The sequence below is a fragment of the Mesoplodon densirostris genome, chromosome 4, assembly GCF_025265405.1.
Source record: "Mesoplodon densirostris isolate mMesDen1 chromosome 4, mMesDen1 primary haplotype, whole genome shotgun sequence".
NCBI lineage: Eukaryota > Metazoa > Chordata > Mammalia > Artiodactyla > Ziphiidae > Mesoplodon > Mesoplodon densirostris.
In genome coordinates, this window is record NC_082664.1 from 26,671,244 (window position 1) to 26,916,508 (window position 245,265).

Consider the following 245,265-nt stretch of genomic DNA (forward strand, 5'->3'; position numbering starts at 1 on the left):
ACACGTGTGTAAAGATGGGGGAAAAGATACATCCAGACATAACAGTGGGAAGGAGAGGGGTTGGGAGGTGGTAGAAGGGACTTTTTACTCTATATGCTTTTGCGTGGTCTGATTTCTTTATAAGAACATGTTTATGTATTACTCATAATTTTTTAAAATTATGCATAGCAAACCCTATAAAGAATTATATGCAGTAATGAAAAATGGAGGAAATAAATCTCCAAACTCTCTGGAAGTTTCCTATTATAAATAAGATCGGGTACTGTGTTAAGTGATGCAGAAAGCAACCAGTTTCAGCTGCTCCCACAAAGGCTTTAGTTCTGGTTTCTGGGTTGGGATTCTCCATGGGCTGACGAGGGAATGTATGATCCTATCCATCCAGGCAAGAGAATCAACCTCCATCACGTCTGTGTCTGTCCTAAGCTCAGGTAGCTTGCCGCGCCTGGAAACCTTGTTCTACTTCCGCCATGGAAACACCAGCGTGGGCTTTGGTTGCTAGGGCAGTAAACAGCCTTAAGGTTGAACCAGTTGGCGAGGGCCACAGTCCTCCCCTGAAAAAGATTACTGTATTCTAGGGACATGGCTGGCTAGATAGCATTGAAGTCCACAGGGCCCTAAGATTTATTATTTATTATTTATTAGGTGAGGGAAAGAGGGAGGAGAGGTAAAATCTGCTGTTCGGGGCACACTGGTGGGTGTTCGTGCACGTGTACCTTTCCTGGGTTCAGTGTGTGTTCCCTTTTGTTAGATGTTAACTGTCCTGTCTCTAAAGTGAGATTAGGCCTGAAAATGTGCCCAACTGATGGCCGGCTGCTCCCATTTGCCCCCATCAACAGGAATCAAGCGCTTCCTGAGAGCCACCATATAGAGGCCCTAAGCGTTTTGCCTTCGTTTTTAAGAGGTGCTCAACACAAAGGCTCCGATCTCAACAGCTGTAAAAGAGTCAACAAACCACCTTGCCTGGGTTCTGGCCATGGAAGAGCCTTCTCCTATCTCTGAAGACAACCATGCCATGTCTGTGTCATTATCCAACTACTCCTGCCTTTGGAGGGGTCACATGGTAGAAGAATTGCCTACAGGAGTTGAAGAAACATCAGTGTTGCTGCTGTCTGTCAGGAAGCAGCCCTTGTTATTTATTAATCCAGCAACTTTATTAAGCATCTATGCAGTGTGAGTCACTGTGTTATGTGAATGTGATGGGCATTGTTCCTGCCCTCAGGTCCTACAGTAAGTGGGAAAAATACCTCTGTAAACAGGCAATAAAATATGCTGTGATGGGCTTCCCTGGTGGCGCAGTGGTTGAGAGTCCGCCTGCCGACTCGGGACACGGGTTCATGCCCCGGTCCAGGAAGATCCCACGTGCCGCGGAGCGGCTGGGCCCGTGAGCCATGGCCGCTGAGCCTGCACATCCGGAGCCTGTGCTCCGCAAGGGGAGAGGCCACAGCGGTGAGAGGCCCGCGCCAAAAAAAAAAAAAAAAAATGCTGTGATGAGCCAAGTGCAAGGTGCAACGGGTGGGGGGGGGGGGGCATATAACAGAGAGCTGGAAGGGAAGGGCTTCCTACAGGAAGGAAGATAAAAGCTGGCAAAGAATGAGCTGGACGTAGCTTCACTACCCTCCTGTGTGGCTAAAGGCCATTTATTATCTCTATTGTTTCTTTGGTCTTGTGGGAAAAAAAGCATCTGGAAACTTTTGAGGACTTTTTCAAACCTTAATAGTTTATGATTCTGTATGATTCATTTGTTTTGTTCATAGCCCTTAGCAATGTCTGCTGTCATGTCCTTTGTTCACTCTATTATCTGTGTCCTCCAAAGAGCAAGCTCCCTAAGGGCAGGCTCTCTTCTGTTTCGTTCACTGATATTTCCCTAACATCTAGAATACTGCTTGGTACATAGCTGCTCAGTAAAATACTGTTGGACAATTGAAAATTTTCCAGGCAACCTTTTTTGAGGAGTTTACTGCTTATCCTGAGTGGGAATGTGGCTAGAAAGGCACTTCCAGCATCATCAACCAAACCCTATCCAAGTGCTCCTCATGCCTTAATCAGGGACCATTCCACTGCAAGACACAAACTTACCAAATTACAAAAAGCATCTGAGGGCAGGAAATGCACAGAGCCTCCCTGAGAACCAGAAGCAGGAAAGACCCCTGGACCAGAGTAACTGCCACATTTCCCTCCCTCCACCACCCTCTCTGGTCTTTGCTTCCCTCTACCTGTGTCTGCTTCCTGGGACTGCAGACCCTCTTTGCTGACTTTACTTACACAAAGCTGCCCCCAAGTTGCACCTTAAACCTTCCAGACTGTTTGCAAGTAGATAATTAACCCCCATCCAGACTGCTGGAGGTGAATCTGCTTGGTATTCTTCATGTTCCCCCTGTCCCGTCAGCTGTGGCCAGGGACACAGGGATACTTTGCTCATCAAAATCAAAGGAAGGATAATGGGTGGAAGGAAAGGAAATGATTAGCGGAAGAAATGATTGGCATCTCTACTGACATTCATTGTACACATTTTCTTCTAGAATGAGGTGCTGGAGAATGTTAACCCCAGATCACGGGACCCAGAGATAATAGAAGGGGGGCCTATCCGTGGCTGTCCCCAAGCCCCTTCACCAGAGGCTACTCCTAGGGCCTTCCCCAGACAAGATTCATCAGTGCCCCCATGACACCTCCCCTGCTTATCACCTCTTGGGCTTTGTGAAAAGGTTGGAGATGAGGGTGAGGCATCTGCTGCCCCCACACCCCCATTGCTTGGGAGACCAGAGGTGATTGAGGCGCTTTCAGCCAGAAAAATATAATTTAAGGGCTTGGCATCTGGCTGGGAACAGAGAGCTGTGTTGCCATGGCAATGCCTCGCTTCATTTAACAGCAGCATATCCCTGAGTTTGGTCACATCCACACTCAGGCACATGTAGCTCCCTGGCAGCAGCCCCCGCGATGCACACACACACACACCCCTCTGGCAGAAATGCCTCTGCAGAAGCAAAGCCCATCCCTGCACCTGCCTCCCCATCATAGACACCCAAGCTCATACCCTTTCCTGCAACACCTCGGCCAATCATGTGGACTCCAAAAGCAGCCCCAGACAGCACAGAGCCCTCCGGGGAATTTAAAGGGCTACATGAGTGCAGAGCCCCGGTTCAGGTCCACATGGAAGCCTGCCAGGGTCCATATGCTTTCCTGCATTCCTAACACAGAGCCGTATCTCCATCTTCCTTTATAAATCTTTGTGCGTCATCTCCAACCCTTTCATGATGCCCAAGAAGATAAGAAAGAGAGAGAGGAACAGAGGTGGCCCGGCGCACAAATGCTTCTTTGTTTTCTAGAGAGGAAAGGGGTTAGGCCAAAACCTTGCAGGTATTTACCCAGAGGCCCCTAAGCACCTACTGAGGTTCTGTTCCTGCGCCTCCCTTAACTCAGGCAGCAGTGGACAGGATGGATCAGGGCAGGGAGACCTGAAAGCACAAGGATGTTCGTAGCAATGATATTTGTGGCGGTGAACAATCAGAAATAACCTAAATGTCCATTAGTAAGGAACAGGTAAATAAACTTAGAGAAAGAGCAAAGAAAATCTAGCTATTTCACTAGATTCCCAATGATAAGAAATAAATGTAATCAGACTTTGAAATAGCTGTATATGTGAAATAGATGTGCATATTATTACTGAGCTATCAACATGGATGACAGGATTTTCTCTTCTCTTCTGGATCTCTGCCACCGCTTGCTGATCATTAAGTAATTTTCAGAACCACATTTTCACCCATAAAATGTAATGATTCTCCTCGATGAGGTCTTTGTAAAAAAAAAAAAAAAAAAAAAAAAGAAGATTGATGATTTCACACTTATACAATATTCCTGCAAAGATGGTTTGGTCCATCGGCACTGATGATTTAATAAAACAGTGCCCCCAAGGCTAGGAACAAGAAGGCAAGCTAAAGAGAAAATAGAAAACCTCAGTCTCAAAATGGCAAGTTTGAAGCATCGTGATTCCCTGTATGTCCTGAGTGAGGGCCTGTTATATGCAGAGCACTGTGCAAAGCATCAAGTTCCCAGGACACAACAGGCATAAGAGTAACACTACTAGGGGCTTCCCTGGTAGCGCAGTGGTTGAGAGTCCGCCTGCCGATGCAGGGGACACGGGTTCGTGCCCCGGTCCGGGAGGATCCCACATGCCGCGGAGCAGCTGGGCCTGTGAGCCATGGCTGCTGAGCCTGCGCGTCCGGAGCCCGTGCTCCGCAACGGGAGGGAGAGGCCACAACAGTGAGAGGCCTGCATACCACAAAAAGAAAAAAAAAAAGAATAACACTATTAGAAAGATGCCAGGGGTGCGAACCCTAGCGGGAAGAAAGATGTCACAGGTCACGTGCATGGGATAGGGCCACAGACAGATAGAAAGGAAGGATATGAGGGAGGGAACTTCTTCCTCACTCCTGACATTTCCTCCCGGTGAAGGAAGCTTAATTAGTGGAACTTCTGGAACTCTCTCTGCCCCACTGCTCCTCCTGCCCTGGTGAGTGAGTGGTGAAGAGTGAGTAGTGACTGCCTGTTAATTTTGGAAAGAATACTTGGGCATCCTTGACTCAGCCCACATCTTGTCTCTCTTGGGTGTGAGCCCACCTGTTGAGTAAACATTCTTCCCACCTTCTTGCTTTTACAGGGCAGGACCCCTCTGCGAGGGGAAGGACTGTCTCCACTCAGTGTGGGGATTGGGTGGGTACGTCTGCTTAAATTCTGGGTCTCAGTATTAGCAGACTCGGTTGGCTAAAGACTGGTCTCTTACTACCAATAAAGGTGATATTTCATCTTGCACGTTTCATTTGTTTTATGTCTTAACTTATGCAAAACCCAGGCAGGAAATAAGAATGCTAACTTTTGGGAACCCCTTGAAGCCTGCAGTAGTTATCCGTTGCTGCATAATGAACTACCACCAGACTTAGCGACTTAAAATGGCAAATGTGTATTAGCTCACACCGTGTCCCAGGGGCACCTTAGCTGAATGGCCACGAGGCTGCAGGTCCGGGCTGCCTTCGTCTGAAGCTTGTTCAGAGCTAGAGCATCAGCTTCCAGCATGGCTGTTGGCAGGAGGCCTCAGCTCCACCCTACGCAGCCTCTCCACGGGACTGCCTGAGGGCCCCCTTGACACAGCTGAGGGCTTCACCAGAGCAGTGATCGAACTGACACAGAGGAGGAGGTCACAGTGCCTTTATAACCTAGTTTCCAAAGTCGAACACCATCACTTTCTCTGTATTCTTCAGAAAAGAGTCCAGCCCAGAAGGGGAATGGAGCTCCATTTCTCCAGAAGGGTGTCAAAGAACTCGAGATCTTTCTTAAAACCACAGAGTCCTCAACAAAGGAAAAGTGACTCTGCTCTCTCACACAAGAGGCCAGTCAAGAGCTGGAGAAGGAGAAGTAATTCGTTCAAACAGCTTTGACTGCCCACCAGCTTCTGGGCTTCAAGCTGGATATCACGTGGAAAGACAGAAATAACACAAAATCCTTTACTCAGGATCTGGGTGAAACAGGACACATCCTTTGCTCCCTGCTTTGGCCACAATCCTCTCCTCAAGGCCCAACAGAGGTGCCTACCCAGAGCTCTTAACCTCTTTCTAGACTGTGCTCTGAGCACCCAGAATCCCAAAATTCTCTTCCCAAATGACCCAAGCCTGCTCCCTGGGCCTTTGCAGGCCTCATCCTCAGGTTCATTTTCCCACCAGTGTATGCACCCCTGGGCCCTCAGGTTACTTGCTGGAGTGTGGACAAAGCTTGGCCATGCAGGCCGGGGTGTCCTCACACATGGTGTGGAGGCGAGGCAGGGACAGGAAGAGAAGGAAGATGGGCTGGGAGGGGGATGAGAGGCCGGTTGTATAGATGCATGGAGGTCAAGGTGCCCACAGCATACCAGGGGCGTTCCTTTTCTTCCTAACTTGCCAGTGCGCTTGTCCATAATCTAGCAAGCCTGCCTCAGTCGAAGGGCTGATGTGAGTCAGGATTTGACTGCCTCCGTAGCATCCCTTTTAGCCCAGGGACCAGCAGACTGTCAACAACAGGCAGTGAGGCGCCACTTCTGAGCCCAGGCCTCCCTCTAGTGACCAGTCCGGGGACAACAGCTGGAGGCTCTTGGCCACTCTCCTGAATGGACACCTCTTCCAGAACCTACTTTCCAAAACCCATGTCTGATCCTATTGTTCTTTGCTTAGAAACCTCAAATACAAGCAAACGTTCTCAAGCTCCCCACACACCCCTCCGTGGGCTTCAAGTGAAAAATAAAGCCCAAGCCTCGGGCTTCCCTGGTGGCACAGCGGTTAAGAATCCGCCTGCCAATGCAGGGGACACGGGTTCGAGCCCTGGTCCAGGAAGATCCCACATGCCGCGGAGCAACTAATCCCGCGAGCCACAACTATTGAGCCCACGTGCCACAACTAATGAAGCCCACGCGCCTAAAGCCCGTGCTCCGCAACAAGAGAAGCCACGACAATGAGAGGCCCACGCACCACAACGAAGAGTAGCCCCCGCTCTCCGCAACTAGAGAAAAACCCGCGCGCAGCAACGAAGACCCAATGCAGCCAAAAATAAATAAATAAATTTATTTAAAAAAAAAAAAAAAAAAGCCCAAGTCTCTTAGCCTGGTTGACAAGGTCCTTCTCAATGTTAAGCGAGCATGCATTTCCAGGACCCGCCTCTGCCCCCCCCCCACCACACACACACGCACGTACACGCACGCGCATGCACGCGCGCACACACCTCCACCCCCGCAACCTCTGCCTCCCACATGGCACACACACCTGTGCTTAAGTCAGGCCAGAGGGCTTGCTCTTTGCGCACCTCTGTTCTTTTTCTGGCAATAAACTGCCCATCAAACAAACTCTTACTCCTCCATAGAGACCCACTTCACTCTTCTTTGTGGCTCCCTGGGGGAGAATTCACGACCCCTCAGGGGGTCCCTCTGAGCACTTTTCTATAGAACAATAGCTAATGCTGACTGAGCAGTAATGCCAGTCCCAGGGCTGAGGGCTCTAGAGGCATTATGTCCTTTAATCCTCACTATAACCCCAAAGCCAGGCGCTATGATCATCCCCATTTTACAGACCAGGAAACTGACAGGAGAGGGGTTAAGTCACATTCCCAAGGACACATGGACAGCAAGTGAGAGCAGCGCAGCCACAACACTTTCGTGCACTCCAAGCCACGTCCTCGACCACAGCTCTTGGACACATGTCCTTGTTTCCTGCCTAAGAGCCTGAGAGAAGCCTGTTCTTCTGTCTCTGGATCTTAAGCATGGGACACGGCCACCCCTGTGACTGGTGCCTGGAAAGCCCTCAGTCTAGTTCCTGAACTAATGGCAGACAGGAAGGGTTGGCTTTGCCTGCCACACTTCTCAGGTCCTTTGGTTCTGAATCTTTTTTAAATTTATTTATTTATTTTATTTATTTATTTTTGGCTGCCTTGGGTCTTTGTTGCTGTGCTCAGGCTTTCTCTAGTTGCGGCGAGCAGGGGCTACTCTTTGTTGCAGTGCTCGGGTGTCTCATTGCAGTGGCTTCTCTTGTTGCGGAGCACGGTCTCTAGGCGTGCGGGCTTCAGTAGTTGTGGCACGTGGGCTCAGTAGTTGTGGCTCATGGGCTCTAGAGTGCAGGCTCAGTAGTTGTGGCGCATGGGCTTAGTTGCTCCGCGGCATGTGGGATCTTCCCGGACCAGGGCTTGAACCCGTGTCCCCTGCACTAGCAGGCAGATTCTTAACCACTGTGCCACCAGGGGAGTTCCTGGTTCTGAATCTTGATTCTAAATCTCCCATCTTGTTCCAGACTCAGAGCCGGTCACACATTCTTAATAAGGAAGGGCAGACCCGTGGGCATCGTTTTCAGTGTAAAGATTAAGAATAAGAAGCAGGGTGTAACTTTGAGCTGTTTGCCAAAACAACTGATCCCTGATTCCCCATCTCTAAACTAGTAACCCAAATTGGCGAAATGTCAGGGTTTGTGCTGACACAGCCAGCTGCTCCCACAGGACTCTCTGTGCCCCGGAGGGCTGCCCACAGTCCCTGCTGTCCCCCTTCCCCTAGCGGGACCAGCGTGTGTCATCCCTGCTCCCTCCTTCCTTTCTCCCCACTGCCTGCCTTCTCTGCTCTCTGTCCTCTAATTTAGGCAACAAGCATTAAATGAACACTTTTTTGTCCACCCGAAATACTCAAGTGACTAGGCTGCTCTCATTTCTTCCTTTTTTTCTTCAAAATGGAAATACAGGATCATTTTTTTCCTTCCTGATTATGAAAGTAGTACAGTCTTGTGAAAAATGCAAGCATACAGATGTTTAAAGCAGAAAGTGAAAGTTGCCAGCCATCCCACCTGAACAAGATAATCACTGTTTTGTTTTGTTTATAGCACTCCAAATGTGTGTGTGTGTGTGATTCCATATTAGTCTGAATTGTAAATGAAGACCTACCTCATGGTAATTTTATTCCAGCAGTCTTGGGTTGAAACAATCATGCTGCTACAAGATCCAGGTCAAAAACCAACCAGATTCACCTGAACAGAATTCTCAAACTTCCATGGGGGAGGACTAAGAACAGGGATAGGGAATATTGGAACCTTTGGTTCCAGAAGATTCCTGAGGTCCTTCTACCAATTGGTCATACAAGGTCTATGTATAAAGTGGCCTTTACTAAAGCCGTAGGAACGTCATCTTATACTATTTGCTCAGAGCAAAGTTCCTACCTACTCATATCACCAAAACTAAGGGAGCCAAGTGACATGGTATTTCCCTCCATAGTAATGAAACACTGCTCTCTTGGGTAATTTGCTCTCTTCCCTTTACAACTGAGCAGACCATGGCACAGTGCTGAGGGAGAGAGGGAGACGAAGCCACTTCAGCAGACAGCAGGCTTTCATCCCTTCCACAAGCGTGGACTGTGAAGCTAATACCTGGTTCCCGCCCAGAGAAGCCCACAGACTGTGGGAATAATCCCTCCAGAGTGGGAGGCACTAAGGGTAAATTTCTCAGCAAAAGGAAAAATGCCAGACTGTGTAAAGCAGGACTCATGCCCCAATGGCTGATTCACACCACCAAACCCCGACAGACCGATGTATAAAACCAGGAGAGCAGTTTAATCATTTTTTAATAAGAAGTAAAACTTGTAAACGGATTGATAGGCTACTTGTGTTTACTGACCAGCAAGTTCTCACCCTATGGGCTTATGACTACAAAGGAAAATAATAATATATAAATAGTAACGATAACAATTACAGTTACTCTGTTGAGTGCATACTGTGTGCTAGGTATTGTGCCGAGCATTTTATCTTCATAAATAAGTCTCTCTACAACACTATACAGTGGGTACTATTTTTATCCTCACTTTGCATTGGGGTTCAGAAATGTTTAGAGCAAATAAGTGGTGATCCCACAATTCAAACCCAGTTCTTCCTGCCTCTGAGACCCAAGCTCTGAATTTCCCACCTCCCCAGCCTCTCCTCCCATCTGGGAAACTGGATTGCGATCTGGACTCAGAACAAGGGGCATTATGTGGAGACTCAAACACAACTCAAATGTAACTGGGCCTCTTTGCAGCCAGTCTCAACACAGCGATGTTCAGGGTCTGCATCCCACATACGAAGCGCCCACTGTACTAGCCATCTTACATAGAGGACTTGAGCATCCTCGGATTTAGGTGTCCTGGAACCGAGGGACCCCTGTACAAAGAAAGGACAGATCTGACTCCCAAAGCGCCAGTGCTGAAAGTCTTATTTTCCTGAAGGTTTTATGAAAAGAAGAGTGAAGAGTTTACACATCATGAAGCTTTCTAAATATTCTGTGTCAACATCTCTGTCTTTTTTTCCGGGTCCCTCTCCCTCTAGGGACTGTCCCATCCCTTTCCTCCTTCTGGTCTGCTCCGTTCCACCTTCCCTCCTTCGGGAGTCCTCCTCTATTTCTCTCCAGATTTCTCCTCCCTCCTCCAAATCTCTATCCTGGTTTACCTACTTCAGAGATGGCAGGTTGATAGCTCGAAGCTTAGCCTACAACAGTGTTTAGATTGGCTCACACAGTTATTCAACAATTTGAATTAGTGACAAAATTTTAAATCAGCAGGTTTCACACATAAATTTCATTTGCAACTTAAGGAAAAAAAGGTGTGTTTCTTTTTTTTCTACATAGCAACAACTGGTTGGAGCTGAGTAGCACCTGCTTTCTCTAGAAGCTCAGAGTCTTCCCTTTGTCAGTCTCCTCCCTTCCCCCTAGCCTGCTGACAATGAGTTTGAAGGTCAAGGGCTCTTTGTCATCCTTTTTATCACTAAAGTTATCGCCTGACCTTTTCAGGTATTTGAATTTCCAAGCCCTATTTCTTTATTTGGATACCACAGCATGGTAACTAGTGCAGCTAGACCTTGGAGCAGTCCTTGGGATGGGTTTTCCTGGCACGTCTATGAATATACTTGAACACCTTGTAAATGGGACACTGACGGAGAAGACTGTAGTTCTGTACTGGTTTTTATTGAAAATACTAGGTCTGGGCATGTATGCTCATGGGAAATTATCCAGGTGGGTGCACCACAGGAGCACATGCCCTGTGCACTCAATTGAATACTGAGCAAAGGTCGGGTTTATCTCCTAGAGACTTGCTCTTATCACAGGGTAGGAATCAGTCGGGCAATAAAACATGAATACTTAACACATCACATGGTGATAGTAACATAATATAGAGAGTTTAATGTTTGTTCTAAGATGGGTGCTTCTTATCTGACTTCTATATTTATGATAAGAATAAGCTTAGTGTCTAGTGATTCATCTTTGAAATAAACTTTCTCATTTTTACTTCAAGCTTGGGGATTCATTTAATTAGAATCCTTGAGATTGTCAGGTGAGCTTTTATCATTTCTAATGAATCCAGTTTCTGTAGTATCTTGCTGTGGTAGACTGTACTGTTGCTTAAGAGTATTCACTGCTTCTCCCTTGGATGAGATTACATGTCCTTGCCTTGTTGACATCAGGCTTGACCGTGTGATTTGTTTGGGACAATAAAATGTAAGTGGAAGTGATATGTGTCACTTCAGAGACAGAGCTCTAAGAGCTAACAGATGTTCATCGTTGTTCTCTCTGCTCTGGACCACAATGAGGAGAACCAGGATCTGGGGTGAAGGCAACATGGAGCAGAGTCTGCTCCCTGCTGGATATAGAGCCTGAATGAGAAATAAACCTGTTACATGCCACTGAGATGTTGGGATCGTTTGTTACGGCAGCATAATCTAACTTATCCTGACCAAGACATGGGCAAACAAAGCAAAAATACTAACTCTGATGCCTCTGAGAACACAACAGATTGCAAATATTTTTCTGTGTATCAGAATGATTTATATTTTCTCATTCATTGAGAAGTAAATGCCATAAGTTTCTTTCTTTATTTATTTACTTATTTTTGGCTGTGTTGGGTCTTCATTGCTGCACACGGGCTTTCTCTAGTTGCAGCGACCAGGGGCTACTCTTTGTTGCGGTGCACAGGCTTCTCATTGCAGTGGCTTCTCTTGTTGCGGAGCACGGGCTCTAGGTGCACGGGCTTCAGTGGTTGTGGCACATGGGCTCTAGGTGCATGGGCTTCAGTAGTTGTCTCATCGCGGGCTTCAGTAGTTGTGGCATGCGGGCTCTAGAGCGCAGGCTCAGTAGTTGTGGTGCACAGGCTTAGTTGCTCCATGGCATGTGGGATCTTCCCGGACCAGGGCTCAAACCCGTGTCCCCTGCATTGGCAGGTGGATTCTTTTTTTTTTTTTGCGGTACGCGGGCCTCTCACTGCTGTGGCCTCTCCCATTGCGGAGCACAGGCCCCGGACGCGCAGACCCAGCGGCCATGACTCACGGGCCCAGACACTCCGCGGCACGTGGGATCCTCCCGGACGGGGTCACGAACCCGCGTCCCCCGCATCGGCAGGCGGACTCTCAACCACTGCGCCACCAGGGAAACCCACTGGCAGGCAGATTCTTAACCACTCTGCTACCAGGGAAGTGCCGTAAATGCCGTAAATTTAAACTCATAAAATAATTATATACTCATAAAATGCTCCCTTTATATGATACATAAAATTACAGATATATAGATACACATATCAGATACACATGTATCACCCTCCCAGGACAAAGCTTAGATGGGGCACTGTCAATGTTTGCTTTTTTGCATATCCTTTTTTAAGCACCCATTGCTGAACAAACCCCTTTCCAACAGACATATTCTTTCTTGAGATAAGCCAATGGCTTCAATCAAGCTACTGTGTCAAGTTCTGCTAACCTGGAAGGCATTTTGCCTTTTTAAGGTGGCTGTGTATGTCTCAGCTCAAATCCATTATGAGTGAAATATTTTAAAATTATTGCTGTAGGGCTTCCCTAGTGGCGCAGTGGTTGAGAGTCCGCCTGCCAATGCAGGGAACACGGGTTCGTGCCCCGGTCCGGGAGGATCCCACATGCCGCGGAGCGGCTGGGCCCGTGAGCCATGGCCGCTGGGCCTGCGTGTCCGGAGCCTGTGCTCCGCAACGGGAGAGGCCACAACAGTGAGAGGCCCGCGTAACGCCAAAAAAAAATAAATAAATAAAATAAAATAAAATTATTGCTGTAATACATGTACCTGGAAAAAAATGCCAGAGTATAAAATGATAAGCAAATTCTCCCTCCCTGCCCCAATTCCCAGTACCACTCTACAGAAGTAATCCCATTAGGAGTTTCTTATCAGGGCCAGCTTCATGGGTGTACTACCTCTGCAGTCACCCAGACCCCCATGCTCAGCACTCTGCACTTGGTTTAATGTTCTGTCATTACCATCTGAAATTCTTAATCACTTTTGAACAAGGACCTAGCATTTTCATTTTGCACTGGGCCCCCAAATTATGTAGCTGGTCCTGCTTATGTATATCCTTCCAGAAACATTTTTATGCACACACAAGCATATGTTTGCTTATTTTTTAAAAAACACAGTGGCTCGGGGGCTTCTCTGGTGGCGCAGTGGTTGAGAGTCCGCCTGCCTATGCAGGGAACACGGGTTCGTGCCCCGGTCCAGGAGGATCCCACGTGCCGCGGAGCGGCTGGGCCCGTGAGCCATGGCCGCTGGGCCCACGCGTCCGGGGCCTGTGCTCCGCAACGGGAGAGGCCGCAGCAGTGAGAGGCCCGCGTACTGCAAAAAAAAAAAAACAACAACAACACAGTGGCTGATCAAGCCCTTTTCTTCTTCCTGGGCCTGCAGAAAGACTACATTTCTCAGCCTCTTTTGCAATTAAGTTGGAACTCTGTGACAGCTCGGGCCAGTGGAAGGCAGGCAGAAGTGATATATACTACTTCCAGAAGGATCCCCTAAAGGGACCTGCCCACTTTTCTGCACAGCCCTTCTGCTGTATGTATGGCTCTCTATGTTTGCATGGAAATGAAGGACTCTAAAGGGGGCACAGTTACATGATAGGAGGATCCCATCATAAGTCATCGCTGGAAGGGGAGCCACTTGGAAGTACCTCTAACCCACGTTAGACTGCTATTCTGTAAAGCTATGGAGACTTTGGGGTTGTTTACTACAACAGCTATAGTGTTAATTACTGTAAGACATACACAGACAGGATCACGGTATATATTTATACATAAATATATGTGTGTGTGTATGTCTTTTGGCACCTTTAAAAAAAACCCACATATTTTAGGAGTGTTTTCATCACACGTATGTTGAATTTATGCTTAAATTCATCATGAGTTCTTGGTAGGCAACTCACCACGGCTCTTGAGTAATGACAACCTAAGCTATGTTTGTCAAGCACAGAGCAGGAGAATCTCTATGAAGCTCTTTGGGCCAGTCCAAGCCCCAGATCTATTTACCCCCTACTCTGTGTCAAAGCAGGACTGGCTCCTGTAGACTGCATTTCCCACGACTTCATGAGTCAGCTGGCTTCCTGCTGGGCCTAGCCAATAGAAGACAGGAAATTAGGAGGTGGGAGAAAGGGAAAGGCCAGAGTATTTCCCCCTTTTCTCATTGCCTTGAACAGCATCTTTAGCAGCTGCTGAATCTTTTTTTTTTTAAAGATTTATTTATTATTAATTTATTTATTTAATTTATTTTTGGCTGCATTGGGTCTTAGTTGCGGCGCACGGGACCTTCGTTGAGGCACACAGGATCTTTCGTTGTGGCACGCGGGCTTCTCTCTAGTTGTGGCGTGTGGGTTTTCTCTTCTCTAGTTGTGGCACGCAGGCTCCAGGGCGCATGGGCTCTGTAGTTGTGGCACGCAGGCTCCAGGGCACATGGGCTCTGTAGTTGTGGCACGCAGGTTCCAGAGCACGTGGGCTCTGTGGCTTGTGGCACGCAGGCTCTAGTTGAGGCGCGTGAGCTCAGTAGTTGCAGCACGTGGGATCTTAGTTGCCTGACCAGGGATCGAATGTGCATCCCCTGCACTGCAAGACAGACTCTTTACCACTGGACCACCAGGGAAGCCCCAGCAGCTGCTGGATCTTTTTGGTGCCTCTACCTCCTGCTGGGCAGGCCCTCCACAGTTATGACTTAAACCAATTGACCCTATCCCTGGTCTCCATAACACCACCTTCCTTTTTTACCCTTCCTTACAGACTGAACGGTTATGTCGCCCCAGATTCAAATATGTTGAAGCCCTAACCCTCAACATGACTGTACTGGAGATAGGTCTTTTATGGAGGTGATTACCATTAAATGAGGTCATCAGGATGGAATACTGATCCTTTTAAGAAAGACACCAGAGAGCTCTCTCTCTCTCTGCCTCCCTCCCACCCCTTCTCTCCCCCATCACACACAACACAGTGAGTTGGTAGCCGCCTAGAAAAGAGGCCTCAGAATGAATTCTACCTTGCTGGCACCTTGATCTTGGACTTCCCAGCCTCTAGAATTGTTAGAAATAAAGTTCTGTTGTGTAAGCCACTCAGTCTGTGGTATTTTGTTATAGCAGCTTGAACAGACGAAGACACCCTTGCAGCTGAGGAGCTCTGGTAGCTGCCTGGCATTGCTAATTTCTGGGTTGTCTCACTGTCTCCTTCGGGCTTCTCAGCTTTTCTATCACCAATTCTCTGCATTAAACTCCCTCTCTTTCAAGTGCCCCAGTGGTTTCCCGTTTCCTGATCAGACCCTGAATGATTCATTCTATCATTCTCAAAGACATTGCATGGACTAAGATATATCCAGCTTCCTTCACTGACAACACAGTGTGCTGCTTAAGAAAGACACTAGCAAATTAGGCTGACCTGAGTTTGAATCCTGACCCCACCCACTTCCTTGTTCAGTCGCCAAAGTGTAACATTAGTCTCACTAAGCTTCAGTTTCTTCATCTGCAAAATGGGGATAAAAATATTAAAGTCTAGCCCACAGAGGAAATAATGCTTGAAAGGTACTTAGCACAGCACCTGACACAGAGAAAGTGTTCAGTAAGTGTTAGCTAATATAATAGGAGGAGAGACAGGGCCTGGTGAGAAGCTGACATCATCGACCATCATTACCAGAGCGTTCTTATGATTCGCGACGTGTAGTCAGTCTCCTAACAGTGCTGGGAGCCTCTTGTGCAGCATCCTAGAAACTTGTTTATAATCCCCTTGTTTATAATCAGTGTCCAGAACACATTATGGGAGAGTCTCAGAAAGTCAGGTTGGCCCTGATTTCCTAATGACCACAGAACACCTTACATTAGGCCTGCCTTTTTTCTGTACTACCTACACCTGGCCCTGAACTCACCCTTGGTTCCCAGGCCTTTAACCAAAGGACCCCAATATCGGACTTACCTGGTGGTGCAGTGGCCTGCCAATGCAGGGGACATGGGTTCGAGCCCTGCCCGGGAAGATCCCACATGCCGCTGAGCAGCTAAGCCTGTGCGCCACAGCTACTGAGCCTGCGCTCTAGAGCCCGTGAGCCACAATGACTGAAGCCCACGCACCTAGAGCCCGTGCCCTGCAACAAGAGAAGTCACCTCAGTGAGAAGCCTGAGCACCGCAACAAAGAGCAGCCCCTGATCTCCGCAAGTAGAGAAAGCCTGCACACAGCAACCAAGACCCAACGCAGCCAAAAAAAAGCACCCCAATATCTGCAGTCCTCTCTCCCCTCACCCCTCACCCTTCACATACCCCAGCCAGTCCCCAGCATCTGAGGCCTTCCAAAGCCATCGAAAACCTAAGGAACTGCTGAGAATTCCCGACCTGGAGTCAGCAAATGTTTTCTGTAAAGGGCCAGATAGTAAACATTTCAAGGTTTGTTTGCAGGCCACTTACAGTTTGCATGCTAACTACTCAGTTCCACCTTTTTAGTGTGAAAGGAGCAGTAAGTGAATGGGCATGGCTGTGTACTAATCAAACTGTATTTATAGACACTGATATTTGACTTTCATATAATCTTTACCTGTCACAAAATATTATTCTTCTTTTGATTTTTAGCTACCTAAAATATAAAAAATATTTTTAGCTCTCAGGCTGTACAAAAACAGGTAGCAGGCAGAATATGGCCTGCAGGCCATAGTTTTCTGATGGCTTTTACTCCAGTTCCTGTGCTTTTTTAGTTGTTGCCCTCTTTCTTTCCTTCTTTGCTGTGTGACACTGGGTAAGTCACTTAGCCTCTCTGGGCTTCAGGGTTCTTTTTAAAATTAAATTATTCTTCAGTTTTATTGAGATATAATTGACATACAATACTGTATAAGTTTAAGGTGTACAGCATAATGATTTGACATAACATATATTGTTAAATGATTACCACAATAATTTTTTTTTTCTTTTTGGCCCTGCTGCCCAGCATGCAGGATCTTAGCTCCCCGATCAGGGATCGAACCTGCATTCCCCTGCAGTGGAAGCCCGGAGTCTTAACCACTGGACCGCCTGGGAAGTCCCATACCACAATAATTTTAGTTCACATCCATCTGGGCTTCAGTTCTTTCCCAGTAACCCCGGAGTAGTAGTAAATGAGCGTTTATTAAAACCAGCTCTTCCGTGAGGATGGGGCAGGAGAGCAGCTGCTGGTTTTGCTGTTCCTGTTTTCAATCTTTTTTTAATTGTTTAGGTTTCCAGGTAACAATGTCGTTTCAACAAAAGTTCCCCGCGAACGAATTAATTTGGGAAATTACTAATTGATCCAGGGGTTCCAAATCTTTTCCCTGCCTCCTCATTCTTTACCAGCACAAAACAAATCCAACATTTCAAAGAGACGAAATGGCGTAAAAGTTTACTTTCCTCCCTGAGTATGGTCAGTATGTTTGTTTATGTCTTGTTTATATATTTGTTCTACGCACAAAGTTCCATTCACTCAATAAGAAACATTTGTGGAGCATCTCCTATGTGCAGCGCACACCCTGGAGGTTCTGAAGTGAACAAAACAGACTTGATTTCTCCCGAAGGAGCGGAGTGATGAAAGAAGGGGCGGGGGTGGGGTGGGGGGATGGCTAGTGCTGTGCGGATGGACCACGTACGAATGCAGGGAAAGAAGGAGGGACAGAGAGAGGGAGGGACAGTTGGATGGAAATCGACCCCAGCTTCTGTGTTCCCAGAATTGTCCAACTGTCACTCCGAACCCCTGCTATCGTACCTCCCCGACTTCCTTCCGGTGCTTTCGCTAAACACAGGCTTCAGTTTCCCGGGCTAGCGCCTGCGCCAGCGCATCCTTTCCATCCCTGCCGTTCCCAGCGCACAGGAGGGGAAAGAGCTTGGAAGTCACACCCTCCTGCCCCGCATGCCCCCAGCCCCCCTCCCTCGCGCTTCTCGGAACTGCTCACTGACCCGCTCACAGCCGCCGCTCCATTACTGCACTTATCAGTTCGGGCCACGTGAAAACCTGGCGACCCGCAGGGCGGCGTTCTGGCCTCCACGCACGTGTTCTGATCTCTGTAGGGAAACAGTATTAAGGCTAACCCCAATCTGTTTCAGTGACCTTTTCTAGAGAGAAACGTTGCTGCCAGCTATTGCTAGGGGATGCACACAAATGTGCACGTTCTCTGTGGGACTTCGGCCTGAAATAGCCTCAAGTCCTGGCTTTCACTCTTCTGGGGTGGGCCTGGGCTGAGAGGTTAGAGGGATGCCTAATCCTACCCTCTATTTTCTCAGTGACAACTCTTTTTCTTCTCTAGGGCCAGTCCTTTCTTTCCTTCTTATTTCTTTACTCACCTCTTTTCCTCACTCCTCATTCAAGAAAAGTCCTTACGAGATCGAATTTTGACTTCTTTTCTGAGGAATTTTCAGCAATGCCCAGGGATAGCTTTTACCTCTCAGCATTTCACCTGCTGTTGGAATCTGTTTCTCTCAGGCTGATTGGCCCCTTCTCACCCACTCCCTGAAGTACTTAACATGATTTTTATCTCCCTTCCTTTCTTCCTCACCCAATATGGTGGACACTTAGGGGTATCTTTTAGCCCCTGTCTCTCCCTTCTTTGAGAACTTCACACACACCACACTTCCGGGTGAGCCCTTGGCAGCCATGTTTGAGTTTGAGCACATGACCTTGCCTCCATGGTATTAACTGGGCCAGGGAGGTACGGGACTCACAGCTGGGTCAAGCCTATTCTCTCTTCCAGACTTTGGAATTGAGCTGGAGTCTCCAATGGCAACCTGAGCTGGTCTCTTAGGTGCAGGAAATGCAGACAGGGAAGGCTTTGCCATGTGAATGTTGAATCAGTGATGAAAACTGGTCTGGAGAGAAGAAAGAAGGACACATGCTCAGAAGCAGAGATGAGGCTAGAAGAGTAACTCCCTAAGGATGTGACAGCTTTCTTGTTCCTGCTTCCTGACCTTTGAGAGCAGCTGCCCTTGGGTTCCTTGAGATTCGCAATGAATGTGATATATAAGCCTGTGTGAGATAAGATGTATTTTACTGCAAGTAAGAGATAACCTAAATCAGGGGTCCCCAACCGGGCTGCACAGCAGGAGGTGAGCGGCGGGTGAGCCAGCCAGCGAAGCTTCATCTGCTGCTCCCCAGTCGCTCCCCAATCACTCCCCGTCGCTCACATCACCGCCTGAACCACCACCCCACCTGCTGCTGTCTGTGAAAGAATTGTCTTCCACGAAACCCGTCCCTGGTGCCAAAAAGGTTGGGGACCTCTGACCTAAATGACAGTTGCTTGAACCATTAGGACATTTTTTTTCGTTTAAAAAGTCTGGAGGCAGGCATAGTTGGAGTGTGTTCAGTTCAGCTATGTCATTAAGGACCCAGGTTCTTTCCACCTCTTGGCTATGCTACTCAGCATGATGAATTTCCATTCTTGTGCTTGTTGTTGCCTCATGGTCTCAATGTTGCTGCCATGGCTCTAGACATCATGTTTTCACATCATTGCATCAAGTAAGAAAGAAGAGAGGAGAGAGGAAGGGGCTCAATTTTTGTTAATAAAGAGAAATACCTCTTTCTCAGAGGCTCCGCAGAAGACTTCCTCTTATACTGGCTAGAACAGTGTTGAATATCTACTCTACCTGCAAGGGAGGCTGGAAAAGTGAGTGGCAAAGGGGAATTAGCTTTCCATGATTAGCTTAGACCAATTATGATTCATGGGGTTGGCAGGACATCTGCTGTGAAATCAAGGAATTTCCTTCCTGTACCTGAATAAAATCAGCAAGGAAGAAGGTAAGGGGGGGGGGGTTGGTGTTGCATATAAAACAAACAGTGTCTGCCACACCTTCCTCAAACTTCCTGTTCCATTTAGGCTAATTTAACTCTATCTGTTACTTGTAACTAAAAGAATCTTGACTAAGACTCCTGTAAAAAGAGAAAGCCTCTTTCCCCATTTCTCTGACTTACCTCCTGCCTCTCCTTCCCCAGGGAGGTGGAATGGGGTACCTGGTTGGTGTGGGGTATGTTCTCCCCTGGGTGGGGATGCTCTACTGACGGTCCTGGCTAGGAGGATCTGGTTTCTTTCTTTCTCTCTCCACCAGGACCGTTGGGAGACAGAAACATGCATATGTGTTGCAGACTCAAACTTTCCCTTAGGTGGGCTGCCCAAGGTCTAGATTGGAGGTGAGAAGTTGTCACTCACACACAAGCCACAGATCCCTTATAACAGTAATAAAGGTGACATTTTGTCAGGTGACATTTTTGTAAGCTACATAATTTGGGGGACCCAGTACAAAATGAGTCACTGAAAATTTCAAGATGGTGACGGCAGAACATTAAACCAAGTACAGGGCCCTGTGCAATTCACATAGGCCCCAAGCCCATGAATTTAACCCAACGCTTTAACTCTGCATCTGCTGACCCTTTTGTCTTACTCCTCAGTTGGTTCAGAACTTTGGTGAAGTTAAGGGTATTATTTACTGGGCCCCTTTGAACCCCAATGACACAACATGGATTTTCAGCACTTATCCCTTTCCTTCCCTTCCCAGCGCCCCCAATCAATGCCCTGATGCACATGCATCTACAGTTCTCTTACTCATATCAAGATAGCTGAGATTCACCCCTATATTTTGAAATCTGTTCTTAAGCCTCACCACCAGAATTATAGAAATTAATATACAGGCTATTGGCTTTGGTGTATACAGCCTTGGGTTCTCATTTTCCCTCTGCTGTTCACTGCTAGTATATGTATTTGAGTCTGTTACTGATCCTCTAGGGCAGCGGTCCCCAACCTTTTTGGCACCAGGGACCAGTTTCCTGGAAGACAATTTTTCCATGGATGGGGGTGGGGCAAGGGGAGTGGGGTGGTGGTTCAGGCGGTAATGCGAGCGATGGGGAGCGATGGGGAGGGGCAGATAAAGCTTCGCTCGCTCGCCCTCCGCTAACGTCCTGCTGTGCGGCCGGGTTCCTAACAGGCCGAGGAGCTGCGGACCCCTGTTCTAGGAGACTCAGTTTCCTCATATGCAGGGTGGGGCCAGTGATAATGTTTGTTAGCTCTCAGCACACTATAGAAAGTGAATAGTTTTTGAAGGAATATCACAGTCGTATCCATCCATTCCTTCCTCCCTTCCCCTCCCTCCCCCCTTCTCCCCTCCCTCCCCCCTTCTCCCCTCCCTCCCTCCCTCCCTTCCTTCCTTCCTTCCTTTTATTCAATTATTATCAAGTACTCCATGGGCCAGGTACTGAGGTAGGTGCTGCTGAAATTACAGAGTTTATAAAACACAGACCCTTTCCTATCAATGAAGATGACAGTACCTGGTGAGAGTTGGTTGTTTTTTTGTTTTGTTTTGTTTAGTAAAGTATCTTAGGTTTTGTTTTTCACAGCTTTATCGTGATGTGATTTATATATATTAAACTTCAACACCTATAGTATACAATGCAGTGAGTGGTTTTTAGTCTATTTATAGAGTTGCACCACCATCACCATAATCTAATTCTGACTATTTTCATGGCCCCACCCCCAAAACCTGTGCCCATTAGCAGTCGTTCCCAATCCCTCTGCCCTCTCCTTATTCTACCCCCACATGTACCCCACCGCACCCCAGACCAAGACAATCACTAATTTATTTTCTGTCTCTGGTTTGCCTGTTCTGGACCAATATATAGTTTTTCTGGTCTGGCTTCTTTCACTTAGCATAACATTTTCAAGTTTCATGTATGTTGTAGCATGTATCAGTAGTTCATTCCTTTTTTATTGCTAAATAATATTCCATTGTATGGATATATGACCCTTTGTTTATCTATTCAACAGCTGATGTACACTTGAGTTGTTTCTACATTTCAGATACTGTGAATGATGCTGCTACGAAGATTTGTATACAAGTTTTAGTGTTGACATATGTTTTCATTTTTCCTGTGTAGGTATCTAGGAGTGGAATTGCAAGGTCATATGCTAACCCTATGTTTAACATTTTGAGGACCTGCCAAACTGTTTTACAAAGCTGCTGAACCATTTTACATTCCCACCAGCAATGTATGAGGGTTCCAGTTCCTCCACATCCTCATTAACATTTGCTATTGTCTGGCTTTTAGTTTTAGCTATCCTAGTGGTTATGAAGTTGTGGTTTTGATTTACATTTCCCAAATGACTAATGATGTTGAGCATGTTTTCATTTGCTTATTAGACATTTGCATTCCCTCTTTGGAGAAATGTTTATTCAAATCCTTTGCCCATTTAAAAATCAAGTTATTTGTCTTTTTATTATTAAACTATAAGAATTCTCTGTATGCTCTGGATACAGGTCTCTTATCAGATGAATGATTTGCAAATGTTTTTTCCCATTCTTTTTTTTTAAAATAAATTTATTTATTTATTTATTTATTTTTGGCTGCATTGGGTCTTTGTTGCTGCACGCAGGCTTTCTCTAGTTGTGGTGAGCAGGAGCTACTCTTCCTTGCAGTGCGCAGTATTCTCATTTCAGTGGCTTCTCTTGTTGTGGAGCACAGACTCTAGGCACATGGGTCTCAGTAGTTGTGGCACGTGGGCTCAGTAGTTGTGGCTTGCAGGCCCTAGAGCGCAGGCTCAGTAGTTGTGGTGTACGGGCTCAGTTGCTTCATAACATGTGGGATCTTCCCGGACCAGGGCTCAAACCCGTGTCCCCTGCATTGGCAGGCGGATTCTTAACCACTTGCCACCAGGGAAGTCCCTATTTGTTCCCATTCTGTATGTTGTTTTTTCACTTTCTTAATGGTGTCCTTTGAATACTAAAAATTCTTAATTTTGATGAAATCCCATCTTGCTATTTTTTCTTTGGTTGCTTATGCTTTTGGTATCATATGTAAAACCATTTCTAAATCCATGGTCATGAAGATTTATACCATTATTTTCTTCTAAGGATTTTATAGTTTTTAGCTCTTACCTTTAGTTCTTTGATCCATTTCGACTTTGCTCACTTCCTGCTGTTGCATCACTCTTACTTGGGCTTTCCTTGTGGTAGCCAAATGGCTACAGCAGCTGTAGGCTTCACATTCATACAGCACACCTCCTGGAAGAGCAGGTAGATTTCCTCCCTCCAAGCATTGAACCCAAATCTCCAGTCTTACTGTGACTGAATCAACTAAATTCCTGTGTCTGTCCCTGAACCAATCACTGTGGCAAGGCTCCGGGCAATAGTTAACTCTAAATATATGACTATTGACCAGTGAAGGAAGAATGGAATAGATGATGGAGAAGCAACCAGTTGAAATGTGAGATATAGACTGGCAGATTAGCATGGCATGGTCAGCATGGGGAAAGGCAGGTTTGGATTGAAATAGAAGGTGACTCTATAGTTGTCATTTATGTCTTAAAAGGTGTTATTGATATAAAACAGAAATATACTGTATTTTGAAATGTTAGAGTATCAGTATCTTAAAGTAGGTACAAGAAAGTTCCTTTTCCCTGTCAACTGCTTGAGCACCTCTGTTGCATCCCCAGAACTTGTTCTAATTCCTGTGCTTTTCAGGACATCTACTGAGAGAACTTGTTGTGTGACTTTGGAGATACCCTGAGAGCATAAACAACAGAATGGCCCTCTTCTAGATACAAGTTGAAATGGCTCTCCCAGACAGCAGGTACCAGAATTGGTTTGGGAGGTAGTAAAAGATAGGAAAAAAAGTGCAAAAAGGTTAGGAAATATTGAGGATGGGGGAAGAACCCCAAAAGGCTATTTTAAAGGAAGTTATTTTGTACAAGAATTATGTAACATTGTCAAGTGAATATAAAGAGAATGATGGGGAAGACAGCAAAATCTTTGAAGAGTTCTATAATGAAGTGGAAAAGAAATGGCTGCCTCACCATAAACAAATTCTGCTTAAATATGGAAACTTCATCACTCCATAGAATACATATGCCACCTTGCCTCAGGACGAATGACCCTTCTTATTTATGTCATTTTTCTTTTAACTATTTTTTTATTGAGGTATACTTTACATTTAGTACAATTTAATTTACGTCATTTAAAATTGACAATGCATAACATTCAGAACCGGTATGGTTGTCTCTGAGTCCTTTGTCACAGTTAATGCTCTCTTAAGGAGTAAATTCTGTCTGTAGAGATGATATATCTATTTTTCTTATACAGCTACATACACAGAGGATGTTTATTAATTGCTTTGAGATGATAGTTTGATGAAGATGGTAAGATATTAATCACTTTAATCAGTTTAAACGTAAATTTGGGGTAAATTTCAGAGGTTAGATTTGGGAAGAGGGAGCATCTAGAACCAGTATTTCTTAAAACATCTTCTAAAAGTGTTGAGAATCTCCTAGGCATTCCTTTCCCCTGCTTCTTGTCATCATCATATTCAGCATGAGCAGTATAATGGACATCTGTGGTTTATGCCTGCCCAACACCCCTTTTTCTGGTAACAGCACCCATCTCTTCCATTTGGGAAACCACTGATCTCCCATCCTCAGAGCCTATGGCTCAGAATTGGAGGAGTGGGTGGGCACAAGATTCAGGCCTGGCCAAACAATTCAGCATCCACCTGAGACATGTGACCTGAGCTGGGCCAATGGGAGCTTAGCTAGGACTCTCATTGGGACCCCAGAAAAGAGGCATTCTCTCTCAGCTGAGATTTTAAAGCTGCTGGAAGGCAAGCTTGCCAGCCGTGAACCATCTTTAACATCACTTGGTGAATCTATCTGGGAATGAAGCCAACTCAGAGGGACGCTAAACCAAGGAATCTGTTTCTGATTCCTGATCACCTGGATCCAGTCAGATCCACCTCTAGTCTTTTTGGTTATGTGAGCCGAACCTCCTCTATGCTTAATCCAGTTTGAACTCAATTTCAAAACTTGCAAAGCAGAGTCTTGACTAATACCACCACCATCATAATCGTTATCTGCAACACCACCCCCTTCTCCTCCTTCCTGGAGCTAGACGCAAAAGTCCACTTCCTGAAGCAGAGCCTCAGATGATTACAATCATCAGTGGAGTGAGTGCCCACAGGAAGTCCAGGGTGGCAGTGCGAGTGGTGGTTGAGTAGGGCAAGGGAAACACCAGGCAGAGCTCTACCACTGAGAGACAGGCTCCAGCTGCCTATTCTTGGCGTGTTCATCTGTCTCATCTCTGAGCTCTGATTGCAGATGCCTTGTTAGACACAGATTAAAATCACTCTACTGGATGCTCAGCAAGCACCCCAAACCAATCAGGAAACGTCATTCCTCTTAAAGCTTTGCTTTTGCAATCATTCCTTTAAACAGCTCAGGCCTCACAACAATGCAATTCTAAACTCTTGTCTCAGGGCCTACTAAGTTTTGTGAATGCAAACGCTGTCACTGAAAATGATCCGAAAATGTTATTCAAGATATTCCAGCAAAAATAGGGCCAGAAACTCTAGAAGAGAAGAAGTAACTCTAAATTCATTGTATTAGCTTAAGAGTAATAAAAAGGGAACTAACAGACCCATTTCTTGTAAATCAAGACTGTAAATTTGGGGACTTCCCTGGTGGTCCAGTGGCAAAGAATCCATCTTGCAATTCAGGGGATGTGGGTTCGATCCCTGGTCAGGGAACTAAGATTCCCACAGGCTGCAGGGCAAGTAAGCCTGCGTGACACAACTTCTGAGCTTGCGTGCCTCAACAAGAGAGCCCGTGTGCCACAAACTACAGAGCCCATGTGCCCTGGAACCTGCACACCACAACTAAAGAAGAGAAAACCCACACGCCACAACTAGAAAGTAGCCCGCGCACCACAACGAAGAGCCTGCACGACATAACAAAAGATCTCACGTGCTGCAACTAAGACCCGATGCAGCCAAAAATAAATAAAATAAATCTTAAAAAAAAAAAGATTGCAAGCTCCACAAGAGCAGAGACCATGTTTCTATCTGCTTATCATTGTATTTGCAATACCTAGAATGATGCCCAGAAAAAAGTATTTGTTGAATGATTGGCCAAAGAGATAACTGATTTTTTAAAATTAATTAGTTAATTAATTAATTTTTGGCTGCGTTGGGTCTTCATTGCTGCACGCGGGCTTTCTCTAGTTGTGGTGAGCGGGGGCTACTCTTTGTTGCGGTGCCTGGGCTTCTCATTGCGGTGGCTTCTCTTGTTGTGGAGCACGGGCTCTAGGCACATGGGCCTCAGTAGTTGTGGCTCACGGGCTCTAGAGCACAGGCTCAGTAGTTGTGGTGCATGGGCTTAGTTGCTCCGCAGCATGTGGGATGTTCCTGGACCAGGGCTCAAACCCGTGTCCTCTGCATTGGCAGGCAGATTCTTAACCACTGCTCCACCAGCGAAGTCCAAAAGAAATAACTGATTGAATGAAGCATGAAAGGTTTGGAAAGGGAAGACCAAGTGATGCTCTCAGAGTCAGGATCAGATCGACTCAGCTCTGAGTTGTCCAGCCCTGGGTTTTGTACCAAAGCAGATTTCTTCTGGAGGGCCCTTTCTACCTTATGATTCTATTGTCATTTTAACTACTATTGGACATTGGTCATTTTCGCCTGCCCAGTGTTTGTTCCCTTTTTCTATGAGGTCCTCAGTTTCCTTTTGGGAAAGTCCTCTGCTCATTTTGTGTCCTCTTTTGGAGAGGTGGATCCTGTTAGGCACCTTCCACCATGAAAGATGAAGGTATCACACCCTTTTCTTTGTTTGCCACCCACCCCCATGGACCAATGTGACCTAAAGTCAGCCAATCAGATACTCTCTTCCATGACTGACTCTTGGGCAAGTGACTCAAGGATGGAAGGGCTGGTTAGAGCTCATTTATTTTGCTGGTGGTGCGCTCACCAGTTTCTGCCACAAACCCTTGCTAAGGTCCTTGCTGCCTAGCCCTCTGGATCTCCCCTCACTCCTGAGTTTTTCTAAGCCTGGCCCCCCAGCCTTCAGCCAGGTCTCTGAGCTGCTAATAACCTTCCAATGAATTCCCATTGGTGCAAGTCAGGCAGCATTAACTTGTGCTGCATGCAACCAAGACCCCTATTTGACAGTGCAGGCCAGCTGCTCCTCCAGCTGCATAGTTTCTCTCACTTTATTTCTCTTCCTAGGCTGCAGTCCTGCATGGCCCTTTAAAAAAATACTATACTGGAAGACTCCTCCTTTAATACTGATTCCAAGCAATTGTTATTTGTCCTTTCCATTCCATTCCTTGTAGTGGACAATGATAGGGTTGTTCCTTCCTTCTCCACAGTGAATCCTCCTTCTCTGTAACTGATTCCTCACCTCCAGCAGCTTGACCTTGGGCTTTGACCATCATTGATTGGTCAAGCATTAGATATCTCACCTTAAACTGGGCCAATCAGATTTCTGTTTCCTGGGAGTTTATAAGCGTTACCTAGGGAATGTGAAAGTTGTAGCTGGCTGACAGCTAAGCCTCACAAGTGAGTTGGTTCTAGGGGGAAGGTCTATAATTTTCTCTTGCTGAGGTTTGGGATTCTTTTCTGGGTCCCAACACTTACCTATCTTGAGGAGAGTGCCAATAAATATATATAACTCTCTCTTTTTTTATAACATATTTATTGGAATATAATTGCTTTACAATGGTCTGTTAGTTTCTGCTTTAAAACAAAGTGAATCAGTTATACATGTACATATATCCCCATATCTCCTCCCTCTTGCATCTCCCTCCCACCTTCCCTATCCCACCCCTCTAGTTGGTCACAAAGCACTGAGCTGATCTCCCTGTGCCATGCTGCTGCTTCCCACTAGCTATCTATTTTACATTTGGTAGTGTATAAAATATAACTTCCTTGATTAAGTTTTCCAATATTGGCTTATCTGCAATCAAAACAACGTTCATTCAATTCACAGTCTCCATGTGATAGAAGGCTCCTTGGAGGCAGGGCCGGATTTTCATTCATTCATCCATTTATTCACTGATCAAACATTTATTAGGCACTTACTATGTTTCAGGCACTATGGTAGGTGCTGAGAACACCAAGAGGAATTAGACAATCCCCTGAATTCACGGAGCCTGTTCTCTGTCTAGTTGGGGTATTACTGTCTTCAATCATTCATTCATTTAACAAATAGTTCATTTATTCTAATGAGCTAATCATCACCAGCACTTATTGAATATTATGTGACAGGCCCTGGAACTAAATGCTTTTCTTATTTAATTCTCATAATTCTATGAGATATGTCCCAATTTACAGATGAAGGAACTGAGTCACCGAGAGGTTAGGCAGCTTTGCCAAAGTCACAAAACTTCTAAGTGCTGGAGATGGGGCTCCAATCCTGTCTGACTACAGAGCTCTTGCTTCGAATCATTGTGTAACCTCCCTCTCAAAATAAAAAATCCCAAAGCAATGTGACATATGCCTACACAGGTGTGTATAAAGTTCACAGAGAAGAAAGTGACTGATTTTGCCTAGAGGTTGGAGTTCAAAGAAGGTTTCACAGCTGAAGAGGTTTGAGCAATCTTGGAGGAAGAGAAGAACTGTAAGCCTGGTGCCTTGCACAGAATTTTGCACATGAACTCAGTAAAATGATGATAAGGCAGCTTATGCCTCTGGAAGGGGTTGTTTTCCTGTGTACATGGAGTCTGGGGTGTTTCCTACTGCTTTCTGAGGCATTCCTTTTGTGATTTAGCAATGGTGTGCAAGATCATCAGATCATTTATGTATTATATCATTCATGTTCACAAAAACTTTGTGAGGTAAGTAGTACAGGTATTAACTTCGTAAGATGGGTGAGGAAGCCAAGGTTGATGTTGCATGACATGTACAAGACCACACATGGTGAGTAAGTGGCAGAACAAGAAAAGGCCCTGGTGTCCTACCCTTTGGAGGGAGGGATTGCCTAGCAGGATTCCTTAATCTAGCCAGGCTCCTTAACTCTTACTCTCTAGTAAGGCATTGCTGTTTCCAGCCTCTATACCTAAGCTTCCAAAGGTTCCCTCTCCCAGGATCACCCGCCCCTTCCTTCTCATTTCCAGCTCTCCAAATACTGCTCATCCTTCAAGATCAAGCTCATTCCACATCTTCCTCCTAGGCCTTCTCTAGCTTCATTCAGGCCACTGTCTAAGCCCCAGTTAAATCCGTTACCCCTGCTTCCAACCAGATTCCTGCCCTGAAAACTTCCTGTATAGAAAGTCTAATAAAAACAGAAAGATAGATCAGTGGATCAGGAAAGCCCAGAGATAAACCCACGCACATATGGCCAACTTATCTTTGATAAAGGAGGCAGGAATGTACAGTGGAGAAAGGACAGCCTCTTCAATAAGTGGTGCTGGGAAAACTGGACAGGGACATGTAAAAGTATGAGATTAGATCATTCCCTAACACCATACACAAAAATAAGCTCAAAATGGATTAAAGACTTAAATGTAAGGCCAGAAACTATCAAACTCTTAGAGGAAAACATAGGTAGAACACTCTATGACATAAATCACAGCAAGATCCTTTTGGACCCACCTCCTAGAGAAATGGAAATAAAAACAAAGATAAACACATGGGACCTAATGAAACTTCAAAGCTTTTGCACAGCAAAGGAAACCATAAACAAGACCAAAAGACAACCCTCAGAATGGGAGAAAATATTTGCAAATGAAGCAACTGACAAAGGATTAATCTCCAAAATTTATAAACAGCTCATGCAGCTCAATAGCAAAAAAACAAACAACCCAATCCAAAAATGGGCAGAAGACTTAAATAGGCATTTCTCCAAAGAAGATATACAGACTGCCAACAAACACATGAAAGAATGCTCAACATCATTAATCATTAGAGAAATGCAAATCAAAACTACAATGAGATATCATCTCACACCAGTCAGAATGGCCATCATCAAGAAATCTAGAAACAATAAATGCTGGAGAGGGTGTGGAGAAAAGGGAACACTCTTGCACTGCTGGTGGGAATGTGAATTGGTACAGCCACTATGGAGAACAGTATGGAGGTTCCTTAAAAAACTAAAAATAGAACTACCATATGATCCAGCAATCCCACTACTAGGCATATACCCTGAGAAAACCATAATTCAAAAAGAGACATGTACCAAAATGTTCATTGCAGCTCTATTCACAATAGCCCGGAGCTGGAAACAACCTAAGTGTCCATCATCGGATGAATGGATAAAGAAGATGTGGCACATATATACAGTGGAATATTACTCAGCCATAAAAAGAAACGAAACTGAGCTATTTGTAATGAGGTGGATAGACCTAGAGTCTGTCATACAGAGTGAAGTAAGTCAGAAAGAGAAAGACAAATACCGTATGCTAACACATATATATGGAATATAAGAAAAAAAAATGTCATGAAGAACCTAGGGGTAAAACGGGAATAAAGACACAGACCTACTTGAGAATGGACTTGAGGATATGGGGAGGGGGAAAGGTAAGCTGTGACAAAGCGAAAGAGAGGCATGGACATATATACACTACCAAACGTAGGCTAGATAGATAGTGGGAAGCAGCCGCAGAGCACAGGGAGATCAGCTCGGTGCTTTGTGACTGCCTGGAGGGGAGGGATGGGGAGGGTGGGAGGGAGGGAGATGCATGAGGGAGGGGATGTGGGAACAGATGTATATGTATGACTGATTCACTTTGTTATAAAGCAGAAACTAATAAAAAAAAATGGGAAAAAAAACATAAAACAAAAAAAACAACAACAAAAAAAAGAAAGTCTAGACTTGTCACTGTCAACCAGCCTTCCTCATCAGAACTCTTGTTGCCTAATCACTCCAGCCTTTGATCAGCCTTTTATTGTTGTTTATTTATTTATTTAAACATTTTTATTGGAATATAATTGCTTTACAATGGTGTGTTAGTTTCTGCTTTATAACAAAGCGAATCAGCTATACATATACATACCTCCTCGTATCTCCTCCCTCTTGGGTCTCCCTCCCACCCTCCCTATCCCACCCCTCTAGGTGGTCACAAAGCACCGAGCTGACCTTCCTTATTGTTTACTTTATATATGTACATCTTTTCTCTCATAGGATGTGAGAGGCAAACCATATGCTTCTTTTTTAGCGTCATATATCTATTGCAAAACTGCGCTCTTCGGGATCATAGTGTTTGTTGACTCTAAGAGTATATCTGTGCTGCCTACCTGCTGTTAGATTCAGCTTCTAAATCATGAAAAATGGATATCCTGTCAACCCCCTTTCTAAAGCTCATAGGGGGTGGGGGAAGAATGCAGGGGCATGGACGCATTCAACAATTAATAATAACCAACACTTAGTAATGTATACTAATTGCCAGGTCCTGTACAAAATACATTACATGTAATAACTCATTAAATCCTCAGGACCTTTATTATCACCCCTGAACAGCTAAAGACATATAGAGGTCACTCAGGTAGTAAGTGGCACAACCAGTATTCAAACCCAGACTGACTCCAGAGTCCATACTCTTAAACATGACACTAAATTCTTTATGGGTAACCAAAAGTTTCTTGCTACAATGTAGATCCATTTCCTCTCTTTCTAATAACTATGGGAATATAGAGCTAAAGAGATGAAAAATAATATGTATACATTATGCTTCTAGTATGAGTCAGGTATTGTGATAAGTGCAAAATGGCTTATTAATGTAATTCCTGCAATGAGTCTATGAAGCAGGAAGTATTAACTCCATTTTAAAGAATTTGGCTCCTAAAGTGGTTAAACACTCAAGGTTTAGCTTCTGGTTACTGGCAGAACTGGAACAAGACCAGGTTTCTTGACTTTCAAGGAAGTGTTCTTAAAAGGAAGTTGTACAGAAAACCCTGATAGGGACAGATGTGAAGGGCAAAGAGACACCCGAATCATTACTTAAAATGTGTTAATGTATGATACATATTGAAGAATGGGGAGGGAATGTCGAAAAAGGCGTACTATAAAAACCCACAGAAGAATTAGCTAATTAAATTAAGGGCTGGGATTCAAACCCGAGAACTTCCCGGGAGGCAAGGGCAGAGAGGGTGCCACCTGTCCGGGAGAGGGAACCCGCTCTAGAGACCAGGTCCCAGGTCCAAAGGTCGCTTCAGAAAACCCCCTTGACACCCGCGAGCCGTTTTATTTCATTCCGTGATTGGCCAGGTAAGCGCCTGGGGTCCGCCTCCTCCTCCTCCAGATTGGTCAGCAGTCCTCAGGCTCACGACACTCCTGCACGCCCCGCCTGGTCTCCAGCTCCCGGGCCCAGCCTACGGCGAGCCGCTGCTTCTGGGGGGAGTGGGTCCCGCCCTCATGTGACGGCCCGGCAGGGAATTGGCGGCGGCGTGCAGCCATTTCCGGTTTCGGGGAGGTTGGAGGGGTGCGGAGCGGGACTTGGAGCTGCTGCCGCCTCGGTCGCCGCTTACGGATTCTGCCTTGCGCCTAGTGCTGCCGGGACGATGCGGACGGAGCCCGGAGGGTGCTGCTGCCGTCGCCCGGTGCGGGCGAAAGACTGCGTGGCGAACGGGGAGGTGCGCAACGGGTACGTGAGGAGCAGCGCCGCTACTGCCGCAGCCGCTGCCAGCCAGGTACTGTGGGACCAGGCGGCCGGGCCGGGCTGGGGGCGGTAGGCCGGGACCCCGCGGGCTGGCGCCCTTGCGGAGGGGCGGCGGGGCCGGGCGGGGTCGCGGTGACTGTCTGCGGGGCCGGGCGCGGCTCAGGTGTGCTGGCGGCAGTGTCCGGGCACTGACTGGGCCTGCCCCCGGCCGGAAGGCTCAAGGGCGGCGCTGGGGCTCGCCCGTCTCTCCGCGCCTGAGGTCTTCCTCTCCTCCCGCCGGAGGTTGGGCTCTACTTCCTCTACCCGATCCCGCCAGAAGTAGGGCTGCCCCCCAGGAGAGGCAGGGAGTGCCCCCTCGGACCCCAGGAGGATTCCCCCGAGGCTCCCTCCTATGGCCTTCGGGTGGTTGCTTCCTCCTAGAGCTCTGAAGCCCTCCAGGGAAAACCACATTTAGGATCCTCAGGAGGCAAAGCAAGTTAGGAGGTGGTACCAGGCGGAAACACACCCAGTCTTTTCCTACCCCGTACCTACCCCCGTCTACAAGTAAGGCCTTGGACCACAAGTCTGGCAGTGAACCCGGTCCAGAGCCTAAAAAGCGTTATGGTCTTGGCCCGAGGTGAGACCCCATCTCGGGCTCCAGGTTGAGTTAGGTGGTCCTGCTGACCCCTTGAGCAAGAGTGCTATCTCCCAAGGGGGATGGTTTAGCCTGGTGGTGACTTGTGATGAGTCTGTACTAATTCACCAAGGCTGAATCACCAACTCAGTCCAGGCAGTTCTGAAATATTTTGAAAAGTTCTGAATTCAAGGCAGTAATTATTATCAAGCTTCACGTTCTCTGGACTGACAGCTATTCTGCTGAAATGTATTTTTAACGATGAGTTGGTTTAAAAGATGCAAGGTCAGTGTTGGTGGAAGAGAGTGTTGAGATGTCTGCAGTTGACTTTGGTACTTATAAATCTCTTTAAGAAATTAAGGAAATCATTTTTTTTTTCACAAATAGTCCGTTCCCCACGGCAGGAAATGTGACTGTTGTAATTTGTCATTACCATAAACATCTGGCAGCCTTCTCCCCCAGTCAGTAGATAGGAGAGATAGGCCTGTTACTGTTTGGTGTGAAACAGAAAATAAAGCATTTCTCCTGGTCAGGTTGAGATATTAAGACCACAAGAGTTGGGGGGAAATACATAAAAGAGGCTTGACCTCCCCTGAAGTTGTAAGGTGTAAGGCAACATAATATACAGATTCAAAAAATTTGTTTTCATTTTTGAAGAAATAATTGTGTGAGACAGGAAGTGATAAGAATCAGCTCATTGTAAGCCATGGAAAAAGTTGTTTTCCCAGCAGTGTAAATGGCTAATAAGACAAAATTGTTGTGGTATAAATTGTAAAAGGGAAACCTAATGGTGGGAGTTAGAAAATACATTGCAGGCCAATGAGTGCGTTGTGATTTTTAAGAGGGAGAAGGAAATCAAGAGCAAGGTGTCCACACGATAGAGGTGCTTTGTGTTTAAGTGCTCTTTTCACTTAACACACTTATGTTCTGAGTTAGTAGTAAATCAGATTTCTCCCTCCCATAATCCTGAACAGTTTAGCATTGGTGGGCATGACATTTCTTCAGAGATTGCTGACTGATAAGATGAAGAAATATCAAGTTGCTAACATGAAATTTAAAAATCTGTATAACTGGAAAAGCTGCCTGTCTTTTTCTAATATATTTTAGTGAAAATTTTCACTCAAGGCACAATGGTGGCATTTGGAAGAATGGTCTGGTGGAATGCCCTAAAGAATGTTTAGGACTGCAGTATCCCTTCTAGAAAACAATTTCTCAGGAGTCTTTTTAAAACAAAGACTTTAGGTATGTTGCTTTTACACTAATAGGAGGACTATTGTCTGTGGGGTGTTTTATTTCCCCGTTTCTTTTTCCTTAAGCAAAAGAAACTTCATGAGAGCAAGAGTATCTTTAAAATATTTTTTAAAGTTGTTTTTGTTTCGATTAAAGTGATGTGCTAGTGCTCCAAGCCCTGTGTATTTTTCCCCAGTTTCTGGGGGAAGTGCTGCCAATTATGCCGTAAAAATACACATAAGATGTCAAGTGCACAGGTGTGTGTCTTGCCTTTACTAAAATAGAGTGTAACAGGGTTTTTTAAAAAAATATAAACTTATTTATTTTTGGCTGCGTTGGGCCTTGGTTGCTGCACACAAGATTTCTCTAGTTGCTGCACACAAGATTTCTCTAGCTGGGGCTACTCTTTGTTGCCATGCGCAGGCTTCTCATTGCGGTGGCTTCTCTTGTTGTGGAGCACCAGCTCTAGGTGCGCGGGCTTCAGTAGTTGTGGCACGTGGACTCAGTAGTTGTGGCTTGTGGGCTCTAGAGCACAGTCTCAGTAGTTGTGGCGCATGGGCTTAGTTGCTCCGTGGCATGTGGGATCTTCCCGGACCCATGTCCCCTGAACTGGCAGGCAGATTCTTAACCACTGTGCCACCAGGGAAGCCCTGTAACAGGGTTTTTAAACCCAGGATATAAGTTCATTTCCTCACATATTCCACCATTTGTCTTTTAACGAACAGAAGAGAAGTTAGAAACTTCTAAGATCCCTCTACCCTCTCAGGAGTCTGTATATGCTTGCCTCTTTGTTGGATTTGGGTTTGGAGTTTGAGTAAATAGCTCCTGTGGTAGAAAGGACGTTATGAAACAATCAGACGTTACTGTTTTCTGGGTGGTTTTTTTTCCAAATTTTTTTTGTCTGTGTGGTAAAATACACATAGCATAAAATTTACCATCTTAACCATTTTTAAGTGTACAATTCAGTGGAATTAAATACATTCATAATGTTATGCAGCCATCACCACCATCCATCTCCATAACTCTTTTCATCACGTAAAACTGAAACTCTGTATCTCTGCATTCTCCCCTCCTCCCAGTCCCTGGCAACCACCATTCTGCTTTCTGTCTCTAGGAGTTTGACTACCATAAGTACCTCGTATAAGTAAAAGTACTTGTCTTTTTGTGACTGACTTTATTTCCTTTATCATAACATCCTCATGGTTCATGCATGTTGTAGCATGTATCAGAATTTACTTCCTTTTTAAGGCTGAATAATATTCCATTGTATGTATATACCACATTTTGCTTAGCCATTCATGTGTCAGTGTACACTCAGGTTGCTTCCATGTTTCAGTTGTTGTGAATAATGACACTGTCAACATGCATGTACAAATATCTCTTAGACCATGAATTCTTTTTTTTTTTAATTTTTGCCGTACGTGGGCCTCTCACTGTTGTGGCCTCTCCCGTTGTGGAGCACAGGCTCCAGACGCGCAGGCTCAGCGGCCATGGCTCACGGGCCCAGCCGCTCCGCGGCATGTGGGATCCTCCTAGACCGGGGCACGAACCTGTGTCCCCTGCATCGGCAGGTGGACTCTCAACCACTGCGCCACCAGGGAAGCCCAGACCATGAATTCTTTTGGGTATATACCTAGCAGTGGAACTGCTGGATCATGTGGTAATTGTATTTTTAATCTTTTGAGGTAACACCGTACTGTTTACACAGTGGCTGCACCATTTTACATTTCCATCAGTAGTGCACAAGGGTTCCAATTTCTCCACAGTCTCACCAACAATTGTTCTGTTTTTTTTTTTTTGATAGTAGCTGTGAGATTATAGGGACAAAAAATATATGTATATAACTTCCTCTGCTGCTGGCATAGAGCTCCTAAAACCTGTGTAGTTTCCTAAGTGATAAGAGCACTAGGAGCATCTTTTGTCCTAATGTTTCGTCTTTGACCTCCAGTTTCTGACACAGAGCTCCTACATCCCTTGACATTTCCTAGACAATAGAAACATCTTTCGTTTTAATGAGCTGACTCTTTGTGGGCTCCTGGATGGGGTCACCAGAAAGACCAAGCCATGAATAGAAGCTTGGAATTCTCAGCCCCACCCCACAATTCTCCAGAGAGGGGAGAGAGGCTGGAAATGGAGTTAATGATCAATCATGCCTGCATGATGAAGCCTCCATAAAAGTCCCCGAAGTACTGGGTTTAGAGAGCTTCTGGGCTGCTGACTACATGGGGATGCTGGGAGCGTAGCACAGCTGGAAGCTCTGTGACCCTCCCTCCTCTCCCTGCCCTACATATCTCTTCCATCTGGGTGTTCATCTGGATCCTTTATAATAAACTGGTAAACAGTAAGTAAACAACTTCCCTGAGTTCTGTGAGCTGCTCTACGAAGAGAGAGTCCCAGGAACCTCTGGTTGGTCAGAAGCACAGGTGACAACCTGAAATTGAGATTGGCATCTGAAGTTGAGGTGGAGGCAGTCTTGTGGGACTGAGCCCTTACCTGTGGGATCTGCCGCTATCTCCAGGTAGATAGTGATAGAAGTAAGTTAAATTGTAGGACACCTACACTTGAAACTAACACCATGTTGTAAATTAACTATATACTTCAATTTTTAAAAAAAGGAAAAAACAATGTAGGATACCCAGCTGATGTCACAGTATTGCTTAGTGGTGTGTACCCCCCACCCCCCAAACATCTGGTCAGAAGTGTTAGCGGCAAGGTAGTGTGAGAGTAAAGGAGAGACATCGTAGGAGAATTAGGTTTTTTCTTTACGGTAGCCATCCTTATGGGTGTAGACATTGCTGTTTTTTAATGATGACAGTAGATAGAGTTTTCACAAGGAAGAGAAACCGTAATTTTTCCTCCCTGCCATTCAGAGGAGTGAGAGAAGCGGGTCAGCCTTTTTTGAGGTAACAGGTAGCAATTAGTATTAAGGAAACTTAGAAAGAGAATTGGAAGCTTTGGCAGAATTAGAGCTGGAAGGAACCTTTAGGGGTTTATGTAATTCATTCCCTTTTCTATTTGTAGGACTTTATTAAAACTAATCTGGATAGATGATTCTATCCTATTTTTAAAGACCTCTAGAGGCTTTGCAGGAAATTTTCTCAGCAGCGATTTGGAGTATTCAGTGATCTTAATTACCAAGAGTTTATTACTGTGGATTTAACATTTGATTAAATAAATGCCATATTTTGGTTGCACCTGAAATATAATACAGTTGGTTCCTACTTTTAAAGCCCCTTGTTAACATTACTTTCTTTTGGTCTTCCATTTCTTTAAAGAACTTTTGAGATTTGTTCACACATTTAACCTTCCTTACTTAGCTAACAAATATGGAAGAAAAAAATTATCTGCCTTTGAGAGAGTTTGGACCTAAGATTCTTCCCTTTAGGAATAGTGGGGTTTTTTTTTGCGGTATGCGGGCCTCTCACTGTTGTGGCCTCTCCCGTGGTGGAGCACAGGCTCCGGACGCGCAGGCTCAGCGGCCATGGCTCACGGGCCCAGCCGCTCTGCGGCATGTGGGATCCTCCCGGACCGGGGCACGAACCTGTGTCCCCTGCATCGGCAGGCGGACTCTCAACCACTGCGCCACCAGGGAAGCCCAGGAATAGTTTTAATGAGACATTAGAAGGATGATAGCCTTCTAGCTGCCAGAATAAATAAGATTCTTAAGGAGGAATTAGGGCACAAGTTATGTTCTTATTTAAATGATAAGAAAAGTAGAAAGAACAAAGTGCTGGTTTTGCTTCTTATACTTAGAAGAAGGCAAATGAATAACTAATGAGAGGTGGTTTACTAAGTAGCTACTAGGCTTTTGTTTCCACTGAGAGGAAACATTACCTGGGAAAAGGAGAAGTTAGTTATGCCACAGGAACTGGAGGAGTAGCTAGAATGGCCAGTATACCTGTTCAAGTTTTTCAGGGCCTGATGAGACATCCAAAGACCTCAAAGCTTTGCAAAAATAATGTTGTTAACTGTTTACAGCTTGTGGGACTAGATTTTTGTTTCAAATGCTTTTTGTTCCAAGGGGAAGAACATTTCAAGTCTTACTAGTTGGATGTGAAAGATTCCAGAGTCATTTGAGGTACTCAGGAATTCTCTTTAATAAAAATTCTTGGGAAATGAGACCCGTGTTTAATATATAAATCACTGTATTCTTAATATAGTATTTTAGAACTTGGGTATTCAGGGAATGCAGACTTGCCCACTTTTTAAGGTTGGACTAGGTGCCCCAGAAACTTCAGTGTTCTGAACGAGTAGTTAATTGGTTGAGATTCAATCAGATTCCATTTTTGAAAGAAAGAAGCAGTGTTTATTGGCAGAATAGGCAATTGAGAGGATGGGTAGAGGCTGTGTTTGCATTCTGAGTGGGTGTGCCTTATTTGATTAAATACATGGTTTGTGGCCTCAAAAGCCAGTTGCCTTCTGAATAGCTTCTAAGAAGGCTTCTATAATATAATTTGTAATTTGTGACCCATTAAACCCATTAAGCAAGTAAGCCTTTTGCTCTTGACTAATTTAAGCTCAGAAAATTTATCTTAACATTTGTTGTCTTTAAGACTACCTTCAAAACCCATTGTGAAGGTTAAGGTGGCAATTTTTCCTTTTGTTTTAAAATAATTTTTGCTTCTGATTGTAGAAAAAATACATGTGTACTGTAAGACCCTAAAGGATTGAGATAACCCTTGTGTTGATGGCTCATTTTTATTTATTTTTATTATTATTATTTTTAAAAATATTTATTTATTTATTTGGCTACACCAGGTCTTAGTTGCAGCACGCGGGATCTTTCATTGCCGCGCAAGGGCTCTTCGTTGCGGCGCAGGGGCTTCTCTCTAGTTGTGGTGGGCAGGCTCGGTAGATGCGGTGTGCGGGTTTAGTTGCCCCACTGCGTGTGGGATCTTAGTTCCCCGACCAGGGATCGAACCCGCGTCCCCTGCATTGGAAGGCAGATTCTTAACCAGTGGACCACCAGGGAAGTCCCAGCTTTCTGATGATTTCTAAGTACAGTGAAATATGCAGTTATACTGAGACTATGGGTGTGATCCAGCCTAACTCCATATAATACATATTGAGGTCGGGGAAAATATTCAACAACTTTTGTGACTTGGAAAGCTTTAGAAACTACCGTACAGATAAAGTACTGACCTGTCAAATGTGGTGGTTTTGAATTATTCTAAATAAGCCTCTTGCTGCCTAATAAGTAGGCCCCTTCAGCAAACATCTGAGGTTTGACTCTTTGAATTGTGCCTGGTACGCAATAGGAGCTCAGGAAATCTTAGTTGAAGGAATGAATGGGTGGTAGTTAAAGCCATGGGAATTGGTAAAGTAGGTAGAAGAGGGCATTAAGCAAGAAGAGGAGACACGAAGGATGTAATATTGGGGAATCGATGTTCTTGCGAGAAGGCAAAGCACAGACACACACCACTGCTGCAGAAGGTTGATTGAGAAAGAACAAGTGTTGGCAAGTGGTGTGTGAAAGCCCAAGGAGATGGAGGGTGTTTCTTTTTTTTTTTTAGAGAAATTATGTATTTAATTATTTATTTATTATTTATTTTTGGCTGTGTTGGGTCTTCATTGCTGTGCACAGTAGTTGTGGCACACAGGCTCAGTAGTTGTGACGCACAGGCTTAGCTGCTCCGCGGGATGTGGGGTCTTCCCGGACCAGGGCTCGAACCCGTCCGTATCCCTTGCATTGGCAGGCAGATTCTTAACCGCTACGCCACCAGGGAAGCCCGAGGGTGTTTCTTTAAGCAGTGGTAAGCAACATCTTGGTGGTCAGAAACCAAGAATAATAATAGTAATAGGTATCATTTACTGTGCCCAGGGCCTCTCCCAGCCTTTTAACCTATCTGACCTTCACAGGGCCCTTGGTAGGTGAATATTATCTCCATTTAACAAATAAGGCTGAATTCCAAATCATTTAAATAACTAGCCCAGTTAGGAAGTTAATAGAGCCTGGGTTGTATTCTTTGTCTTACTCTGTCATGTCACTGGATTTGGCAATTCAGAACTTACTGGTAATTTTTGAGGAGTTTAAATTAGATATTAGGGTGACAACAGATTTCATCTCTTGAGAGTTGATTATAGAGGCTGATCTTTTCTTGGAATTTTACTGAAATGTACTAGCCTCTCACTACTGCCTGCTACCCATACTAGAGAAAATAGTTTGGAGCTTTACGCCCATCACACAAGCTGTGCCACACTCTGAACATATATTTCCAGAAGCGTCTTCTTTTTCTTGGCAGGCAAATTTTGAAAAGTAGGGAGTCCACATTTTTTCTTGCAATCAGGATAAGTTCCCGAATTTTTGTGGGTAAGTATCTCATCCATATGAGTGGAGTGGACTAAGGAGTGCTTCCAAAGCCAGCTGTGAAACAAACCTATATTTTGACATTACCATATTCCTACTGAAAACTCAAAAATGCAGACCTCCAAGTATATATGCACTGCAGGATTTCAGTCAGTGTCATCCTGTGCACTCTGGGCAGTGATGTTCTGCACAGGAGTTATTATTTTCACTCGCCACTCACAGGTCTGTAGCACTTTCCCATCTCTAGATAAGCATCAGGGTATGACAGACGGATGTAATAGGAGATTTGCGTACCAGTGCAGCTCTGCCACAAATCCCGCATCTTCTTCTGAGCTCTATTCCACCTCTAACATGTTCTAAGCCTGTTAACACCGTGCCCTGCACTCTGGCTTTGTAGTTGACACGAACTGGAAAGGCAACCCAGTTTGCATCAGTCTCCCTTCTCTGGGAGTACTCCCTTATACCAGGGGTGGGTCCCTGGTGGTCACATCTGTGCAATATGACCGATTTCCTGGGTCATAACTGACTGGCACAGCGGTAGGTACCTATGCCAAAATGAACCCAACAACCCTCTCTCGTGGGGATTTAAAATTTCAGTGGGGAGAGTTTGCCCTTAAGTAGACTAGCACCTGTGTTACACTCTTTACAAGAGTTTATATACTTGAAAGTTCTAAATTTTTTAGTTTTAAAAACAAGTATTTCTTGAAAATTTGCATATTTTCAATAAGATTTAAAATGAACAGATGTAGTGTTTCTCTTGTAAAGTCAACATACTTTACATACTATTTTATATGAAAATATAGGAGTTGGAAAAATACCATACTTGCAGAACATTAAACCAACACATTAAAATATGAAGAAAATAAATTCAGTTGACCCTTGAACAACTCAGGTCTGTACTGCACCAGTTCACTTCTATGCAGATATTATTCAATAGTAAATGCTACAGTACTGCACAGTCTGTGGTTGGTTGAATCTGTGGATGTGGAGGAACCTTGGATACGGAGAGCCAACTATAAATTATACTGGGATTAACTGCAGCATTGTTCAAGGGTCAGCTTTATCTCCTGAAATTCTATAACCTGGAGATAAATACTGTAACATTTTGATATATATCCTGCCATATATTTATATATGTGTGTGTGTGTATATAGACATATAAATGTGTGTATGTGTGTGTTTATATATATATATATATAAATGTGAGAGGGAGTGGGTTACAATTTTACATACAAGAGATCGTACTACATCTATTTTACAGTTTTTTTCTCTTAGTGTCATGAATATAATCTATCATCAGTCAGTAGAGACAAACATCATTTTTTTACAATGTATTTTTAAAAATATTATTTACCTATTTATTTGGCTTTGTTGGGTCTTCGTTGCGGCACGCGGGGTCTTCGTTGCGGCATGAGGGATCCTTCGTTGCAGCGCAGGCTTCTCTCTAGTTGTGGTGCACGGGCTCCAGAGTGTGCGGGCTCTCTAGTTGCAGCACGCAAGCTCAGTAGTTGTGGCATGGGCTTAGTTGCCCTGCGGCATGTGGGATCTTAGTTCCCCGACCAGGGATCGGACCCGCGTCCCTTGCACTTGAAGGTGGATTTTTAACCACTGGGCCACCAGGGAAATCCCTACAATGTATTATTTTTTTTTTTAGTTGAATGAAAGATTCTGTAAATTCTGTAGTGCTTTACAATTTTCAGAAGTTTCACACAGGGGAATTCCCTGGCAGTCCAATGGCTAAGACTCTGTGCTTTCACTGCCGAGGGCGCGGGTTCAATTTTTGGTCCGGGAGCTAAGATCCTGCAAACTGTGTGGCATGGCCAAAAAAAGAAAAAATGTTTCACACACATGATTTCATGTAATCCCATAATAACCCTTCTTCCCCTTACCCCTGTATAGCCCCTCCCCCACAAACATCATTCTTTTAAAGGGTGCATAAATTCCATAGTACAGATACATAGTGTAATTTATTTAACCAATCCTCATGCATAATGTTTAGACTTTTCTCAGTATTTCTGATATATGAGCCCTTTGTGCTTCTCTTAACACTTTTGGGTTTTTTTGTTAGGATAAATGCCTAGAAATGAGATTGCTCACCCAGAAGATGTGTGTGTTTGTGTGTGTGTGTGCGCGCATGTGTATAAAATCAGAATATCATTTTGTAAAATAAAGGAGGTTTAAAGATTACAATTTTTTTTCTGATTTCTAAAATGCAGTGAACCACCACTTAAGTGATCCAAACCGTATCTTTAAATGAATAAAACCACTATCTCAAAATATGTTACAGAGCCAGCTTGGGTTCCTAAAATTCACAGGTGAAAATGTGTTTCAAGTGTCAGTTTCCTCAAATTGATCTTTTAAGACAATGCAGTTCCAGTTAAAATCCTACCCTCCAAGTGTTTTTTTCTTCTCTTTTTCTCCCTCCCTCTCTCTTATTCTTTCTTGACAAATTGATTCTAAAAAGCATGTGCAAAAGCAAAGGGCCAAGAAGAGCCAAGGCAGTTTTGAAGAAAAATTAGGTGGGAGTAGTCATCTTTATTAGATAATAAGACTTGCCATAAAACTACAGTTATTTAGGCAGTAGATTTTGATCAGATGGTATATAAATGGAGCAGAATAGAAAATCCAGAAAGAGTACACTATGAATATGGAATTTGATAGATAAGGGTGGTGGCATTTCAAATCAGTGGGGAATGGATTGCCTTTTTATTAAATGGTGCTGAGACAAGTAGTATGGAAAAAAAATAGATCCCAACTTCACACCACTCTGTAAAATCAATCCTAGGTTGTTAGATATTCACATGTGAACATCAAAAAATATAAAGCTCTAGCATATAAAAGCAAATGTTTATGACCTTAGCATATAGAGTGATTACCCTGATGTCATCAGAGCACAACTTTTGCACACAGTAGCATCAAAAAGAATTAAATGATTAGAAAAAATGCAACAGAAAAAGTGCAAGACTTGTACACTGAAAACTACAAAACATTTTGAAAGAAATCAAAAAAGATTTAAATAAATGCAAAGACATCCGATGTTCAGGGATTGAAAGGCTTAATATTAAGATTGATCTGCAAATTCAGTGCAACCCATTGAAATCCCACCTGGTTTTTTTTGGTGATATTTACAAGCTGATCCTAAAATTCATATGAAAATGTAAGGGACCCAGAATAGACCAAGTCTTGAAAAAGAAGAACAAAGTTGGAGATCAGTGGAATATAATTGAGAGTCCAGAAATAAACCCTTACATTTATGGTCAGTTGATTTTTTTTTACAAGAGTAGATAATTCAAGGTGGGGAAAGAATGACCTTCTTAAAAAATGGTGTGGAGGGAACTGGACGTCCACATGTAAAAGGACTAGCTTGGATCCCTGCCTTATACCATGTACAGAAAAATTACTCGAAATGGATCAAAGACCTAAATATAAGAGTTACAGCTATAAAATTCTTAGGAAAAAACATAGGTATAAACCTTTGTAGACTTTGATCAGGCAGTGGTTTCTTGGGTATGACTCCAAAAGTATAAGCAACCAAAGAAAAAGTAGATAAATTGTACTAGATCAAAATTACAAGCTTGTATTTCAAAGGACACCATGAAGAAAGTGAAATGACAATCCACAGAGTGAGAGAAAATATTTGAAAATCATATAGCAGATAAGAGACTTGTTATCTCGAATGTATAAAGCACTCTTATAACTCAACAATAAAAAGACAACCCAAGGAAGTTCCCTGTTGATCCAGTGGTTAGGACTTGGCGCTTTCACTTCTGTGGCCTCAGTTCATTGCCTGGTCGGGGAACTAAGGTCCCACAAGCCGCCATGCAGCACGGCCAAAACAGAAAAAGACAACCCAGTGTTAAAATGGACAGAAGACTGTGATAGAAGTATCTGTTGGAGACCTGTGCTGTACATGCTAAAGGATAATATCTTTATCGCCTCCTGTACAATTGTGGCTTTGTATGTAGGCAAAGGAAGCAGGTTATTTCCAGGGCAGCTAGGTTAATTAGTGTTAATTCTGGTTTCCTAAAAACAGACATTTTTTTAGCAGGGGAAACGAAACTCATATAACCATTTATCTCAATCCGTGTATAGCTGATAATATGAATAGCAAAAACAGCTAATTATATGAAATAGCAAAAATGAGCACGAAGGTTGAGTTTAAAATTAAATTCTAATTTTAAGCCACTGATAATTTTAAAACAATCAGATTAAGTTGTATTATCTCTGAAATAATTAAAAGAAAATTTGATTCATAGAAAATCTCAGGAATATGACTAAGAAATGGTAACAGATGGAAAATGTAGAGACTTAGATTCTCATCCCGACTTTGAATCTAACTTTCTTGTGACTGGACAAATAGCTTAAATTTTCCTTGGTTTTGTCATCAGTAATGTGAAGAAGAAAAGTGAGACAACTTGAGAATTGCTTGTAATAAAAATGCTTCTCACTTTGTGTGCATTTTTCGTCCTCTGCATTTATATATAAATCCCTTTAGACAGTATCCCTTAAAATGGTTTCTTTATTCTTTTATCTCAACAATCATGTTGATATTTGCATGCTTTTTCTCTTAAAAAATGCATAATTCGGGCTTCCCTGGTAGCGCAGTGGTTGAGAATCTGCCTGCCAATGCAGGGGACACGGGTTCGAGCCCTGGTCTGGGGAGATCTCACATGCCGCGGAGCAACTGGGCCCGTGAGCCACAATTACTGAGCCTACGCATCTGGAGCCTGTGCTCTGCAACAAGAGAGGCCGCGATAGTGAGAGGCCTGTGCACCGCGATGAAGAGTGGCCCCCGCTTGCCACAACTAGAGAAAGCCCTCGCATAGAAACGAAGACTCAACACAACCATAAATAAATAAATACATAAAGCAAACTGTCAACAAGTAAAAATAAATAAACACTATTATATTTAAGGGCAGTCTCTTCCTTAAAAAAAAAAAACAGCATAATTCTTGAAGACTTGAAAAAGGACTATCTTATTTGTATGGTCAAATACCTTGTATGGATCTTGACATGTAGATGGAAATGAAATATTTGTTGAATGAGTGAAAAGAATGTTGATCTTTGTATGCTTTTTCTCTTAAAAATGCAGAATTCTTGAAGACTTGAAAAAGGACTATCTCTTATTTGTATGGTCAAATACCTTGTACAGATCTTGACATATAGATAGAAATGAAATATTTGTTGAAGGAGTGAAAAGAATGAGATGATTATGATGATTTTGAGCTCTCTGGTAGAAAGGGGGCTCTGGGTTCCTAGGGGAGTCTTTGATGTCTGAAAATTATTTTTACAGTTTTAGAAATGTTAAAAAAACTTTAACAGGAATCTATACTTCTGGGGACATGAAATTAAAGGGAGGGATCAAGGGGTGAGAGATTTCCCAAGACTAGCAGTACTGAAATATAAGGTGACTGTAGACTACTGTATACCATGCCTTCTCTTTTTCAGTCATACTCCTGTTTTCTCTCCCAGCCTCCTGGGAAAGCAGGATGTTTTGATTGATTGCTGAACACTGTGAATAAAAAACCTTCAGAGGGCTTCCCTGGTGGCGCAGTGGTTGAGAGTCCGCCTGCCAATGCTGGGGACGCGGGTTCGTGCCCCGGTCCGGGAGGATCCCACGTGCCGCGGAGCGGCTGGGCCCGTGAGCCATGGCCGCTGAGCCTGTGCTTCCGGAGCCTGTGCTCTGCAACAGGAGAGGCCACAGCAGTGAGAGGCCCGTGTACCGCATTAAAAAAAACAAAACACCTGCAGACTAAAGTCAATGTTGTTTTTGCCTTTTGCTGTCTTAGATATGGCAAGGGCCTGAGCACCTCCATCTAACCAGGGTTTGAGCTGGGTGGGCTGGGCTGAGTTTTTTTTTTTTTTTTTTAATAAATTTATTTGTTTATTTTTGGCTGCGTTGTGTCTTCATTGCTGTGAGCGGGCTTTTTCTAGTTGCGGCAAGTGGGGGCTACTCTTCATTGCGGTGCGGGGGCTTCTCATTGCAGTGGCTTCTCTTGTTGCGGAGCACGGGCTCTAGGCGCGCGGGCTTCAGTCGTTGTGGCACATGGGCTCAGTAGTTGTGCCTCGTGGGCTCTAGAGTGCAGGGTCAGTAGTTGTGGCACACGGGCTTAATTGCTCCGTGGTATGTGTGATCTTCCCAGACCAGGAATCGAACCCGTGTCCCCTGCATTGGCAGGCGGATTCCTAACCACTGCATCACCAGGGAAGTCCTGGGCTGAGTTTTTAGGTAGATTCAGTTCACTCTAGTGAGTACAGCGTCTCAAGGATAAGATCCATTGTGTGTTTGTTGTAGGCCCCTCCCTCTGGTATGACTTTACCTCTTAAGCATTGTAAGACTGTGGTTGATTTCAAGTCACCTTTCTAGTCCATCTCCCCAGCTTCTCCAGCACTTAGTAAACGTCCTATGCAGAAAACTGGTCACTTATCTGGGACTCTTCATACTAACCTATATAGCTGTTATAGAGTCTGTTGGCTTTTCTTTCTCTTGGTAGAGTTTCTCTGCCTCTGGCAAGTCCAATTATGATCAGTTCCTGTTCAAACTCTGCAAATACCAGAGGAGAGAAAATGACTAGCAATTTCAGCTCACTAAGGAAAGGCTTTTCCCTCTTTGGAATTTTAGGTCATCTTGTCCTCTTTGCATGGAAAACAGTTCTTCATTGTCTTTAAAACGACTTCTTGTTTGGAGTAATCTGTTTAGTTTTATGTAGTTTTTCTGTGAAAAGTGATGGCTTGCCTCTACATATTACCTCCCAATTGGAAGCAAAAGCCTCAATATTGTTTTCTGATTTTTTTGTTTTTGTTGCTATAAATGTGACATTTAAATAAACAAGATGGAAATGATTTCTCTTTGTGAAGTCTGGAGATAGACAGGTAGTCCTGGGCAGGTAGGTTATGAGGTATCTTCTTTGTTGTCTTGCAGTCTTTGAGGATGTCGTCTTCAGTTAGCATCTTCAACCACATCTATGTTCTGGGCCACAGGCAGAAGGAAAGAGAAGTGAGGGAAAGCAGTTGCTGTTTTAAAGGATGTAATCCAGCCCTGGTACTCATCATTTCTGTTCACTTCCTACTGGCCCAAATTCCTCACACGGTTCCCTTTTGCTGCAAGAGAGATTGGGAATGTGGACTGTAGCTGGGTAGCCTTGTACCCAGCTAAAACTGAGAGAGTCTGTTACTAATGGGAACTTATGGAGAATATATACAAGGGGCGAGTTAGCTGTCTCTTCCACAGTACGATATGAGGAAAAGCTCTAACCTAGGGGCTTGTTTTTTTTTCTTCCGGAACAGTCAATTTTCCTAAAAATTTTTTTACATTTTATTTTATTTTTTTGGCTGCTTTGTATGGCTTCCAGGATCTTAGTTCCCCGACCAGGGATTGAACCCAGGCCCACGGCAGTGAAAGTGTGGAGTCCCAACCACTGGACCGCCAGGGAATTCCCTACATCTTAGTTTATTTCTTTGCAAATTAAAGGTGCATTGAAGGGGGTGGCGCAGTGGCTGAGAGTCCGCCTGCCGATGCAGGGGAAACGGGTTCGTGCCCCGGTCTGGGAAGATCCCACATTGCTGCGGAGCGGCTGGGCCCGTGAGCCATGGCCGCTGGGCCTGTGCGTCCGGAGCCTGTGCTCCGCAACGGGAGAGGCCACAACAGTGAGAGGCCCGTGTACCGCAAAAAAAAAAAAAAGGAAAAAAAAAAAGGTGCATTGAAAAATAAACTAATGAAGAGAAATGAGAGGTCCAGAGCAGGGGTATCCCAGGCTGGGAGCAGGCAAGCCTGGCCACCATTGAGCCTAGCCCTTGTCCTGCCGCAGCCAGGTCAGGTTGGGAGATAACCGTCAGCCACTCTGTCAGTACGAAAGCCTGAGTGGTGTCCTGGCAGGAGAGACTAGCCACCTCTGCCTCTCTCCCCAGCAACCCCCAGCTTGGAGAGCAGTGTTTCCAGCAGGAGCTCAGAGTGGGATGCGGGCTGGCTCTGTGAGGTACTGCAAGTTGATGGCCAGGCTCCCTACAGAACCATCCACTGTTGGGGCCTCTCCAGCTGGAAAGGAGGCTGATACCTCTCCCAGGTGTTAATACACTTTACAACCCTGTTCCCAAGCTCATTCATCTCTGATAATGTTCCTCTGTCCACCAAGCGATCACCAATCATTGCAGGAGAGAGAAAGAAGAGTGGAAGCAGAGCAAGAAAGCTAGTCAACCACCCTTAGTGACTCTTGCGTTGGCTATTGACTTCCAGGCCCTAGAAGACTGACCCCTTTTCTCTCTACTGTGTATGGTCTATACCCGACCCTTGTGCACCTGTATGTATGTTTATCCCTAATTGAGGAAGTTGTTGATTACACTGAGATGAATTAGCAGCCCCTCCCCCTGGGACCCCTACTCCTTCCCGCCTGCCCTTCTCTTCTTAGAGGCTGGTCCAAAGGGACACATAATATTGCGAGGGTCTGGGTGGCTCCAAATCCTCCAACACCAAATCATATACAATGAACTGAGAAACTACATTCATTACAACAGGATTAGTAGGAAAAGGAGGGTAAAGTGAGGGGATAGGGGCACCTTCCAGCAGCAGGACGTGACAGAGTGGTAGGGTACTTGAGCCCAGAAAAAAGTGTCTCCTTATACCTCCCCCTTCCTCCAAAGAGACTGAGGTCAGCTTACATGACTTATAAGATATGGAACTGTCCCAATTTCTCTGCTGTCCTGGGGTACTTTCTGGAAGCTGGCCTGGACCCTATGCTGTTTACCCACTTGCTATAGCTTGGTAGCTGCCAAATCTCCTTGTGCATATGACAGACAGGGTCCACGTCGGATTCTCCTCCCCTCAGGCTCTTGTCTTCCACTGGGAAGTGTTTGAACAGCATCTCCAGCTTGTCCTCTTATTTCACCATGATAAGCTTCAGGTACCGTCATCTCTGTGCTCTCAAACTATCCATGAGGCCTCGCACCTTCTTGGACAGCAGATTATCCAGAACTGGCAGAACGCTCCAGCCACTGGTGATCTGACTGAAGGAGGAGACGCCGAAGAGGCTCTGGACAACACCCTGCTGGACGCTTGTTCACGCAGAGGAAGAGGTTGAGCCCATTCTCCAGCAGATATTGGGTTGGCCAGAAACTTCGTTCAGGTTTTTCCATAAGATGTTATGGAAAACGAACGAACTTTTTGGCCAACCCAATATATATCCCCATTGTTAAGATGCTCTTCAGATGCTCGAACTGCCTGTGGTTCATTAGTATTCTCAATGGGGAGACTTGGTTAATGGTAGGAGCTGAGGATAGAAGAAGACGTTGGTCTCAGCCATGTCCGTGGAGGTAACTAGCTGTTGGATACAGGCACGGTCATCCGTAGTGACTTCAGCTCCAGGCTGCAGGACGTCACTATTCAACAAAGGGTTCAGGTAAACTGGGAGTAGCTTCATGCACTCAAGAAGGATCACCTGTCCCACAGAGCAGGGGCTGGCACAGTTCTTTCTGTAACAGGCCAAGATCTGAGCACACTGAGTGATGGGAGTGTCACAAATAATATTCACAGGGCTGTTCAGGAGGTCCTGGTGTGCAAACTTGGCCATGTAGTTGATGAGCACGTCAGTCTCACAGTTTCAGTACAGATCAGCCAGCTGCATGCAGCAGTTGAGGGCCAGGTTGTGGATGCGGAGCCATCGCTGCCCTGCGCAGCTGGTGTAGAGCAGGGCACACTGCAGGAGGGCTCCACTCTCTTCACTGAGCCGATCGTCATGCTTGAACTCCACAGTCACCGTCTCGTCCCCATCCAGCCCAGCCAGCTCCACATCTTTTGTGTTGCTCATGTAGAAAGCCCCAAAGAAATCTACAGCACGGACACCAGTGCTTGTCGGGACCCTCTTTACAGCATCAAAGCCAGTGACCTTGTGTACATTCTGACCCAGGTCACTAAGGAACCATTCCTGGTCATTCTCCACCTCAAAGCAAGCATATTTATAGACAGAGCCACCACTTAGCTGGGGTATAACAGAGAGCATGGCCACTTCCACATACTGGCTGGGGAAGAGGAAGAGGTCTACACAGCAGCCTTGGGCCACACACTCTTTGGCCAGTGTCTGATGGGCACCTGTCTGAGGCTGTAACAGAGTCTCCTCCTTGTCTGTGTTGATCAACTTCCTGTCGTCTCTGTTCTTCAGTTTCCCTGGCACCTCTGCGACGGGCAGGGAGGTGTGGAACAGAAATAGCTTCCCTGCACACTCAGCAGCCTTCAGAGCCTCCACACCAGCCTGGATAACAGGAGCAAATACTGTCTCCGTCTCCCTTCTGTCTGCAAATGTTTCTGGAATCTGATCCAGTAAGCCGGTGATGACTGCCCGAGACTCATTGATGTTGACCAGGAAGCCATCCAGCAGTGGCACAAACATGTCGCCCACATCAGATACAATCATCACCTGTGGCTGGGCCAGTGAGCTCTTCACATTGTAGAAGCAGAGTACCTTACTATAGGTGACAAAGCCAACGTGGATTGCTGACTTTTCTGCCCTGCCCTCCCGAGGCAGAAAGTCTAACAGTGACTTGAACTCCTCACAGAGGAGCCTAACAAGACCACTCCTGATGCCATTGTAGGAGACATCCATCACGAAGATAAGGCAGGAGGGCTGGGGAACTTACTGTTCTTGCAGTAATCTACAGTGGCCAAGAATTCACAAGAGCCCAGGGATAGCTCAGGACGGTCATAAGCATCCACACATTTGCCAGTATGATCTGGATGTTGAAAATACGGGGCGGGGAGGGAATATCATTGATACAGCTGCAAAAGCAGCACTGGAAACGCCTCCCTCCCTCAATGAACTGCATGAAGGGGCACACATATGCTTTGCAGCGACTGCAGCGCGAAGGGCCAGGTTCCCCGTGGTCAGCGATATATGGTGAAGCCTCCTCTGGGGGCAGGCTTGCCAGCAGCTTGATGACAGCTGCCAGGGGCTCCTGAGCCTGCTAGACACGTCAGATGTGCAAGGGATATTATAGGATGTGCATCAGATATATTGGGGACTTGCATTCCCTTGATCTTTCACCAGGAAGTTGGTGTTGACTAAGGGTGGCACCTGGCCCCATACACCAGTAACCAGTGGCTCTGAACCCTGGTTGTTCCTGTCATCCTCAATAACCTGAATAGGGCTCGGGGTGGCATCAGGGTACAGGCGCTTAGGAGGCAATAGTTGAGGTGTCCCTGGCTGGCTGCCCCAAGTGTCTGCTCCTGGGTAAGGACTTCCATGATTGAGCTGAGGGCCCTGGGCTGGTCCAAAGGAACCATTTTGTTGCAGCTGGTAGCCTGGCTGCTGGGAGGAGTGCATAGGTGTTGGTGGTCCTGTGAGCCCAGTCATTTGGGTGCCAGAGGGCAGAGCTTGAGGAGGTGAGGACACATGGTTGGGCTCACTCCCTGGGGGCCCCCCAAAACTCTGTCCAGGCAGGAGTGGACCAGTCATCGAAGGCATTCAAGGACCCCCTGAAGCTGAGGGTATGAAGCTGGAGGCCTGTGGTGGGACAGATTGCTGGGAAGGCTGGGCCCCAGGATGACCCTGGGCCTGGCTAAGGGGAGGAGCCTGGCCCTGAGGGTAGGAGCCATGCAGACTGGTGTTAGGGAAACTTCCTGAGGCTGAGGCAAGTGATGTTGGTGGACCATAGCCTAGACCCGGAGTGGGAGGTGCTGGGGCCACAGCATCACTGATCTGCATTCTGGCCAGCTGAGCAGTCACCTGTGTACTTGTCAGGGGAGGGCCATAGGGCTGAAGCACAGCTGGCTGGCTGACCACGGGAGCCAGTGGGACTAACCCAAATGGCTGAGACCCAGGGAGCCTCTGCATCTGAACAGTGGAGCTTGGCCCATTCTGTACCTCTCCTTGGCCAAACTGGCCATATGCTGTCTGGCCACAAGGGCCCTGTGCCGTTGAGGCTGGAGGTGGCCCTGGAGAAGGTGGGATTCTTGAAACACCTGGGGGAGGGGTTTGCCCATAGCCTGGCACTGGGCCACTGGAGGCTCCACAGGGGGTGGGGCTGTGGGTCCTGGTTGCCCACCACAGCCAGATTGATGGCACCCTGGGTGGACAGGCTGAGGCTCCCCAAATGGCAGCACAGGTGGGGCTGACTGACTTGGTTTCACCCGGCTCCAGATCCAGGTTCGACTTCATTCCTAATGTCAAGGCTCCCAGGCTCCACTTCCAGTTCCCTTAAAATCTTGTATTAAGGCTTCCCTGGTGGCGCAGTGGTTGAGGGTCCGCCTGCTGATGCAGGGGACACGGGTTCGTGCCCCGGTCTGGGAAGATCCCACATGCCGCGGAGCGGCTGGGCCCGTGAGCCATGGCCGCTGAGCCTGTGCTTCCGGAGCCTGTGCTCTGCAACGGGAGAGGCCACAACGGTGAGAGGCCTGCGTACCGCAAAAAAAAAAAAAAAAATCTTGTATTAAATAGTCTATTACTTGCCCTTTAGTTTGTGATTTTTCTACTGTGAAAAGTTAGTCTTGTTTAACGGTTATGAGCGTGTTCTCTGTAGTTAGATGAACTTAGCAGACAGATACTGTCTGAATTTTGATTTGAGGCCTTTTATTGCCCTTTTAAAAAATATACTAGTTCTGACTTTTTTTCTCTTTTGGCTCTATCTTCATGGGTATTATTGAGAACCTGGGAAGAGGTTAGTTATAGTGGGCAATTAGAATCTGATGTCCCTTAATATAGGGAAGTAAGTACTTAGGATTTTGAACCAGGTATCCCTTATCCTAGATAAGACAGTCAACAATATTCCAAATGCACAAAATTGACAAAGCGGGGAACCATTTTTTAAAATTTGCTAAAGACGTAAAAGTTTGCAGGCTATGCCAACATATAAAAACCTGTTCAGTAAGTGCAGAAAAGAAGTTCTAAGAATTTTAACATAGAGTCTGTATCTGTTAAATTTCTTTCAGTTGATAGCAACTGACTCTAGCTAAACAAAAAGGTGATTTGTTGCAAGGATGATAGGTATACAACAAAAGAAAAGGAAAAAGTAGGGAGGAATTGATGAACAACTCAGAAAAGGTAAAATGGCAGGAAATAACACAGCGCTTGACACCTTGGCAACAGGAGTTTATGGACCGTTTCTCCAGGACGTTGGCAGTCCAGTGTCCTTCCGACTCCTTCCCCACTGAAATTTTAAATCCCCACGAGAGAGGGTTGTTGGGTTCATTTTGGCATAGGCGCCTACTGCTGTGCCAGTCAGTTAGGACCCAGGAAATCGGTCATATTGCACAGATGTGACCACCAGGGACCCACCCCTGATATAAGGGAGTATTCCCAGAGAAGGGAGACTGATGCAAACTGGGTTGCCTTTCCAGTTCGTGTCAACTACGAAGCCAGAGTGGAGGGCACAGTGTTAACAGGCTTAGAACATGTTAGAGGTGGAATAGAGCTCAGAAGAAGATGCGGAATTTGTGGCAGAGCTGCACTGGTACGCAAATCTCCTATTACATCCGTCTGTCATACCTTGATGCTTATCTAGAGATGGGAAGTGCTACAGACCTGTGAGTGGCAAGTGAAAATAATAACTCCTGTGCAGAGCATCACTGCCCAGAGTGCACAGGATGACACTGACTGAAATCCTGCAGTGCATGTATACTTGGAGGTCTGCGTTTTTGAGTTTTCAGTAGGAATATGGTAATGTCAAAATATAGGTTTGTTTCACAGCTGGCTTTGGAAGCACTCCTTAGTCCATTCCATATGAGTTACTTACCAACAGAAATTCGGGAACTTACCCTGATTGCAAGATAAAATGTGGACTCCCTACTTTTCAAAATTTGCCTGCCAAGAAAAAGAAGATGCTTCTCGAAATATATGTTCAGAGTGTGGCAAAGCTTGTGTGATGGGCATAAAACTCCAAACTATTTTCTCTAGTGTGTGTGGTAGGCAGTAATGAGAGGCTAGTATATTTTCAGTAAAATTCCAGTAAAGAAACATTTCAGCAGAACTTATTTTAAGGAACAACACAGTGTATCACTGGAAATGAATAGGGTTCATTTAAAGGAAAAGACATAACAGTCCTTTGATTGCTGATGCATAATGGGTGGTTCATATTGGACATTAATTTTTTAAATAATGTCCCAAGCTATCTACCAGGTGGGCAGGTTCTGTTGTGATAGGCAGGTTCTGTCATCCTGCTGTCACATTAAGCGGGAATGTGTTTATTTGCTTTAAAAAATCATGCTTATGTGATTTTGTATCTATGTCAGAAATGTAAGCTTCTGCTTTCCAATAATTACTTGCCCAAAATTGCATAGTTACTTTGTGTCCTTTCATGGGATTCTTGAAACCTCTGCTCAGGATTATTCATTCTAAGTCGTTTTACAGTGTAATGAAAGCCCCCTTTTTTTTCTTTTCTGAAACTAAAGAGAGAATACAATACATTATCCAGGACTTTCTTTTGCTACAAAGGACACTCTTAGGACGATTAGCGGAATCTAAATAAAGTACGTATCAGTATTCTAGCAATTTCCTGATTTTGAAAATTGTTCTATAGTAATGTAAAAGAATATCTTTGTTTTTAGAAATATGCACTGAGGTATTAAAAGATAAAGGTACAGTATAACTGCAACTGACTCACAAATGGTTCATGAAGAAATTCTCCATCATTCTCTCTCTCTCTACACACACACACACACACACACACACACACACACTTATTTTTTCCTGAACCAATTGAGAGTAGGTTATGTGCATTATGTCTCTTTACCTCTGTCTTAGTTCAGGCTGCTATAACAAAATACCATAGATGGGGTGGCTTAAACAACAGATATTTATTTCTTACAATTCTGGAGGCTGGTAAGTCCAAGATCAGAGGTGCTGGCAGGTTCAGTTCTTTGCGAGGACCCTCTTCCTGGCTTGTAGACAGCCACTTTCTCATAGTATGCTCACATGGCCTTTCCTCAGTGGAGATGTCTGCCATCTCTTCTTATTAGAGCACTAATCACATCGAGAGGGTCCCACCCTCACGCCCTAAACATAATTATCTCCCAAAGGCCCAACCTTCAAATACCTTCACACTGGGGGTTTAGGGCTTTAACATATGAACAGGGGCAGAGACACAAACACTCAGCCTCTAACATTCTGCCCATGGCCCTCCAAAAAGTCATGTTTTATGGTGTGTGCTTAGTCTTGACTTTAAAAAAATTTCTTCCTTTGCCTTTTTTTTTCCCTTCTTCATTTTCTGGAAAAAATATTACTGTTCAAGCAAATGTGTCTTGGTATTCACTGGCGTTCTTAAACTTCCCTTGAATAATAATACAGAGTGTCACACTCTTGTCTGCTTAATGTGAAATTTTTTGACCTGGAGGGAGTGATATGCCAATATGTTTTCTTGATTGCCTTGTCGACAGTGTAATTCTCAAGTTAGAGTGACTGAAAGGCCTCTTAAGAGCCCTCTTGCATGGTGAATCCGGAATATGAAATATTCTGTAAGGGTTTATAGCCTGTGTTTGTTTAGAGTGAACTTGATCTCCAGTCCAGCTGAGACTAGAGGGTGTCAGATATGGGTTCTAGAAATGTTCTAATATTAATTGTGTAATCATCATAAGTTAACCCCTTCTATGACAGAGCAAAGAGCATAATGTGTATTTTCATTTACAAATACATGTTGAGCTCCTATAAGGTGCCACTTTCTGTAATACTAATAGTAATAAAAGGAAACGTTATATTTTTTCTTTGTTTTTTTTTTTTTGGCGACTCCACGCAGCTTGCAGGATCTTAGTTCCCCAACCAGGGATCAAACCCATGCCCTTCGCAGTGAAAGCTCGGTGTCTAACCACTGGACTGCCAGGGAATTCCCAAAAGGAAACATTATTGAGTACTTATTATTTGTTAGCACTTAATAAATACTATCCTGAGTGCTAGTTGTGCAGTGAACAAAATAAGCCTGGTGCTTTCCCTTGTAGCATATTATACGTGTATAAGATGGTAATACCATTATTTTTATTTGAATCATGTCAGAGATAGCATTTAGCATCTGCATTTGAAGATCAAGTAATTTTCTTTTCTCTGAGTTCTAAGACTTTTTCACCTATCAGAAGTGTGCATGTCAGTTGGTCTGTTCATTCTGACTCTGTGAATGATCATAGTGAACTGTGCTTTGAGGCCACATTGTAAAAGTTACTTCATAGTTGAATCTCAGTTCCTTAAAATGCATTTAATTTTATTAAATGAGGCTATGATAGAATCACACAATATTTAAAAGCAAACCAATGATTTAACTTTCTCCTTCCTGGTCAGTCCAACCAACTGTATAAATTTACTTGGTCTTGCTGGTTTGGGTGTGTCTGAAATAAAGGTGGATCTCTTTTTTTTTTTTTTTTTTGCTGTACACGGGCCTCTCACTGCTGTGGCCTCTCCCGTTGCGGAGCACAGGCTCCGGACACACAGGCTCCGTGGCCATGGCTCGCGGGCCCAGCCGCTCCGCGGCATGTGGGACCTTCCGGGATAGGGGCACGAACCCGTGTCCCCTGCATCGGCTGGCGGACTCTCAACCACTGCGCCACCAGGGAAGCCCAAGGTGGATCTCTTTTTAAAGAGATCCACCCACAGCATTCCTGGCATATAAATCTGCCTCACATTTTTTAGAGACTTAGGAGCTCTGAAAATTGCCTTACTTTTTACTAGTATGTTCAGTTGAGAGAAAATAGTGTAAACAATTTCAGAGTTACAGTGAGTTGGGTACTGGTGTGTTCTTATGGCAAAATAGTTTTAGATATAGTTTTTTAAAAAGATAATCAGGGGCTTCCCTGGAGGCGCAGTGGTTAAGAATCCGCCTGCCAGTGCAGGGGACACGGGTTTGAGCCCTGGTCCGGGAAAATCCCACATGCCACAGAGCAGCTAAGCCCACACGGCACAACTACTGAGCCTGCACTCTAGAACCTGTGAGCCACAACTACTGAGCCCACGTGCCACAGCTACTGAAGCCCGCATGCTTAGAGCCCACGCTCGGCAGCAAGAGAAGCCACTGCAATGAGAAGGCCACACACTGCAGGGAAGACCCAATGCAGCCAAAAATAAATAAATAAAATAAATAAATTTATTAAAAAACAAGATAATCAGAATGTTATTTTTCTTGTGTTTTAAGTGCTCTTGATTTTGCTTTTTCCAGCTTAATTGCTTGCTTACATGTTATTACTAATTTTTAAACAATTTTCTATCTTCAGATATTGGTTCATTTTTAGCTATTCTGTTCTAAACACATTACAACTTTGCTCCTGCATGAAAGTTTAAGCAGCAAATGTTAGCACAAAATTCCACCACTGGGGAAGAGATTGATGAAGACCTAAGCCAGTTTTATGAATAGTTTTCAGAGGTTCTTTAGGCCATCAAATTGAATCATTACCAACAGATTTCATGTATCATGCCTATCCAAATGTCTTTCCTTTGTCAAATACAGTAGTTTGTTTCCAAACTGTCCTAACTTGTAGCATTCTAGTAGCTTTCCCAAACTAATATTTAGCTCTTCGATCAGGTTGCCTGAGAGGCCAAGAAAGAATTTTTTATTCCTTTGGAATTCTTCTTAACTCTAGTACAGTGCTCAGTAGAAAATATGTTCCTGGTAAATCGGGATTGACCATCCTCACAGCAATCAGTTGTTTCAGAGTTAAGATTAAAGTTGACACACAAACTACTTTAGTGGAATTTTTCTGTAAAACAACATTGCCATTAAAATTGACCAAAGAGTAAACAGCTTTCAGCTATGAGATCAAAGTACAGTACCTTGGTGTTTGTGTGTTAAAATTTGGATATCCCTGGGCTTCCCTGGTGGTGCAGTGGTTGAGAGTCCGCCTGCTGATGCAGGGGACACAGGTTCGTGCCCCAGTCCGGGAAGATCCCACATGCCGCGGAGCGGCTGGGTCCGTGAGACATGGCTGCTGAGCCTGCGCATCCGGAGCCTGTGCTCCGTAACGGGAGAGGCCACAACAGTGAGAGGCCCACATACCGCAAAAAAAAAAAAAAAGGATATTCCTTAAGAGGAAACTAGGGATAATCTTATGTTTGGAAAAGGTCACTAGGTCAAGATGAAGGTGGACAGAATGATTTCAGGACTGTTTAGTGATCACTCTATAACAGTTTTCCCCCTTGTGTTGGATTCCACTTTCTTCCTGCGTTAAACAATGCTGGATCACTTAATGTAAGCATTTTATTTTTGTGAATAATTTATTTGTGTTACCACTGACAACAAAGGCTAGTATAAACTATGTGTTTCCATAGAGGCCTAGTGCTAATAATTATTTGAAATGCTGTGGCTCGGTGACTTTAAGAATATTTAGCAGTAAAACATTTACAAATATTTTATTTTATTCTAAAACTGAATTTACTTTCGATTATTTGTAAGCTAATATACTATTTTCAGGATAGGCTTTCTCTTTGTTGATTTATATTTTTTATTTTCTTCATTAAGACAAAGAAAATTATGCATTCTCTAACCATAGCATTTTAGGATCTCTTTCATAAAATCAAGTGATAGAAATCAGCGTTAAGCGTTGTTCTTACACAGTCCTTCTCCCCTTGTTTTTCTTTGCTGTTCATCTAAAGTATGTATAACTTAAAACTTATTTCCACAGAAAAAAATTAGGCCCCGCTTAGAACTTAGCAGATGTTTGGTAGTGGTGTGGGGGGGGTGACAATTACTTAGAGAATTCTGAAGGTATGCAAATCTGTAAGGACTCAGATTTTAAGTAGCACTCTTTTTCTTACCATGACTGAAAGAAACATTTTTAACCTCCCTTTTAGATACATCATGTTACACAAAATGGAGGACTATATAAAAAACCATTTAATGAAGGTTTTGAAGAGACGCCAATGCTGGTTGCTGTGCTTACTTATGTGGGGTACGGTGTCCTCACTCTCTTTGGATATCTTCGAGATTTCTTAAGGCATTGGAGAATTGAAAAGTGTCACCATGCAACAGAAAGAGAAGAACAAAAGGTAATTGTTAGTCTTTGATTCTGTAAATGGAAGCCTCATCTTGCTGTTTTCACTCATTTTTTTCTTTAGATATTTGGGTATACATTAAAATAAAAAATATTCTAGATGCAGTTAAATGAAAACATTCCACAAGGGAAGCTAAAAACAAGGGTAAAGGCATGGAGAAATCAAAGCATTTAACATGTTTTAATTTAATGATCACAAGAATCAATTCTCATTTTATGGACAAGAAAGCTAAAGTTCACAGGTTGAGTAACATTTCCCAAGATGCCTAATGTCAGAGCTGGTATGTGGACACAGTTCTGTGAAGAGCCAGAAGCCACGTCCTTTCTGTTCACAATACCATACTGTATCCCAAGTTGTGTCTACAGTCTTCTGGAAAGATTGTGTTCTTTAGAACTCATGTTGTGTTTTCACATAGGCACATTACACATACATGTCTGGTTCACAGATCACCTCTTCTCCACAACAGAACAAGCCCTGAAGCAGAATTTGGCTGAGCTACTCTGTTTCTGTGGAAAACTATCTTGTTTTAGTAATAGTAAACAGATGATACTGATTGTCTCTGGGGAGGAGGATGGCATTCACCTCACTTCACTTTTCTCTGCATACTCCTTTGTGCCTCCAGAGTTTTGTACAGTATACATGTATTATCTACTCTTAAAAAAAATAGTTGTAAGTCAACTGTACTCCAATAAGATTAAAGAAAATAAAACAACCTAATTTGTCTTGGACTAAGGAACACTATGTTCTTTCCCAAACCAAAATATTTCTTTATGGGCATTTTTTTTAATGTTTTAAATTTTATTATTTAAAATGATAAAAGATTTTCTTTATCCCATAATAAAGTTTTTTTTCATTAAAAAATAAATAGAATTAGAGTGAAAAATGCCTGATTTTATGAAAAACAAACTTGTTTGTTCTTGGCATGTGAAGTATGGAGAGAGTTGTCCTCTAGCCCAGGGAATGCACTAGATTAGAGAAGGGATTCAGAAGTTAGAAATTTTTTGTCTATCATACATCTCACTTTCATGGGACATTAGAGGAGAGAGGCAGATGTGGTGGCACTAAGATCAGCACTGAGAGGGGAGCCAGTAAACACTGGGAATGGATGATGGAGACATGGGAAGGGGGAGAAAACACCAAGAAACATGGGAAAGGAAAGGACCTCATCAGCTACTAGGAAGCCAGAACCAATCAGCATAAAGACTGAGGATCCTGAAACTAGGAGAACTGAGGATCCAGGCGTTCTTCTCTCATCTCAGCCATTCTGCACCCTTCCCAGCCCTGGTACCACAAGTTGGCCCTCTTTCTCATTGCCCTGAAATGCCTACAAGTTCATTTCATTAAGAAGGTATTTTTTGGATAACTAATAAGAACCTGCTGTATTAAAAAAAAAAAAAAGGTATATTTTGAATATCTAATGCAAGCAAAGCCCTACATTCAGAACTCGGTCCAGTAGGTGAAACTAATTTTCATCATTGAAAACAAGCTAAATTTCTTTGATTCACTTTTTTCTACCCCTGTACATCCCAAATAGATTTTCTGGTAGGGTGCATCCACAATATGTTGATTTTTTTACATCCCTTAGGTATGGCCAACTTACTATAGGTTATTAGCTTACTGTGTACTTACTGTGTTGTACAGTATTACAATGACTTGTGTACAAACCAATATCTTCCTGCTAGACTGAGGTGCTGGTGGTTGTGACTGATGGGGGCTAAAGTTTTATTCACATATTCAAACTAGAAGTATATACAGGGACCTCTCATAGTGTCTAAACACCGTAGAGACCTAATGATTGACATGTAGGGATGGGGTTGGGGGGAACGCTGACTGTGGCGCAGACAGTGTTCCTGCTGAGGGGATAGAAGTGTACACAAAGGCACGAGGAATGTTTGGGAGAACCTGGAAAGTGAATGTATGAGAAATTGTGTTTTGCATGTTTGGTAGGCAGTGAGGAGTCCTGGGCGTTTTTGAGCAGGGGGGTGACTGGGGAGTTTGCACAGCTGGTGCTCTCTCCAAGGGTGATGAACGAATGAGTGAACCGATGGAGATGCATCTGAATTATTTTGTGAATGATGACATAATCTTTGCAACTTTTTCATGTCTCCAGAGGGTAAATTGACTGTTGAAGTATTGGGGCTGCCTGCGTGTACTTAACTTTATGTAAAAGAATTGGAGGGGTCTTCCCTGGTGGCACAGTGGTTAAGAATCCGCCCACTAAGTGAATGGGTAAAGATGGCACATATATACAATGGAATATTACTCAGCCATAAAAAGAAACGAAATTGAGTTATTTGTAGTGAAGTGGATAGACCAAGAGTCTGTCATACAGAGTGAAGTAAGTCAGAAAGAGAAAAAGAAATACCATATGCTAACACATACATATGGAATATATTTTTTAAAATGTACTGATGAACCTAGTTGCAGGGCAGGAATAAAGACGTAGACATAGAAAATGGACTTGAGGACATGGGGTGGGAGGACGAAGCTGGGGCAAAGTGAGAGTAGCATCGACGTACATACACTGCGGAATGTTAAATAGGTGGCTGGTGGGAAGCAGCAGCATAGCACACGGAGATCGGCTTGGTGCTTTGAGATGACCTAGAGGGGTGGGATAGGGAGGATGGGAGGGAGGCTCAGGAGGGAGGGGATGTGGGGACGTGTGTATGCACGTGGCTGATTCGCTTTGTTGTGCAACAGAGGCTAGCACAGTATTGTGAAACAATTATGCTCCAATAAAGATCTATTTTAAAGAAAAAAAAAAGAAGAAGAAGAATCCGCCTGCCAATGCAGGGAACACGTGTTTGATCCCTGGTCCGGGAAGATCCCACATGCTGTGGAGCAACTAAGCCCGTGCGCCACAACTACTGAGCCTGCGCTCTAGAGCCCGCGGGCCACAACTACTGAGCCTATGTGCCACAACTACTGAAGCCCATGCGCCTGGAGCCCATGCTCTGCAACAAAGAGTAGCCCCGCTCGCCACTACTAGAGAAAAGACAGCATGCAGTAACGAAGACCCAACACAGCCAAAAATAAATTACTTAAATAAAATAAATTAAAAAAAAAAAGAATTGGAACACGTGGATTTTCTTCTTAAGTAGTTTCTAATTTTGTTGAAGGAGCAAAGAAACTTCAAAATTATGGGCCTTTGCAAAGCACTATGCAGGTAAATAGTACTTGAATTGTATGCAGATGTAGAACAAAAAAGTAAACTGAGTAGCATAGAGTTAATCAGGAAATAATTCTTTTTTAAAAAAATTAATTAATTTTAATTTTTGGCTGTGTTGGGTCTTTGTTGCTGTGTGCGGGCTTTCTCTAGTTGCGGCGAGTGGGAGCTACTCTTTGTTGTGGTGCACGGGCTTCTCATTGCAGTGGCTTCTCTTGTTGTGGAGCACGGGCTCCAGGCCCACGGGCTTCAGTAGTCGTGACACACGGGCTCAGTAGTTGTGGCTCTTGGGCTCTAGAGCACAGGCTCAGTAGTTGTGGTGCACGGGCTTAGTTGCTCCGTGGCACGTGGGATCTTCCCGGACTAGGGCTCGAACCTGTGTCCCCTGCATCGGCAGGTGGATTCTTAACCACTGTGCCACCAGGGAAGTCCCCAGGAAATAATTCTTGAAAGAAGTAATAGGAGGAAATATGTAGGAGGGAGGGGGACATTTGCCTGTAGAGTTTGTTTAGGGGAGGACTGTACTAGTTTATTCAAATTCATTTTAGTAGGATTTTCGCAGTAGATAATATTAGCAGCTAAAACAGCTGAATTCTGCCATTTTCTTATAAAAATTCAGCTATTAGAAGGGAAGAAAGGCTCATTTAGCGTTATGGCAGATCGTGTTTGTTTTCTGATGCTGGTTTAGATGTAGTGAGAGGGATAGGCCAGTTTTTAAGTGTTACACTGGGAAGAGGTGAGGGAAAGTGCTTGCTTAGGATCATAAAATGCAAATATAATGTTGCTGCTTTCTCATTTCTCTGCATGAGTAGTGTTCATAACCACATCCTCATTCCATTACAAAAGAGAGCCTGTTTAAACTATTTATGCAAGTTCTTCTTCATATGTTGCTTTGGGTAGAAAGGAACCACATGGTCATGCTAATAAAGATGAGTTAGCATAAATGTGTTCTATTTTATATAAATTGCTAAAATTATTGGAATTCTTTACTGCTTGATCTTCTGTTATTGGTGGTGTTTGGGGTAAAAATGTTTTCTCTCAGTCTGGTTTCTTTTTTGTGTGAGGTGAGGCTAGTAGTTCAGAAACATGTATGTGATAGGTATAGTAAAAGCTTGAATTAATTAAAATGTTCTAGTATCTAGACAGGAAATACCTAGAAATCTAAGGAGTAGATTGTGGTAGGTAGTTACCACACACTTACTAAACTTTAACATTTGCCTCTACAGTTCATGATCATGTATTCAGAAATGGGAGGGATAGGATACTGGGAAGGGACATTATATGTCTATATCCTGATATATTTTAATTTTCAAGATACAAAAGAATTAAAATACATTAATTCGAATTCCTGGAAGGATTTATTCTTGACCTCCTTCAAAAAGTAGCTTACTAAGAATATTCTGATAATTGTCACTTTAGCAGTATCTTTGGAAACAATGAGTATGGTTGCTTGATATATTAAGCTGGGGATTATCAATTGGTTTGTCTTTTTTAGTTCTGTGGGTTTAAAAAGAGCTCTACTTTCCATAGTTTTGTGGTAAGTGTGGAGCCCAGGACAGCAGTCAAGCAGTCACCTTTTTTGTGGGCCGCACCGTGCCACTTGCAGGATCTTAGTTCCCCGACCAGGGGTCTAATCCATGCCCCCTGCAGTGGAAGCACAGAGTCCTAACCCCTGGACTGCCAAGGAATTCCCTACTTAATTTTTTTTTAAATAGCTTTATTGAGATATAATTTATGTACCATAAAGTTCACCTGTTTAAAATGTACAGCTGAATGATTTTTATTACTATTTACAGAAAATGTACAGCCAACACCATAAGCTAATTTTATAACGTTTTCTTTATCTGAAGAAGAAACCCCATACCCATTAACAATCACCCCTTCCTCCTGCACCCCACGCTAGGCAACCACTAATCTACTTTCTGTCTCTAGACATTTCATATAAATGGGATCATACAATGTGTGATCTTTTGTGTCTGGCTTCTGTCACTTGGAATGTTTTTGAGGTTCATCCATGTTGTGGTATATTTCGGTAATTCATTTTTTTAATTGCTGAATCATATTCCATTGTATAGAGCAGTCAGCTATTTCCTCTTGGGATTTCTCACTGAAAAGCTATATCCAAAATAAACCTTTTTAAAGAGTTTTATTGTACATTATTACTGAATGTGTGTGTGTGTGAATGTGTGCTTCTGTGTGTGCTTGCACATACACACATGCTGGCTGTAGGCTGACCATAGGAAAGGGGTGGGAAGGCCAATAGTCCAGTGGTCTTAACGTGCTTTGAATGCCGTAGAAAGTTATTTCAGATTGACTTCGTAGCAGCACAGAATGGGAGGCATTGTGGCTAGGGTTAGGAGCATAGACTCTGGAATTAAAAGACCTGGATCAGTTCCTGGCACTGCTTCTGGCCAGGTTTCTAGGTGGGAAAGCCATTTTGCCTTTCTGAAAATGGGAGTAATAGCTTCTGTAAGAGAGTTCAGGGATACTTAAGAGAAAATATATGTGAAGCACTTGGCAACACATATCATAAGTACTCAGTAATTGGGAACTCCTGTTTCTATTGATGTGATTATTCATCATCTTTATCCTTATCATATAAAAGTATCTGGGCATGCATCTGTGTTGGCCTGAATTGTCTTAACGAACATGGCCAATTTTTATAAAGTCAACTTCTGAAAGTGGTAGCACCCAACCTTTTTCCCCTGTGATTTTTTTTTTGAAATTAGCTTTCAGAACTCACTTATGTGCAGAGGTTAATATGGTGCTTAATATGTAAATACCAGAATAATACTTGTGTTACTGAACCAGGTCTGTTTGCCCAAGATGCCACAAGCCAAACACTGAGACTCGGGTTGGTTTACAGCCAAGAGTTTATTCATAAGGCAGCCAAGCGAGGAGATGGAAGAACAAGTCTCAGGGCCACCTCCCTGAAGGCAAGGAAGTCGGGGTATTTATGGGATAAGCAAGCGTGGTCTTAGGCATAGAGAAAGGTGATTAAAGGCAGGGAAAAGGTGAGGTAATCCTTGTTCTGCACAGGCACATTTGGGTTACATGCGTCTTCATATTCAAACTAGAGTCGCTTAGCTTGATCTGAGGGTGGAGTTTTCTGGCCCTCTGATGTTAAAAGGCCATTTGCTGAACATCTGTGCAGCCCCAGTTTTAGGGTCAGTGGTCCCAAGCAGCCCCCAGCCAGCTTACACTGGGCAGGAGCAGACTCCAAGTTCCTTTAAAACAACTGGGGCTGCGTGAAAGCTGGGAAGCCCTGCAGTTATAAAAGAGGCAAAAAAAGAGAAAGGAAAAAAACTAAGGCGAACTCGATCAATGAAATCAGTTTACGAGCAAAGGGTTTTTAACAAGCTGTTCCCTTATCTGTTGTTCTGTAAGACAAGTTCAAGACTTTTCTTAGTTATCAACTTCTGTTAACTCTTTGGGGCACAATTTCACTTGTCAGGATCATCCTATATTTTTCCAGAAGGTTCACAGTCCCATATCTACGATCAAAACTCTAAAATATCTGAAAACCAAAAGTTTTTTTTAACACATTTGGTGGCAAAACCTGACCTGAACAGATGTGTTGCTCTTTACAGCTCTTTTTTATCCCACTTGGTATGAACAGTCATAGCTTTCCTGCAGATTAATATTAAAGTGTTGGGTTTTGGGGTGCTGCAGATCCCACTGGTTATATATTAATAGATTACCCTGTGATCTTAAGGCCTGTATAGACAGTAGAATAGGTGCCTATTTATTTTAAACAATACATAGGATGTTTTCTACAAGACTTAACCTCAAATAGGCTTAAATAATAAAGGATATTTATTGGGTAATGAAGATGACCCCAGACTACTTTTGGCAAGGTCTTCACTGATCCCTAATTAACAGATCCATGAATTTCAATTTTGCCTTTCAGGCCAGTAGTAGAAGTCACTTAACTTGTGAGTACCTGAAGCCCAACAATCCAAGGTGGTCTCAGCTAGGTTTCATTTCTGCTTATCATGGATATGTGCTGGTGTATGGGGTTTGTAAAGATCTTCAGGAGGTGTCCATGAGGAGGGTATCCGTAAGGCTGTTTGAACTTGACTCTATCAGTGCCACTCACCTACCAGTTAGGCTGTCTCTGGGCCAGCCTCCCTCTACAGTACTTGTTATATTGTGTTGTAACTTTATCTGTGTGCCCCTCCACTACATTAAGAGATCCTTCAGTGTGTAGAGGTTGTGTCTTACTCATTTTTATCCCCAGTGCCTTGCTTAGTGCCTGGAAAGTACTGCTCAGTAAATGTTGGTTCAGTGCCTGAACAAATGAGTATTAGGTTGGCCCTGACTAAAGTCATTTCACAGTGACTAAACTGAGGAGGAAGAGGAGGGGGAGGGGGATGTGGAGCAGGATGCGGTGTGGGGTATCATTGTTTGCAGAGAGAACTGTCCTGTCCTTAATGTATCCCAAGTCTAGTAATGAATCAAACATATATTGAGTGTCCCATAAAAGATTTGAAAGAATGAATGAAAAGATAAGTCCTCTAGTTTACCCCTAGTCCTAAAATATTTAAAGTGTAAAGTGTACATGTTTTTAGAAACAGACGTTCTTACTGCCTAGAACTAGAACCTCAAATCGTGGTCCCCTTCCATCCCCTTTCTTACTTCATCGCAAGGCTGCAGCAAGTTTGGTTAGCATCCCTTCAGATCTCTACCGAACCTTCTAACTGCAGTCAAAGCTGCTACCCTGGCCACAAGTCCCTGTCTTCTACCATCTGTCTCACCTGCTTTGGGTCTCTAACATCCCTCACTGTGACAACTTCCTCACTGTGCAAGCCTGTTCCCTTCTCAGAGACTTAGTCGTTCTCTCCTTGTAAGGAGAGCCAGAGCTCCCTGATCTTGGCGGTCTCTCTGTTCAGATCAGAGCCCGTCCCTGCCCTCCTAACCTCACACAGCTCTGTCACAGGTTACCCAAAGCTCACCTCATTCTGGTCTGCAGCCCTTTTCTCTTTGGGGTTTAGTAACCCTTCTGGTAGATAGGACCAGACGCTTAAGTTTTTTCTGATATTTATATACTAAAAGCAAGAAATACTGCTTTTTGTCGCTAATAAAAATTTGTCCATGATGGAGTATTTCTCTCAAGTATTTGAGTTAATACCTTTAACATTGATGTGCAGTTTTAGGAAGTTGTAAAGAAATGAGATCAAGAAGAGCTAGTACCGTTTACCCATTGAAAAGGACTGGAGACTGGTTTTTTGTTTTTTCCTTTGTGAAATAAATGCATGGTGAATAATAGTTAAAGGAAAGTCCTTAATTAGAATTTGGGTGTCTCTGTTCCAGTTTTAATTGATCCAGTATGTTGAAAGAAAAGACTATCAAACGGGACATAGTATTTAAGTAATAAATTTCCAATTGTGACAAACACATTATTTATGGATATTTTCTTTTAAGGAAATGTAAATGTTAGAACCAATTGCAGGAGAGATGGTATCAGCTGCCACAAATTCCTGAGTTCTTTGTGACTCTGCTTAGCTTTATTTAAGGAGATTTTTATCTACTGTGAGGCTTATTTAGTAGGCACTTTTAGAGTCCAATGTCGTAGAAGGTTGTTAATTTTAAAGTTTTATGTAGACCCTTCTTTAGCAATGAAAATCTTTTACAGACTAAGGCTTAAACTTTTAATGTTTTTGAGTAGCTTATTTAAAAGATGAATTTAGATTGGCACCAAGCCAGATCTGAGGGCTAGAAGCTTAGTGATTTGCTGGCTATCATAAAGCTGTACAGTTTTCTTTTTGTTTGGTTTACTCTTTACCTTCAAGTAGACCTCATGTGGTCTGGTCACTGTGTTCTGAGCAGAACATTATGCATTAATTAAAGCTTCAGTGTGACTTAATTTTTACAGACTTAAATTTTAGCATAACTTAATTTCAGGGAGGAAAGGAGAACTTTAAATCCCTGATCATGAAAATTCATTTTGAGATTTTTTTTTTAAATTATTTTTTGGCTGCACTGGGTCTTCGTTGCTGCGCGCGGACTTTTTCTAGTTCAGGCAACTGGGGGCTACTCTTCTGTGCGGTGCACGGGCTTCTCATTGTGGTGGCTTCTCTTGTTGCGGAGCACAAGCTCTAGGTGTGTGGGCTTCAGTAGTTGTGTTTCATGGGCTCTAGAGCGCAGGCTCAGTAGTTGTGGCGCATGGGCTTAGTTGCTCCACGGTATGTGGGATCTTCCCGGGCCAGGGATCGAACCCGTGTCCCCTGCATTGGCAGGAGGATTCTTAACCACTGCGCCACCAGGGAAGTCCCATTTTGAGATTTTTAAAAAACGCCCATCCAAGGAAAGAAACCTCAAGTAGGTGTCTTTCTGTAACCTACCTTTTAGTGTTTCTTGTTTATAATTTTTCTTTGGATTTGTTTCATTTTGATCCTTGAAAATATGCAGAGAATGAAATCTTAATTTTGGAATTATTTTTCTTGGTTGAAACTGGAATTATAGGGGTTTTTATGGCATTTCCCCTAATATATTACTGGTGGGGGCGGGGCAGAAGAGCCATGTTTTTAAGGTTTTGAGGAAGGAAAACCATTTAAGACAGAATTGTACAAACCAGGTTTTATTTTTATGAGGCCTGCTTTACTAAGTTAAATTCTTTGGCTCTACTTTCGAGCAGTCAGATAGTTACTTGCAACCATTTCTTATAGCTCAATGGTCAAAGCTAAGTGACTTTTACCTGATTGAGTTGTTTTAAAATAACATAAGGAATTGATGCCTTTCCAGTGTTTTCCATATCAGTTAATTCTGTATAATTGACGTCTTAGTCTAAAGTGCTCTTGCATTACGAAAAGGGAGGTTGTAAAACTTTTCAAAGGAACTCAGTTTAATTTATAGTATTTTCACCATTTTTTGGCAGGACTTTGTGTCATTGTATCAGGATTTCGAAAACTTCTATACAAGGAACCTCTACATGAGGATTAGAGACAACTGGAATCGGCCCATCTGCAGTGTGCCTGGGGCCAGGGTGGACATCATGGAGAGACAGTCTCATGATTACAACTGGTCGTTCAAGTGAGTCTCGGTTGGGAAATTGTTTCTTGACAACAAAAAAAGAACTTCTTCACTTCAGAAGATATTGTATTGCAATTTGAATATTCTGTCAAAATAGGAGTGGAAGCTGAGAGTACAATACAGCATGATTAGTTTCCTTTCATATTGTTCATTGTTACTGAGATTTAAAAAAAAATAAATTTATGTACTTATTTAATTTTGGCTGTGTTGGGTCTTCGTTGTTGCACACGGGCTTTCTCTGGTTGCGGTGAGCAGGGGCTACTCTTTGTTGCAGTGTGCAGGCTTCTCACTGTGGTGGCTTCTCTTGTTGCGGAGCATAGGCTCTAGGTGGCTTCAGTAGTTGTGGCGTGAGGGTTCAGTAGTGTGGCTCACAGGCTCTAGAGTGCAGGCTCAGTAGTTGTGGCGCATGGGCTTAGTTGCTCCGCGTCATGTGGGATCTTCCCGGACCAGGCTTGAACCCGTGTCCCCTGAATTGGCAGGCGGATTCTTAACCACTGTGCCACCAGGGGAGTCCTGAGATTTTTTAAATGCATTTTGCTACTACATTCGTCACTGTGTTGGATTATAGTTGAAAACAAAATTTGACTTATTAAAAAAACTCACACAAAGAAAAACCATCCTTTCTGTTATGCCATTTACCAGAATCAGTTATCTGAATTTATTTATGGATATTTTGATTTCTCAAATGATTCAAGGAGTGTTTTTACTTAAATGGATTGAATTGTTTAGAAAACCTTTTATATTCGTAAGGTTTTGTTTTGTTTATATTGTACAGGCATTACATGGTTGTATGGTTATCGTTTTTTTAAAAAGACAAATAATACAAATAAACTGAAGGTCCCCTATGACAGCTAACCACTATCCTTTTGCAAATCCACTTCCCCACAAATCCTCATTTCCCAGAGGTGACCATTGTTATCAGTTTATTGTATATTATTCCTCCATGTGTTTTCTATTGCATGTATATATATATATATATATATATATATATATATATAGTGTATTACTGGGGTTGCACACAGGTCGTTTTTGATTTACAAAAATGGGATCATACTATAGAAATTATTTTATATCTCGCTTTTTTTACTTGCTAACATACTGGTGACAGCATCCTTCTTGTGTACGTTCACAGCAAGCTCACTATTTGTAGTGGCTGCTTAGTGTTCTACAGTATAGATACATATAATGTAGAGTAGATTGGGCTACATCATCCTGTGTTAAAAACCCCCAAAACCTCAGCATTAAGACAGAAGCAGTTTATTTCTTGTCCCTACTTCATGTCCGTCTTAGATCGGTGGAGCCTCTGAACCATGTTGTCCTCACTTGGGGTCCCAGGCTGACTGAGCTTCCACCATGTGGAAAGTCACTGGTCTGTGTGCCTGAGAAAGGGACACCGTAGATAAATTGTGTAGTGACTCTTAAAGGATCCTTAAGCATATATCCTTTTATATGTGTGTAGGAATTGATGAGTCAAAGATATGTATATCTTTTAATAGAGAAGTACTGTCAAACTGCCCTCCAAAGAAAGGTACTGACTGATATTCTTACCTACAGCGTATGAGAGTGTCCTGGCCAACACTGGATGTAGTCAGTTTTTATTTTTATGTATTTATTTTAAAAAATTAAAAAAAATTTTTTTTTTGGCTTTGCCTCATGGCTTGCAGGATCTTAGTTCCCTGACCAGGGATTGAACCAGGGCCACAGAAGTGAAAGCGCCGAGTTCTAACCATTGGACTGCCAGGGAATTCCCATGATATGGTCAGTTTTTAAACGTCCCTATTGATAAGTAAAAACTGGTATTTTGTTTTAACTTCCGTCTTCCTAATTGGTAGTGAGTTTGAGTTGCTTTTCATCTAGACCATATTCTCTCTACTTCCTATAGAGGGTGCTTCCTTTTGTATTATCCGTAAGTTTATTATCACATGTATTTGATTTGCTTTTGAGTTTCATGAAATTTTATGCTATTGAAATACAGGTACACAGGGAATGTAATTAAAGATGTTATAAACATGGGTTCCTACAACTATCTTGGGTTTGCACGGAATACTGGACCATGTCAAGAGGCAGCTGCCAAAGTCCTAGAGGAATATGGAGTTGGAGTGTGCAGCACTCGGCAGGAAATTGGTAAGTGTAGCTCTGTTTGGCCAGCTGATGTTCTTATTCTTAACTTTTTTACTCAGGAGGGAATAATACTGAGATAGAGCTAGAATACTGTATAGAGCATCCAAATACATGCTTTCCCATGCAGTTTAGATCAGCTAAAAAGAAGGCTTTATTTTTCTGAAGTGATGGATGATTTTAATGCTTTCAGTGTGTTTTGAGATATATTTATCTTTTCCATTATGTTATACTTACAGAATATCTCTAGAAAGTTTCCATCAAGTATTTGTTTCATTTATAACTTTAATGTTGACTTTATTGGCTTTTGTCAATGATAGTGGTTGAGAGTACTACTTACTAGTACTGAGCTCATGGACATATGAACGTTACTCTGCTTCCATACTGGTAAATTGGGGCTAATAATAATTCCTACACTATAGGGGTGTTTCAAGAATTAAATAAGCTAATTCGTGTAAAGTGCTTGTAACATGGTAAACCCTCGATAAACATTAGCTCTTTTATTATTATTACAAGTCTATAAAATGTGAAAGTGAACAGATTTCTACAAAGAGATTTAATTTATTTAAGTTCAAAGGAGGATTCCTAATTTTTCCATTTTGTTCAAGAGAACTGATAACCATAAAAGTTATAAGGCAACTTTCTGGATGTTTATTACTGTGAATCACCCCAAAACTTAGTAGATTAAAACAACAATTTATTCTAACTTCACGTGGGTCTATCCCCAGTGATGTGTTAAGGGAGCATTGTGCAGTGATGACATAGAGTAATCGTACCTTACATCTTTTTTTATTTTTATTTTTATTTTTTTTGCGGTACATGGGCCTCTCACCGCTGTGGCCTCTCCCGCTGCGGAGCACAGGCCCCGGACGCACAGGCCCAGCGGCCGTGGCTCACGGGCCCAGCCGCTCCGCGGCATGTGGGATCCTCCCGGACCAGGGCACGAACCCGTGTCCCCCGCATCGGCAGGTGGACTCCCAACCACTGCGCCACCAGGGAAGCCCCTTACATCTTTTTTTAAAGGATACTTTTTAAATTTTATTTATTTATTTTTGGATGCATTGGGTCTTTGTTGCTGTGCGCGAGCTTGCTCTAGTTGTGGTGAGCGGGGGCTACTCTTCGCCGCAGTGCGTGGGCTTCTCACTGCAGTGGCTTCTCGTGGCGGAGCACAGGCTCTAGGTGCGTGGGCTTCAGTAGTTGTGGCGCATGGGCTCAGTAGTTGTGGCTCATGGGCTCTAGAGCGCAGGCTCAGTAGTTGTGGCGCACGGGCTTAGTTTCTCCGTAGCATGTGGGATCTTCCCGGGTCAGGGCTTGAACCCGTGTCCCCTGCATTGGCAGGCAGATTCTTAACCATTGCGCCACCAGGGAAGCCCACCTTATGTCTTTACGGCGCTTTATGTTGTATAAATTTCTTGAACATCTTATCCCTTCTGATCTTTACAACAATGTCGTGGGGTAGATAGAGCAAATATTATTATTGGTATTTAACAGATAAGAAACAGGCCCAGAGAGGATAAATGACTTGCTTAAGCTTTAAGGACACATAGTATCCAAGTTCAGCAGTCTTCTTTCTCTGCTGCTTTTCTCTCTGCATGTAGCCATTATCATTAATCAGTGTTGTTTGGTTCTTAAGGATTTGAGCACTTGATGTAAAATTTGAGTATTTGAAGTAAAATCATAATACAAAGTGAGGGAAGGTGTTTTTTAACTTGGCTTTTGCTACATAACAGATCATTCCAAAACTCAGTGGCTTAAAACAGAAACATGTACTTATTTGCTTGTGATTCTGTAATTTGGAAAGGACTTGACATTTTATCTCGGCTCCATGTGGAGTTGGGTGGAGCATTATGACTGACGATATAGTATCCAAGATAGTGTCACTTACATGTCTGGCACCTCAGCTGAGTGGTGAGCCCTGCCCCTTCCTTCCATAGTCCCTCATCCTCCAGAGCCCCTCCCTGTCCACATGATCTGTCTTTACAACAAGCTAGTTAGACTATTTTACATGGCAGCTGACTTCAAATGTATAAAAGCAGATGCTGCCAGTCCCCTTAAGGCATAGACTTGGAACCAGCATGTGTGAACAGGAATGGGAGAAATTGTTGGCAACCCTTTTTATAGAAATGCCACCACAGGTGCTGCATCTGATTTTATTCAACTATTGTATTCTTTATGAGCCTTTACTCTTCATAATACTGACTCCTTCATAGACCTTAGTCTGAAAAGGTTATAACACATAGACTATGATTTCTTTTTATGAAGTAATGAGTAATTCTTAAATTTGGGGTTTGGTGGTATCGACTTCATTAACTTCTTCGCACAGGAAACCTGGACAAGCATGAAGAACTAGAGAAGCTTGTGGCAAGTTTCTTGGGAGTGGAAGCTGCCATGACATATGGCATGGGATTTGCAACAAACTCAATGAACATTCCTGCTCTTGTTAGCAAAGTAAGATTTAGTCTGTCATTTATGAAAACTGCCTCGTATATATCTTCTTTTGTTTTGTAAGGCATTCAGGCAAGCCAGAAGCTATTGTAAACTTTACACATAGTTTACCCAAAGATATCTCTATCATAAAATTTTATATAATTTGTGTGTACGTGTATCCCATGGAGACTTTTATCAGTTGAAGCTTTTTCTCTGGAACCCATGATCTTTTCTCCTTCCATGAGATGACTCTTGCCTTCTTCGTTTCATACAGTTTTAAAGGGATTCTCATAAATAAATTCTCATAAAAGACTAAAATTATGGAAGAAAGGATGCTTAGTTTGGAAATTATTTATCAGGTGGTTTTTTCTAATAGAAAAATATGAAAATATATAGGTCCCTAATACTTGTTCTTACTGTAATGCATGTTGTTCAGAGATATATGGGCCAGTTATGTGTGTGTATATATATATATATAATATATATATGTATAATATAGGTAATAATATAGGTTAAAAGTAATAATATAGGTAAATAATAAGTTAAAAGTAATATATATGTATGTATTTTATTTTCTGTGGGTAGAGTTTGTGAGGGGACAGTAGAAGAGATAAAAGATAAGAGACCTTGTAAATCACATTTTTACAGATTGGCACTATCAACTTGAAAGGGCCCTCACGGGCTGGCCCTACACATCTCATTTTAACATTGATATCTAGGCATGGTATATTGAAAAATCAGTGTATTAATGAGCAGAAGACCTGAGATATTTTTGGTTAGTTATATGGTCAGATTTAGCTGTGTGACCATGAGCATGTCACAACCTTTCTTAGCCTCAAATTTTCCTTTGTGAAATGAGGTACTTGGACTAGGTTAACATACATATATGGTTCCTCAAGGAATAGATGGGACAAATAGAAAACAAAAAGCAAGAGAAGAGATTTAAACACAACTATATTGATATCATATTAAATATGAATGGTTTATATATTCCAATTAGAAGATAGACATTGTCAGACCAGATAAAATTAAATAGGCTTCCACCAGAGACCTACTTTAAATTTAAAGACACAGGGAATTCCCTGGTCCAGTGATTAGGACTCAGTGCTTTCACTGCTGTGAGCCCAGGTTCAATCCCTATTTGGGTAACTAAGATCCTGCAAGCTACACGGCATGGCCAAAATTAAAAAACAAAACAAAACAAAAAAAATTGAAGACACAGGTTAAAAGTAAAAGGATGGAAAAAGTTATAGCATGTAAACAGTAATAATGATTTATATAATATTTTATTATAATAAACTAATAAATATATATAATATCAATATCATATACAATATTAATATAATAATATAAACAAAGATTTCAGAGCAAATTGATAACTTTGCCATTGTGCAGGCTTTCCTTAATAAGATATAATTATTAATGATTTTAGCATTTTGTAGTTTGTCTAACTAAACCTTTCCCCCTAGCTTCTTACCTTCCTGTGCTTGTGGTTTTGCAGGGTTGCCTGATTCTGAGTGATGAACTGAACCATGCATCACTGGTTCTAGGAGCCAGACTCTCGGGAGCAACCATTCGAGTCTTCAAACACAACAGTGAGTTCGTTATGGAATTTACTGCTGGCTTTAGTGTGTAATATTCTTTGGGTTAGTGGCAGTGGTAACATTAATTACATTAATAGGAAATATAAGTGAAACCGAAGTAGCAACATTTAAAATGTCTTTCTGGTCCAGTCTTTTAAAAGTTGGAATAAAAATAAAGGCTAGGGCTTCCCTTGTGGCGCAGTGGTAGAGAGTCCGCCTGCTGATGCAGGGGACCACGGGTTCGTGCCCTGATCCAGGAAGATCCCACAGGCCGCGAAGTGGCTGGACCCGTGAGCCATGGCTGCTGAGCCTGCGTGTCCGGAGCCTGTGCTCCGCAACGGGAGAGGCCACAACAGAGAGAGGCCCGCGTAACGCAAAAATAAATAAATAAATAAATAAATAAATAAATAAAGGCTAAAGGAAGCCTTTTGGTACAAAGTAAAAACATTGTTCTTTTTTTTTTTTACTTTGAACTTTTTCATCTTCCTTGTTTACAAGTCACTTGTTTAGTATGCATTTGCTAGATGCCTGTGGTATGTCTTACCATAACATTAGGGGTATTAAGGTGAATAAAGCAAGCTCCCTGATCTCAAGGATCTCTGACTGGTTGCTAAAGAGACAATAGAGAAACCAGTAGTTAGAATACAACAGACGAATACTGAAATGCAGATATGAACAGGTGCTGTATAAGCAGGGAGAAGAGTGGCACTAAGCCAGACCTTTCTCCCTAAATGGAAATATCTTTGTGCATTATTAAAATAATCACAATAAAAATGCATAACTTTCCAAGTTAAAACCCTCATGTGGAGAGGAAAGATTACCAAACTGTTCAATATCATCATTTACCAAACTGTGTACATGTATAGGCAAAAGTCTAAAAGAATATACGCTCAGATGTTAGGCCTGTGCCTCTGGATGGAAGGTTTATGGATAGTAATAACTTTCTTCCTTTTGTCTAAAATATCTTACAGTGAGAAAGATATATACAGTATTTTGTTTTATGTAAATGGGATTTATTAAACACTGTTGTGTGACTTGCTGTTTTCTTGCAACACATCGGGAAGTTTGGCAGTACGTGTGACTGTCCTCCTCTGTAATGCCAGGGTGGCAGGCAGTGCCCTCATTCAGTCCATCCCTCAGTTTGAACATCCAGGTTGTTTCTGAATTTTTCTGCTAGAAACAGTACTACTTAACATTCACATTTTTGCTCACTGGTCTGATTAGTACCTTAGGATAAATTCCCAGCAGTCTTTAGAATGCATGGTTAAAATGGTATAAATTTGCTATGCTTTTCCAGATTGCCTCCAAATATGGTACAAATTTTTACACAACAACTCAACTCAAAAACAGTGACTATTTCTACTCACAGGCCAACATAAGCCATTATGCATCATTTAAAATCTTTTCTAATCTAATAAGTCCAATAACATTAATTTTTATTGCTTTGATTATTAAGTGTTGAGCAACTTTTTTTTTTTTATTTTATTTTATTTTTTTTTGCGGTACGCGGGCCTCTCACTGTTGTGGCCTCTCCCGTTGCGGAGCACAGGCTCCGGATGTGCAGGCTCAGTGGCCATGGCTCATGGGCCCAGCCGCTCCGCAGCATGTGGGATCCTCCTGGACCGGGGCACGAACCCGTATCCCCTGCATCGGTAGGTGGACTCTCAACCACTGTGCCACCAGGGAAGCCCCAAACTGTTTCTCTTTTTACTGATTATAAGAGCCCTTTATGTTGCAATATTTTTTATTTTTAACTTTGTTTTTAGTGTCTTGCTGTGCAGACTTATTAAAATGTTTATGTTGTCACATTTATTGTCTTAAGACTTTTGTTTGGATTTTGTTTAATGGCCTTCCCCATTTTTATCTAAATCTTTAACTTACATGGGATTTGGAGAGTATACTATGAAAGAGGTATTGAATTTTTTTTTCCTGAGTAGATAATATGGTCAAGCATTCCATAGATATTTCCTTTCATCTAAAATTTTGAATCAGTGTTTATTTTTCCCTTCCCTTCTGTATATAAACAGAGGAAACTGAAACAATGAGTCCATTTTTACTTGTCTCCTGCTGTTTGCCACACGTCGCCCTCTGCAGAAAGACTAGTGGCTTCAGATGAGACTTTTTATTTTGTGGGAGCATCTCCTATCTCTAGCTTAGATAGCAGATAGATTGTTTTGTTATGAATAACCAAAGGTGTAAACACAGTCACAGCTTTTGGCCATTTTGCGTTTGTAGTGTGTGTTTTTATTATCTTATTTCTCTTTTCTACCCATTTGCTCTCTTCTTGTATGAAGAGAGCAAATTCATGTAAGTTTGTAACCCCTTCCTTCAGTGATGAACAGTAAAGAATATAAAATCAGATTTATGATGGGATGCCTCCCACCCCTGGTAACCACACCCTAGACTTAATGTTGCATAGATTTTGGGCGGGGTGTTCGTAGGGGCATTGTTTCAGGGCAGATTTTTTTTTTTTTTTTTTTTTTGCTGTGTTGGGTCTTCGTTTCTATGCGAGGGCTTTCTCTAGTTGTAGCAAGTGGGGGCCACTCTTCATCGCGGTGCGCGGGCCTCTCACTGTCGCGGCCTCTCTTGTTGCGGAGCACAGGCTCCAGACGCGCAGGCTCAGTAGTTGTGGCTCACGGGCCTAGTTGCTCTGCGGCATGTGGGATCCTCCCAGACCAGGGCTCTGAACCCGTGTCCCCTGCATTGGCAGGCAGATTCTCAACCACTGCGCCACCAGGGAAGCCCCAGGGCAGGTGTTTTAAGTATGCTGTCTGTAGCGGTGGTAGCAGTGGTCTTCAAAGCATTCGTCTTTAACAGGAAAATTAGGCTCCTCATTAATGGTAGTACTAGCCAAGTGTTCCTGGGCCTGTTAACCACCTTAATGACCAACAGAGCCAGAAGAACTTGGTTGTGGACAGGCAACTGGTCAAGTCAGACATGGAACAATCTCAACTGATGGCCAAGCTTGCTAACACATAGATTCATGCTTGCCCAGACTGGTGTGTATTCAACCCACTACCAAGATAAAGCTATTTAGCAGGCTTTTATTGAACATATCCTAGGTGAAAGGAAATGGGCTGTACACTTTGAAGTTTTTCTCCCATATTTTGCTTCTTAGGAGGTGTATGTATTTCTAGTAGTTCATTCACACTTTCTTGCTCAGCCTTTTTTATGCATTTACTTCTGAATGACTCACTAGGATTAAAGATACAGTTGATTCTATAAATACAAAAAAAACTAACTGATGTTATGAAGAACCTAGGGGTAAGACAGGAATAAAGACACAGACCTACTAGAGAATGGACTTGAGGATATGGGGAGGGGGAAGGGTAAGCTGTGACAAAGCGAGAGAGTGGCATGGACATATATACACTACCAAATGTAAAATAGATAGCTAGTGGGAAGCAGCCGCATAGCACAGGGAGATGAGCTCGGTAGTTTGTGACCACCTAGAGGGGTGGGATAGGGAGGGTGGGAGGGAGGGAGATGCAAGAGGGAGGAGATATGGGGATATATGTATATGTATAACTGATTCACTTTGTTATAAAGCAGAAACTAACACACCCTTGTAAAGAAATTATACTCCAATAAAGATTAAAAAAAAAAGCTAACTGAATGGCAAGGTATTTCACATGCAACACTGGTCATTTCATAAGCATGCTAACCAACTGAATCAACTGTGCCACACTCATTTAGTCGAGTTTCTGTGGTTTGGAACACTTGTTACATTCTAGATGAGATTTTAATTCAAACCAGCAGTAGCTTACCCATTTAGCCCTATCTTTTTCTGCCCAGTTCTAATTATGTTAATGTCCTTTGCTATCTGAGACACACTTCCTGAATAAGAAGTGTATATTTGCACTTTAGGAATAAAGTTAGCAATGAGGAAGATACTTTGTGCTGAAATTATTTTTTGTGTGCCATAGATATGCAAAGCCTAGAGAAGTTGTTGAAAGATGCCATTGTTTATGGTCAACCTCGGACACGAAGGCCCTGGAAGAAAATTCTAATCCTTGTGGAGGGAATATATAGGTAATCCTGCTTTATTATTCTTATGTCTGATTTGCCCCATGGAGTCATAGAAGTTTTAAGCTGAAGGGGACACTAATCTAGACCCCGCTGGAAACTAAGGAGACAGGGTTTCTGACTTCTTAAAATACCTGGCTCTTCTTTATTCTTTCTATCATGCTGTATGACCTCCAGATCTCCTTTCTATTTGGCTCCTTTATTTTTCCACTGTTTGTAGAGGGGGTTTATATATATAGGGGCAAGAATTGGAATATGTTTCCTGATATGTCAAAACAAATTACACACTATTTAATTTTAAGAAATATTTTATTTTGCTTACCTATTTGCAGCCCTTGCATTTATTCTCTCATCTCCTAATGGTTTTTATTCTTTTCATGTAATTTTAATTACACATGCAATGTGATGCAAAGTCTAATGTTGCCTATAATTACAAACTTTAGAAGAATCTACTGTGACCTCTATCCCTCTGTGGTGAATTAAGATCACTTGTATTCTGTTGTTTGTTTTAAAAGATCCAGTCTCCTTTCCTTTAGATATCTGCCTAGCCATGGCATTGTCTATCTTTGCCAGTTTAAAACCACAGGCATGCTTCTTTTAAGGCTGGCTAATTTCCTTCACCATGTGCTGCTTTGTAGTTTAGCCTTCGGAGGGTAATCTTATTTTTTCTTGTTCCCAAATGTTGTTGTAACTCTGAATATGGAAAACTAGTGTAATGAACTCGGCACCTTGTTGATGTTCAATAAATATTAATCCTTTCTTTTTCCTTTGGGGGATAAAAAACCATTGCAGTCTATTAATGAACAAAGACTTAATAAGTGCTGGAAGGGAGTAGTGAGTTAATAACAGAACTGCCTTATAAAATATACTGGAAAAGTAAGTTAAGAACTGTTACATGTTTTATGTAGAAGACTAATAATATAGATTGCAACCTGGTTCCAATGGTATTGTTGAGACTGAATGAGAAGATTATGGACCACAAGTGTAATATATATGGGGAAAATTTTTTTATTCTAAAGTTGTCTGGAAGTTCACCTGAGTTAGTATGAACCCAAGGAAATAAAGAATTGTTAAAACTGCTAAAAAAAAAAAAAAAAAAAAACCACAGGCAGAGTTGTCAGACCATTTAAAAAGGCAGTAAACTTAAAAAATTAATAATAATAAAGTGTCCAACTCCTAATTTTTAAGAGTTAAGTCTCAGTGTGTGTATTTTTTACCCTGTTTTGCCAGCATGGAGGGATCTATTGTTCGCCTTCCTGAAGTGATTGCCCTTAAGAAGAAATACAAGGCATACTTGTATCTAGATGAAGCTCACAGCATTGGGGCTCTGGGCCCTACAGGACGAGGTGTGGTGGATTACTTTGGCCTGGATCCTGAGGATGTGGACATTATGATGGGAACATTCACAAAGAGCTTCGGTGCTTCTGGAGGATACATCGGAGGCAAGAAGGTAAATGGGCCCTGAGAATCAAGCAGTTAAGGTTCATAAAGGTACTGGCTACTAGATTTCGATTTGGTTACTCACATTTATCAGATAGAGTCCCAAACTTGGATGTGGAGATCCTAAATTTGTTTGTGATTTAGGCGTATAATGCCAGCACACTTCACACTTCAGCTGCCTGGTGAGTGACTCTGATAAGCTGGTTCTGTTCATTGTTTGTTGTTTTCTTATTCGTTCTAAACTACATCCTGGTCTGAGTACAGAATACCCTCTTGTATGAAAGAACACACAGTGGTGCTGCCTGTTTGCCATGGTCTTCTATTGGGTTTGAGTTGTGCTCACTGTGTCAAACGTAGTGGGGATGTCATGGGAACCGGTGGGGGATAGAAGACCAGTTTCTTCCCCTGCCCTTGGATTCAGATGCATCTTGGGTGAGCAGCAAGACAGGAAGAAAAAAGATGACTTTGCTAGCTCTGGTGTACTAACAAGGCATTGTATTTTCCAATTCAAAAATTACATAATGAACTTTGGGGTATTTGAGAATCTGTAGCATGGTGGAAATGGTTCAACCGTGGAGACAGAGCCCTAGGTTTGAGTATTTCCCAAACTTCATGAGACCTTGGGCAAAGTATTTAACCTTTCGATTTCCTTATCAGGAAAACAGAGATAAATGTGCCTGGCTTATAAGATTGTAGTTAGGGTTTAAAAAATAATATATGTCCATGCTATAACGTAGAAATAACCTTGAAAGCCTTATGTTAAATTAGAGAAGTCAGTCTCAAAAGGCTAAAGTATTTTTTTAATATGTTATATCCAGAATAGGCAAATCATAGAGACAGAAATAGATTAGTGGTTGCCAGGGGCTCAGGAGATGGGGGAAGTGGAAAGTGACTGCTAATGGGTATGAGGTTTCTTTTTGAGGTAATGAAAATGTTCTAAAATTAGATAGTGTGAAAGTTGCACAGCTCTGTGAATATACTGAAAGCCACTGAATTATACAGTTTGAAAAAGTGAATACTATGGTATGTGAATTGTATATCAATAAAACTGTTATTTTAAAAAACTCTCCAGTATTAGGAAAAAAAACAATGTATGTCAAGTATTTGTACATAGTACATGGTAGGTGCTTAAATGTCCTTAAATTCCTCTTTAAAATTCCTCTTTAAAATTTGATGCTGGGAGTCTTAAAGCATGGCCTTTCTCTTAATAATTCATTGTCTTTTAGAGAAACCCCATTATCAGTGGTTTTAGTCAAGTTCAATAGACATTTACTTCAATTTTTAAAAGGACCAGGCTCACTTTTGAGAATTGATTGATTTTTGGTAAGATTTGTTACTAAACAAAAGGATAGAAAAATAATACTCTGGGAGATCATTGAGGTACAGTGTATTTTTTTTTTTTTTTGGTTTTGTACAATTTTTAGTATCTGCACTGTTTTCTGGCTGCATTTTGTGTCTCCTGTTTTGGTTCTGGAACATAAGCTTCTTTGTGTGCACATTTTATATAAAGACTTAGTGAAGTTAAAAGGTATCAGAGAATAGAGATATACAACTGATTGTTTTGAAATTTTTGTGACTGACAGACAAGTTGTTTTTTTTTTATTCAGTGAGATGGCTTTAGTGTCCTCATGAAAGACCCAATGAATTTCTGTTTAACTTTTGCCACATTTATATCATTTTATAAATCTCTGTTTATCTGGAGAGGACATTTAGTGTCTTTAAAATTGATATTAGAGACCTGTCACTTATTTGGGAATGTAAGGATGGGCTTTGCAGGCATGGGGTAAGATGCAAATGGTATTCTCTGTAATACTTAGAAGTAAGTTGTATCTAGACAACAATCCAAATGCTTTCTTGTTTAATTTAGTATTGCAGAGCTGTTTATAACATTCAATGATATGTTCTCTAAGTTTAGAGGTCTTCTTTAAACCTAGTTCTTCTTCCTTTCATGTTGTGGCATGTTTAAAAAATGAAACAGAGAATTCCCTGGTGGTCCCGTGGTCAGGACTCCTCGCTTTCACTGCTGAGGGCGCAGGTTCAATCCCTGGTCTGGGAACTAAGATCCCACCAGCTGCGCAGCCCAGCCAAAAAAACAAAACAAAACAAAGCCTAAGGATGTTGCCATGTGTCTGACCCAGTTGTTGCTGACAGTGTGCTTTGACCGTATTGGTTGATCTCGTGTCTCAGATAGATGTCCCTATTCCAGTGCTATTGAAGGGAGGAGGCTTCTGTCACCTGTGAGGAAGGCAGTGACATTGCCAGTGAATCCACGCACTGCCTCTAATGACTTGCTTCTGTGAACTCCCCAGGAGCTGATCGACTATCTGCGGACACACTCTCATAGTGCAGTGTACGCCACATCACTGTCACCACCTGTCGTGGAGCAGATCATCACTTCCATGAAGTGCATCATGGGGCAGGATGGCACCACCCTTGGTAAGTCTTTCTTTTCTTGGAAAATTTCCTGGGCTCAATAAATACTTAGCAACCAAAAGTACTCTTTTTCTTGAGCTTTTTTCCTAAAAGGAGGAGTCAAGTATACTAATAGGCAGAGCTGGCAGGTATGTGAGGTCTTGGTTTCTAGGGACACTTTTCAGTGTGTTTATACACACCATGAGAACTAGCCTGGCTCGTTTCCTGTTGAATTTTCTTGTCTACAGATGGTGAGGCTTTAGTCTCACTATCCTACATATTCTCATATCTTAGGTTATAAGTCTTCAGGGTCTTTCTTGAATGGCATAATTTTTTTTTTTTTGCGGTATGCGGGCCTCTCACTGTTGTGGCCTCTCCCGTTGCGGAGTACAGGCTCCGGATGCGCAGGCTCAGCGGCCATGGCTCACGGGCCCAGCCGCTCCGCGGCATATGGGATCCTCCCGGACCGGGGCACGAACCCGTATCCCCTGCATCAGCAGGCGGACTCTCAACCACTGCACCACCAGGGAGGCCCTTGAATGGCATAATTTTATATGAAGATGTAATTCACTGTGCAGTGATGTTTTGTTCCCATAGTATTTAAAAGCTGCTGTTTCCATGAATTAGTGTCCTTGATTTAATGCCTTTTAAAAGAGTTTCTCATTTAACATACAGTATATAATAAAGGTCATCCTGAATCTATTTATTCTGTCTTTGGTGGGATTTGTAGTCCAAACTAGATTCTCTGACTGAAACATACTCAACTGAACCAACAGTGATGTTCGCTTTCTGATCTTTGGCTTTTATATCACTAGAGGGCAGTGTTGACTACAGAAAAGTTATAATAAGGGGGGAGCAATTGGGTTTTTTTGTTTTGTTTTTTCACTTTGAGAAGCATCTCCATTGTGAGTATGAGACATACATTTGCTTTTTTAATGCTTCTAAAATCACGTTTGCTCTAGTGAAATATTTCACGTTATCAGCCTTGAGCGCTCTGGTCTTCAGCTGTATAATATTTAGTGGTAAGATTGATCTGGTTTGCATTGAAAAACAAGAAAAAAGTAGTATGTCTCATTTTCATTGATTTAAGCCTGTTTTCTTAAATCAGAATTTTCCCTTAATATTTTTTCTGATCGGTGGTACATGCATCCTTGCTATCTCTTGGAAGTGTTGATCATTTTCAGTTTCATAAATTGATTCCCTGGGGAAGAATATAATTCATTAATGTCGTGAACACCACGTGGAGCCTTGTGAGAAGCTCCCTGCTAACAAAGCTACAATGTTATCTTCTCTCTCTCATATAAGGTATTACTAGAAATAGTATGCTTTGACCTGAGTGTACATATATGCTCATATATGTAAATGTATGTGTATCTATGCTCAGATATGTATATATATGTACATAGCTAGCACTTAGCTAGTTATTTGACATAGGTGCATCAGCCTTGTTGATGCAGCACACAGATTTAGGTGACTGAAAAACGAATGGTAACAGCTCTCAAAGTTACCTTAGGTAATTTCTTTGCCCTGTCCTAGAGCATGGATCTATGTGATGCGTGACCTCTGGATAAATGACTTATCTGTGCTAAATAATGAAATCCAGGCTCTACGGGCAGACAGAAAATGAAATATGGTAATTAGATATAGACTTTGGGTTAGCACTCACTTTCCAGTTTATCTATTGCCTCTCTAACCACCCCCTAAGCTTAGTGGTGTGAAACAACAGCCATCTTATTATGCTCACAGATTCTGCAGGTCAGGAATTCGGTCAGGGCACAGCAGGGATAGCTTGTCTTTGCTCCACAATGTCTGGGGCTTGAACTTGGAAGACCCAGGCAGCTGGGGAAGACTCTGATGGCTGGGGGCTGGGATCATCTTGGAGGCTTCTTCACTTACACATCACCTGGGCTGGAGTGACTTGAAGGCTGGGCTCAGCTGAGGCTGTTGACCAGAGCACCTTCACGTGTCCTTTCCATGTGGCGTGGGCTCCTCACAGCATGGTGACCAGGTATCCAGATAGGACCCTGCAGAGAGCAAGCATTCCCAAAGAACCTGCTGAAACCCCATGACCTTCTGTGATCTGTTGTTAACAAGCAAGTCACCAAGGCCAGCCCAGATTGCAGGGCATAGGGAATCAGACTCCACCGCAAATGGGAGGCAGGTCAAAGAATTTGTGACCATTTTTAAAACTTGCCACTACCAGCCTTTAAATAATATATTTTAAAGTTAGTCCCTAAAACTTTTAATTAGTGTGACAGACTTCTGCTGGTTATGTTGTTTCTCTCCCAGAATAGAGGATAATAAAAATCTAACCATTTCTCATAAAGCCTGCTACCTGATCCTATTTAAATTTGGCCTGATTTCTTTTAGATTTGAGTGGGTTAAAGCAATGCTTATTTTTGTGACATCATTTTTTTTTTCTTTTTTTGTGGTACGTGGGTCTCTCACTGTTGCAGCCTCTCCCGTTGCGGAGCACAGGCTCCGGACGCACAGGCTCAGCAGCCACGGCTCACTGGCCCAGCCACTCTGTGGCATGTGGGATCTTCCTGGACCGGGGCACAAACCTGTGTCCCCTGCATCGGCAGGCGGACTCTTAACCACTGCGCCACCAGAGAAGCCCTGAATTCTCTTAGCTTTTGCTTGTCTGTAAAGCTTTTGATTTCTCTGTTGAATCTGAATGAGATACTTGCTGGGTAAAGTAATCTTGGTTGTAGGTTCTTCCCTTTCATCACTTTAAATATATTATGTCACTCCCTTCTGGCTTGTAGAGTTTCTGCTGAGAAATCAGCTGTTAACCTTATGGGAGCTCCCTTGTATGTTATTTGTCATTTTACCCTTGTTGCTTTCAGTAATTTTTCTTTGTCTTTAATTTTTGTCAAATTGATTACTGTGTGTCTCGGCATGTTTCTCCTTGGGTTTATTCTGCCTGGGACTCTCTGTGCTTCTTGGACTTGGGTGGCTATTTCCTTTCCCATGTTAGGGAAGCTTTTGACTATAATCTCTTCAGATATATTCTCGGGTCCTTTCTCTCTCTTTCTCCTCCTAAAACCCCTATAATGCGAATGTTGTTGCCTTTAATGTTGTCCCAGAGGTCTCTTATGCTGTCTTCATTCTTTTCATTCTTTTTTTTTTTTTTTGCGGTACGCGGGCCTCTCACTGTTGTGGCCTCTCCCATTGCGGAGCAAAGGCTCCGGACGCTCAGGCTCAGTGGCTATGGCTCACGGGCCCAGCCACTCTGTGGCATGTGGGATCTTCCTGGACCGGGGTACGAACCTGTGTCCCCTGCATTGGCAGGCGGACTCTCAACCACTGCACCACCAGGGAAGCCCTCATTCTTTTTTCTTTATTCTGTTCCATGGCAGTGAATTCCACCATTCTGTCTTCCAGGTCACTTATCTGTTCTTCTGCCTCAGTTATTCTGCTATTGATTCCTTCTAGTGTAATTTTCATTTCAGTTATTGTATTGTTCATCTCTGTTTGTTTGTCCTTTAATTCTTCTATGTATTTGTTCTTTAATTCTTCTAGGTCTTTGTTAAACATTTCTTGCATCTTCTCGATCTTTGCCTCCATTCTTTTTCCGAGGTCCTGGATCATCTTCACTATCATTATTCTGAATTCTTTTTCTGGAAGGTTGCCTATCTCCACTTCATTTAGTTGTTTTTCTGGGGTTTTATCTTGTTCCTTCATCTGGTACACAGTCCTCTGCCTTTTCATTTTGTCTGTCTTTCTGTGAATGTGGTTTTGGTTCCATGGGCTGCAGAATTGTAGTTCTACTTGCTTCTACTGTCTGCCCTTTGGTGGATGAGGCTATCTAAGAGGCTTGTGCAAGTTTCCTGATGGGAGGGACTGGTGGTGGGTAGAGCTGGGTGTTGCTCTGGTGGGCAGAGCTCAGTAAAGCTTTAATCCGCTTGTCTGTTGACGGGTGGCTCTGCATTCCCTCCCTGTTGGTTGTTTGGCCTGAGGCGACCCAGCACTGGAACCTACCCAGCTCTTTGGTGGGGCTGATGGCAGACTCTAGGAGGGCTCACGCCAAGGAGTACTTCCCCAAACTTCTGCTGCCAGTGTCCTTGTCCCCGTGGTGAGCCACAGCCACCCCCCGCCTCTGCAGGAGACACTCCAACAGTAGCAGGTAGGTCTGGTCCAGTCTCCTATGGGGTCACTGCTCCTTCCCCTGGGTCCGGATGCACACACTACTTTGTGTGTGCCCTCCAAGAGTGGAGTCTCTGTTTCCCCCAGTCCTGTTGACGTGCTGCAGTCAGATCCCTCTAGCCTTCAGAATCTGATTCTCTAGGAATTCCTCCTTCTGTTGCCGGACCCCAGGTTGGGAAGCCTGATGTGGAGCTCAGAACCTTCACTCCAGTGGGTGGACTTCTGTGGTATAAGTGTTTTCCAGTTTGTGAGTTACCAACCCAGCAGTTATAGGATTTGATTTTATTATGATTATGTCCCTCCTTCTGTCTCATTGTGGCTTCTCCTTTGTCTTTGGATGTGGGGTATCTTTTTTGTTGAGTTCTAGTGTCTTCCTGTCAGCGATTGTTCAGCAGTTAGTTGTGATTCCTGTGCTCTCGCAAGAGGGAGTGAGCACACGTCCTTCTAGTCCGCCATCTTGAACAGCACAGTATTTTTTGGTTTGCTTTTTTCCCTGGGCCAGTTTCACTACCATCTATGGGTTCTAATCTCATTACCACACCCATACCCCTTTGAGATTCAGATTCACTTTTCTGAACATACAGTGTGTGAAAGATGTGTGTGTGTGTGTGTGTGTGTGTGTGTGTTTTAAGATCATGAATTTATATATCTTCTCTAAGCTACTCTGTTATTGGAGCTGTTAGCATTTTATATATGATCATAAATTTGAGGCACAATTTCATTTTTGAGACTGATTTAGGAACTTAAGGAGCTCATATATTATGTCTGCAAAAGTATTTCTTTTCTTCTTTCTTGGCCCAATATGGACCCTTGTGGATATGTAGTGCACATCTCTTGTTGCTGTACAACGATCATCTCTCCTATGTCTTTTATTTTTAAATGTATATATTATTTCATTTTTTGAAACTTCCTGCAACTTCTGGAAACAAATGGACATTGTAGGGAAAAACAGGAGCATTCTAATCTTCCTTGGTGTTCTTGCTTTTCCCTATTGGCTTTAAGGAACTGGGGGCTGGGGAAGAGAACTAAAAATTATGAAAAAAAAGTCACAATAATTTAAAATGTTTGTCCCTAAATTCTGTGAAGTAGACCTGTAGTCATATGGCAGAGTTGATGTTTCTCATCGTAATTTTTTTAATATTTATTTTATTTACTTATTTATTTATATTTTTGGCTGTGTCGGGTCTTAGTTGTGGCATGCAGGATCTTTCACTGCAGCTCGTGGGCTCTTCGTTGCGGCACATGGGCTTCTCTCTAGTTGTGGCACGTGAGCTCCAGAGCACATGGGCTCTGTAGTTTGTGCCGAGCACACTCCCTAGTTGTGGCATGCGGGCATAGTTGACCCGAGGCATGTGGGATCTTAGTTCCCCAACCAGGTATCGAACCCACATCCCCTGCATTGGAAGGTGGATTCTTTACCACTGGACCACCAGGCAAGTCCCCTCATCATAATGGTTTTAAATAATCTTTTTCTTATCTGTAAAACAATCACAAGCTTACATAAAAGTTGGAAGTACAGCCCCCAAAAAACTTTTCTTCTGAACCAGTTGAGAGTTAGTTGCTGATCTGAAGCCCCATCATCCCAAATGCTTTAGTGTGTACTTCCTACAAAGGCATTTTCCTACAGAACCATAGTACAACCAACCACAGCAAGAAATTTACACTAATATGTTACTTAATTAACTAACATGAACATGTTATTAATTATTTCAGTAACTGATAATGATACATTATTACTGTCTCTTCCTCAGACCAGCATCCTGAGGCTGTGGATGTGGTTTAGAGTCACCTTTTGTACTTAGTTGTCACGTCTCTTTACTCTTCTTCAGTCACAGTTCCTCGGTCTTTCTTTGACTTCCATGATGTTGACACTTTTAACAATTACAGGCCAGTTATTATACAGAATATCCCTCAATTTGGGTTCATCTAGTGTTTCCTCGTGATTAAGATTCAGCCTACGTATGTTTAACAGGAACAGCACAGAAGTTATGCTGCTTTTTCTCACTGTATCCTCTCTTCATCTTCTCAACTAAATATATAACTGTCTTCAGGTTATGTAGGCCTGAAATTGTAGCCATGTTTCCCCATGTCTAAGTCAAAATCTGTTGATTCTGCCTGTCACTTCTGCTTATTCCCACTGCCATGTGACTATTTCAGGCCCTGACTCCCTGTTCCTTAAACAGCTGCACCACTCATAACTGCCTTTTCCTTGCTCCAGTCTTTCCTGTACCACTTATTAATCTTCCTAACATACAGCTTCTGTTGTTGTCTGCCTAAAGATGCCGAAATATAGAATAACAGTCTTTAGTAACTCCTAGTTGCCTACAGAATAAAGTTCAATTCTTTACATGATGTTTGAGATCCTCTATAGTTTGATTTTAGCTTAACCATCTTTTCCTGTACCCTCATTTAAACCAATTTGGTGCCTCTGACAGAATGCTCATCCTCCTGTCATCAAAATTCTGTTCATTCTTCACAACAAACTGAAATGCTGTCTTTTATGACACCTTTGTGCTGATTCATTTTTTCCTTCCAAAAGCCATGTTTCACAACTTTATATCTCACATTTATAATTTTGTCTCACAGAGCCAGTGCTTAATGTTTGAACACAATGTTTTCTTCAAAGTGTGTAAGTCAATCAATAGACTTACATAATAGATGTTACAATTGTTGTCCCAGTCCTAAAATACTAAATATATAATGAAATCTCTAAGCCTTTTCATTGCAATTCTCTAAGCCTTTTCATTGCAATTTTTTAAATGTAAATAAGATTCTTTTTAATTTAAAAAATCTTTAATTTTTTAAACAATTTTTAAAGGTTACTTTCCATTTACAGTTATTACTAAATGTTGGCTATATTCCCTGTGTTGTACCCTACATTCTTGAGCCTATCTTACACCCAATAGTTTGTGCCTCCCACCCCTCACCCCTCTATTGCCCCCCCTTTATTGTAATTTTGACTGTATATCTTTAAGTATTTTATGTTACTGAATTTTGATTATTTTCTCTTTAACATGTCGCTAATTGGCTAATAATAGCATAATTCCAATGAGTATATGAAGTTTATTATTGCCACATTCAGCATGTCTAATAATTTTTGGTTTTGTCCTGAATGAATTAAGTTTGAGTCCTGTGTACCTTATTAGTATTCATACTTTATTTTTTCTCTTCAGAGTCAGTAGATACTGTCTTAAGTTTATAAACAACACATTTTGAAATTACAAAATAGTCTTTAGGGCACTCCCTGGCAGTCCAGTGGTTAGGACTCAGCGCTTTCACTTCTGTGACCTGGGTTCAGTCCCTGGTCGGGGAACTAAGATTCTGTAAGCCACACAGCGCAGCCAAAAAAAAGAAAAAAGAAAGAAATAGCCTTTAAATTTATAAAGATAACTAGCCACTAGAAGAATTTTAAAATAGTAATATTACAAAAAGTGGTGGTGATTAGTGGAGGAAACATGGGAAGTAGGAGTACAGATGCCTTATCTAAGCACCATCCAGGGCTGACGGAAGAGGCAGCAGAGGTGTAAGTTTATTATTCAGCATTTTGGCTCTAGCCACGAAGAGAGCCAGAAACAGAGCCTGGAACTTCTTGCTGGGAGTGGGAATGGAGGTGGCTGGGTGGAGGAGGGAAATTTCTTTTTTTTTAAAAAAATAATTTTCTGTACTGTTAGAATTTTATTTTACCAGATTGAATATGTTACTTTTTTTTTTTTTTTTTTTGCGGTACGCGGGCCTCTCACTGTTGTGGCCTCTCCCTTTGCGGAGCACAGGCTCCGGACGTGCAGGCTCAGCGGCCATGGCTCACGGGCCCAGCCACTCTGCGGCATGTGGGATCTTCCCGGACCGGGACACGAACCCGCGTCCCCTGCATCGGCAGGCGGACTCTCAACCACTGCACCACCAGGGAAGCCCGAATATGTTACTTTTATATTTAAAACTTTTTTTGTTTTAGACTCCAGAGTACATTAATAACTTACATGAAAGTAAATCCTGCCTAAGATAAGTTTGAAAGTAAGCCTTAAACATACACACAAATAGTCTGTGGTTGATTATTGATAAATGTTTTCATCTTTTTTGTGGGAAGACTTGTTATTCTTTGGTGATCAGAGTGTAGAGCCTTCAGAAAAGCTGCAGCATGCAGGGACAGTTGAGATCCTTTCCCTACCCTACTTTGTAAGCACTCTTTTTCTTCTTTCTCCCAGTCTTTTCCACATTTCTCCTCCAATTCCTATCCTTTTCTCAAAGAAGAGAGGGCCATGTGACTAGAGTGATGGGTAGATACTGAGAGCCGTCTTGCCTAGGAACCACCTAAGAGCTGTCTTACCTAAGATAACAGTGGTTAGGAATTGTGTTTGTACCTTGAGTAGACATACTGAGTTAGAACAGGCTGGTGAGTAGAAAAAAAAAGGAGACCTAGGAAATTCTGACAAATTACACAAGACATTTGAAATTCTAGATTTTACTGCACACGTCACTAATCCACGTCCAATAATAGAAATTTAGCTGTAAGATCTATTTATGAATCAAGGCAAAATGTCTGACCAAAGGAACTAAAATTGCACTTTTCCATTTTCCAGAGTTGTGTTTTGATGTATTTTATTTCTGTCCAAAGGTGTAGTTAATAACAAGCACAGCACCTAGCTTAGTGTCTGAAATCTAGTAGCCTTTTGATAAATTTGGTGAATGAATGAACACACACATGATCAAGAAATATTAGAAAATGGATGGGTTCTTAAAGTACGTTGCTTGTTTACTTGAATGTTAAGACAGAATGGCCAAATTGTGGAACAAACTAGATATGTATATTTTACTAGATAAATTTTAATATGATGACAGAAATAACTTTCTTTGCAAAAAACTGCACTTTTTGTACTTCTTAGTATTGAAGGGAACTGAGAGCTCATTCTGGTGGCTGTTGGCATAGGAGGAAGAAAAAGAATACCTTGGGCAGATCGAGGTTTAATTAAACTTCGGTTTGGCTCATTTGAATTCATTCCTATAATAGACTTGTTAATGAGGTGTTAAATGATCACCTTGAGAGTCCCAGGAACTGTCAAAAGCTAATTAGAACTGAGAAGCTTTTTAAAAAAATTTCTATTCAGATTCTCTGCCCATCCTTTTTTTTAAAGCTTTTTTTTTTTTTTTAAAGCATTCCAGGATCCCCATGCTGAGGGGGCAGAACTGTTAAAGAAAGCAGTCTTGAGACAGGGTGGCGGTGGGAGTGGTCATAAAGAGAATTTCCAGCTTTGGGGAGGGGGTGCTGACATCCGCTTGTTACCTTTGGCAGGCGGGCTTTTCATTTGGTTGAACCTAGGTACCCTTCTTTTCCAATCCCTATGCTTTGTGAGCCTAGGAATATTTGGGTTCCACTTTTTTCTTTATTATTATGTATCTGCTTTTATGTAATTTGTTTATTTCACTATTAGAGATTCATCTAAGTAAAAATCAAGTTTTCTAGAGAACACAGTTTAATTCTTAGCCTCAGTACAGTTTAGCAGTATATCTAATGCTGGAGAGTAGATTAGATCCCTCCTTTCTTGTAACTTACTGCCTAGAACACTGTTGAGAAATATTTAATTCTTCATTTATCAAACATTTCTCAAGCACTTGCTCTGTATCCTGTGGTGGATATGCTGTTGAGGGGTACCAAGTTGAACAATAATACATGATCCTTGCCTTTTAAAATGCTTTTAGTCTAGTGGTAGGGATAAGATTCCAGAAAGGACTGGTTTCAGAGCCACAAATAAATTCTTCTTTTGTTCAGCTTCCCCTTTTCTTGGTTTCCCTCCTTCCTTCTCCTCCTCCCTCACCCCCAAAAAACCCCCTTAAACTTCCTTAAATCCAGCTAATTATTTGAAGCAAATTCAGATCTTATTGATTTTATGTTTCTTACTAATTTTTCTATCTAAATGGATTTTTCCTATGGAATATATATCACTTTAGTAAATTACCAGCAATCAAAGAAAAAGATTTTCTTTCTGTAAAGTAGCCTCTTTATTATCTAGCAAAAAGGGCTTTTTAACGAATGGCTAAAACCTTCTGAAATCAGCAAGCAGTATAACCACTTTACAGGTAGAGAAAATTGAGCTCACACAAGATAAGTTTTCTCAATATTTTGTCTTCAAGTAGAATGTGGCTTTCCTGAACTCCGTCCACTTCATAATCTATTTTTAATTTTCTGATTTCTTGTCTGCGAATTTTCAAAAAAACAGTTAAATTTAGTTGTGAGTAATCGCCCCTACAAATGAAAGCCTGCCTCTTTCCTCTCCATGGATCAGTAACCCCTTTAACTTCCCTCTCTGCTTCAGAAATCTATCCTGAATACTCAAAAAGAGCTTTTTTTTTTTTTTTTTTTTGCGGTATGCGGGCCTCTCACTGTTGTGGCCTCTCCCGTTGCGGAGCACAGGCTCCGGATGCGCAGGCTCAGCGGCCATGGCTCACGGGCCCAGCCGCTCCGCGGCATATGGGATCCTCCCAGACCGGGGCACGAACCCGTATCCCCTGCATCGGCAGGCGGACTCTCAACCACTGCGCCACCAGGGAGGCCCTCAAGAGCTTTTGTAGCACGGTCTGTCCTATTACTTCTTCCACTCCCATTTCTTTCTTCCAAATCCAAGTGCTAATAAAAATTTCTTGCCACAAGAGTGGTCTCTCCTTTTGCGTCTTGTTTCAGAGTTTTTTTAAGCTGGCTGTTAAGATGCGCACAGGCAGCAGGCTGGAAGCTAACCTTTGAACAAATGTAGACTTGTTCATTTAGTAGAATGTTGTTATTAATGCACAACATAAATAAGGAGTTTGAGGATGTTCCCCTTGGACAGGAAAGGAGCCCCGACGCCGATGTCCCTCATATTGGAGAAGATGTGGTAAGATGATATAAGGAAACTAAACTCTTAATTAAACTACTGTGAATCACATTATTTTTTTTTAAGATTGAAGTGGGTGAACTACCTTAGTTTTATTTCATAATAAAATTAATTTTAAAGATTTTTTTCCATGATTTGATTTGTTCAGTTACTGTTTGGCTAAGATGAATGACCATTTCTTCTCGTCACTTATAATTTGTCAACTTTATAGCCCAGTCTCTGTTTTGTTTGTTGAAGAGGAATAACTTTATCAATCTTTTCTTTTTTAGTATTTATTTTATTTATTTATTTGGTTGTGCCAGGTCTTAGTTGCAGCAGGCGGGCTCCTTAGTTGCAGCATGCGAACTCTTCATTGTGGCCTGCATGTGGGATCTAGTTCCCTGACCAGGGATCGAACCCGGGCTCCAGGCATTGGGAGCACAGAGTCTTAATCATTGTGCCACCAGGGAAGTCCCTTTCTTAATATTAACACAGTTGGAATTGCTTCTTTCCCCCAAAATTATTTTTTTCTTTTTCTTTTCTTTTCTTTAACTTTGGCTGCACTGTGCAGCATGTGGGGTCTTAGTTCCCTGACCAGGGATCAAACCTGTGACCCCTGCGGTGGAAGCACAGAGTCTTAACCTCTGGACCGCCAGGGAAGTCCCTCCCCCAGAATTATTTTTGAGGGCTCTATCTTGATCCTAGATTTTCATCAACTTTATTGCAGTTTATTGCCACAGGAATACTTAATATGTATAAATAAGTGACAAGATAGATGGACTCTTCTCAGTTAAGAACAGATACCCTCCTTAAGGCTTTCCTTAAGATTTGAGAGCTTTTTGAAGAGCAATTGATTTTTTTTTAATTGTCACCTGTGGTTTAGAAAAAATAAATTATCTAAATACTTGTATCTGCCTGCTATCTGCGTTGACAGTGGAATGAGTTTCAGAAGGATCTCATTAAGGTGTACTCTTTTAAGCCCCCGTTCTCAAACTTTGTCCATGGATCACCTGTGTCAAAGTTACTTTTAGTATGGTGGTTCCTAACCTTGGTCACACACAGGAAAGCTTAAAAATTAGTAATAATGCCAGTGTCACGCCCCTTTGCAGACCCGTGACTATGTGGGGGTGAGGCTCCTGCAGGATGTTATTTAAAAGCACCCCAGATGATTCTAATGTGCAGCCAGGGTTGAGCCACCACAGTTACAGAGCTTGTTAAAAATGAGGATTCGAGTGTGTTTCACCAGACCATGAGTCTTGCTGGACAAGGCCTTAGACTATGCATTTTAAAGAAAATCTCAATTAATGCAAACTAACTTTTAAGAGATTGGAGGATTCTCTCTCTTTTTTTTTTCTTGAGCTCGTTTACATCACTGAGAACCAAAAGCAACTCTACTGATTGATGGTAGGTAATTGGGGAAAAGAAAGGAAATTGGAAGACAAGATATTTGATCTGTTTCTTTTAAAAGAAAAATAGGGGCTTCCCTGGTGGCGCAGTGGTTGAGAGTCCGCCTGCCGATGCAGGGGACGCGGGTTCGTGCCCCGGTCCGGGAGGATCCCACATGCCGCGGAGCGGCTGGGCCCGTGAGCCATGGCCGCTGAGCCTGCGCGTCCGGAGCCTGTGCTCCGCAACGGGAGAGGCCACAACAGTGAGAGGCCCGCGTACCGCAAAAAATAAATAAATAAATAAATAAATAAAAGAAAAATAAGGGAAATATTGGCTTGTGGAACAGGAGTTTGGTGGTGATGTTAAGTTGCCAATTTTCATTGTTTTTGGAAATCTAAATGCATTGATGCTTCCTTCTAAAGAGCTGATGATCCTTGCTGAATGAATCAGTGGCATAGGTGAAGTTAGAACAAATTAGGGGAGGGAAAAGAGACAACTAAGGATTCAGAGCCCTATGTTCCGGCCTCTTAAGGATGGTTGGAATTATTTTGTTTTACTTTTTTTTTAATGCTACTTGTATTTTTTATAGCCTATTAATTCAGATTCTCAAATTTTGTACGTAACCTACAAAAGGCCTTGCTCACTATATACTCTTTTTTTTTTAATGTTCAATACTAATCAGTTTTGTGAAATTCTTACTTTCTGCCTTGCCTTCTACCTCTGAAACTAGTTTAATTCCAAGCCTTGCCTTCACCAGTGATTGCTGTATTTGCTAACCCTCTTCATCTGTCCATGGGTGCTTGACCACAGTACACATATTTCCTCATCCCTTCATTTCTGTCTAAAAGTAGCTTGTGATATGTTCCAGTACCAAAGGAGGACAGTAGGACAGTCTTTGGACAAATTAAGCCTTTCTGCCCTAATTGTGAGCTGGCACCCTTTAAAACTCAGTTCCTTAATTTTTCAGAGGCACTTGGCCTCTTTTCTTCCTTTTATTTAGGGCCCTGTTTCTGGCTCTACGTTAGCAACCATTTAAAAAAATTCTTGATTATATTGAATCAACAACTTAAAGCCTTGGCCCCTGCTGCTTGTTGCACATCCTGTGGCAGTCCTCAGGAAATCCTAGTTTTGGGCATTAAAACTAATTAAAGGATTAAACTACTACTAGGGAGAGGGTGATAAACAAGTGCTTGTGACAGGCATTCACTGTGCAGTGCTTGGTGTTAACGAGATGCTGTAGTTGCTGAGGAGAGAAATAGCGGTAGTAATACGGGAGAGTAGATTCAAATACTTGTATGCATTCTTGTAGGGACATAAAGAACCAAAGGGCTGCTTTAGAACAGTATCCCTAGGGTAGGGAAGGGCGGGCTGTCTCCTTTGATGTTCATTAACTTAACAGTTGCCCAAGCTGAGCACTTTGATATTTGTTGACAGTCTAGCAAAACAGGGGCTGCCACTAGAAGATGGTAAACCTAGTTCCCACTCATTTTGCTTCCGTGTTCCAAAGCTACTGAACTCTTGCTTCCTGAAAGTCCCTTATAAATATCCCTTTTACAAGACTGTTCACTGGAGCAGAAAGGTACACTTATTTTCCTGTTCCCTGGAACTCTTAAGAGCCTAACGGGAAGATTTTCTAGTGCCATTTAATTGGGACTTAAGTGTTATTAAAGTCAGTCTGCCCTGCCTTTTAGCTAATATTTCTTTTACTTTTGTTTTAGGTAACATTTTAATTTTTTTATTTATTTAATAAATTTATTTATTTATTTATTTTTGGCTGCATTGGGTCTTCGTTACTGCTCACGGACTTTCTCTAGTTGCAGCTAGCGGAGGCTACTTTGTTGCAGTGGGCGGGCTTCTCATTGTGGTGGCTTCTCTTGTTGCGGAGCATGGGCTCTAGGTGTGCGGGCTTCAGTAGTTGTGGCACGTGGGCTCAGTAGTTGTGGCTTGCAGGCTCTAGAGTGCAGGCTCAGTAGTTGTGACGCACAGGCTTAGTTGCTCTGCGGCATGTGGGATCTTCCCGGACCAGAGCTCAAACCCGTATCCCTTGCATTGGCAGGTGGATTCTTTTTTTTTCTTTTTTTTTTGCGGTATGCGGGCCTCTCACTGTTGTGGCCTCTCCTGTTGCGGAGCACAGGCTCCGGACGCGCAGGCTCAGCGGCCATGGCTCACGGGCCCAGCCGCTCCACGGCATGTGGGATCTTCCCGGACCGGGGCACGAACCCGTGTCCCCTGCATCGGCAGGCGGACTCTCAACCACTGCGCCACTAGGGAAGCCCCGGCAGGTGGATTCTTAACCACTGCGCCACCAGGGAAGTCCCAAGGTAACATTTTTAAATAGGATACTTTATTCTTCTTTGTCTGAGATCATGTGAAAAACATGAATAGACAAATTCAAGTTCCAGCTTAGTGTGGTTTTAAAAATAGCTTCACTGATGTTTTTCTTTACATCCTATGCTCTATTCTCTCTTCCACCACTACTTCCTTCTCCAGTCCCTTTTGGTATTTTAAGATATTTTTAGATATAATGATGTTAATTTTCATCTGTATCTCTGCAGGTGTTCATGTAGAAGTAAAGGAACTAAGGATGACCATAAATGTCCGTTGATTTGTGTGTTTGCTGGCATTCTTTTGTCTCTCTTGCTCCTTTCCAGGAGGCCATGAGTTGCTGCTCTTCATGATGCATCCTGACTGGATACTTGTGACAAGTACATAATTTATTGATCTAGAAAGTGCTGTGATGAGAGTTGAGAGCGTTGTCTGCTGCTTTGCCCCCTCACTTTAGAGCTGTTCAAAGAGAGTGACCATTGATGATTTAGAAAGACGAATGAAGAAGAGACTGATTCTTTAACGAAGAAAACTTTAGGACCTAGTTAAGGATTAATCCCTCTTCTGCCCAGCTCACAAACTACGGTATCATCTAAATGTGAAGAATATATATATCATGAAGTAAAAGTTCCTTCATGGTTTAACCTTGTTAATTATCAATATATTTCTGTTGGCATGAAAATCAACTTCAGTATCTATACATTTGTAAGATTCATAAAATAAGGAAAAATTATCAAAATTTTAACAAGTACCAAATATTTGCTACTACTTGTAGAAAAGGTTTTTCCCCCCATTGTTACCTTTACTTATTCAGTTTTTTAAAAACAAATATTTTGTTTATTTTAATGAAGCTGGTACAGACGGTGTCCATTTAAAACCCATATCCCAGGCCAAAAAGTACCAAAAAGAGCAGTGTTCTGTTGTATACAATTCTGCATGAATAACTTTAACTGCTAATGAAAAGTAGAACTTTTCTGGGATCTTCAAACAAGGTTTTTCTTTCATCTTAAAATGCTTTCTCTGCAGTGAAGCCATCTTTGGAGTTAGTCATCATTCTCACCACCTCTGTCATCTTGATTCCAACCTGATATTCCTGTTCTTTTGGTCCAGACCCTCAGATTTTTAAAGTAGCTTTAAGTTAAGGAAAGGGCATTTTCCCACAGTTCAGTTCTCTGAAAAACTTCCATCTCCCACTGAAAGTCACAGTCCAGGAGTGAAGCAATCACGTGCTAGAACTTCAGGGCCAACTGGAAAGTCATTATGAACACTCGCATTAGTCGCTGTTATTTATCACAAGCGTGCAAATGCACAGTCCTGGAAAAGGCGGCCTCTCTGTGCGCACATGTAATTTTTAAAAAGGAGAGGGCAATATGAAGGGGGCTGAGGTTTGAGCACCAAAAATCAGCAAAGTGAAAACAAACAATAATGAATAATGGGCACTAGAATTCAAATTACCAGATGTTTTAAAGAGACGGGGCGCCAGTTTTCAATTCTGTTTTGAACGCTACATTACAAAAGAACTATTTTTAAAAATAAAAAAGGATTAAGGGAGAAGAATAAAAAATAAAAATATCTAAACCATTGAATGCCCCCATTTGTTTCTGATAAACGTCAATCACATCTTCTTCCTCCATTCCCAGTTCTTTTGGAGTGTGATTATCAGCAATTCTCTGACCTTTAAAGAGAAACCTGAGTGAATTCATGGGAACTCCCTGTCTTTGACAGTATGATTCTTTGAGTTTCTTGTGATGCATCATCATTTTCACCTTGAAGTGAATCTCACTGTTATCCTGTCTGATGACTTTAAGTTTAGTGTTCTCTCCTTCCTTCTTATCCCCCAAGTCCTCAGTTGAAGGTTTTGCCTCCTGGTCAGACATGGTGACAGTGGCTTCCCCCAGGGTCTCCACCCAGCAGTGGCCTCGGGTAGGCAGAACCTTGCTCTAGGATTTACAAATCTGTCTCTTCCCCACAACACAACACTGTGGCTGGAGGGACTTCCACTATGCCTCCTACTTACTTGTTCAGTTTTTAATTATTTATTTTAATTATTTATTTAATTATTTAGGAAGCCTGCCTGCTCTTGTGGGGATGTATAGAGAGCATGGCTACAAGACTTTTTATTCTAAGATATTTGCTGCTCTATGTGATTTTGAGTAATGTCTCCCATTCAGTTTTTCCTGAACAACACCCCGTCAGTGACAGGGTGCTGTGTTCCAGGGTCCTAGAGAGCTGTTTGTTTTTTGCAGTTGATAAAGGATAAAAGAAGTACTTGGTCATTTTTATATTTGATGCGGGGAGTGGTTCTTATCTCTTCTTTATAACCAAAACCATTTAAGTGAAGTACAGTAATTATATGGGTTAGTATTCTTTCCAGTTCTATGCTTATACTTCAAATGATAGTACCGGGGATTGTGGCCATTTGCAGAGAGAAGTAGAAAAGAGAGTAGAAGGTAAGTGGCTCTAACAGCAGTTAGAAATTGTTCTTAACTTCTAAGTAAAAGTATGGCCATTATTCAAGAAAATTTTCTGTTAAGTATCATCTAAGTTCCATTGGACCTGGAATAACTTGGTCAAATGAATAGATTGCTGTCTCTTGGAGAGGGTTCCACGCTTTCTAAGGCATCAGTGCTAAAATCATCATCATAAAGCATTTGCTGGACTTCCCTTGTGGAGTATTTTTACAGGGAGGTAGAGGGAAAGAGGGAGAGAAAGATGTTCTAAGGAATCAGCTCATGCAGTTATAGAGACTGATAAGATTCAAGATCTACAGCAGGCAAACTGGAGACCCAAATGATCTAGTCCAGATACCATCAGTCTCAAGATCCAGGAGGAGCTGACGCTTCAGTTCAAGTATGAAGGCAGGAGGAAAAAAAAATGTCCCACCTTAACAGTCATGCAGGAGGAATTCCTTCTTACCTGGGGGGGGGCCTTTTTGTACTATTTCGGCTTTCAGCTGATTGGATGTGGCTCACCCACATAGGGCAGTCAGCCAATTTAAATGTTACTCTCATTCGAAACACCCCCACAGACACATACAGAGTAATGTTTGACTAAATATCTGGGGCCCATGAAGCCTAGTCAGGGTGTTACATAAAATCAGCCATCACGGGGACTTCCCTGGTGGTGCAGTGGTTAAGACACTGCACTCCCAATGCAGGGGGCCTGCGTTCAATCCCTGGTCAGGGAACTAGATCCCACATGCATGCCGCAGCTAAGAGTTCACATGCCACAACTAAGGAGCTGGCAAGCCGTAACTAAGGAGCCCTTGAGCCGCAACTAAGGAGCCTGCCTGCTGCAACTAAGACCTGGTGCAACCAAATAAATAAATAAATATTTTTTTTAAAAAGCCATCACCGTATCCGCAGTTGATTAGCCCACTTTTTTTTGGATACTGAAATTTGCCTCTAATGTTTTTCAGCTTCAGGAGAAGTAAATGAGTGAATAAACTCTGTCTAAGCCTATCAACTTTTTTCTCTCCATATTGGGCTTGGCAGTGAAGACCCAACTTTGAGTTCTAAACTCTGATTCCCTTGGAATGTTGACAGTTTTACAATATTAAGTTCAGTTAACTTTATATTTTAGTTTCTATTCATTAATTGATTTTTAGTTGGTTCCATACATGATGTTTATACCCTTGGCAATTTGCTAGAAAGTAGATCATCAGTAACAGCCAAGAAGAACAAAAGAATTAATTTGGGAACTTTGTTATATGATTCAAATTAATGAAAGTAAGAGACCAACAAGTAAAACTGATGGATATAGAGTTTATGTTTATCTGTACAAATATGAAGATGTGTTTTTATGTTCTGATTTAAGTTCTGATTTTGGAATTCTTTTTATATATAGTTTTATTTTGTTTGAGTCCTCTTGCTGTATGAATATATGCAGTTCGGGGATCAGCCTGTTAAGGATACAAATACAGAATTTTAATACTCCTTTTTTTTTATTTGGCTGCACCGTGCAGCTTGCAGGATCTTAGTTCCCCAACCAGGGATTGAACCCCGGCCCACGACAGTGAAAGTGCTGAGTCCTAACCCTTTAATACTACATTTAAATGTATTTACCTATTCATTCATTCTTGTTTTGTTTATAGAAGTAATACATGCTCATTTTCAAAAACCCAAATATATGTCACAGAAAATAAACAGGAATAACCAGTGTCAGTTATTTGGCATATAGTCTACAGATTTCTTTTGCATGCACATATATACACATATATACAAATAATATACATATATACAAATAATTTTATTCGTGTTACTTTTAGTAGTGGCACATAAATAACACCACAGGATTAGAAGAGCTTTGACTAGTAGTCATTTATGGGAGGGAAGAAAATGAGGATATTAATTACCTATTTAGCAGTTTTGGAGGACAGTTTCATTCTAGGGTTGTTAGAATTTACTCCATAATTTTGGCAAGAACAAAAAGCAGATGAGTTCTGCTGGGATACTTCCCCTGCCACACAGTGTTTAATGGTGCCTACGAATAACAAAAGATAAGGAAGTCACATTGTGAGAGGTCTGTCAGCTTGTGATCCAACATAAATGGGGACTCTGACAAAGCATAAAAGAACTCACAATATTTAAAACAAAAAGTCATAAAAATTATAATCATCTTCATCAGTTCATTTAGTCCCATGGAATTAATTCGTGGTTTTGATCTTTTGTTAACAGTTTTATGAAGTCATCAATTTCTAAGTTAGAATTCTATAAATTCTTACCATGGCATGGTTAGAGATCTGATTACAGTGCAGTTGACAAGGAAATTAGGTTATTTCTGTGACATACAACATTTTAAGATAACTAGAATTATGACTGATAACATTATTCCAGGACATACCAGATTTCTAGGAATTTCACATAGTTTCTGAAATACTTATAACATATATCTATACAGACATACAATAAAGAAGTTTTAGTATTACTTATTTGGAAATGCTTCCCATGAAATTTAATATATGAAATAAGCCTAGTTAGCTTAACATATCCCTTTTTATAAGGAGAGCACCAATCTTTGAGATATTTCAGGGGCCTTGAAATAATATTTCAAAGTTAGTTCTGAGTCAAAAAAGACTTTATTTAAAATTTTATTTTTGAAATTTGTCAAAAATATCAAAAGTTTTAAAAATACTTCGTCAAATAGGATATAGGTCACTGTGGAACAATGCTTAGTTATCCATTTAATCAAAGTGACAAAGGTTTCACAGGCTATTATTATTATTATTTTTGTGGTATGCGGGCCTCTCACTGTTGTGGCCTCTCCCACTGTGGAGCACAGGCTCCAGACGCACAGGCTTAGCGGCCATGGCTCACGGGCCCAGCCACTCTGCGGCATGTGGGATCTTCCCAGACCGGGGCACAAACCCGTGTCCCCTGCATGGGCAGGCGGACTCTCAACCACTGCGCCACCAGGGAAGCCCTCACAGGCAATTATTGAAGGTTATATGTTTAGTACTGTGCAAAACTTAGCTCTTTTAATATTGAGAGGACTAGGTTTACTTAAATAATCAAAAGATCTGATAAAGACAACATAGAACGTAAGTGATTATTTTGACAAAACATAAGATCTGTCTTTTATAATCTTACTATCAAGAGCAGACGGATGGGGAAAAAAAGCTTGTCCTTTTAACATAAGGAGGAACCAAATTTTAATTTTGCACCAGCTTACTCTTCGTTGCGGTGCGCAGGCTTCTCATTGCAGTGGCTTCTCTTGTTGCGGAGCATGGGCTCTAGGCACACGTGCTCAGTAATTGTGGCTCGTGGGCTGTAGAGTGCAGGCTCAGTAGTTGTGGCACACGGGCTTACTTGCTCCGCAGCATGTGGGATCTTCCCGGACCAGGGCTCGAACCTGTGTCCCCTGCATTGGGAGGCATATTCTTAACCATTTAACCACTGCGCCACCAGGGAAGTCCCTAGTTGTTTTAATAACATATTAATTAGAATTTTTAACCCTTTGAAACCTTAATTTCTAGTAAAAACTAAAAATTAAACAATTATGAACTGCCTTTTACATTAGCATTCTATAGATTGGCAAACTTATAAAATACTTTTTATAATTTCTAGAAACACATGCTGCTTCATAGTACAGACTTGCAGTAAGGCACAAGATACACGTATTTACTAATAGACCCAAACATATTTAGTCTCTGTAATAAGAGGTCAAATGTAGGTAAACTTAAATTTGTTTAGCAATTCATGTTTCAATATTTTATCTTACTTGGAAATGACATAGACATTCAGTGAATTCCCATCATTTAACTTGAAACTTTAAAGTTTCAAGTTACCAAGAAGAGATTTGCGGAAACTACAAGGAGGGAAATATATAATAGTGGACATGTATTATGTTTACTATGTACTGAGCACTATTCTAAGTGCTTTTCATTAAATTCTCAGAAAAAGTATTACACATAATTCTCCTTTTATAAAATGAGGCAACTGAGAGGTAAATTGCTTATCTAAAGTCACAGAGTTACTAGGTAGTGAGGCCAGGATTTGAACAGAGTGTTTACTGCCAGAATGCTTTCTGTGTACTAGACATTTAATTTAATTTTTGTTTGCTTCTTTTTGGCCACGCCACATGGCTTGCAGGATCTTATTTCCCTGACCAGGGATTGAACCCGTGCCCTTGGCAGTGAAAATGCAAAGTCCTAACCACTGGACGGCCAGGGAATTCCCAGATATTTAATTTTCATTTGCCTTAATGTAATTGAATATAGATAATTCTGCTGAGGAATTCAGATTAGTTTGAACACATCTCAGAAAATTCATCCTGAATGTCTGCTGTGTATTCTTGGGGGAAATACTAGGGATAAAAAACATAGTATTTACCCTCAGACTTTGCAGTTTTTTCTGGGGACACAAGACCACACATGAAAGGTGTATGAACAGAAACAGGAACTTGTAAACAAGAGCAAATTAATGAGGTACAAAGTAGAGGCGTGTCTTAAAACGTGCCAGGAATTTTCTCATAATTTAATTTTTAAATTTCTGCTCTTCATCTTTTATAGTACTCTTGGTTCTTTTGGAGTTTTTAAAGATTAGAGATACATAAACACTGGTAGAAAATAACAAAAACAAACTGAAAATGAAAAAACAAGTTGCTTGTATTTACTGATTTGCATGATTTTCATCTGAACTGCAGACAAATTGTCTAGAAGAATTTTCATTAGCAGAGTTGTATATAAGTTGTATTTAAGTATTCCTTAAATATGACATACAGGCTGGAAAGATATAGGTGAAATAGGGAATGACTGACTGCTAATGGGTGCTGGTTTCTTTTGGGGGTGATGAAAATATTCTAAAATTAATTATTGTAATGGTTGCAAACTCTCCAAGTACACTAAAAAACGTTAAATTGTATACTTCAAATGGGTGAATTGTATCGAAAAATGGACTTTAGCGCAGAAGCAAGAAGAAATACAGTCCTGCAGCCTGTGGAACAAAAACCACATTCACAGAAAGACAGACAAAATGAAAAGGCAGAGGACTGTGTACCAGATGAAGGAACAAGATAAAACCCCAGAAAAACAACTAAATGAAGTGGAGATAGGCAACCTTCCAGAAAAAGAATTCAGAATAATGATAGTGAAGATGATCCAGGACCTTGGGAAAAGAATGGAGGCAGAGATCGAGAAGATGCAAGAAATGTTCAACAAAGACCTAGAAGAATTAAAGAACAAACAAAAAAAGATGAACAATAAAATAACTGAAATGAAAACTACACTAGGAGGAATCAATAGCAGAATAACTGAGGCAGAAGAACGGATAAGTGACCTGGAATACAGAATGGTGGAATTCACTGCTGCGGAACAGAATAAAGAAAAAAGAATGAAAATAAATGAAGACAGCCTAAGAGACGTCTGGGACAACATTAAACGCAACAACATTCGCATTATAGGGGTCCCAGAGGAGAAGAGAGAAAGAAAGGACACGAGAAAATCTTTGAAGAGATTATAGTCAAAAACTTCCCTAACATGGGAAAGGAAATAGCCACCCAAGTCCAGGAAGCACAAAGAGTCCCATACAGGATAAACCCAAGGAGAAACACGTGGAGACACATAGTAATCAAATTGGCAAGAATTAAAGTCAAAGAAAAATTATTGAAAGCAGCAAGGGGAAAACGACATATAACATACAAGGGAACTCCCATAATGTTAACAGCTGATTTCTCAGCAGAAACTCTAGAAGCCAGAAAGGAGTGACATGATATAATTAAAGTGATGAAAGGGAAGAACTTAGAACCAAGATTACTCTACCCAGCAAGGATCTCATTCAGATTCGATGGAGAAATCAAAAGCCTTACAGACAAGCAAAAGCTAAGAGAATTCAGCACCACCAAACCAGCTCTACAACAAATGCTAAAGGAACTTCTCTTAATGGGAAACACAAAAGAGAAGAAAAGGACCTACAAAAACAAACCCAAAACAATTAAGAAAATGGTCATAGGAACATACATATTGATAATTACCTTAAACGTGAATGGATTAAATGCTCCAACCAAAAGACACAGGCTTGCTGAATGGATACAAAAACAAGACCCATCTATATGCTGTCTACAAGAGACCCACTTCAGACCTAGAGACACATACAGACTGAAAGTGAGGGGATGGAAAAAGATATTCCATGCAAATGGAAATCAAAAGAAAGCTGGAGTAGCAATACTCATATCAGATAAAATAGACTTGAAAATAAAGAATGTTACAAGAGACAAGGAAGTACACTACGTAATGATCAAGGGATCAATCCAAGAAGATATAACAATTACGAATATATATGCACCCAACATAGGAGCACCTCAATACATAAGGCAACTGCTAACAGCTATAAAAGAGGAAATCGACAGTAACACAATAATAGTGGGGGACTTTAACACCTCACTTACACCAATGGACAGATCATCCGAAATGAAAATTAATAAGGAAACACAAGCTTTAAATGACATAATAGACCAGATAGATTTAATTGATATTTATAGGACATTCCATCCACAAACTGCAGATTACACTTTCTTCTCAAGTGCGCATGGAACATTCTCCAGGATAGATCACATCTTGGGTCACAAATCAAGCCACAGTAAATTTAAGAAGATTGAAATCATATCAAGCATCTTTTCTGACCATAACGCTATGAGATTAGAAATCCATTACAGGGCAAAAGAAACGTAAAAAACACAAACACATGGAGGCTAGACAATATGTTACTAAATAACCAAGAGGTCACTGAAGAAAACAAAGAGGAAATCAGAAAATACCTGGAGACAAATGACAATGAAAACACGACGATCCGGGCTTCCCTGGTGGTGCAGTGGTTGAGAGTCCGCCTGCTGATGCAGGGGACACGGGTTCGTGCCCCGGTCCGGGAAGATCCCACATGCCGCGGAGCGGCTAGGCCCGTGAGCGATGGCCGCTGAGCCTGCGCGTCCGGAGCCTGTGCTCCGCAACAGGAGAGGCCACAACAGTGAGAGGCCCACATATCGCAAAAAAAAAAAAAAAAAAAACACGACGATCCAAAACCTATGGGATGCAGCAAAAGCAGTTCTAAGAGGGACGTTTATAGCTATACAGGCCTACCTCAAGAAACAAGAAAAATCTCAAACAATCTAACCTTACACCTAAAGGAACTAGAGAAAGAAGAACAAACAATACCCAAAGTTAGCAGAAGGAAAGAAATCATAAAGATCAGAGCAGAAATAGAAACAAAGAAAACAATAGCAAAGATCAATAAAACTAAAGCTGGTTCTTTGAGAAGATAACCAAAATTGATAAACCATTAGCCAGACCCATCAAGAAAAAGAGGGAGAGGACTCAAATCAATAAAATTAGAAATGAAAAAGGAGAAGTTACAACGGACACCACAGAAACAGCATCATTAAGAGACTACTACAAGCAACTGTTAGCCAATAAAATGGACAACGTGGAAGAAGTGGACAAATTCTTAGAAATGTATAACCTTCCAAGACTGAACCAGGAAGAAATAGAAAATATGAACAGACCAATCACAAGTAATGAAATTGGAACTGTGATTAAAAATCTTCCAGCAAACAAAAGTCCAGGACCAGATGCCTTCACAGGCGAATTCTATCAAACATTTAGAGAAGAGCTAACACCTATCCTTCTCAAACTCTTCTAAAATATAGCAGAGGGAGGAACACTCCCAAACTAATTCTATGAGGCCACCATCACCCTGATACCAAAACCAGACAAAGATACTATAAAGGAAAAAAATTACAGACCAATATCACTGATGAATATAGATGCAAAAATCCTCAACAAAATACTAGCAAACAGAATCTAACAGCACATTCAAAGGATCATACACCATGATCAAGTGGGATTTATCCCAGGGATGCAAGGATTCTTCAGTATATGTAAATCAATCAATGTGATAAATCATATTAACAAGTTGAAGAATAAAAACCATATGATCATCTCAATAGATGCAGAAAAAGCTTTTGACAAAATTCAGCACCCAGTTATGATAAAAACTCTCCAGAAAGTGGGCATAGAGGCAACCTACCTCAACATAATAAAGGCCATATACGACAAACCCACAGCAAACATCATTCTCAGTGGTGAAAAACTGAAAGCATTTCCTCTAAGATCAGGAACAAGACAAGGATGTCCACTCTCACCAGTATTATTCAACAGTTTTGGAAGTCCTAGCCATGGCAATCAGAGGAGAAAAAGAAATAAAAGAATACAAATTGGAAAAGAAGTAAAACTGTCACTGCTTGCAGATGACATGATAGTATACATAGAGAATCTTAAAAGATGCCACCAGAAAACTACTAGAGCTAATCAATGAATTTGGTAAAGTTGCAGGATACAAAATTAATGCACAGAAATCTCTTGCACTCCTGTACACTAATGATGAAATACTGAAAGAGAAATTAAGGAAACACTCTCATTTACCATTGCAACAAAAAGAATAAAACACCTAGGAATTAACCTACTTAGGGAGACAAAAGACCTGTATGCAGAAAACTATAAGACACTGATGAAAGAAATTAAAAGATGATACCAACAGATGGAGAGATATACCATGTTCTTGGATTGGAGGAATCAATATGTAAAAAAGACTATACTACCCAAAGCAATCTATAGATTCAATGCTATCCCTATCAAATTACCAATGGCATTTTTTACAGAACTAGAACAAAAAATCTTAAAATTTGTATGGAGACACTTAAGATCCCGAATAGCCAAAGCAGTCTTGAGGGAAAAAAACGGAGCTGGAGGAATCAGACTCCCTGACTTCAGACTATACTACAAAGCTACAGTAAGCAAGACAATATGGTATTGGCACAAAAACAGAACCATAGATCAATGGAACAAGATAGAAAGCCCAGAGATAAACCCACGCACCTATGGTCATCTAATCTGTGACAAAGGAGGCAAGGATATACAATGGAGAAAAGACAGTCTCTTCAATAAGTGGTGCTGGGAAAACTGGACAGCTACATATAAAATAATGAAACTAGAACACTTCCTAATACCATACACAAAAATAAACTCAAAATGGATTAGAGACCTAAATGTAAGACCAGACACTATAAAACTCTTAGAGGAAAACATAGAAAGAACACACTTTGACATCAATCACAGCAAAATCTTTTTTGATCCACCTCCTAGAGTAATGGAAATAAAAACAAAAATAAACAAATAGGACCTAATGAAACTTCAAAGCTTTTGCATAGCAAAGGAAACCATAAACAAGACGAAAAGACAACCTTCAGAATGGGAGAAAAGATTTGCAAACGAATCAATGGACAAAGGATTAATCTCCAAAATATATAAACAGCTCATGCAGCTCAATATTTAAAAAACAAACAACCCAATCCAAAAATGGGCAGAAGACCTAAATAGCCATTTCTCCAAAGAAGACATACAGATGGCCAAGAAGTACATGAAAAGCTGCTCAACATCACTAATTATTAGAGAAATGCAAATCAAAACTACAATGAGGTATCACCTCACACCAGTTAGAATGGGCATCATCAGAAAATCTACAAACAACAAATGCTGGAGAGGGTGTGGAGAAAAGGGAACCCTCTTGCACTGTTGGTGGGAATGTAAATTGATACAGCCACTATGGAGAACAGTATCGAGGTTCCTTAAAAAACGAAAAATAGAATTACCATATGATCCAGCAATCCCACTACTGGGAATATACCCAGAGAAAACCATAATTCAAAAAGACATGCACTCCACTGTTGACTGCAGCACTATTTACAATAGCCAGGTCATGGAAGCAACCTAAATGCCCATTGACAGACGAATGGATAAAGAAGATGTGGCACATATATATATAGAATGGAATATTACTCAGCCATAGAAAGGAACGAAATTGGGTCATTTGTAGAGACGTGGATGGATCTAGAGACTGTCATATAGAGTGAAGTAAGTCACAAAGAGAAAAACAAATATCATATAGTAATGCATATATGTGGAACCTAGAAAAATGGTACAGATGAACTGGTTTGCAGGGCAGAAACTGAGACGCAGATGTAGAGAACAAACGTATGGACACCACGGGGGGAAAGTCGGGGGCGGGGTGTGGTGGTGTGATGAATTGGGCGATTGGGATTGACATGTATACACTGATGTGTATAAAATTGATGACTAATAATGACCTGCTGTATAAAAAATATATAAAATTAAACTTAAAAAATTAAAAAAAAAATGGACTTCACCTCTAGTGAGTGATATTGTGGTAAAATATACATGACATTCTAACCAATTTTAGGTATTTATTTTATTTTCGGCTGTGTTGGGCCTTAATTGCGGCACGCAGGATCTTTGTTGTGGCGTGTGGGCTCTTCATTGTGGCGCTCAGGCTTCTCCCTAGTTTGGTACACAGGTTTTTCCCTCTCTAGTTGTGGCACATGGGCTCCAGAGTGCGTGAGCTCTGTAGTTGCAGCATCCAGTCTCCCTAGCTGTGGCTGCGTGCTTAGTAGTTGAGGCGCTCGGGCTTAGTTGCCCCACCGCATGTGGGATCTTAGTTCCCCGACCAGGGCTCGAACCTGCATCCCCTGCATTAGAAAATGGATTCTTAACCACTGGACCACCAGGGAAATCCCTGGAAGCAGTAGTCTTGATGTACTTAATTTTAAACCTTTAGACTCCAAAAATACTTGTTCCCCAAAATTGTTTTGTTTCTCTAAAGTTTTTAGCCTTTTCCGTTTGTTTCCCCTCAAACCTGCTTTTTTGTGTGTGTTCCCTATTTCAGATAATGGCATCTTTATTCATGAAATTGTCCAAAGAAGAAATCGTTATTATATTTTCTCTCCTTCTTTATTCCATATATTTAATCACCAGAGCCTGTGGATTATGCCTCCTTAATGTCTTTGAACCTCTCTACTTCACTGTAATCCCCACTGTTATTTATTTGACTTAGACTCCTGTCTACTTTCACCTGGATTTAATAACCAGTTATAGTAGAGGGATCAGTCAAGCGAAAAATGGTTCAGAAGGATTCAGATAAATAAACAGTGCTGAAAATTAGGAATAGGAGCTATCCATGCAGAGTACCAGTAAAATTTTATGACTGATACCTTTCTTGAGTACTCTAGTTCACATTGGTTTCTCCCACCTTTCAAGATTCATTCTTTCATTAAATGTTTATTTAGCATTTTCTATGTGCTTTAAGCATTGGTAACACTTTAGTCTACCTTCAAAATATATCCTCCCTCCACTTTTTATACCTATTGCTGTCACCCTAGTCCACACCACAGTCATGTCTCCAGTGCTCTCTCTGCTTCTGTCTTTGACTCTCTTCTAAATATATCACTCAGGGTGATCCTGTTGAATCATAGGAGGTCATGCCAGTCTTGTTTAAGAACTCTCTCAGAGGGCTTCTCCTGCTTCTTAAAGTCAGAGTCTTAACATGAAGACCTATGAGGCCCTTCTTATTTGGCCCTCTGGACTTCCCTGGTGGTGCAGTGGTTAAGAATCCGCCTCCCAATGCAGGGGACACGAGTTCGAGCCCTTTTCCAGAAAGATCCCACATGCCGCGGAGCAACGAAGCCTGTGTGCCACAACTACTGAGCCTGTGCCCTGGAGCCCGTGAGCCACAAGTACTGAGCCCACATGCCATAGCTACTGAAGCCCACGTGCCTAGAGCACATGCTCTGCAATAAGGGAAGCCACCACAGTGAGAAGCCAGCGCACCGCAAGGATGAGTAGACCCTGCTCGCCACAACTAGAGGAAGACCATGCAGCTGCAAAGACCCAGTGCAGCCAAAAATAAATAAATAAAATAAATAAATTTATGATTTGGCCCTTTGTTGACCTCCTCTGGTCCCACTCTTCCCCGCTTGGCTCGTTCAGCTCCAACCAGACTGGCTTACTTGGTCCTTGGAAATGCAGGTGTGCTTTGCTTTTGGGTCTTGACTCTTTATGGAGGCAGCGCTTGAGCAGAATGAGTGCTTGAGTGAGGCGTTCATCTTTTTTGTTTTCTGTCCCCCATACTGGAATGTAAGCTCATAGCAGGCAGGGGTTTTTGTGTCTTTTATTCGATACAGTCTACCCAGGACCTAGAGCAGGGTCTGGCACATAAGAGATGGGTGCTAAGGATAGATTTGTCTAATGTGTGCTTACCTAGCATGTAATATATTCTCCCCTTTCTGTATAGTCTTCCTGGTGAGATTTTTGCCTTTGGTGTAATGGCTATCATACCACTTTTGTATCTCCTGTATCTCTAGTAAATGTAAACTGAAATAAATGAAATCTTTATTATTTAATTATTTTTATGTACAAGATTTCTGTTTTTTAAAAAATAGTTTTATATCTTAAAGTTAGGCTGCCCTGAGGCTTAAAAAATGTTAGTAGCCCCTAAATTCAGCTTCTTTAATGTTTAAGTTTCTCTAAGAAATCCTGAAGCATATACATAACTGCTGTACATGCAGGGTTTTTTTTTAACTCTTACTTGATAGACTTACCAATATAAATTGATCATCTTTCTCAAATATGAGCACTTTTGTTTTAATTGACAATATTGAATGTGATGAAAGAGTTCATCATTTATATGGAGTAAGTAATAAGATGCGGAACAAATTTACATGTTCGGTTGAGTTTTATAGATGTGCATATTTATTTTTATAAAAATAGGTAGCTGTTATAATAGGGATTCAAAATTCAGTTGGTTTCCACTGGGCTCCCCAAAATTTCAGAGATTACAGAATAATTCTTATTAGTGTTGGTGTCAAATCTAAGTTCACTTGCCAACCCACTCGCCCTTTCTTGGAAGAAGTAAAAGTTATTTTTGGAACTCTGATTTCCTGACTAATTGGAGTCAGGAATCCTAGCAATTCCCCCTATTAAAGGATATGCAAATGTCCCATAGCTCTCCTAAAGGGCAGTCTTACAGTAGGCAGTCTGAACCAGATGTGTTAGTAATACTTGGTACCACCCTTTTATCAGCCTCTCTCTGTTGACAAAGTATGTATAAGAAAAACTAATACTAAAACATCCTAGGAAAAAATAACTTTATGGGAATGAAAGTAGATGCACAGATGAAAAATAAATATTTTTTGGCCAGTATTGAATGATTTGTGCATTCATTCATATGATTTTTTAAAAAATTTACTTATGTATTTATTTTTGGCTGTATTGAGTCTTCGTTGCTGCACGTGGGCTTTCTCTAGTTGCGGTGAGCGGGGCTACTCTTTGTTGTGGTGCGCAGGCTTCTCACTGTGGTGGCTTCTCTTGTGGAGCAGTGCCTCTAGGCCCCTGGGCTTCAGTAGTTGCAGCACACAGGCTCAGTAATTGTGGCTCACGGGCTCTAGAGTGCAGGCTCAGTAGTTGTGGTGCACAGGCTTAGGTGCTCCACAGCATGTGGGATCTCCCCGGACCAGGGATCGAACCCGTGTCCCCTGCATTGGCAGGCAGATTCTTAACCACTGCGCCACCAGGGAAGTCCCCATATGATTTTTTTTAAAAGGAAAGAAAGGGAGGGCCAATCCCTTTATGCTTTCATTTCCTGCCTCAGGGCAAGGGCTTTAACTCCAAAGTGCTGTTTTCGTAACACTTCCCCTGTCTTACAAATTCCTGGAACACCCAGCACTAAAATGTTTGGGTTTCTTTTAGATTTGTCTGGAACAACAAAGGCTAAGGGGAAAATGCTTGAGCCCACCCCTGTAATGTCTAGATGGTTCTGTTTTGGTTTTGTTTTGGTTTTGTTTTTTAAGTAAAATGGTGATTATTAAATAGTACTTAGATATACTTAAGATTATAAAAAGAGAGATCAGACATTTAACCTCATTCCAGTTTTCTTTCCAGTTTATTTCCCAAGTAATTAAAATTTATTTTTATTTTTTTTGAAGTATTAATATGGATACAGTGAAGTGCAGAAATCTTAGACATACAGTTTAGTGAATAATGCACACTTGTCTAATCACCACCCAGATCATGTTGTAGAACATTTTCAGTATCCCAGGTTATCTTGTACCTCTTCCCAATTCATTCCTCCTTGCCAAAGATAACCATTATTTTGACTTCTGTCACTATATATTAGTTTTTCCTATTCTTGAACTGCATGTAAATGGAATCTTACCTACAATACAGTACATACAATCACTCTTTTGAATTTAGTGTATTTTATTCATCATATGTCTTTGAGATTCATTCATATATTTTGGTGAAACAATAATTCATTTTCATTGCTGTCCAGTATCCCGTTGTTTGCATATATCACAGTTTTTTCATTCTGCTGACGGAAATTGGGTTATTTCCTGATTTGGGCTGTTATTAAGAGTGACATTCTTACCATGCCATTTGATACATAATTCTGTTGGGTATATGTACTTAGGAATGAAATTGCTGGGTCATAGAGTAGGCATATCTTTAGGTTGAGCATATATTGCCATTTTTAACAAAGTACCAGTTTACAGTTTCTCACTGGCAATGTATTGTTCCATATTTTTGCCAACACTTGTAACCTTTCAACTACTTTAAAAACACATTCCATTCCCATTAGGGGAAATTAGAAATGGAAGTAGAAAAAAGAGAAACATTATTTATTCTTACTCCAAGTTAGGAACATATCATTTTATATTTAATGTGTTTATTCATTTCCTCCTTTTGCCCTATCTTCCCAACCCAACTCAGTATTTTGAGAATATTTATGTAATTCCACCCAAGAAAAAAAATATACAAAAATGAACAGGACGAAGACCTAAATAAATGGCAGGATATCTGTGCTCATGGGTTGGAAGACTTACTATGGTTAAGGTAGTGATACTCCTCAAGTATGTAGATTCAACAACATACCTATCAAAGTCCCAGCTGCCTGTTTTTAGAAATAGGCAAGCTAATCCTAAAAATCATATGGAAAAGCAAGAGACCCAGAATAGCCAAATAGTCTTGGAAAAAAAACAAAATTGAAGGACCCACATGTCCCAAAGCTGTAGTGACAAGACAATTGTCATCCTGGCATAAGTATAGATATATAAACCGTGAAATAGAACTGAGAATCCAGAAGTAAACTTTTCTATTTATGCTTAGTTGGTATTCAGGACAATTCATTGGGGAAAGAATAGTCTTTTTAAAAAATGATTCTCGGACAACTGGATATCCACATGCAAAGGAATGATGTTGGACCCGTACCTCACACCATATACAAAAATAACTCAAAATGGATCACAGGCTTAAATGTAAGAGCTAAATTTATAAAACTCATTTTTTTTTTGGCCATGCTGTGTGGCATGCGGGATCTTAGTTCCCCAACCAGGGATCAAACCCGTGTCCCCTGAACTGGAAGCACAGAGTCTTAACCACTGGACTGCCAGGAAGTCCCTAAATTTATAAAACTCTTAGAAGAAAACATAGATGTAAAATTTTCATGACTGTGGATTAGGCAGTGGTTTCTTAGTTATGGCACCCAAGAGAACAAGCAACCAAAGAAAAAAATAGATAAATTGGACTGAATCAAAATTAAAAGGTTTTGTTCTTTAAGGGACACTCCAGCAAGATAGTGAAAAGATAGCCCTCAGAGTGGGAGGAAATTTTGCAAACCATATATCTAATAAGGGTCTAGTGTCCAGAATATATAAAGAACTTTTACAACTCAAATTAAACAACTCAATTTAAAAATGGGCAGGACTTCCCTGGTCGCGCAGTGGTTAAGAATCCGCCTGCCAATGCAGGGAACACGGGTTTGAACCCTGGGCCAGGAAGATCCCACATGCCATGGAGCAGCTAAGCCCGTATGCCACAACCACTGAGCCTGTGCTCTAGAGCCCGTGAGCCACATCTGCTGAAGCCAGCACTCCTAGAGCCCATGCACCGCAACAAGAGAAGCCACTGCAATGAGAAGCCTGCACACCACAGCGAAGAGTAGCCCCCACTCACTGTAACTAGAGAAACTAGAGAAAGCCTGCGTGCAGCAATGAAGACCCAACATGGCCAAAAATAAATAAATAAATTAATTAAAGCAATCATTTAAAAAAATAATAAAATAAAATAAAAATGGGCAAAGAATTCTCATAGACACTTCTCCAAAGAAGATACACAGATGGCCAAAAAGCACAGAAGATGGTCAACCAATTAGTCATTAAGAAAATGCAAATGACAACCACAAAATCCCACTTTACACCCACTAGGATGGCTAAAATAAAAAAGATAATAACATTGTTGGTGAGGATCTAATAAAATGGAATACTCCCATATTACTGACAGGAATGTAAGATAACCCAGCCATTTTGGAAAACAGTTTCCAGTTCCTCAAAAAGTTAAATATATAGTTACCATATGACCCAGAAATTCTGTTGTTAGGTATATACCCAACAGAATTGAACACGTATGTCCACATGCCAACTGGCACGGGAATGTTTATAGCAGCATTATCCATGATAGCCAAAAATCAAAAACAACCCAAATGTTCATCAGCTCATGAATAGATAAACAAAATGTGGTATATTTGTACAAAGAATATTATTCGGCCATAAAAAGGAATGAAGTACTGATACATGCTACAACATGAATGAAACTTGAAAACGTTATGTTAGGTGAAAGAGGCCAGTACAAAAGGTCACATATTATATGATTCCATTTATAAGAAATGTCCAGAATAGATAAAAATTACTGAATTGTACATTTTAGAAGGATGAATTTTAAAGGATGTGAATTATATCTCAATTAATAATAATAATTGAGGTGAAAAACTCCAAAGAGTAGAGGAACGGGGGAGTAAATTTTATTATGTATAAGCTATATATGTAGTTTATAAATACAAGTAATTATATATACCTTATATATAAATATATAAATTATACATGCAATTATATATTATATGTAAGCTATAATAATTTGTAACAGTCCAGTGAATGAAACAGAAGTAAAATTCCAGAAAGGAATCCAAACATATATAAAGAAAGGGCCTACTGAATAGAGGCCCTACTTAACCATAAGTATATGTTACTTTTAATATACTGTTTATCAGTTAGCTTGTATTTTTATATTAGGTTTTCCTATGTGTGGTTTTGTACTCTAAATATATCAAATTGCCCCACGTTTAATCTTCCTCTAGAGTAAATGTGGTAATTGAATCTAAGGGACGTAAAAACATGCCCAAGATCATATAGCTAATGCATCTCCAACTCAGGTTTAAGGATACAAAAGAAAAGAAATCCATGGTTCCTATAAAGAAATAACAGGACCAATAGGAGTTCTCAACCAACCAGCAACAGTGCTGCCTTCCTAAGGCACATTTGGAAAAGTCTTGGGGCATTTTTGATTGTCACTGACTGGGCTATGGAGAGATGCTATTGACATTTATTGCCGAGAGGCCAATGATTCTAAATGTTCTACAGGGCACTGGACAGCCTTAACAATGAAGAATTGTTATGTCCCAAGTGCCAATAGCAGTCTTATTGAGAAACACTGGCAATGGTTGACCAAAATTTTGTAGGATGCCCCTTTTGGAAGATGGGGGATGACAGAAATCTTATAGTGGAAATTGGGAAGAAGAATGCAGGATGAAAGGAAGTCTCTGGGTACCACATCTTTTCCTGAGAGCAGAGCCAGATAATTAATTTTTATTTTATATTGGAGTATAGTTGATTTACAATGTTGTGTTAGTTTCAGGTGTACAGCAAAGTGATTCAGTTATACATAGTGTTTCAAGTGTACAAGCTTTTAAGTTTATTTAGGTCCCATTTGTTTATTTTTGTTTTTATTTTCATTAGTCTAAGTGGTGGATCTAAAAAGATATTGCTGTGATTTATGTCACAGAGAATGTTCTGCCTATGTTTTACTCTAAGAGTTTTATAGTATCTGGTTTTATATTTATTTTAGGTGTTTAATCTATTTTAGTTTATTTTTGTGTATGGTATTAGAGAATGTTCTAATTTCATTCTTTTACATGTAGCTGTCCAGTTTTCCCAGCACCACTTATTGAAGAGCTTGTCTTTTCTCTTTTGTTGTAGATTAATTGACCATAGGTGCATGGGTTTATTTCTGGGCTTTCTATCCTGTTTCATTGTTCTGTAAGTCTGTCTTTGTGCCAGTACCATACTGTTTTGATTACTGTAGCTTTATAGTATAGTCTGAAGTCAGAGAGCCTGATTACTCCAGGTCCATTTTCCTTTCTCAAGATTTCTTTGGCTATTCAGGGTCTTTTGTGTCTCCATACAAATTTTAAGATTTTTTTTGTTCTAGGTCCGCAAATGGTGCCCTTGGTAGTTTGATAGTGATTTCACTGAATCTGTAGATTGCCTTGGGTAGTATAGTCATTTTGACAATATTGATTTTTCCAATCCAAGAACGTGGTGTATCTTTCCATCTGTCTGTGTCATCTTCAGTTTCTTTCATCAGTGTCTTACAGTTTTTGGAGTACAGGTCTTCTGCCTCCTTAGGTAGGTTTATTCCTATGCGTTTTATTCCTAATATTTCCTTTTAGTCAGTTCTACTTAATATAGAAACCAAAGTGGATCAATGAGTAGTGGTTAAGACAACAGTCTGAAACCAGAAGAATCAGAGAGTTCAAATCCTGGTTCTTCCACTTGGAATTACATAACCTCTTCGGGTGTTAGTTTAGTTTCCTCAGCTGCAAAATAATTCTTAGAGTTGCCTCTGTTTCCAAAAGGGAGAGGTGAGAATGTCTACTAAGTCTGTTCTTCTTCTCAGAAGTTACTGATGTGGTGTATGAAAGATGCTGTGGTTTAAGTGTTGAGCAAGAAAGGAATTTGAATTCTTCTTCTTAGCCCAGGTTTACTTGTCTCTTTTGAAATCATTGTGATTGCATCTGAGATTTTCTGCCATGCCAACTATTTTTTTTTTTTTTTTTTTTTTTTTTGCGGTATGCGGGCCTCTCACTGTTGTGGCCTCCCCCGTTGCGGAGCACAGGCTCCGGACGCGCAGGCTCCGGACGCGCAGGCTCAACGGCCATGGCTCACGGGCCCAGCCGCTCCGCGGCATATGGGATCCTCCCAGACCGGGGCACGAACCCGTATCCCCTGCATCGGCAGGCGGACTCTCAACCACTTGCGCCACCAGGGAGGCCCCCATGCCAACTATTGACAGTTCTTGGAGCTGCTATAACGACAGTAATTAAGGCACACCTAACTCCTCCTTTGCATAAGCCCAGAGTACTTCGAGCTGAGAAGGAGATGGAGCTGTTGTCCTAATATTGGATTTAGATATAGCACCACTAGTGCAAGAGAATGCCAAGTTCCTTTAAATTAATATAAATCAACACGTTCATCCAGTCACTTATGGAAGACTATAAAGTAGTATCTTATCAGAAAGTAAGGCTGGTTAGTAGTTGACTTGTTAATATTTAGAGATATAATAACTGAAGTTAAATATAATTTTTCCCTGATTAGAAATTGCTTGACCGGCAAAAGGAAAATGAAGAAACATTTATTGAGCCTGGCACTGTGCTTACTATGTTACATACTTTCTTTGCTTTAAAGGGAGTCAGTACTAGAAGCTTCCATAATTACTTTGGAAATAGCCTTTGAAAACATAGTTTGCATGTGATTTGAGTTACCTGATTCTATAAAGACTTGTATAAGAAGTCTTCAAGATATAAGCCCCAGTTTTAGGTATCAGTGGAGACACATGTTTAACATAAGCAGAGTTGTTAACACTGAGGATGTCTGAATTTATTCTATTTTTTTAAAGAAGATGCTTTTCAAGAGAAAAACCACATGAGTGAAACATGTTCCTTTTCACTCTGCAGTATAGTCCAACCAAAGTAAAATATTAGAAAAAGTAACCTTCCAGATAGTAAAAATAAGACTTTGGACAGATGAGTAAACTGAAAGATTGATAGTTAAGTTCAATTCTTAGACATAAAGTATTGAAGAGAGATTATGTGAAATACCCATAATGTAATGTCTTTGATAGTATAAATTAGAATAGCAGTAACTTTATTTTATTTTTCCCAGGAAGGCAGATTATATCAGCATATCCAGGAAATCTAAGATTAGGAGCTGTGTAATGGAGTATAATGTGAGTTAGGGGATCAACTCTGACTGAACATCATTCATATTTGTGTCCTTTATTTTGAAAGGTTTCGGTTAACACCGGAAATGTTTTTTTTGAAGTTTCAGACTCAAACTCATTTTGCTGATTATAAGTTATATAAAAGCTCATCAGCTAAATTGAAAGTTATATTGCTATGTAAACAGGTGAGTACTTGCTATATTTTTTGAAGCCTGAGTTCTGAGTAGTTAGCACTAATGCCATTTAAGACAAAATATCTGCTGCCTTTTGTATTTCTTGTTTTGTGCATAGATCTTATCTTTTTTTTTTTAACTGGCCCTGAGACTTCAGAAAATTTTTATCTCATAGAACACCATCTGTTCTGATTAATAACTGTCTGGGAGGGCTTACAGAATTTTATTTGAGTAATAACGGAGTAGTTCCTTCAAACCCTAAGATTACAAGCCTGAGAACCCTGAGAAATCTGGATTAAGACTTGGTAAAAATATTTCTTTTGAAAATGTCTGGAATGCAGTTAGTACAACTTCAAATCTGTGTACCAGTGGTTAATAAATATAACTCTCTATGTAATTCTGTATTGTAAAAGTGATTTAAAGTTATCAATATATAATGGTTATCAATACATAGATAATTGTGCTGTCCCTTCTACCTCCATCTTCCACCCTTTTTAGGCTTTCTATTTCCTTAAAAGAAATAATGATGCCATCACAACCTATTGATCCATCATATTCATTACTTCCCTCCTTAGCATAAAATTTATTACAAGAAGTTGAGTACTAAAAAATGACCAGTTAAAGTTATCTGCTACATTTTCTGGGACATTAACTACACATATGTGTTTACTTTTCTCTCTTTCATGCCAGGCTGTAGGTTTTAATTGAAGAGATTCTAAAAATGGCTTCATTCTAACAAATTGTATTAAGGAATTCCAAAAGGACAGCCAACACAGTAAGGTTTATTTGTGAACTTCAAGAGAATCAGTACAGAGGTTTTCTCTAAATTGCTTTTATGCTTTTTATCACCCTTTAAAGATTTATGTTTGAAAAGTAGAGAAGAATGCTGACCTCTTATATTACCATCTGTGTTCTCTCTGAGGCAAGGATAAAGACCGTTTAAGAGTTAGTATCTTTTTTTTTTAATATATATATATATTTTTGGCTGCACTGGGTCTTCGTTGCTGTGGGCGGGCTTTCTCTAGTTGCGGCGAGTGGGGGCTACTCTTCGTTGTGGCGTGCAGACTTCTCATTGTTGTGGCTTCTCTTATTGTGGAGCACGGGCTCTAGGCGCTCAGGCTTCAGTAGTTGTGGCATGTGGGCTCAGTAGTTGTGGCTCGCGGGCTCTAGAGCGCAGTAATTCTGGTGCACGGGCTTAGTTGCTCTGCGGCATGTGGGATCTTCCCGGACTAAGGCTCGAACCTGTGTCCCCTGCATTGGCAGGCAGATTCTTAACCACTGCGCCACCAGGAAAGCCCAGTATCTTTTTTTTTTTTAACAAGGCTAACCTTTCTTTGTTTTTAAATTTGTGTTAGACCAGATACTTGCTGCAGCTCTGCAGTAAGAAAAGTCTTTAGAACTGAGCCAGCAGATTGAACTTAAGTACCATGCTTCTTGTATTAATATTAACTGGTATTTTATATGATATTTAATTCAAAATGGGTAACAGTGTTGCCTTTAAAATTCAGTGTCACCTCGGGAATAAGGGACAACAACTTTCCCAATATGTATAACTGCCAAAGCTTACTGATTTATAAGTAACTTAACTTGGCTGCTTGTCCTATTATTATCTTTGAAATTATTAGGTTGAATCAGAAGAAATCGCCTTTTTAAGGTCAAAAATAGTCAAATATTGGCAGTTTCATGGTTCAGCCTAGTAGTTTTGTTGGATAAACAGACCACTTAATTTCTGGGATTCACTATGACCACTATTTCTAATTTAGTTTGCTTCTTTCTCCAGCACTGGTCTTGATTCTTCCCCTCAGTCTTTATTCCCTCCTCACCAGTGATGATTGCAGTTTGCTATTCCAGATGGGTTTATTGGAAGAACTACTTTCCACTTGCCCTGTGTCTTAGGCTCCTTCACCCATTCATCCCTATCCTATTCATTTGCTAGTAAGTGCCGTTTAAAAAGTAAAACACAGATATTGTTACCCAATAAAGGGTTAAACACTTTAAAGTTTGAAAAGTACGTAATTTCTTGCTGTGGTGTAGAAGAAAAAGGGCTAAATGGGAGTCAGAACCTTGATCTTCTTCCTACTGAATGAAAGGCCTTAGAGAAAGTAGTTTAACATTTATGGGCCTGTTTCTTTGTGTATAGAGTATAAATACAGTTTACCTGTGAACAACAGAGGTTTAAACTGCCCAGGTCCACTTACATGTAGATATTTTTCAACAGTAAATGCTGCAGTACTACGTGGTCCCTGGTTGGTTGAATCTGCAGACCTCAGCTATGGAGGGCCGACTATAAATTATATGTGGATTAAGGGTCAACTGTAGTACATTCTTTTACCATATCCACCTAAAGCAGTTAGAATCAAATGAAACTGAGCTGTTAGTTGCTAATTATAGTAATTCTTCCCTTATTTGGGCATGACTAGGATGCTTAAATAAATATTTAGGAGAGAATTTTTTTTATTGAAGTATAGTTGATTTACAATATTGTGTTAGTTTCAGGAGTATAGCACAATGATTCATTATTTTTGCAGATTATATTCCATTATAGGTTATTATAAGATAATGGGTATAATTCCCTGTGCTATACCGTAAATTCTTTTGCTTATCTATTTTATGTATAGTAGTTTATATCTGTTAATCCCATACTTTTAATTTGTCCCTCCCCCCTTCCCTCTCTCCTTCGGTAACCATAAGTTTGTTTTCTAAGTCTGTAAGTCTATTTCTGTTTTGTAGATAAGTTCATTTGTATCATTTTTTTAGATTCCACATATAAGTGATATCATATGATATTTGTCTTTGTCTGAACTTAGTATGATAATCTCCATCCATGGTGCTGCAAATGGCATTAGTTCTTTTTTTAAATGGCTGAGTAATATTCCACTGTGTGTGTGTGTATACACACACACACGTGCACACACTCATCTTTGTCCATTCATCTGTCGATGGACATTTAGGTTGCTTCCATGTCTTGGCTGTTGTAAATAGTGCTGTGAATACTGGGGTGCATGTATCTTTTAGAATTAGAGTTTTTGTCTTTTCCAGATATATGCCCATATAAGTGGTACCATACAGTATTTGTCTTTGTCCGTCTGACTTATTTAAATAAGCATAATATTCTCTAGGTCCATCCCTGTTGCTGCAAATGGCATTATTTCATTCTTTCTTATGGCTGAGTAATATTCCATTGTATATATATTCCATATCTTCTTAATCCAGTCATCTGTTGATGGACACTTGGGTTGCTTTCATGTCTTGGCTACTGTAAATAGTGCTGCTGTGAACATTGGGATGCATATATCTTTTAGAATGAGTGTTTCCTTTTTTTCCAGATATATACCCAGAGGTGGAATTGCTGGATTATATGGTAGTTCTATTTTTATCAATAGTTTTTTAAGGAACCTCCATACTGTTTTCCATAGTGTCTGCACCAATTTACATTCCCACCAGCAGTGTACAAGGGTCCCTTTTATCCACATCCTCTATTTAGGAGAGAATTCTTTTTTTTTTTTTTTTTTTAATTTTTTGGCTGCACCACGTGGCATGTGGGATCTTAGTTCTCTGACCAGGGATCAAACCTGTGCCCCCTGCATTGACAGCACAGAGTCTTAACCACTGGACTGCCAGGGAAGTCCCTCGGAGAGAATTCTTTTAAATCTGAACTTTATAACTGCCAAAATGAAAGTTGGTAATCTCAACTCTAATGCCCATTAACACATAAATGGGTAAACAAATTGTGGTATATCTTTGGTAAGGAATACTATTCAGCAATAATAAGGATATATAAGTTGGGAATTTTAAATGCCTGTTCTCAGTATCTTCCAGTTTTGCCTAAGAATGTTATTTTAGATGTGTTTTCTTTTGGGACTCTTCTTGTCAAGGAACAGATGACAATGAATGGTGAGACTGAGATTTCCACTTGCTTGTGTTACAGAGAACTTGCTTAGAATGATATAGCCATAGGTGGAAAAGGTAAGGTCTAAATCTCTTAGCATTTCTTCTTTTCCTTGATAATTTTTCTTGATAATCTTGGAATAAGAAAAAAATATTTTAACAAAAGGTAGTTAGTTTGTGATAAGACAGGGCTTCACTGGTGGCGCAGTGGTTGAGAGTTCTCCTGCCGATGCAGGGGACACGGGTTCGCGCCCCGGTCTGGGAAGATCCCACATGCTGCGGAGCAGCTGGGCCCATGAGCCATGGCCACTGAGCCTGCGCGTCCAGAGCCTGTGATCCACAACAGGAGAGGCCACAACAGTGAGAGGCCCGCATACCGCAAAAACAAAGCAAAACAAAAGAAAAAGGTAACAAGTTGTAAAATAATAAGTGGTGCAGGAAAAATTAATGTACACTAAATTAGCAAAAGTGTCACTCAGTTTCTAAAAATCTTTAATATCATTATATACAATAAAATTCACCAATTTTAAGTGTGTAATTCCATGAGTTTTGACAAATGTATACAGTCATGTAACCATACCATAACTGAAGTATAAAATGTTTTTGTCACCCCTGAAAAGTCCCCTTCATTCCGCTCTGCTGTCAGTCCTCTCTCCATTCCCTGGCAACCACTAATCTGTTTTCTATCATTGTAATTATGTCTTTTTAAGAATTTCCTATAAATAAATTCACAACAGTCTTTTGTGTCTGACTTATTTCATTTAACATAATCCTTTTGAGATTCATCATTTTTGCATGTATCAGTTGTTCCCTTTTTATGTATTTTCTTTCTCTCTTCCTCATGTTTCCTCTACTTTTCTGAATGTATGGAGTATATTTATAATAGCATTCTTGTATCCTCGTCTGCTAATATTCTGTCATTTCTGGTCTGTTTCTGTTGATAGACCTTTCTCCTAGTTGGTGGGTCATATTTTCCTGTTTCTTTGAACGCCTAGAATTTTTTATTATACGTCACACATTGTGAATTTTACATTACTAGGGGCTGCATTTTGTATTCATTTAGGTAATAATGTTGGACTTTGTTCTTTGAATCAATTGGATCCTTTTAAGACTTGCTTTTAAGGGGTGTTAGGGTGGGCCAGAGCAACTTTTAGTCTAGGGCTAATTTAGCTCCACTACTAGTGTGATTCTGAGGTTTTTCCATTTTGGTTGGTGAAAATAGAAGCTATTCCCAACTGTATGAGTGCTGGGAATTGTTCAGTCTGCTGCTTTCTGTTGGAGCTTTCTCCAGCCCCTCAATTTCTTGTCATACGTGTTCAGATCAGCACTTTGCCAAATGCTTTTCTGTAGACCCCCAAAGGTCTCTCTGTGCACCTTCCTCCTCCCCTGTTGTGTGTCCAGTAAATTCTAGCCACCTTAGCCTCCCCAACTCCAAAATCTGATGTCTTCGACTGACAAGACTAGGTCCCCACTCCTGGAGCAGCCCGGGACCTGTCTCCAGGTGGTATGGGGACAATCCAGAGACTCACTTCTGCTTTCCCTTCTCTCCAGCAGCACAGTCCTCCACTGCCTGGGGCCCAATGTCTGAAAACCATTTTGTAATATACTCTGTCCAGCTTTCTGTTGTTTACAAACAGGAAAGAAAATCTGGTTCCTACACTTTATCATGGCTGGAAGTGGAAGTCTCTTATTCTAAATGTAGAGTAAGCATGTGTTGGTATTTCTAGGGGAAAATTAGAGTATGTAGCTCATCAGTTGTCAACATACACTTAACATACCTTAATGTCTGCTTTAATATGTGTAAGATGTATGTCATAACTTAAGTGATGTTCTTCAGTGTTCACACTAAACTAATCTAAGCTTGTATGTGCTTCTCTGGTCAACTTGAAATTATTTACATATAGAGTATTTATTTGGGGTTATTTATAGCAAACTTATCTAGAGTAGTTTCCCATCAATGATGGATATGTTAGTGTTTTGATTCTAGGGACATTTGTTAGTCATCTGTATTTGCAATTGATTAACTTACCTTTGAGCTATATGGTTGTATTTTTTAAAATATGAATTTGCTGGCTTTCTAATATATGTGAAAATGACTGCAACCTTTTCTTATTTGTGAGTATTTGTGATTTAGAAAACCATAAAACAGTTCTTAGCCCTTTGCAAGCTGATCTTTTGAATTTATGTCTTGCTGTCTGTAACAGAATGATTGTTTTTGGACATCTGTTCATAGATTGACCTACCATAAAGTCAAAACCAGGCCAAATATTTAGTCAGTCAGCAGTTAGAGAAATGCGTGTCTTAACCCATTTGTGTTTTAGGGAAGATGAACAAAGTAGTATTAAAAATATGATTTTTCCATATTATTATATGTGTATGCTATTGCTGTCTGGTAGACGTTTTAGGGAAATGGTAACATAAACTCTTAAGAGGAAAATACGGGGTTCTGGATGGTTCTGTCTCTGGTCTTATGTGTAAAATTATTTGCAGCACAGTTTTTGGAATGAATATTGAAGTTGAGAGGCCTAGCTTCTAGTCAACTTTGCCACTCATTATTGTGTAACTGTAGGCCAGTCACAACCTTTGTGAGTCTCCTAATATATAAAATGAAAATAATAATTATCCAACCTACTGTAAAGGGGTGGTAGAGTGTTAAATGAGGTGGTATCAATGAAAATGTTTAAAGATGCTAATGTGCCTTGGAAGTACTGGTCATTAAACTTCGTTTTGTACATTACTATAAAATCTGCTATCAACACCTACTATGACAGAATACAAACGCAAGATATATTTGTTTCTACTTATACTCCATACAGTTTACTGTGCAAAAATATTTTATATGGGAAGGGAAGAAACAAAACGTAGAATTGATTGATAGAATAGAGATGGAGGAGATTGCTGTCTTTTTCCACTTCTTCTTTCTTAGTATTATTTTGTTTCCCTCCCCATTATTTTCCAGGCAAAGAGTGTATACAGCAGTTAGCTGAAAACGTCAGATATTTCAGGAGACGTCTGAAAAATATGGGCTTCATCATCTATGGAAATGAAGATTCTCCAGTGGTGCCTCTGATGCTCTACATGCCAGCCAAAATTGGGTACCTTTTTGCAGATTACAGATTGCCCTCTTATTAGACTTAAAGTTTACCATGATGTGAGACCAGGCTTATATATTTTGTTAGGTAAAATTGTCTTGGCCTCATTATGTTAATCTTTGTTTGCTAGATCTGCCGTAGATTAAACAAGTGGATTCCAATTTGTAAAATATGTTAACTTGTTAGTCTTTCCTTAAACAAACATTTGAGTTTAATGCACTCTTCTGGGGGATTGAGATAGATCAGTGAGCAAAACACAGAAAAATCCATGTCCTTGTGGAGTTTATGCTCTACTGGGGCAAGAGTCAGACAAACGTAATAAATAAGGAAATTATGTAATATGTCAGAAGGTGTTAAGGGCTATAGAAAAAAACAGAGCAGGATATGGGGTTTGAGAGTGCACTGTGGGTGGGCAGATTACAGTATTAGATGGGGTGGTCACCCTGGAGAGCCTCACGGGTAAGGGAAGATGACATCTGAGCTTGAACTAGCTGAGCAGGTTAGCCACTTGGAGGAAGAAGCTTCTGTGCAAAGGCCACAATGCAGGAACATACTTAGCTGATGGAAGACTAGCAGGAGGTGAGTGGAGCTGAAGTGCAGTGCCCAAGGGGGAACAGTGAGCCATGAGGTCAGGTGTGGACTTTACACCAGCCTCTCTGGCTTGTGCAAGGCGTGTATAATGGAAATCTTTGCCCTGGAATAGCTTTCAATGTATTTGAGAAGTACAGATGTATACCGAAACCAAAATATATATGAAAAGCAGATATGAAGTGGACAAATCTAATTATTTGCAAAATAATTATGTGCAAAATTGCACCAGAGATATAAAATAAAGGAGTCAGACTTCCCTGGTGGTGCAGTGGTTAAGAATCTGCCTGCCGGGCCTCCCTGGTGGCGCAGTGGTTAAGAATCTGCCTGCCGGGCCTCCCTGGTGGCGCAGTGGTTAAGAGTCCGCCTGCCGATGCAGGGGATACGGGTTCGTGCCCCGGTCTGGGAGGATCCCATATGCCGCGGAGCGGCTGGGCCCGTGAGCCATGGCCGCTGGGCCTGCGCATCCGGAGCCTGTGCTCCGCAACGGGAGAGGCCACAACAGTGAGAGGCCCACATACCACAAAAAGAAAAAAAAAAAAAAAAAAAAAAAAAAAAGAATCTGCCTGCCAATGCAGGACACGGGTTCGAGCCCTGGTCCAGGAATATCCCACATGCAACGGAGCAACTAAGCCCGTGCGCCACAACTACTGAGCCTGTGCTCTAGAGCCCACGAGCCACAACTGCTGAGCCCGTGTGCCACAACTACTGAAGCCCACGTACTGAGCCCGCGCACCGCAACGAAGAGTAGCCTCCGCTTGCCGCAACTAGAGAAAGCCCGTGCGCAGCAACAAAGACCCAACACAGCCATAAAAAATAAATAAATAAATTAATTAATTAATTAATTTTAAAAATAAAATAAAGGAGTCATCTGCTTTTATAGGTTCAGTAAAAAAGGCACATCTTTTCAGATTTGTGAGCTTTGACTGGATTGTAAATATAAAATTGAGTAAGGATCATTTCTCAGGTTTAATGGAACTCATTAAAGGAGCAAATATTTTTATTCATCTTTGAATCCCCAGAGCCCACCACAGCCCCTGGCACTCAATAAATGTTGATTAAAGTGAACATAGGAGGGAAAATTAAATCAGGAACCTGGAAGTATGGTGATTCCAAAGTTAGTGAAGGGAGGATATTGGGAAAGGGTGCTCATTGAGGGAAAAAGAGGAGTTTAGTTTCCAGTAGGAAGTCATATGGGCAGTTGGCATTATTGCCTTCAGAGGAGATGGAGGAAATGAGGGCATCCTACACCAAAGCAGAGATGTAGGATTTCCCTCATTCTTCTTTAAATGGAATTATCATCATAAATAAACTCAAAAAGTTACCTGTTCTGGAGGATTGACTTAGTCTAGAACCCTTTCTTTAGAGAGGACTGTGTCTAATTTATTCTATACAGGTGGAACTGACTACGTACATTATAATTAAGATTTAGAGAGAGTAAGGCAGAATTGGAATAAAGCACTAGACAGTTGGGGAGCATGTGCTAAAGATGCAGGACTTGGCCTGACACAAAGGAAATACATTGAAGAGGATGTACTGTTACTAGGAGTGGGGAAAGCTGGTGCTACTACTAAAGTGAGTGGAATTTTTTATTCTCAAACAAATGCTTTAAACAGCTAAGGGAAAAGTCAAAAAGGAATAAGGTAGGTCAACAAGAGAAAAGGACAAAGAATAACATAATTTAGTAAATAACAAAATTTACATGAAAGTTAGAATTGTGTTAATTAGGCAAGATACAGATGTAGCGTAAGGTCACATGCCACGAGTTTGGCTTGGGATAGGGGGTTAAACAAGAACTGTGTGGTCTGGGTGGTCATCTGAAGGCTGGGGATGAGCTGGCCTCACAAACACCAAAGGAAACCCTGAATTACAGAGGCAGCTCAACACTTAAGTCTATCCAAAAAATGCCTGGTCTGGAAGGCTAGTGCTTGGCCTTTCTGCCAGCAGAAAGATGTCCAGATCCTTTGCATCCTTAATCTTAAGAATTTTTTAAACTGCCAAGCCTAACATTTCAAGGACCAGGTTTTAAACTCAAGTTCATTTTGAAACCTCTGAACCACTGTTACATGTCAGTGACACCTTAAGGCTACAGTTGCAAATTACTTTAGGCAAGCCCTATTAAAAATTGGTCTGTGCCAACAATATTCTTTCACCTTTCTGAAGGAAACCATTTGGGAGAAAACCACGTTAGGACTGAATAAAAGAAGTCTTTGTAAACTGTCAATTTTAACTTTCATAGAAGTTAGAAGAAATTCCTAATAGAACTGTCTAGTGCCTGTATCACCCAAGAGTTTACATCATTCAGGCCTTTGTACTGTGTGCTTTATTATTCTTCCTGGTTTCTTTTCTTGTTTTCCCTCTGCAGCGCCTTTGGACGGGAGATGCTAAAGCGGAACATCGGTGTAGTTGTGGTAGGATTTCCTGCCACCCCAATCATTGAGTCCAGAGCCAGGTTTTGCCTGTCAGCAGCTCATACCAAAGAAATGCTTGATACTGTAAGTAGACATTTTCACTTTGATATAAATATACCTTATACTAAGAAGGCCTGTATATCAGATGAAAATAATCATCTGTTGGTCCTGATGTTCTTTGAGCACCTGAGGTATTTACTGGTGAAGTAGAGGAGGGAGTGCACAATGCTGCTTTAATACATTGCTATTTACAAAAAATTACAAAACTGTTAGCATCACCCACCAGACCCTGCATGATCAGGGCTCTAGGGAGTTTTCTGGCTTCATCTTGTTCCACTCTCTCTCATTATGATCTCTACAGCTCTACATTCTCTTTCTACTCTAGCTGTTTCTCCTCTGAGCTTTCTTGTGTGGTGTTCTGTCTGTGGCACTTTCTCTCTTGACCTTTCTCTCCCCTTTGCCTGGCTGACTTCTACTCATTCTTCACATCTCCACTTAAAAGAAACTTGCTCAAGGGTTTTCCCAAACCCTCTTGGCTAGATATTTCTGGAAATCCTAGGACTCTCCCCTAGGAAATCCTTTACACCTGTAATTATTTAATGGCAATCTTTACCATTAGATAAATCTTTAGGAGGGACTAAGTCTATTTTTCTCATTCTGTATCCCCAGGACCTACCACAGTGCCAGGCACATAGTAGGAGCTCATAATTATTACTGAATGTAATCATTTATGGTCTCTTAATATGTTCTCATCTCTTGATATTCTCTTAATGCGCTCTTATTTCACCCCTGAGACTTCAGACTTTTTTTTAGCATTTTTTATTTTATTTTTCTTTTTTAGAATTTCTAGTGTATTTTTCCCTTTTGAATTTTCTCTTATCCTTCTGTTGGTTTATTTTGCTATTATTTTCTAACTTTTTGATTTGGATATGGATTTTCCAACGAACACCACGTCAGTGGAATCCCACATATTTTAGAAAAACACACCTTCATATCAATATCAATATTTCTAATGTTTTTCTTATTTCTCTCCGAATTAGGATTGGCTTTTTAATTTTTTAAAAATATTTATTTTATTTTTGGCCACGTCGGGTCTTAGTTGCATCACGCGGGATCTTCGTTATGGCATGCGGGATCCTCCGCTGCAGTGCACAGGCTTCTCTCTAGTTGTGGCATCTGAGCTTAGTTGCTCTGCAGCATGTGGGATCTTAGTACCTGGACCAGGGATCGAAGCTGCGTCCATTATACTTTTAAATTCTAGTCCCTCTAATATGTATATTGGATAACATGAGGACTTTAGATTGTACTTCCCTAATCACAAATGTTGTTGAACCTTTTTTTTTAATGTGCTCAGTTGCCATCTGTGTATCTTCTGTGATAAAGTATCTGTACAAGTTTATGTCCAAGTTTCATTGTTTATCTTTTATTTTCATATTATCAAGTTTTTAGAGGTCTTTTAGGCTATTATTCATATTCAGCATCATTTTTTGAAAAAAGGCTATCATTCCTCCATGTGTTTTCCTTAACAACTTTGTCAAAAATCAGTTGAATATATTGTGTAAATTCATTTCTGAAAAGTCTGTTCTCTTTCATTGATTTAGGTATCTACTCACCAGTATCTTGATTTTTTTTTAATTTTTATTTTATATTGGAGTATAGTTGATTTACAATGTTGTGTTAGTTTCAAGTGTACAACAGTGATTCAGTTTATACATATACATATATCTATTCTTTTTCAGATTCTTTTCCCATATAGGTTATTACAGAGGAGTGAGTAGAGTTCCCTGAGCTATACAGTAGGTCCCTGTTATCTATTTTATATATAGTCGTGTGTATATGTTCATCCCAGACTCCTAATTTATCCCGCACCCCCACCTTTCCCCTTTGGTAATCATAAGTTCGTTCTCTAAGTCTGTGAGTCTATTCCTGTTCTGTAAATAAGTTCATTTGTATCATTTCTTTAGCTTCCACATATAAATGTTATCATATGATATTTCTCTTTCTCTGTCTGACTTCACTTAGTATGATAATCACTAGGTCCATCCATGTTGCTGCAAATGGCAGCATTTCATTCTTTTTTATGGCTGAGTGATGTTCCATTGTATATATTATTACCACATCTTCTTTATCCATTCCTCTGTTGATGGACATTTAGGTTGTTTCCATGTCTTGGCTATTGTAAATAGTGCTGCTAGGAACATAGGGGTGCATGCATCTTCTTTAATTTTAGTTTTGTCTGGATATATACCCAGGAGTGGGACTGCTGGATCATATGGTAGTTCTAGTTTTAGTTTTCTGAGGAGCCTCCATACCGTTTTCCACAGTGGCTGCACCAACTTACATTCCCACCAAGAGTGTAGGAGGGTTCTTTTCTCCACACCCTCTCTAGCATTTATTGTTTGTAGACTTTGTAGACTTTTTTTTTTTTTGAAGTGTGTGCAGTGGTGAAGAGTACCATGATGTCTAGTCAAGTCTGGCCCACTGTCTTTTTTTTTTTTTAATTTATTTTTGGCTGCATTGGGTCTTCATTGATGCACCTGGGCTTTCTCTAGTTGCGGTGAGCAGGGGCTACTCTTCGTTGCAGTGCGTGGGCTTCTCGTTGCGGTGGCTTCTCTCATTGTGGAGCACAGGCTCTAGGTGCGTGGGCTTCAGTAGTTGTGGCACGCAGGCTCAGTAGTTGTGGCTCGCAGGCTCTAGAGCACAGGCTCAGTAGTTGTGGCGCATGGGCTTAGTTGCTCTGTGGCATGTGGGATCTTCCCAGACCAGGGCTCGAACCTGTGTCCTTTGCATTGGCAGGTGGATTCTTAACCACTGCGCCACCAAGGAAGCCCCGTTAGTAGACTTTTTGATGATGGCCATTCTGACCGGTGTGAGGTGATACCTCACTGTAGTTTTGATTTGCTTTTCTCTAATAATTAGTGATGTTAAGCATCTTTTCATATGCTTTTTGGCCCTCTCTCTGTCTTCTTTGGGGAATTGTCTGTGTAGATCTTTGCCTATTTTTTGATTGGGTTGTTTGTTTTTGTGATATTGAGCTGCACGAGCCATTCGTATATTTTGGAAATTAATCCCTTGTCAGTCGCATCACTTGCAAATATTTTCTCCCATTCTCTGGGCTCTTTGTTTATTTATTTATTTATTTGGCTGCGTTGGGTCTTCGTTGCTGCACATGGCCTTTCTCTACTTAGCGGCGAGCGGGGTCTACTCTTCATGGCGGTGCATGGGCTTCTCATTGCGGTGGCTTCTCTTGTTGCAGTGCATGGGCTCTAGGCATGCGGGCTTCAGTAGTTGTAGCGCATGGGCTCAGTAGTTGCAGTACGTGGGCTCTAGGTCACATGGGCTTCAGTAGTTGTGGCACATGGGCTTGGTAGTTGTGGCTCACAGGTTCTAGAGCGCAGGCTCAGTAGTTGTGGCGCATGGGCTTAGTTGCTCCGCCACATGTGGGATCTTCCCAGACCAGAGATCGAACCTGTGTCCCCTGCATTCGCAAGTGGATTCTTAACTACTGTGCCACCAGGGAAGTCCTGTCTCTTTGTTTGATCATGGTTTCCTTTGCTGTGCAGAAGCTTTTAAGTTTAATTAGATCCCATTTGTTTATTTTTGTTTTTATTTTCATTACTCTAGGAGGTGGATCCAAAAAAATATTGCTGCAATTTATGTCAAAGAGTGTTCTGCCTATGTTTTCCTCTAAGAATTTTATAGTATCTGGCCTTACATTTAGGTCTTTAATCCATTTTGAGGGGTTTTTTGTATATGGTGTTAGAGAATGTTCTGATTTCATTCTTTTACACGTAACTGTCCAGTTTTCCCAGCACCACTTATTGAAGAGATTGTCTTTTCTCCACTGTATATCCTTGCCTCCTTTGTCACAGATTAATTGACCATAGGTTCGTGGGTTTATTTCTGGGCTTTCTATCCTGTTCCGTTGATCTATAAGTCTGTCTTTGTGCCCATACCATGCTGTTTTGATTACTGTAGCTTTTATTGTGTAGTCTGAAGTCAGTATAGCCTGATTCCTCCAGGTCCATTTTTCTTTCTCAGGATTGCTTTGCCTATTCAGAGTCTTTTATGTCTCCATACAAATTTTAAGATTTTTTGTTCTAGATCTGCAAAAAATGCCCTTGGTGATTTGATAGGGATTGCATTGAATCTGTAGATTGTCTTGGGTAGTATAGTCATTTTGACAATATTGATTCTTCCAATCCAAGAACATGGTTTATCTTTCCATCTGTCTGTGTCATCTTTGATTTCTTTCATCAGCATCACATAGTTTTCAGAGTACAGGTCTTCTGCCTCCGTAGGTAGGTTTATTCCTAGGTATTTTATTCTTTTTGATGTGACGGCAAATGGGATTGTTTCCTTAATTTCTCTTTCTGATCTTTTGGTGTTAGTGTATAGGAATGCAAGAGATTTCTGTGTATTAATTTTGTATCCTGCAACTTACCAAATACATTGATGAGCTCTAGTAGTTTTCTGGTAACATCTTTAGGATTTTCTATGTATAGTATCATGTCATCTGCAAACAGTGACAGTTTTACTTCTTTTCCAATTTGTATTCCTTTTATTTCGTTTCCTTCTCTGGTTTCTGTGCCTAGGACTTCCAAAACTATGTTGAATAAAAGTGGCAAGAGTGGACATCATTGTCTTTTTACTGATCTTAGAGGAAATGCTTTCAACTTTTCACCATTGAGTATGGTGTTAGCTGTGGGTTTGTCATATATGGGCTTTACTATGTTGAGGTAGGTTCCCTCTTCCTTTGGCTGCACTGTGTGGCTCATGGGATCTCAGTTCCCCAACCAGGGATCAAGCCCAGGCCACTGCAGTGACAGCACTGAATCCTAACCACTAGGCCACCAGGCACCTCCCAGAAGTAGGTTCTCTCTATGCTCACTTTCTGGAGAGTTTTTATCATAAATGGGTGTTGAATTTTGTCAAAATTCTGCATCTATTGAGATGATCATATAGTTTTTATTCTTCAATTTGTTAATGTGGTGTATCACACTGATTGATTTGCGGACATTGAAAAATTGTTGTATCCCTGGGAAAAATCTCACTTGGTCATGGTATATGATCCTTTTAATGTATCATTGATTCAGTTTGCTAGTATTTTGTTGAGGATTTTTGCGACCATGTTCATCAGTGTTACTGGCCTGTAATGTTCTTCCATTGTGGTATTGTTGTGTAGTTTTGGTATCAGGGTGATAGTGACCTTATAGAATGGGTTAGGGAGTGTTCCTTACTTTGCAGTTTTGGGGAATAGTTTCAGAAGGATAGGTGTTAACTCTTCTCTAAATGTTTGATAGAATTCACCTGCAAAGCCATCTGGTCTTGAACTTCTGTTTGTTGGGAGTTTTTACACACACACACACACACACACACACACACACACACACACAATTTTTATTTTTTTTAATTTATTTTTTGGCCACGCTGCATGGCATGTGAGATCCTAGTTCCCCGACCAGGGATCGAACCCACACCCGCTGCATTGGAAGTGCGGAGTCTCAACACTGGACCACCAGAGAAGTCCCTGTTGGGAGTTTTTTAACCACAGTTTCAATTTCAGTACTTGTGATTGGTCGGTTCATATTTTCTGTTTCTTCCTAAATCCGTCTCGGGAGATTGTACCTTTCTAGGAATTTGTCCATTTATTTTAGGTTGTCATTTTATTGGCATATAGTTGCTTGTAGTAGTCTCTTATGGTCCTTTGTATTTCTGTGGTGTGAGTTGTAACTTCTCCCTTTTCATTTCTAATTTTATTGATTTGAGCCCCTCTCCCTTTCTTCTTGATGAGTCTGTCTAAAGGTTTATCAATTTTGTTTATCTTTTCAAAGAACCAGCTTTTAGTTTCATTGATCTTTTCTATTTTTTTTGTCTGTATTTCATTTATTTCTGCTCTGATCTTTATGATTTCTTCTACTAACTTAGGGTTTTGTTTGTTCTTTCTCTAGTTGCTTTAGGTGTTAGATTAGGTTGTTTCTTTGGGATTTTTCTTATTTTCTGAGGTAAGCTTGTATTGCTATAAAGTTCCCTCTTAGAACTGCTTTTGCTGTGTCCCATAGGTTTTGGATCATCATGTTTTCATTTGTCTCTAAGTATTTTTTGATTTCCTCTTTGATTTCTTCAGTGATCCATTGCTTGTTTAGTAGCATATAGTTTAACCTCCAATTTTTTTGTGTTTTTTACAGTTTTTTTTCTTGTAATTGGCTTCTAATCTCATAGCATTGTGGTCGGACAAGATACTTTGATTTCAGTTTTCTTAAATTTACTGAGGCTTGCTTTGTGGTCCAGCATGTGATCTATCCTGGAAAAATGTTCCATGTGCACCTGAAAAGAATGTGTATTCTGCTGCTTTCAGGTGGAATGCTCTATAAATATCAATTAAGGCCATCAAATCCAGTGCATTTAAGGCCTGTGTTTCCTTATTGATTTTTTGTCTGGATGATCTGTTCATTGATGTAAGTGGGGTGTTAAAGTTCCCCCACTATTATCTTGTTATTGTTGACTTCCCCTTTTATGGCTGTTAACATTTGCCTTATATACTGGGGTGCACCTATGTTGGGTGCATATATATTTCTAATTGTTATATCTTCTTTGATTGATCCCTTGATTATTATGTAGTGTCCTTCTTTGTCTCTTGTAACAGTCTTTATTTTAAAGTCTATTTTGTCTGATATGAGTATTGCTATTCCAGCTTTCTTTTGAATTCCATTTGTATGGACTACCTTTTTCCATCCCCTCACTTTCACTCTGTATACATCCCTAGATCTGAAGTGGGTCTCTTGTAGACAACATGTATACGAGTATTGTTTTTGTATCCATTCATCCAGTCTGTGTCTTTTGTTTGGAACATTTAATCCATTTACATTTAAGGTAATTATCTATATGTATGTTTTTATTACCATTATGTTGTTTTGGATTTGTTTTCATAGGTCTTTTTTCTTCCCTTCCTCTTCTGTTCTCTTGTTATTTGATGACTATCTTTAGTGTTGTGTTTGGATTCCTTTCTTTTTTGTTTGTGTGTACCTATTGTAGGTTTTTGATTTGCAGTTACCATGAGGTTTTGATATAGCAGTCTGTCTATATGCAAGATTGTTTTAAGTTGCTGGTATCAATTTCAAATGCATTTCCAATATCCTGCATTTGTACTCTCCTCACGATTGTTGGTTTTGATATCGTATTTGTGTGTGGATGATTTCCTACCTTTACTGTATGTTTGCCTTTACCAGTGAGCTTTCCCATTTGTAATTTTCTTGTTTCTAATTGTGGCCTTTTCTTTTCAACCTAGAGAAGTTCCGTACGCAATTGTTGTAAACCTGGTTTGGTGGTGCTGAATTCTGTCAGCTTTTGCTTGTCTGTAAAGCTTTTGATTTCTCCATCAAATCTGAATGAGAGCCTAGCTGTGTAGAGTATTCTTGGTTGTAGGTTTTTCCCTTTCATTACTTTAAATACATTGTGCCACTTCCTTCTACCCTGCAGAGTTTCTGGTGAAAAAATCAGCTTATAACCTTATGGAGATTCCCTTGTATGTTATTTGTTGCTTTTCCCTTGTTGCTTTTAATATTTTCTCTTTGCCTTTAATTTTTGTCAGTTTGATTAATATGTGTCTCAGCATGTTCCTCCTTGGTTTTATGCTGTATGGGACTCTGCACTTCCTGGAGTTGGGTGACTGTTTTTTCCCCGTGTTAGGGAAGTTTTTAGCTATTATCTCTTCACGTATTCTCTTAGGCCCTATCTCTCTCTCTTCTCCGTCTGGGATCCCTGTAATGCGAATGTTGGTGTGTTTAATGTTGTTCCAGAGGTCTCTGAAACTGTCCTTATTTCTTTTCATTCTTTTTTCTTTATTCTGTTCTGCTGCAGTGATTTCCACCATTCTGTCTTCCAGCTCACTTATCCATTCTTCTGCCTCATTTATTCTGTTATAGATTCCTCCTAGTGTATTTTTCATTTCAGTTATTGTTTTGTTCAACTATGTTTGTTTGTTCTTTATATCTTCTAGCTCTTTGTAATACATTTCTTGTACCTTCTCAGTCTGTGCCTCCATTCTTTTTCAGGTAGATTGCCTATCTCCACTTGACTTAGTTGTTCTTCTGGGGTTTTTATCTTGTTCCTTCTGTGGAACATATTCCTCTGCCGTCTCATTTTGTCTGACTTTCTGTGTTTGCAGTCTCCATTCCACAGGCTGCAGGGTTGTAGTTCCTCTTCCTTCTGGTGTCGGCCCCCTGGTGGGTGAGGCTGGTCTAGAGGCTTGTGCAGGCCTCCTGGTGGGAGGGACTGGTGCCTGCCCACTGATGGGTAGAGCTGGGTCTTGTCCCTCTGGTGGACAGGGCCATGTCAAGGGGTGTGTTTAGAGGTCGCTGTGGGCTCAGGAAGACTTTAGGCAGCCTGTCTGCTGATGGTTGGGGCTGTGTTCTGGCTGTATTGGTTGTTTGGTCTGAGGCATGCCAGCACTGGAGCCTACAGGCTGTTGGGTAGGGCCAGGTCTAGGTGTCAAAATGGCAGACTCCCAGAGAGCTCATGCCAATGAGTACTCCCCAGTACTTCCACCACCAGTGTCCTTCTCCCCACAGTGCGCCACATCCGCCCCCCCACCTCCCCAAGTGACTCTCTGAGACCAGCATGTAGGTCTGGCCCTGGCTCCTATGTAGTCACTGCTTTTTCCCCTGGGTCCTGGTTCTCATGAGACCTTGTGTGTGCCTTCCAAGAGTGGAGTTTCTGTTTCCCTCAGTCCTGTGGAGTTCCTGCAATCAAGCCCCACTGGCCTTCAAAGCCAAATGCTCTGGGGGCTCCTCCTTCCGATGCCAGACCCTCAGGCCGGGATGCCTGATGTGGGGCTCAGAACTCTCATTCCTGTGGGAGAACCTCTACCATGTAATTATTTTCCAGTTTGTGGGTCACCCACCCGGTGGGTATGGGATTTGATTATATAGTGAATGTGCCCATCCTACCATCTCACTGTGGCCTTTTCTTTGTCTTTGGATGTAGAATATCTTTTTTAGCAGGTTCCAGTGTTTTTTGTCAATGATTGTTCAGCAGTCACTTGTGATTTTGGTGTTTTCGTGAGAGGGGGTGAACTCAAGTCCTTCTATTCCACCATCTTGTCTCCAACATCTTCAAGATTTCAGACTTTACATTACATAAGTATTACTTTCTGAGAGTTTATAGAGCTCTAGAACATATTTGCATAACATTAGTTGATAGAAATATCAGAATATTAATTCATTGGAGAGCTGCTAATCTTAAAGAATATTATGAATGCATGTTTTTAAAAGTTTAATTGACATTTTAATTTTCTTAACTGCTAAAGATTTTGATTTTTCTTCCCTATTTCTTCATAGCAAAACTTCTACCAGTATGAGTATATTCTTAATCTTCTGACACTGAAATTGAATTCAGTTTATTGATACTGTATCTTTGTTTTCTTCTTTTTTATTTTGATTATACCTTTCGGATTTTTTCCAATAGATTTTCCCTTTACTCAAAAATCTTACTGGTGAATTTCTTCATTGATTATTTTTTAACCCAGCAATATCAACTTTTCTTCCACTCTACTTTATTTGGGTGTTTAGGAGTTTCAGCACACCTTTTAAAAAATATCTGTGTCATTAAATGCAATGGCTATAGTAATTCACTGTGTTTTCTAACAGTTTTTACTCCTGATAACTGTACACATTCAAGAAATCATTTAGGGACTTCCCTGGTGATCCAGCGGTGAAGACTCCACACTCCCAATGCAGGGGGCCCGGGTTCAATCCCTGGTCAGGGAACTAGATCCAGCATGCCACAACTAAGAGCCCACATGCTGCAATGAAGATCCTGCATGCCACAACTAAAGACCTGGCCCAGCCAAATAAATAAATAATTTTTTTAAAAAAGAGAGAAATAATTTAGATGTAACCAGTATATCTTGTTAGATTTTTGTTGCCAACAAACGTGTTTACCAGTTTAGAGTGCTAATATTTTTCTCATAAGATCCACTTGCAGGATTATTTGACTTTGCCTTCCAATTAGGTTTTTTTTAAGCATAAAGTGCATTTTTTGAAACCACAGATTTGTTGAAGTCATTTTTTCTTATGTTTTTTTATGGAAGTAAACATGAACATTATGAGATAAAAATGAACTTTCATTTATTAATGGGCCCCATGACATGATTCTGTATCTAGAAAATGCTATACAATTCACACACAAAAAACTAATCTGCTAGAGCTAATAAATATATTCAGCAAAATTGCAGAGTAAAAGACACAAAAATCAGTGTATTTCTATACACCGGCAATGAACAAATGAAAAGGTAATTAATATTTCATTTACGAGAGCATTCAAAAGAATATACTACCTAGGAATAAATTTAACCAGGGGAAGTGAAAGACTTGCATATTGCTATGAAACATTGCTGAAAGAAATGAAAGAAGATTTAAATAAATGGAAAGATACCCTATGTTCATGGGCTGGAAGATTTAATATTGTTAATATGGAGTACAGCAAGATCTGTAGATGCATTGCAATCCCTATCAAAATTACAATGGCTTTTTTTTTTTTGCAGAAGTAGAAAAGCCGATCATCAAATTCATATGGAATTATAGGGGGCCCCAGATAGCCAAAACAATGTTGAAAAAGAAAATAGAAGTTGGGGGACTCAAATTTCCTGATTTTAAAACTTACTTCAAAGCTACAGTAATTGGGGGGCTTCCCTGGTGGCGCAGCGGTTGAGAGTCCGCCTGCCAATGCAGGGGACACGGGTTCGTGCCCCGGTCTGGGAAGATCCCACATGCCACGGAGCAGCTAGGCCCGTGAGCCATGGCCGCTGAGCCTGCGCATCCAGAGCCTGTGCTCCGCAACGGGAGAGGCCACAACAGTGAGAGGCCCGCGTACCGCAAAAAAAAAAAAAAAAAAAAAAAGCTACAGTAATTGAAACAGCAGAGTACTAGCATAAAGATAGACTTATAGACCAATGGAATAGAATTAAGAGTCAAGAAATAAACCCAAACATCTATGGCTAATTGATTTTCAACAAGGGACTAAGACTAGTTAATGGGGAAAGTATAGTCTCTTCAACCAGTGGTTCTGGACAGCTGGATAACCACATGCAAATGAATGAATTTGTACCCTTACAACATGGATGAGCCTTGAAAACATTATGCTAAGTGAAAGAAGATACAGAAGACCACATTTATATGAAATGTCTGAAATAAACAAATTCATTGGGTCAGAAAATAGATTGCTGGTTGCTGGGAAAGGAGGAATGAGGATATGAGTATGGGGTTTATTTTTTGAGGTGATAATGCTTTAAAATTAGATAGTGATGAAAGTTGTACAGCTCTGTGAATATACTCAGAAGCAGTGAATTGTAAACTTTTAAAAAGGTGAATTTTTTGGCATGTGAATTGTATCTCAATAAAGCTATTATTTTTTTAAAAGAAGAAGAGCAAGCTTATTAGCTCAGGGATGCACAACTATCCTAGAATATTCTCTTATTCAAGGGCCATACTCAACCCTAAATTAACATGTTTTTTCCCTAAGAACCCATCTTACCCTGTGATCTGGAGGTTCAGTGTAAGTGTAGACTATTTGTCAACAGTTGGTACTTGTAATGCTTCATTATTCCTAATCTAACCAGGTAACCCCACATCATGACCAGCAGTTTCTAGTTACAATTTTATCTCTTTTTTTTTCCTTTCTAATATTTATTTGGCTGCACCGAGTCTTTAGTTGCAGCACACAGCATCTTTGTTGCGGCATACGGGATGTTTAGTTGCAGCATGTGGGCTCTTTTAGGCGTGGCATGTGGGATCTAGTTCCCCGTCCAGGGATTGAACTCGGGCACCCTGCATTGGAAGCACAGAGTCTTAACCACTGGACTACCAGGGAAGTCGCATAATTTTACCTTTTATATAAATAAAACCCATTCATCTGAGATATTTGGTATGGTATCAGTCATAATCTTGTTATCTAGATCCCTTTGGGCTACTGTGGCTTTTTTTCTGTCTCTATTCATTTTCTTTTTTAATTGATGAAAAATATCATGTTCTTCTGAATATCCTTTACTTTGTGATCTTATTAAGTCATGTATTGTTTTAAATTAATAAATCCTGTATCAGAGGTCAGGGGAATAAACAGTTAATGGGTTTGCTCAGCTGAAATTCAATCTTAAATTGTTTCCATACGGAACTTTTAATTAAACCTCTTCTCAAAGGTACCACTGTTCTGATAGCATATTGAAGTCCAGCTCTTATTTGCTTTTTATAGTTTTCACATTTGGAGTGAAGAGTATTTTTTTCTTATGCTAGAATAAATAAGGAATACTATTTATTGGTGTTTCTTTTTCCTCTCTACACTGATTTTTTTAAAGTTAAATTTAGGAACAGGTATATGTGTCTATTTACTGATAATCAACTGATTCCCTTTTCTGAACTAGAAGATGTACATTTTCATATGGAATTACAACCATGAGAGTACACAGAAGATTTATATGATGTGATGGAAATTTGGAGAGTCACACTTAGGCAATAGGGCTTTTACTGCCCACATTACCCTTTCTTAGTCTAATGAGATGGTGTCCTAGATAGAGCCATTGTCTCCAGAGCTGAGGCCTATTAGACCCACTAGGCAACATCCACATGTGCTTGGGGAGTGAATAACAGGGCTGGAGAGCTGCCATGATCTGAAAATGCATTCTGTGACCTGAGCCAGGTGCTTTTATTAGAAAGCCTTAGGATCTAGGATTCCAGAATTTTTGCTATCTTCCATGGATTTCTCTGAGAGGTATCTGGGGCTTGGAATTTCCTTGTCCTTCCATTAAATATTTTCTAAGAAATTCTGAAGACATATCCCTTTCTTATATTGTCATTCTCTATTCTGACTCTGTGTGCTGCTTTTTGGAAAGTTAACTGTGTGAACTATGATTTGTGTACTTTGCTATATGTATGTATACTTCAACCAGGAGTTGGGTTTTGTTTGTTTGTTTTTAAGTACATATAAGAAACCATACGCAGGGCTTCCCTGGTGGCGCAGTGGTTGAGAGTCCGCCTGCCGATGCAGGGGGCGAGGGTTCGTGCCCCGGTCCGGGAGGATCCCACGTGCCGCGGAGCAGCTGGGGCCATGAGCCATGGCCCCTGAGCCTGCGCGTCCAGAGCCTGTGCTCCACAGCGGGAGAGGCCGCAGCGGTGAAAGGCCCACGTACCGCAAAAAAAAAAAAAAAACCAAAAAACAAACAAAAAAAAAACAAATAAACCATACACAGGTTACCAGGTAGGGCTAGTATTGCAATCAGGAAGAGACTTTTCATCACTTGCCTTAGTGTTTTAATTTTTATAAGAAACATATTTGAAAAATAAAAGAGCAAGTTTTATAGAAAAGAAAGTTATACTGCGATAGAGTTTTGATGGAAAGACAAGCTAATCTCTCAATGATAGGATCTGGGGGTTTAAAATCAAACCTGAGTTTAAATGCTGGCTCTGTTTCTTTCCTTGCTGGCTTCCACTTTTTCTTACTAAGTCTGCACAGCAGTCCACTTTGGGGACTCTCTTCATCTTGGATCTAGGAAGCATCCCAATGCAGACTTCTCATCACTTTTTTGGTAGTGTGATAACAGAAAGAGCAAGTACTGGAGGGTAAAAGGAGAAATGACAAATTATAGCCAGCCTGGCAAATTCAGGATACATATTCCTTCTTCTTCCAAGCATGTCATATATTTTTAAAAAATATTGAAATGCTCTTTCTCTTTTTTAAAAATATTTATTTATTTATTTATTATTTATTTATGGTTGCGTTGGGTCTTCGTTGCGCGCGGGCTTTCTCTAGTTGCGGCGGGCGGGGGCTACTCTTTGTTGCGGTGCGTGGGCTTCTCATTGTGGTGGCTTCCCTTGTTGTGGAGCACCAGCTCTAGGCATGCGGGCTTCAGTAGTTGTGTCGCACGAGCTCAGTACTTGTGGCTCTTGGGCTCTAGAGCACAGGCTCAGTAGTTGTGGCACACGGGCTTAGTTGCTCTGCGGCATGTGGGATCTTCCCAGACCAGGGCTTAAACCGGTGTCCCCTGCATTGGCAGGCGGATTCTTAACCACTGCGTCACCAGGGAAGTCCAAGCGTGTCCTATTTTGATGAATTATACCCTTTATTCTGCATCCCTGCTCTTCACAACCTGTTCTCCGTGTTCCTCCTGATGTCCTTGCTCAAAAAGCAGCTCTTTCCATTGCTAGACTCTAGTCTGCTCAGAGTAAATGCATTGGACATGGTCCCACCACAGGATAATCTCGCCATGACTGTTTTTAGAAAAATAAAGCACCAAGTGTGTCTTCCTCCTCCTGGCTCTGACTAACCTCTGCTCTGTCTTGTGTATTTTAGGCTTTAAAGGAGATAGATGAAGTCGGGGACCTATTGCACCTGAAGTATTCCCGTCATCGGTCAGTACCTCTATTGGACAGGCCCTTTGACGAGACTACATATGAAGAAACAGAAGACTGAGCCTTTTGGTGCTCCCCTAAAGGAACTCTCCCTCACCCAGGGGAGTGTGTGGCCTTTCCAGTCCAGTTGCAGGAACCACACTTCTTGTGCAAGAGATTTCCTCAACTACTGACAGTGGCCACCTCCACTCTAAATGATATTTTGTAAATAGTGAAAAACTGCTTCACATCCTTCCTTTGCTACATCACCTTTAGAAAAAGAGGTGACTCACTTTGCTTTTTTGTCCATTAAAAAAATGTTTTATTTTATAACTATTCTACTTGTGAAATCACACTGACCCTACCCTGGCTAACCACGCAGGCCATTTTCCTCTCCCAGCCGCCTCACAGACGTGGGCCCATCCAGAGCTCCTGCTGGCCCTGGCACTACAGCCTCGAGACTCACCTGGCCCTCCTTCCTGGGGAGCAAGTGCCTTCCACTTACTTCCAGTCCAGGTCTCAGAGGTTGCCAGCCTTGGAATCCTTGTTTAACCAGTCACATAATCAACCAAAGCATTTTAATGTGTCTTAAGTTTAGCCATTTAAGAAACGTAGTAAACACTAACATTGCTGAAACTCCCTGTCATTGTATATCCCTCCCTGGCCAGGAGCCTCCAAGGCTTGGTCTTATTCCATTTTGTTCTGGTCACCAGATGATACCTTCTTTCATCATCAAATGTTTCTTCGTAATGGCCACCATCTGAGGGCATGTCCAGTTTCTGGGTTCTTCCCAAGCTGGAATCTAACACTCCCACCCCCTGTTTAAATGGTTTTCAAAGCACCCACATCCCCTCCCTGGTCAGACCTCGGTGCCGAAGCCGACTCACACTGCACTCTTCTTTGTACAAAGCTGCTCCGCAGAGTGATACGCCCTCCTGCGTGGGTGAGGGCAGGGGTGGTGGGGAAAGGGGTGATTGCTCCTTGTAGAATGTCTGTGGTTTCCTTCTGACTGCTTTCTACTTTTCAAAATTATGACAGCCTCTGCCTGGGTTTGGGTCCATATTAGGGTTTCAACTGATAAAGGAGAATGTTGGTAAATCTCCGCTCAGAAATCATTTGTCATGTTCCTAATTTAAGGATTAAAGTTTATTAACTTACCCTTTTTAGAAGATGACCCATTTAAATATCACTCTGAGTGATATTTCTCTTTTATTCTTGATGTCCTAATGCAGTTCTAACCCGGCATCTGGGGCTTTTAGGGGCTCCATCTCCTTCCATTACCCCTTATTTTTTCCCTGAGAAATTCTGAACACTTATTTTTTGCTAACCTGGGATCCTCTATTTTGACACTGTTTTCATACCAAGTAAGGGGATTGCTTTCAGCGAGCTTTATACTGCTTGACCAAAGAGCAAATCTGAAAATCACCATGTTAAAGTTCTTACTTTGTTCTGTTGACCAAAGCTTAAGTGAAGAGAACTTTTGACTTTTTTTATACCCAAGATCAACTTGTCTTTTAGTAGCCATCAAGTATTACAGGGGAAGGACTGGGAACAGAATGGAAAAACATTGTGTTAAAGTAGTTTTGTACATCTCTATTTTTGAAATCACTCCTTTTATTGGTAAAAATTTTCAGTCCAAATTCTCCTGGGCATCTTGTCATCAGCTGTGGTATTTTTGTGCAGATACATGTAGTGGAGGATGTAAGCAATGCTATTGTTTGTGAAGTTTTGTTTTCATGTCTTAAGTTATCTTTGGTCACTCTCAGCATCTGAGAGCCTTAAGCCCTTGAAATATTCCAAGGTTTTATTTTAATTTTTTAAAGAATAGAAAAAAGTGAAAAGAACTAAGTAGAGATGCAGGGACTGCATTTAGCATGTACAAGTTTAAGTAAAAAAGATTGTGGTAACTAAGTAATTAGTCCTGTAAAATAAAATACATTACTAACCTTTCCTGCACATCTAGGTCCTCACCTTAGAACCCCATTAGAACCAGAGAGCTTTTGCACTGCAGTTACTATTTAGTGATGTAGGGTTTGCAGAAGTCACAAACTTAAAGCAATGAACTTAATGGCCAGTCTTTTATTTTGGCTTGCATGTAGTCACTGCAACTTAAAATGTCAGTTAATATGGGCATTTAAATATATATATATATCACTTTGCTATGCAGTTATTTCAGGATAAATGCAGTTAAGTTACAGATTTATTTTGAAGAGAGAAAACTCCTCTGATCTCTCTAGGACCTCTGCTTTCTAGAGGACAAAACATTACACACACTGGTTGTCTCTTCTTGAAACTGTAATATAAATCTAGGGTCCAGTCATATCACAAATATCATTACTTAACCAAGCACTTGGGGAAACACAAGTGTATTAAATACTGTCACTGGGAATGAGTAGAAATCTGGGACAAATAAGTATTGTTTAGTACATGGTTTAACACAGCCTACTTGAAGAATCTGATGGGATTCAAACAGGCATCAGCTAACCATTACTACCAAGGCTGATCATCAGAGTTAGTCGATAGAGGTGTGATTAATCCTTATTACTTTTTCTCATCCCTCTTTTTATTTAGCTTTGTCTTCATCCATTTCAGGTTTTATACCACCTCTTTCTGCAGATCACATCAGAAACCAGGAAGTTTATAACTAGGGGACATCAAAATCACACCCAAAGAACGGATCAAGTGGCAGTGGCAGATTCTCCTCCCACCTTTATTTTAAAAGCCTTACTGTAGAATATGGCGTACGTTCTAGAGTATTGAAAGAGAATGTTCAGGGGCAGGGTCTTTGAAGCACTAAACTTTTCGCTTTGCTTTGGAACATTTTTTCCCTTTAAAAAAACATTCTGGTCTCCAGAGCCCAGAGTACTGTTTGCTTGTTTGAAGAACTTCTCGTCACTGTCTTAAACTTTCGTGATAAGGTGAGGATTTCAGATGGTCAGACACCCCTCTTCCTCATGTAGTCATGGAAGGTGAACAGAAATAACCGGACACAACTACTAAGGGCTGCGTGTTTGCCTGATGCCCTTTCAGAGGCCAAGCCCCTATTTCTTCCCCCATGTGCCTCTTTCCAAATTGATGAGGATCTCTGGCCCCTTGTCATACTGGATTGGGCAGCAGCACAGAACTTCTAGTCATGTCATAGGCAGTGAAGAGAGAGAATTTGGGTTCTTGTTTTGTATGAATTTGTGGCAAAACCACCTAGAAAAGATTAAATACAATTGACTGTCTCCTGGTTCTCTTTTTTTTTGTTTGTTTTTTTTTTGGCTGTGCCATGTGGCATGCAGGCTCCTAGTTCCCCGACCACGGGTCAAACCCGCGCCCCCTGCAGTGGAAGCGCGGCGTCTTAACCACTGAACCGCCAGGGAGGTCCCTCCTGGTTCTCTTGTATAAAGAATTGCTGTGCCCTAACTCCCAGGGTGTCTTTCCTGGTGTTCTAGGTAAGCCAGCATAGGTTTTAATCTGTACTTGCTATAACCCATGTGGTTAGAAAAAATGGGAAAGTTGTGGTTTTCCTCTGTCCACTTTCATGAAGGTCAAGAACTGTTGAGTACTTCACACAGGTAAAATCATCTTAGCCCAAAGGAGTTATGAAGGGGGAGTTAGGAAAATCAAAGGATGCTTCTTGGCTGTTGAGCAGCTGTTTGCTTAATCCGTTAAGCCAGTTAATTAAAACACCTTCCTCGTAAAGAAAAGCTTGTCCATTCTCTCTTCAGCTTTATCCACATGAAATGCAGTGTTCAGGCTCCTAGCCACTTGCCATGTGCCCAGATAGCTGGGTTAGAAGGCTGGCTTCCTCCCTTATCATACAGAGGAAATGCCAGGACTAGCCAGTGATCCCTTTGCTTCTAATGTGTAGAAAATGCTGTTGCCCCTTTTGTCATTTCTAGTGACTTCTGTTTTCTAAGCACCTTTTGCTATAGACTGAGCCTTTTCTAGGGAGGAAACCGAAGGGGCTAGCTCGAGCCCTTATTGGAAATGTTTATTCTAATGTCTCTGCTGAGTCTGAGGTATCACGTTCCCAGTCATCCTTGGGACTGACTTGGGGGAGCTGTGGGCAAGGTCTCGTTTACTGTGTAGTACACGTGATAAATGGCCTTATAAACTGTGATTTTTTGTGGTATGATGAGTTTATTAAACTGACCATAAAGAATTCAGTGGCTCTTAAACTGCCTTTACTGTGTTTTTAATGAAGCACACCCAAAGCTCTGTTCTTTTGGAGCAGTTATGGGGAGGTTGAATGAATGAAAGGTAAAAATTAGAGCAGTGCCCTGATGTGCCAAGTGTCCTGCCTTGTTGCTGTCTGCATGGACAGTGGATCCTTCCATACACAAGGAGCCTTAAGCCCACTCAGTGTCTGCTTTTTCCAACACAGTTCCCGAGTTTCTTGTGCAAAGCTTTGTCATTTGGCCCAGGCCTTCCAAGGAAGTGTGGGACATATCACTGACTAGGGGGGAATGGTGACTTGTCTTCACCCTTGATGGTAGGTCTTGTGACCTCAGTGGTGTTAATGGTTGGAACGATAAAAAGCATCCTTGATGGTTCTTCACAGGATACTAGTGAGATCGCCATGTCAGCCAGCATGCCAATAGTCTTGATGATCCCTCTCTTGATAAAGGTAGCTAACATTAAGAAGGGGGAAAGAGATAAAATAAGAATAGAGAAATAGCTTATGGAGAGCCGAGATCTTATTTTGTTGGCCCATATTTTTTCATTCCTGTAAACTGGAATTTGCAAGAGGTGCTGTGATAACCCTTCTCCAGACCTGTAATGCTCATGTAATCTGAGAAAGAGAAGGGGAAATATAAATAAAACCTTTTAAAATTTAGTATTGTGTTAAAATGTCACTCTCTCCCTTGCCCACACCCCTCCCTGGTCTCCCTTTTTTCCCAGATGATTTTTCGTTGCTGTTGTTGTTGGATGACTGTCAAGCTATAAATGATCGGTTGGGGAGGTGTATCCATTTTGAGAGTGCCTGTTAAGAGCTGAAGGGGAACTACTTGAGATGACTTAAGAATCATCCCATGAAATATGTTGTTTTGCTCCAATAAAATACTCTGAAAGCTGTATCTGCCTCTATTCATTAAACCAATAAATACTGAGTGCTGTTTCCATGCCAGGTACTGCACTGAGCATTACCAATAACAGCAACAAACAAAAAGTTATGGTTCCTACTTTTGTAAACAAATAGGCATATGAACCATATATGTCATGTTAGAAACTGCGAAGTGCCATGAAGGAAAGGTAAAGAGCCTGATAAGATTGGAACCAGTGTCTGGTTTAGACAGAGGTGATAGAGGAAACTTTTCTAAGGATTGGAGGATCTGAAAGAAAGAGTGTGGTTGATGCTCGCAAGAGTGGTGAAGTGGGGCTCACCAGGAGGTGGTAGAGGCTGCTGCACCGGGTGACTTTATCTTACACACCGGGGAAAACCAGTGAAAAGTTGTAAGCATTGAAAAAATAAATACCCATTTGGGACTTTGCTGGTGGCGCAGCGGTTAAGAATCCACCCGCCAGTTCAGGGGACACAAGTTCGAGCCCTGGTCCGGGAAGATTACACATGCCGCGGAGCAACCAAGCCCGTGCGCCACGACTACTGAGCCTGCGCTCTAGAGCTGGCGAGGGGGAGCCCCATGCCAGAACTACCGAAGACCATGCGCCTAGAGCCTGTGCTCCACAACAAGAGAAGCCACCACAATGAGAAGCCCACGCACCGCAACAAAGAGTAGCCCCCTCTCGACGCAACGAGAGAAAAGCCCGCACACAGCAACAAAGACCCAATGCAGCCAAAAATAAATTTATTAAAAAACCAAAAAAACTGCAGAGTCCTGGGCAGTGCTTAGGGATAGGAATGGTTTCTCAGAAATGTGCCCAGTCTCCTAAGAGTTTCTAAGGCTAAACCCAGATCCCAAATTTTACCCTATGGCCAGGTTGCTGGCATCCTTCCCAGCACCTCCAGGGATCTGCTGTCCCTGCCCAGAAGCCAGGCAGCCTTTGTGTTCCTCCATATGGCCCCTGGGTAGGCATCTTCCTAATAATGCCTCTGACTGCTCCTCACCTACCTGTCCAAACCCCACCCCACCTGCCCTGTGTCACGGAGCTCACAGTCCCTAACAGCCCCCGGCCATGAAAATCGTCACTGCCACTCATAGTTCCTGATCATTATCATAAGCTGAGGTTTTATTTCATGACCGCACGCCCTACACGGGAGGATCCCTGCACAAGTGTCCCTCTGGAGGGAGTGGGTGGCCCCACTGTTTTACCCAGGATGAAACTAGGTGACACCCAGTGGCAGGGCAGGATCTGCTGACCACTCCTTCAAATGCGGCCAGCTGCTGTCCTTCTGGGACTTTATCCTCACATCTGAGTCTCATCTCTCTCCTGGCTCTTCAAGTGCTGAACACCCGGGGGAAATTGGGTGCAGAGTGGCAGGTGTTTTTTCGAGTCTCCACCTCCAGCAGGGGAGCTGGAAGAGCCTTGGGGGAGTTACTTCCAGGCCTTCCTCCCCAAGCCAACCTACCTTGGTGCACATTTGCCCAAGAGCTGAAGGCTCCCGCGTTGGGCTGCGGCACGTCCCTCGCCCGCGAGGCTCTGGCGGTCGGTCAGCCCCGGCGTCGCCCTCAGGACCCCGCAGGAGTCGCATAGCTGGACTGGAGAGCGCCGGCAGGCGGGCTGCGACTTTCCCCGAACAGGAATTCGCTTGGGGCTGCGCCGGCGACAGCGGCGGGCACTCAGGGCGGGGAGGCGGCCAGATCAAAGGGAGCCGCCCGCTGGGCCAAGACTTGTCCGGGAGCGCGAGGGGCCACCCCTCCGGGGAGGGCGGGGGACATCCCGAGCGCCGACCCGAGAGCAGCCGGGGCGCCCACGCCGGGCCAGGGAGAGAGAGAGGGAGAGAGAGAGAAGAGAGAGAGGAGAGAGAAGACAGAGAAAAGAGAGAAGAGAGGAGAGAGAAGACAGAGAGAGAAAAGAGAGAGGAGAAGACAGAGCAGAGAGAGACAGAGAAGAGAGAGACAGAGGAGAGAGAGAGAGAGAGGAGAGCCGCGCGCTCCCGCCCCGCGCGGCCCCGCGGCCGCCGGAGCTCCCCTCCCGAGCCCTGAGCGCTGGCGCTGCCGGGCCTGCGCCGCCGTCCCAGCACTCCCGCCCCCGGAGGAGGCGAGGCCCGGCGTCAACAGACTCGCCGGAGCGGCCCGGGAGGCGCGAAGGCGCCGGGCGGAGCAGCCTCGGCAGGGAGAGGATGCCTCGACTCCCCGGCCGCGCGGCGCTCCCCCTTTGCGTGGTGCTGCTGACCGCGCTGCTGGCCGCGGTGCGAGGGCTCCCCCTGCGGAAGCCGCGGGGCCCCGGCTGGAGCCACGTGAGGCTGGCGGAGGTGAGCGGCGGGGCTCGGGCTGCGGCGCGCTGGGTTCCTGCTCCCCCGGCCCCCAGCTCTGGCCGCGCGGGGAGCAGGACCGGGACGCGAGTGGCGGCCTCCGAGTGCGAGGGGCGGGACCGGCCCGGACGTCGGCGGGCGTCGAGCGGTGGCCAGGTGCGCCGGACCTGCGGGAAACACCCCCGGGCTGTGAAGCAGGTCACCCTGGGGAGAAACGTTACTTCTGTGCTGAGTGAGATGCGCAGATACCCTGCAGCCGCCCGGCTTCCTTTCCCATCCGCCCGCCGCGTCCCCGCGGCTGCCTCGCCCTGAGCGAACCTCTCCTGCAGCCATGCAGTTCAGGTGCGCTCTCCGAGAGGAGTCCGGAGGATGCTCGAGGACCGCAGCGCTTTGCGGAGTGGCGGGCGGGTGTTGCTGAGGTTCCAGCGGTCAAGTGAGCCCCTGGTGCAGCCTCTTCAATCAAATCTTCAAAGGATTTGGGTCCTTTGGGGTGTGAATTGAGAGAAGGTGAGGTAGTAAGTGGGGGCCTCCAACTTTCTGGGTGGGACCTTTATATCATTAGGGACTTGAACAAGCAGAAGAGGTCGGTAAGAGGTAGAGGAGCGCTTTCTGGGGGTGGGGAGGGGCTGTGAGTGGGCTTTTGCCAAGACAGAGGAGTGAGACCAAGAGTAGTTTAGATACGAAGAGAAATCACCGTCTGTCAAAACCCGCGTCTCCCGTCGCCAGGGGTCAACGGTCCAGCCGTTCCCTCCTGGACCACAGCGGACTCATCCCCATGGGGACAAAGCCCGCCAGACTTGTTGCAGGGTTCGCAAGAGCAGGCCTGTGTGGCAGGGGGTCCTGGCCTCTCAGTGCACGGAGCAATTCTAGGGGGAGGCCGGAGTGGCTCTTCTCATTTTCCAGATGAGGACACTCAGGGCCCGAGGCGGGTTCAGGAGAGCAGTGAAGTGAGCCAGAGCCCAAGCTTGGGGCCCTGTCAGTGCCCAGGCTGCTGAGGCCCTCCAGAGGCAACGGGAAGAAAGCACGTCCCCTGCATTTTAGGGGGGGGTGTCTCTGTGGACCCTTGTTTGTCCATCTTTTTTTCATGACTGCTCTCCCTCCTAAGGAGATTTTTAGACTCTATTTGTTCTAAGTGCCTCCCCCGTGAAATTTTAATACCACAGATATGCTCTCTATTCATGCACTAAGGCCCTTTGGCGTGTTACAAACCATTGTATTGCAATAATACTTAGATTTTTTGGCCTCCTCCTCCCAGATCTAATTTTTGCCCCTGTTGAGAGTACATCCTGTAGACCAGGGGTTCTCAACCTCCACACTACCATCATCTTGGGGTTATACACTTCTTTGTTGTGAGTCGTAGCATTGTAGGATGTTTAGCAGCATCTCTGCCCTCTACCCACTAGATGTCTGTAGCACCCACTGCCCAACAGAGCCAGACATTATTTCCTGTGGGATACCCCCTCTTCCTGCCCGTTGTTGGGAGCCACAGCTGAACACAAATCCAGAGGAACTGAACAGCCTCTGGCCAGTCCACTTCCTCAGTGGAGATGACAATGGAAATAAAATTAACTGAATGGGCATAAATACTTTTTTACTGACCCCTTTGATTGTAATTATTTTTAGTATGTTTGCCAGATCTTCCCCCAAGACCAGCCCAGAGGATGAGTTATTTCAGCGCCAAAGTCACATCCCCAGCCCTGGTATAGAGCCTGGCAGAGCCCTCAAAAACATTTTCAAACAAATTACTGGCATGGAGGAAAAACAGAGCTTGGAGCCCGAGGCCTGGGGTTCTGGTCCCAGCTGGTTATTAACTCATGTGTGTGTGACTCCCCTTGGACAATTTCCTGACATTTGAAATGAGGGGTAAGTCATCTCCATGGTCCCATCCAGCTCAAACATTGTTTCCCAAGTGTGAATGATGTGTGCTAAAGCAGTCACACATCAAAGGTGTGAGCTGAGGAATCATGTTGAGAGAGTGCACACTGCTATTCTAGGGCTTTGGTGATGCGTCAGACATCGCTGACCCGCCCAGAGGGCTTTGTGAAGGAGCTGAAGAACATAAACCCCCCCTGGATCCAAAGGTGTAGGATGGCTGCAGGGCAGTAAGCATCCCTTGGGCCTGGCAGACTCAGTACAAAGTACTTAACGTGATGTTATTTCATTGTCAAATGTCTGACATGGGCATCATTCCCATTTTCCAGATGAAAAAAATCGAGGCACAGAGATGGTAAGCCTCACTGGGATTGGGAGCCAGATCTGTCTTTCCAGAGCTACACTGAGACCTTTGCGTGTCATGCCCCAGCCTGCTCATCTGAAGTCTTGAAATCATTACTATCGTGAACAAACTATGCCATCCTCTCTCTGGGCAGGCCTGTTGCTGAGCCACAGTCGAGTGGGAATGAGAACCCATTTCGTTGGGTGGCATGCGGGGTGAGAAAGCACTGTCCACGTGGGTGGCCTCGTCGTTACAAGGGGCTGGGGCCACGCAATTTGTTGGGTGCTGGACAAGCAAAGAATGATACAGCTCTGCCTTGGGTATCTTCTATTCTAGTCGGGATCAGAACACCACCCAAACAGCTACAGGGCATTTTGTGTTCCTAGTCTTGTCCTCATTTGAAGGACAAGGAAACTAACAGTGGGTCCAATAACTAAGCCAGGATCCAAACCCAGCTTTGCTTAATTCTCCAGCCCCTGGGCACCTAACCCTGGCACCCACCACCTCCTAGCCCAGCAAGGGAAGACCCTGGGGCAGGTCGGAGGGGAGCTGGGGACTTGCAGCCACAAGAGGGTAATGGAGGTTAGAACTAGGCAAGAGAGAAGAATTGATAGAGGGCAGCTCCTCGGCTTCAAGGACTGTCCCGCAGGAAGGATTCCCCCACGGGGCAGAGCTGGGCATGTTTCATGCCACGGCAGCAGGGATTCAGCTGCCATGGGAGGAAGTACTTTGTGAGGGTGCAGGCTGAGATGAAGGACTAAACACAGAGAAAGGAGCTCCCCAACCCGGGGCGGTGTCATGCACGTGGCAGGGGTACTTAGGCAGCACTTCAGTCCTGGTGCATCATCCAGCCAGTTACCGGGCAGCAGGGCCTGGACTGCAGGAGGGGCATGGTGGGTTGAAAGGTCTCCTCTGCCAGGTGGGTGGCACCGAGAAGCAGGTATTTTTCTGAAGATTGGCCTTCTTTGGTTGGGGTCTTTCTGGCCTAATCAGTGAGCAACTGACAGAAGGGGAACTGGAATCCAGGTCTGTGTGATGCGAGCCTGTAGCCTTGCCCTCCGCCACCTCCTGCAGCTGGGCACCTTCCCACCCCTTGACTGTGAACTTTGTTCTCCCTCCAGACCATTCTTCTCGCTCTGAGAGGTCGGAACCACTGGAAAGGTGGTCGAGGGAGAGAAGGAAGGTCAGGAACTGAGGCCTGGAGGCTTGGCTGCTCAGTGGTCCCGGACAAGTCCCAGCCTCACTGGATCTCAGTCTCCTAATCGTCCCTGCCCTTCTCACCTCACTTGGTTGTTATGAGGATCAACGGGAAGGATGGATATGAAAAGCAGAACATCCTGTCCTAGTGTTTTGTTCATTCGACACATTCTGCACCCCACAGTGGCAGGCAATGAACCAGAAGGTGCTCCCCGTGCCTGGAGCCGGCAAAGCACAAGGGTTAAGAGCGCAGACTCTCTAGCCAGATCGTCTGCCTCAAAACCTGGTCTGCCAGCCCCCTGTGTAACCCTGAGCAAGTTCCTTCACCTCTCGGGTCCTTGGCTGCCTCCTCTAGGAAGTGAGGGCGATGCTGGTTCCTCGTGGCTGTGAGGATTCACTGGGTCAGTGCCTGCAGGGTGCTCGACAGCACGGGCTTCATAGCTCCTGGGGCCCCCAGTGCAGAATGGAAACGTGGGGTCTCTAAGCATTTCAAGATGGCAGCAGCAGAGCAGTAAACCCGGTGCCGCGTGCTGTACAGGTGCACAGGTCACACAGCATGAAGCCAGCCCTGGTGCTTGGAGGGTGTGCTCTGAGGTAGGTCTCCCTCCCAGACCAGGGTGGGCTGGGTTAGAACAGCGCCACACCAGTGAGGAGGGTGACATCCAACCCCATTCCTCTGCCGGTGGTCCTCTGGCCTGTCTGGAGAAGCAACTGCCTTTGAATGATGGGGCTCCAGCACCTCTGGGAAGCCGTGGTGACTGTGTGTGCAGCCGGGCTCTGTAGGGATGCGCCCGGGCCTCAGCAGTGGCTGCGGGGAGGAGAGATGCTGGACTGCACCTGGCAACTGGATTTCATTATCCGGAACAAGTTTCTGACCCCTGAGAGGAGGCAGAGGGGAGAAGGGAGAGTGGGGGGACTGTGAGGGGAGCTGAAGCAGGTTAGCAGGCAATGCTCAAGCAATGCAGTAAGGGTTTGTGGGTAGGGGGGGGCTCTTATGTTAACTGGAAACACGTGGGTCAGGGCTGCCCTGCCAAGCCTGGGAGCATATGCATGGGCCCGTGTGTGTGTGTGTGTGTGTGTGTGTGTGAGAGAGAGAGAGAGAGAGAGAGAGAGAGAGAGAGAGAGAATGAATGGGGGGGACATATCTTGGTGTATATCTATATATCTCATGTTTATCTGGGTAATGACACCATCCCCAAAAGAATGGAGCTGTGTATTTGTACACGTGTGAAACTCCACATTTAAGCATAAAAGATGTGGGAGGTGGTCCCGTGGGATAGGGCAGGTGTTCTTAAACAGGCCGGAGCCTCAGAATTTGCTTCAGAATGTCATGGAAATACACCGCCCAGAGATCTGCATCAGTAGTGGAGGGGGGGCGGTCTTCAGACCAAATAAGATGTAAAGAACCAACACCAGGCTGGTGAGAGGGGTGCTGCCCGCTCTCTCTCTGAGAACTATCTATCACCACCTCTAGGTAACACTCACTGCACGTGCCAGGTGCCGTTCTAACTCAACAGCCCTATGAGACAGGGATGGCCAGCCCTTTCCCTAATTTACGGGAGAAACTAAGGCAGATTAAGTAACCTGCCCACGGTCATACAGCCAGTAGGTGTCCAAGTTGGGGTTTGATCCCAGGTGATGTGGCCTCCAGGCTGCACTCGTTACCACCACCTTCAGGGGCCAGACAAGAAGATGAAAGCCGAAGCGCTTTTCGAATGCAGAGGGGTTTGCGCTTGAGGGGTAATTGGCCTGAGTGTCTGTCTGCGCAGGCGCATGTGCACTGATGCCTGGGCGTTGAGATCCGGCAGAGCTGAGTCTGAACCTAAGCTCCCATAGTGTAACCTGTGAGACCTTATGGAAATCCCTTACCCTCTCTGAGCCTCCACAGCCTCATCGTTAACACAGAGATAGTCACACTCACCCCTCATCATTGCTGGCATTCATTCAGTTACTCAGAAATGATTTACTGAGTGCCTGTAGCGTACCAGGCACTGTGCTAGGCATACGTGACAGCGTGAACAAAGCAGACAAACATTTCTACCTGCACGGAGCTTACACCCTAGCTGGAGTAAGTGTCAGAAGGTACGTAAAGGGCCTGGTCCAGGCGCGGTACGGAAGCTGCTCAGACAGTGCTTACACGTCAGGGCTCTGAATGCTCTGCCCACATCCCTGCAGGCCTCACTTCCAGTTGCCTGAGGGCTTTTCCTGGCACCAGGGCCTGCTCTGAGCTGTGCACGGCCAGCCCGAAGCACCTGGAGTGCCCATCCTCTCCCCCACCCAGCCTCCCTCAACCGATGACTGATGACATAACTGAGGCGCCCAGTGGGATGCACTCCAGTTGTGCACCGTGGCCACTGGCTTCATGGAGCGTTCTTTATTAGCTGCCTCCCTTCCCTGACTTGCTCCCTCACTGCCTGCTGGTGTCTCCAGGGATCACCTTCCAAAGGAACCACTTGCCCTTGAATCTTTGTCTCAGGGTCGGCTTCTCAGGGAACCCAAACTAAGATCAGATGTCCCCCTCCGCCCCGGGGAGTTCCCCAGGGGCTGACTCACAGGGCCGGAGGCTCCAAGAGAGGAAGGGTGGTGTGTGTGGCTGTGACGTTGAGCCAGGGCTTTCTAGGGTCTCTGCTCATCGTCTGGTCTGATTGGGCACCAGGGTGGGGAGGGCTGGAAACGGACACTTTGAATCCCTGCTCGGTACCAGCTCTGTCCCGTCACCGTTTCCATTTTACAGATGAGGACGCTCACAGAGGTCATGTCCCCTGCCAGGGTCCCACAGGTCGGAAGCCAGGCCACCACTGGCATTCAGACCCAGGCAGCCTGACCCTAGAGCAGGGTTTCTTAACTGCAGCACTGTTGACATTCTGGGCTGGGTAATCCTTGCTGTGAGGTTGTGCTATGTATGCATTGTAAGATTTCTGGTTTCTACCCACTAGATGCCAGTAGCAGCCCCTTCCCCGCCCCAGCTGTGACAACTACAAATGTCATTGCCAGATGTCCGCAGATGAATCCTGGTGTTTGTGCCCAGGAGGCTGGGGCATCTAAATCAGGTAGGAAGGCTGCAGACCCTGAACTGCTGCTGTCCCAAGTCCGCCTGTTTCTGTGCCCAGAGGCTGCAGACAGAGGAACTGCTGAGCAAAGTCGTGGGGACAGTTAGGGCTTCCGTGGAATTATGGGTGGGAACTCCTAGGAAGGAGGCATCTGGGGATGCTCCAGGCCTCCAGGATTGGCCAGAGAAGGGGTTGGGTTGTTCCATTACTCATCTATCCATCTTCTGCTCATCCGTCCTGGCTATCTGGACCAGAACACTTTCATTCATCGAGAGACTCTGGGCCCCGGTTGAGATGGGCCCACGGCTGCCCTGGGACCAGGTGTTTAGTGCAGGAGCCTTGTTTGTTTTGGTTCTGTTTTTTGTTTTTTTGGCTGCGCCACATGGCATGCGGGATCTTAGTTCCTTGACCAGGGATCGAACCCGTGCTCCCTGCCGTGGAAGCATGGAGTCTTAACCACTGGACCACCAGGGAAGTCCCAGTGCAGGAGCCTTAGAGCCAGGCCTCTGGGGACCACAGAAGGAGGGGGTCAAAGGGCAGAGACATGAGAAACAAGACTGATTCAGCCCCTGATTTGTGAAGTAGACTCTCAGCGCTCTCACCTGCAGTGTTGGAGCATGATGGTTAAGAGTGTGAGCTCTGGCTGCCTGGTTCAAATCCTGCTTCTAACAGTAAATGTCTGTGTGACCTCAGGCAAGTTACTTGCCTTTTCTGTGCCTTAGTTTTCATGATCAAAGTGGAGATGACAGCTAGCCCTTACCTCTGAGGGCTGTTGGGAGGATTAAACGAGTGATTTAAGTGTTTAGAATAGTGCCTGGCACACAGTGGATGCTGTGGAGTATTTGATAAATAAAATTCTGACAGTCCTTCCAGGTAGGAATTCTTATTCTCATTTTGTTGATGGGAATCATCAAATTGAATGAGCAAGTAAGAAGGAGAGCTGGGATTTGAACCCAAGCTGATCTGACTCTCCAGACCCATGTTTTTCAGCCGTACCACACTGCCCGAGGTATGAGGTGGGAAGTGGGCTCATGGCTGTGGCCTGGGCAAGGCAGGGTCCACAGGCTCCTGGCCCCTGAGGCTCACAAGGCAGCTCTGGACAGGGCTCTTTCTGCCCTGGTGTAGAGACCTGGGCAATGGCTGCAGCCTGGAGGTAGGTGCTGACCCAGTGCTCCACTGTCTGAGCAGGGAAGGCCAGAGCAAGAGCCAGAGACAACCAGGATCTGCTTTCACTTACTATTTGAGCTGCATCAAGGACAGTCCCAGTGTGGACCTCATGGCACTGGCTGGTGGAGGGAATTAACTGGCAGACAGACGGCCACACAAGCAGCCTGGAATAGGAAAAGGGGCCAGGCCCCAGGTGAGCAGGCGGAGGAAGGTTGCTATGGTCAGGGATGCCAAGAAATACAGCCCCCGCACGGATGGCTTGGGAAGGCCAGGTGGCAGGGGAGTGTGCTGAGGGGAAGGGCCTGGGCCTGCTGCCCACGCCCCTGTCGGCCCTCCTGAGCCTTCCTGCCCTCACGTGGGAGGGCCTGGGTGTCTGTTCTCTGACAAGGGCCCTGGGGGATTCTGAGGCAAGTGTCTGCAAACTGCACTTTGGAACCACTGCCTTAAACACCTCACTTCCCCTCTGGGCCTCAGTTTGTTCATCTGTGAAATGAGCAGGTTGGATTGTGTTTCTTCCATGTGTAGAAACCTGATTTGAACCCTCCTTCTCGTGCCTCATGCTGGCATCATTTGCCTGAGCGCTTTGTGGACGCAGTCCACCCTCTGAGGTGTTAAAGCAGACACGTTTGGATGAACAGTCTCAAGGCGAGTCTGTGACCTGGTCTGCCCCCTGGGCTCCCGAATCTCCCCCTGCTCCCGCCCCCCACCAGCCTTTTCCGGGTTCGCATGGGCGCTGACCTCAGGCACCCCTCCCTCCCATCTCTCCCTCAGGTCTCGGCCTCCCCAGACCCCAGCTCTCCTAGAGACGAAGAGGAGACCCCTTTGCTCTCCAGAGCCCGCCTCCAGGCAGGGCTGCGCCAACACAGACGCTGGGCTCTCACTGAGCCAGCGGCCCTGACCCTGGACAAGACCTCCTTGCCCGGGACCCTGGAGGACGCACCCTTGCTGCTGGAGCTGCAAAAGCTGCCGGGATTGGCCAACACAGACTTGAGTGCCCCAAACCCCAATATCCAGGTGAGAGCTCCAGGGAGGCCGTGGGCCCAGTGGACACCTGGAGAGAAGCTGGGCTGAAGAGCTCCGCTCTGAGGTCAGGCGTCCCATCTGGTATTGCTTGGAGGGCAGGGGTCCTGTGCAGGTCGGAGAAGGTGACAGCCCCCCGCCCTGCCTGTGGAGCAGTGGGAAGTGGGAGTGCTCCCCCCTTTCTAGCTCCAGACCGTGAGCAAGTCCTGTGGCTCTCTGAGCCTCCGTTTCTTAGACCATAGCAAGGGGCAAACAGCACCAACCTGGCAGGGCTGTCATGAGGACCAAACGAGCAGAGACCGTTTTGTGAGCTGCAGGAGATTCCTGGAATACGGGGAGAGGTCTAGTAGAAAGGCTGAAGGTCTGATCATCCCCCAGGCCCAGCCCTCACTGCAGGCTCCTGACAAAGCATGGGGTGGGCTGGGGGGGCGGCGGCCTGCCCACCAGAGGGGCTTTATGGGAGAGAAAACTAGAGGGGTTGGTGGAATCCAGTTTACACACTCCACCGTCAGTCCCGAACCCCTAATGACAAGAATTCCTGCATTTTGTGTACCATCTATAGCTTACAAAACACTTTCACCAAAAGAGAAAAAGATCACAAAAATATAGAACACACAACATTCTAAAGTTGTTTAAAAGTGTGTGTGTATGTGTGTGTGTGTCTATATATCTAAACTTGGAAGGTTAATCACCAAAATATTACCTGTCAGAGATGGAATATGGGTGATTTCCATTTTCTTCTTTATATTTTGCTTGTTCTTTTCCCCAAATTTTGTTCTGTGACCTCCTATCACTTTGTAAGAGCCAAAAGTGATGTTTTTAAAGTTCACTTTCACATAAATGGTTTCACGTTACTTATTTCCTGTCCACAATGTAGTGGGCGAGAGCCCTCCCCAGGGCTGTTGTGGGGATCTGCTGTCATTTGGCCTCATTTTACGGCCCTAGAATGAGGAAATGGAGATTCAGGGCTGTCAGTGGCCTCAGCAGCCTGTGGGCTGGTGGAGCCAGAATTCAAACCCAGCTTTTCTTAAATGAGTGGGTCTCCACCCTGGCACATGTTAGGACCACTACGCCTGGCCCTACCTCACACCAGTTAAATCCGTGTCTGGGGTGGGGTCAGGGGCTCAGGAATCTCCAGCAGATTCTGATGCAGAGCCAGGTCTTAGACTGTGACCCTATGTGCCCGGGGAGACCAAGAAGGTGGACCAAAAGAATGGGCTGGTTTGGAGAAAAGGTTGGGCGTCTCCCCCTGCCCCCGCCCCCAGGCTTGTCATCTCCCCAGCCTTTGGAGTCTGGCTCTGAGCCCTCCCTTATTGGCCGGGTGTGTCTGTACCTCTGCAGGTGACCATCGAAGTGGTGGAGGACCCCCAGACTGAGGTGGAGATGGACCTGCTGGCTGAGCCTAACAATCGCTGGTCCCAGGGTGCCCCCAGCTGGCTGCCTGCCAAGGAACTCTTCTGGCCCCTATTCTGGGGCTACCTGGAGGGCGAGGAAGGGAGGCCTAGTCTCAAGGGCAGAGCCCCAGGGGAAGAGGAGGAAGAGGAAGAGGAGGATTACCCTCCAGAGTACAGTGAGAGTGAGGACCAAGAGGACAACGATGAGGAAGACAATGACGATGACCAGGAGCATGGGTTCAGTGGGGCCGCAGGAGGCTGGGAGCAGGGCTGGTTGTCCCCGGGGGACCGGGCCTTCCGGGAGCCTGAAAGCTACGGTAAGCTCCCCCATCTTGACATCCCTGGCCCTGGAGGTCCTGAGTGGAAATGGGGGTGAGAGCTTCCTGGGCAGGGGCAGCTGGGGAGGCCCGGAGCTTAGGCCTGTGAAGACATCATCATCAGCCAAGCATTACCCATAGCTTGCAAAGTTTGTTTGTTTGTTTTTTAAACATTTGACCCTCACAGTAGCCCTGAGATCCCCTAAGCAGAACAGACATTTGTTAATAATATATATATTCATATCTGTTTCCAACAAATTAAGAAATATTATAAATCCCACCACTCACAGCTGACCTCACCTTCAGACTGTGTGAGTTTGAACCCTGGGTCTGCTGCTTCCCAGCTGAGTGACCTTGGGCAAGTTAACCTCTCTGGGCCTCAGTTCCTTCTTCTCTAAAATGGACATGGGCACAACCCTGACTACGTAGAATTGGGTGTAGAGAGTAGTAAGTGAGTTAGTACTTTTTTTTTTTTTAAGAAGATGTTGGGGGTAGGAGTTTATTAATTAATTTATTTATTTTTGCTGTGTCGTGTCTTCATTTCTGTGCGAGGGCTTTCTCTAGTTGTGGCAAGCAGGGACCACTCTTCATCGCGGTGCGCGGGCCTTTCACTATGGCGGCCTCTCTTGTTGCAGAGCACAGGCTCCAGACGTGCAGGCTCAGTAGTTGTGGCTCACGGGCCTAGTTGCTCCGCGGCATGTGGGATCTTCCCAGACCAGGGCTCGAACCCGTGTCCCCTGCATTAGCAGGCAGGTTCTCAACCACTGCGCCACCAGGGAAGCCCGTGAGTTAGTACTTTTAAAGTGCCAGTACATAGTAAACAAAGTATTGGCTATATTACTTTTTTTTTTAGAAAGCAACATAACAACGTAGACTATTCAGAAAATATCACCTGAAGCCTGTCCCCCGCCCCATGACAGGCATTTTTTTTTGCATATTGCAGTTTCAGTTTTCCCTGGGTACAGACATGTTTCACACACAGTTATAGCACTTCTCCCCAGAGCCCTGGTGTCTCATCGATGGTTCAGACTAACTTGTAGCAGGCTTCTTCCATTTCACCAAAGTCATGTAAGCTAACAGGCAGAATTTTCATGACTTTCAGCTTTTCTTCCATTGATTTTCCTTAAACACTTGGTACCAGCCTGCTCAGGCCTGCCTGGGAAGTGAGGAGAGAGCTGGGTGTGTGTGTCAGTACTTTGGGGGTTCCACAGAGAGCCCTGGGTCTCAGGCCCGTGCAGCCAAAGGCCTGTGGGTGCTGTCGTGGTGCATTTTGGGTCCCTCCGACCAGGACGTGGGGAGCAGGGACATTCTTTAATACCCCCATTGCAAGGGAAGTATTGTCACCCTTGGTTTTGATTGACATAAAAATTGTAGCTCAGAGGTGTCAGGGGACTTGCCCAAGGTCCCCTCAGCAGTGGTCAGGTGGCCTCCAGGTGGCTTTACCTCTTCGTTGCCGTGTGGGCACAGAGTGGGTGGCCGGGAGTTGTAACACTTCCTGCACTTGCCCGGGTGCTCACTGCACAGGGGTACCCAGATGAGCAGACGAGTGGGGCTGAAATCCAGCCCATGCTCCGTCCGCTCGGGGCGTCCTGGCCCGGGCCGCATCCTCCCAAGGGAGGGGTGCCTCCTGCTAATTCACACCAAGGCACCCCGTGGGCTCTGCTGCCTCCCCCCGGCTCCCTGCCTTGACGCAGACTCTGAGCTTCAAGAGGAATGGAGCCCCTGGTCTCCCTGCAGTGGGAGCTGCAGCAGCGACAGCCAGCAGAGGGCTCGGCCCTGTGGCTACGCCTGCACTGCCACCGAGTCCCGTGCCTGCGACCTGCCCCCCTGTCCTGGTGAGACGAGCCCCATCTCCTGCAGACGGAGCGGCTTACACGCTGGACTTGGTCCCCTGGGAATGTGGGCGTGTAAGCCTTGTATAGGGTGGGCTTGGGAGAGGGGAGGCAGGAAGCTCACACACACGGTGGTCCTGCCCCGTGCCAGGCCTGTCCCAGATGCCGCGGGCACCGAGAGCCTAGTGAGGGCTGGGCTCCCATCGGGAGCACAGAGGTGCCCTGCGGCACCACCAGCCTGGCCTCCTCTCTTCCCAAAGGCGCTGAGGACAAGGACCCCTTGGGCTTCCCCAGTGAGGGGTGGCGGCCCCTGGCCCACAATGCTACGGACATGCTCAGCCCAGGTCAGTGGGGAGCTAGGCCCTGCCCTTGGGGGTTTGGGGGAAACCTCTCTCGGGAGGGTGGAGCCTCACCGCACGGGCAGGAATCTTGCCTCCAGCCACTGAGGCAGAGAGTACATCTTCCAGGTGGAAGGTTAGCCTCCCCAACAAGGGGACCGTAACATTTCCAAGCCCCCTAGCCAGACCCATTGGCCTTTCCCAGCCTGATATTCCTGCTGGGAAGAAGGTCTTGAGGGGAGCCCAGAGCTTGGAGATCATCTAGTGGGGCGTATGCTCCCTGGCAGCAGGATAGGATGGGGACATTCTGGCTTCCACTCCCTGGTCACTCTTGGAGGCTCCTGGCAGGCTCTGTCTGGGGAGCAGTTGCCCTCAAAAACAGGTCAAGGTCTAGAGCTCCAGGACTGCTCCTTCCGGCAGCTTGGAGCGGGCCGCGCTTTCCCCAGCACACTCCACATCTGTGTCTCTTGCACCCCACAAGGAGGCAGGCAGCTGCCGACAGCCCCCTTGCAGATGGGTCCTGTGCTCAACGCCGCAGAAGCTCACTGAGCCGGGAGGGTGCACCTGGTCCTGTGTGGGGCAGGGGATTCCCAGAAGACCAAGCCCAGTCCCTGCCCTCAAGGGGCTCAGGTCTTCGGGGGAAAGACACACACAACCAACTTAGGTACAGCACTGCCAAGTGGGCCCAAGGGTCTGCAGCAAAGAGGGAGGAGCAGTTCGTTCTGGGTGGCCAGGTAGGGAGAGGGGGGGAGGGCAGCATAGACAGAGGGGTCACAGGGGGCCCAGAAAGACAGAGTGAGCCCGAGAAAGGCAAAGTTAAGAACAAGAATGGGCCAGTGGTGAAAACAGTGAAACATTTTCTTACCAGGAGGCTAAAACTGCTGCCCCTGTCCCCACCCACCCCAGCTCATTCCCCACGATCCCAGGATCTTTCCCGCCATCCAGCATCTAAAGGGACAAGGCCTAGCTCCGCAGAGGGCCTGTAGGCCCCTCCTCCAGCCCCTTGGCCGACCTCCATTCGGCCACGGCCTGTTGCTTCAGCTTGCCTGGGTGGTGTGTGGTTGTCCTTATCTGTCAACAGCGGCGGCCAGGCCAGACTGCCCCCCGCTCTGGTGTGGGTCCTTCCCCTCCTGCCCCTACGGCCCTACCAAGCCACAGCTTTGCACCAGCTGGGGCCTAGGCCTTCCCCCTCCGTGCATTGGCCCTTGACCAGTCCCCCCCGCCCCAGGGGCTGACCAGTCCCCTTCCCACGCTCCCCTGCCCTCTGCAGATGTGGACAGCTGTGAGAAGTGGCTGAACTGCAAGAGTGACTTCCTAGCCAAGTACCTGAGCCAGGTGCTGCGGGACCTGCCCAGCTGCCCGTGTGCGTACCCACTGGAGGCCGTGTCCAGCGCCGTGAGCCTGCAGGACGAGCACCAGGGCCGCAGCTTCCGGTGGAGGGACGCCAGCGGCCCACGCGAGCGCCTGGACGTGTACCAGCCCACGGCCCGCTTCTGCCTGCGCTCTCTGCTGTCCGGGGAGAGCAGCACGCTGGCCGCCCAGCACTGCTGCTACGACGCGGGCAGCCGGCTGCTGACCCGAGGCAAGGGCGCCGGCGCGCCCGACCTCGTCAGCACCGACTTCTCGCCCGAGCTGCACTTCAAGGTGGACACGCTGCCCTGGATCCTGTGTAAGGGGGACTGGAGCCGCTACCACGCTGTGCGGCCCCCGAACAATGGCCGGGCCTGCACGGACAACCCCCCCGAGGAGGAATACCTGGCGCAGTTGCAGGAGGCCAAGGAGTTCTAATGAGGGCTGCTGTGCTGGAGAACTTCCCTCGCAGGCCACTCACCCTGCCTGGCCCAGACCCGGTGAGGCCAGTCTGGTGCCTCGAGCCCTCTGCCTTTGAACCTGAGGCGGGGAGGTCAGCACCCCAGGTGTCGGTGTGGGGTTGGGGAGAAGGTTGAAGCGTGTATAAGGCCCAGGGTGAGAGGAGGGAGCTCAGCTCCCAAGGCCCCCAGGGCTGCCCCAGATGCGTATCTGTGGCGGCCTTACCTCTTGCCCGCTGGGAGGCGCTGTCGCAGCCTGGACGCGCATTGTCCTCCCTCTCCCTCTGTGCTCAGGTGTGCGCCTGGCTCTCCACACACCCTGATTCCCGGGGCCTGCGGTGAGTCTCGTCATCCCGGCCCGCGGGCCAGCGGCCAGCCAGCCCTGGGCCAGCAGCCCTCCTTAGCGCTGAGCGGTCACACGTGGCCCGCTTGCCCACCCCCGCTGGGAGGGTTAACCTCAGCCCCAAGTGGTCTTTCGTTGGACACCACTTTAGTCCAGGGCTGAAGGCCATCAGTGGGACCGTAAGTGGATAGACAGGCCGTGGCAGCCAAGACAAGGCAGGATCCAGGTGCAGAACGGATCAATGAATTCTGGTCCCTTTCTTTGTCCAGCTCACCTCTGTTCTGTCCAGGTTGTAGGAATGTGTGGGGCTGGGAGATCACAGCGCCCTGAATGAGCACAGCAGCCAGGCTTGGGATGGGTTCAGAACCAGCCCAGAAGGATGGGTCATGTGCAGGGTGGGCTGGTAAATCAGCTCTCCCGGGGTGGGTGGCAGGGGAACAGCCCCAATTTGTAGCATTTGGGCAATTTCTGTGGTGTAAACGTTCCCACGGTGGCCCACTTCAGGCTCCCAAGGTGATGTCGCTGAATACGCTGAGCTCAGAGTTGGGAAGAGATGCATATGATCAGCTCTCCCAGCACACCTCGTGCCTCTTCCCTGCCTCCCCTCACCCCATCTCCCCTCCCCTCTGCAACCACACTTTCTTGCCTTCTGTGGGGTTGAAATGCTGATATCCCAACTGTCTCTTTTCATAAAAGCCTCCAAAAGTAGGGAACTTCAGTCCTAGCCCCTAGGCAGCTGCCGTGAAACTCTCTGGGAACCTCAGCAATAAAGCACTTTATTTTCAAATTCTGTCTGATGAAGAATTTGGAGCCCCAGCAGAGCAGAGAGGTGTAGGGAGCCCTTGCTTACTGTCCAAGCCAAGCTCCCCTGGACTGCGTTTGGTGCAGATTTTAGTTTAGACTAACCATCAGTTAGGTTATCTTTACTCGGTTATCTTTACTCAAACTCGTAAAGCGTTACCTGGGAGGCAGGGAAGAGCTAGCAGGACCTTAGGGGCACATTCACTCCAAGTCCTTTGGTCAGATAGATCAATTGCATTTACACCAGAGGAAGTGACCCCACTTCCCCAAGCAACTTGCTGCAAGGGGATCCGATGCAGAGTTGTCCCAAGAACTACACCTATGAGAGAGCCCTATCTTAGTTGGTACCCTTACCACACACTCCACTGTCACTTCTGGCATTTGGGGGAGTCACATCAGGAAGCAGAATGAGACAAGGTGTGTTGAGAGCCACTACCTGGAGAAACTCAGAGAGCCAGATATTTCCAACTACATCACACCTAGAGGGAGGTTTATTAGTCTGGTCCAGGATCACAGTGTAACAGCACTCTGGTGCAATTAGAATATTACAGGGTCAGAGAGGCCAGGATCTCGGGTCACTAGGTGGGAGCCAAGTTCCCTTCCCTGTCTCTTGTCTGGGGAATTCGATACGATTAGCACAGGAATGTTTTAATTATGTTTTAGCTGAAACTTTAAAAAAATAAATAACAAGATAGAGATATCCCAGAGTCTGTTTTCACAGGAAACGGCTAATTCCCCTCCTTTCTAATATAATTTACCTTGACACTTAAACACACTGTCTAAATTTAATCTATACCTAATGCTTTGTCTGTTACCCAAACTGAACTTAACCAGCCCCATTTTTAATCCAAGTGACATGCTAAATTGCTACCATGTCAGGCCACAGGTGAGAGAAACTAAAGAAAAGGGGGCTGGAAAGGAGCCTTGAAGGGGCTGGGGCGTTGATCAACTATAAAATGGTGTTTATTCAAACTGTACAAAGGAGAAAGAGATGCTGTGCAGGTGGTTGCCGGCTTAGGGAACACCTGTGTGTGAGCAGAAAGAGTCACGGATGGGTCACTGACCCTGTTAAAGGGAGGATTTCAGGAGCCGCTGGTATCAGAGCCAGGAGAGGCCCATGAAATCAGAGAGGACCCTCCCCCGCTCTGGTCCAGTGTAGGCCGTCCTGGCTCACCTGGCTATTCTTCCCATCCCAGACACCAGGAGCCATCCGTGGCTACGCATCCAGCACGAACACCACAGCTGTTTCTAACTTAGCTGCCCCGGCCACCTGGATGTTTGTTTTTGCCCCATTTTTCCTCCTCTGGGTTACCTCGTAAAAGGTTCTAGGCTAGGCAAGACTGGTCACATTGAGAGCTTCCCTGGTGGCCCAGTGGTTAAGAATCCACCTGCCAATGCAGGGGACACGGGTTCAAGCCCTGGTCCGGGAAGATCCCACATGCCGTGGAGCAGCTAAGCCCGTGTGCCACAACTACTGAGCCTGCACTCTAGAGCCCACGAGCCACAACTACTGAGCCCGTGTGCCACAACTACTGAAGCCCGCTCACCTGGAGCCTGTACTCTGCAACAAGCCACCACAATGAGAAGCCCACGCACCGCAATGAAGAGTAGTCACTACTTGTCGCAACTAGAGAAAGCCGGCACACAGCAACGAAGACCCAACGCAGCCAAAAAAAAAAAAAAAAGACTGGTCACATTGAATTCTTACTAGGGTTTAAAACAACCAACAGTACAAACCTGCCAGATCCTGCTGGCCTCCCTCGTCTCGTGGAAGACAGGATGTTTCAGATCCTTTGTCTCATTGCTCACAAAAAGGACCCAGATGTGCTTCTTTGGCTCCTCTACTACAATTAGATTTTCTTAACATGTTGAAGTGCTTCTCAAAATCCACCCCTGGGATATTAAAATGTAAGCTCACGGGCCACACCCCACACCCACTAAGAGTATCTAGGGGTGGAGTCCACTTTCCTGCATTTGACAGGCTCCCCTCAGGTGGTTCTTAGTTGAGGAGAACCCTTGGCCTAGGATTTGCAATTTGGCCAATTAAATAGATTTTCAAAAGATCAGTTCCTGCTCAAGGGAAAATGTGCGGGCTTGGGAGCCCAGAAGTCAACAGGTAACATGCCGCCAGGGGCCAGAGCTTCTACATCCATCTCTAATGCTCTTATAGGTACCTATTATACTACCCCTTTTACAGATGAGGAAATTTGCCCAATTTGTTAGGAAGTGACACATTTACAATTCAAACCCAAGTCCAAAGTTCTGTTTTTAGCTCTGGCATTCTGCTTTTTAGGCTCCGATGGCTAACCAAAATGTTATCAGTGAAATGGAAGTGGTGAAAATTGGAACAGCCATCAGTACTGGGGATATATGAATGTTACCGAGCTGTCATATAACAGGAACTTTGCCTGGTGCTTTGGTTATTACTAAGACACTTGTAAACTTCACTTCAGATTTTTCCTAGGTATTCTGGAATTGGTAACTCTCCCGCCAGGTGTGAAAGGGGTCCTTTTTCGTCACTGGTCTCTGTTAGAAGGGGTCCTTGATTTGCTGTTTGTTTTTGTTGATTTTGGCCATGCCGTGCAGCACGTGGGATCTTAGTTCCCTGACCAGGGATAGAACCCGTGCCCCCTGCATTGGGAGCACGGAGTCTTAACCACTGGACTGCCAGGGAAGTCCCAAAGGGTCCTTGATTTGATTCAAGCTAGAGCACAGGTACTTTATCAAAAAGTATCTGTTCGAACCCCCAGGAAGCAGATATAATGCCGAACTAGGTGCAAATTAGTTCAGCCCAGCACTTGTCGATTAATTCAAGCCAAAGGGGGATATTGGGGATCTAAATTATCCAGATCAGTACTGATTTCCTACTTTAATTGCATTTTGGCCAAGTCACGTTGGTTGGATTAGCCTGCAGACCTCACTGCCACCTAATAAAACAGGCAAGGACAGATGAAGGAAATAGCTGTAACTGCAGGAGGCAGTGTCTGGATTAGAAGGTGCTGACTCACACTGAGGTCACCAGGGCGGGCCTTGTCGAGGAAAATGACCCTCCCTGTGAAGGTACAGTTTACCTCTTCCTGCAACGTGGCAATCTGGACCCCACTGGAACCCCTTCGTCAGTGCTCAGTAAACTTGCTTAATGGAACCAGGTATTTAAAAATACTCTATATTCGTTTCTTCCTCTTTCTGGGAGTAACAACAGGCCTGGAATTTCCGATTCCAGGAAGGATGCCTAACATGCTAGAAATGCAGCTGCTTCTTTTCAGGGATGAACGCAACAAGGCAGTAGACAGTGGTTTGGACTTGAGCACTGGCTCTGCCGTTATGGTCCTTGTTCCAAATTCCAACCCTGCTAAATTATCTGTTGTAGGGTCTGGGATATGCGTTAAGAAATCCAAGGACTAGGTTCTTGTAAAGCAGAAATGATGGTAGTATTTGTTTCATAGGGGGCTAAATTATGGGCGCTAAATAAGCTACTGTAAGGGAACTCCTTAGTACAGTGCCTGGTACACAGTAACCACTCGATAAACAGAAGCTCAGTGAACAGAAACCCAAAGCCCACAGTTCCCCTTGGTCACAGGGTGGGGAATCTCTTTCCACACCTCAAACCAGCACCTGGTTGATCACCTCTTCTTGGAAGAGAGTAAGAGGCCATGGAGAGTGGGAAGCCCAGGATGCCACCTGGACCAGCGATTAAGTTTCTTGGTACCGTTCACCCCAGAGAAACTCCACCCCACGTTTCCCTCAGTGAGGGGAAGAGACCCTTTTTGCCAGTCTGCAGTATGAAAGGACATGAGCTCAGGAATGCTTGCTGGTGAGAAGTAGGCTCTTTTCAGGCCTCTTAATTACGTACATTTACGCAGAATGGAGATAAAACCCCTCGGTTGTTTTTTTTTTTTGTTCAAAACCTTCAAGGGAACTCAATACCAGCCACCCCGTCAACACAGGTTCCAGACATGCACGATTTTTAAATTACGTTTATTTAGCGTATGTACACATAAAAGAGAAATCACCCTCTGTTCCCACCCGGCAGAAAACATGCACAAACCCAAGGTATACATGAAGGGAAGGGGCCCCGGCCCCAAGTTAGTGGTTGGGATGGTGCAATCCTGTAAGTCACAAGCCCCAGTCAGGAGAGGGCTGGACTGAAGTGTTCGGCAGGCTGTACCCTCTGCTGCTGGTCCTAGAATAAGCGTGCGCCGTAGCCAAAGGTCTGTTTGATGCCCTCAAAGTAGTACCGCTGCCAGCCCTGCCGTGTCCTCTCCTCCTCAGGGGCAGGGACGCCTCGGCCTTCCATACACAGCTCAGTCTCCCCATTCTTGTCAATGAAGGTCAAGGTGATGGTGGCAAAGTGCCCTGGGGAAAGGCAAAGGGGAAGGAAGTTTCAGATCCAGGGTTTCCATGTGGGTCTGAGGCTAAGGGGAAAAGAACAAGTTCTGGGGGCAATGGCCATAAATACATATGCTTACTTACCTTCTGGCCAAGATTTAAACCTCCACTTCATCACAATATGTTTCTCAGGGATCTAAAATAATCAAAGAGGTCAGCCTATACTATAGACTGCAACGTACCCAATCCTAGCAAGCATCACCCATCTGCCTTTCATATGGGCCCATCATCTGCAGCTGTACTACTGATGAGGACAAAGTGGACCAGAGTTGGTAGCTCCTGCACTGACATCAGCCACAGCCTCTCCTCTTACTCCTAAGTTGGGTCCAGTCACCTGTGCCCACGTGAAATTTCAGTGCTGCAAACGGAAAGCCGTAAGCCACAAATGCATCTAACCTCTGCTCCATGTTTGATTTTTCCAGGAAGAAGCAAGTTTACCCCACTAAAGAAAAATTTGTATGAAAGCAAGAGAATTCAATTGTAGCATTCTTTTGAAAAACAAAATGCGGTTTTACTAACCAAAGAGATTACAGCCTTAAATTTTATCTACAGAGCTGAAAAAGGGGGAAATGTTACTCTTCTGACCAGACAAAAGCACGTCCTGGCAAGCACGTACTCACCAGATCAGTGAATTCTCCAGAGACATTGCCATCTACCAGGTGAAACTTGCCACCTTTGTCTGCTTCTAACATTGCAGGAGCATGGGTAAAGGCCTGAACAAGCTGCAGAGAAAAAGGAGGTAAGAAGATGCATGGCTCTCAGTGGGACCCAGGAGAAATGCCAGCTGACACCTGCATGCCTCAGCTCTCACTTCCAAAGATACTACTCTGCCCAAGAACCAGGTTTAGGCTCTTTTCTGTTCCACTAGAGACCAGGCTTCGACTCAAGTAACCCTTTCTGAACCTAGGATGCCATTATTTCAAATCCATTTATTTTTCTAATGAGAATGATTCCAGTGGTTCCCACTTACATGACCCAAAACTAGCATAAAAGAGAAAAAAGAAGACGAATCCACTTTGATGAGTAGGTTGAACAAAAGTGTTTTCCCTTTGCCTCTGAGTGTACAAGGAAAGCTTCATGGTTCCACTCAGCACTTCCTCCGCACAATGCGGGGATGTGCCCACAACTCCAGTCACTCGGGACGGCAGATGCCAGGAGCTAGAAGGATAAGACTATACTTACCTCCTGGGTGGTAAAAACTCTATAGAGCTCCTCTGGTGATGTCAGGAAAGTTTCTCTAAGGGTGATCTTACAAGTGGGGATTTTGACACCAACAGGTCTTGCCTGGGTTTTTGAAGGAGCAGACTTAGCCTGTGGAAGTGGCAGTGAAATTGTCAGTTTAGAGTAATGGTGAAACCATTACAATGAATGCTATTCATTCTCACAAACTTTTTCACCTCCAAGGCTAATTATTCCGGGGAGTTAGAGGAAATTTATGTGCACGAGCATTTCAGTCAGAAGGGGAACTTTCCCAGAAAATCCTCAATGCCACTCTAGGTGAAAGAAGAGTGACACTCATTTAAAAGCCCACTGCTGAAGGGCACACCAAATCATAAGGTATTTCTGAAGAGCCCCACGTGATTCTCAAGCAGAATTTCTATGCTTAAATAGCTGGAAGCAGCACCCCCAGAATATCCTTCAGTGTGCTGACAAAAGGGCAACAGGGCTGAAAACCAAGTGCTGAACCCAAACCACGCAAGTTCCATCTCCAGAAAAAATATTTGCTCACCCTGCAAATGGAGTGAAATCGATCAGTTTCCTGTTAGGTGAAGTTAGTGATCTAAGTAACCCCTGATACCTTGATGACACCTTTAGTATCAAAGTATGAAATGTAGACATAATACTTAAGATGCATAGAGGTGAAGACCACCCTGCATTCATAACCTCCTCACGGGTTAAACACAACAGTCGGACTCTGAAGTCCCTGATGGCTTCCATTTGCTCTAAGGGGTCTGTTATAAATGAATGAACACCAGGTTAAAGATGGGGAGACAGACAACTACACTCTGTGGACTCTCTACAAAGCACCAGCTCTGGCTCAGAGGTTAGGGTGGGAGAGAAAGAGCTGAGATAGAGACTTATGAAGGAGGCAGTGCCTTAACTCCCTTTCCAGATGGCCTCCCGCCCCAGCACATGGGGACACCGGTTACCTTGTGCTCCTCAGTTTTCAGTGCTGGCTGCCCGGCTGGGTCTACTGACTCTCCATTCATTGTAGGCAAGATCATACCCTGCGTGAACTCTGAAAAGATAAAATCCCAGCTCTTGGAAGTTATTTCTTAGTAGCTGAGACTCAGGGTTTCATTGTAGTTTGACAAACATGGCCATCTTAACTCAGATGGAGGTCACGACAAGGGAGGGAAGAGTAATCCACTTTAGCGTCTTTAACTTTGATCTATGCCAGACAGGTATCTGAGTGTATGCTACAGAACACAGTATGTTCACTGGCATTATTTTAAACCCCTGACTCAATGAGAAGCATCACGACTTGTTAACTGTATGTGAGGTCTACTGTGGATGGCAGCCAATGAATGCAGTGGCAGTTCCAAAGACTTCAAGAGTGTGCCAAGATACCCACAGCTGCATATTTAGTCCCCTTTCTCTACTCTGCCTTACCTCTGTAGGACAGCCACAACTAGTTATGCCATCAGAGCACTGGTTCCCACCAACAAAGGTTTCCACCTCTATACTGGTTCCCTCTGATGATCATCATATGTACTCTGACGCCATATGTACTCTGATCATATGTACTCTGATCACTCTGGTGATCAGAACACACCAGCAGAACTAGAATTCTAGGGGACAGCTGAGCTGACTACTATTCAAATAACCCTCTAAATGTCCCTGGAGAATGCGCATCAAAAATAGTGCAGGACTATGCTCACGTGGTGCGTCTGGGGCTGCCAAGTCTTTAGATCAGCAAGTCTAACAGAAATACAATCTCAACCTCAAATGTAAATTAAATTTTCTAGTAGCCACACTAAAGCGTTACAACAAACAGGTGAAATTAATTTTAACAATACTCTTAACCTAATATATCCTAACTACCATTTCAATATGTTATCAGTATCAAAAAATTATTGAGACATTTTACTTTTTTTTAAAATACTAAGTCTTCAGAATCCATTGCGTTTTTTGTACTCACAGCACATCTCAATTTGGATTAGCCACATTCAAGTGCTCAACAGCCAACAAATCAGACAACATATCTCTAGATCTTTCCCTTACTTAAAGCTTACAGACTGATTTTAAGATGAAATAAGCCTCCTCCCCCCCAAATTTTTATCCATTTGCCAAAGAAAGACCTGTCAAGCCCCTTAATTAGCATCTGACGGGTGGAAAGCTATCTTCTCAAGGCACTCGTAACGACTCAAGGGATACCTGTTTTGAGGGTGCTGATGTAAAGTCCCATTGCTTCTCTCAGAAGTTTCACCCCTTCTTCCTTCATTAAGGCCACGAGATTTGTGTCAGGCTCATCCTTGGCAAGGCTCACACTAATCTGAGTGAAAGATCAGAAGTAGGTGGTAAATAACTTGAGAGGAACCCACATTGTGGAATGTCGGTGCTGAGCAATCAGATAACTGCTAACATTTCCAAAGGAAATGAGGGTTGAGGTTTTTGTACAATCCCCATGAGTGTTTCTTCTCGAGGTCTCTCTGCCAAGACAAAGGTGGCTAATGTTAGAACCCACACTACTCACTAAAGCAAAGTAATTAAATAAGCACAAGTTGTTCTGGGAGCTCCTGATGGCACCAAAGACCTAGAAAATCATCTGCAGACTGGGGTTCTGAATGCTGGGGCCAAGCCTGGCCTGTAATCTTGAATGACAGGCCATTTTTCTCATCTGAGAATAAGAGGATGTGGAAGACTCAGACAGATGAGGAAATAGAAAGCACAAACCTCCACTTCATCCACGCTATTTTCGTCAGACAAATTGGGGATCTCCACATGGCCCTTGTACTGCACCCCAGACTTAGAGGTACCTGTCAAAAGTAATGCAATGTTATCAGTCTCCTTCTCTCCCCTCCTCCTCTTCTTTTTTTTTTTTTATTTTTTTTTTATTTTTTATTTTTTTATTTTTTTTTTGCGGTGTGCGGGCCTCTCACTGTTGTGGCCTCTCCCTTTGCGGAGCACAGGCTCCGGATGCGCAGGCTCAGCGGCCATGGCTCACGGGCCCAGCCGCTCCGCGGCATATGGGATCCTCCCAGACCGGGGCACGAACCCGTATCCCCTGCATCGGCAGGCGGACTCTCAACCACTGCGCCACCAGGGAGGCCCCCCTCCTCCTCTTCTGCTCTGGAGTGCTAACTACTATTCTGCTTACACTTCTTTTGGACAACTGAACTGACCTCCTTTATTCTGAGAGAATGCCATGCCAGGTGCAGCCACTGCCCCCCACCCTGAAATGTCTTTCCCCATCAGATTTCTTGAGGCTGTGCTATTACAGTGTGGGACCAAGAACTATGTGAATTTGGCACCAGCATGAACTCTGCTAAGGAGGACTTGGTTGATAGTCAATACAGACAGCTCTGCTAGAACGCTTGTCTTGAAAAGACAATTTTGTTCCAATACTATTGATATATTAAGGGACGATTTGATCATAACATGAATTTCATGTTTGCTTATATGTGATTTCATCCTTGAGAAACACTAGGTGAACCCAAAGAAACCCAAACCCGGCTGAATGGAGCTGTATAGGAATACGCGAAATACACATCTCAAACATCTGTCTGCCGGTGACTTCAGTTCACCGTGTGTGTTAGGAGCCGCGCCATCCACTAGTGGTGTTATAATGCTCCTTCTGATTTCAGGTGACGCCCCTTCCACCACCTCACAATAACCCACATGCCTCAAGGCTTCTGACGCCCACTTTCACAAGCAAACTTCAGGTCTTTATCAAGGTAAAGCATCATATTTATCATGTTATTTGTGTATTTCTTATGATTTAACAGTTAACACAGTGTAAACTGTGCCATCAATTTTTACATTCCTAAATTTTAAAAAAATCACTGATAAAACTTTTGAGTATAGTGTCACGTCCCTAACCCCATCTTCCCTACAAGCCCTGTGGTTTTTGTTGCGAGATTCTGCATAGTGTGGTGATTTTTAGAAACACATGTGTCACGTTATAGCAGAACTAACTGTATTTCAAAGTTAACTCACAAAACACTTATTTATCTTTACTTCTCTAGGCCTCAGTTTCTCAATCTATAAAAAGGAGACTGGGCAAGATGATACCTAAGGTTCCTTCCAGACTGCTGTGCTTTAGTAGTTTGAAAAACAAAAAAACAGACGATAAATACATTTCCCCTCTTTATTAACATTCACTTGAGAAATGTTTATTGAAACAAAAATTTATTTCATGCTTTGCCCCATACATGTACCCTTTTAACTTTACTGTCTTTTAAAATTCAGCCTCCCAACAGTCAGGACCATCTAACATGGGCCCAATTCTATGTTAATATCTTCACAAAAGGGACATTAAGCTAGAGAATAAAACTGACCCAAGTTATAATCACATGCAAGCTTCATTACCACAGCACTCTGAACTGTTAGGGTCACACTGGAGAGAGTTAAAAAAAAGAAAGAAAACCAAAAAACTCCCCCTCCCCACTTTAAAATCATCCAAGAGGCAGAAATAGCTAGTCTGAGAAATGTCACATTATATGTCCCAACACAGACCAGGTCCAAAGATTCAGCAGCCCAGCTGCTTCATCAGTGGGGACCTGTGAGACCCAGAGAGAGGAAACCCATTTATAGTGTCCCACAGTGGCAGAATTTCAGCATCCAATACTCTTTTCAATAGGACTCCAAAACAGCACTATCTCCCTTGAAAAAAGTTCATAACCTCTCAAAAACTGTCCTCCCCGGCTCCTGAACAGGTCAATCAAAATGCGGTTAACCTCTGTCCTAAAAGCCAAGCATAGACTTACCTGTCCAGTTTAGTTTGATGCTCCACTCATAAAAGAAGATAAGTTTGCCTTTGCGATTGTTAATAGATGCCTCTCCGTCAAGCTTATTCACTTCAGTCACCTCGCACTTGCCTTCCTCATTTTGCACACATACTGCCAGGAACAGTGTTTTCAGCTTATCTGTGGACCAATTTGAAGCATCTCTCTCTGTCCTGCAAAACAGAAACAAAGCTATGGACCAGCAGCCAAATGAAGGATACAACTGCTTGCTCTATGCAAGAGCATCCAAGGCTAAAGGAGGCTGGAAAAGAACACAAGACCCTCAGCCCCACTCCAGTATGTCCACAAACGTGTTACCCCTTATTGACAGTATGGGACTCCTAAACGGAAGACCAGGAGTCCCATACTGTCAATAAGGACAGTTGCTGTAATAGAATGGTTTCAAACTAAATGGAAAATTCTGCTTTCCTTTCTCAGCATGATGGTGCTGGGGTCAGCATTAGACACTTTAACGTGGCGCCCCCGTCTGACCAAGTGGAAAACTGTGCACATCTTGCTGAAGTCAGGAGCACACAACGGGGCCACAGAATGCAGTATTGAGCTAAAAGGTCCAGCAACGAATAAACCAATAATCTTGATCTCATTAGCACAGTGTTTTGACCTGTCAAATTCAGGCTATGTTATAAGGGCTCTACACATTCTATGCCCTCTAAATGGCCATGAAAACAATATAAGTCCAGCACTTCAAAACAAACAAAAATTAAGTCAAACACTCTGTGTTAAGAGGAAAGGAGGCAGGCTGAGATATAGAGAAGAAAAACTATCTACCTCCCCACTTTCTAACTAGTAGAGAAAACAACAGTAAAAAGAGCTGCAACAAAGTAAAACGACAGTAAAGACAGTATGAACAAAGTTCACCGGACTCAAAAAGATAAGACATTACTTGTAGAGGATTTCATGAAGGAGAGCAGGCTTTTCAGAGTGGTTGGGTTATAAACCATGATTGCCCGGCAACCAAGCGCAGTCCCTGCAGCAACAATACAACTAACTTAATAGTTCCGGGTGAGAGGCTACGGCGCCTTCAGCACCACTGAGCTCTGGGCACCGGCAGGACACGTTCTAAACCTCAGCCTTCCAGAGCGAGGCAGCAGTGCCCTATGACTGACTTTTAATTCCACCCGTAAGCCGGAATAGAGGAGTTCCAACCCTCCCGAGACGAACACTGCAGTCTCCCAACACAATCCACGGCGGGTTGGGTCTCACTGACTCCTGCGGCCACGAGTGGGAATCATCTCCCCGCTCAGGCTGAATGCAGCAGCCAAGGGGTTCTGTTCTCATATCTGAACCCCCTCGTCTGGGGCGCAGCCCTCCATGTCGTCCCGCCGCCTCCCCCGCCAATGAAACGGAGGCCGGAGGGTGGAGGGACCTGGGACTACGGACCCCTGCAACAGGAAGGACCCACGCCCATCTCCGGGCAGGAAGGGCTGCCTTGGCCCCAGCTTTGTCCCGGCCGAGGTTCCAGGGACCCTGCAGCCCTGGCGGCCGGAGCGCTCCCGCGGCCTGGCCCGCTGGCCCTCACCAATGCCAGTTGTTGACGTTGGTGGCGTCCGCCCGCTCCTCCACGATCCAGCGTGGGTCGCCCTCACCCCACTTGGCCATCGGCTCTCCGGTCGCGCCGCCACCAGCTCCCGAGCAGCCACAGCCACAGCCTCAGGACCGCGCGGACCGAGCCGCCCGGCAGCGCCTGGAAACTACTAGAAACGGCCGCAGAACCTCCTGGCTTGCTTTTCCCTCCACCTCCCCGCCCCCGCCCCCTCCCCGCCTTAACTTCCGGCTCCTCCTCCCTCCCACCAGGTGCTTCCGTTCCGCCTCGCCGGACCTTAACTTCTGTCTGTTCTAGAGATACTTCAAACTCCTTCCGGTTATCGCCTAAAAGACACGAAATGCAACCGCTCACACGGTCATTCCTCACCCGTGGAGACACAAAGGACACTTCTCATTGTTTCCCTGAACCCTTAATCGGCCATGCTAAGCCTCATGGGAGTTGTAGTCTTGTTGACTGACCCGTAGGATAACCGCGGACAATGTAGTGGAAAAGACTTAAGCACGGTACGCTGCGGATTCTGGGAGTTGTAGTCAATAGGGCCCTGTGGCCGTCCAGACAGCGCCCGATGACAGAGGCGGAATGAACTACAACTTCCAGCATGCCCTGCGGCCGCTTTTTTGACCCCACGGTCCTCGTCCCCACAGCCGACCGCCTCTCCCCGGGACTATCCCCTTCCGCCTGTTTTCTATGCCGCATAGCCTGTCTAGAAAGGCCGGTGCAACGGCTGAGGACTCTGACGCTGACCTGACAGGGAGGGCTCGGTGTGGAAGAGGTGAGGGTGTCCCAAAGCCCTTGGGCCACATATCTGGCCAAGTCAAGCCTCTCCACATCCATATCCTTTCACCCTGTTCTCTGAGGCGTCCCTAGACCCCCCAGGCCTGACTCTGTTACTCCAGTCCCGGCGACCCGTGGGCTGGGAGCCGCTGTCCACTCGGGGTTGGGGTCGCGAGTAAGCCCGGACAACTGATTTTGAACGAGCATTTACTGTACCAGGGTTCTGGGCTCTGGCCACTGCGGTTGATCCGTGTTTCCTGGACGTTCGCCCGTAGAGTCTTCCTAGTTTAACCCACATTTCCTCGTCTCAGTTCGTAGCCTGGCTCCAAAACTGATAAATGAATCCGAATGTAACTTCTCAGTAGCTGATTTCTGGGGTGTCCTAAGGCCGGGAGCGTGTTGGTTATAGATATTTTTGGTTGAATCGTTTTCCTTTCTTTGTCGTGTCCTGTTCTTCCCTCGGATCTACTACCCTATATGATGGGATCTCAGTAAACAAGTGACAAGGACAAGCCTTTGAAATATTTTAAATCATGTTGAAGCAGCTTTCTCAGTCTCTCTTAAAATTGTACCTGGTTGCTTTATAAATTCTAGAACCATTAAATCATTATCTTTTTACTTGCTAAGTAAATCTGTGTTCTGACTTGGCGCTAGAAGTACAGATTAGTGTCAGATGTCCACTGCTGTTGCATGGTTAAAGAAGATTCCAGAAATCCTCTGGTGGATTTTTGGGTTTGTTAGACACATTTTATGCTTATCCGTAGATATTTACATTTATTTACTTACTGTAGTAATGACCTGCCCTCGTTTTCCCTAGAGTGATAAAAGGACCATGCAAATCAGAGTGGAAATGACCCAGGAGACAGAAAACCTGGATTAGCTAGGAGCAGCTAGCTTTAGCTTAATACTTTGATAATTAATCCTTTTTTGTCTCATTTCCCTCATCAGTGAAATGGAATCTGCCAAGCCTGCGTTACAGGGTTGTTCTGAGGATTACAAAGTGCTTTATAAACCGGCATCTGTACCAGAGGCATTTACCTGCAGTATGCACACCTTCAGTGTTTGTGATGGCTACTCAGAATTTTTGTATCAAAATTTTTTAAGCTTCAGGAATGCTTTGAAATATTCTTCTAGCTTTTTCTAAGATAGCGATTTATTAATAATAAAAATTAATACTGAACATTAATTTTCTGTCAGCACATGTGCTTTACATGTATTGTTTTAACTGGTTTAAGCCTCACACCAGTCTTAAAAGGTAGGTTTCTGTTGTTATGCCCAAATTTTGCAGATGGCCGAGATAGAAAGATGGCGGAAGATATCCTATACTAAAAACAACTAACATTTAGTATTTACTTTATACTCGGCACTTTGTTAGCTGTTTCTTGACTCCTATTCTTCACTGCAACCCTGTGAGGTAGGATATCACTTTCTCCAAGGCTTAGGAGTAAATAACAGTATTTACCCAGTTTGCTCAGAATTGGAGAAGCGACATTTGAATTCAAGTCTGCCTGATTACAAGGCCTATGCTTCTTCCAATATAAGTGATGATTTTATTGTTTCTGCTAGCTTTTTTATTTGGTTTTGACTCCCTGGATTAAATATACAAAAAGATTGTTAAGCCATATTTGGGTTCAGTAGAAATCAATTAGTGATGTCTGCAATGGGAAAGGATCAGATAGTAAAAAATTCTCTTCCTACCTTTGCCATCCCTAGATCCCCTGAAAACACAGTGAGAGCAGAGTATGTTAAGGGCCATTGGGAGCCCCAATGGGGCTGCCATGATGAGTGTTTCTTAACCTTCTATTGAGAAAGGTGCTACTGAGATGAAAGAAAAAGCAAATTGATATTTTAGAATTTGACACTTTGTAGCCTTTGGAGTTATTTTGGGTGCTGTGGAAGGTTCCGTACCTGGTTCTTGGCTTACATCAGTTTTCACTCTAATCCAGTTGGCATTGATAGTTTAGTCTGTAATTCTAAGGCAAAACTTTTTTGGGGGGGTGAAATCTAATTTTAGAGTAGTTATGAGAGGGACTTGTCGTGTTTTGACTGATTCTTTATATACTTTTTTGGCCATGCCCTCATTTCCCACATTTTGGCCAATACTTGTTAATAAATTAATCATGATTTGAAGATACAAGGGGGATAATTTAGCTTCCTTTAATTGCTTGCTTGCCTTCAGGCATTTAACAAGCACACATGAGAGCAAGATATATGTCAGTTTTATTCACTGTAGTATTCCCAGAGCCTAGAACAGTGCCTCAGAGATGGCACTCAGTAGATATATGTTGAGTACATGAATGCAGTTATTATCTGTTTTATTCATGCTTTGATTGATATTGTATATTCAGCAAAGTTCGTGATGCATTCTTTTAACACTTGCCTGCTTTGTACCTTTATACATAACTTATGCTGAATACCCGAGTTCTGTTGTAGGGTCCTTCAGAGAGGGACTATTTTTTGCACTTTAAATATTCCTTACAGCACCTGAGAGAGTGCCATGAAGAAAGTAGCTGCTCTAGGAATGAATGACTACTTGTGGGTAATCAGAGGATCAAAAGTATGATTTGATTGGAGACCCAAGGATCTGATTTTATATGGCATGTTCAGTATTTGCTTTACCAGACACTTTCATACATCCCTGATTACTGTGGGGAGTTTGTAGTCTAGGAACTTAAAGCTTTTGGAGCTCTTTTGAGGGGAATCCAGAAAGGGACATATATCTATCTTCCTCTCACTCCAGATGAATCGGACAAAGGGTGATGAGGAGGAGTATTGGAATAGCTCCAAGTTCAAGGCTTTCACCTTTGATGACGAAGATGATGAGCTGTCACAGGTAGGTTTCCATGAACAATTGCTGAGGGTCTCACCCTCTTCCACCGTGTACCCTTCCCCTTGCATCCTCAGTAACCTGTCTCCATGAGGCTCAGAAGTGTTTTCAGTCAGATCTTTAGAAAAATCTTCATGGAAAAGAACCCTGAGAAAAGAGGGGGATTGTAAAAACCAACTCTCTGCCCTTTTTCCTTTACATTCTTAAGATGATTCATTTCTTTGAGTTTTTTTTTTTCAAGAACCCTAAGTCTTTTATCATGTGATATAATTTATTATTATTATTATTATTTTATTTATTTATTTTTTGCGGTATGTGGGCCTCTCACTGTTGTGGCCTCTCCCGTTGTGGAGCACAGGCTCCGGACGCACAGGCCTGGCCATGGCTCACAGGCCCAGTCGCTCCACGGCATGTGGGATCTTCCCGGACCGGGGCACAAACCCGCATCCCCTGCGTTGGCAGGCGGACTCTCAACCACTGCGCCACAGGGAAGCCCAATTTATTATTTTTGAAGGATGAACTGGATTGGAAGTTTGTCTTTATTGTGTCTATTTTACAAATGGGGAAGCAGATTCATTTTTGGAGAAATGGATAACCTCACTACAAAGCAAGTCAATACCAGGAGTGTGATTAGAATTCAAAAGCGGTTTTGATTCCTCCTAACCTTTTGCCACTGGACTCCAGTGTTGGCTAAAAAGCAAATTGTTTTCTTGGGAAATGTCTAGCAGGCTAGGCTTTCAGTTGCAGAGGGTGAAAATGTTGGCCATCTTCAAGTCCCAGTTCCTCAGCCTTCTTGGCTGTCAGAGAGAGAGGTGAGAAGTGGTGACTGCCTGAGTGCCCTGCCTTATGTCTGTCTGCAGTTAAAGGAATCCAAGCGGGCGGTGAATAGCCTTCGAGACTTCGTGGATGATGATGATGACGATGACCTGGAGAGAGTCAGCTGGAGCGGGGAACCTGTGGGAAGTAAGTAGAAGAGGCCCTAGGAAGGATTAATTATTCAGGGTTCTTACCACTAGTAAAGTCTCCTCAATACTTGTCAGGAAAGGGAATGAGGCTAAACTATTTTCAGATGAGCATACATCTGGAAATTTAACCCAGGAGAAGATACTGGGGAAATACAGCAGTAGTTTCCATACGGCTATCTAGGCCTGCTACCCTAGGGCTAATGCTTGGCTGGCTATTTCAGACTTACTTGGGGTGCTTGTTAAAATTAGATTTCTAGGCTTCACTCCAGAGGCACCACTTCAGTAGGTCTTGGGAATGGGGGTGGTTGGGGGGTAGGGTGGGGTCTCAATTGATAATAAGCACTACAAATGCTTCTGATATGCAGTCATATTTGGGAACTGCTGACTGAAATGCTCGTAACTGGCTAGCAGGACTGATTTCCTTGGCCACCAAGTCTCACTGCCTAGCTGTTCTATAATACCACTTAACACCTTTGCAGAGTCCATCTGACTTTTTTTTTCCCATTTATTTATTTATTTATGCATGCCGCCTTGGGCCTTCGTTGCTGCTGGCAGGCGGTGCTTGGGCTTCTCACTGCCGTGCTTGGGCTTCTTGTTGCCGAGCTCTAGGCTCGCGAGCTCTACAGCACAGGCTCAGTAGTTGTGGTGCACAGGCTCTAAAAGTGCGGGCTGAGTAGTTGTGGCGCGCGGGCTTAGTTGCTTCACAGCATGTGGGATCTTCCCGGACCAGGGCTCAAACCCATGTCCCTGGCATTGGCAGGCAGATTCTTTTCCTTTTTTTTTTTCTTTTTTTTTTTTTTTTTGTGGTACGTGGGCCTCTCACTGTTGTGGCCTCTCCCGTTGTGGAGCACAGGCTCCAGACGCGCAGGCTCAGTGGCCATGGCTCATGGGCCCAGCCGCTCCGCGGCATGTGGGATCTTCCCAGACCGGGGCACAAACCCGCGTCCCCTGCATCGGCAGGCAGACTCTCAACCACTGTGCCACCAGGGAAGCCCGGCAGGCAGATTCTTTACCACTGCACCACCAGGGAAGTCCCTTCATCTGACTTTTAAGTGTATTTTTAAAGTTTTTTTGTTTTTTAAACTCTGCTAATTCATTGGGGGGATTTTTTTTTAATTAATTAATTAATTTTGGGGGGGGCTGTGTTGGGTCTTCGTTTCTGTGCGAGGGCTTTCTCTAGTTGCGGCAAGCGGGGGCCACCCTTCATCACGGTGCGTGGGCCTCTCACTATCGCGGCATCTCTAGTTGCGGAGCACAGGCTCCATACGCGCAGGCTCAGTAGTTGTGGCTCACGGGCCTAGTTGCTCTGCGGCCTGGGGATCTTCCCAGACCAGGGCTCAAACCCGTGTCCCCTGCATTGGCAGGCAGATTCTCAACCACTGCTCCACCAGGGACGTCCAAGGTTTTTTTTTTAAACTGGGAGATACTGTCACATGATTTAAAAAGTAATAAGTATTTAAGGCACACAGTGAAAAGTTTCCCTCCCCCACTGTCATGCATCTGCACAGTTCTCAGGCCCTGGCCACCCAAAATACAACTGCTGTTGTTTGCTTTCTGTGTATTCATCTAAAGATTCTTTTTGCATTTGGAAATACATACAGGAATATATATTTTTACTCCCTTTTTTACACCAGTGGTAGCCTACTTTATACCCTGCTCTTTTCACTTGACAGTATAGCTTGAAGATCTTTCCATAACAGGCCATAAAGAGCTTTGTCATTCTGCCTCTCCCTTTTTAAAAATAGCAGCATAGTATACATTGTATGGCGTTCTCATAATTTATTTAACCAGTCCACTGTTGATGAACTTTAGATTGTTTCCAGTCTTTTGTTGTTTATATTGCAGTCAATAACCTTGTATTTTGCCCAGATAAGAGTATCCGAAAGATCAATTCCTAGAGTGGAATTACTGGCAGAGAGCATTTGCATCTGTGTTGGTTAGATATTGCCAAGTTGCCTTCCACAAGGGTTGCACCAGTTTGCACTCCCACCAGCAGTGTCAGAGTGTTCCTTTCTCCACCACAGCCTTGGCCACACAGGGTATTACCAAACTTCTGGGCCTTTGCCAATCTTATAGGGGGCCAGTGGCATCTCGGTGTACTTTTATGTTGTGTCATTCTCTTCTTAAGAGTGAGGTTGAGCATCTTTTCACATGTTTAATAGCCACTTGTATTTCCTTTTCTGTGATCCATTTATTCAGTTCCTTTGCCCCTTTTTTTCTGTTGATTGGTCTATTTGATTCTGTCCTTTCTCCCTGCCCCAATTTTTTAAGTTCATGTTGACAAGGGACCAGAGCCTCTAATGAAAAGCTTTTAGAGTTTATTGGAATGCTGGATGCCAAGGCATTATTTTGGATGAGAATTACTGATCTAGATCTTATTATCTTGCAGGTATCTCATGGTCCATCAAAGAGACTGCTAGTAGTAGTGGGTCAAACCATGAGCGTGAACAGCTAAAGAACCGAAACAGCTTCTCCTCCTACGCACAACTACCCAAACCTGCTTCTACCTACTCCCTGAGCAGCTTTTTTAGAGGTAAAGAGTGATGGTTAAAGGGACAGGGAGTCCTTTTCTTTTTTTAAAAAAAAACCACTGAGGCTATAATTTTCATTTACTCTGTAAGAAAAAGATTATTGAGGGACAAAAAATCTTTAGAGGGCTTCCCTGGTGTCGCAGTGGTTGAGAGTCCACCTGCCGATGCAGGGGACACGGGTTCATGCCCCAGTCTGGGAAGATTCCCACAGGCCGCGGAGTGGCTGGGCCTGTGAGCCGTGGCCGCTGAGCCTGCGCGTCCGGATCCTGTGCTCCGCAACGGGAGAGGCCACGACAGTGAGAGGCCCGTGTATCGCAAAAAAAAAAAAATCTTTAGAGCTGGCAGTTGGGGATCAGGAAGGGCAGAAATGAGGGGAATTCACAGGGCTTGGACTGGGTTTCTAGAACATGATGAACAAAACTGACATTAACCCTGTGACAGATTCAGTTGAAGAAATTTGCCTAGGTCAAAATTCCTTCCTACCCCTGTGCGTTTCTATTGGAAATCCTGGTGCACTGCTGGTGGGAATATAAAATGGTACAACCACTGTGGAAGACAGTTTGGTAGTTCCTCAAAAAATTCAACGTAGAACAATCATATGATCCAGCAGTCCACTTCTAGGTATATACCAAAAAGAGTTCAAAGCAGGGACTTGAACAGGTATTTATACACCAGTGTTCATAATACCATTATTCATAATAGCCACAATATGGAAACAACCCAAATGTCCATTGACTGAAGAATGAATAAGCAAAATGTGGCATGTATATGCAGTGGAATATTATGCAGCATTAAAAAGGATCAGAATTCTTGTACATGCTACAACATGGATGAACCTTGAGGACATTATGCTAAGTGAATTAAGCCAGACATACAACGACATATACTGTATGATTCCATTTCTATGAGATACCTAGAATAGTCAGATTCATAGAGATAGAAAGTAGAATAGTGGTTACCAGGGGATGAGAGTGAGGAGGAATGGGAGTTCGTGTTTAATGGGTACAGAGTCTCAGTTTGGGATGATGAGAAGTTTCTGGAGATGGATAGTAGTGATGATTGTACAGTGTGGATGTACTCAGTACCACTGAACTGTGTACTTAAAAATGGTAAAGTTTATGTTATGTATATTTGAACCACAGTTTTAAAAACTGTTCCTCAGTGCCTTTTTTTTTTTGTAGCACCTCAAATTTCTGAAGTTGAATAAGAACTTTTTTAAGCCTTAAGTTCTCATATTGCATAAAAAAGTTCTATGTGCACTGCATCCTTAACCAAGTCTGAATGGCTCTGACTTGAACTGTTGACCTTATGTGTACTTTACCTTTAGGGAGAACTAGACCTGGAAGTTTCCAGTCCCTCTCTGATGGTAGGCATTGACCCTCTTCTCTTGATCACTGTGGGAGATGTTACTGATCTGGGGTACAACCTGGGGAGTCATGGGGACAAGTGATAATTAGATGATGACATTTCTTCTGACTCCATCATCATTATTAGAAAGATTTTCTGATGCTGAGCAAGGAGGTCAAGACCATTCTGGTTACAGGGGCAAAGGGTAACTTCTAGGGTTGCTGTCTTTGGGGGAGGAATGGGATCTACTTTGGGCCATAATGATGCCTTGGGGGCCAAATGAAAAAAAAATGTTCCTGAGAAGGAAGCAGTAGAGGAAGGGAATGGCAGGAGATGGTGCCCTTCTGAATCAGTTGCCTGTTCTTTTTCAGCTCTGTCGGACACACCTGCCAAGAGCTATGCTCCAGAGCTAGGGAGACCCAAGGGGGAGTATAGGGTGAGTTATATCCTACACTGTGTTATATCTTTACACAGTTTGACATACTTTGACGTATGTTATCTTGCTTGATTTTCTCAAATCTTTGAGCAGGTATGATTTTAAACCCCTTTTATAGGTAAGAAAACTGGACTTTTAAACATTAGAACTTGCTTGGAGTCTCACAGCTAGTTAAATGGTAGAACTTGGACTCAGAATCTCTATTTTCTGATTCAGTCCTGGCACACTTTCCTTACCCATTATGCTGCCTTTTTTTAGGTTGTACTTTTGATCATCACTGTGGTCTGGAAGCTTGGTGGAACTCATATTCCCATGAAGCACATAAAAAAGCAAATCGATTCAAAAGGAAGAAATGATATCATAAGGTCCAAAAAAGGAACATGTTTCTCTCTTTCCCTCTGTTGGCAAAGCCGTTAATTAGAGTCCCAAAACTGCATTTAGGGGTTGAAATCCTGAACCACTTAGGCATAGCGTTGCTGGTTTTGTTAGTTGATCCATTCCCCGTATGATCCAACTCCTCCTGCCTGTATTGTCTCTGTTCCAGTTCCTTAAGAAACTCAGAACAAGACCATCCCAGTTCTTGTTTTTTCATCCATTTCCTTCCACAAAATATCTTCCCTTTAGGGACTAAGATTATGAGTTTGAGATGAGGAGCGGGCACACTTACAATTCTGATCCCTTAACTTCCTGGGGTTCATGCGTTGCTAATATTTCAGGATTACAGCAATGATTGGAGCCCCAGTGACACAGTGCGACGCCTTCGGAAGGGCAAGGTAAGGCCACTGGGGAGAGAATTCTTGTGAGACTTTTTTGGAAGCTGGGCAGCTTGACCTTTCTCTTCAGTTATGTTTGTTAAATGAAGTGGTTTTTCAGGAGGAAAATCAATCCACTAAGATGACAAGTCAGCTGCAAAATTTCTGATTCTCCAGGGTTTAATGTTGCTTTGATGGGGAAGGGGGAAAAGAGTGATGGATGAGAGTGAAAAGTAGTGCCTTTAAGAGTGAGAACAGGGGTTTCCCTGGTGGCGCAGTGGTTGAGTGTCCGCCTGCCGATGCAGGGAACACGGGTTCGTGCCCCGGTCCGGGAAGATCCCACATGCCGCGGAGCAGCTGGGCCCGTGAGCCATGGCCGCTGAGCCTGCACGTCCAGAGCCTGTGCTCCGCAACGGGAGAGGCCACAGCAGTGAGAGGCCCGCGTACCACAAAAAAAAAAAGAGTGAGAACAATCTTTTATGTTTAGGTCTGATCCATTGTGAGTTAACTTTTGTATATGGTGTGAGGTAAAAATTGACATTTATTTTTTCCCATGTGGTTCTCCGTTTGTTCCAGCAGTATTTGTTGAAAAGACTATTCTTTCTGCATTGAATTACTTTGCTGCCCTTGTCAAAAATGAATTGACCATATATATGTAGGTCTCTTTTTGGACTCTCTTCTAGTTGATTGATTTACTTGTCTATCCTTATGCCATTACCAAGGCCTTGATTATTGTAGCTTTGTAGTAAATCTTGAAATCAGGTAATATAAGTTATTCAGCTTTATCCGTCTCTTCCAAAATTATTTCAGATATTCTAGATCCTTTGTATTTCCATATAAATTTTACTATCAGCTTGTTAGTGTCTACAAAAGAGCTGCTGGGATTTTGATTGGGATTGCATTGAATCTATATACCAATTTTGGGAGAATTTACATCATAATAATTAATGGATCAAAATGGATCATAAACCTAAATGTAGAATAAGTGCTAAAACTATAAAACTAGAAGACAATATAGGTGAAAATCTTTGTGACCTTGGGTTAGGCAAAGACTTATTACCTAAGCACATAAAAACCATCAAACAGAAAGGGAAAAATTGAAAAGATGGACTTCACCAAAATTAAGAACTTTTGTTCTTTAAAAACACTGTTAGGGCTTCCCTGGTGGTGCAGTGGTTGGGAGTCCACCTGCCGATGCAGGGGACACGGGTTCATGCCCCGGTCTGGGAGGATGCCACGTGCTGCGGAGCGGCTGGGCCCATGAGCCATGGCCACTGGGCCTGTGCGTCCGGAGCCTGTGCTCCGCAGGGGGAGAGGCCGCAGTGGTGAGAGGCCCGCGTACCGCAAAAGAAAACAAAACAAAACCAAAACAAAACAACACTGTTAAAAACACAAAAAGATGGGCTTCCCTGGTGGTGCAGTGGTTAAGAATCCGCCTGCCAATGCAGGGTACATGGGTTCGAAGCCCTGGTCCGGGAAGATCCCACATGCCATGGAGCAACTAAGCCCATGCGCCACAACTACTGAGCCTGCGCTCTAGAGCCCGCAAGCCACAACTACTGAAGCCTGCGTGCCTAGAGCCCGTGCTCCACAACGAGAGAAACCACCGCAATGAGAAGCCCGCGCACCTCAACGAAGAGTAGCCCCCACTTGATGCAGTTAGAGAAAGCCCTCACGCAGCAACAAAGACCCAATGCAGCCTAAAATAAATAAAATAAAATAAATTCAAACAAACAAACAAACAAAAGAAACCACAAAAAGACCATAGCTGGGAGAAAATATTTGCAAAATACATGTGTCATAAAGGATTTTATCCAGAATATGTATATAAAAATAATGAATTATCTTCAGTAATAAGAAGATAAACAATCCAATTTATTTTTTTTTAAACTTTTAAAAATCTTTTTGGCTGTGTTGGGTCTTTGTTGCTGTGCACAGGCTTTCTCTAGTTGCGGCAAGCGTGGGCTACTCTTTGTTGCAGTGCGCTGGCTTCTCATTGTGGTGGCTTCCCTTGCTGTGGAGCACAGGCTCTAGGTGCGTGGGCTTCAGTAGTTGTAGCAGGTGGGCTCTAGGTGCACAGGCTTCAGTAGTTGTGGCACACGGGCTTAGTTGTTCCGCAGCGTGTGGAATCTTCCCGGACCAGGTATCAAACCCATGTCCTCTGCGTTGGCAGGCAGATTCTTAACTGCTGTGCCACTAGGGAAGTCCCAAACAATCCAATTTAAAAATTGGCTCAAGGGGACTTCACTGGTGGTCCAGTGGTAACGAATCTGCCTTACAGTGCAGGGGACGCAGGTTTGATCCCTGGTCAGGGAACTAAGATCCCACATGCCATGGGTCAACTAAGCCCACAAGGCACAACTACTGAGCTCGTGTCCCTCAACTAGAGAGCCTGTGTGCTGCAAACTACAGAGCCCACACACTCTGGAACTCGTGTGCCACAACTACAGAACCCACATACCCTGGAGCCTGCACGCCACAACTAGAGAGAGAACCCACATGCCACAACTAGAGAGAAGCCCACGCACTGCAACGAAGAGCCCACGTGGCAACGAAAGATCCTGCATGCCTCAACCAAGATCCCGTGTGCCACAACTAAGACCTGACGCAGACAAAAATAAATTAAATAAATAAATAATAAATAAATAAATCTTTAAAAATAAATAAATAAAAATTGGCTCAAGATTTGATTAGTTATATCACAAAAAAGATACATGAATGGCCAATAAGCACTTGAAAAGATGCTCAACATTATCAGTTATCAAGAAAACATGAATTAAAACTGAGATATCACTATACAGCCGCTATAATGGCTAAATTTAAAAATACTGATCTTACCACGCATTGGAAGGATGCGGAGCAGCTGGAACTCTCATACAGCACAAGCAGGAAGGTAGAATAGTAAAACTACTTTGGAAAGTAGTCTGACAGTTTCTTACAAAATTAAACACATTTAGTTTCACTACTAGACATTTACAGTCCAGGAGGAATGAAAATATGTTCATACAAAGACTTGTACACAGATGTTCATAGTAACTTTATTTGTTACAACCCCTAAAGTGGAAATAAGTCAAATATCCATCAGTAAGTAAATGGATTAAAAAATTGTGGTATGCCCATACAATGGAAAACTACTCACCAGTAAATAGGAGCAAACTACTAATACCACAAGATATAGGTCCATCTCAGAAACATTATATTGAGTGAAAAGCCAGGTACAAAAGAGTACATATTGTATGATTCTGATTTTCTGAAAGTCTAGAAAAGGCAAAATTTTAGTGACAAAACAGATCAGTGGTTGTTGGGGGGTAGGGATGGGAGAAGGGTATTGACATCAGAGTGGACAAGGGAACTTTCTGGGGTGATGGAAATGTTCTGTATCTTGATTGTGGTAGTAGTTACATGGAATTATTTACTTGCCAAACTCACTGAACTGTACACTTAAATAGGGTAGATTTTATGCTATGTAAATTATGCCTCATTAAAAAGAGAACAAGTTGACCTCAGATATCTGGTCCCCCACTGTCCCCAGTGGCGTGGCATACCCTGCGGCACTTCGGGACCGGTGTCCGGTGCAGAGAGCCCTTCGTCCTAGGACGTGGGGCGCTGCTGGAAAGGCGGCCACTGCCTTGCCCATCACACACCACACGTTCCTGGGGAACCTGGTCCTAAACTATTCGTAGACGACCTGCTTCTGGGTCAGCGTGTCGTTCGTAGCAGAGCAGCTCCCTCGCTGCGACCTACTGAAAGTCGGCCCTTGACACAGGGTTTGAAAAAAACAACCAAACAAACAAACCGAAAAACCAGATTTAAAGAAAAAGGAAAAGAGAACAAGTGAGCTCTCTACTTGTTGACTTTGGCAAGAGTTCATCAGGACATCAGCATCTTGTAGGGCATAAGGCTGAACTAGGGAGGGTGTGGTGGGAACCTCTTGGCTCATAGAGTGCTGGGGGCTGTTGTGTAAAAACAAAGCAGCTCTCCTTGGGGACATTTTAGTTTATTCTTGCCCATTCTTCAGTATCCAGTGACAAAAGAATATAGGAAACTGTCTTCTTACCTGCACACCAATTCTGTTCTTACTCTGCCAGGTCTGCTCCCTGGAAAGATTCCGCTCCTTACAGGACAAGCTACAACTCCTAGAAGAAGCAGTAAGCATGCATGATGGAAACGTCATTACTGCGGTGAGTTGTGGGTTTTGTTTGTTGTTTAAGTATTGTTTTCATTAGCTTCTGAAAGTCTAATCAGAATAGATTTTTTTAAAATCTCTTTATTTATTTGAAGTATAGTTGATTTACAGTGCTGTGTTAGTTTCGGGTGTACAGTGAAGTGATTCAGTTATATATGTAGCTATTCTTTTTCAGATTCTATTGGGTCTAGTTTTCTGTGCTGTACAGTGGGTCCTTGTTGGTAATGTCAAGTAGAGACCCTGGGTTTCCTCTTGAAGTGGAAGATTCTCAGAAGTATGTGTTCTAAGGCTTAGCTGGCAGGATATGCATTGTGTGTGGCACTCTTGATTATGACCCAGAAGCAGTAGGTTGGCCACTTTGTGTTCTCAAAAATAATCTGAAGGAGGAGAGATGTGAGAGCAGCTTCTCACACAGGGAGGGAGGTGCCTCTCACCAGTAGGGGCACAGGTATGTGGACTCCCAAGACGCAGCTCATTCCATGTGTCCATCACCTGTCCTCCTATCACATAGAGAAACCTGTTGTATAGACCGGCAGAGATTCCTGATGAGTTGCTGGCCTCATTCCTAGACATCAGGTGCTCAGGCAGGGCCTTGTGTTTGGAAGGTTACACAGGATAATTCATTCTTGGTTCTCTTGTTCCTCTAGGTTCTGATCTTCCTGAAGAGGACATTGAGCAAAGGTGAGCGTGGTTTGAGGGAAATCTTCAGTCAGTAAGGTGTCTACTACATTTGAAGGGAGAATGGCATTGTGGCTTTCATACCACAATTTACCAGCATCAAGTCTACTTTAGGGACAGCTGGGGTGGCCTGAGACTTCTGAATACACATCACAACCCTGAGGGCAGTTGTTCTTCCTTTAGGGTGATAACTACAGTAACTACAAAGCCCCTCCATTTATTGGACAGACAGATGTCTGTGTGGGTTTGAGGACGTGAAAGTCCATGCTCAGTGCCTGATGTTTGGGTTGGTGAGAACTGATAGTTAACACAAAGGCTAAGCATTGCCCTGGACCATGGAGTATGTTGCTGGTGGGTTGAGCCATAGGGATGGGCACCATAGAAAACCATTCCTAGCTTCTGATGGATTTTGAGGAGATCATGTTTGGAATGTGTGAGTAGGGAGAGCAATTTCCTATTGAGTAATAGGCTTTAATCTTTCCCCATTTAACTCCTTCCTGCCTGCTAGAGATCCTCTTCCGAGAGCTGGAGGTGCGGCAGGTTGCCCTGAGACATCTCATTCACTTCCTTAAGGAGATAGGGGATCAAAAGCTGCTTTTGGACCTCTTTAGGTAAGAACTGATAAAGTTCGTTCAGTACTTTGTTCAAAGCACTCTGGGCGATAATACAAAGAAAGAGAAGACACTGCCCCTCTTTTATGGAAATGCTTATCACACAGGATATTGAGACGTGATGGGAGAATTCCTTGGCGATCCAGTGGTTAGGACTTGGCACTTTCACTGCCCTGGCCAGGGTTCAGTCCGGGTTAGGGAATTAAAATCCTGCAAGCCGCGCAGCACGGCCAAAAAAAAAAAAGAAAGAAAAAAGAAACGTGATGGGATAACTAATAATGTACCACAACCTGTGATAAAGTGACCGTGCAACAGGTGGTTAAGAACCAGGCCCTGGAGTCAAGCACCTGCGTTGAATATTGTCTCCACCACTTAGTTCATAGCGTGACCTTGAGCAAGTTACTCAACCTCTCCAAGCATCAGTTTTCACATCTGTAAAATGGAGATGATGATACCCACCCCATAGGTCATTATGAAGATGAAAAGAGTTCGTGTGTGTAAAGCACTCAGCATAATGCGTAGTCTGTAGTATTAAGTATTTTCTTACAAAAGACCTAGAATAAAGGTATCTTTTATTACTTGGTCCCCAGTGATGCCAGTGAGAAGTACAGTGGAAGAGCAGAAGAAGCAAATATAATTTTCAATCAGGATATCTGTGGAGAGCCTCACGGAAGTGATTAGGAATTGAGTTGGGCCTGTGAGACTAGGTAGGATTCTGATAGGTAGAGAGGCAAGAGGTAGGCATATCTACTGGGGGCGTCTGTCTTCTGTCATGTGTTTCTTCCCTGTCTCATTTCAACTGGTAGGGACTATTTTATGTCCTTTCTTCAGTATCAGGGAAGGGGTTGGAACCTCTGTTTAGGCTGACATGTGGCCCAAGGTAACTTCATTTACCCCATGGCTTCAGCACAGTGATGAGCTGCCCTGAAGACTAAGGTGGGGAAAGCAGGTCACCTGGGCAGGGTCAAGGTTACAGATGGTTAGCCAGGAATTTGCAGAAGACATGTTCATCAAGACAGGTTGTTCCCCCAACCCTTTCCTCCCTCCCTCCTTCCTTCTTTCCTTCCTTCTTTCCCTCCTAATCAACAAGGCTTTATTAAGTATCACCTCTATGCCAAATTAGTGATGTTAATTATAGTGGTCCATTCAGGGTAAGAAGGAATCAGAAGACAAGTCCTTGTTCTCCAAGGCCTTATCACCTTTGGGGAGAGATCAAACACATTGTATGCTGTACCTGAAAACAACAGAGGGCAGTATAGACAAACTGTTTCCAAGATTGTACTGACAGAGAAGAGTGTTTTCATCTTTAAAAAAAAAAACCAGGGGGCTTTCCTGGTGGTGCAGTGGTTGAGAGTCCGCCTGTTGATGCAGGGGATGCGGGTTCGTGCCCCGGTCCGGGAGGATCTCACATGCTGCGGAGCGGCTGGGCCTGTGAGCCATGGCTGCTGAGCCTGCGTGTCCGGAGCCGGTGCTCCGCAACGGGAGAGGCCACAACAGTGAGAGGCCCGCGTACCGCAAAAAAAAAAAAAACCCCAAGAAACACAAAAAAACCCAGGGCTTCCCTGGTGGCGCAGTGGTTAAGAATCCGCCTGCCAATGCAGTGAACACGGGTTCGAGCCCTGGTCCAGGAAGATCCCATATGCCATGGAGCAACTAAGCCCGTGCGCCACAACTACTGAGCCTGCGCTCTAGATCCCGTGAGCCACAACTACGGAGCCTGCAAGCCACAGCTACTGAAGCCTGCGTGCCTAGAACCCGTGCTCCGCAACAAGAGAAGCCACCACAATGAGAAGCCTGTGCACCGCAATGAAGAGTAGCCCCCGCTCGCCGCAACCAGAGAAAGCCCGCGTGCAGCAACGAAGACCCAACGCAGCCAAAGATAAATAAATACATTTATTAAAAAAAAAAAAACTCTTCAGCTGTATTTAAAAAAAAAAAAAAAAACCAGAAGACTGCTGTGGGCTAAGGTTTTGCGGAGGCTCTGAGCCTTTCTGTCAGATCTGTTAACATTACAGTTGTTAGTGCCCTGCAGTGTCTTCTTGTCCCTGCTCTTTGCTCAGCTAGGTAGATGGGGGAACGATGATACCTGATCCACCATGTGTTCTCAAGGGGTTGCTGATTAGTAGAGAGTTTAAGAAGAGAAGGGCTTATCTTATGTATAGAGGCAAATGAGTTTGAATTGTGTTTCTTTTAGAGCAGTCATCCTATTTTGTGAGGTTATACTGCCACACATCAATAAATAAAAATGCCCTGCTGCCTTCTGCTTCTTCCCAGGTTCCTAGATAGAACAGAAGAGCTTGCGGTAAGTGTGGCCTTTGTTTCAGTTGGGGGCCTCTTTAACAGAAGTCTAAGCCAAAACCCAGCCTCCAAGATCCCAGACTGATTGAATATTTTCTTTCCTTTGGTATTGATTATATCCAGGAGAGAAAGGCATCTGGGAAGCCTAAAAACAATCCAAATGATGTACCATTTTGTTTCTTTTTATATGCTGTTTTGATTGGGCTTATGAATAATTTTTTTAAAATAGCTGAATGAAAACTGGCCTGGTCAATTTGGAATTTGTCTCTTAATTTCTAGTTGTTTTCAATTCTTGGTTTGTTGGAGCTTTGGGGTTTTGGCTTCTAATACTAAAGATAATACTGAAAGCAAAGAGGGATAAGAAACCAGATACAGGTCATGAAGGAAGATAGGTCAGGCTGCTGGTGGTGCAGCCAATACATATTTTGGCTGAAGGCTCAATGACTAAGTGTTAAAATTGATTTTGGGCAGATTTTCACCATTAGAGAAGAAACTCCTGGAATACAAGAATAAATCTGAAATTTTACCAAAAATGTAATTGTATTATTCAGACTTCAGTGATCATTTAAAAAGTTGAACATTACAGTGCAGGGTTAAGAATTTCTCAGTGCTGTCAATGTCGGGATTGTCCTTTTAGTCGCTGAACCACACATTGGTGGTAATATATTTTTAACCTTCTTTACGCAACAGAATATAAGTCAGGAAAATGTTTTTCAGTAACATTTTGTAAAAGGAACTTGTACTTAATATTCAAGGCATGGGAAAATCTCAAAAACCCTTTATCTAAATCTACTCAAAATGATTAGGAATCTGTAGTAATCATTTTGAAAAACTTTTTGTTTACATTTTTAATTTCTGTAGGTTCTAAACTATAAGGAATTTTCTTCAAATAGCATTCTTATAAAGTTTGTTATTTTGAAGTTTGATTAATCAGTGAAAATAAATGTTTTGCATAACTTATTTTTATCTAAAACTTTCATATTTTCTTCATATTCTGTATTATGTTTGAATTGAAGGTGATTTATCATGCATGCTGTTGTATATAAATTTGGAGTTTTTCAACCTTGTAAACTTTGGAATTGGCAAAGCTGATAGTCTGCTTTTAGTTTATCCCTGTAGAATATGAAGATTTCCTAAGAACAACTTTTTCTTGAAACTAGTGGCTAGTGGCTAACATATTGGATAATGCAGTTAGAGATAATAATTTTGAATCATTCTTTGCCCTCCTCCCCACCCCCTGCCCCCTCATCTATTCACAAAGGAATCTCTGGTAATGAGAATTTAGTTTTTAAGCATGGCAAATCTACTTACAGAGCTACCTTGCCCTTCTGAGGAAAAGAAATAGCTCAAAGCCTCTCTCTCTATTTTGTAGCTAACCCATTATCGAGAGCATTTGAACATTCAGGACCCCGAGAAACGAAAAGAATTTCTTAAGACCTGCATTGGGTAAGTGGGGGAGAAATGTTTTTAGCTATAAATACTCTTATACAGAGCAATGAAGAGACTAAAAAAGGGTAGAATGGATAGATGGTTGCAGGGAAAGGCTAACAATGGGTCATACAAGCATCGTTAATGATCATCTCATTCAGTGGTTCCAAACACTAGTCCCCACAGAGTTTTCTCTGATAGGTGGTAAGTTGAGAATAATAAGGACAATGTAGAGAGTTTTCTCCTAAAGCTATATTTATTTAATTTGAAAGACTGCCTTTTATTCTAGGATTTTTTCCCCCTCTTCCTCCACCCCCTTTTTGGTAGAAAAATGGGTTATAATTTTTTTTGTGTGACCTTATGTATTAAAAGAAAAAGTTGGCAACATTTTACCTTATATATTATTTTCAGTGTTACTGGTCCTTGAAACTCCACAGTCCAAGAACTACTGATTGAGTCCAGCTTTCATTCAGAATATAAATCCCTGTAAAAACCAGCCCCACATATTATTCTTCCAGTGATGGGGCACACAGTTCTCAGGGAGGTAGCTTATTTTATTGTCAGACAGCCTTCATTATTGGAAAGTGCTTCCTTATATTGAGCTAAAACTTGCTTCCTTGTATCTGTCAAGACAGGTGTGGAGTCTACCTAGTAGACCTTGCTTGAGGTTCAGTGGTCACAGTTGTTTTAGTCATTCCTCATGTGACATGATTTCCAGGTTTCACATTTAGAAATTTGTTTATTTCAATGTAATCCGTAATTTTAACTTTATCAGCTACTGAGGTGATACGTCATATGGCCTCTCGTAAACAAAGAGAAGTTAGAATAGTGAAGTAACTGGAACCTTTTGCTGTCTTCTTTATCTCTTCCAAAAATTGGCTGGGGATCACACTTATCTGGGAAAGTGTAGTTGAATTTCAGAATTCTTCCTGGAGTGAGTGGAGTAGGGGAATAAGGCAGCACTTTCTGAAGGAAGGTCTGGGAACTGGGAGTTTAAAATCTGGCTTCTATTCCTGGCCTTACTCATTGACTTACCATATAGCTTTTAGGCAAGACACTGTTTGTCCCTCAACTTCTTCACGTGTAAAAATATAATGTAGTGCTGAAGATGGGACCCTTGACATTATGTAGAGCTCTGAGATCTTTACTAATCTACAAACATACTGCCGTGCTGTGTAACTTGATTTTACCTTATTACTCTGCATTAAAAAATGGCTAACATGATTCACTTTGCTGTACAACAGAAACTAACACAACATGGTAAAGCAACTATACCCCAATAAAAATTGCTCAAAAAAAAAAAATTGCTAACAGATGTAAGTGCCCCTTAAGGAGAGTTAAGCATTGACATTAAGCAATGACAGGAACCGCTGTGCTTCACGGGGATGTGGATGACAGGCAGCTGGCTAGGCTCACTCACTAGCTAAGTGACTTGTTCATCAAGCATTCCAACTCCCACAATGAGGGGATTCTAATTCATTCCTCAGCAAAATCACCAGTGACTGTGTATATTTCGTGGACTTTCAGGCTCCCTCTCAAATTGACAAAACCTTAAATATAAAATCCCAGCCAACGGTCTCCTCTGTTTTCTGCTTTCTCTCTCTCTGCCTTTCAGGGATGCTCTAAAGGCGAACTGAGATTAGATTTATGAAGCCCCATGAGTTTTTTATGCTTACAGTGGTGATTTGGTTTAGTTGGGTTTGTTTCCTGTTTGAGTAGAGAATGAGGTACTAACCTTCTGGCCCTCTCCCAGTTTGCCGTTTTCAGCAGAAGATTCTGCACACATACAAGACCATTACACGCTCCTGGAACGTCAGATCATTATCGAGGTTAGACTCCTCATCTCTACACTTTCTGCTTCAGTGCCAAAGCTCACTGCCATTCAGCAGCTAGGAGACTTCTGCTCTGCCCACATAGGTCATTTCCTGTTACATTTTCTAAGAGCCTTTCATTCTTTCTCTCTACGTGGTAGCCTCTGTCCATTGTCTTCAGGCATCCTTTTTCTTCTCACTTGCTTTTAACCTGGAAGTATTTCCTCTTTATCCCAGAACTCCATTTCATCACTATTTCTCTGGTCTTCCTCCATCCAACTTGGACCTGTCATCATTTTCTGGATTTTAAGCTCCTCTGGGCTATCCTAGGCAATTTCTTTTCTTTTTCTCTTCTTTGCCTCTTTCCTAGGGTAGGAAGCACAACTGCTGTAATAGTAAAGGCTTCTCTCCTGCCTCTACTCCATGGACATTGTTCTTTTTTTCACTTGGCTCACGCCACCACAGGCAAATGATCGACATCTAGAATCAGCAGGACAGACTGAAATCTTCCGGAAGCACCCCCGCAAAGCTTCTATCCTCAACATGCCGTTAGTGACGACGCTTTTCTACTCCTGCTTCTACCACTACACAGAGGCTGAGGTACAGGCAGAACGTGAAAGAAAGGCCCCACACATCCTCACTGCACAAGACGAGCATATTTCAAAGCCAGTACTTCAGCATATCCTATTTACAATGGGTGCGCATAATTCTCGGCAATCCATCTGGGAAGCCTTCCTGGCTCTCAGCAGGGGTGAACCAAGAGGAGAAAAGAGGTCTGTAAGGGTTTGCATGGCTTCCAGTGAGCTGGCATGCAGCAGTGCTGCTCCCATAGCAGTCTCTGTTCAAAGGTCCATAGTTTCAAATGGATTCGCACAGTATAGAGAAGAGCAGTGGGGGATAGTTACTTGTGGGTACTTAAAAAAATTTTTTTGAAGAGGTGTAAATTTAATGACCATAGGTGGGCATGATCATAATGATCATAGGATTAGCATAAAGTTGGGAAATACACCATACCTATTAATCCAGTCCTCTTAAGCTGGGTTATGGTGATATCCAATTAGATCTGATGGAGCTTTTCTCTTAAATTAATTTCTGGGTTTGAATGGTTACAAAGTGAAATGTAGACTGTCTGTGTAGTGGAAAAGAAAAGGGGAGATTGGTAGTATTTGAGAAATACCACTAAAATTCCTTCTTCACTTTCATCCTAGGGCACATTCAGCAGTCCGGTCAACTTGAAGAAGACATTTAAGGTAGATATAAATTAGTCAGTGTTTGGTAAAAGTAGTATCAGAGTAACTGCATGGAGTGGATGTTGCTTTCTATCCCTGCACAGTAGTAAGTCCCTTAACGTTCAAGGTTGAGGGGAAAATGGAGTAAGTTTGTGGGAAGTGAGGGAAGGCTTTAACTGAATGGCCTGCAGCAGTGCTGGGTCTTGGAAACCTGAGAGATCTGTGGATTTTAAGAGGCAGAATCAACACCAGGGAGTATTTTTGCCTATCTTGCCAGAATTCTCAAGCACCTCCCCTGATGCATTTCTACTTCTCTTTAATTTCCCCTGGCCTCTGCTTTCTAGATCCCAGAAAAACAGTATGTGCTGACAGCCCTGGCTGCTCGCGCCAAGCTTCGGGCCTGGCATGATGTCGATGCCCTCTTTACCACAAAGGTGGGTGCCCTGGGACTGTTCCATGCCGCTGATGCCTTGGAGATACCATCTTGTCATCCCATGCCTCCTGGGAGTCTCAAGTTCTAGTTACTGGTAGACATTTTTCCTTCAGATTTTTATTTTCCAAAGTTTCAAACCTAAAGAAAAGCTGAAAGAATAGTTAACAGTCTTCAGCTGCTTCACTAATTTGTTGACATTTTTGCCATATGCTTTTTTCGTTTGCTGAAACATTTGAAAGTAAGTTGCAGATATGATACTTCTCCTTTAATTACTTAGGCATCTATCTCATTTGTAACCACAATATTATCATTCTCAAGAAATTTAACATTAATATAAGAATATTATCATACACACAAATTAGCTCTTTAGAGCTGGTTTTTGTTTGGTTTTGTTTGCTGTCAGGATCCAGTCAAGGATCTTACATTACATTTGGTTGTCATGTCTCTATTAGTTTTATGTTTAAATATCCATTTTTCCATTATGGGTTTGACAGTTTTTTGTTTAATTGGCTACATTAACTACCAAAGCAATATATGCCTGTGTCAAAATCAAACACGATATGACAGTGTAGAGGGTAAAGAGTGAAGTTCCCCTTTCACTGTCCACCTGTTCCTTTCTCAGGGCAAGCACTGTGAAAAGTTTGACGGGTGGCTTTCCAGACCTTTCCTCATGAACTGACAAGTAAACATTTATATGAATATAAAGCTGTAAAGGGTAGGATCAGTCTACCCAGATAAGTTCATACTACAAGGATTGTTAAGTAAATTGCTTCTTTTATTTAGCCATATTTCACAGACATTTTTTTGCATTAGTGCCTATAGATCTAAGAACTTATTTCATACCTCTGACTCTTTTCCACCCTCCTGAGTTCCTTGACTTGTTTGAAACCCTCATCTCTCTTCATTTCTGTCTCCCTCCCCTCCCATTCATCCACTCCTCATCACCATGTTATTCTAGTCTGACCATAAAACGTAGGGAGATTAGCTCAGATGTCTGGCCTACCCACGGCTGCCCCATCTTCCTTTTTCAGAACTGGCTGGGCTATACCAAGAAGAGAGCACCCATTGGCTTCCATCGGGTTGTGGAAATTTTGCACAAGAACAGTGCCCCTGTCCAGGTAATGGCTCTTAGAGGGTACAGGATCTTCTAGGAAACCTAACTTTCAGCCTCTAGTGCTCAGCGATGGGAGACTTGACCTGCTCTGGTCTTATCTTAAAGGCAGCATAATGGCTGTACTGCACCTTGACATAGAAAAGGCCAGGGAAGGAAGTTCTCCTCTGCCCTTAAGAAGTAATCCCAGTCTACCCTCTCTGAGGAACATCTACTGTGTTTAGCCCGCGTGGAGTACTGACATACTATTCAAATGATGCAAAAAGAGAACTTAATGAGAAAGGACATCAAGGAGCAAGGGGCCACAGCACGGGGTCAGGTCTAGGGCACACCTGTTGCCGGCATGGGGATCTAGCTCCGGGATAAGGAGGAATGGGCCCTTCTTTCCTGGGGGAGCATGGAGGTGCTGCAGAGAGTCTACCTCGTTTCCCTCTGCAAAACTACTCCTGTGGTTGATGATGGGAATTGTAGACTGCAGATACTGACTCTTTTCCTTCTTCAGGATTTTTTTCTACCTTTCAGAGCTCTGGGTTTAATACATCTGGGAATCATTAATCAGAAGTACTTCTTTTCACAGATATTACAGGAGTATGTCAATCTGGTGGAAGATGTGGACACAAAGTTGAACTTAGCCACCAAGTTCAAGTGTCATGATGTCGTCATTGATGTGAGTCCGTAAGAAATGAAAACCCTGAGTTAGACCTCAGTGGAAAGTGGGAGATTATAGTCTCAAGTCCTAGATCCTGAGGTTCATCTCTCAGTTTCAACTCAGTGGATAAAGTGGTCTGGCAAGGGTTAGTTTGGAGACCAGCACTCCTGTATGATTTTCCCAGCCCTCTGACTGGTTTCTCTCTGCTTTTATAAATTCGTTGCACTCGGAGAATTCATAGAACTGAATCAAGCCACGTAACCTCTGTAGACTTCTCTTCAGCATGAAGTTCAGTGGGTGCTTGACCCCACGGTCATCCCACTGTAGCTTCCTGGCTTCTCCTTGAACCTTAGCTCAAAACGGGAGTGACAGAAGGAAAAAGGCCCTTCTGGAGAAGGCTGATTGGTGGTTTCTATTGTTGTCTGTTTTGGTGATAGACTTGCCGGGACCTGAAGGATCGTCAGCAGTTGCTGGCGTACAGAAGCAAGGTGGATAAAGGATCTGCCGAGGAGGAGAAGATTGACGCCATTCTCAGCAGCTCGGTGAGCAGCTGCAGCTTACGCCTCCAGCAGTGTCGGTAGACAGTTCATACAGTAGCACTGAGTTTATATTCCCACGGCCTGGATGGGATTGCTGTCAGCCAAGCCTGTGGATCTCTTGATAAGGCTCTCCTATGGGCCTACAGGTCAAAAGCACTGGTTAGAACAGCAGAAGGCACTCCTGAGATGTGGGATGACATAAGGGTGATGTGGGGACCTTGGCTGACAATTGTAGCCCTCTGATCATTGTTAAACCTAGCAGGCAGGAAGGACTAACTACTGGGAGTCCAGAAAGAAACGTTACACATTCAGAATATCCAAACTGCATAGTTTCCTGGGGCTGGATGTGACTTTCCTGTTGGGAGAAAGAAGTGGGCGAAATAGATTTTAGCTATTTGGGGAACACAGCTGACTCATCTCTCATAGCAGAAAATTGCTGAGCTTACTGTTAACGTGGAGCTTAGGTCCCTGTTAGATATTTTGGAACCTTGCACAAGCTACAGCTAGTGAATCTTTGTCCTCAGGCAGGCAGAACCAGAATAAATGCCCTAAATCAGGCTTGTAAGATACAGAATAGGAATTTAATCCATCTCTAAATAAATGAACTCCCCCCCAACATTAAACAATTTTTTTTCTCAGCCTCCCCCCTCCATCCTTCTTTTCCTTACATTACCTAGCTGTGGGCCTTGTTTTATCGAATTCCCTCTGCCTATCTGTAAGGATCAGTGAAAAACTGATCGTTGTTTGTTTTTTTCACAGCAAATTCGATGGAAGAATTAAGTGGTATCAGCTCCCTTGAAACCTGCCTCATTTCTTCCTTTCCTGCCTGTGAAAGTAGAGAGCGCTCTTCTTGGGAGAGTTAAGCATCACATCGCTTGGGCCCATCGTCAGCAGGCAGTGCCTGCCACCCGTGGGACAGAGACTAGCACCTGGGCACCGACAGCTTCAGACCGATCTTTTGTCCAGGGGCCATCATCTGAGGGGCAAGATCTAAAGCTTTGCCTCATGAGAGACTCTCTCCACCTGGTGCTCATGTGAAGGTGGGAATAATTTCTAGACTGGGCCCATATTGGGCAAGATCTCTCTCGGTCTGCGGAAACTGCTCCAGAAAGGAAGTCTCCTCGACTGAGAGGCACAGGTATCATAGGGTGGCCACTCCATTCCCCTCAGCTAATTACGACCCTGGACTTGGTGCTGGACGTTGGCAGTTTTGCTCTGAAGGAAGTCAGGACAGAACCAGACTGGCTGGTCCCCCAAGAGGCCTCAGGAAGCTCCGCCAGTGTTGCCAGGACCTGTTGGAGGCGCCCTCACACCGTACAGAGTCCTCCGCCTCATGACAGAGATTGCCAGCGTCCCTCTGCTGCCGTGGTCTTCCCTTTGTACAAAAACTGTGGTTCCTCTCTCACTTGCACCCCGAGGTGGCCTTGTGTGAGAGATGAGAGCATCCCCCTTACCTTTCCCTCCCACCCAGACCCCTAACCTTATATGGAGCTCAGATTCAGCATTGCTGGAGCAAGCTCTCCTTTTCTGCACAAATCTCATTATTTCACTAGGACCTTCCCCAAGTTTCACCGGGGCTTAAACTTAGCAGCTTTTCTGTTAGGCATTAAGATGGAGGTTTTAGTTTCATGGTTGGTTTTCGAGAGGATATTCTGTAATGCCAGTTTCCTGTGCTCCTGTACCAATATTAGCCTTTCTTCTCTGTGACTGAACTGGGTTTCCCAGACATGCCTAGACTCCTAATAAAGCTGCTTCTTTCTTGGTGCCTTCTCTTTCCCTCCCAGTTATTTTGTACAGAACACTGAAGCATTTGCCCCGTCTCTTGGGACCACTACAAATCTGCCTTGGTGACAGCATTCAGCAGCCTGTCAACACTTCAGGTTGTGGAGTAACAGTGCTTACGGCAAAGCAAGGCCGTGTGGTTAACAGAGGGAGCACTGCCCCCTGGCTAAAGACCTGGCCTCTCGTCCCAGCTCTACCGCTGACAAGCTGTGTGGTGCTGGGCGAGTCCCCTTCTCTCTGGACTCACTGTCTTAATCTGTGAGGGGAGGGCACGATTCTCTCAGAGCTTGTAGGATTCTGTGCTCACGTGGCTGTGTGGAGTGGGTGAAGTGGTAGGGGAAAGAGAAGACGCTCGTACAGAGGCACACAGCAGGCTTTAAGGCAATGTGGTTCTCATCTGGAGGCAATTTTGCCCCCCAGGAGACGTGTCAATATCTGGACATGCTTTTTTTTTTAAGAATTTATTATTTATCTATCTATTTATTTATTGGCTGCATTGGGTCTTCGTTGCTGTGCGCGGGTTTTCTCTAGTTGCGGCGAGCAGGGGTTACTCTTTGTTGCGGTGTGCGGGCTTCTCGTTGCAGTGGCTTGTCTTCGTTGCGGAGCACGGGCTCTAGGTGCGCAGGCTTCAATAGTTGTGGCACACGGGCTTAGTTGCTCCGCGGCATGTGGGATCTTCCCGGACCAGGACTCGAGCCCGTGTCCCCTGCACTGGCAGGCAGATTCTTAACCACTGCGCCACCAGGGAAGCCTGGAGACACTTTTTGTTGCCACAACTGGATGGAGCTCCTGGCATCTAGTGGATAGAGGCCTGGGATGCTCCTAACGATCCTACAATGCACAGGTAGCTCCCTACAACAAAGACTTATCCGGCCCCAAATGTTAGTAGTGAGGAGAAAGCCTGCTCTAAGGGGATCAGATTCCATCTTTTGCTCCTGTACTTTGCAATGGCCTTTGCAATTCCAGGTAACCTCATATTTGGTTCCTTTCCGGATCAACCCTCTTGCTATTGAAGAAAGAGGAGTTTAATTCGCTAAATTGTGCTGAAGTTATTGTCTGATCTTCAAATAAACAGTGGTGACCTAACTAGTGTATGAGGGTTCATTTAGAGAAGCAGAGCCACTAGGAGTATATAGTCTGCCAGTCTGTCCACCTGTCTGATCTACATGTGGGATTCATTACAGGGCTTTGACCTTGCTCAAGTGTGGCAGCTGGTACAGTCTCTGGAAGGTTATCTTCATGTCTGGTGGTAGAGCTAGAAATCCATAGGGCAGGCAGTGGGGAAGGGAAGATGGATAAAAAGTGAGGGGAGGGGGAGCAAGGATGAGCTGGAGCCCATGAGGATGGACTGGAACCCCCGCCAGTTCTCGCTGCCTCCAACCTGAGGAAGTGGATGACCTGCAGGGGAAGCTCACGGGTGGCCTTTGTCACACAGCTGAACACACACCTGGCCCAGGAGTCTGAGAAGCTGCAGGAGGATCCCAGGGAAGGTATAGCAGTTGCGGGGCCCAACTGCTGCCCCACAGTAACAGCGCCGCCCGCAGACAGCAAAAGTGCCTGCCCAGCCTCGCAAGCACAAACGGCTGCGGCTGCTGCACTTCCACCTCCAGATCCGCACAGAAACCTCTCCTGTGGTGGCACACCCTAACTGGAAACAGACAAGGAAGGGAATGCTGGAAAATGTAGTTCAGCCTAGCCAACTCGATGTGTTACAAAGCCACAAGCAGCAGATCCCCATTTTTGAGAATGCGTAAGTAAAGGATGGGTCTAGAATCCACGCTTATACAAGTTAACGTGTGCCGCGTCGTCATGCTGAGCTGTAAGGTTTTGAGCGTCTCTTTCCTTCGGATCAGGAAACATCACCTGCAACATTCAGATGGCCTACCCACTGTTACGGTCTAAGGAAGGGTTTCTTAGACTTGAAAACTTGTCTGCTCTTCACTTCAAGTGCTGGAGACTTTGCTTTTAAAGCGATTGACCTAACGGCCCTCCTACAAAAAGGATTAGAGAAGCCAGATACTAAAGGTCACGTTTTGTATGATTCCATTCATGTGAAATAGCCAGAAAAGGTAATTCCACAGAGATAAAAAAACAGATAGGTGGTTGCCAGGGGCTGAGTGGGAGGGTGGGGAGGAAATGGGGAGTAACTGCTTATTGGGTATAGCGTTTCCTTTGGTGGGAGTTGAAAATGTTTTGGAACTAGAGGTAGTGGGTGAACAACACTGAATATGCTGAATTGTTCACTTTTTAATGACTGTTTTGTGAATTTCACCTCAATAAAATTTTTTTTTTAATTTAAAAAGGTTAGAGAGGAGCAGTTTTGAATTCTGATCTCAATTTTGCCATTGCTATAAAATAGATTAGAGTTTTTTTTTTTTTTTTTTATTAGTTTCTGCTTTATAACAAAGTGAATCAGTCATACATATACATCTGTTCCCACATCCCCTCCCTCATGCATCTCCCTCCCTCCCACCCTCCCTATCCCTCCCCTCCAGGCAGTCACAAAGCACCGAGCTGATCTCCCTGTGCTCTGCGGCTGCTTCCCACTGTCTATCTAGCCTACGTTTGGTAGTGTATATATGTCCATGCCTCTCTTTCGCTTTGTCACAGCTTACCCTTCCCCCTCCCCATATCCTCAAGTCCATTCTCAAGTAGGTCTGTGTCTTTATTCCCGTTTTACCCCTAGGTTCTTCATGACATTTTTTTTTCTTATATTCCATATATATGTGTTAGCATACGGTATTTGTCTTTCTCTTTCTGACTTACTTCACTCTGTATGACAGACTCTAGGTCTATCCACCTCATTACAAATAGCTCAGTTTCGTTTCTTTTTATGGCTGAGTAATATTCCATTGTATATATGTGCCCCATCTTCTTTATCCATTCATCCGATGATGGACACTTAGGTTGTTTCCAGCTCCGGGCTATTGTGAATAGAGCTGCAATGAACATTTTGGTACATGTCTCTTTTTGAATTATGGTTTTCTCAGGGTATATGCCTAGTAGTGGGATTGCTGGATCATATGGTAGTTCTATTTTTAGTTTTTGAAGGAACCTCCATACTGTTCTCCATAGTGGCTGTACCAATTCACATTCCCACCAGCAGTGCAAGAGTGTTCCCTTTTCTCCACACCCTCTCCAGCATTTATTGTTTCTAGATTTCTTGATGATGGCCATTCTGACTGGTGTGAGATGATATCTCATTGTAGTTTTGATTTGCATTTCTCTAATGATTAATGATGTTGAGCATTCTTTCATGTGTTTGTTGGCAGTCTGTATATCTTCTTTGGAGAAATGCCTATTTAAGTCTTCTGCCCATTTTTGGATTGGGTTGTTTGTTTTTTTGCTATTGAGCTGCATGAGCTGTTTATAAATTTTGGAGATTAATCCTTTGTCAGTTGCTTCATTTGCAAATATTTTCTCCCATTCTGAGGGTTGTCTTTTGGTCTTGTTTATGGTTTCCTTTGCTGTGCAAAAGCTTTTCAGTTTCATTAGGTCCCATTTGTTTATCTTTGTTTTTATTTCCATTTCTCTAGGAGGTGGGTCCAAAAGGATCTTGCTGTGATTTATGTCATAGAGTGTTCTACCTATGTTTTCCTCTAAGAGTTTGATAGTTTCTGGCCTTACATTTAAGTCTTTAATCCATTTTGAGCTTATTTTTGTGTATGGTGTTAGGGAATGATCTAATCTCATACTTTTACATGTCCCTGTCCAGTTTTCCCAGCACCACTTATTGAAGAGGCTGTCCTTTCTCCACTGTACATTCCTGCCTCCTTTATCAAAGATAAGTTGGCCATATGTGCGTGGGTTTATCTCTGGGCTTTCTATCCTGATCCACTGATCTATCTTTCTGTTTTTATGCCAGTACCACACTGTCTTAATTACTGTAGCTTTGTAGTATAGTCTGAAGTCAGGGAGCCTGATTCCTCCAGCTCCTTTTTTCGTTCTCAAGATTGCTTTGGCTATTCGGGGTCTTTTGTTTTTCCAAACAAATTTTGAAATTTTTTGTTCTAGTTCTGTGAAAAATGCCAGTGGTAGTTTGATAGGGATTGCATTGAATCTGTAGATTGCTTTGGGTAGTAGAGTCATTTTCACAATATTGATTCTTCCAATCCAGGAGCATGGTATATCTCTCCATCTGTTTGTATCATCTTTAATTTCTTTCATCAGTGTCTTATAATTTTCTGCATACAGGTCTTTTGTCTCCTTAGGTAGGTTTATTCCTAGATATTTTATTCTTTTTGTTGCAATGGTAAATGGGAGTGTTTTCTTGATTTCATTTTCAGATTTTTCATCATTAGTGTACAGGAATGCCAGAGATTTCTGTACATTAATTTTGTAACCTGCTACTTTACCAAATTCATTGATTAGCTCTAGTAGTTTTTCGGTAGCATCTTTAGGATTCTCTATGTATAGTATCATGTCATCTGCAAACAATGACAGCTTTACTTCTTCTTTTCCGATTTGGATTCCTTTTATTTCCTTTTCTTCTCTGATTGCTGTGGCTAAAACTTCCAAAACTAGGTTGAATAAGAGTGGTGAGAGTGGGCAACCTTGTCTTGTTCCTGATCTTAGTGGAAATGGTTTCAGTTTTTCACCATTGAGGACAATGTTGGCTGTGGGTTTGTCATATATGGCCTTTATTATGTTGAGGAAAGTTCCCTCTATGCCTACTTTCTGCAGGGTTTTTATCATAAATGGGTGTTGAATTTTGTCGAAAGCTTTCTCTGCATCTATTGAGATGATCATATGGTTTTTCTCCTTCAACTTGTTAATATGGTGTATCACATTGATTGATTTGCGTATATTGAAGAATCCTTGCATTCCTGGGATAAACCCCACTTGATCATGGTGTATGATCCTTTTAATGTGCTGTTGGATTCTGTTTGCTAGTATTTTGTTGAGGATTTTTGCATCTATGTTCATCAGTGATATTGGCCTGTAGTTTTCTTTCTTTGTGACATCCTTGCCTGGTTTTGGTATCAAGGTGATGGTGGCCTCGTAGAATGAGTTTGGGAGTGTTCCTTCCTCTGAAATTGTTTGGAAGAGTTTGAGAAGGATGGGTGTTAGCTCTTCTCTAAATGTTTGATAGAATTCGCCTGTGAAGCCATCTGGTCCTGGGCTTTTGTTTGATGGAAGATTTTTAATCACAGTTTCAATTTCAGTGCTTGTGATTGGTCTATTCATATTTTCTATTTCTTCCTGAGTCAGTCTTGGCAGGTTGTGCATTTCTAAGAATTTGTCCATTTCTTCCAGGTTGTCCATTTTATTGGCATAGAGTTGCTTGTAGTAATCTCTCATGATCTTTTGTATTTCTGCAGTGTCAGTTGTTACTTCTCCTTTTTCATTTCTAATTCTATTGATTTGAGTCTTCTCCCTTCTTTTCTTGATGAGTCTGGCTAATGGTTTGTCAATTTTGTTTATCTTCTCAAAGAACCAGCTTTTAGTTTGGTTGATCTTTGCTATCGTTTCCTTCATTTCTTTTTCATTTATTTCTGATCTGATCTTTATGATTTCTTTCCTTCTGCTAGCTTTGGGGGTTTTTTGTTCTTCTTTCTCTAATTGCTTTAGGTGCAGGGTCAGGTTGTTTACTCGAAATGTTTCCTGTTTCTTAAGGTGGGATTGTATTGCTATAAACTTCCCCCTTAGAACTGCTTTTGCTGCATCCCATAGGTTTTGGGTTGTCGTGTCTCCATTGTCATTTGTTTCTAGGTATTTTTTAATTTCCTCTCTGATTTCTTCAGTGATCACTTCGTTATTGAGTAGTGTATTGTTTAGCCTCCATGTGTTTGTATTTTTTACAGATCTTTTCCTGTAATTGATGTCTAGTCTCATAGCATTGTGGTCGGAAAAGATACTTGATACAATTTCAATTTTCTTAAATTTACCAAGGCTTGATTTGTGACCCAAGATATGATCTATCCTGGAGAATGTTCCATGAGCACTTGAGAAAAATGTGTATTCTGTTGTTTTTGGATGAAATGTCCTATAAATATCAACTAAGTCCATCTTGTTTAATGTATCATTTAAAGCTTGTGTTTCCTTATTTATTTTCATTTTGGACGATCTGTCCATTGGTGAAAGTGGGGTGTTAAAGTCCCCTACTATGATTGTGTTACTGTCGATTTCCCCTTTTATGGCTGTTAGTATTTGCCTTATGTATTGAGGTGCTCCTATGTTGGGTGCATAAATATTTACAATTGTTATATCTTCTTCTTGGATTGATCCCTTGATCATTATGTAGTGTCCTTCTTTGTCTCTTCTAATAGTCTTTATTTTAAAGTCTATTTTGTCTGATATAAGAATTGCTACTCCAGCTTTCTTTTGATTTCCATTTGCATGGAATATCTTTTTCCATCCCCTTACTTTCAATCTGTATGTGTCTTTAGGTCTGAAGTGGGTCTCTTGTAGACAGCATATATATGGGTCTTGTTTTTGTATCCATTCAGCCACTCTGTGTCTTTTGGTGGGAGCATTTAGTCCATTTACATTTAAGGTAATTATTGATATGTATGTTCCTATTCCCATTTCCTTAATTGCTTTGGGTTCGTTATTGTAGGTATATTCCTTCTGTTGTGTTTCTTGCCTAGAGAAGTTCCTTTAGCATTTGTTGTAAAGCTGGTTTGGTGGTGCTGAACTCTCTCAGCTTTTGCTTGTCTGTAAAGGTTTTAATTTCTCCATCAAATCTGAATGAGATCCTTGCTGGGTAGAGTAATCTTGGCTGCAGGTTTCTCTCCTTCATCACTTTAATTATGTCCTGCCACTCCCTTCTGGCTTGTAGAGTTTCTGCTGAGAGATCAGCTGTTAACCTGATGGGGATTCCCTTGTGTGTTATTTGTTGTTTTTCCCTTGCTGCTTTTAATATGATTTCTTTGTGTTTAATTTTTGACAGTTTGATTAATATGTGTCTTGGTGTATTTCTCCTTGGATTTATTCTGTATGGGACTCTCTGTGCCTCCTGGACTTGATTAACTATTTCCTTTCCCATATTGGGGAAGTTTTCAACTATAATCTCTTCAAATATTTTCTCAGTCCCTTTCTTTTTCTCTTCTTCTTCTGGAACCCCTATAATTCGAATGTTGGTGCGTTTAATGTTGTCCCAGAGGTCTCTGAGACTGTCCTCTGTTCTTTTCAATCTTTTTTCTTTATTTTGCTCTGCATCAGTTATTTCCACTATTTTATCTTCCACCTCACTTATCCGTTCTTCTGCCTCAGTTATTCTGCTATTGATCCCATCTAGAGTATTTTTTATTTCATGTATTGTGTTTTTAATCGATGCTTGATTCATCTTTAGTTCTTCTAGGTCCTTGTTAACTGTTTCTTGCATTTTGTCTATTCTATTTCCAAGATTTTGGATCATCTTTACCATCATTATTCTGAATTCTTTTTCAGGTAGACTGCCTATTACCTCTTCATTTGTTAGGTCTGGTAGGTTTTTATCTTACTCCTTCACCTGCTGTGTGTTTTTCTGTCTTCTCATTTTGCTTATGTTACTGTGTTTGGGGTCTCCTTTTTGCAGGCTGCAGATTCGTAGTTCCCGTTGTTTTTCGTGTCTGACCCCAGTGGCTAAGGTTGTTTCAGTAGGTTGTATAGACTTCCTGGTGGGGGGGACTAATGCCTGTGTTCTGGTGGTTGAGGCTCGATCTTGTCTTTCTGGTGGACAGGTCCACGTCTGGTGGTGTGTTTTGGGGTGCCTATGGCCTTATTATGTTTTTAGGTAGCTTCTCTGCTAATGGGTGGGGTTGTGTTCCTGCCTTGCTAGTTGCTTGGCATAGGGTGACCAGCACTGTAGCTTGCTGGTCGTTGACTGAAGCTGGGTGCTGGTGTTGGGATGGAGATCTCTGGGAGATTTTCGCTGCTTGATATTATGTGGAGCTGGGAGGTCTCTTGTGGACCCGTGTCCTGAAGTTGGCTCTCCCACTTCAGAGGCACAGCACTGGCTCCTGGCTGCAGCACCAAGAGCCTTTCATCCACCCAGCTCAGAATAACAGGGAGAAAAAGCAGAAAGAAAGAATTAGTAGAAGAGAGAAAGAGAGAGGGAAAGAAAGGAAGAAGGGAAGAAAGGAAGGAAGGAAGGAAGAAAGAAAGAAAGGAGGGAGGGAGTGAGGAAGGATGGAAAGAAAGAAGGAAAGAAAGGAGGGAGGGAGGGGCAATGAAAGCAAAAGGATGAGTGAATGGAAGAAGGGAGGGAGGGAGGGAGGAAGGGAAGAAAGAAAGAAAGACAGGAGGGAGGGAGGGAGGAAGGAAAGAAAAAGAAAGTGGAAAGAAGAAGGGTGGGAGGGAGGGAGGAAAGAAAAAGAAAGAAGGAAAGGAAGAGCGGAGGGAGGGAGGGAGGAAGGGAAGGTAGGAAAAAAAGAAAGAGCAGGTAAAGTAAAATAGAATAAAGTATGAAATATAGTAGCGTTATTAAAATTAGAAAGTAATTATTGGGGAAAAAAAAAAAAAACGGACCTATAGAACCCTGGGACATATGGTGGAAGCAAAGCTATACAGAGAGAATCTTACACAGAAGATTACACATACACATTCACAAAAAGAGAGCAGGGGGAAAAATCAAAAATCTTGCTCTCCAAGCCCACCTCCTCAATTTGGGATAATTCGTTGTAAAAAGAGGAAAAGGGCAAGAAGTCTGAAATCTTGCTCTCTAAGTCCACCTCCTTACTTTGGAATAATTCGTTGTAAAAAGAGGAAAAGGGGGGAAAGTCTTAAATCTTGTCCTCAAAGTCCACTTCCTCAATTTGGGATGATTCGCTGTCCATTCATGCACTCCACAGACGCAGGGCACATCAAATGGACCGTGGAGCTTTAATCCGCTGCCTCCGAGGCTGCACAGAGAGATTTCCCTGACTCTGCTCTCACAGCTCCCGGGTCTCAGCCTTGGACCTGGCCCCGCCTCTGTGCGTAGGTCGCCGGAGGGCGTCCGTTCTTCTCTCAGACAGGACGGGTTTAAAGGAGCCGCTGATTCGGGGGCTCTGGCTCACTCATGCAGAGGGGAGGGAGGGGCGCGCAGTGTGGGGCGGGCCTGCGGCGGCAGAGGCCGGCGTGACGTTGCAGCAGCCCGTGGCGCTCCGTGCGCTTTCCCGGGAAAGCCGTCCCCGGGTCTCGGGACCCCGGCAGTGGCGGGGTGCACAGGTCCCCCGGAAGGCGGGGCGGACAGTGACCCGCGCTCGCACACAGGCCCCGCGGCTGCGGCGGCGGCGGCGGGCGGCGGCGGGCGGCGGCGGCGGCGGGCGGCGGCAGGCGGCGGCGGCGGCGGGCCGCGGGGGCGGCGGCGGCGGCGGGCCGCGGCGGCGGCGGGCGGCGGCGGGCGGTGGGCGGCGGCGGGCCGCGGCGGCTGCGGGCGGCGGCGGCCCACGCCCGTCTCCGAGGTCCACGCCTTACCCGCGGCTCGCGCCTGTCTCCGGCGCTTCCCTAAGCAGCCCTTTTAATGCCCTCTCCTCGCGCACCAGGAAACGAAAGTGAAAGTGAAAAAAGACTCTTGCCTCTTCAGCAACTCCAGACCCTTTCCCCGGACTCCCTCCGGGCTAGCCGTGGTGCACTAACCCCTTCAGGCTCTCTTCCTGCCGCCAGCCCCAGTCCTCTCCCTGCGCTCCGACTGAAAGCCGATACCCAAGCCTCAGCTCCCAGCCCCGCCCGCCACGGCGGCCGAGCAGAGAAGCCTCTCGGGCTGGTGTGTGCCTGAGGGCACCGATCCTCTGTGCCGGAATCTCTCCGCTTTGCCCTCCACACCCCTGTTGCTATGCTCTCCTCCGCTACTCCGAAGCTTTCCCCCTCCGCCACCTGCAGTCTCCGCCCGCGAAGGGGCTTGCAGTGTGTAGAAACCTTCCCTCCTTCACGGCTCCCTCCCACTGGTGCAGGTCCCGTCCCTATCCTATTGTCTCTGTTTATTCTTTTTTTCTTTTGCCCTACCCAGGTATGTGGGGAGTTTCTTGCCTTTTAGGGGGTCTGAGGTCTTCTGTCGGCGTTCAGTAGGTGTTCTGTAGGAGTTGTTCCACGTGTAGATGAATTTCTGATGTATCTGTGGGGAGGAAGGTGATCTCCGCGTCTTACTCTTCCGCCATCTTCCTCCGGCCCCCAGATTAGAGTTTTGAATATTATTTTTCCCAGCTTTATTGAGGTATAATTGACAAATAAATATTGTATATGTTTAAGTGATAACAATATAATGATTTGATATACACTGTGAAACTAGTACCACAGTCAAGTTAATTAACGTGTCCATCACCTCACAGTTACCTTTTTTGTGTGTGTGGTGAGAACACTTAAGATCTACTCTTAGCAAATTTCAAGTAGACAATACAGTATCCTTACCTATAGTCACCATGATGTACATTAGATCCCTAGAATTTATTTTATCTATTTTGTTTATTTTATTTATTCATTAATTTTTTGAACACAAAAAGAAGGGGTTTGAAAAATAACTCGATGAGTAGTGCTAAGACTGTTTGCAGTCTGCAAAAAAAAAAAAAAAACAACAAACCTAGAAGTCTAGAAACTTCTGTTGGGAAAAGGGGGATCCCATACTGCCCTGGTGTAGTACTCCAAGAAGTAGTGAAGGAATTCTTGCCCTCATGTTGCAGGTCTGGAAAACCTCTAAGTGGGGCTGGCCCCTTTAAGGCTCCAAGACTGAAGTAATCTGGTAGCTAAGGAGTCATAATGACAACCTTCTTGGGTAATTCTCCCTGAAAATGTAGTTCTTACCCTCCAGGACCAGAACCACTGAGGAGCAGAACTATCTTCTCCTCCGTTTGGTTGGTGAGAGATATATGTGGATGGGCTTATACCTCTCTGGCTTCATTTTCTAAAATCTAGATGTCCCGGCCCTAGACAAAGGACCGTGATATTTAGTTTGGGTTCTTTTCCACCCTGTGGGGAACACAGAGTTTAGTGAAAGGGGAGAATTTCTGTGAAATGTGGTCTAAGTGTTCAGTCCTATTTCTAAAACCTAGGAGAGAATGGAAGGGAGAAGTGTGCCTGTGAAACACATTGTTAATGTAAATGCATCTGCTGAAAACTGTGCCTGGAACCTATATGGATTTTGTCCAGGTTTTTCATGAATTCAGTATTCCTGACTCACGGGTAGTCAGTGCTTAGGAATTCTCCAGGACTCACACTCAGAGAAGCGGATGAGAGCTGCCAGTTCATAACTGGGAGGAGAGGTGCTGAAGCCACCATCAGGAGACCCTGAGACTTGGGCACACACACCCTCCTGCGTAGACTCCTTCTTCTTCCCAGACAGGGAGCTGAGTTGACTGGTGTCTGTTGTTGCAGGAAATGCTGGTTTGGAGATGGACATGCTAGAGGACCTTGAGACACTGCAGTTTGAGTATGGGATTCAAGAGGAAGACCACAGCTGGCTGTATTTGCTGGGCCGTTCTCATGGGCTGATGACCAAGGCCTGTGCCCACGCAACCTTCTTCTGCAAGCTACTCCATAATTTGAGGTAAGCTGGGTCCCAAGGTCAGGCAGATGGAGAAGAATCTCACTGCAGAGAATCCAGATGACTTAAACTTTTTATATTGGAGAATAACTTTGGCAGGGGGAGTGTCCTCCTACCTTTTCCAGCCCACACTCGAGTACTGCTGGTCTGAAAGCTCCAGGGAAATGCACACCAGGCTCCCTTGGCTGTGTTTATGTAATAAAGCACAGATTAGTGGTGATTTCCTTTCGGTGAGTAGACATTAAATAATCCATTCATTCATTCGTTCATCCATCCATCCTATCATTCACTCCCTCATCAGGATGACCAGCTTGTCTGCCACAGCTACTAATCACTAGCCATTCCATGGCTATTGGCTGAAAATGGGGTCATTTTTTTCTTTTGGGGCTGAGCTAACAGTGGAATGCTTCCTCACAAGAAAGCTTCCTGGAAATTTGGGGGTCCTTACGGCCAGATGACTTGCCTGAAACCAGGAATACTGATTTTCAAAGAAGCTCTCAGTCCAGTCCTGTCTCCTGACGCTTAAATAGGAGGTGTGTGAGAGCCAAGTACCTAGGACTAGGCTCCTGGATTCTGTAATTCTAGGTCACTCCTGGAGCATTTGTCCCTACCCCCCAACCCCTCAGTCTGCTTCTCAGTTTACTTTTCTCTAAAATTAGATTAATTCCTAGATGGTGGGACCAGATCTGAATTAAACATGTTATAAATACAGCACATACCCGAGGAGGCAGACTACTCAAGAAGTTTGCTGACTGGCTGACTGATAAGGATGCGTAAACCTATTGGCTGCCTCCAAGATGAGTGATGAGAAACCAATATGGGAAATTTCCAGGAGGCATCTTCTATTTGGAAGGATCAGGCACAGAGAGAACATGCTCTCCTTTTAACCAAAAGAGAAGCCTTAAATAGAATGGGGCTTGTGATGCTTACATGGAAACTCCAGAGCTTTAAGACTCAATTTTCACAGAAATCAGAACAAATGTAAGATTGCCATATAACAACATAAAAAATGCCTTATGTATTCAGAGGTCAGACTTTGTTCATCTTGGGTCAAGTGAACCTCCAGAAAGAGTGGCCTCAGATCCTTGATCCTCAGTTTCTTAGGTCTGTTTTCCCTTATAAACCATTTACTTTTATAAATCATTATGTTTGGAAAAAAGCTAAGTTACATGGTTTCCTGGGTTTGTGCAGAACTGAAATAGCAAACTAGAAAGAGGAGGTGTATAGTAGGAGAGGGGTGCACTCATCCTGATGGAGATGGAAATTGACAGCTGTCTGCACAGGAAACAATGAAGGAACTGGCTCCCCATGTTCCCGGATAAGGTGTAATTGTAATTAGGCTGTTCACAGTGATGGTCCTGAGTCAAAGAAATAAATGGTTAAGTAGTCAGACCTTGTGTTTAAGAAGGCAGGGAAATGCACGATACATATAACCCCAAAAATGTTCACTTAAGAATGTTTTAAACAAGTTCTGATCCTTTGAAAGAGGTATGCTTTACTTCTTGGAAAATTCACTCAGGAGGAACATTTCATTCCATCAGTGAAGCTGGATCAGTGGGACATAATTGGAATTCTTCTCTCTGAAGTACTTAAGGTGTCACAGCAGGCTGCATGTGAGGAAGTCAAACCAGAGAACGTCAGAGGTTGACAGTCAAGAAGGACTAAGGGTCTGTGTTTACTTGGGTGTGTGTCTGTGTTCATTCTCCAGAGAATCGTTCTCCAGAAAATCATTACAGGAGAAGCAAACTTCTAGATGTCGCTTGACTGGATTGCGTGAAGACACTCCTGATGACGATGTGTTAAAGGTGGGCATCATTGGAGGTGGCCACCTTGGGAAGCAGCTGGCTCATACACTGCTTCAGCTTGTCCCCATCCCACCTGACAGCCTGAGGATCTCCACTCGGAGGCCAGAGACCCTGGGTGAGGAGCACTGCGCGGTAGAAGGGGGGCTTGGGTATGCTCTTTAGGTGGTGACGAGGCCATTTTGAAAGGGTCCCTCAAAAGAGGAATCCTCGCATATAGCATGCCGAGTTCTCAGCTTGCTGGCCCTGAGAAAAGCCAGAAAGATGGGGTTTTTTTGGTTTTGTTTTGTTTTGTTTTGCGGTACGCGGGCCTCTCACTGCTGTGGCCTCTCCCGTTGCGGAGCACAGGCTCCGGACACGCAGGCTCAGCGGCCATGGCTCACGGGCCTAGCCGCTCCGCGGCATGTGGGATCTTCCCGGACCGGGGCACAAACCCATGTCCCCTGCATCGGCAGGCGGACTCTCAACCACTGCGCCACCAGGGAAGCCCAGAAAGATGGTTTTTTAACTTGTTCCTTAAAGCAACTTTCTTCTCCACCTAAATACTTATATCCGTCTCTCCTCCCTGTGCCCTTGGTGGTGAGATATCTTTCTGGGTCTTTGATATAGAGAAGCTTTCCAAACGGAATTCAGATTTTCTAACTGGACCAGTTAGGGTCTGAGTGGTGTTTACCAGTTCCAAATATTTGGCCTTATTTTTTTAAAATAACATTTACTGAAAATTTTTTTGAAAGTTTTATAATGATTCCATTTATTAACTTATGGTGATAGAAATCAGAACAGTGGTTGCTTCTGGGGAGACTGAGAAGAGGCCCAAGGGAACTTTCTGGGGAGTTGGAAATATTCTGTATCTTGAGAGAGGTGTGAGTTACATAGGTGATGAATTTGTCAAAGTTGATCAAACTGTTTACTTCAGATCTGTGTGTCGCATTGTATGTAAATTATACTTAAAAATTTTTTTTAATGTAAAGTAATATATGAATGTTATAGAAAATTTAGAAAACTACTCTATAAGGAAGTAGATAATAACCACCTATAATTCTCCTAGCAGGGTTATCATTTCTTTCCCATTTTTTCCTCTCATTATATCAGATTATATCAGTAATTAACACTCTACAAAGCTTTTTGTATCCTGCTTTTTTCACTTAATGTATAATGAGCCTATTCTCATATTATTTGACAGTCTTCAAACTCATGATTTTAAGGTTGTATAGTATTCCTAAGTATGACTGTGTGATAATTTATATAACTATGCCTTATTTAGTAGGACTTCCTTGTACATAATTTAAAAAACAAAATTAACTAGGTCAAAGTACAGGTACAGCTTTATTAAGATATACTTTGTATATAATAAACTGCACATTAAAAAAAAATTTCTTGGCCAGGCTACAAGGCATGTGGGATCTTAGTTCCCCAACCAGGGATCGAACCCGTGCCCCTTGCATTGAAGTGTGGAGTCTTAACCACTGGACCACTGGCGAAGTCCTAAACTGCACATTTTAAAAGTGTACACGGGGACTTCCCCGGTGTCCAGTGGTAAAGAATCCGCCTTCCAAAGCAGGGGACGCGGGTTCAATCCCTGGTCAGGGAACTAAGATCCCACATGCTGTGGGGCAACTAAGCCCGTGTGCCACAACTGCTGAGCTCACGCGCCTCAACAAGAGAGCCCGCAAGCCGCAAAGTACAGACCCCACATGCTCTGGAGTCCGCATGCCACAACGAGAGAGAAGCCCGAGCACCGCAATGAAGAGCCCGCGCACGGCAACGAAAAAAAGATCCTGCATGCCTCAAACAAGATCCCGCATGCTGCAACTAAGACCCAATGCAGCCAAAAAAAAAAAAAAAAGAAAATAAATAAATAAATATATATATATTTAAAAAAAGTGTACAGGGACTTCCGTGGTGGTCCAGTGGGTAAGATTTAGCTCCCAATGCAGGGGTCCCGGGTTCAATCCCTGGTCTGGGAACTAGATCCCACATGCATGCCACAATTAAGAAGTCCGCGTGCTGCAACTAAGAAGCCTGCATGCCGCAACTGAAAGATCCTGCGTGCCGCAACTAAGGACCCAGCGCAGCCTAAGTAAGTAAATAAATAAATATTTTTAAAATAAATTTAAAAAGTAAAAGTGTACAGTTTTATGTTTTGTGACACATGTATGCTCCTGTGAAACCATCAACGTAATCAAGGTAATGAATCTCTCTACCTCCCTGCAGAACCCACTCAGGAAACCACTGATCTGCTTTCTTTTTTTTAAAATTAATTGTTTATTTATTTTATTTTTAGCTGCGTTGGGTCTTCGTTGCTGCACACGGGCTTTCCCTAGTTGCAGGGAGTGGGGGCTACTCTTCGTTGTGGTGCGCGGGCTTCTCATTGCATTGGCTTCTCTTGTTGCGGAGCACAGGCTCTAGGCGTGCAGGCTTCAGTAATTACGGCTTGCAGGCTCTAGAGCACAGGCTCAGTAGTTGTGGCGCATGGGCTTAGTTGCTCCACAGCATGTGGGATCTTCCCAGACCAGGGCTCAAACCCGTGTCCCCTGCATTGGCAGGTGGACTCCCAACCACTGCACCACCAGGGAAATCCCCACTGATCTGATTTCTGTCACTACCGATTAGTTTGCATTTTGTAGATAGAATTTTGTATAAATGGAGTCATACAGTTTGTACTTTTTCTTTGGTCTGAATTCTTTTTATAATTAATTTTTTTATTGAAGTATAGTTGATTTATAATGTTGTGTTAGTTTCAAATGTACAGCAAAGTGATTCAGTTATAGAATATATTATACAGAATATATTCTATATACATATATTCCTTTTCAGATTCTTTTCCCATATAGGTTATTTCAAAATATTGAGTATAGTTCCCTGTGCTATGCAGTAGGTCCTTATTGTTTATTTTATATATAGTAGTGTATATATATTACTCCCAAATTCCTAATTTATCCCTCCCTGCAATGGTCTGAATTCTTTCACTCTGCATAATTATTTTGAGATATATCCATGTTGTTTCATGTATTGATATTCTTTTTATTTCTGAGTAGTGTTTTATTGCATGGATATTCCATAGTTCATATATTCATTCCTCTGTTGATGGACATTCAGGTTGTTTTCAGTTTGGGGCTATTACAAATAAAGCTATTATGAACATTTGTGTACAAATATTGGTGTGGAGAAATGCTTTAATTTTTCTTGAGTAAACACTTGGGAATGGGGTGGCTGGGTCATATGGTAGGTATATTTAATTTTTAAAGAAACTTCTAATATATTTTTTCAAACTGACCTACAAAGGATGTTGTTCAGGTATAAACTTTCATCAACAGTGTGTAAGAATACCCATTTTACTACACACTTGTCAATTCTGGGAATCTTTTCTTTTTAATCACCATTTTAATATGGCTTTACAATTTTTCTTATTTTAATATGTCTTTCACTGATCACTAGAAGAAGTAAAATTTTTTACCGGCTTATTGCTATTTCATCATTTTTGAGTTCTTTTTTCAATTTTTCTGTTGGATGCCTGTATGATTTTTCTTGATTTGTAAATGTTCCTTCTATATTAAGGAAACTAAAAAAATCTTAACCCCTCAAGGCAGATTTCTTAAATCTCATCAACAGGACCAGTATATATGACATTTCAATAAAATGCATATATCCTTCTGGGAAGCAATATGTTTATTAATAATAAAATTACAGTTATAGCATATCACTGTATGTTGTATTAAGGAAGCAAGAATTCAAAATGCTCAGCATCAGCTTCTGTGCACTTTTGAGAACCACATATGGAAGAAGAGTGGATGTGCATGTTTTCTAAAGTTCTTCCTTGTCCTGTGTATCTTCCTACCTGGAAGTACCTGAGTACCCAGATAACCTCAGCATCAACTTTATCACATACTTGTGGTGGTTAAGAGAAGAACTGACCTCCACAATGTCTAACATCCTGTTCTCTGATAACACTTAAAACATACTACCGTATGTGAGTTCACATTTTTAGTTTTGAGGATCCAGATCACAATAAGTACAATTAAATGATTAACTACCAAGAAGTGTTTTTAGCAACTACATGAGTTATCACATTTCTTTCTACATTTATAAATATCTTATTGACATTAAATTGTGTATACTTTACTGAAACTGTAAGCATATTTTTCCAAATTCCTCCCATCCTCTGCCCTATACCCTTCCACTCTCTCAGTCTTTCCCACCATTTCAAGCCAGTTAAGCTGTTTAACTTCGGCCCAGTCACAGAATTCTTGAAGCCTCAGTTTGTGCATCTATAATATAGGAATAATGCTAGCCTCTGTCTCATATGGTCCTTATGAGATTCCCTTAGATAACGTATGTACTTTGTACATTATCTGGCACACGATGAATTCTGTAAATTGGAGAAGGCTTCATTCAGACTTTTTTTCTTCCTAAAAAAAGAAACTGAAAAATTCTAGCATTTGGTCTAAAACATAAGATAAGGATGAATTATCTTACAATCTCGAGCACTGTGCCATAGTCATGGGGTCAGGGCTTTGCTGTGTGGCTTTTAGAAGGCATGAGGGAATCTCTTCTGATTAATGTGGTGACAAGACTTGAGATAAAATAATTGTCATCCTCTCCCCACAGTTGATGTTGAGTTCAAAGTTCTTTGTACTGTGATCTTTCTGACTTCCTTTATTCCCTCCCAGATGAATTCAAGAAACTGGGAATCCAGTGCTTTTACCATAACTCTTCTCTGGTGGAGTGGGCCAACGTAATATTCCTCTGCTGCCTGCCATCTCAGCTGTCTAATATCTGTGTAGAAATTCAAACCAGCCTTGGAAAAGCCTGCATTGTGTACAGCTTTGTAGCTGCCGTCCCACTACCCAGGTATCTTGTTAGGGTGAGCACAGGATTGGAAGGACTGCTGTGTCTCCTCATCTCCACCCTGGCCCCTACCTCTTGGAGTTGCTCATTCCCAGTCATAAGGTGGAAGCAGCTTCATTGGCAGAAGGACCAGCCAGCCTTTGAAATTGTGTCTTCCCTCCTTTTCCAGCACTTGTGGGTGGGACCTTTTCTTTGATGTGCAAATGTTTAGAACTGCAGTAGAGCATTACTTCCAACTACTTGAAGCTGATTAGTGTTCCCCTTGTACACCACTCAACAGCATGAAAATTGATCTGGAGCACGTGTCAGATATTATTTTTGTACCTCAGGTGTCTAGCTCAGTGCCTGGCTCGTGGTGACACTGAATAAGTGTTAAGTGGATGGGTGAACAATCCATCTAAGATGTAGTGCCCCAGTGCCGACCCACACCTGCGTTTGCCTGTGAGCAGTGCTGTGCAGGGGACTACGTTGTTGGGGCTGGATGTAAACTCAGTGGGTCACGTGGTGCTTTATTCCAGTCCGGGCCCTGCACTTTCTGCATTGGTGGCTTTACTTTCAGGTTGAAACTCCTACTGAACCACACCAGTGTCTTGCGGCCTCAGTATCAGTGTGTTGAAGATCTTGCCAGCATCTGGGGGGCCAATAAGGAAATCTCAGCTGCTCTCCAAGACCCTGTGATTCTTCAGGCTACCTGTCCCTACAGTCCTGCTGGTAATGGCTCACAATATTTTTGGCACTTTTAAAAATTACCTTCCTCTTGGCCTGTTGCTATCTTATTAAATCCCTGAGTGTGTGTGTGTGTGCATGCATGCATGCATGTGTGCTGAGGGTGTGTGTGTGTGTGTGTGTAAGTACAAGCTAGATACATTCTCAGCTATTTAGGTTTTACATGGGAACAGCTTTGGTGGCAAAAAGTAGCCTTTTTAGGGAAAGCTAAGAAGTGTGATTAATCGGACCCTTTAAGGATGAATTGGAAACAACCAGAGGAGAGAGCCTATTTAAACCAGAGGATGCAGTGTCTGGGACTAAATGGCTTTTCCTTACTGTAACCTTGTAGTTTGCCTTATTGGCAAGGACCATTCTAGAGGTTTCTAGAGATGCATTTGTCATCAGCAATGCCTACATTAACATATCTTCCTCTGGTAGGGTCAACACGCGATGTGTTACAAAGGGCACACACAGGGCTCTTGGCCTGGAAAGGAAGAGCGCTTATCTTGAGGTTCATATAACCAAACTGTCTTGGACAGAAGGTGGCTGTTCACCATCTGGGGTTTGTCCTAGGTTCCCTGCAAACCTTTTTGGTGGTGCTAACTGGTATTTCCTTTCTCACTGATGTTTAGGGGGAATAATCCTCAATATCAAGTGGTTGGAGGGAGTGTTCTATGCAGCCATAAATGTCTGCACAGCAAAGGACATGCCCCACTCACAAGTGCTGCAGCTTCTGAATGAACTGTTCCTCTCCAAGCACTTTGAAGCCTGTGAGAAAGACACAGTATCTTTCCAAAATTTTCAAGCACAAGATTTTGTCAGCAAAGCCTATGCCAAGAACCTGTCTAGGAAAAGGTAAAGTATTAGATGAGTGGCCATTCTAACTTCTCCCACACTGTTTTCTTAGCAGATGCTTTTTATCTTTTTCCTTTCATGTTATCTTTAGAAATGTATAAAATGAATACATTCTTATAAAAAAAATCCAACTAGTGGAAAAGTGAGAGCCTTCCTTTGCCCCCCAAATCCCTTTTCATAGACTTTACCTCTGATGGTTTTTGTATTTTTGTCTTTCTACCTATGCATTTACAAACATATATTTATATTGTCATTATAATGTATATGCATATCTGTATCTATATATACATTTTAGAAACATGGGGATTATACTTACTACATCATAGGTACCATTCTATGTTAGTACAATCATATCTATTTCATTTATGAGCACTGTGCAAGCATCCATTGGATACATTTCTTTAGCTACATTTATTCCTCCTATTTCCTCTTGATGGCAGTGTAGTTCCCTCTGCCCCACATTTTGCACAAAGGGCTGCTTTGAACATTTCATCCTTAAACTTTGCACACTTGTACCAGTAAAATTTCTGGGTCAGAGGTTATATATAGTTTATGTTTGATAGGTATTCCTAAATTGCTTATCAAAAAAGTGATACTTATGTTTCTACCAATAGTGTATGAGAGTGCCATTTCACTATAGCTTGATAACTATTAGATCATTCTTTTTAATCTTTAATAATCTAATAGGGACAAATGGTTGCCCTTGTTACCAGTGACTTCCATGTCACTAAATTCACTGGACACTTCTAAATCCTTTCCTTCCTTGGCTATTGAACATGCCTGCCTTCTTGAAACAATCTTTTCTCTTAGCTTTCATGATACCCTCACATTCTCTTCATTTTCCTCCTGCCCCTCCCATCCCTCCTTTGCCAGCTCCTCTTCTGCCCCATCCTCAAATCTGGGAGTTTTCAGGGCTCTGTCCTCGGCCTTCTTTTCTTTTCATTCTACACTTTGTTCCTGGGTGATCTTTTCCACTTTGGGGACTTAGGTTGCCATTACATGCTCCTTCGCAGAGTTGTTCAGGCCAGAACCTGGAAGTAATCCTTGATCTTACCCCCCTCTTATCTTTTGTGTTCTAATTAATCACCAATGACCTGTGGTACACTGTCAGTTTGGGAATTTTCCTTCTCCCTTATCCTGGGATTCTCTTCCCCTCTCTCTTATGCTGGATCTCTTTTCCTGGACCCCTCTTCCTCTGGCTTCAGTTCCATCTTCATTATGGTGGAATCTGTCCTTCTCCAGCAGATTCCTTAGAAAAGCCTGCATAGGAAGTAATTTTTAGGGACTATGTCTGAAAATGTTTTTATTCTAACCTAATATTTTATTGAGAACATAGCCAGGTATAGAATCTAGGTTAGAGCAGAAGCAAGAACTACAATCCTTCAGCCTGTGGAAAGAAAACCACATTCACAGAACGATAGACAAAATGAAAAGGCAGAGGACTTTGTACCACATGAAGGAACAAGATAAAACCCCAGAAAAACAACTAAATGAAGTGGAGATAGGCAACCTTCCAGAAAAAGTATTCAGAATAATGATAGTGAAGATGATCTAGGACCTCGGAAAAAGAATGGAGTCAAAGATCGAGAAGATGCAAGAAATGTTTAACAAAGACCTAGAATAATTAAAGAACAAACAAACAGAGATGAACAATACAATAACTGAAATGAAAACTACACTAGAAGGAATCAATAGCAGAATAACTGAGGTAGAAGAATGGATAAGTGACCTGGAAGACAGAATGGTGGAATTCACTGCTGCGGAACAGAATAAAGAAAAAAGAATGAAAAGAAATGAAGACAGCCTAATAGACCTCTGGGACAACATTAAACGCAACAACATTTGCATTATAGGGATCCCAGAAGGAGAAGAGAGAGAGAAAGGACCCGAGAAAATCTTTGAAGAGATTATAGTTGAAAACTTCCCTAACATGGGAAAGGAAATAGCCACCCAAGTTCAGAAAGCGCAGAGAGTCCCAGGCAGGATAAACCCAAGGAGAAATGTGCCGAGACACATAGTAATCAAATTGACAAAAATTAAACACAAAGAAAAAATTTTGAAAGCAACAGGGAAAAATGACAAATAACATACAAGGGAACTCCTCCCATAAGGTTAACAGCTGATTTCTCAGTAGGAACTCTACAAGCCAGAAGGGAGTGGTACAATATATTTAAAGTGATGAAAGGGAAGAAACTACAACCAAGATTACTGTACCCAGCAAGGACCTCATTCAGATTCGAAGGAGAAATCAAAAGCTTTACAGACAAGCAAAAGCTAAGAGAATTCAGCACCACCAAACCAGCTCTACAACAAATGCTAAAGGAACTTCTCTAAGTGGGAAACACAAGGGAAGAAAAGGACCTACAAAAACAAATCCATAACAATTAAGAAAATGGTAATAGGAACATACATATCGATAATTACCTTAAAGTGAATGGATTAAATGCTCCAACCAAAAGACACAGGCTCGCTGAATGGATACAAAAACAAGACCCATATGTATGCTGTCTACAAGAGACCCACTTCAGACCTACGGACACATACAGACTGAAAGTGAGGGGATGGAAAAAAATATTCCATGCAAATGGAAATCAAAAGAAAGCTGGGGGCTTCCCTGGTGGCGCAGTGGTTGAGAGTCCACCTGCCGATGCAGGGGACATGGGTTCGTGCCCCGGTCCGGGAAGATCCCACATGCCACGGAGCGGCTGGGCCTGTGAGCCATGGCCACTGAGCCTGCGCATCTGGAGCCTGTGCTCCGCAAAAGGAGAGCCCACAACAGTGCGAGGCCCGCGTACCGCAAAAAAAAAAAAAAAAAAGTAAGCTGGAGTAGCAATACTCATATCAGATAAAATAGACTTTAAAATAAAGAATGTTACAAGAGACAAGGAAGGACACTGCATAATGATCAAGGGATCAATCTGAGAAGAAGATATAACAATTATAAATATATATGCACCCAACATAGGAGCACCTCAATACATAAGGCAAATGCTAACAGCTATAAAAGTGGAAATCAACAATAGCACAATAATAGTGGGGGACTTTAACACCTCACTTACACCAATGGACAGCTCATCCAAACAGAAAATTAATAAGGAAACACAAGCTTTAAATGACACAATAGACCAGATAGACTTGATATTTATAGGACATTCCATCCAAAAACAACAGATTACACTTTCTTCTCAAGTGTACATGGAGCATTCTCCAGGATAGATCACATCTTGGGTCACAAATCAAGCCTCAGTAAATTTAAGAAAACTGAAATCATATCAAGCATCTTTTCCCACCACAATGCTATGAGATTAGAAATCCATTACAGGGAAAAAAACGTAAAAAACACAAACACATCGAGGCTAAACAATATGTTACTAAATAACCAAGAGATCACTGAAGAAATCAAATAGGAAATCAGAAAATACCTAGAGACAAATGACAATGAAAACACGATGATCCAAAACCTACGGGATGCAGCAAAAGCAGTTCTAAGAGGGAAGTTTGTAGCAATACAAGCCTACCTCAAGAAACATGAAAAATCTGAAATAAACAATCTAACCTTACACCTAAAGGAACTAGAGAAAGAAGAAAAAACCCAAAGTTAGTAGAAGGAAAGAAATCATAAAGATCAGAGCAGAAATAAATGAAATAGAAACAAAGAAAACAATAACAAATATCAATAAAACAAAAAGCTGGTTATTTGAGAAGATAAAATTGATAAACCTTTAGCCAGACTCATCAAAAAAAGAGGGAGAGGACTCATAACAATAAAATTAGAAGTGAAAAAGGAGAAGTTACGATGGACAACACAGAAATACAAAGCAACAAGGATGTCCACTCTTGCCACTATTATTCAACATAGTTTTGGAAGTCCTAGCCATGGTAATCAGAAGAAAAAGAAATAAAAGGAATACAAATTGGAAAAGAAGAAGTAAAACTGTCACTGTTTGTAGATGACATGATACTATACATAGAGAATCCTAAAGATGCCACCAGAAAACTACTAGAGCTAATCAATGAATTTGGTAAAGTTGCAGGATACAAAATAAATGCACAGAAATCTCTTGCATTCCTATACATGAACAATGAAAGATCAGAAAGAGTAATTAATGAAACAATTCACCATTGCAACAAAAAGGATTTTTTTTTTAAAAAAGAAAGAATCTAGGGTAGAGACAATTTTCCCTCAGAATTTTGAAGGCATTGCTCCATCATCTTTCAGCTTTTAAATTGCTGTTGAGAGGTACAGTGCCCTTCTAATTCTTCAATTCATGCTTGGTCTGAAATCTGTTCCTTTTCTCTCTGGAAGCTTATAGTATCTGTTGACTTCAGCATCCTGAAATTTTATTATGCGTCATGATGTGGGTGTATTTTAATGCACTGTGTTGGGCAGTTGTTGGGCCTCTCCCTTTTTTCCGTTAACTTAAAAAAAAGATTGTAAAATATGTACACAGAAAAGTACCTATTCCATAAATGCATAACTATACAGTTTAATGAATTATTGTAAAGCAAATATCCATGTAATTGCCACCCATAAAAGAAACAGAACATTCAATGGTCCTTCTCAATCTGCATGTCAAGTTCTCTAATTTTCTCCTATTATGTCTTTGATAATTTCCTCCCCTTCCCTCTGTTTTCTCTGTTCTCTCTTCTGAATATTTTATTAGCCAAATGTTGGACCTCCTGGGCTGATCTTCTGATTTTCTTTAGCTCTCCTATTTTCATTATCTTTGCCTTTTTGTTCTGCTTTCTGAGAGATTTCCTCAACTATCCTGTTTTTACTATTATATTTAGAACATATTTTCATTTTGCTATATTTTGACTTCCAAGATTTTTTTAGTCTCTAAATATTCCTTTTTTATGTAGCATCCTGTTGTCATTTCCCTATGCAATACCATCTCTTATCCCTTTGAGAATGTAAATGATAAGAGTTTTTTCTTCTCTGCGGAGTCTTTCCTTCAGGATTTTTTTGACCATTTATTTTGGTCTCTATCATTCATTTTAGGGGCTTTCTTCAAGTATATGGAGAACCTTGATTGTCTGCTCATATTTTTTTAAAAATAAATTTATTTATTTATTTTGGTTGCGTTGAGCCTTCTTTGCTGTGCACGGGCTTTCTCTAGTTGTGGCGAGCGGGGGCTACTCTCTGTTGCGGTGCAGGGCTTCTCATTGCAATGGCTTCTCTTGTTGAGGAGCACAGGCTCTAGGCACATGGGTTTAGTAGCTGTGGCTCACGGGCTCTAGAGCACAGGCTCAGTAGTTGTGGTGCACGGGCTTAGTTGCTCTGTGGCATGTGGGATCTCCCCAGATAAGGGCTCAAACCCATGTCCCCTGCACTGGCAGGCAGATTCTTAACCACCGTGCCACCAAGGAAGTCCTGTCTGCTCATATTTAAGATCCTGGTTACTAAAAAGTTGCTTGGAAACTCTGTGTTTGCTACTGTGGCCTTTACTACAGAGTAGTTTGATCAGCTTTTTCCTTGGGAAACCCTGAATACTGGTATCTTTAAGTCTTTGGGACCCAACTTGGGGAAAGAAAGTTGCATGCGTGTAGGGAGAGGGGTGGTCTTATCATTCAGAATATATTTTTTCACTTTATTTTTCCCCTTTTCAGCATATCCTTGCCACTCAAACTGCCTGATAACCATGCCATCATCTGGGAGTTTGTTTAGAAATGCAGATTATGGGTCCCCACCCCAGATGTATGGAATCAGAATCTGCCTTTTTACAAGCTCCCAAGTGATATGTCCATTAAAGTTGGAAAAGTGCTGCTCTATGGTCTTTTTCATCAGATGACCTGTTAGAATGGGAGGCATGGCATATTAATATTTCTACTATGATTGTAGTTTCTCAAATTCTCTTTATATTTCTAATCTTTGTTTTATAAGGTTTGAAGCCATATTATCTGATGAACTTAAGTTCTTTTTACTGTACTTTTACTTTTACTGTACTTTTTACATCTTCTTGGTAGATTATACTTTTTAATTCTATCCCTCCCTTTTAAAATAACTTTTTAGATAATTTTGATTCACATGCAGTTATTAAGAAATAATACAAAGAAACCCCATGTACCCATTTATCCAGTTTCCCCCAATGGAACAAACCATAGTACAATATCTATACACAGATATTGTAAAACTATAGTACAATACCACGACCAGGATATTGACACTGATACAGTCAAGATACAGAACAATTCTATAACTAGGGATCCTTCATCTTGATCCTTCCTCCCCAACTTGGCAACCATTGAGCTGTTCTCCATTTCTATGATTTTGTCACTTCAATAATATTATATAAAAGGAATCATATATTATGCAACCTTTGGAGATTGGCCTTTTTCATTTAGCATAATTCTCTGGAGATTCATCCAAGTTGCTATGTATATCAATAATTTATTCCTTTTTTATTGCTGAGTAGTTTTCATGGCAGTTATGTTTTCATGGCATGTATGTACCATAGTTTGTTTAATCATTCACCTGTTGAAGGACATCTAGGATGTTTCCAGTTTTTGGCTATTATGAATAAAGATGCTTTGAACATTCATGTACAGGTTTTTGTGTAAACATAAGTTTTAATTTCTCTGGGACAAATGCTCAGGGGTGCAATGACTGGTTACATGTTTATTTTTTTAAGACACTGCCAAACTGTTTTTCAAAGTCATTATATCCTTTTACATCATTAGCAATGTATGATTCAGTTTCTCTGCATCCTCACCAGCATTTGGTGTTGTCACTAATTTTTGTTTTACCATTACATCTATAGATCAATTTGTGGAGAGTTGACATCTTTATAATGTTAATTTTTCCCATCCATGTACACAGTATATCTCTCCATTTATATCTTCTTTATTTCATCAGCATTTCATAGTTTTCAATATACAAGTCCTGTACATGTTTTGTTAGATTTACCCCTAAGTATTCTATTTTGTGTGTGTGAAAGGAACTGCATTTTTAGGGTTTTTTTTTTTCCCAAGTGTTCATTGCTAATATATATAAATAAAATTTATTTTATGTTTATTTTATATCCTATGACCTTGCTGAATTCGTTTATTAGTTCTAGGAGATTTTTTTTTTTAGATTCCTTTGGATTTTCTACATGGACAATCATGTTATCTATATATAGCAACAGTTTCAGTTCTCCCTTTCCAATCTGTGTGCCTTTTATTTCCTTTTCTTGCATTATTGCACTGGCTACAACTTCTAGTGGTATGTGGAATAAGTGTGGTGAGAGCAGATATCCTTGCCTTACTCCTGATTTTTTTAATACTATAAAACCCTATGTCTTAATGCTTTTTAAGTTGAATTCCACTACAGACTAATACTTAACATTGCCCCATTTTTATTTGCATGTTAACTCCTACTTCTTTCCCTATACAGCTGAAGAGGGTATCTTTTTTTTTTTTGAAGAGGATATTGTAAAAGAAATGAAGTCTCTTCCATTCCTAATGTCCATGATCCTCTTATGTATTTTCTTTCTAAATTCAAGGAAAATATACTGAAAAGGATGTTGATTTGTCATAGTCATTCTCTAATTATGAATTCCTCCCCAAATGCACTTAGAGAATTGTAAGTGTGAAAACTCATAAGTACAATTAAATCCACGTGTTGAATAGACTCAGATGAATTTTTAATTTAACTAAGAATTTTAATTAGTTTGATATAGAAAATGAAGTACCTATTTCCAAGTGGAGGAGAACTTTCTTTAAAGGAAATGTTTAACAGCAAAATCAGATGTATTAAACAGACATAAAAAAGTAACACTATTTGTTTCCCTACCCCAGGCCTTTCCCCTGGTTTGATCTGACTGCTGTGCAACTCAAGGAAACTCCCTTTAGCCAGTATCTCTCACACAGCACTACTTTTCAGGACAACCTTACCCATCTATACTGCGATTCATTTGGCATCACCCTAACCAAAGAACAAGAGCCAGAGTTTTCCACAGGTTTCTCATCCCAATAAGAGAAGAGACCTCAGGAATCCGGATTTTTTTCTCCCTCTACAGTGGTAATGCCCTGATTATCATAATTGACAGTGGAAGTCATGTGACTGTATGGTGTTTGCCATATGTTAGGCAGTAAGGGGTTAGAAAATTGTACTGATGGCTCTTTAAAATCTAGAATAAAACAAGAGGTTCTTTACATCGGTATATTTGGTTGTGTCTGGCTTTTGGGAGCAACTGAATGAAACCACATAACCTGACACACTTAAGTAAGCTGCTTCCCCAGCAGCTAATTATCAATTCAGTTAATTCAAATTATCTCTTGTCTAAAAGCTAAATTCAAGAAGTTATATTGTCATTATTAAATGGTTACATACTTCTTCTGTAGCATTCTTTTCCTACAATATGTAGCTACAGTATGTAGTTACATTCTTTCCCTGTAGCAGTATGTAGCTGACAAATGATACACCTTGATTGACCCACACTTTGAGTAGAAAAATAAAATGTGTGGTAAACAATCTTAATTGAATTATGACTCATTTTAGGCTTATTTCAGCTAAATATGACTGTTCTGGTACTATCTTATTTAAAGCTGTTCCCCTTTAAGCTATTTTAAACCATAAGACCATTTTAAAAAATAGCTGGCATTACAACTACTGGAGACTGCGTGTCCTGGAGCCTGCGTGCCCTGGGCCCACATGCCGCAACTACTGGAGCCCACGTGCCCTAGAGCCTGCGTGCCATAACTATTGAGCCCGTGTGCTGCAACTACTGAAGCCTGCATGCCTAGAGCCCATGCTCTGCAAGAAGAGAAGCCACCACAATGAGAAGCCCACGTACTGCAAGGAAGAGTAGCCTCCACTCGCTGCAACAAGAGAAAGCCCATGCGCAGCAACAAAGACCCAACACAGCACCCCCCCCAAAAAAAGCCGGCATTTATATTAAATGGCTAAAAATAATTCTGCAAAATATAGATTTTATTCCTACAGTTCAAATTTATTTCCTTTACGTTTTGCAATTACTTTATGTCAATTATAATAAAGTAGAAAACAAAGCAGTAACCATAAAGTTGAGAAAGCATGGCGCTGACTATGCTCTGTCACTGAACAGAACTATTGTTTGCCAAATGCTAAAGTGCTTTGGAACAAAACCATTCACTCTACATGTAAACCACCATGGTCTTAGGTTAATCATTTACATTTTACTTTTTTGCATGCTTGTGAGCCAAGCAGACTCAATGGTATGGTGTTAAATGGTATAAGATAAAATTTTGCTAGTCCACTTGGGAAAAAATTAGGTTCATCATCAAACATTAACATGTGACATGAATGCTAATTTGAGGCACTGTTCTTTCTCTCAGTAGGAAAAGAAATGGATTCCTTTGAGTATTCATTCAGATGTAAGGAACTGGATAGGGTACATCATTGCCCTTCTGGATTATGGTAGCCCTACAGTGGTTCTTAGGATTAAGAAGTGTGGCTGGGAAGAGAAAGAGAAGTTAGTCTATAAAACTAGAGTGGAATCGGAGTCATTCAAGCAACGAGAAGTATTTTTAATTTCTTTTGAACAGTCCAGTCACAGGTAGACTCTGGTCTGAATTACATTTTATAAAAGTCTGGAGTTACCACATAAAACGCCTTGTAAACAAACCCCAGACCCTAGTCCATGGTCAATGATATACTTCTATAAGCCATGTTGTTTTAACAGGTAAATACAACTCTAAAAAAATATTTTTAAAATTTTGTTCTCTGATGCCAAAAAGGAATGAGAACTTCCCCCCTCCTTTTTCATAACACACTTCCTTTTATTTATTTTATTTTTTTAACATCTTTATTGGAGTATAATTGCTTTACAATGGTGTGTTAGTTTCTGCTTTATATCAAAGTGAATCAGTTATACATATGTTCCCATATCTCTTCCCTCTTGCATCTCCCTCCCTCCCACCCTCCCTATCCCACCCCTCTAGGTGGTCACAAACCACCTAGCTGATCTCCCTGTGCTATGCGGCTGCTTCCCACTAGCTATCTATTTTACGTTTGGTAGTGTATATATGTCCATGCCACTCTCTCACTTTGTCACAGCTTACCCTTCCCCCTCCCCATATCCTCAAGTCCATGCTCTAGTAGGTCTGTGTCTTTATTCCTGTCTTACCCCTAGGTTCTTCATGACCTTTTTTTCTCCCCTTAGATTCCATATATATGTGTTAGCATACGGTATTTGTTTTTCTTTCTGACTTACTTCACTCTGTATGACAGACTCTAGGTCCATCCACCTCACTACAAATAACTCAATTTTGTTTCTTGTATGCTAATCTTCTAAAAAGGTGAATAAACTTTCTGCCAGTTTTACATCCTAGGACTGTCTTTTGGGGGAGGGGGCCCTTGGAGCCACCACTTTGAAATGTGAGCATTTAGAAGGATGGCACTTTGTCTCCCTGACTCTGGGGGTTTAGCCTAAGTGCTTGGCTCCAGGTAGTAACTTTCAGTTTGTCAAAAAGATATGAGAACTTTTATTTTTCCTTTGGATACAGACAGTTAACATGTAAATAATGGATTATATCTGCCTGGCTATATAGAAGGGTGAGATTTCCTTGTCTTGGCAATCTCTTTAGTGGCCTGCCTGTAATGTGCATCACAGTCTGATTTTATGCTGATTCAATAATAAAACTGTCTCCTTGTCTGCACTTATGAAGAGGATTATCTGGGTTGGCAGGTGACTTTACTTTTAGTCTGTTTCTCCATCATGTTCCTACTACCAGATGAAGTACTAGAATTTATCAGGAATTCTTACAATTACCCAGAAAGAGAAATATTGCTATCTTTGTTTCAACAAGGGACTAAATTGACACACAAATAAAGGGAAGGTGCTGTGAGTCAGTGGCAGAACTAGGAATGGAGCCAGCAGTTCTAACTCTGATCCTGAATGAAGAGAAAAAGAAAATGCAGAAATACCACACTTCTTCCCCCACATAATTTAATTAGATTTTCAAGCTAAGTGAAACGGCTTGCCCTATGGTTCAATGGAATATAATGCTGCATCCTCTTCAGGGGTGGTTATTTCTGGAGCATAATCCTGTAATCCCATTGCTTGCACAAATTCAGACAAGGTCAAGGAATCAGATTTAACTCCACTATGACATTTTTGCTCTAAAAATAAGCCAATATTGTCCCTGTAGGGAAGGCTGATGGAGCGTGTGAATAATGGCTCTTCAATTCCCAGTAGCTCCCGGGTATGCTGAGAAATTACCTGTAATGCAAGGATAATTTTTTAATGGGATTAACCTGAAAATACAACTAAATCAAGTAAGTTTTACTTAGTCTCCTAGACCTCTTGAATGCTAACCCCTTAAGCTAATTCTATGTGGAAATAATAACGAAATAACACATTGAAAGTCTTCCTACCCTGGCATTATCAAAACACAGTTCTTAAGAGAAACATCACATTATTTATCTTTTTAAAAGTACCACTTAAAGATGTTTCTAGGCCCTTGCATTAGATAGCCATAGATGGGTTCATTTCTTTTTTTTGGCTGAGCAATTTGACCAACGATATGAGCAGATAATATGTTCAGATTAGGAGCCATGACTTTCTCTAGGAAGGTTAATAAATAACTTTATAAGGGGCTCAGTTAACTAAGAAAAAAATTATTACTCAGTTATTCAATTTATTTGCCTGGAAAGAAATCTCAAACACTAAAAAGCAGACATTAAAGTTCCAGTTATTTTATTAGTGCTTATACTTGTATATTCTTTTAAAATATCTTTTGCCACAATTTCAGTGTCTCTAAAACATACTTTGTATTCATTGAGTACCATGCCACTTGATATCCTAAACTGTCATTGCATTTTCAAAGTCTAGTTTTAATTGCAGGTCTGTTATAACACTGCTATTTGAATTCATATTCTGCCTCTGGGTGAGAATGTAGTCCGTGAAATTGTTGCTAGAACACAGTCAAAGGAGTATGTGGAATGGATTTTTGTTTGTTTAAAACTACTGGCCATAGTTACAAGGCTGGAAAATTCACACCACAGACAATTCTTAACCTGATGCAAAACTGCCCATTAGGAGTACGTTTTAGATAGGTAAAATACCATTATTAAAGCAGATGTATCATGTCCTTAAGATCTGCTTGTTGATTCATATAACAGTGTGGATTAATCTTAAATGCATTTTGCTAAGGGAAAGAAGCAAGACTCAAGGCCTACATATTATTTGATTTCATTCGTGTGACATTCTGGAAAAGGTAAAACTACAGGGACAAAAAACAGATTAATGGTTGCCAGGGATTAGGTGGAGGGATAGGCTGACTACAGTGGGGACATGGGAAGTTTTACGGTGATAGAATCGTTCTATACAGTTCTGTGGTGGTGGATACATGACCCTGTGCATTTGTCAAAACCCACAGAACTGTATACTAAAAAGAGTGACTTTACTGCAGGTAAAATTTTTAAAAGCCAGGATGTTGTGGGAACCCATGATGGAATATAAACTCTGGGCAGATGAATCTAACTTTATTGCAAATTAAGACATAATCTCACTGAAGTGGGCTGGGAAGAAAGGAGATGACCTAAATAACTTTAACTTTGAAAAACAGTGCATTGTCTAGTTAGTGTAAGGCTAATGACAAAAAGAACCATACACAAATACTGTACTCTTTCGGTAAATTTGTTTCTCATAGGGATACATATTTATAAATAAGCAGAGCCAGGTTTCTCACTGTCAGAGAAAGAAGTTATAAAGAAGCAAAGTGGGGTAGGGAGTAGGAAGGATGAAAGCTAGTATGAACCTGTGCTGATGGACTAGAGTCAGGGATATCAGTACAAACACATGCTTACAGAAATAAGATAAATATTTGTGTATACATGGGTTAGTATATATACATATATTTCCTACATCCTTCTGCTGAGAGTGCCTAGAAGCAGTAACACCTCAGTAGCAACAAGCACAACTAGTGACCACATCTTGGTTTCTAAATACCATTCTCTAATAAAAGCAACCAGGGCTCCTTGGAGACATGCCTGCTTCTAGGGCTGTAGCAAGGAAAATAGAAAATGAGTCTGAAGTAAAGTGTAGTGCCAGAAAATGCTAAAAAAAATAAATAAATAAAATAATGAGAACATGTCAAAAGGACACAGGAGACAAACTGAAAGAGTTCCCAAATAGGGAAGAAGGGACAATTAAACAGAAGAGTTCCTTAAGCAGAGTTCCAATTAAACATGGAAGGAATGAGGAAACAGAAAATCATCATTAGAACAACATAGTAATAACTGATGCAGGCAAGATACACTGATGAATACTAAAATTAGTGGGCAAAACTTTAAGAAGAAACAGGTAATTTGCATAGCCTCAAACTACCTCCCCCAGTATATCTATTACTGTGGTATTTACTCTATGTCCATAAACTCTTTGATACTCTTCCCTCCAGGAGGTGGAGCTTAATTCCCCTCTCTTTGAGTATGGGCTGGACTCAGTAACCCACTTCTAATGAACAGAATATGAAAAGGGAAACACAGTAACTTTGTAGTAAAGAAACCTGCAGGCACCACCTTGACCAAATGATCAAAGTTAACATCTCCAGTAATAAATCACATTGATACCATGTACTCCCTGATATGATTAGATGAGAAGGGCTAATCATCTCTGTGATAGTCTCCCCCCAAAGCATAATCTCATAAGAAACATGAGGCAAACTCTAACTGAGGGAAATCTACACAATACCTGATCACTCCTCTTCAAAGTGTCAAGGTCATGAAAGATAAAGATCAAGAAATTGTCATATATTGGAGGAGACCAAGGAAACATGACAGCTAAATACAAGATAGTATCCCCAACTGGATCCTGGAACGAAAAAAGGACATCAGTGGAAAAATTGCAGAAATCTGAATAAAGTCTAGTTTGTTTAATAGTACTGTGCTGGTGTTAATTTCTTAGTTTTGATGAATATATAAATGGTTACATAAGATGTTAACATTAGGGTAAGTTGGGTTAAGAGTATATGGGGGACTTCCCTGGTGGTCCAGTGGTTAAGAATTGGTCTTGCAATGCAGGGGACGCCAGTTCAATCCCTGGTCAGTGAACTAAGATCCCACATACCGCAGGGCAACTAAGCCCATGCACCACAACTAGAGAGCCCAAGTGCTGCAACTACAGAGCCCACGTGGCACAATGAAAGATCCCACGTGCTGCAACTGAGACTGACGCAGCCAAAAAATAAATAAATATTTTTTAAAAAAAGAGTATATGGGAACTCTCTGTACTATCTGCAACTGTTCTGTAAAACTAAAATCATTTGAAAATTTAAAAAAATATATATTTTTGTTTAGTGACGATTGCTGACATGTTGTTATGAATTTGTGCTATTTAAATAGCTTGCAATAAGGCAGGTGTAATAAAATTCCTGAGATATTATTAAGCTTATAAGGCTCTACTTTTAACATAAAATCATGCATATGAAAGGAATAAGCAATTCATCTATATTTTTCTCCAAATATTTATCACAGAGTTATTTTGTTCACTTGATGGAGTGAATAGTTTAAAATATTTTGTGAATTATTTTCTAAGACAGAAAGCTGAAGCAAGTGCTATCTTGTCTAGCTTGTCCCTAGAATAATTAAGATTGACTTTCTCTCCCCTTTTTACCAAGCTAGTGCATCACTATAAATGGGAAAGACAGGATAGTGGTTTCCAGTGCTCCCTTGGCCAGGTGAGAAGAATCAGTGTTTCTCTTTCACAGAACTAGAACAAAAAATCTTAAACTTTGTATGGAGACACTAAAGACCCCGAATAGGCAAAGCAATCTTGAGAAAGAAAAACAGAGCTGGAGGAATCAAGCTCCCTGACTTCAGACTCTATAGTCATCAAAACAGTATGGTACTGGCACAAAAACAGAAATACAGATCAATGGAACAGGATAGAAAGCCCAGAAATAAACCCATGCACCTATGGCCAATTAATCTACAACAAAGGAGGCAAGAATATGAAATGGAGGAAAGATAGTCTCTTCAATAAATGGTGCTGGAAAACTGGACAGCTACACGTAAAAAGAATGAAATCAGAACATTCTTTAACACCATACACAAAAATAAAGTCAAAATGGATTAAAGACCTAAATGTAAGACTGGTTATTATAAAACAGAGGAAAACACAGGCAGAACACGCTTTGACATAAATCGCAACAATATCTTTTTCGATCCATATCCCGGAGTAATAGAAAACAAATGGGACCTAATTAAACTCAAAAGAAACCATAAACAAAACGAAAAGACAACCCACAGAATGAGAGAAAATAGTTGCAAATGATGCGACTGACAAAGGATTAGTCTCCAAAATTTACAAACAGCTCATGTAGCTCAATATCAAAAAACAACCCAGGCAAAAAATGAGCAGAAGACCTAAACAGACATTTCTCCAAAGAAGATATACAGATTGCCAACAAACACATGAAAGGATGCTCAACATCACTAATCATTAGAGAAATGCAAATCAAAACTGCAATGAGGTATCACCCCACACCCGCCAGAATGGCCATCTTCAAAAAATCTGCAAACAATAAATGCTGGCGAGGGTGTGGAGAAAAGGGAACCCTCCTACACTGTTGGTGGGAATGTAAATTGATACAGCCACTATGGAGAACACTGTGGTGGTTCCTTAAAAAACTAAAAGTACGGCTTCCCTGGTGGCGCAGTGGTTGAGAGACCGCCTGCCGATGCAGGGGACATGGGATCGTGCCCCAGTCTGGGAAGATCCCACATGCCGCAGAGCGGCTGGGCCCGTGAGCCATGGCCGCTGAGCCTGCACGTCCGGAGCCTGTTCTCCGCAATGGGAGAGGCCACAACAGTGAGAGGCCCGCGTACCCCGAAAGAAAAAAAAAAACTAAAAGTAGAGGTACTATATGATTCAACAATCCCACTCTTGGGCATATATCCAGAGAAAAACATGGCTCAAAAGGATACATGCACCCCAGTGTTCATTGCAGCACTGTTTACAATAGCCAAGACATGGAGACAACCTAAATGTCCATCAACAGATGAACAGATAAAGATGTGGTACATATAATAGAATATTACTCAGCCATTAAAAAGAATGAAATAATGCCATTTGTAGCAACATGGATGGAACTGGAGATTATCATACTAAGTGAAGTAAGTCAGACAAGGACAAATATCATATGATATCGCTTATATGTGGAATCTAAAAAAAACAATACAATGAACTTATTTACAAAACAGAAACAGACTCACAGACTTAGAGAACAAACTTATGGTTACCAGCGGGGAGGGGAGGGGTAGATTGGGAGTTTGGGATTGACATGTACGCACTGCTATATTTAAAATGTTTTTCCATGAAAAAAGAAAAGAAAAAAATTAGTGTTTCTTTCTTCCTGCACCCCTCACCAGTCTCACCTATACATTCTCTGGTCATCTTAGTATTTTGTAGGAAGAACAAAGGGAAAGGTGAGTCATTTCTGTAGGTGTTAGAGACATAAAATGTATGAGAGCTTTGGAGGAGAGGTTACTGTGGGCTGGGAAGATCAGGAAAGACTTCATGGGGAGATGAGAATTGAGTTGGGTCCTGAGGGATGGTTAAGATTCATATTAGTCTTGTGGGGGAGGGGGGAACTGAGCAAAGATGTAGAGGGAAGAATACACAAGACAGGTTTGTGAGGGTGTGAGCTGGACCTGTGAGGCTGAAGCAGAAGATTCACATAGAAGAGAACCAGGCGAGAGAACGGTGGTGGGAGAAAACTTGTGGAGGGCCCTGAATCCTAAGCTGAGGAGTTGAGACTACCTTGTAAGTAGAGGGGATCCAAAGAAGCTTTGAGTAGTACGCTGTATAAATAGTTGAAAGGTGAGAGTCTAAAAGCAGGGTCCTTGAATCCAAAGGGCCTATAGACAGAGGCTAAAAGCAGGCTACTGGAACATTCTAAGTACATTCTAGTAAAGGTCTGATAAAGGTCTGAACAAGTGGGAATGGAGAAAACCAGATGCTATAGGAGGAACTGATAGTTCTTGGGATCTTTGTGGGGATGAAAGGAAAGAGAGGAAGCAACCACTCTGAGCCTGGGAAACTAGGAGTATGATAACACCGTTGGGAGAAATTGGAGGCGAGGTTGGAATAAAAGGAGGATGGTTTGAGATGGTAGCGCTGTTTCAGTGCTCTAGTGGGAAACCATACACAACTCACCTTCATGTCCTCGAAATCTGTTATACCCATCTGAGGGAGGTTTGAGCAGTTTACATGGATGAGTTTTCGGCCACTGATGAAGTTTGTGGTAAAACACTCCTGTCAGTACAATGAGAACGTCACTCAAAAGATGTGTGGCAAATACCGGAAGAAAAAAAGCAAGAAAGAGAATAGGAGGTGGGAAGGAAGGAAAGAGGGAGGGAGGGGAGGAGGAATAAATAAATCATGTTTGTCTCTAGCTCTGTACTGAGAAAAAATTTTAATTTAATAATCCCACATATTTTCCATCTAAACTCTTGATTAAATTTCATACTGCTGCTTAATTTTTTTTTGGCACGATACAACCAGTGCTTCTTTCTTGCCTCAACTACATTTTTAACTACAGTGGTACCAAAGATTTCAGATCTTGTTTTGTTTGTGGAACATAGTTGGCAGTGAAATAATAGGATTCACCCTATTTAAAAAAGAAAACTATCCTTGGTTAATTGGCTATATAAATTAGTACTGTTAGGTGATTATGATACATATAACACATTTGGGGCAGATACTAAGATTAATAGTACAAGTTCAAGTTAAGGGAATTGCTACTAAAACAACCTAACAAAGTACCAAAAAGTCTACCTTGGATGAAATCTTTTTAGAAATACAGATTTCTATGAAAAGAAACCTACATAAATTTCTTAGTCTTTATTCAAGGATTGCAGAGAAGTATAATCACTGTGATGAATAGGAAAAACAAATGTGACCTTTCCTTCCTCTCCATATATACAAATATATGTGTATCAGTGAAAAGGCCAAAATTAAAATCCAAGTTACCTCTACCATAGTCCATGCCTCTTCTACACTCCTTCTAGTGAAGATGCAAAAGCTCAGGTAAGGATAGAGGAATAAGAGGTAGAGGAATGAGAGTATACGATTTCAAAAAATGTTATTTTTGTATACCTTGTATTGAGGGAAGCCTAGCTGGCAAAACCACTCTGCAACTTCCTCTGGGCTCCATTCAAGATACTCAAATTGTAGGTCAGTACTTTTTTGGGGCTGGGTTTCTTTATCTTTAGGTACCAGTGTCATTGACTCTGGGGACAGATCTTTCTTTTCATTAGAGGACTCTTTTAAATCCCTCTGAGACGCAGAGAAATATGAGTAGAATTCATAATTGGTATCAGAAAGCTGAAACAGATTTTGGAGTTCTTTAGAAAACTCATAATCTGTATTCCCTGAGTCTACTTCACTTATTGGAAGAGACTCTAACACAGAGTCTTTTGAAACGTCTTTAGTTTCTTTTAGTAACAACTTTCTTGTTTGATAGTCAGAGTACTCTGGCTCATCCCTGTCTACGGAACACTTAAGTCTGATTGGTTCTGGCCTATCTTCCTTGGCAAATTCTACACGTGTCTCTCTTCTAAGTAGTGGTTTGGCTTTATATGGTAACTCTGAATCTATCTTCTTAGTTGGCTCTGTTTGTGTCTTCTCTTGCACCTCTGGTAGGATCTTCTGTGGTGGCACCTGACCTGTTTCTTCAGTTGACTTTCTCGGTTCTTTCTTTGGAAACTCTAGTGTAGTCTGTTCTGGTGGCTCTGGAACTTTCTCCTCAGTTGACTCTCTTAGTGTCTCCTCTTGAACTTCTGGTTTGGTCTTTCCTGGTGGCTCTAGAACTGTTTCCTCAATTGGTTTTCTTGATTTTTCCTCAGAAGACTCTGATTCGATCTCTTCTAGTCGCGCTGGAATTTTCTCTTCAGTTGACTTTCTTTGTGTTTCCTCAGTAGACATACTTGGTTTCTCTTCTGGAAACTCTGGTATGGCCTGCTCAGGTGGCTCTGTTCTTTTCTCCTCAGGTGACTTACTTTGTGTCTCCTCTGGAATCTCTGGTGTGGTCATCTTTGGTGGCTGCAGATCTGCCTCTTCAATTAATCTTCTTGGTTTCTCACTTGGAAATTCCGGTTTGGTCTGCTCTGTAGGTTCCAGACCCGTCTTGCCATATTGCTCTCTAAGTGACTCCTCCCAAACCTCTGGTTTGGTCCCCTCTAGTAACTCTAATCTTGTCTCACTGACTGTGGCCCCTGGAACCTCAGACTCGGTTTCCTTTCGTAGCTCTAGATCTGTTTCCTTAGCTGCCTCTATGAGTATATCCTCTGCGACATCTGGTTTGGCTTCCTCCTCTGGCTCCCCACGCTTTTCGTCCACAGGGACCTCCAAATCCTTGAAAAGCTCTACTTCTATCTGTCTGGA

General features: G+C 42.9%; 6 protein-coding genes and 1 pseudogene across 8 annotated transcripts; 4 read left to right on the forward strand and 3 right to left on the reverse strand.

The window, feature by feature from the left end:
- The first annotated feature begins 31,923 nt into the window (after window positions 1–31,923).
- SPTLC2 (serine palmitoyltransferase long chain base subunit 2) lies at window positions 31,924–145,460 on the forward strand. Its single transcript, XM_060095761.1, has 12 exons — window positions 31,924–32,181; window positions 59,044–59,238; window positions 69,288–69,442; window positions 71,418–71,566; window positions 73,884–74,008; window positions 75,489–75,582; window positions 79,497–79,602; window positions 80,827–81,046; window positions 83,346–83,472; window positions 127,618–127,753; window positions 130,704–130,833; window positions 145,090–145,460. The coding sequence occupies exons 1-12, from the start codon at window positions 32,053–32,055 to the stop codon at window positions 145,207–145,209; spliced, it is 1,686 nt and encodes a 561-aa protein (XP_059951744.1). The 5' UTR covers window positions 31,924–32,052; the 3' UTR covers window positions 145,210–145,460.
- On the reverse strand, window positions 32,310–54,909 carry LOC132489138 (protein transport protein Sec24C-like; annotated as a pseudogene).
- LOC132489140 (small ubiquitin-related modifier 1-like) lies at window positions 95,385–100,027 on the reverse strand. Its single transcript, XM_060098083.1, has 2 exons — window positions 99,730–100,027; window positions 95,385–95,506 (listed from the first exon to the last, which is right to left on the reverse strand). The coding sequence occupies exons 1-2, from the start codon at window positions 100,025–100,027 to the stop codon at window positions 95,385–95,387; spliced, it is 420 nt and encodes a 139-aa protein (XP_059954066.1).
- Window positions 145,461–151,983: 6,523 nt separating the features above from the next.
- On the forward strand, window positions 151,984–167,152 carry ISM2 (isthmin 2). 2 transcript variants are annotated; one of them, XM_060097985.1, is made up of 6 exons: window positions 151,984–152,490; window positions 160,891–161,133; window positions 162,481–162,850; window positions 164,545–164,685; window positions 164,943–165,026; window positions 166,291–167,152. In XM_060097985.1, exons 1-6 carry the CDS (start codon window positions 152,359–152,361, stop codon window positions 166,806–166,808), a joined length of 1,488 nt encoding a protein of 495 aa, XP_059953968.1. In that variant the 5' UTR covers window positions 151,984–152,358; the 3' UTR covers window positions 166,809–167,152. The 2 variants fall into 2 exon arrangements, with proteins under 2 accessions (XP_059953968.1, XP_059953969.1); XM_060097986.1 differs by lacking the exon at window positions 164,545–164,685.
- A 4,782-nt stretch (window positions 167,153–171,934) lies between these two features.
- AHSA1 (activator of HSP90 ATPase activity 1) lies at window positions 171,935–180,079 on the reverse strand. Its single transcript, XM_060095762.1, has 9 exons — window positions 179,850–180,079; window positions 178,292–178,482; window positions 176,259–176,341; window positions 175,740–175,857; window positions 174,512–174,600; window positions 173,544–173,672; window positions 172,982–173,083; window positions 172,446–172,497; window positions 171,935–172,328 (listed from the first exon to the last, which is right to left on the reverse strand). Exons 1-9 carry the CDS (start codon window positions 179,927–179,929, stop codon window positions 172,156–172,158), a joined length of 1,017 nt encoding a protein of 338 aa, XP_059951745.1. The 5' UTR covers window positions 179,930–180,079; the 3' UTR covers window positions 171,935–172,155.
- A 456-nt stretch (window positions 180,080–180,535) lies between these two features.
- VIPAS39 (VPS33B interacting protein, apical-basolateral polarity regulator, spe-39 homolog) lies at window positions 180,536–206,246 on the forward strand. The gene is made up of 20 exons (XM_060097987.1): window positions 180,536–180,648; window positions 183,391–183,483; window positions 184,338–184,440; window positions 186,832–186,975; window positions 188,301–188,339; window positions 188,692–188,756; window positions 189,473–189,529; window positions 193,597–193,689; window positions 194,342–194,375; window positions 194,881–194,983; window positions 197,258–197,285; window positions 198,654–198,727; window positions 200,463–200,538; window positions 200,986–201,120; window positions 201,729–201,770; window positions 202,094–202,183; window positions 203,214–203,300; window positions 203,871–203,960; window positions 204,380–204,484; window positions 205,241–206,246. Exons 2-20 carry the CDS (start codon window positions 183,391–183,393, stop codon window positions 205,259–205,261), a joined length of 1,479 nt encoding a protein of 492 aa, XP_059953970.1. The 5' UTR covers window positions 180,536–180,648; the 3' UTR covers window positions 205,262–206,246.
- Window positions 206,247–216,975: 10,729 nt separating this feature from the next.
- NOXRED1 (NADP dependent oxidoreductase domain containing 1) lies at window positions 216,976–234,028 on the forward strand. 2 transcript variants are annotated; one of them, XM_060095764.1, is made up of 7 exons: window positions 216,976–217,018; window positions 217,535–217,706; window positions 219,412–219,623; window positions 224,176–224,356; window positions 224,913–225,064; window positions 225,694–225,916; window positions 233,696–234,028. In XM_060095764.1, exons 2-7 carry the CDS (start codon window positions 217,552–217,554, stop codon window positions 233,871–233,873), a joined length of 1,101 nt encoding a protein of 366 aa, XP_059951747.1. In that variant the 5' UTR covers window positions 216,976–217,018; window positions 217,535–217,551; the 3' UTR covers window positions 233,874–234,028. The 2 variants fall into 2 exon arrangements, with proteins under 2 accessions (XP_059951747.1, XP_059951748.1); XM_060095765.1 differs by having other exon boundaries at window positions 216,977–217,014.
- The last annotated feature ends 11,237 nt before the right edge of the window (window positions 234,029–245,265 follow it).

Excerpts from the sequence above, each read along its gene's own strand:
- LOC132489140 (XM_060098083.1), bottom strand. The coding sequence starts at position 100,027 with ATGTCTGACCAGGAGGCAAAACCTTCAACTGAGGACTTGGGGGATAAG. Across the intron at positions 95,507-99,729 it reads ACAAATGGGGGCATTCAATG|CTTTCCTGTGTGTGACCAAG; the intron begins GTTTAGATATTT and ends CTAATTTTTAAG.
- NOXRED1 (XM_060095764.1), top strand. The coding sequence starts at position 217,552 with ATGGACATGCTAGAGGACCTTGAGACACTGCAGTTTGAGTATGGGATT. Across the intron at positions 219,624-224,175 it reads TCGGAGGCCAGAGACCCTGG|ATGAATTCAAGAAACTGGGA; the intron begins GTGAGGAGCACT and ends ATTCCCTCCCAG. Across the intron at positions 225,917-233,695 it reads AAGAACCTGTCTAGGAAAAG|GCCTTTCCCCTGGTTTGATC; the intron begins GTAAAGTATTAG and ends TCCCTACCCCAG.
- VIPAS39 (XM_060097987.1), top strand. The coding sequence starts at position 183,391 with ATGAATCGGACAAAGGGTGATGAGGAGGAGTATTGGAATAGCTCCAAG. Across the intron at positions 194,376-194,880 it reads GAAGAGGACATTGAGCAAAG|AGATCCTCTTCCGAGAGCTG; the intron begins GTGAGCGTGGTT and ends CCTGCCTGCTAG. Across the intron at positions 201,121-201,728 it reads ACCACTACACAGAGGCTGAG|GGCACATTCAGCAGTCCGGT; the intron begins GTACAGGCAGAA and ends CTTTCATCCTAG.
- SPTLC2 (XM_060095761.1), top strand. The coding sequence starts at position 32,053 with ATGCGGACGGAGCCCGGAGGGTGCTGCTGCCGTCGCCCGGTGCGGGCG. Across the intron at positions 32,182-59,043 it reads CCGCAGCCGCTGCCAGCCAG|ATACATCATGTTACACAAAA; the intron begins GTACTGTGGGAC and ends CCTCCCTTTTAG. Across the intron at positions 81,047-83,345 it reads GATACATCGGAGGCAAGAAG|GAGCTGATCGACTATCTGCG; the intron begins GTAAATGGGCCC and ends TGAACTCCCCAG.
- ISM2 (XM_060097985.1), top strand. The coding sequence starts at position 152,359 with ATGCCTCGACTCCCCGGCCGCGCGGCGCTCCCCCTTTGCGTGGTGCTG. Across the intron at positions 152,491-160,890 it reads GCCACGTGAGGCTGGCGGAG|GTCTCGGCCTCCCCAGACCC; the intron begins GTGAGCGGCGGG and ends TCTCTCCCTCAG. Across the intron at positions 164,686-164,942 it reads CGACCTGCCCCCCTGTCCTG|GCGCTGAGGACAAGGACCCC; the intron begins GTGAGACGAGCC and ends CTCTTCCCAAAG.
- AHSA1 (XM_060095762.1), bottom strand. The coding sequence starts at position 179,929 with ATGGCCAAGTGGGGTGAGGGCGACCCACGCTGGATCGTGGAGGAGCGG. Across the intron at positions 178,483-179,849 it reads AACGTCAACAACTGGCATTG|GACAGAGAGAGATGCTTCAA; the intron begins GTGAGGGCCAGC and ends TCTGTTTTGCAG. Across the intron at positions 173,084-173,543 it reads GAGTTTTTACCACCCAGGAG|CTTGTTCAGGCCTTTACCCA; the intron begins GTAAGTATAGTC and ends TTTTCTCTGCAG.